This window comes from Schistocerca serialis, chromosome 2, assembly GCF_023864345.2.
Source record: "Schistocerca serialis cubense isolate TAMUIC-IGC-003099 chromosome 2, iqSchSeri2.2, whole genome shotgun sequence".
In the NCBI taxonomy this organism is placed as follows: domain Eukaryota; kingdom Metazoa; phylum Arthropoda; class Insecta; order Orthoptera; family Acrididae; genus Schistocerca; species Schistocerca serialis.
This window is the reverse complement of record NC_064639.1, coordinates 560863146-561151503: the sequence shown is the minus strand read 5'-3', so window position 1 is coordinate 561151503 and position 288358 is coordinate 560863146.

Here is a 288358-nt window from a genome sequence, read left to right as displayed (position 1 = left end):
TGTCTGAAGTAGTGTTAGAGGGAATTGACACCATGAGTCCTGAAGGGCTGTCCTCATATACGTAAGAGTACGAAGGGGTGGAGATCTCTTCTGAACAGCACGTTACAAGGCATCCCAGATGTGATCAATAATGTTCATGTCTGGGGAGTTTGGTGGCCAGCGGAAGTGTTTAGTCTCAGAAGAGTGTTCCTGGAGCCACTCAGTAGAAATTCTGGACGTGTGGGGTCCTGCTGGAACTGTCCAAGTCCGTCGGAATGCACAATGGACATGAATGGATGCAGGTGATGAGACAGGATGCTTACGTACGTGTCACCTGTCAAGACACGTACCTAGACGTATCAACGGTCCCGTATCACTCCAACTGAACACGCCCACACCATTACAGAGCCTCCACCAGCTTGAACAGTAACCTGCTCTCATACAGGGTCCATGGATTCATGAGGTTGTCGCCATACCCGTACACGTCCATCCGCTCGATCCAATTTGAAACGGAACTCGTCCGACCAGGCAACATGTTTCCAGTCATCAACAGTTCAGTGTCAGAGTTGACGGCCCCAGGCGAGGAGTAAGGTTTTGTGTCGTGCAGTCATCAAAGGTACATAAGTCGGCGTTCGGCTCCTAAAACCCATATCGATGATGTTTCGTTGAATGGTTCGCACACGGACACTTGTTGATGGCCCAACATTAAAATCTGCAGCAGTTTGCGGAACGGCTGAACTTCTAGCACGTTGAACGATTATCTTCAGTCGTCGTTGGTCCCGTTCTCGTAGGATCTTTTTCCGGCCGCAGCGATGTCGAAGATCGTTTTACCGGATTCCTGATATTCACGGTACACTCGTGAAATGGTCGCACGGGGAAATCCCCAATTCAATGCTGCCTCGGAGATGGTGTGTCCCATCTCTCGTGCGCCGACTGTAATACCACGTTCAAACTAACTTAAATCTTGACAACCTGCCATTGTAGCAGCAATAAGCGATCTAACAACCGCACCAGACACTTGTTGTATCATATAGGCGTAGCCGACCGCAGCGCAATATTCTGCCTGTTTACATGCCTCTGTATTTGAATACGCGTGCCTATACTAGCGTTTATTTGTTTGGCGCTTCAGTGTAGCTTATAAATACTTACATTCGAGACACCTTGAACCTTAACCCTCGGTATGAAAACTGCCCTCTCTCGTGCTGATACTCGCTAATCCTTGTGCGAAGCAAGCACAGCTACGCGATGCTGGCAGGTAGCTGCTACGTTCAGCCGCGTGTTCCATCGACGGCTCTTCTGGAGCATCAAAACGCGGCCCTCCCGTGTCCGGTGGCGGCCAAAGCGAGGGTGCCACGTAAGCCAGAGGTGGTCTGCGCCGGTCCACCGCGTGCAGACGAGGAGGGCGCGGCGCGGCGTCGTGTGGCCGGCTCGGGTTCTCAGGCGGCCCCTCACACACGGCTAGCGTTACACAGGCGCGGCCGCCGGCCGGGATCGATTCCAGGACACAGCGCCGCTGAGGCTCCGCTGGTCCAGCAAAGCAAAGCGCACTCCGAGGCACCTACTCTACAGGCTGCAGCCGCCTTTGTGTGGAGGAGACCGCCCACCATTTGATCCACGCGAGCGTCTGCTGCCACTCTTTAGTGGAGGGAAGGGACAGCTCCGCCTCGAATACCGGGAAAGAGCAGTCAGTTATTCCGCGTATATAGGATCATCCTCCTAAGTCGCAATGTTCGTCACAGTTGTTTTCCTGATGTACACCGTGTTTCAAAGTCATTGCATCGAACGTTTATGAATAATAGATAACATAAGAGGAACAATTGCTGTCAGAGGCAAAATGCTCTCTGACAGTTCGCGTCATTTTGTGTTGGTTATGCCCCTGAGAGGATCAGCACGGCTTAGGAACTCTGCATATGTATACTTTGTGTGTTGCCTACAATCCAGTCATCTGCTCTGTATGAAATCTAACTTCCTGATTCGCTTCTAAAACGTCTTCTCCGCTTAGAAACACTCATTCCTAATGTTTTCTCGTTTAAAATCACTCCAGCAACCACCGGCTTATGTTGTACGCAGCATAACTGGTTAATCAAACCTGCTGGTTCGAAGATATCTCGTCATACCTTTTTTTTAAAAAAAAAGTGGTTGTAGAGAGTAAGGTAAGTAAATGTGAGAAAGGACGATTATAATTTTGACAGGAGAAAACAAAGTCGGCGAAGCCTGTGTTGGCAGGCCATCTTTAACACGATGATGAGTGGCCGTGAAGAGTTAAAAAAAAAGCACTCGTCTTTCGCCCACGAGTGGCCTACCGGGACCATCCGACTGCCGTGTCATCCTCGATGGAGGATGCAGATAGGAGGGGCGTGGGGTCAGCAAACCGATCTCCCGGTCGTAAGACGGCATTCTTGACCGAAGCCGCTACTATTCGGTCGACTAGCTCCTCAATTGGCATCACGAGCCTGAGTGCACCCCGAAAAATGGCAACAGCGCATGGCGGCCTGGATGGTCACCCATCCAAGTGCCGACCACGCCCGACAGCGCTTAACTTCGGAGATCTCACGGGAACCGGTGTATCCAGTGCGGCTAGGCCGTTGCCTGCCCGTGAAGAGTTAACTTAAAAATTTTGTTTCGATATTGAGTTTGTAGTAAAACAATTCTCTAAAGCAGAGTTGACTACGTAATGGAACATGTGAGTGAAGATGTGTCGCAGCAATAATCATGCTATATGCACTTACACCCGCGACAATGGCAGGTAATCAACTGCACAATAATATTAACCAACCAACATAGAGCAATTGCTCCGAATAGTTTGCTGAACAGTATTAAAAAATCAGTTTAGGACATCGAATGAACCAAAGGACAAACGATTAAATTAAACATTCATAACACTGTAATTTAAGTCAAATATTACGTCGTAAATCGACACAATCTTTTATGATCAACCCGATCAGCAGGAATGCTACCAAGCAGGAGTGTAGAAGACGATACTGAGGCACTAGCATTTGTCTTTAAAACAAGAAACTAATGGTATACAGTCAGAGGACATACTCTCATAACATTCATGCTATCTTTGAGATCGGGAAGCTGTGTGGATGATAACAAAATGTCGGATTAAGCAAGGCCACCGAAAACCAAACGGCACCTAGCATCGCCTGGAAGAGTCAGCGAACATTTTTGTCCTAGCAAAAGGTGTTCCACATGACGTCATCTATCACCCCTACGAGTCAGATGCAAAGTACTTGAAACATCTTTCAAAGTGCCTTTAAATTATTGCTAACCCCAAACATTACGTAATGTTTAGCGTCACTGAAGCCGAGATGTCAAAACAAAGGGTTTTACACTCAGTGATGTCGTATCTAATAAATGACTTTCGCTTCACTCGCTTCATGTACACGTAATGGTATGTACACTACGTGATCAAAGTATCCGGACGCCCTCAAAAACATATGTTCTTCAAATTAGGTGCATTGTGCTGCAACCTACTGCCAGGTACTCCATATCAGCGACCTCAGTAGTCATTAGACATCGTGACAGAGCAGAATGGGTCAGGTGATTGGGTATCACTTGTGTCATACGTCTTTACGCGAGTTTTCCACACTCGCAAACATCCCTATGTCCACTACTTCCAATGTGATAGTGAAGTGGAAACGTGAAGGGAAACATACAGCACAAAAGCGTACAGGTCGACCTCGTCTGTTGACTGAAAGAGAGCGCCGACATTTGAAGAGGGTCATAATGTGTAATAGGCAGACATCCATCCAGACCATCACATAGGAATTTTCCAAACTGCATCAGGATCCACTGTAAGTACTATGACAGTTAGGCGGGAGGTGAGAAAACTTGGATTTCATGGTCGAGCGGCTGCTCATAAGCCATACATCACGCCGGTAAATGCCAAACGCATCGCTTGGTGTAAGGAGCGTAAACATTGGACAATTGAACAGTGGAAGAACGTTGTTAGGAGTGATGAATCACGATACACAATGTGGCGATCCGATGGCAATGTGTGGGTATGACAAATGCCCGGTGAACGTCATCTGCCACCGTGTGTAGTACCAACAGTAGAATTCGGAGGCGGTGGTGTTATGGTGTGGTCATGTTTTTCATGGAGAGGGCTTGCACCCCTTGTCATTTTGCATGGCACTATCACAGCACATGCCTACATTGATATTTTAAGCACCTTCTTGCTTCCCAGTGTTGAAGAGCTATTCGGGGATGGCGATTGCATCTTTCAACGCGATCGAGCGCCTGTTCATAATGCACGGGCTGTGGCGGAGTGGTTACACGACAATAACATTTCTGTAATGGACTGGCCCGCACCGAGTCCTGACCTGAATCCTATGGAACACCTTTGGGATGTTTTGGACCGCAGACTTCGTGCCAGGCCTCACCTACTTACATCGATACCTCTCCTCAGTGCAGCACTCCGTGAAGAATGGGCTGCCATTCCCCAAGAAACCTTACAGCACCTGACTGAACGTATGCCTGCGAGAGTGGAAGCTGTCACCAAGGCTAAGGGTGGACCAACACCACACTGAATTCCAGCATTAACGACGGAGGGCGCGCCAACTTGTAAGTCATTTTCAGCCATGTGGCTGGATACTTTCGATCACATAGTGTATGTCATTGAACAGCGGCACCTGTAGCTGCAGAAAGCGGAACTGTGGAAACATTAGGAAGTGGAGCATTAGAGCAGACCAGTGAACATGCTTTACAAAGTTTAAAAACTATTAAACTTAGACTCCTGCAGATGGTCTTCTCAATTCCAGAAATACCGCCCTATCCAGCAGCTGGAACCCGCAAACCAGGAGTGTTGGTAATTCGTACGTAATAGATGGCGAGAAGTGCGGTCTTATAGATTTCAAAGAAGTGTTTCCAATAGATAGTTAGCTATTCAGTGTCTCATGATTAAATATTATTATTGTGATAATTATTATTAATCATAGCATATGTGCTCAATTATAATGAGAGTGTACACACCAGAAGTAATTACTGAAACGGTCAAGACTCCTATCTTACACTAGAAAAAGAACAAAAAGAGGAAGAAGAAAAGTTAGTAAACCCATCTAGCATTTACCTACACTAGTGTAGGGAGGCTACGAACAACCGACTTCTGGGTGGACACAAATAGCGTATGTTTTGTATTCGACAGTGATTCGGATTCCCCGCCTGACACGGGCGTGGACAAGTCAGAGGTACTGAGGCTGCGAGCAGCGGCTGCAGGCCGCCTTCGTAAAGGGAGACACCGCCGAGATACGCATGTCACGTGGCGTCACGCGGAGGCGGCTGTTTGCAACGAAGCCTGTGACCAGGGCTCGCGGCGCTGCTGATAGCTCGCTGTAGTTGTGGCTATACTTATCGCGCCGTTGCACAGCCACGCTGACTTAGCTTGTTTACCGGGCTCGAGTGGTTATTGATTTTGGGACTGTTGTATTTCTACGCCGACTTTGCTACGTTCTGGACTTGTTAGTGCTTCGTCTGCTTCGTGAACTCGGGCTGTTGCTGGTTTCCCTGTGGTTTGGTTAACGCAACGGAGAAAATGCCGATAAACAGTTTACCTACACCACTCAGCACAGCAAAATTTCGGCCCCTCCTTCCGAATGTAAGTCCAGAGCCTTAACTACCTCACTCGGTTTCTGATTCAAGTTAGATGACGTATGTAATTGCGTATCAGCAACAAGCAAATAAGATAAAATTAAAATAAATACGTTACCTATCTTCATGGAGCCCAATGCATGATCGAAACGCTTGTTGGAGTTAAACTAAAATTTGTAGGCTCATAACCTACGCGAAATTATCACAATCTGGAATCACTTGCAAGGGACGGGACGCACCAATAACAGATCTGTTATCAAACTTGGTGAAACTTCAGAATTTCGGTAATGAGATTTGTACTAGTGTTCACTGAATATAAAACAAAACTGAAAACTGTTTCATCAGTTGTGGTGCAAAAGAGTTTAGCAAATGTGGAAAGTTTAATAAACACCCGTTTTAACCCACATTAACGAATACCCTCAGTCGTAACGAGAGCGAGAGAGAGAGAGAGAGAGAGAGAGAGAGAGAGAGGGAGAGAGACAGAGAGATAGAAATATAAAGAGAGACAGACAGGAACGAGGACCCCGTTCATAATGACATAGCAGGTGTGTTTTACGTCGAATACGTGCGGAAAAAAAATTGTATTAACAAATAACGAAAAATTACAGCAGAGAAATATCGGTCAATGAAACTTGTCGATTTATGCCGTTTTCCTCTCAACTGATAGGGTGGTAAGTTGCCACGAAATAAGATAAAAAAGGCTGGGATGGTAATAATTATTTTATGGTACTTGACTGACAGCTCTCTACACGTGAAACGTTACCAATCCATAACAAGTACTCAATTACACTGGCCTGAGCCCTCTCTGGCCACGCTGCCCAGTTTTTTCATGCAGCACATTGAAACAAAAAGCTAAGTCATCACTGGCCCCGTGACGCAAAAGCGCAGAGCGACAGCTCCTTGCTATTTTCAGGCAGCCATCGTCTAGCGACACACGGCCACGCGGCGCCGGCTGACACAAAACCCGGCCGCCCGCTCGGCGGGTTGTCTGACGAGTGCGGCTGCCGCACTTGCTGTGGCCGCGCAGCACGCATCGCTGCCCACGGCCATGCCCGCAAGAAGGAGCAAGAAAAAAAGTCACACTTCCAGGCCGCGGGATGCGGCGCGGCTGCGAGTAACCTCCTGCTATTGTGCGATAACAAAAGAAACTGCTGCGAAGTCAATGTGTCGTCACAGTCGGCGATCACAGTCCGAACAGAAGGAAACCGACGAAGACGGGACTGGCATCGCGAAGGGAGACATGAGCAAAGAGCTGCAGATCAGTCTTATACTTTTCATTTGGCACTGAAGCTCAGTGCGTCAGGCGCTCTTCATATGGAGAAAACCAAAATCTTGCAAGTTTATAAATAAATAGCATTATCTGTCGCTAAATTACCAGGGCCGTTCGATAGTCAAAACCACACATCTTTTCTCGGCTACATTCGGTTGAAAAAATGTGAAATTCGTTGCAAGGCATAGCGAAATATTCCAGCTCTTACAGTTCCAATAAAGTTATAGGTGGTGACGCAACACGTAGGCTTCAAATTGGTGTCTGTAACGGAGGTGCATTCCAGGTTTAGAGTTGTCACTGAGTTTCTTTTGGAGGAAAACCAGAGCATCGCAGATATTCCTAGGCACTTGCAGTGTGTCTACGGCGACCTAGCAGCTAAGAAAAGCACGGTGAGTCGTTGGGCGAGCCGTCTGTCACCACCACAAGGTCACGCAAACCTGCCCGTACGCTCGCGTGCCGGGAGGCCGCACACAGTTGTGACTCTTGCAGTGTTGGAACATGCCGAGACTTTCATTCGAAGTCATAGACGAATAACAACCGAACACCTCGCTGCACAACTGGACGCCTCCGTTGATAATGCTAACACAGTCGTCCACCAGTTGGGGTACTTGTGCGCGGTGGATTCGTCGCCTAACAGAAGATCATAAAGAGCAACGAAGGACCATCTATGCGGAACTGCTTGCAGGTTACGAGGTTGATCACGACAATTTTTTTGTTGAACATCGTCACAGGCGATGGAATGTAGGTTCATCACTTAGAAACAGAAAAAAAAGTGGCGCCGCATCACCTCTCCTCCGAAGAAAAAATTCAAAGTCGCACCTTGGTTTCCGAGTAAACTGAAAAAGACATATATAAGCTACATTCGAAAAGAAACGAACCACTGGATGTAAAATGAAAAACCGCTAGAGGAACATGGGCGCACTCCCACGTAACGACAGAGGGAGCACGTGCACACGTCGACAGCCCAAAGCACTCAGTTGCATTGGAAACAGAGAAATGGAAGCTTCAAAAGGAAATCAAAGGGGTGTAGTGCGGTTCTTACAGCGGATGGAGTGTGGGGAACAACTCATCACTGAATTGCGCAAGTGTAGAAGTGCACTACACGTCTATTGCAAGGGTCTAGGCGTACCACGAGCAATTCAAGGAAGGATGGATGTCGTTGACGCACGATCTGGAACGCCACAGCGCATTAGCCATAGCATTGTAGAGCAGGTGGGTGCCTTCATTACCGAATGTTACCGTAGTATGGCGGCAGGCTATTGCGTCGGAATTGCAGTGGACGTACAGTGCTCTCCGTACAGTAGGACCATTCTGCGATGAATTTCCGTCGCCTGCACTATTTCCGCTGTCAGGAAACGCACTAGACCCCCTGCTCTTCCACTGGAGCCGCAGTTTCATCGTTTTCAGCATTACTGAGTGCAGTGGATAATTGACTGTTGCACGTGCCCGCTCTGTCGTTAAGTGCGAGTGCGCCGAAAGTCCCTCTAGCGGAGTGTTTGGGGCCACAACATTCTTGTAGGGACCACGCCTTCTTCCCTGGGCGGTGGCGCTACTATCCCCTCAGCGGTTTTTTATTTTACAGCCTGCGGCTCGTCTCTCTTAGTATCTGCCTCAAAAGTACTTGTTATTTTACAATATCCGATTGATTTTATTGTTATTTTTCACGTGCACAAATGTGATAACATTACTTTGGACCTGTCTTCCTACGTCTAATAGCTTGGGATCCTACTCCGAATACTTCTTGTGTGGAAATGTGCCTTTCGATACGTATTCTTAATTTACTTAGCTGCATGCTAAAACCTTTTCCGGATTCATCGACAAAACTTGTTCATTTTCCCCAATGTAATTTATTTACTTTTGATTATGATTTTTGCATGCGTTCAGTAGGAGTGTCTAAATACTATTTTTGTGTGCATTCAGTGGAACTGTCCAAATACTATCATCGCTTTTAGAATGTTCTTCCCCTTGGATTTTATTAATTCACAATGGACGTAGTACCTCCCACATAATTCTGTTTTCCCTAGACATAGTCACTCCTACCATGAAACTTCCTGGCAGATTAAAACTGTGTGTCGGAACGAGCCTCAAACTCGGGACCTTTGCCTTTCGTGGGCAAGTGCTCTACCGTCTGAGCTACCCAAGCCATCGAACATCTAAGCCAAGCCCCTACTTTCCTGTGAGGACGGGGCGTGAGTCGTGCTTGGGTAGCTCAGGTGGTAGAGCACTTGCCTGCAAAAGGCAGAGGTCCCGAGTTCGAGTCTCGGTTACGCACACAGTTTTAATCTGCCAGGAAGTTTCATATCAGCGCACATTCGCTGTAGAGTGAAAATCTCATTCTGGAAACATTCCCCAGGCTGTGGCTCAGCCATGTCTCCACAATATCCTTTCTTCCAGAAGTGCTAGTTCTGCAAGGTCGCAGGAGAGCTTCTGTGAAGTTTGGAAAGTAGTAGACGAGGTACTGGCGGTGAGGACGGGGCGTGAGTCGTACTTCGGTAGCTCAGTTGGACAGTCGGCTCGCAGCCGTGCTAGCGTGCGGATCTGCTCCGCGCGCCGTGTGACGCTCCGCTCTTGGCGGTGTTTACTTCCGCGTCGCGGTGTTTGTGTCTATCGAGTCCAGTACTAACGTACACCATGGCGCACTCGTACCGCCGCGCAACGATCAAAGTAACGTTTCAGGCCGAACATCCACGACCCAGAGCTTTCGAAGTCGAACAGTTCATACGTGAGGATCTACGTTTGAACCCCCAGGACGTAATCGGCATACATTTTTCCATCACTGGAAGTGTTGTCTACATCAAGATGTCGACGGAGGAAATTTGCAATGACATAATTCACCGTCATGCCACCGGACTGAAATTTAAACACTGTGATGGACATATGGGTGCTGTGACAATCGCCCATGCTGGATTCGGTCTCCGGACATTGCGGGTGTTTGAACTCCCGTTCGAGGTGCCTCAGGATGTGGTCATTGCCGCTTTCCAACCATATGGCACCGTATTGGGTCACGTCGCGGAGAAGTGGCAAACATTTACGACCAAACCCGTATTAAATGACGTCAGGCAAATAAAAATTGAGCTGACGAAACATGTCCCATCGTACCTGCTGATTGGCGGTGTGAGGGCCATCGTCATGTATGATGGACAGCCACGAACGTGTGCAGGATGTGGCCAGGAGGGACATGTACGTTCCGAATGCTTACACCGCCGTTTAATTCAGACGCCGTTACGTGAAGAGACCCAGGCATCGACGGTCACGTCCTTACCCATCACCTACGCCAAGGTTGCACAGGACCCCGTCGTACCAATCTCGATTGCGCCAGCAGCATCGTCAACGCCACCCGCCGCAGCACAACGCGCCGAGGACACAAGCACGGCGTCACCTCCAGTGCTCGCTTCAGGACCGTCCGGTTTGCAGACCGAAACCGATGTTCCTGTTGGAACCATGGACGTCGACCTCGGTATCGTGCCGACGTCTGCCTTTGTCCAGACGGGTTCGGCGTCAGACGACGGACGACCACATTCTGATTCAGAAGGCCACATCAGAAAACAGCGGTCGCCTCGCAAACACAGGAAACGACGACGAACGCCTTCCGATGACGCCCTTTCTCAGACGGCCCCACGAGATGTCGACCTGATGTCTGACGGTGATCTCCCACATTGCGTCCAGTCACGCGATGTGGCAGCAACAGGAGCCCCTCCTGTGACGCCTACTCTCCCAGCCAGGGACGTGTCCTCGCCGTTGTCAACGAATGATGACGGCGGTCCCCCTGCCACTCATGTTGCGGAATCCACAACACCCGTTCCGGAAGTACGTGACCGTCACATGTCCACGTCGTCAGCTTCCTGGGCCGATGACGTTGAAGAAGAAGCGGAACAGACTGCCAGCGTGTCTGCACAGGAGTCCACCTCGGCGACACTGGGGCTGGCGCCCCCTCAGTAATCAGCACCACTGCGGGACCACCGGCGGGTCTCCACCTGCCGGCTTCTTCTACCGCACGTTCTGCAAATACTGAGGATGGCCGCACACAGCACTATCGTATCGCCACGATGAATCTTGCCACCATTCGTGCCCCCCATAAACTGGCCATGTTCAGAGACATTATTTACTCTGCGTATGTGGATATAGCACTCTTACAAGAGGTGTTTGTGGCCGACTTCCTAGTTCCCACCGGATACAACGCCCATGTTTCCCCCGCATCCGATACCGGTAGCGGCGTCGCCATCCTGCTACGCGACGGACTCCCTGCGGAGGACGTCATCTACCTCCCCACTGCGCGAGGTATGGCCCTCACACTGTTCGGCGTGCGTATTATTAATATCTACGCTCCGTCCGGCACTGGCCGCCGTCATGACCGACAAACTTTTTTTGCCGAAAGCATCACACCCCTCTTCACCGGTCCGCAGGACGATTTGGTACTCGGTGGGGATTTTAACTCGACACAAGAGCCCGCGGACCAACTCCCACGACATTCCCCTTGTGCCTCTCTCTCAGTGGTCATCGACCGTCTCCGACTTGTTGACACATGGAAGAAGCTCCACGGAATTCAACCGGGCTATACATTCTACACCTCTCACTCGTCCAGCCGCATAGATCGCATCTACGTTACCCGCTCCCTTGCTGATGGCACACGTCATGCGGAAGTCTGGCCCTTGGCCTTTTCAGACCATGATGCATACCTCTGTGACGTCACTCTCGCCCGACAGCAAGTGTGGCATAGTCGTGGTCTGTGGAAACAATGTCGCTCACCTGACCTCCTCAGACTGTCGCCGTATGGTCGAAGAAGCGTGGGCACGCTGCCACCATCGTCGAGAAGCCTATGACTGCACCTTATCATGGTGGCTCTCCTGTGCAAAGCCGACCCTCAGGAAGACTCTGATGAGTTTTGGGAAGGAATTAAAGGCGTGGCAAACTAATACCCTGCACTTCTACTACACCATTCTACGTGACTGTGCGACGATGCCTTTCTCGCCAGCCCGGCAGTCGATCGTCCATCGCACGAAGGCACAGATCTCCTTGATCATGCGGCGTAACTTGGAAGGCACTGTAGTCCGTTCTCGAGCTTCTAATCGAATCCCTCAAGAACGTCCGTCGATGTACCACCTCCTTCAGGAAAGACAACGACGACGACGAGCTCTGATACAAGTCCTCACTGATGTGGAAGGGCGCCGGCACGACACCCAACAAAGCATCGGTCGTGCTCTCCATGCTCATTTTGCGGGGCTATACGCAGCCGTACCGCATTCTGCAGCACTGATCACAGAAGTCGCTCAGCTCACTACGAACACTCTTCCGGAGGATGCAGTGCATGACCTCCAAGACGACGTAACCACAGATGAAGTGGTAGATGCTATCAAGGCGGGTTCCGATAACAGGTCTCCTGGACCTGACGGTATACCCATCGAATTGTATAAAAGTTTTCAGTATTTGTTGGCTTCCACGTGGACGGCAATCGCACAAGAGCTGATGTCACCGGGGACAGTGGTCCCGAGCGCCTTTCTAGAAGGAATTATTATCCCCGTACATAAACCGCGCGGGTTATCGAGGGTCCAGGACTATCGACCAATTACTTTGTTCAACAGCGACATGAAAATATTTACACGGCTACTGGCATCGCGACTCAAGAAGGTCGCACGTTACGTCACATCCTGTGACCAGACTTCCCTAGGAGGCGACAACAACATCCGTACGGCCCTTTGCCGTTACAGAGACATGATAACATTAGCGCATCATCAGCGTCTCCCTGGCGCCTTGGCTTCACTGGACTTTAGCCAGGCTTTCGACCGTGTTGACCACTTCTATTTACGGACAGTTCTTCAGCATATGGGTTTTCCTGGCGGTTTTGTAACAGTGGTTATGCGCCTGTTAAGTAGTGCAACCTCTAAAATCATGTACAATGGTCGTCTTACACCGTCCCTGGTCATCGCACGATCTGTACGGCAAGGATGCCCTCTTTCCACGATTTTGTATGCTTTCGCCTTGGAACCCCTGCTCCAGGGCATGCGCCAACGTTTGGAAGGCATGGCTGTGCAAGGCCACCGTTTTTGTTGTACAGCCTACGCAGACGACATAGTACTATATCTGCGCAGTGAAGATGAAGTACGAGCAGCACTGACATGGGTGGTGACTTACGGCGAAGCGTCGGGGAGCTGCCTCAACGTGTCAAAATCAATGGTCCTGCTCATTGGTGAGGGCTTGCCGGAGAGATGCGCTGCCCCCCTTAGTGTCGCCGCCACCATACGGTGTCTTGGACTTGATTTCACAGCAGACCTGCGCCGCTCAGCGGCTATCAATGGTAGACGCTTGCTACAGACAATCAGGGCAAATCTCGCCGATTACCGGCTACGAGCTCTCGACGTTATCCAACGCGCGCAATACGTGAACATGTATCATGCTTCCCGTATACCACACGTGGCTCAAGTACTACCAGTCCCAAATCTCCTGGCGCGACGACTGTTGATGGCTTTCGGCTCCTTCGTCAGCTCGGGGATGTTATTCAAGGTGCAGTATGAATCCCTTGCACTGCCACGAGATCGTGGCGGGATGGGACTCATCCACGTGCCGACTCGTGTCAAGGCACTATACGTCAGCTCCCAACTCAAACTTTGGCATCGTTGCCCGCAGAGCCTTACTAGCCTCCTGCTTCACAACTTTGCACCGGCCTCCTTGTCCGCCCCAGTACTGATATCGACCATTCCAACCCCTTTTATTACATCCAACGATTTTTCCTGGAGTTCAGTTATATCTACCGGTCCTTACCACTTACACGTTTGTACCTCACGAAAACAGTCTCCGAATTGTTACAACAGTGCCGCCCGTCCAACCCTATCGAACGTAAGTATCCACAGTACGTGTGGCGACACATATGGAAGGCGATCCATGCGCGTTTTCTCGAATCAGACGTTCAATCAGCGTGGTACATCACCGTGAACGGCAAACAAGTTAACCGAGATCGTCTGCACCGCATCCATCTCGCCGATTCATCCCTCTGCACCCACTGTGGCGTGGATGACACGGTTGTCCACCGGTTCCACTGTGGCACAGCGCTAGACGTCTGGACACTTGCGCGGCGAATTTTGGCGTTTCTTACTCGCCAGACACCGGCTCAGATCGACGTCCACATGCTTTTGTACCCCGATAAGACTTTCTACCCCTCCGCCAAAACTAACTCTGTGAATTGGATCTGTGGCCACACGATCCGCTATCTTTTTACTTCAGGCGACAAGTCTACGCTAGGATATTGGACTTATCTCAACGAACGACACTGCGTCCTGATACGCAACCCACGCTATAAACAATATTTTTCTAATTTCTTACGGAGCACTTTCGATGACCCACCTAGTAGCTGGAACGTCCAAGCCCTGAGAAGCTGAAAACTGTATAAAACGAACCGAACTGAATAGATCTGCTACCCAGAACTCACGCCTACGCCATGAGAAGACACGTTTGGACGAGCTGGCATGCTGTAGGCGGATACACTTCAGGAGCTCCTGTAAGAACTGGACTTTAACTACAAGTCGCATGACGACTTAAAAAGCTTTTCCTTATTTCTTCCTCATAGTTTGTTCTTAAAGGAAAAAGAAATTTGATTTTGACTTTGAGAAACTTTTTTTGTTCCAAAGGATTGCTTCCTCGCCAACAAGACGAAGGAGACTCATTTTTGTTTACTGGAAGGAGAAACCAGTATAATCGGAGTCTTTGTTTACATTCGAAAAAAAAAAGAAACCTTTTCCTTATTTATTCCTCATAATTTGTTCTTAAAGGAAAAAGAAATCTAGAGTTTGGCTTTGAAAAAAAAAACCAGGTTCGTAATCCGAAGGTCGCCGGATCGAATCTCGCGCCATGTAATTTTTTTATTTTTATTTTTTTTGTAATTCAAATATATATATATAAAAGCGGTAGGAAAAAAAAAAAGTTGGTAGAGCACTTGCCCGCGAAAAGCAAAGGTCCCGACTTCGAGTCTCGGTCCGGCACACATTTTTAATCTGCCAGGAAGTTTCATATCAACGCACACAACACTCCGCTGCAGAGTGAAAATCTCATTCTGTCTCTCCTACCATGCTGACAGGTATGACATTCTACCCGTCCTGTTACCATCTATCAAATCACCTAAAAGAAGGAAAAAAAAAGTCACGGTCCACGGGGTTAAGCTGATGTTGTATAAGAGATGATCTGATGTTCGTTGCCAGTTATCGCGTTACTTCATGCTTTTTACGGTTCCGCACCTCAATCTGTATAAACGGAACCTCCTATAGGATCACATTACCGTGGATATGTCTGTCTGTCTTTATGTCCGACTGTTCAAATCCCTTTTACTCAGGAACGGGTAGAGATATCAAGTTGAAATTTATGTCACATATTAAGGTCTACCGTCCCTTGGCGATGTAAAAATGTGAAACATCTAAGACAATGCAGTCAAAAGATAAGGCCATTTATGGCATATATTTTGATACCAACAAACTCACTCAAAAAATCCAGGCGCGGAATTTGGCAACATGAGATGTTCCACAGCGCAAGTAAAGGGAAAAATTAGAAAATTATATCCGCCGAAAAAATTTTTCGTTCGTAATTTGCTATGCGACTTCAAACTTAAAACATTCTGGGAATAACTTGAGACAGGTGGGACCGATATTTTGCCAGTATCAATGTCGATATCAGGTAAAAACCGTCGAGATCCTCGTTTCCCGGAATGGGTTAACTGTGTATATACGTAACTAAGTTTGTATCTATCCTCGTACGCGTGTCCTACACGCACCTGGTCAGTTTTTCAAAACCTATGCAGCTACTTAGGCAAAATAAAAATCACAGTCAAAATAAATACTCCAGTTTTTTGCTATCATGACTGCACTCCAAGATTGTCCCTAGCGCGTAGAACACGATCAGCTTGCACTTGATCCGTTCCAAACGCGCGAGCTTGCACCACCGAAATTATATAAGCAATTACCCACCCAGTACAATAAGTGTAGAATTTTCCTACATTATGATTTTCTAAGATGAATCATAAACGGTACATTTAGTATTCCTTCATGAATGCAATCATTCTAAATTACTCATAAGGGAAAATTCTCCATCAAGTGCGACGAACGAATACTACCAAGTTTGCAATGCTAATAGCTCTGATCTTGCAATGCAGACAATGGACTTGCGCAACTAATCTGTTTGAGATCCATAGAGTTTCTAGAGGAGCCAACTGCTAGAAACCAAAGATGCTATTGTAACGTTGTATAAATTCTGTGCAAGTGGCAACATACTATCATTCACTTTTCTATTACTGTTTTCGTTACCTTTTCTTTATCACATAATAAGTGGACCTAATGTCTATCTCATAATTTTTTTCTACTCTTTTTTTTTTCTTTTGACTGAGCGTCAGACACGCCCACTGTGGTGTCACCGCCAGACACCACACTTGCTAGGTGGTAGTTTTACATCGGCCGCGGTCCATTAGTACATGTCGGACCCGCGTGTCGCCAGTGTCAGTGATCGCAGACCGAGCGCCACCACAAGGCAGGTCTCGAGATACGGACTAGCACTCGCCCCAGTTGTACGGACGACTTGCTAGCGACTACACTGACGAAGCCTCGCTCCTTTGCCGAGCAGATAGTTAGAATAGCCTTCAGCTAAGTCCATAGCTACGACCTAGCAAGGCGCCATTAGCCTTACATAGCAATTGATACTTATCGTATAAAGCATGTCTCATCAAGAACGATGTATACAACAAGGATGGATTAAAGTTAAGTATTCCAAAAGCTACGTACTTTTCTTTATAGCATTCATTACGTATCCTGTTTCAGACCTCACGCCATCCTTCGTGTGTTTATAGCGTGCATTGCGGTCCCCTCAAATCACACTGTGTCGGCACTTCTGTCGACACATCACCCACGATATTTATATGAACCTGTCTTGTCGTCCCTCGTACCTTCGGATCCTTCTCCCTAACTGGGTTCGTAAAAGAGAAATTGGCAGGGGAGGCCATAGTCATTTCCAAAACATTACCTAGGAATCACTTACAGAGGCTACGTATTTAAAACACGACAGAAAATTGTCTGAATCGGATCTGAACGCAAGTTTCCTTGATAGCTAGCGTATCATTCCGCTGTTGTACTATTTCCCTCGGCTCGACTGTGCGCTGTAACAGCCTCAATAGAAACTGATTGTTCGCCAGCCGAAGAGGACCGAAGTAAACGGACGTGTTTGCGAATAATTTATACGGAGAGCGCCTCCCCGGATCAACGGCCCAGGCGCAGCAGCGACGTAGTAGGAACGACCGCTGCCGCGACGGGGAATACAGGGGAGGCTCCAGCGAGACGATCGGTCCATTTTGCGCTCGAGAACGGTCGAGGAGTCTGATTAGACCCCCGGGAACGAGGAAGGTGCTTATCGGGTGAGAAAGCGCTGTCCACGGCGAGTGGGCGCCGGAAAATGAGAAGACTCGCGAGAGCTCCCTGACTAATGGAAGCCCGCGCGCCCTGCACTACCCCCCTCCGTCCCTCTCCAGCCCCTCCCCCCTTTCCACTGCCCGGGAAAATAATTGCGAACGCGCTACGGCTACGGCGCCGCCGCCGTTGCTGCTAAATTCCGAGGCATGGCATCATTAGTCCAGTCCCCCGCAGGCAATGGCGACGGGGCCGCTTCGTCCACCTACAGAACGCAGCCGCGATTGCCGGAAGCTGAGAGCACTTGCGAATTGTCAGCAAGAGCCATGTCGACGCACGCGATGCGACCCAACAGCTGATTTGTATCCCTTGGCCTATACGTGAGTACCATGTAGTCGTGTCTAAGCCAACCTATAGCGTGTCTATATCTAACCACACGTCCAAACTCTTCGTGAGACTCCCACATCGAGCATGGTGCCAACTTCTTAGGAAGACTGACACTTGTTGTTCATTGTTGTATCGACTAGTTTTTTGCGCTGAGAGGACGTGAGTTTTCAGCGGCTACGCAATTGGAGTCGACAGCGGATTACGGAAGCGTGGAGCGATGATTGGTAGGGATAATCGTGGGTGAAACTAGGTTATACTGAATGTTGTGATTATTAGAAATGAGATAAAATAACGACGAAGATAAAACTGCAAATGCGATAGAAAGAAGCATATAAAAAATCAGTGGAAGGTAACGTAACAGGAAGTTATGGAGGAAGTTGCGTCTCATTCAGGCAGCTCAAGTTGTGGAATTGCTCGTATTTAATGGCCTGAAAGATTGGGTTTGATTAACAACTATCCCGAGGTCCCGTTCCAGAGCGTTAAAGTTCACATAGTTTTTACTCTTCTATGTCGGGAGAACGGTCCATCAAACAGAGGCCTAACACAACAAATACTCCCTGACTACGCTCAGCGGATAAATAGGTACTTAAAAGTGTTCTTAGGTCTCTAAATGTGTATCTGACTGCGCAACGTAACGTGATATCTTAAAAAAAAAAAAAAAAGAGAGAGAGAGAGAGAGAGTATCGCAGCTCGATGGAAGTATCATTTTCAAAGAATAAAGAGCAATATTAAGGAATAATTAATTACCACATCCCATAACATATCTCTCGCTTCAATCACAGTCTGTTACATAGAATCGCGACGCTCTCTGATGCGAAGTGTACTACGTTTAACACCTGGAGTGATACAAGCGCTCCGAGTGGTGAGAAAGCAGAGTATCACATGCATCGTTGAGATAATGTTTGTTTTTCATTATTTTTTAATTTAACTAACAAAATAACTGTTATATTTATGTGTTCCATGCATTAAGAAATTACCTGGAGACATGAATTAGTGAAATACATGTAAACACAGCAGAATATCACTGAATCATTTATCTAAACTACATCCAGAAGAAATGTTTTCGAATGCGTGCACCCTACTCTGCTGACAGCAAGAGAATACAAACTCATATTGCATGCACAAGAAGCGTATATTTCTATTGTTGTCGGTTCTTATTGTGATGAGACTCTCCTTGACACGTAATATGAATACGAATTATTGAAAGATTTTATATAGTTTTACCAACACAAAATGCAATCCAAATTTCATTGCATGTGACATCAAATGCGAATTGGAGAACGTGCGAACGCGGGCGATCAAAAGCAACTATATACCTGAAGGTGCGAGTCAATAGGTATTTAGACGGATATTTCGACATTGTGATACCTCTAGTGACCTAAGTTCGAGAGAAATGTGAATCTGGCACCTCTCTTTGAGAAGGAGGCTACGACCAAAGTAACGTCGTCATTAATTAAATTGATAAGAGACGACAGAGGAAAAACGCATTGCGGTTCTCACATGCTGAACTTGGAAATTACTGCAAGTTCCTTAATAGGGAAAATCACAATAACCAAGGAAGCAACGATAGATTGGTGGGTAGTGGGTGGAATGAAACATACTGCTTGTACCAATCACCTGGCTAGCTAATCTGCAAAGAGGACATGTTTCAGATTTACGACTAAAGTATAAACTTCTCTGAATTATTTACTTTGGTAGTCAAAACTAATGGGTTTACGCATTTGATCCATGGTTTCATTGACACAATAATACTTGTAACAGCTAAAATGTTTACATACTTCAACCAATCACTGTGAGAATATTTTCTGCTCCAAAATTATTTAATGAACATCGATAAAGTAAATGTTACCTTGTTTTTAGACGACATACTTAGTCTACGAAGTATGTCTGCGGCGACGTAACAAAGGAACTAAGACGAATATTTTGAGTGTTTCAATAGCACTTACTTCACACAATCTTATGCGATTGCCCGATTTATCCTGCTGCATCGTAGGACGTGATACAAACTAAAGTTTCCCTCTCTGAGATAGACGGTAAGGTGTATTTATAGTCATGACTGATGAAATGTAGACTTCTTAAATCTTACGAGTTGATACAGAGCACGTTTTAGGTCGCTAGAGCGCTGTAGTATTTGAGTGGCGGCTGTCGTGGCGTTTTATATCCAGGGTTCCTGGTGGACTAACTTACAAATGAGAGATAAATATAGAGAAATGGAGAAATAAGGTAAATTTCCGTAACTTTGGTAGAAAGACATGCTGCGGAGATGGTGGTCGCGAACCGGAGGTTCTACTTGTGGCGTTTTAATAAACGTCTGACCGGGCAGCTGCCGTGGGGTTGTCTGGGATAAGGGACGGAGCGCCGAGAAAGGCTGCCCGCTGGTGCAGCTACTGCTGTGGCTGTCGTTAAAAGTTGCCAAGTCCTACGAACAACTAATTACCAAGGGCGGGCCGGCAGCCGCCAAGGACAAAGTGCGGCGCCGTCGGAAGACCCTTTGTTCTGTCTGCATCAAGACACGTAATAAAAACTTTAAAAGTAGAACAAATCTGTGTTACGGGGGGGCTTAAAAATTTAATTTGGGAGAAGGTAGGTCAGTGCACACCAAAGAATGCACTGGGGTTGGCGGGAAGAACCACTAAATGAGAGCAAACGTTTCTACTGACTGTCAGTATTTAAATGAATGTTAATTCTCTTCTTTTCGTGGCCTTTTTACCCGGGTGTATTCCTCTACTGTATCTCCTTCCTGATGCTGAGAAACGAACGCTAAAATATTTGTATCTTTTTAACATTTAGCAGTGATAACGGTCGTCAAAGAATTTCTTCGTGAGACGTATAAAAAATATCTGGAGACCGTAATAATTTGGTGCCCCAGAAATATCATGCACGTTAAGAGAGGATTAACAAATAAAAGCATGGTGACATTAAAACATGTTTCTATCGTAAAGCAAAAGTTAAAATGGTTAGGTTTCACAAATCGGAATCACCAGCGCAAAAAGTTTCATCCAGCAAGCTCCAAAGACGAGAAGAGGCTAATTACCCCACAATGACTGAAACTGTGTCACTTTCATCGGCGTTCGAATGTATTTGAACGGCTACTGATACGGTGCGTATTGGTTTCCAGTGAAGCATTTTCCGCAAAGTCTTTTAATGTATCTGGTACCACAAACGGTGAAGTACAGTAGTTTACGAAATGCCTAGGCAATACGTAAAGTTCCAGAAATCATTAGACGAGGTACGAAATGAATCTCATTTCATACCATCCCTAGCCATTTAACAGAATACCGTTTACGTTTAAGGCAAAGTATGAAAGAAAGATAATTTAGATATTTTGGCTCTTGCGAGACCTACAGACATTGTTTCAGTCCAGTTCGGCTGGAGTTCAGTTGTGTCAGAGTGTCACTTTCGATCAAATGGGGGCTGCACGTGGTAATTGGGAAAATGTTGTGGGTTATGGTAGTGCAAATGCAATGAAACAAAGTTCTTGCAGAGAGTTAGAGATAATGAGTTTATTACACCTACGGTTTCAACATTGACTCAAACATCTGTAATACAGAAGTTCATGGGTTGCGCATATTCACAACCTGCAAATGGGCCACATCAGCGTCTATGCTGTGAACACTAGATTGGTTCAAAAATGGTTCAAATACCTCTGAGCACTATGGGACTTAACATCTATGGTCATCAGTCCCCTAGAACTTAGAACTACTTAAACCTAACTAACCTAAGGACATCACACACATCCATGACCGAGGCAGGATTCGAACCTGCGACCGTAGCGGTCACGCGGTTCCAGACTGAAGCGCCTAGTACCGCACGGCCTCACCTGCCGGAAACACTAGATTCCTGTCATCACTGGGAATTCAACTCACGTGGGGGAAGAAGGATTTAGTACGTATATTACATGCCCCATTCACGTGAATAACACAAACGCCGTTGTTGGTAACGAAGGTGCTATCGCACAAAATGATCCCGTTAGTTGAAACAGCATCTACACTTAAGAGTGCGTGTTCCTGAAATTTATGAGGGCCGTGGGGACGCTCGCAACATTTTGGATGTTGTGGTTAAATGATAGTTTTTATAAAGTGGGTACCAAAGAAGGTATTCTAAAGCAGTTGTACACTAGCTCACAGTTCACAGCATGCAAGAAATCTCTCCCAAAGTCCGAAGATACTCCGATGAACAAATAAGTATCTCTGAGGTCACCTGCAAATCAGCAATTCATGGGAACTGGAAAAGGTTTTGTGTAGTTGTTATGCAAAAATAAATGGCAGAACCTCAGGAGTTTTTGTGAAAAAAGAAAAGTTATTTGCAATTCGACATGTCATTTCAGTTCTGCTCGCTGTAATAAATAAAGCATACGAGAACAGCTCCGATGAATATAAAAATCGGAAGTTCGGATTCTGTTATTTTTTATTATACATTTATAATGATTTTTCTTTACTTGTAGCGTGAAACCTTGCTTCTCGTCAAACTTTATGATTACTTGTCAACAAAAAGCATCCTAAGGGTTCTGATGAGTGAGTGTTCGAGTCTCAAAATATGTGACATTAATGGCCGTGTCTTTCGACTTCATTGACTTAGAAGCTTGAACTTCTTATATCGCGAAGGGACCATAGACCTTAGTATGTGACATGAAATTGATACACCAAAGCGTTCCAGAGAAAAATATCGTAGCAGACGGACAAACATTCATATGTAGACAAATAAATAAATAAATAAATAAATAAAATAAAAAAAATTTGTGTTATATAATAACAAATTAAGAATTTTCAGATATTTTCCTTATACTGTGAAACCTTGTTACTTGCCAGATTTCACGATTCTAGATCAACGGGATGTATGTAACCTATTAGTTTTGATAAGTAAGTTTTAAACTATCAGAATTAATCACTAAAGCGATCCTATAAATGTTCCACTTCTACAGACTGACGCACGGTACCCTACAAAAATAGTGCATTACTTTTGGAGTGACCCTCTTAGAAGCGTTGACAGCGTCACTGAAGCTCGACAGGACGCGTCGAACAGCAGAAGGACCCTGGGACAAACAGGAGAAATTCACGAGAGTATATAAGGCGAGGAACGGCCGTTGATGAAGGCCGACGTGGTGCGGACGCCTAAGTTTGGTGAAGCAGCTGTAAGGAGAGCGCGGCGTTTCTGCAGCGAGATGAGGCGGCTTCCTCGGGCGCGGGCGCGGCCACGCCGAGATGAGCCGGTGTCCGGCGGGGCGCTGTAAAACGCGACGTAAAGCCGGCTGCTCATCTCCGGCGCAGGAGTGGGCCCTGCGCCGCGCCGCCCGTCACTCAATTACCGCGGCCGCCGGCCGCCTTATCGCCGCGCTGCGCGGGAAATTCCCTCACTGAATATACGGCTGCCCCGCCAGCGTCTAATTCATACGTTCTCTGCGCCCCCGCTCCGGACTAAACCGAGATGGACGAGAGCAGCGCCGACGGGCAGGATGATGGATATGTCTGGCAGGGAAAGGAAGGGGGAGGAAGAATAGTAAGGAAACCCGATGTCTTCTAAGGCTGCCTTACCGAAATCCTTTTTTCATTTCCTTAGGCCAGACAACCAAACGCTTTGGAGCGAGTTGCTCGATCCTTCGTTACGTTTATTTCCTGTGGTAACCTCTAACTGGAAAGAGTTTCCGCTACAGAGATTTGTGCACGAATCAGCCGCGCTTCGTGAAGGATATCCTTTACTGCTGTGACCGACTCTGCCACTGTGGTGTACATCATCCACCCTGGAAGCAACGGAATCATGCAATACACTAGCTGATTATGCATGATGTCTGCTTTCAGAGGACCGGGAATCCACTGGTCTGGTCCTCTCCTCTACTTCCAATAAAATACTTAAGAGTTGTTGTCAGATACGATGGCCGTTCCACAAGTATTTCAACACGTTTTTTTCTGAAAGCAGGTTGGTTTTATTTAGGATTCCAACACAGCAAATTATTCCCCACTCTTTTGGCCACAAGCACTATTTTTCAACATTATCTCCGTCCGACGCGACGGCCTTACGCCTTCTTACTGGCAGGGCCCGTATGCCCGCGTGGTACCGCTCTACTAGTCGACGTGGGAGCCAACGTCTTTCTGCATCAATAACCTACTTTCCGCGAAGTGCATCCTTCACTGGGCCACATAGACGAAAGGTGCAGGATCGAGGCTGTAGGGTGGACGAGAAAGAACAGTCCAGCGAAATTTTGTGAGCTCCTGTCGCGTGTGTAGACTCGTGTGAGGCCTAGCATTTTGCAGAAGGAGGAGGGCTCTGAGCACTATGGGACTTAACATCTATGGTCATCAGTCCCCTAGAACTTAGAACTACTTAAACCTAACTAACCTAAGGACAGCACACAACACCCAGCCATCACGAGGCAGAGAAAATCCCTGACCCCGCCGGGAATCGAACCCGGGAACCCGGGTGTGGGAAGCGAGAACGCTACCGCACGACCACGAGATGCGGGCTTGCAGAAGGAGGAGATCATCCGCATTTTTGTGGTGATGATTACGCTTAAGTCGCCCTCTTAAATTCCTGAGAGTAGCACAATACACTTAAGAGATGATCTTTGCATCATAAGGGAGGACATAAAACAGAATAATCCTTTCAGAATCCAGAAGATCACTGCTAATTCTTTCGTAATTAACATCAATCATCACTACAGTGCCACTTCCGACGCCTAGCGTTCGGTCGAATACCAATACTCGGGTGGGAACTGTCTGGCGCGCAAAGAGTCACCTCGTGCCAGCACAGAAGCTGGGACAGCCATTCGCAGAAGGAACGGCGGAACTATAAAAAAACTTTTAGGGTAAACATTAAGGGTTTCATTCTGCGGGTTTTATCGCTCGGCAGAAGTTGCTCCGGCACGGCGTTACGGCGATGATTAAATAAAGTAACTGCTGGCCCCAAGATACTGCGGGGTTAGTTAGTTTTTAAGCTGCGACGGCGCCTGGGAGGGGCCCTTCGCGTCGGGACGGCTCTGTAATGCCCGCTGTAAACTTCTCCCCCCGCAGAATGGCAGCCGCCGCGACGTTAATTCGTCGCAGGCTCGCATACACGAACAGACCCTTTTATATCGTGGAGATGGCTGAGAATGAAAGATTCTGCCGGAAGAGCAACAGAATACCTCAGCAAGCTCCGTCGGAAGTTTCGGCAGTTCACGGCAGTCTCCGCCATTAAAAAGAGATAAAGGGAACTCGCCTCATGGGAAGTTAGTAAACAGTTGTTCTAAAATACAATGAAAGCAGAACCGTTCTTTACTACAAAGCGACACCGCACAGCATACGGAACGACCGCAGGCGGCGAGATACACGATCTGACTTCGAAAAATAAGTTAACGTTATTATCGCGGGCTAAGCAACTTCTATTCAATGTGAGTGACATTGTAGGCTTTTGCGGCGCAATAAGTGTCGAAAGTCTCCTCAGGTTTGCTGCCGGATCCTAAAATCAACATGATCCAATATTTCGGCGATCCAACTGTCCGCCATCTTCAGGAGAACGCTGCTGTTGCTGAACTCAGGGACTCTTTCGCATGGACACGTGTACATTTGACTAGGGGAAAACTGGATAAAGAATTGGTGGACCTTCGTAGTCGTGGGTACATATGGTAATGGTTATAGAGGCAGCATGGCTCAATATTTTTGCAGGGAATTTCCAAGGACTTCTTGAGTCCATGCCCAGTAGAGCTGTTGCACTACCTGCAGCAAAAGGAGATCCGACACGATATTGGGAGGTATCCCATGACATTTTATCACCTCGTTACCACACCTTATCACTCACAGCAAAACATCTTCCCTCCAGAGTAACACATCTTACCTCCAGAGCAACCGGAACCGAACAGACTGCAGCAGAACTTCTTGTTTTCCTTCAAAGCATGTGTGGCGACCACGCCCTCGTTGGGCATTGGACGAAGCCATGCACGCCTCAGAGATACACTGTGAAGCCGAAGCAGCGGTTAATAGGCGGAAATCCATCAATGTGCTACAGCTATAGTAGCTAATACTGCTCGCGAGACGAAGCTGCATAAATACGGAATATGAGGAAGATGTCCGGTTATAATAAACACCTTTCAAACTGCGATGCGGTAATCATCTTTGTGCACGTGGAAGAGATTCATTGTGGAGACTTTTCATATTGTAGGAGTGTGAAATTATGTGGCCGGTAGGGCGTAGAAAACATGTTGCCATACGGTTGGCTCACTCAGTTATGGCAGAATCCACGCGGCAAGAGGACGCGCGTGCTGGTAAGCCATTATCGGAGACGAGAGATTCCCAGGGACAGCGTGTGGCGGTCGTTCGGCTGCAATTTCGGCTTTGTGATCCAGTTGATGGAAGTGATTAGTACTGAACTATGACCAACGCGCGAGCTTACAACGCTCTTCAGAATCAAAACAGTCCCGCTCAACACGACCAGCGCCAATTACACACACCATACGCTAGCTGCACGTCAAACGTTGCAATGCACGTAACACTAGTAAACCAAACGAAGCTAACTTTTTCTCCATAAGTACGCTTAGCATGCGAGACACACACCTGACTTTACAAACTTATCGAGTTGTCGATTTATGTACTGCTGTGCGCTCATTTAGGTCACTCAACATTAGGAAAAAAAATGTAGGTGAGCATACAAAAAACTTGCAAAGATCGAAATTTGTGACAAAGTATTTGCTCAGTTAGAGAAGGGTAGGCGGAGCAAGCAACCTTCCCTTGTTTAAGCTTATCACCCGAATTCAGAAAACTCACAACATACATAAATTAGACTGATGGTCAGGAATTTCAGCGACTCGAACAGCAGACCACTCTGTCGCTTCGATGAGTCTTACCGCATGTTATTTTGGGAGTTTGCTGCTTATATGGGAACACTGCTCTGCTCTGACGCAGATTTTGCTTTAGCAGTATGGCAATCAGATTTTCAGGGGCCACTCTAAGTAGGAGACTGACGACATTAACTGTTTGGTCTTCTTAAACACTTAACCAACATCAGCAGGTTTGGGCGCTGCTCTGATGGATGTTCTGCACCCCTCATGCTATTATCATGCCAGCTTTTGTAGTTTTTCAAGTTATTGAAAGAACTTTTTCTTTCACACTGATGTTAACAACTGACGTAATATATAAATGAAACCACAGTCCACACCCGGCAGCTGAGTGGTCAGTGCGACAGAATGTCAATCCAAAGGGCCCAGGTTCGATTCCCGGCTGGGTCGGAGATTTTCTCCGCTTAGGGACTGGTTGTTGTGTTGCCCTAATCATCATCATTTCATCCCCATCGACGCGCAAGTCGCCGAATTGGCATCACATCGAAAGACTTGCACCCGGAGAACGGTCTACCTGAGGGGAGGCCCTACTCACACGACATTTACATTTATTTAATGAAACCACAAATATGCACAATACGTAAAGTCTGAAGTACTTCGGAGAAGAAAAATCTGTACGGAATAGGGTGACTGACATGTATGACACACTTCTTCGTAGGTCTCGTAGACACATTCATAGAACATCTTATTAACAGCGGCCGTCAATGCATCACCATATTAAGAGTCTTTCCTTCATTCTCACAAGTGTTTAGTACGACAACGCATTTCGTGGACACGTTATTCGCCAAAATCCGCCTACAAGATATGGATTGTGAAGATGGGCAAATTATGGACGAAACCAATCACGAATGAAAACAAGTTCTATGATTGTGTCTAAAAGAAATAAAAAGAAGTCTAACGCTAAAAGTGTCCCAGAACTTGGTACAACTCTGTGTGTTATTTTTTCTACAACTGTACGTTGCACCGGATTTTGCTTCAGTTGTGACTGTTACACTCAGATTCAACTGCGGATCCCAACACATATCATCGATCCTCCGCAATTGTTCCTGCATTTCGATACAGCCTTCTGACGTTTCAAGCGCGCTGCACACAACAGCATCTTCTGCGAACAGGTTCAAGGAGCTTCCGTCCTCCGCAAGATCGTGTATATGTAGGGCGAACAGTAAACGGCATTTAGTAATCCTTTGAGGTACTTCCGAAAATACTTAAAACATCTGTCTATTCCATCCCGTCAGAAAAGGTCTATCTGCTATGTATTCCTGCATCCAGTCACAAACCTGGTCCGATTCTCGATAACCACGAACTCTGTTCACCAAAAGACAGTGTGAAACTAAATCGAGTACCTTCTGGAAGTCACGGAATTTGACATCAGTCTGCGTGCTCTTGCCTACGGTTCTCTGGATTTCGTGGGCGAACGCAACGTGCTGTCTCTGGAGATCGCGGTTACGAAATCCTTTATGATTCTTGAAGAGATTTCTGTTCTCCAAAATTCTCAGATGTCTATGTGTCACTAAATTCAAACTGCACATGGTACAGCGAGGTGCGGCTACGTCAGTAACTTGTATGTATCTGGAGTCGCACTAACCCTATACCAACAATGAAAATCAACCATACGAGTGCAACAAATCACATAACATATCGTAAACAATACGAGAATACAAGATGATTTCTTAATCAGAAATTTAATTTCAATTCACCTGTCGGCAACTATCTCACTTCCTCTTATGCATTTCGTTGCCTACAGATTATTTCCGTATAGAAACCACAATGTGAGACAGCTCCAGACGGCAGTGAAGGTGGAGGGAAACGCACTCTTGACTTCGACTTATGTACTTAAATAAAGGCAGAATAGGCGGCGGCGCGGCATCGAACACGCGCGCGTCGACAGCCCGTGGTGGCCGACCCGCCGCTGTAATGAAACAGCACTCGAGGGGCACAAACGGCTGACGCGTCTCGGACGCCCCTGGCTGGATGCACGCGTAAATTCCAAATGGCCAAAGTTTGCACGTAACCCAATTAAACAGGCGTAATTCTGGGCCTCGCACAATGGCGAGTCCCATCCGCCATGTAGGAATTACATTTTTTTGTCGCAGCGGCTTCACTAATTAATGTAATACGAAAACTTTGCACGGTGAAAATGGTCTGATTACTCGCTAGCAGAGCACTTCGTTTACTCCGCAGGAGTGCGGTGACAATTTAAAATGCATGGAACCGCAAACCGCGGGAAATTCGGTTCTGTCGTGCGCTGTAAATATGCAAGGCGCAAATAAAATATCTGAATACATACATCTGACAGCGACAGTCTTCTAATGGAAGATTTAATGTTCTGTCAACAAGGCAGATCAGGAAATATTGGCCTCTGCTGCTGAGGTATATTCGAGTAGTGATTTCATAATGCTCGGAACGATCAAAATATATTTCTGGACGAAAATTGCAAAAGAATGGTTCAAATGCCTCTGAGCACTATGGGACTTAATATCTGAGGTCATCAGTCCCCAACAACTTAGAACTTACTTAAACATAACCAACCTAAGGACATCACACGCATCCATGCCTGAGGCAGGATTCGGACCTGCGACCGTGGCCGTCGAGCGGTTCCAGACTGAAGCGCCTAGAACCACTCGGCCAGAAATTGCAACTACTGTCAGTCCTGTTACGCGCTGACTGTTTCATTACTTTAGTGCGGGGATACGAAATAAAGGTGGAATATGATTCCATGAAGAGGCAGAAGTCTCCTTCTTTTGTTTTCTTACGACAAAATCACAAAAGCGTTTCACAATGTGTGATTTGTTGCGATCAGCCAGTGGTCATCACGAGATTGTCAGAAGAAAAACAAAAAGGAAGTATCATAATATAATCTATAAAACTTATGAAGAAACAGTTTACGTAATAGTAAAAAAAATATTTAAAAACACATACTGCATATAGCACATGGAGCAGCTTGAGCTTTCAGGTATAATGCTTTGTTTTATCATACGTAGATATTATATCTTCTATAATATTATATTGTCTCCTTTTTATGTAACTACTGTCTGATGATAACAACTGATTGGCCGAAACCGCTTGGACACTGTGAAACGTTTTTGTGAATCTATCATCCAGAACCTAAAGAAGATAACCCGTCAATGACACATCTGCAGCGACAATATGTCTTTTTTTTTACCAAAGGAATCAGAAGCATTGTGGTTCTGCGCATAAAGGTGCTTCTGTTCTTTAAATAAAACATCCTAGCTTCTGGTATGGAATACAACCAATAAAGGATAACAACAGATAACACGAAACACCAGTGAGTGTCTCAGTTCACCCTCATGCTTTTTTTCTCCCCATATCGGCCTCAAGATGGTGGCACTTACAATGATTCTGGTTTATCTCATTATAAAACCTACAGCTGTTTCCCTAAATCGCTTCAGGCAAATACCTGGATTGTTCGTTAGAAGGGGCACGGCCGCCTTTCTTCCCCATCCTTCCCTAATCCGATGGGACAGATGACCTCGCTATTTGCTCCCCTCCCCCCAAACCAACCAACCAACCTCTCAACCGTTGTTACGTCTGGTATTGTACAAGTTTCCTCTTTAAATATGGACTTCACGTAAGGAAGCCCTTCTGTTCCGAAAGCAGAACAGTCATTTCTCCATGAACCTCTGTTATCACTTCGTTTCACCCCTAATACATGAACACGGTTACTGCTCTACGTGCATGTACTTCCAATTCGTTTCACTCTTTATACACCACCTCAGCTTATCTAAGGCACATGCTCTTCAGCTTACTTGGAAACCAACTGAGGGTTAATTCGTTTCACTTCCTAAACATCGACTGCGCGTACCTAACAGACAAGACCTATAACTTACTTAGAAACGAACTGAGGGTTAAATGTTTACGCTGTCCATTCAATAACAAACCCCAACACGCTGTGAAGAACACGTAGGACAGTGGCATTACATCTCTGGTTACTTATTACTGCTATTTTTGATAAAAATAGTAAGCCGCCATATTGCTGATGTACTGCCAGCAATAAGACATTCAGGACATCTGTGGATGCTCCCGTTTAGTGGAAGAGAAATGTTCACATAGCGATCGACCATAGATATTCTCCTGAACAGAATCTGGCGCTGACGACCACGCCGATAGTCGATACATGGCGCTCTACTCGTGAAAGTGCATTTCTCGAAGAGGTCCTACCAGCAGAAGTTGCTGTGGCGATGAAGACACTGAAAAATTTTAGAATTCCATAATTGTAAAAAAATGAAATTGTTTATATTTGACAACTACTTTCTAATGTTTTGCGACTTAACTGTCGTGTAGTTTGTCCGGTTTGCTCTAATAGTACGTTAATGACCGTTAATTTTTTGAAAAATGAATGTGACAAGTGAAAATTTCTGGGCTATGACATTTTACAATTTTAAATGGTCGTTAACGTCTAAAACGTGTGAACATCGGCTTAGAAATGCACGTGACGAAGAAGTCCCCTGTAAGGCAACAGTTTATATACGGTACAGAGCATTCAAAAGAAAATGGATTTTACTTGGTGATGAATTTGGCGAAGGACGCCCAAGAACTGCTGTTACTGATGAAAATATTTCCGCTGATCGATCAATGATTGAAGAAGATCGACGTACACACAAATTTATTCGGTCAACTTTGGGGATTGGCACAAGTCAGTTCCAAAGCATTAACTGAAGATCAATCAAAAACAAAAAAAAAACTGCATTTAATGATACAGAAAACCTCTGGGAAAATTCCAAGAGTGTCATTTCAAATTTGGCTTGCAATATCGTTACCTGAGACAAATATTAGATTTAAAGAAAGTCAATGAGCTCAATTGGTGTTTCGGACAGAAGGAAGGCTACCAAGCTCCGACGAATTAGCAGAGCTGGTAAGAAGATCGTTTCTTTCCCCTAAAACGGACCATATTGCTACTGCTTGGATGCAAACGCAAAGTTACTGTAGTTGTCTGTTCACCGTAAATTTTTGAGGAAGTTCGTAAAAAACTTCCGAAAAGAATAGTTTTACATCACAACAATGCATCGTCGCATACAGTAACACTAGCAACTGAGTAACTGGATGTCATAAAAGTCAACACTATGGAGCCACCACCATAGAGCCCTGACGTAGCATCCTGTAATTTCCAGAATGAGATTTTCACTCTGCAGTGGAGTGTGCGCTGATACGAAACTTCCTGGCAGATTAAAACTGTGTGCCGGACCGAGACTCGAACTCGGGACCTTTGCCTTTCACGGACAAGTGCTCTACCAACTGACCTACCCATGCACGACTCACAACCCGTCCTTACAGCTTCAATTCCGCCAGACGTCGTCTTCTACCTTCCAAACTTCACAGCAGCTCTTCTGCGAACCTGCAGAACTCGCACTCCAGGAAGAAAGGATATTGCGGAGGCATGGCTTAGCCACAGCCTGGGGGATGTTTTTTCCAAAAATTACAAATAAAATGCGTGGTATCACTGGGTCGTCATCAGATGAAGCAATGGAACATAATAAAAACTTGGTTTGTGAAGTAACTCCGGAAGACTGGATTCACTGCTTCAAGTACCGGTTTGATCGAATGGAAAAATGTGTTGATGTTAATCCTACATTACAGAAACTCGTAAAATTTACGATTACAGTAATGTACAAAACAGGACATTCCGTACTTAATTGGGTAGATAACGTACCACTGGAGATCTAATAATTGTAATTAACTAATGCATAACCTATAAACATGCCTTCCTTTGAATAAAACGTGGAGTAATAAACTTTACGATGGTTTAGTACCAATGTAAGATTTTCCCCATTATAGTGTTGTATGGTCAACGGGGAATATTCTGAAACATATTTAAATCATTTAATTAATTATTGTTAATTTTTTTAAAAATTTAATTGTCGCCGTCGTTGAGTATCTGCAAAAAGGGCACTAAATCCTCAGACGGTTCTAGTACACGACTTCGAGTTCGAGAGTCACAATGGCAGAAATCACTAGGTCAACCGTTTACTGGAACTGTCTCTCTGCATCCTGCGCTGAACAATACAAGAGCTAACCTTCGCCTCGCTGCCTACAACGAAAGGAAATACATATAGCCCGGCGTAAGTGGCGGAGGCCCTGCGGATTCAGGGTCAGTGTGCTGGAATCCGCCGGCGGGAAAGGCGAACCGCCGCAGGCAATCAAATTTCACAGAGACGCGGGGGGGAGCACGGCCAGGCCACGCACGGGCACGCCTGCTGTTTATAATGCAGGGAGCGGGCCGGCGCGCTATATCAACCCCCTTTTTCCTTTCTTTGACAGTTACGCGCGCAGCCGGCAGACACTATGGATTTTGCCCTCCCGAATACGAATGCGGCAGGCGGCGAGGCGGCGGAGAGGGAAGAAAGGGCGGCCCGGACGCAGGGCCCGGCCTCTCGAGGGTCTGAAGTGCGCCCGTGCCCGCGCGCGAGCGCCCGCCCTCATCGTGTATTCGCCGCAGGGCGCCCGGATCGAAGAGGTGGCATTCATAATTTACCGGCAGCACAAGGGAAGATTAGCTAAGTACCGCGCCCCCGAGGAGCGCGCCGCTCGCAAGATGCTCCCCGCTGTGTGCCGCGGAAGTGATGGCAGCCGAGCCCCGGGAGCGGCCCAGCAGCACCGCCGCCGCCGGCGCTCCACCCCTGCAGACTTGGACGGCGCCACACTGGCTCCTCCCGCTGCACCGCGCAAGACCCGCCATAAACGCGCCGACACCCGCCGGCCACCCACCGCAGTACAGCACTGACGTGTTCCACGCTGCCTGACTCATTTCTCGGCTCTGGCACCTTCTCTCGCACACAGACAAATCACGTCCTTGTCACGTGAGCCCCTTCACTCTTGCAATCACAATCGCTAACACGCATTCAAGTATGAGGGGCGTTCAGTAAGTAATGCAACACAACTTTTTAACCGAAAGCAGGTTGGTTTTATTCAGGGTTCCAATAAACAACATTATTCCCCAGTCTTTTGGCTACGAAACCATATTTTTCAACACAATCTCAGTTCGGTGCGACAGCCTTACGCCATCTCGCGCCTGTAGGCCCCCATGGTACCTCTCTACTGTTCGACGTCGGAGTCAACGTCTTGCTGCGTCAGTAACCTCTCCCTCATCCACGCACTGCTTCCCGCGCAGTACCTTCTTCACTGGGCCACAAAGATGGAAGTCGCAAGATGCGAGATCCCGGCTGTAAGTTGAATACGGAAGAGCAGCCCAATGAAGTTTTACGAGCTGCTCTCGCAGACTTGTATGAGGGATTGCGATGTCATGGACAATGAGAAGTTCGTATGCGTTTTTGTGGCGAGGAACACACGGTAGTCGAGTGTTCAGTTTCCTGAGGGTAGCACAATACACGCTCCATCATGAGGGAGCACATTAAATAGAACAACCCCTTCAGAGTCGCGGAACACCGTCGCCACGACTTTAACGGCTGAGGGTGCGGCCTTAAACTTTTCCTTCAGAGGAGAGGTAGTGTGGTGCCACTACATGGATTGCCGTTTTGGTTCTAGTTATAAGTGATGAATCCACGTTTTGTCGCCTGTGACTATGTTCGACAGATAATTGTCACGATCAGCCTCGTAATGGGCAAGTAATTCCGTACAGATGGTCCTTCGTTGCTCTTTATGGTCTTCTGTTAGGTGGTGAGGTACCCAGATGAAACACACCTTGAGTACTCCAACCGGTGGACGGCAGTGTCAGCACTATCAACAGAGACGTCCAGTTGAGAAGAGAGGTATTTGATCGTGATCCGTCGATCACCTCGAATGAGAGTGTACGCACGTTCGCACTTTGCAGGAGACACAGGTGTATGCGGCTGGCCGGCACGAGGGAGATCTATCAAGTTTACGCGACCTTCATGCAATGATGACAGACGCCTCGTCCAACGACTCAGCGCTTTTGTTCATTACCAAATCACCGTAGACATTTTGCAAGTGCCTATGAATATCTGCGATGTTTTGGTTTTCCGACAAAAGAAACTCAGTGACAGCTCTCTACTTGGATCGCACCTCCGTTACAGACGCAATTTTGAAGGCTACATATAACGCCGCCACCTATTGGAACTTCGTAAAAGTGTAGGGGCTGAAGTGGGAGTATTCACAATATCCCACAAAAAACTTATCATTTCCTCAACCGAAACTGTTTGGGAAAGGGAAAAAAAAATCGTCCATTACTTATCGAACGCCTATCGTTGAGATGCGTATTCTGGCTCGAAGGCTGCAGATGCGAGGACATCTTACAAGACGATGTCGGTTTAGTGCAGTGTGTGTGTGTGTGTCCAAAACTTCCTACTAACTTTTACAGAATATAGTATCGCAAAAACCAAATCTTGAAAATGGCAAGAAATTCTAAAAGCTGCGTTTAACACTGCGTTGATTGTAGAAAACATTAGAGCTGAGAAAAGGCGCTTATCCACAGGCTGACCACCCTTGCTGCTAACAACACACAGATCGAACTGATCAACCTCAAGCTGGTATCTCCTCCAGAGTCACGTACATCAAAGAAGGAGTTGTTTGCGCTCGCGAGTCGGGGCGATCCAACACTCCACCATAAGCGGCCAGATTGTCGTAGCTTTCCTAGTTGGAGCCATAGAGTTACTAATGAAAATACACTGCTCACTGTCGCTAGTGTAGCGTTCTCATATCAAAACCACCATTTGCAAGCCGACGCTGTGTTTGCACTTAGTTTATGATGTCAGGTACTGATATCTTCTAGGTCTTAATCATCAGTTCCCAAGTAGCCTCCAAACCATGATAGCATCCGGCGATACAGCATCCTATAAACTACTGTACGACTTTGTCAACAGTGCCGAGGTCAAGAAATGGCTCCCTGGGCTGCTAATCTAGTCTTCGTAACCAGAATGCCAGGGAAAGACCAAAGCTCAGTTAACTGCCTCTAAATCCAACGTGCTACTCAGACGAATATAAAACGCTCAGCCTCTAAATGTACGTCACTACGTACCTCTAGAATGTATGTGCCTAAATACTGGTGTAAACTATACCCATGGCTGTATTACCTAAATATATTTATTGTAACCTGTTCTTCTGTTCTGTCTACTTGGTACTTATAGACCTACACAAATATTCAATTCTCCGTCTGCAGCTCTTGAAACAATTTTCGCAGGCCATACACAAGATCATTTTTATTGTTAATTTAGATATATAGTCATTAACGTAGATTTGATTGGGAGTACGTCAAATGTGTACCAGCGGTGGTTTATCATTTCTTGTTGTGTTACCAACCGGATTTTTTATAGCATACTACTGTGTGTATCCTGCATTACATTTTCGTCTTGTTTACATGTCTCAGTATACTGAGGTTATAAGACTTCTTTTATATCGGAATCACTCCTTTGTTACACCTACGTAATTTCGTACCAGTGTACGACTTAAACTAATGCCTAGTTTGACTAGTAAAAAAAAAAAAACGTAATATAACATTTCCAGTGTTGAGATGGTTGTATGGACACTTTCCGAAAGCCAATAAATTAAAAAAAAATCTGGTGAAACATTTCAAACATAATGATGTCTCGTATACAAATAATGTTCAGAAGGACTCTGTACACCTATTGGCAAAAAGTATGAAAATGAAATGGCTAATTGAGGTTATAGAGGGATTACAATTATTGAAGTTCAGGCTAATTTAAGGAAAAATACGATGAAATTGTGGGAAAGACGGTAGATAAAAATGTGCCATACAAAAATAAATTATTAAAAACTGAAAAAACGTGGTATGCAGTCGCAAAGGATGTACCAGAAAACATTAAACAAGAAACTAATGTGAAAAACTTAATGAACGGTAAAATACTCTCACTAGCTGCTACGTCGAAAGTTTTATAAAACAAATTTGAATCGATAACAAATCGCGTTTTCGCTCATCCTTGTAAGAAACTAACACTACATTCTTGAATAAACAACTATAATTTCCTGTCTTTTAATGTCGACCTAATACAGAAAACTACGTTGATTTAAGACAGACTTGACTACTCAGAAAGGGACGTGAAGAAAATATCCACTAATTTTCTTCTTCAGTTTCCTTTCGTTACCTCTCACACGCTTCAAATCATAACGCCGGTATTCTTATTCGTCCCTGTAAACGGCGGCTTCAGTTCGAAAAAAGTTGCCCCACTCCTCCGCTACACCGACGTAGGGGCTTGGTTCGACCACTCCAAGTCCAAAGCCAATCGCCAGCTAGCGCTAGCCCGGATCTTGTTTACACGGCTTACGCTCGCTTTCCAAAAGTTCGCGCTGTAGTTGTTTCTCGCTGGCCGTGCCTTCGGAGTCCCTGCTCCCCGGTTAGGTTGACACCCTGTGTTTTTTAAGGCGCCACGCGTCGTGGTAGTTCCGCTCTTCGCGAGTCACTTTCGTGGACTCTACCATCTCGCTACGCCAGCTATAACATCATACGATGGTGAGCGAAGGATAGACAGAAGGAGAAAGACGCTCCTCTGACAAGAAAATAAGAGAAAGACTGACCTTCCCGAAATTAGGTGGAAAGATAATCCTTATTCAACCACCATTACACAAATTTCTCAGAATAAATGCTTCCCTGTCGTAATTAATCGAGGGTGGATTTGCTAGGACAGTCAGGACAGACCACGAAGTGCTCCATGTCTCTATATTAGCCTCAATCACATCTGTCACCATATTCATTAAGGAAGCGTCGCTTGACCAGGTTTATCTTCCCTGGTGCTACGTCCGCAACGATGCGGTTGAGGCGTTCGAAATCTTCCATCTTAATAGTTGCCACTCGGTGTCTCCTGTAGTGATTGGAGGCTGGATAAGTTCTTCGATAAACAATCTTTCCCGGGAAATATGCGCGGCGTTCAATCGATGTCCAAATGTATCGTCCCTAAGTGCTACTGTTGTGGTCTTCAGCCTGAAGTCTGGTTTGGCCTCTTCATCTCCAGATAACTACTGCAACATATATACATTTGAAGCTGCGTGCTGCATTCACCCCTTGGTCTCCTCTACAATTTTTACCCCCCCACACCTCCCATACTAAACTGCGATTCCTTAATGCCTCAGGATGTGTCCCATCAACCGAGACCATCATTTACCCATGTTGTGCCACGATTTTTTTTTTCCCGCAGTTCCATTCATTAGCTCCCCATTACATACAAGATCTACCCATCCAATCTTGAACACGACGTTTCAAGAGTTTGTGTTCTTGACTCAGCTGGTAGTCGTCCACTTTTCGCTTCTGTACAAGGCTGCACTTCATACAAGTATCTCTAGAAAAAGGTTCCTAACACTTTATATGGATGTTAGCAAATTCCTCTTTTCCGGGATGCTTCCATCCTGTAGCAAGTCTGCATTTAATAAATTCTACTTTTCTTAATTTATTTGTTTTTGGAAAGTGTCCAAGCAGTCATCTAAACTCAGAAAATATTGTATTGGAATTGGTTTTGACAATTTGTGGTTGATAAATTTGTAGCCAAGTACGATGTAACATGGGATTAATGAAGGACTGACTCAATATAAACCAAGATTTACAATCAGAGTGGACTAAAACAAGTAAACAAAACGATAATGGAACACAGGCCACAGAGTGGTAGTATACTACAAAAATCATACTGTAACATAATAAGAAATGACAAATCGCATCGCCATTAGTACACATTTGAGATATTCCAAGTTCAGACCAAATCAACAATGAAATGTTCTTCCGTGTCCTGTGAGAACTGTTTTTTAAGTACCATCCACACAGAATAGGAGGACAAGTTACAAGAACCAGAGATGTGTATTATAGCCACAGATTTAGATGCACCAGTATTCAGACACGTAAACATAGGTGGTATATAGTGACATACATTTAGAGGCTGAGCGTTCGATATTCTGTAGAGAATATAGCCTGTTAATTGAGATTTGCTCTCCGCTCGGCATTCTAACTACCAATAACATTATATTAGTAGCGCAACGAGCTATACTTTGATGTTAGTACAGTTGACGAACTCGTACAGTAGCTCATACGTTGCTAAATCGCTGGATGCTAGTTAACAAGGTTTGGAAGCTGCTTAGAAATTGTTGATCAAGAGCCCGAAGATTACTTGCAATGACGATTATGTTATATGTGTTCCTAGGACATTGTAGAAATATACGATGTGGATATTCTTCCTCTCCGCAAACATATACACTCCTGGAAATTGAAATAAGAACACCGTGAATTCATTGTCCCAGGAAGGGGAAACTTTATTGACACATTCCTGGGGTCAGATACATCACATGATCACACTGACAGAACCACAGGCACATAGACACAGGCAACAGAGCATGCACAATGTCGGCACTAGTACAGTGTATATCCACCTTTCGCAGCAATGCAGGCTGCTATTCTCCCATGGAGACGATCGTAGAGATGCTGGATGTAATCCTGTGGAACGGCTTGCCATGCCATTTCCACCTGGTGCCTCAGTTGGACCAGCGTTCGTGCTGGACGTGCAGACCGCGTGAGACGACGCTTCATCCAGTCCCAAACATGCTCAATGGGGGACAGATCCGGAGATCTTGCTGGCCAAGGTAGTTGACTTACACCTTCTAGAGCACGTTGGGTGGCACGGGATACATGCGGACGTGCATTGTCCTGTTGGAACAGCAAGTTCCCTTGCCGGTCTAGGAATGGTAGAACGATGGGTTCGATGACGGTTTGGATGTACCGTGCACTATTCAGTGTCCCCTCGACGATCACCAGTGGTGTACGGCCAGTGTAGGAGATCGCTCCCCACAACATGATGCCGAGTGTTGGCCCTGTGTGCCTCGGTCGTATGCAGTCCTGATTGTGGCGCTCACCTGCACGGCGCCAAACACGCATACGACCATCATTGGCACCAAGGCAGAAGCGACTCTCATCGCTGAAGACGACACGTCTCCATTCGTCCCTCCATTCACGCCTGTCGCGACACCACTGGAGGCGGGCTGCACGATGTTGGGGCGTGAGCGGAAGACGGCCTAACGGTGTGCGGGACCGTAGCCCAGCTTCATGGAGACGGTTGCGAATGGTCCTCGCCGATACCCCAGGAGCAACAGTGTCCCTAATTTGCTGGGAAGTGGCGGTGCGGTCCCCTACGGCACTGCGTAGGATCCTACGGTCTTGGCGTGCATCCGTGCGTCGCTGCGGTCCGGTCCCAGGTCGACGGGCACGTGCACCTTCCGCCGACCACTGGCGACAACATCGATGTACTGTGGAGACCTCACGCCCCACGTGTTGAGCAATTCGGCGGTACGTCCACCCGGCCTCCCGCATGCCCACTATACGCCCTCGCTCAAAGTCCGTCAACTGCACATACGGTTCACGTCCACGCTGTCGCGGCATGCTACCAGTGTTAAAGACTGCGATGGAGCTCCGTATGCCACGGCAAACTGGCTGACACTGACGGCGGCGGTGCACAAATGCTGCGCAGCTAGCGCCATTCGACGGCCAACACCGCGGTTCCTGGTGTGTCCGCTGTGCCGTGCGTGTGATCATTGCTTGTACAGCCCTCTCGCAGTGTCCGGAGCAAGTATGGTGGGTCTGACACACCGGTGTCAATGTGTTCTTTTTTCCATTTCCAGGAGTGTAGATGGGTGGTGCTTAGGTTGAGACGATAGAGATGATTGTTGACCTTCAAATGACTAAGCTTCAGCCGTGCTTCAGGCTCCTTCATGTTTGTGCCTTATTCCACAGTAGTGCTCTTGGAATCGTGGAATGGACTAGTGCGTAGTGAACGCCTTTCGTTTTAAATGTCCGCGAGCATTCCTCTTGCCACTCCAATTACATTATCCTCTCTGCTTCGGCCATCACCAGTTATTTTGTTTCCCAAATAAATGAAATTGCCGTTATTAATTTCTTTCGGTCTTTTACCCATGGCTGTATTAATATGATCCTCTTGTATCCCATTGCAATACACATTGAATTATAAGTTCAAAGGAAAGAAGGTGGAAAGAATGTAGTTCAGAGTTTATGTTTCGTCGACGTCATGGTCGTTGAATCGTAACTTGTTGGACTAGAGCGGAAATAGAAGTAGCTATTTGTAGAGACCACATTCTCATCAAAGTTGGGTAATTTAAGGAAATGATGACAGGACGGGGATAACAAGCTGCTACCTCGCCGAGTCGCAAATTCGAGTATATTCTACTTTTCTACTTGGTTCACAGAGAACACGCCTTTGCAGAAACTAGCACCACAATTCTGCATCAACGATAATGCCATAAACTGGATTCTATAAAACATGAGCCGTCATTGAGATAGCTACACAGAAAGTGAAGTGGGGATGGTGGTTGTCGCTGAACAACCAGTTTTGGGTTATACCGCTTTTTTCCAACTCCTGACTTTTTTCAACTCCTGACTTTTAAAACCGATCAAAACAACCGCTTTCTGAGATAACCAATATCCGCTTTTTTGTTGCTATTATTTCCTGCAACAAACGTAGATATCGAACAATGTCTGAAAAATTCTAAGACACCGTACGACTTTTGCATATAGGTTTCAAGATATGTTGGACCGAAATAACGGATAAAAGAGGCAAATAAAAGAAAATTTAGTCCATCCACTGTTCGCTGCTTTCCTCGAAAACTGATAAAGGGCTGGATACTACAAAAAAAAAAAAAAAAAAAAAAATCACCATATTCTCCTATTGATTCTAATTCTTTGAAACTCATCTCAAAAACCGTATTGCTTGTGCATTACGAATAGTCGGTAGTAATAGGGTGAAGACTGCGGTTGAAGAAATCTGTTTTTCGTGTCAATTTATCCGTTTCCAAGAGCAAGAAACAGATAAAAAATGGTTCAAATGGCTCTGAGCACTATGCGACATAACTTCTGAGGTCATCAGTCGTCTAGAACTTAGAACTAATTAAACCTAACTAACCTACGGATATCACACACATCCATGCCCGAGGCAGGATTCGAACCTGCGACCGTAGCGGTCGCTCGGCTCCAGACTGTAGCGTCTAGAACCGCACGGCCACTCCGGCCGGCAAACAGATAAAGATATATTATGTATACGCAGACAGTATTTCGTGATATTTACAATTTAAGCTATTGTTACGATTCAAGTTTTCTTCTAGTATGTGCCTCCTAGCGTTTTTAATCTTTTAATGCAAACTGAGCATTACTGGTACAGTAGCATATGAAACACATCTAGACTGGGGACGGTGCCACACTGTATTAAAAACAGCCGTACTGATTAGATGCACACGCATGACATCTAACAGGACACGCCAAATGGCAACAGGTACATTACTGTTTCAGCAGTGATGTACCAATTCTTGCCATCTGTTTGTTGCTCGTCTCGTGATGTCGGCGCTGTTACGAAAATAGCACTGATCGCTTTTCCCACTTTCTGTAGCAACCAAATATTTCAAAGCAATGGAAATTTTACAAATAAACATTATTCACTTTTTAAAGAAGTGTTATTTAAAAGCGATTTTTGAATCACTGCTATGGCAAACTGTCACGCCAGCTTTTTTCTTCTCCGGTTATTAGTAAAAAATAAAAAGCACTTGTTAGAAACGAGACTAAACATACATCGCAAAATACCGGTTATTAAAAACTGAGACACCAGTATCGTTTTTAACCAGCCGGTCTTTCCCGACCCTAAAGTGAAGCTGTAGGCTGAGTGAAGCAGCGGCGGCGGCAGGAGGCGTCACGATGCCGCAGTGCAGAACGCCGGTGCTGCGCAGGCAGCGGCGGCGGCGGCGGCAGGCGGCGCTGTATCCGCGGCACAGCGCGGCTCGGCGCGACCTCTTGACCTCGGGCGGCCGGGCGCAGGGCGCGGGCGACGGACGCGGCCCTCCACAGCGCGGGCCGACGCCCAGTAACGAGCACACGCCGGCGCGGCCATTGTCACCTCTCCACGGCTCTCTCTCGGCGGCGAATGGACAAGCGGCGGGTCCGCATTAAGTCGCGTGGCTCTTGCACAGCGAAGGCAAGGGCTGCACACATTTTCAGTTTGGCGACCAAGAGCGCATAACGCACGCACGCACACGCTCTCGCTCTCTCTCTCTCTCTCTCTCTCACACACACACACACACACACACACACACACGCACAAATAATAAAAATGAAACAAAACAATGATACAATCATCAAATATATACAAGGTGTTAGGGGTACAAGTGTAGATACTATGATCATTGGTACCTTACAACGTATTCTCTTCAGTGTGTTAGTTGCTTTTTCTCTGTGTCTTACAGTCTTCCCACAAACACGTCACATAATTTACCACCTGATGTTTTGTATACTGTCGTAGCTGCACCACTAGGTGGACTACGCTTGTCAGTATAGACAAATCGTTTTTCATCCACAATTCAACATCTGACTTGATGCCCAGGGAAAAATAAGTATTAATGACTTGCCCCTGCCACACGTTATTGCAGACACGAAGAAACCTAGAAACATACTAATCCTAACAGCTATAATTATTACCCTGCAAACGAAGTAAATACTAATGTTAAGTTGATCAGTACGCTGTCCTGAGTCACCAATAAAAATATCTGAACGTGCAGGACACACATCTTACATGTACGTATATCTAAAACGAGATTTTTTTCAATAAGAATATCCATTATCGATACAGTGGAACGGAAAGACTGTATTTTACACGAAATTTCCCCGTGCAAGTGCCACAAGTAGGAGAATATCACGCAGGATTTAGGAACGGAATATCTTGTGCACAGTAGACACTAAATCTACGAACATAAAAGAAATGAGGAAAATCAGAAATTTGAAATATACGATAAGTTTCGTACATTTTAGAAATGCACATGACACAATTGATTCATAAATTGATTCAATAAATTCATTAATCATCATTGTAAAGGAATCCGGAATTGAAACTACAACAATAGAAATAATTTAAAAAGACTTTTAAAAACACAACATCGAAAGTAAAAGTTATGGGGCACCGTGAAAAACTTTGAATAGAATCAGGAGAAAGGCAGGGAGATGGTTCATTACCTTTCAAATTTCAACTGCGCGTTAGGGAAAGTAGTGAGAGAATGAAGAACCATCAATACTAATTGTTGTGTCTAGACAAGACAGCCTAGACACAATGAGAGGAAGCCGAAAGGCACGCGCTTAAACTCACGCAGGCTGGCGTGAGGTCTGAAACAGGATACGTAATGAATGCTATAAAGAAAAGTACGTAGCTGCTGGAATACTTAACTTTAATCCACAATTGGTAAACATTGTTCTTGTTGATACAGTATGTGCATCATTAGATACATAGCAAAGGATAATTGGCGCCTTGCTAGGTCGTAGCAAGTGACTTAGCTGAAGGCTATGCTAACTATCGTCTCGGCAAATGAGAGCGTGATTGTCAGTGAACCATGGCTATCAACGTCGGCTGTACAACTGGGGAGAGTGCTAGTAAGTCTCTCTAGACCTGCCGTGTGACGGCGCTCGGTTTGCAATCACTGACAGTGGCGACACGCGGGTCCGACGTATACTAATGGACCGCGGCCGATTTAAAGGCTACCACCTAGCAAGTGTGGTGTCTAGCGGTGACACCACACTAATGGTGCTCAACTACCAAAAACCCAAATAAAATCACCATCGACTGTCTAGCTTTTGCAGATGATGTGGCATTAATTCCTCAGTCACTGGGTAGTGTAAAACAATAAATCATAGAACTACAGAAGCAAGAATATAAAATAGAACCATAAATATCATTTGTAAAAAGTCGCTTCATGACAAATATCAATGATGCACTCTTCCCCAAGCCTTAAAATTCATAACAATACAATATGTAAAACAAAACGCTTTAAATACCTAAGAGAATGGATAACGAGCAATAAAAAGAAAAGACAGTCATAGGAATTAGAGTTCATAAAATGGAAAGGGCATTACATATGGCAAAAACACTTGTATAAAGAAACATCTTTGTTTTGGAACACAAAACTAAGACACTATCAATCATTGGTAAGGCCAGAAGCACTGTATGCAACAGAAACACTTAAACTAACAAGATCTGAGGATCTTGAAAAACTGGAAAAAGAAGAATTCTAAGGAAAATACTGAGACCCAGAAGCAATAGTAATGGCGATTACAATTATGATCAAATAGAGAGCTCCATTTGAAAATGGGAAAGGTAACTCACGTAACGACAAAAAGGAGATGACAGTTTTATGGGCACACATGTCGAATGGGTAGTAGCAAACTAACCAAGCACATCTTCAACTTACTAAGCAGCTGCAAATCCAAACCTATGTGGTAAGAACTTCTTAAACCTAACCAACCTAATGACATCACACACATCCATGCTCGAGGCAGGATTCGAACCTGCGACCGTAGCAGCAGCGCGGTTCCGGACCGAAGCGCCCAGAACCGCTAGGTCACAGCGGCCGGCTGAACCCTGTCGAACAGAGCTGACGCCATATTCTTTGAATGATTTCTTTGCAAACCTAGAATGATGCATGGTGTGGTGTTCATGTCACGTTGTGTCTCATAATACAGTTTCAATACAGGCTTACAATTACTATTATGAAAAAATTTGCGGAAATGCGCATAGCTTTACGCGATTATAATTAACATATAACTTATGAAAAATCCAAGCTTATGATATTGGAATCCTTCCTTATGTTGACGTTTCACATTTGCAATACTATTTATTAAAAAGAAATTTCTAAAGATAAACCAATGCGTCGAATGAAAGCGGCGGTGAACGCGAGTGGAGAGGATGGAAGTGCAGCCTGCGTGCGTACGTAAAAAACTGTTAGGTGTGGTCATTCAGGAGTCTAGTTCAGTGTTCCGTGATGTTAAATTGTAACTCATTATTGACAGAATAATTTGCAGTTCCGTAGTGAAAGTGAAGTGACTCCAAATACGTCTGGAACAACTAAATAACTTTGAAGAAAATACAGTGACATTAGGAATAATCATTGCGATCAGATATCGCGATTGTAGCATTGACTTATGGAGTCAATGTGACAATCGCGAGGCATTTATTCAACCGCATCGCCAGATGTATAGTTCCTTATTTCACACTATTACACAAGTATATAAGGTAGCACACGTTCTTCTTAAAGCAAAGACTCTATTGTAGTGACAATAGTACCGTTCTCAATGGCCATATTACTTTCACTGACGAAAATAGCTATGTTAAAGAGCGCCGCCAACGGAAAGGAACTGCAATGGGAACAACGACACATCTTCAGAAGATGTGAGGTAAGCAGGCCTGTCTTGAAACAGGCAAGGAATCAATGAATCTACACTATAAGAATTTACACTCACAGTTTACCTAATGTAACACTCCACATACAGCTTTACTTTGGCTGTTGACATTCGCAGCCAGAATATTCAAATGTAATAATGCGTTGCGGAAGGAAGATCTCATTCTGTTTGTAAGTCCAAAAATCGCTACAAGCGGACCCCTCACACGGGAATTTTGAGATACAGGAGACTTCCATCTTCGGTGGTTATTCTTCAACCATAAAGTCTAGGAAAAGGGGCGGTATATTATCGGTAATTAACTAACGGGACTATATTCATAACTTCTTGTTTGATAGTGCGCGTGCGTGTGTGTGTGTGTGTGTGTGTGTGTGTGTGTGTGTGTGTGTGTGTTAGATCGTAGTAGGCTTCCGAAAGGGTAAGTAGCATCCGCTGAATATCTAGAGTTGTAAAGCTACTGTACACTACCACAAGTAAGTGCAGAATGTGGTAGTTTTCTTAGTAACTTTGGTCACTTAAGGTCGTACACGCATTACCTGTACATTTGGTGTGTTGCATACTTATCGGGCGTACCTTTTAATGATCGTTTTCTTTATACAGGGTGTTTCAAAAATGACCCGTATATTTGAAACGGCAATAAAAACTAAACGAGCAGCGATAGAAATACACCGTTTGTTGCAATATGCTTGGGACAACAGTACATTTTCAGGCGGACAAACTTTCGAAATTACAGTAGTTACAATTTTCAACAACAGATGGCACTGCAAGTGATGTGAAAGATATAGAAGACAACGCAGTCTGTGGGTGCGCCATTCTGTACGTCGTCTTTCTGATGTAAGCGTGTGCTGTTCACAACGTGCAAGTGTGCTGCAGACAACATGGTTTATTCCTTAGAACAGAGGATTTTTCTGGTGTTGGAATTCCACCGCCTAGAACACAGTGTTGTTGCAACAAGACGAAGTTTTCAACGGAGGTTTAATGTAACCAAAGGACCGAAAAGCGATACAATAAAGGATCTGTTTGAAAAATTTCAACGGACTGGGAACGTGACGGATGAACGTGCTGGAAAGGTAGGGCGACCGCGTACGGCAACCACAGAGGGCAACGCACAGCTAGTGCAGCAGGTGATCCAACAGCGGCCTCGGATTTCCGTTCGCCGTGTTGCAGCTGCGGTACAAATGACGCCAACGTCCACGTATCGTCTCATGCGCCAGAGTTTACACCTCTATCCATACAAAATTCAAACGCGGCAACCCCTCAGCGCCGCTACCATTACTGCACGAGAGAAATTCGCTAACGATATAGTGCACAGGATTGATGACGGCGATATGCATGTGGGCAGCATTTGGTTTACTGACGAAGCTTATTTTTACCTGGACGGCTTCGTCAATAAACAGAACTGGCGCATATGGGGAACCGAAAAGCCCCATGTTGCAGTCCCATCGTCCCTGCATCCTCAAAAAGTACTGGTCTGGGCCGCCATTTCTTCCAAAGGAATCATTGGCCCATTTTTCAGATCCGAAACGATTACTGCATCACGCTATCTGGACATTCTTCGTGAATTTGTGGCGGTACAAACTGCCTTAGACGACACTACGAACACCTCGTGGTTTATGCAAGATGGTGCCCGGCCACATCGCACGGCCGACGTTTTTAATTTCCTGAATGAATATTTCGATGATCGTGTGATTGCTTTGGGCTATCCGAAACATACAGGAGGCGGCGTGGATTGGCCTCCCTATTCGCCAGACATGAACCCCTGTGACTTCTTTCTGTGGGGACACTTGAAAGACCAGGTGTACCGCCAGAATCCAGAAACAATTGAACAGCTGAAGCAGTACATCTCATCTGCATGTGAAGCCATTCCGCCAGACACGTTGTCAAAGGTTTCGGGTAATTTCATTCAGAGACTACGCCATATTATTGCTACGCATGGTGGATATGTGGAAAATATCGTACTATAGAGTTTCCCAGACCGCAGCGCCATCTGTTGTTGAAAATTGTAACTACTGTAATTTCGAAAGTTTGTCTGCCTGAAAATGTACTGTTGTCCCAAGCATATTGCCACAAACGGTGTATTTCTATCGCTGCTCTTTTAGTTTTTATTGCCGTTTCGAATATACCGGTCGTTTTTGAAACACCCTGTATAAGCGATCAGTGCCGAACTAGATTCCTGTAAAAACCATAAAACGTGAGCCGTCTAGAAATTGAAAGTGAATGTATAAAGAGCTGGGTAACCTATGGAATAATTTTGTTCTACATAGTTATCCTGTTGTCTGTTACTTAAGAATAAACAGTATCAGCAACACTGAAACTGTCAATGTTTAATTCAGGTTTTAATCGAGAAACGTCAATTTGTAACGTGAAACAGAGGGATATTGTAATAAAAAAAGGACAAAACTACAGAATTATCATATAGAAATAAAAAACGCGATTTCTTCAACAAAAAGGTAAACTAAAAGAATCTCAAACATCGTTTCAGTACTTCGTCGAAATTTATAAAACATATCTGTTATTGCTGAACAACTTACGCATTTATCAATAATAACTTGAAACTCTTGCTTTTGATCAAGATGAAAAACGTTCTGTCGAGTGCAAAGTAACAACAATAATTACATATCTCTTTACGTTTGCGCATGTAAACTTACTTGAATCAAAAGTAACTACTGTGGTTACATAAAAGCACAAAGTTATGTGATAAGGTAATATTGATTACCTATAAAATGCAGTTTATATTGTGTAAGGATGTAAAATGCGCAATGGGCTTACATCGGAATGATGTGCCATTCTAACTATACGAAAAAAGGAGAAAACTCATAGGCTCCCGTTTCCTCTAACACATTCATTTATGTTTCTTTCCGAACACATTTCACCAATGCTCTCGTTAGTCCTATCATTTTCTATGTCATTTATGTTGTGTACCAAAACTGTCGAACCGTAGTTTTGGTAGATTGCAACTCTACCAATATCTGATAAATTCAGTTCTCTGAAGTCTGCTAGTAAAATTATCTTTGGTGTTTTTAGAAACAGTTCTATGGCGATCATTAACAGCAACCCGTATGCGATATATTCTTCCACCAAGTGTACCATACGAAAAATTAAGAGTTTCCGCCACCTTCCAGTCCACTCCCTGCGAGATCCAAGCTCCGACGTACAAAGAGCAGTACAACACAATATTGCTGGAGAGGAAACCAGTAATTCGGCACCCTTGGTTTCGTCGGTATTCCCGACGGGCCACCGCATTTCAATGGGATCGGAAGACGCAATTGGCGTGCCGCTGGCGAGGCCGTAGGAATTGGCAGCGCGGGCCGGCCTCGAGCTGGCGTGGCGGTATCGACCAGGGGAGGCGCTGCTACGGGCGACTAATGAGACGACCACCCGTTGTGGTCGGCCACGGCCCGGCCCGGCCAGCCTCGGCCCAGAATCTGCGGCCGCCGCCATCACTCAGGCACGTCCCGGCTTCAACCGCCCCGTCCGCGTCTGCATCTGATGCCGGCAGCACTGCCACAGGCTCCAGGAGGACCTCTCGGATGCTGCTGTCTGGCAGATAGTATCTCCCTGGAGGAATGCTACGACCCACACAACAAGGCCGCTCAGTTACAGTTACATGAACGTTCGCACTTCAGTAGAAACTGAAGTCGCCGTAATAAGCCGTGCTCTCCGAGATCGACAGACGTAAACCAAGAGTCATGAGTTCGATTTCCAACGATATCAAAGATGTGGACAACAATATGTGTGTCGATCGTGGCTGTGACCTTTCAGGCTGTCTCCTAGAGTCGGAAATTCGTAATGGTGGCCACATAACCGAAGTGGCCACGAGAGATATGAGCGCAGGTATGATTTAAGGAAATAGATTCCATAACACAATTCAATAAGCACTTTTTCAAAACGCCGTAATTATCTTCCACTACAACGTAGAAGTTTGAAACTTGGCTGAAAGAATTTGAAATCTGGTTCAAAGTCGCCTTCAACCCTCCTCTGTAATGGTGTTAAAGTGTGGCGCCCTGCGATCTCAGCCTCTGGCTCGGTGATGCATCACACAGCAAGGAGCTTACAGACAGGCAGCCCCCTCGACACCCCTCCGATTCTGCATGCCTACTGGCAGGCCCCAGAGCAGCAGCATAGTCTGACTATAGGCACTTCAGACCCTCGCCACTGTTTGTCTCTGTACAGACATATTTTTAAAGCACTCACCGAGGGTGTTGCCGAGATGGGATCATTTAACGTTTTATACAAGCTGTGTGTCTGTCAGTGTCGCACTCCTTCATGATCACGCCACAAGTGAGTACGAGAGAGAAGGGCTGAAAACGCATACGCACCTTTTGCTGCTTCGGATCACGTTCAAAGTTCGTCGAATGATTTGGAACAGTTCCCAGTGGTTCCACCCCGTACACCAGAGATAAACTGCAGGCGCACTGGATTCCAACGGCGTGCGATCACGTTCAGTGGGGTTACTGGCCCACGACGTCCTTAGATAAGATTTGAGTCATCCTGGCAAGGGGGTTATCAACAGTCTCAGAGGTTGTCATCAATGTTGTCCTCTTGCCCGTCACACTTCTAACTGTCGTTTTCGACCACGAAATATGTGGGAATCAAAAGGAAAGGGGTGGTTTCGTTGACGCAATTCAGGCCACCCCCTAAGGCAATTCCATGTCTGCTACGAGCAGCGATGTGTCTGAAACGTTTTCCTAGGCCACCCTTAAGAAAACCGCATGACTTCAGAGCTGAGCGTGCATGGCCGAGGCGTCAAAGGAAGGGATGTGAGACGTTCACGAAGGCGTTGCGCAAAATGGTAGTGGAATTTGGTGCCAATGTGACATCATTAATCTACATCACACCTCACACAAACTTCTGGCCTTTCTTTCCGAATGTGTCGATACCTTGCTGTTTGAAGCGTCACCTAGTGCGATGTCGCAGGGCGCCATACTTTTGCACCATTACAGACGAATGGTGTCAGCAACTTTGAGCCAAGTTTCAAACATTTACGCCGCAATGGGAGATAATTATGGCAAATCAAAGAAGTCATCCTTTAATTGGGTTGCGCAGTGTTTTCTCTACACATAGTTTGAAGTAAGAGGAATGGCCGTTACGTGACAAGAGCTGCGGAAAAACAAAGTTTGTCACTATGCAAGCATTCAAATGCGGCCCTAAAAAGCTACTTCTCTTAGAAACTTCGGCACAGATTATGAACTTAGACCTTTCTCATAGCCTTTCTGTATCCCACAAGATAGAGTGATGCGTTTAACTGTTCAAAGTTAATTTGAATTGCATTATGTAAGAAAAAAGTAGTGCAAGAGCCAAAACGTTATGTCCACTGCTCACCACGAGACTGAATGCTGATTAGTAGCGTTGCAGCCATATAAAACGATTAGGAAAGTGTAAGGAAAGCTGAGGATCATTCTAATGACAATAAGGGCCACAAATGGGGAAATCCACTGCATAAGCGGCTTTTGGCAACTGGCAGATCGTTACTCTCCAGCGCCTGAAAGGAAGCATCTTGGAAACGACCAAGATGATAGGCTGTTCGCCTGCTATTGTTGTGAGCATTTATAAAAAGTGGTTGAAGGCCAGTAAAACCACGAGTAGACGACAAGTTGCTGGACGTCACAAAACGTGGACGTCGGAGGCTCGCCTGCTCTGCAAAGCGGGATAGCCGGCTCTGACGACAGAGTACGATGCTGGTGCGGACACGTGCCTCGGAGCACACCATGCTCCTTGTTGCACATAAGGGCTCCACAGAAGATGTTCCCATAATGGCTCAACCACATCGTCAATTACGATTGCACTTGTCACGGGATCACTGAGACTGGACCGTGGGGCAGTGGAAACACGTCGCGTGGTCGGATGTACCACGACGATCGTGCCCGGATACACATACATTAAGGCAAACGGCTTTTCCAAACGTCTGCCGTGCCAAGGATGTAGACCGATGGGGCCAGTCTTACGTTATGCGTTCCTGGTCTTCCATAGGGTCTATGGCAGTAACTGAAGGTACCATGAAAGGTGGTCTACGTGAACGTTATTGAGAACCACCTGCATCCCTTCATGCAGGTTTTCCTCCCCGACGACAAAGGCGTCTTCCAGCAGCGTAACTGTCCCTGTCACAAGCCCGGAATCATGCTGCAGTTGGTTGAGGAGCATGATAGTGGACTCATCTTGGCCAGCAACTACACAAGTTGTGAACCCGATGGAACACACCTGGGATGCCACTTCCGCACTCACCAACCACCGAATTGTAATTTATTGGAACTGCGTGACCTGTGCGTTGACACCTCATTCCACAACTTCCGGAAACCTAGCAAGGACTTGACGAATCTACGCCAAGGTGGATCTCTACTGTACTGTGATCCAAAGATGTACTACTAACACATTATTGAACATGAGGTCACAATGTTTTGTCTGATCAGTGCGTTATCTAGCAGCTAAATGAGATTTGTCACATGCAGCTTTCCTCCCCCAAGGAACCACTACAAAACGAAATTCAACATTTAATCATTATCAATGTCATCTCCATATTTCTGATGAACTTCTTTTAAAGGGGCATCTTGGCTGACTACCAATGTGAGAACACTGACACCCATTGCATTTTAAAGAAGCAAAGAACTGCAGAGGAATGATTACATGATTAGATAACTGGCGAGAAACTGCAAAAAACGCTGAAAATCTAACCCGCCGGACATTCGAAGAAAGGTGACCTACGTTTCGTGACATCTTGCTCAGGAAATTTCATGAAATGTTTTTCAGGGAACACACAACAATATCTTTCAGGCACCTAGACACATGAGCGTTACTGACAGCGCAGATAAAATGAGATCGTATGATAACTTGCTCAGAGCAGTGAGTCATTCTTCCCGTTATAAAGCCGTTAATGGTTAAGGGAAAAACCTTGATATATCATATAATATAACATTTTCCGTACATTGATTTAGAAAATGCTCACTTCCAACACAACAGCAAATATCAACAAGAAACACAGAGTACAGATACAGATTTAAATGGAAGACCTGCAAAAGTACAACACTGTTTAATATCACAGACAGCATTCTACCTTTTAGGTAAATGTCTAGTTCGAATGATGTTGGAAAGCTTTTCTGGGCAATGACAGAAAGATACGACGGTTAACCTTCAAGAAATACGTTGCTAGATTTGAGTGATTTATTCTTAAATTGAAAGGTAGATCAACAGCCTCGCCCGGATCCCGTCAAGTTGGTGTTAAGTGCGCATTATGAATTACATGTGTCTTAATGTTTGCTGCGACTGTTCATACTAAACGCAGATGTCAGCCATCAACGTAAATTACACAAGTTACCACCAATCCGGTAGCAAACAGGCTACGTATACAGCTGAAGCCAGCAGTACCCGTTAGATACAGTGCTGGGTACTGTGGACGTTCAACAGTCGACACGGCTCACGTATCAGAAGTCTGTCGCAGCTTATAGTTCAACATTTCAAACAGTCCTCTGATTACCTTTATAACCAGCGCAGCTTCGTGATAAGAGGCGCACAGTAACCTCCTTGGAAGTAATAGTGGAATGTTAATCTTAAGCTCAATTACATACCAGAATTTTTACATATTAAATTACATAGGGAACAATTCCTAAAGTATTTTATTCGTAAGGGATGCAGTTGAACTCCACGACGGTTCCTTTATAGGGTGTAGAATGTAACTGCTACAAGTCTAATTTTCTGAAAAATCATGTCTACTTCATCACGAACCGCTTTCTTGCTGCTAGGAAGCCAAATCCGGTTCGTGATCAAATGAACATAATTTCCCAGAACATTAGAAAGCTTTTCCTATTTTAGAGTGTTATCATTTTCTCTCAAGGGCCAAAAGGTTTTTGTATAATTGAAGATGAGAAGTTATTTCCTGACGTTCCTCGTTCGACAAGAGATCTTTTACTAACTATACGTCGTTAAGCCACAGCTTGACGTTTCTCTAATTGCGTGACAACCACAATCTCGCCTCCCGTTACAATCGAAAAACATACACCACGATTAGCAGTCATTCTTAGTACATGGTATCTGTAGGTCACCTACCAAATGTACAATATTCACCCAGACTTGTCCAAAACTGGCTTTCAAAATCAATAATTTTCGTAGACCTTGCTACGTAGGTTTACCAGTTATACACATGGAAGCGCCGGAGAATCTGGTATTGGCATGCGTATTCAAATACAGAGATATGTAAACAGGTAGAATAAGGCGCTGCGCCCGGCAACGCCTATACAAGACAACAAGTATCTGGAACAGGTGTTAGATCGGTTACTGATGCTACAATGGCAGGTTATCAAGATTTAAGTGAGTCTGAACGTTGTGTTTTAGTCGGCGCACGAGCGATGTGACACAGCATCTCCAAGGTAGCGATGAAGTGGGGATATTCTCGTACGACCATTTCACGAGTACAGCGTGGATATTAGGAATCCGGTAAAACATCAAAACTCCGACATCGCTGCGGCCGGGAAAAGATGCTGCCAGAACGGGACCAACGACAACTGAGGACAATTGCTCAACGTAACAGAAGTTCAACCCTTCGGCAAATTCCTGCAGATTTCAATTCTGGGCCATCAACAATTACCAAAGTGCGAACCATTCAAGCGGCTGGTCTCGGCGGAGATCCGAGTGCTCCCTTGGGCATGGGAGTGTGTGTTTGTCCTTAGGATAATTTAGATTAAGTAGTGTGTAAGCTTAGGGACTGATGACCTTAGCAGTTAAGTCCCATAAGATTTCACACACATTTGAACTTTTTTTTTTTTTGAACCATTCAATGAAACATTATCGATATGGGCATTCGGAGACGAAGACCCACTCGTGTACCCTTGAAGACTACAGGACACAAAGCTTTACGTCTCGCCTGGGCCCGTCAACACCGACATCGGTGGTCGGACGAGTCTCGTTTCAAATTGTATCGAGCGAATGGACGTGTGCGGTTATAGAGACAACCTAATGAATCAATGGGCCCTGCATGTCAGCAGGGGACTGTTCAAGCTCGAGGAGGTTCTGTAATGGTGTGAGGCGTGTGCAGTTGGATTGATTTGGAACTCTTGATACATCTAGATACGACTCTGACAGCTGACAAGTACGTAAGGCTCATGTCTGATCACCTGCATCCATTCATGACCATTGTGCATGCCGACGGACTTAGGCAATTCCAGCAGGGCAATGCGACACCTCAAATGTCCGGAATTGCTACAGAGTGGCTTCAGGAACACTCCTTTAAGTTTAAACACCTCCGCTGGGGCACGTAACTCCCCAGACATGAGCATTATTGAGCATATCTGGGATGCCTTGCAAAGTGCTGTTCAGAAGATATCTCCACCCCTCGTAGTCTTACGGATTTATGGACAGCCCTGCAGGATTCATGATGTCAATTCCCTCCAGCACTACTTCAGACATTAGTCGAGTCCATGCCACGCCGTGCTGCGGCATGCACGTCGTGTTGCAGCGCTTCTGCGTGCTCGCGGGGGCCCTACACTATGTTAGACAGGTGTACCAGTTTCTTTGGGTCTTCACTGTAATAAGCCAAGTGCGAATCAGACTATGTTTACACCTGTTCCCATTACTTGATCCCTAGACGCACCCCGTGGGATCATAAGTGGGGTAGACGCTTTGTGCGTCCATGCATGGGTTTGATAATTGGTCTTTTTATTTTGAGTTCATTTGAATCATCAGTTTTCTGACTGGTTTGATGCAGCCCGCCACGAATTACCCCATGCGCCAACATTTTCATCTCAGAGTAACAACTGCATACTGTGTCCTCAATTATTTGCTAGATGTATCGCGATCTCTTTCTTCTACAGTTTGTATCCTCTTCCGCTCTCTTTAGTACCACTGAAGTTATTCCCTGATGTCTTAACAGATGCCCTATCATCCCGCCCCTTCAGTGTTTCGTTTATAGTCATTTCTTCGCCGATTCTGCGGATCATTCCACCTGATTTTCGACATTTCTCATCCTCGTACGATAACACAAGGAAAAGTCTTATATTTGCCTGAGATTGGTTCATTTATTCGTGGCCCTATTCACAGCTCTGCATGATACACATACTAGATCACCATGAGTGTCAAAGACGGACGGACATACGCATCTCTAGCGAACACAAGGCCAGACAGCACGCTTCTCTGAAACTGTGGAATCTCTCGCCAATCGCGGTAGCTCTGTGGCTAGCAGTGGAGCCACCACGCAGAATATAATTACAGTTTGTTTTCGCGCGGACATCTCTTGGCGGGCAGAGAGCTGGGGGTTGGTCACAGTATATAGCAGGACTGGCAACATTCCAACGCTTGGAATGAGTTCCCGAGATTGGAAAGATGCGCGCGGATGGGAGCGTGTTTTGTTGGCAACACCGCCGCTGCGTCATTTGTCATTGAGAGAGGCGGGCGTTCGCCCCATCCGCCGCATCTCCCATCTTCAGCCGAGCTACGCAGATCAATATATATGTTGCTCTGGGGAATAATTTTAAAAGGGAATTGCCGCCCCTTTTAAGCAACTTAATCTTCTTCCGTGCGCCATTTTTTAAAGCTCATTCTGCGCTCCTCTACTTTGTGCAGGCTGAATTCCTTTTCGCTTTGATTGATACGCAACCCAATAAAGCAGGTCGGCGCCGCGCAGGGAGATGCTGCACCGCTCTTTTCATATAAAAAAAGGGAAAAGATGCGTGAACGTCGGGGATGAGGCACGGCGTCTGATAAAATTCTCAATGAGGAAGACGAAGTAACATTATGATTCTGTGAGAACATTTTGATCACGGACGAAGAAGCACAAATAATGTAAACGAAACAGCAATTATTTTAAAGTTGAGGCGAAGATATAACCATATTTTGTGACCCTGGATTCTGCACAGCGGTGACACAACGTATTTACTACGTTATTTCCTCTCAATGCCTAGCTATACTACAGCTGTACTTAGCATGTAACAATCAATATTCGGCTAGCCACTATTCAGTGAAATGCTGAATGTACTTCCTATCAGTACTGTTCACAATCTGTCCTACCACATTTGCACATGGGAAGAGGACAAATGGCTCCGATCGTGGCTTCATCCCTTTTAGTTCAGTATCATCATTCCTCAAGTTGCACGATGGACGAAATAAACTAACTGCGCATTCTACCTAGCAAGAGGCCCTACTTGTACTAAACCTATAGAAATGTCTCGGTTTAACCAATGAGTCCGTAGAGGGTAGTATAACAGATGTACACTATGACTGGCCGGGCTTTTATATCCGAATTTTGCGGAGATTAAGGCAGTCCGTCCTTGGAATATCTTAGTGGGTCGTCGTGTAGGATAACATCTCGAAGTTCATGTCCCTTGCAGAAGCAGTATCAGTGCCGTCGTGACCTCTGTGAAGTGGAATTCTACTTCCTGTGAATCTAAGTGATGAAAGCGGAAGATACATTATTCGGCATGACATTAAAATAGGATGCTATGGTGAAATACACTCCTGGAAATGGAAAAAAGAACACATTGACACCGGTGTGTCAGACCCACCATACTTGCTCCGGACACTGCGAGAGGGCTGTACAAGCAATGATCACACGCACGGCACAGCGGACACACCAGGAACCGCGGTGTTGGCCGTCGAATGGCGCTAGCTGCGCAGCATTTGTGCACCGCCGCCGTCAGTGTCAGCCAGTTTGCCGTGGCATACGGAGCTCCATCGCAGTCTTTAACACTGGTAGCATGCCGCGACAGCGTGGACGTGAACCGTATGTGCAGTTGACGGACTTTGAGCGAGGGCGTAGAGTGGGCATGCGGAAGGCCGGGTGGACGTACCGCCGAATTGCTCAACACGTGGGGTGTGAGGTCTCCACAGTACATCGATGTTGTCGCCAGTGGTCGGCGGAAGGTGCACGTGCCCGTCGACCTGGGACCGAACCGCAGCGACGCACGGATGCACGCCAAGACCGTAGGATCCTTCGCAGTGCCGTAGGGGACCGCACCGCCACTTCCCAGCAAATTAGGGACACTGTTGTTCCTGGGGTATCGGCGAGGACCATTCGCAACCGTCTCCATGAAGCTGGGCTATGGTCCCGCACACCGTTAGGCCGTCTTCCGCTCACGCCCCAACATCGTGCAGCCCGCCTCCAGTGGTGTCGCGACAGGCGTGAATGGAGGGACGAATGGAGACGTGTCGTCTTCAGCGATGGGGCTTCTGCCTTGGTGCCAATGATGGTCGTATGCGTGTTTGGCGCCGTGCAGGTGAGCGCCACAATCAGGACTGCATACGACCGAGGCACACAGGGCCAACACCCGGCATCATGGTGTGGGGAGCGATCTCCTACACTGGCCGTACACCACTGGTGATCGTCGAGGGGACACTGAATAGTGCACGGTACATCCAAACCGTCATCGAACCCATCGTTCTACCATTCCTAGACCGGCAAGGGAACTTGCTGTTCCAACAGGACAATGCACGTCCGCATGTATCCCGTGCCACCCAACGTGCTCTAGAAGGTGTAAGTCAACTACCCTGGCCAGCAAGATCTCCGGATCTGTCCCCCATTGAGCATGTTTGGGACTGGATGAAGCGTCGTCTCACGCGGTCTGCACGTCCAGCACGAACGCTGGTCCGACTGAGGCGCCAGGTGGAAATGGCATGGCAAGCCGTTCCACAGGACTACATCCAGCATCTCTACGATCGTCTCCATGGGAGAATAGCAGCCTGCATTGCTGCGAAAGGTGGATATACACTGTACTAGTGCCGACATTGTGCATGCTCTGTTGCCTGTGTCTATGTGCCTGTGGTTCTGTCAGTGTGATCATGTGATGTATCTGACCCCAGGAATGTGTCAATAAAGTTTCCCCTTCCTGGGACAATGAATTCACGGTGTTCTTATTTCAATTTCCAGGAGTGTATTTATTTACTAAATGCCATAAACTGATAATATGGACACACTTAATAATGATTAACTGAAAACTAACAATTTTCTGAGAGCACAGTCTTAGGACTGAACTAGATCGGAGCACATTCTGTCGGCGACTCGCGACTACGACGCGCAGCCTGTACTTTGTACTCACACGTGGTATTTCGTGGCCTTTTGTACATTTTCTTTAGTTTAACCATTATTCATTTATTTAATAAGATGATCTATTTCTGGCGTTGTTACAGTGCTGTAAAGAGGTACTTATAATCTGTAGAATCCTCCTCATATCTGTATAGAAAAAGGCAACTTTTAGTAGGAAATTTTTATTAAGCAATATTACTTGCTTCGCACCAGAATTACTGTGGTTTTCTTAAGTACCTCGCTGCTGACGTAACGGACGGTCTCACGTCTAGCCACAGTGTCTCACACCACCGCCCACCGGCAACGCTATATGGTCCACCGGCTGTTCAAGTCAGCGTGGGAACTGAAATTCTACTCCCGAATGTGTGCGTTCTGCAGTGCAGCTTCACTCAGTGAATGCTACATGATATCATCAGATGCGATAGAAAATTGTAAAACTGGAAAATAAGAGAATAAAATGTGGCTTCAACAGAAGAGGCACCTTAAGACTTCAAATACCAGATCTCTAAATGTAACCAACGGAATTTCACGAAAACAGCAACGCCTTTCTTCTAGCGATTCCTATTAAACTTCTCTGAACATAGCTATTAATTTTCCAGATGCGTTATATTCCTAGCAGTGCAGCTCTGTATTTATTAGACACCCTCCTTGATAGGTATTCACTGGAATGGTACTCTAGAACAGGTTCTCGACGCAGTGCACATTTCTTGTAGTGTCCCAACAAATTTGCGTTATTCATTCGCTTTTTTTTTATGTTGATTTCATTCGTTCCATTTTATACTCTTTGGCACTATTTCGTCCGGGTATTTAAACGATGTGGTAGATTCCGGAAGTAATGCTGTTATCAGATACTGTTACGTTGTTGTATGGCGTGGACTTTGATGGTAGTGTTGTGTTCTTGTTTACGCATATTATCTTCCTTCCTCAAGATGCACGATGGACGAAATAAAATAACTGCGCCTTCTACCTAGCAAGAGCCCCCTACTTTTATTAAACCTCTAAAAATGTCTCAGTTTAACAAATGAGTCCGTAGAGGGTAGTATAACAGATGTACACTATGACTGGCAGTGCTTTTATATCCGAATTTTGTGGAGATTAAGGCAGTCCGTCCTTGGAATATCTTACGTTTAACGAGAGCTTCCATTCGATAAATTAAGTGAAAATACAGTCTAAGTTATTTTTGCTATGACAGCAATGAACACTATCCTGTCAGGCGGGCCGGCCGGGGTGGCCGAGCGGTTCTAGGCGTTACAGTCTGGCGCCGCGCGGCCGCTACGGTCGCAGGTTCGAATCCTGTCTCGGGCATGGATATGTGTGATGTCCTTAGGTTAGCTAGGTTTAAGTAGTTCTAAGTTCTAGGGGATTGATGACCTCAGAAGTTAAGTCCCATAGTGCTCAGAGCCATTTGAACCTGTCTGGCGTAGTAACAACATATCGGAGAATCAAGGAAATGTTGAGTAAGTTGAATACAGGTGTTGGTATACGCAGCATAGGTTCCCACAGTGTGGGCGTTCTTTCAGTTACTGAAAAGGGATCGCCGTAGCTTCCTGATGTCCAAGAATGGATGGATCAGGCTATCAAAGTGTCGACTAGTAGAAAATTGTGATAGAATAGCAGGATTATTGCTGAAAGTCACACCAAACTAGAGTTGAATTTCACTCGCTCATCCGCTGTCGGTTATACAACTTGCAGATAGCACGTTTACGGTATAATTCTTGTGTAATGAAATGCTTTATCGGCACGGCTGTTATATTCGACCTTCACGGAGTTTAGTATCGTAAGATAACTGAAGAAGCGGAAATAATAACTGAGGCAATGTAAGAGGAACACTCCTAGTATTGATGTATTGAATTAAATCAGTGGCAACTAAGACTCAATTTATCTGATAACTCATTCTATGATCTCTAGAATTTGTTTCTACCTTCAGGGCAACTGGAGATAAGAGCACAAACTTGCACACTGAGAGTTCAATTGTACACAATGATTCTCCTCAACAGTTCCGTTACGCCGCTGTACTGCTCATCTATAACTAAACACTGGCCAGTTTAGATTAGTAAAGATAAAGTTAGGCAGTGCGTCTCAGTTTTACAGCGAAAACGCTGCATAAAATATAGCACTTAAAACTAACGAGTTGATGCACTGCAGAAGTAATCTGAGTTGTAATACATCCATTTATTGCGCTGATAAACTCTGATGGATAGCAAGTAGTTGTTATCTCTATTACCAATACTGCAGGGGCGCATTTTCTGAATTCCTCATACGTGTAAAAGTTATCCCTCCTATAATAGAAAGTATTTTACGTGCGGAGGAAGTCCGCTGCAAAACCACCAAATCATTGGTTATTTTACTACTGCAGTCATTTGTGGCAAATCGCCCAGAAAGACTTTAATGAGACTGACATCTGCGACGGAAGCCTGCGTGTTTTTAACGTTTAAGAACGTTACACTGTACACAGGCGCTGCTCTTGTGACTCCCCCTGTGGACGATAAAGAAACGCTGTCTATATGGGTTGGAATTCATCTCGAAAATGGATACACAGCAAGTGCCTGCGTTTCCAGCTGAGCTTTCGGCAAGAGCAGAACAGTAATTGTACTTTGCTTTCCAAGGTCAGCGATGTGTGAAAGCACTTTCCACGTCTGTGGCTTCAAGAACGAAACGCATTCGTGTATAAATGAAACTCTTTGTTTTTTGTGGTCACCTCTCAGATATTTATTCCCGCTTTTTCCGTGCAGTTTTCGGAAACTTTTGCGGACTGCCACATTCATTTCATACCACAGGTTGGCCGCCTTCATTTTTCAGTTTTAAAATGGAATTTCGCACGGTGACATTTACAAGGGCCTCCGGCCTGAATAACCAAGCGGAAGTAATGGAAATAAGGTGCCGGCGCGGGTAAGCCCCGCCTTTCCTTTCTTTTTTTGTGGCCTGCGTACAGCAAAGTGTGCGCGCACGGGCTTGTGCGTGCACTACGGGGCGCGCATGCGCGAGGAGCGACCGCTGCGCCGCCAGCGCCGCATACGCGCAATTTATTCGCCGGCGGTCATGAAATTTTATGCGCGCGAGTGGCCGATATTTATGCTGCGATATATCAATTCAGCAGTCGCAGTCAGAATTTAGCGCTGCGGGTGCAATTTCTATGCATGAAAAGCAATTGGAGTACGTGAGAATGTATAAAGAAGTTAAGTGGACCATAATAACACTTGGCCCCCTTTTTTTGCGCTGTCACTCTCGTCCGCTGCTTGTGGAGTAAAGTAGATGGGGCACCTAAGGGAAAGAGGGACGCTGCTACATCAGCAGTCCGCGACGTGGCGGTGTGCGTGAATCGCTCCGCTCCTGTCGGAGAGGGCGAGTTACGTGGAAACTCCACAGAAAAGTCCGAGCGGAGGCGACGAGATCGTTTTCACCGACGTGGAGCAAACTATCGCTCCATTGTAACACAAATGGGTCTTGACGACTGATTTGAAACACATGTAAAGGCGGCTTGAAATAAATATTCCAGAATGAAAAGTCACACAACATCGATTTGCGGACGAGGACAGACGTTTCCCACAACATGCTTCCGAGTTGCAGACCGCATTATGTTGCAAAATGAATTGACAGCGCTTCATGTTGACTTTATCACAGTACACCACCTGATCAAAAGTATCGGACACCTATTGGTCGACATTAGTATGGGGTGAGTCCATCCTGTGGGTCTGGATGTCGGTGGAACAAGGGAGTCCACACTTACTGCAGAACCGAAATCAAAGAAAGTAGTGATTTTGGACTCGGGGGTCTGGAGAAAAGTCGACCTTCTCACTGATTCCATCTGGTTCAGGTTAGGACTTTGGGTAGCTCAGTCGATTTCAAGAATGTTATTGTTCACAGACCATTGCTTCATAAAAGGTGCTTTGACACAAAAAGTGCATGATCGTGCTGATAGTCATAGTCTTCGAACTGTTCCTGTACTTAAGCATTATACAATGCTGTGAAATGTGTTCAAATCCTTTTGCATATGGCGTTTTCTTTCGCGCAATAAGGGTGCCACTACTTCCTGCGTACTTCTCTGTTGGCACCGTACATGTTGGCAAGTATTGTTCTCGAGGCACTCGCCATCCCAAACAGTTCGAACGTCCTGTCAATGGATACATACACCTTGATTCATCACTCAGAGTCACTGGTTCCAGCCATCTTGTCCAGTGACGTCGCTCCTTACGCCACCACAAGCGTATAAATGTGTGGTTCTTCATGCGATGTTTTACAACCACCCTCCGAAACGCTCGACTGTACCCGTCCTTTTGTACATGATGTCTGCTAGGTTATGGTTTAACCGTGGCTGTTTTTTCACCTGTCACTTCACAATCACAGCCCAAGCAGTCGACTTGATCAGCTTTAAAAGGATTGAAATGTTCCTGCTAGATATGTTACTCAGGTGACACCCAATGTCTAGTAGAGGTTCGAAGTCACCGAGTTCTCCTGATCGATCCAGGCTGTTGGTACTGCTCTTCTATCGACAGCACTTCCGAATCTACCACTATTGACATCCTGTGGTCAGTTCAGCATTAAATCGGAGTGTCCGGAAGCTTTTGATCAGATAGTGTATGTAACACTGCTGAGACAACGCAAATTTCAACTCTAATATACTGTCTTCATCCCTGGCCCTATATTTCTATAAAAACTGCGTAAATAACTTTCTTCACATGTATGGATTTCAGTGCTACAGCGGCATATAAAATTACATCTGAAATTGCAGTCGGTAAGGAATATTAACTACCTTCCTCAAAGCTCCACCAAATTTATATGACGTCCTTTACTTACGTACGCACACAGAAGCTTAAGAAGTTGTATCGTTCGGCATTTCTGCACAAGAACCTGTGTGACAGACTTCATTTCGAACTGTAACATGGTTTCCAGTCGCAGCACTCTACCGCGTTAACAATCCACGCATGATCCATGGATGCTTCCACAAAGGAAGAACGCAAACGAAGAAGTTTGAATATTCAGCGTTAAGACACACTATGTGATCAAAAGTATTTGGGGACCTGGCCGAAAATGACTTACAAGTTTGTGGCGCCCTCCATCGGTAACGCCGGAATTCAATATGGTGTTGACCAACCCTTAGCCTTGATGACAGCTCCCACTCTCGCAGGCATACGTTCAATCAGGTGCTGGAAGGTTTCTTGGGGAATGGCAGCCCAATCTTCACGGAGTGCTGCACTGAGGAGAGGAATCGATGTTGATAGGTGAGGCCTAGCACGAAGTCGGCCTTCCGAAACGTCCCAAAGGTATTCTACAGGATTCAGGTCAGGACTCTGGGCAGGTCAGTCCATTATAGTGATGTTATTGTGGAGGAACCACTCCGCCACAGGCCGTGCGTTAAGAACAGGTGGTAGAATGTTCGGAAAGATGCAATCGCCATCCTCGAATTGCTCTTCATCAGTGAGAAGCAAGAAGGTGTTTAAAACATCACTGTAGGCCTGTGCTGTGACAGTGCCACGCAAAACGAAAAAGGGGTCAAGGCCCCTCCATGGAAAACACGACCTCACCATAACACCACCGCCTCCGAATTTTACTGTTGACACTATACGCGCTGGCAGATGACTTCGCCATACCCACACCCTGCCATCGGATCTCCACATTCTGTACCGTGATTCGTCACTCCACACAACGTTTTTCTACTGTTCAACCGCCCAATTTTTACGCCCCTTACACCAAGCGAGGCGTCGTTTGGCATTTACCGGCGTGATGTGTGGATTATGAGCAGCCGCTCGACTATGAAATCCAAGTTTCCCACCTCCCGCCTAACTGTCATAGCACTTGCAGTGGATTCTGATGCAGTTTGGAATTCCTGTGTGATGGTCTGGATAGATGTCTGCCTATTAAACATTATGACTCTCTTCAATTGTCGGCGGTCTCTGTCAGTCAACAGACGATATCAGTCTATACTCTTTTGTGCTGTACGTGTCCCTTCACGTTTCTTCTTCACTATCACATCGGAAACAGTGTACCCAGGGATCTTCAAATGGATCTAAGCACTATGGGACTTAACATCTGAGGTCATCAGTCCCCTTGACTTAGAACTACTTAAATCTAACTAACCTAAGGACATCAAACACATCCATGCAGGCAGGATTCGAACCTGCGACCGTTGCAGCAGCTAGGTTCCAGACTGAAGCGCCTAGAACCGCTCGGCCACAGCGCCCAGGGATGTTTAGGAGTGTGAAAATCTCACGTACAGACGTATGAACGAGTGACACCCAATCACCTGACCACGTTCGAAGTCACTGAGTTCCGCCTAGTGCCCCATTCTGCTCTGTCACGATGTCTAATGATTACTGCGGTCGCTGATATGGAGTACCTGGCAGATGGTGGCAGCATAATGCACCTAATATGAATAACGTATGTTTTCGGGGGGTGTCCAGGTACTTTTGAACACATAGTGTATGTAGAGACTGAGCATTTTGTAACACTACATAAGAAAGGGGGGAAAGGGTAGGGTGGGGGAAGGAATTGGCCTTGAATATCGAAAGTAACAATTCCAGTGTTGGCATGAAATAGTTAAGGGAAAACTGTAATAAGGTTAGCCGAGCGTATTACCCCTATATCAGAAGCCTTGACAGTCCGCAACGATTCGGTTGGGTGACGTACGCAAAGAGGAAGTGGTTCTCCAGAATGGTGAGTTCGTTGTAGGAAGTAAGACGGTTCGAAACTGACGGAAGAACATTTTTCATTGCAAATATATGGCCGGCAAGGGGAGGAGAGTTGGTGGTGTTAAGTTCCCGATCACCAGTCTTTGCGCCAATGTTCTGGGTTAAATTCGAAACCTCTCTGAAGTGGCAACTATGTTGAGCATTCATTGTTATTATCTGACCATATTTACACTGCCTTACATTTCCTTAGTAAGTCAACGGACCGCAAGGAAATCGACAAGATCACTAGAGACGAAGAGCATACTCTGACATTGTGTGCTTTTATAAGGAACCATCCCGGGTTTCACCTTCCTATGTTAAGAAAAATGTCGGAAAATGTAAATAAGGATAATTTACTGTGGATTTAACTTTCGCTTCTCCGCTCCGGAATGAGACCCCTTTGTCATAACTACGGTGGCACCTTACCCGGTTCCACGTTTTATGGTGTTCTACGATATTTCAAACACAACTAATGTTTGGTCATTGCATGTCGCTTTGCAAGCAAGTGAGCGCATGTGTGTGTTTTTGTGTGTGTGTGTGTGTGTGTGTGTGTGTGTGTGTGTGTGTGCGTGTGTGTGAGTAAAAGGAAATCAGGGAGAGACGGAGTGGAGCGTAAGTGAGAGATGTAGGAAACTTGCTGTAAGGAACAGTTGGTTTACAGTCCGAAAGCTCGGAAATAAATCACAGGAAACTGGACGAAAGCGTGACTCGAGGCAATTTATCGTTAGCTGTCTTCCAAGCAGGAGGCCTATTTCACCTGTTGCTGTCGACTAACACTCTCCGAACTCTGCCTTTATTCAGTAAAACCCAACACCTAAAGCAGAATATTCCTCACTTCAACGAGCATTCAACATCCTGGAAGAACGTAAAAGCGCTGTAACGCAAGAACGGGTCGTTTGGGGTGGAAGGTTATCGATTGTAACTTCGAGTGGCAATAGAAGCCGTGTTCTGCTTTAAAGGCATGCAACACGCAGAAAGAAAACAAACACTTTCCGCGGCTCAAAAGGCACGAGAACTGCATTTACAACTTAAAGAGTACACTTGTACGATTGGAAACACTTTTCGGAGAGGAGATTCAAAATCACGAATGTGAGCTTCTTACACATTGTCGGAGTTTAAAAGCACACGCTGTTTTGCGCACAAGATCTTTCGGGAACAATCTATAGTACAAACAGAATTTTCCGTTGACATATATTTGTAAATGAAATGGTTGCCTACGCATGTTCTAATACACTTTATTACTCTCTGAACAACTGGTTTGCCGTCGGCACGTAAAACGCTGTCATCATCTCTACTTCAATTGTTTTTTTTCTATTATTCAGCAAAATATCTACTTTAAATGGAAGAGGAGAGTGGCACAAGGCACACATTATAAGAGAACCTACTGAAATTCACACAATTGCGAATACACAATTTTTTACGCGAGGGGTGAATGTCAGAACTCAGAACTGAACGTCCCGTCGACGACGATTTAAAGTCCGGTGTGGATATCAACTGGATTCTCTTCTAGGGCATCATCCGCGATTTACCTGCAGTGATTTGGTCTAATCACGAAAAACCTGAATCAAGATGGCGGACGGGAATTTGAACCTCGCTAATCCCCAAATCGAATACAGTGCGGTAGCTACTGCACCAATTTGCTCGGTAATGTTTACCATAGCGAATATTGCACATGGAGTTGGTTTGTTATAAGAAGTGATTAACGTTCGAATGGTAAGGAACTAATCATTCTGGAAACAACCGCTTGCTGCGACAACGCCATTTTTCACACCATACAGTCTCTCATGCGTGTGAGTCCAGTAATTAAGGGGGCAAGATTGTAAAACTGCCATCATTGACAAATGTAACAGGGAATGTACAAACCAGATTATATATCACACGTTCAATAGTTTATTTAGACAGTATTGTCGAAATAGGTTAGAGTAATTCTTAAAAGGTAAGAATAATTCATTTGTATTTTATTAATAATGATTTAACGATCTGCAATTACATTTTCATATCATTACATTCTGCGTATCCAACTATTAGGAAATGAAGCAACAAAGTATTTAGAAAACATTTTTCATCCACTTGCCAACAGTATTAGGTTTACACAGAAATCTTGGAATCCGAAAATGAAAAAAAAGGAAATAAATAAATAAAATAAAAATCAAGTGGATTAAGCAAGTGCCATTGAACCTCAACAGAAACAAGCAGGAAATATAGCACTTAATAATACTCTCAGAACTACGCATCCGATTATGTTAATGGGTGTTCCATGCCTTTTAATTTTTAATGTTGGCCAGCATAACAAAATCTGAATCTGTGAAGAATACAATAAAACATGAAAAACTTATGTTTTTTAAATCTACAGTTATTTGGTTAAACTGGGAGTCAGGGGCAGCATTCGACGAGATGAATATAGGATATCTGATATGATGAATAAATGAATATAGGAAACGTTTCAAAACAATCATCAAATTGGTCGACTCAGCCAACGGAGTCCTCATCTTAATTCTATTTCGTGCTATGCTGTGCATCATATGGTTTGAGTATGTAACACCTCCTGGAGAGGGCACATCTTCGATCTCAAAATTTCATATTTTTTTCGTCTCTTGTAGGCCAGAAAAAGAGGTTTTTCTTTTCGAGTTGTGCATCTGGGTCCATCGACACAGTAAAAAGGAGCACTCCTACATTGCGGCGTTTTCTTTAGTCTACTAAAATCACTCTGTCGAGTAAAGCTCAATACATTCTCAGCACGCCTTGACAGATTTTTTATTTGTCCTGGACAAACAGTAAACTACGATGTAATTACAGTGGGCAGTAGGGAAGGAGGAAGTGGTAAATGGGGAGGGCTGCCGGGCAGCTGAACTTCACTCAAGCTTACACTGCGCTGTATATTACAACTATCCTTTCTGTAGCTCGAGAAAAGCTGTGCGAGGAAGCAACATAGACACGGTGCGGGATCTACTTTGACAACGTACGTGTGTGGCTCAAATTTGCCATGCTTGCAGAACAGCGCCAATACAGCCACTGAGACAAGAAACCGACGTCATTTCCCGTGAATAGCTTGGCGCAGCTCTCAGTGTTGCCGCAGCTCTATAGACGACTATTGTTTTCAACGCCGTAGCTGCGGTATCGCCAACAGGCATTTGCACTTCGCAGCTGAATACCAGCAACACCGCTGTTTTGCTGTACGAAGTGTGGCATACTGTCAATACTACCGATATGATCGTAATTTTTCCTGTGTTAAGTTAGAGATACGGAAATAAAGAACAGGCATGAAACGTCTCGAAGTAGGTAGGTAGCTTTCCCCTTTTGTCTCATAGCGAGTGTAGCTTTTGCGGCCAGCGTCAGTCGCAAGTAATGCTGGCCACTAACGGGGGTGCCTTTCTGTTTTCTTTTTTTCTCCGAAAAAAAAATTATATTCGTCACATTTTTCGCTGTGCAAACCTTTTTCATTTCAGACGCAAGAAGAAAAGAAAGCTTTAGTGCACAGAAAACGTCGCAAAGTGTTGAAGTAAGTGTTTCCCTCGGCTCAGGTAGCAACTCACATAATCTGTGCGCTTCGGCAGACACTTTAGTGCCGAGCAGGTGGATATAATTATGCCGTAGCAGAGCGCGCTACGGCCACTAATTCCGGCAGAATGCCTCGCAACGTCGTTACGAGGAAACGACCTGAGGACAAACGTCGTTTAGCCTGCCGGAGGGAAACTGGGGCAAACTTGCGCACCTCGTGTGTGGCGTGGCCGTCAAGGAGGCGACGTAAACCGCGCCGCGGCTGACGGAGGGTGCCTCTAAAGGGGGTAGCGGCGCCACAGGTGCCGGGCGGCAGCCAGATTACCAAGAAGCGGCGCTGCCTTATCGCCGGCCACACTGTTGCACGCCGGCGGAATCGACGCCGTTATCTGGGGCCGGCACTTTACAGGTTGTTAAGCGGCCGAGTGCTGTTATAAACATTGCAGCCGATTATGGGGGCGCGCAGATGGGTCTGGCTGCTGCGTACCCGCACGTCACCGCGGCTCGCTATGCGCTTATCTCCTGGGCAACATTCTGCGTGGACTTTCACTCCGCTGCCGCCACCAACCGCGGACACTGCTGTTCTGTCGTGCGCGAGCGTCATCCCGGCTCTCGCGTTTGGAGTCGATACCGGACATCAGTTCTGACCACAAACGCGATGATGGGGCGTGTTAGGTCATATGTGCACAAATAGAGGTGAAACTGAACGCCGATAATATTTATTTTGTTGTAAATCATAGCATCAGTTACACCAAAATTTATCCACCATCGGTTTCGGTCCTTAATCCTCTTCCGGCCGGAGTGGCCGAGCGGTTCTAGGCGCTACAGTCTGGAACCGCGAGACCGCTACGGTCGCAGGTTCGAATCCTGCCTCGGGCATGGATGTGTGTGATGTCCTTAGGTTAGTTAGGTTTAAGTAGTTGTAAGTTCTAGGGGACTGATGACCTAAGATGTTAAGTCCCATAGTGCTCAGAGCCATTTGAACCATTTTGAACCTTAATCCTCTGACTACCAACGGGACGTATCTGTCCCGCTATAGGTTTGTCCCACTATAGGTTGCCAGAAAACCACCGCAATTTGTTGTTAGTGATTCCTGTGTGTCAGTGTCCCAGTGGTAAAGGGAAGCCTACTAACGGTTAGCAGAATTCTTATAATTACACATTGCACCTGCACATTGTGCTGTCCTCAATTTTCATTGTCAATCGCATTAGTTCGCACATGCAGATAGGCAACCCATTTACCAGATTTACATAGCGGGCTGCCTTCGCCCCTTCCCTGCTATATCCGTTAACGACTTGCACGCTCGAATTGATGTTTCCCACATCACGATTGAACAGGGGTGCCGATAGGATGGCATCCAGCCATTCTCCACCGCAAACGTTCCCAGATTCAGATTAACATATACACTCTGTGAGGATACGAGTTACAGCCACAAGGAAGTAGAATCCGTTTCTGTGTTACTGTTTGGAAAATGGATTGTGGCGTCAAAGTTAACGGTTTCCTTACGAGTTCCTAAAGCCAACGAAAATGAATAAGAAATCCTAATTATGCTAATATACTAACCTTTCCGAGGATAAAGTCGACTACATCACTTAACAGATTTTCATTGTTAGTGAAAACCACACAACACTTTTGCGATATTGGACAATACACTGATGAGCCAAAACATTATGATCACCTGCTTAGCAGCTTTTTGTCCGTCGTGGAACGAAATACATCACTGTTTATGCTTATCAGGAATCAGACAATTTGTTGGTAGGTTTGTGGAGGTATGTGGCATTAGATGTCTACGCACAAGTTATATAACTGGCGTAAAGAACGGGCAGCTGACATGCGTACGCTGTCATAGCGTCCGATAGCGACCCAGTTGAGTTCCATAGGATTTACATCAGGCGAATTTGGTCGCCGAGACACCAACGTGAGTTCAGTATAACGCTCCTCGAACCACTGTAGCACGGTTATGGCTCCGAGACACGGATAGTTATACTGCTGAAAGATGACACCGCCGTCGGGGAAGACATCAAGCATGTAGGGATGCCAGTGCTTTGCAGCTGTTAGCGTGTCTTCGTTTACTACCAAAGGTCCCCTTCAGGCGCAGGAGAAAATCTCCCACAGCATAATACCGCTGCCACCAGCCTGCCCATGACGCGCTGCACGTTTTGAGCCGCTGTTCACCTCCATGACGGCATATGTGGAGATGACCAGCGACCTAGTGTAGCAAAAATATGATTCACCCGAAAGGCCGACACGTTTCCATTGATCGACGGCCGAATCTCGACGGTTCCGTGCGCACCGCAGTCATTATTGATGATATCGTTGGGTCAACATGTGAATATGTAGAGGTGGTCCGCTACGATGCTCCATGTTCAACAATGTATGATGAACGGTGTGCTCCGAAGCACTTGGCGTGCATCAGCATTGTGCTTTTTTGACAGAGATGACACAGATCACCTGTCCTACTTTACAGAGCAGACAAGCCTCCGAACCCCATGTTCTGTGAAGGATCTGTGGACGTCAGACTGTTTATCAACTGGTGGTAGTTTCACTGTTCTGCTACCTCTTTCCGTTGATGCTCACGACAGTAGCACATAAACATTCGACCAGCTTCGCCGTTTTCGAGATTCTCGTTCACCGGCTCTGCGTAATAATAATCTGCCCTTTGACCCGAAGTCGCTTATCTCAATGGTTTTTCCCATTTGCAGCCCATATATAACGGTAGGGTGACCCTCTTCCGTGCCTGCTCCGGTTAAGTACTTTAGTTACCGTGTCACGTTCCCGCAAGTCCACCAGGAGGCACCCACCGTCGTAGTGTGCAATGGTCATATTGTTTTAGCTGATCGGTGTATTTGTTGTTTGATAGTACACAAATTTCGTGCATGTTTGATTCAAAATGTATAAATGATTCTATCCAGAACCAACAGAACAGCCAATTACTGTAATCAGTTTTCAGTTATTACGATTTTCAGTTACTGCTGCCATCAGATCTGTAATTAATATAAATGTGACATAAGAATGAGAGGTTATCGGCTAAGAAAATAAAAAAATAAAAGAAAATTCACCCACCAAAACTTAAAACTCGTAATTTATAAGCTGTCATGACCGAATTATTTTGGCTTGTCGATTGGTAATCTACACGCAAAACCTTTCAATCTTACGTTATTTTAATAATAATTGCAGATCTGATTACGGCAGCAAGCTAAACCCCGTAATAAATGTCAATATATTAAGATATCTACAGCGCTTTATTTGCAAAAATGCTTAATGACAGGAAACTAATTACGAGAATTTATGGCCAGACAGATTTGTAGCGTAGCCCGCTGTGTTACTTAAATTCGAAGGTGACGTTTTGGTTGTGAGCAGGAGACCCCAACGAATGTGGTGTGGTGAGAATTGCTACAATTCGTTCTATGGCGTGCATTTTATGCACACTGTATTTTCATAATTTCTTTACGTCGATTTTGATAATGTCACAGGTAAAAGCAGATGAACGGTATCAGTAGACTCGACATTTCTCTCACTGGAGATTCTGGAATCCTCTTTTCTAGGAAATTCATTACCGCCCACGAGCAGAATTTAATACGCTGCACACATAGCACAATTTTCTACTGTTACAGGGATGGAGGCTTAGAATTATAAGGGGCCGTCGAATACAGTGCCATTACAGAAAACCCACGGGCTCATAATGAGGAGGATGACAGGGCAGGAAAATATCCGAAAGATATGATTTGTATTCAAAACGAACAGAGTTCAAATTATCGTCTGGCAATTTTGATGTCGCGCACAGATAGCAAGCACCACGAGTAGGGAAAGTACACTTGGTTGTATGTATACAGGATGAACATCAATAAAAGCGACAGGCTGCAGGGACGGTTTCCTGACTGGAAATAGAGAAAAAACGGTCCTATGAACATGTCTTCAGAAATGCGTCGTTGTCACAGTAGATGGCGCTGGCGAATGACCAAGTGCCGTTCGTTCCTCGTGCATTGCAGGCTGTGTGATTGATGCAGCGTACTGTAAGAAGCAGAATGGTCCGATATTCATGTCAGGTGCAAAGCAAGATGGCGTTTGTGTACGGCTAAGCAGATGGAAGCGGTAGAGAGGCAGCACGGCTACACCAAAACAAGTTCCCTCACAGACACCAACCAAATCACACAAAATTTCAAGCCGTTTTTGGGCGTTTGTGTGATCATGGGTCCTTTCAGACAGACGAAAACGCAGGGAGGCGGGGACTGTGCGTACACTATATTTGGAGGGTACGGGTCTGCCACTCGAATGTTTCCATCTGCTTGGCCGTACACAAACACCAACCCCGCTTGTACCAGACATGAGTAGCAGCAGATCATTCTACTGCTTACAGTACGCTGCGTCAATCATGCACCCCGCAACACACAAGGAACACACGGCATGCGATTAGAGGAACTTTTCATTCTTAAGCGCCATCTACCATGGCGACGTTGCATTTCCGAACACATTTTCATACGTCCTTTTCTCCTCCATTTCCCTGCAGTTTGCCAGTTTTATTTATGTTTACCCTGTATAATTCCCTGATTTCCGATTTTACGTTTAGTTGACAACGCGTGAGCACTTATTCATTAAATGCTGCACATTAATACCGTAGATATGAATCATATGCATGTTAATAGCACTTTACTAAGCTCATAAGTAGATATAGTGAAAATAATTGCCCTTATTTCAGGTCTTATTTTAAACTTCTCTATTCTCTATTAACTGGCTATGATAGTTTCACAAAAAATGATGGTGTCACAAATAACAAAATAATACCCTACTGTAAGTCAGTCCTTGTCTTCGCGGAATGTCGTTTTTTCCAAAACTCGATAAGGTTACGCCAAAGGGTCTGCGACCAGTTGCCCTGTCCAGTTTCTTTCCAATGATCTTGATGGAGTCTTTAATATTTAACTTCCTTTCTACGTAATCAGATTTGGACTAATCGAAGGTGACATTTTACTTAACTGATATAAGAACTTCCAAAAAAATGGTTCAAATGGCTCTGAGCACTATGGGACTTAACATCTGAGGTCATCAGTCCCCTAGAACTTAGAACTACTTAAACCTAACTAACCTAAGGACATCACACACATCCATGCCCGAGGCAGGATTCGAACCTGCGACCGTAGCGGTCGCGCGGTTCCAGACCGAAGCGCCTTTAACCGCGTGGCCACACTTAAGAACTTCCAGAATACTTAAATAAAGATGGCTAGTCGCCCTTTGAGCGCCTCCTCTCCTGTAATAAAGGTTGGCCACAGCATACTGGACTATTCGTAGGTACCGCCGGAGTTTGGGAGATGACCGCGTGAAAACTGTAAGACCTACAGAAAATACATATCAACGGACAGAGAATCTCTCCAAGTTTTTATTTCACATTGCGAATGCTCAGTATGGGATCTGTATGCGATGCGGCAAATCAATACGTGTGCGTAGTTCATTGACGGCCACGACACGAAATACATTGAATGGCGCGAAAATAGCGATCATTGGAAATCTGTTCATTGTGTTGACTATCTGCACGAGCAAACTAATTCGAAGCACCAACATGGGGTGGCTGATTTATCTATATGCGCTGATATCCCTGTCCAGTAGAGCGTCATGGGGCGTACTGCGGATCGGAACTTTTTATGTAACATGTAGTTTTTCCGCAGTCGTGTTTCGAAACCTCGGAAGCATTTATGAATATAACTGTGTTCCAGCGTTAAAGCAATTCGCATCACTCCTGTCCTAAACATTTGAGCGTATCTGTGGTCTTTTGAGAGCTAACGGTGAATGTGAGTAGTAGAGTATGAGGTAGAAGCAGTGCGTGCGGTGTATGTGGCTTTTCGTGGCGTGTCGCTAACTCTTCGCCTCTCCACAGCGCAGACAAAAATTTTGATAATAAATCAGAGTTGTTTTAAAGCTGAAGTCAAACACATGTTGATATTCAGTCTGTACGAAATAGTTTTTGTATTGTGGAGGTACTCCACGCAACATTGCGCTTCAAGTCGTACAGACAATCCCAAAACCGAGTGCACATTTCTATAAGTCAGTTGTTAACTAATACTGTAGGAAATGAGAAATTCTTACTCACGAAACCACATTAGTATCATATAATGGTTACAATATATGTTAATGTAAAGATAACAAAAGCGTACATACATACGGGTTTATTAGACGAATTACAAGACATTCTGTTACGTACGGTGATGTTGAAAGTCTAGAACATCCATAAACATTTATTTTATTTTTTTCGTGTTCAGTCATTTCTGCTTCTGACTGAATGAATGAAATAACATAATTTAAAAGTCATTATGTTTTCCATGGAGTCTCTCTCAGCGCAACACCGACTTCCATAAATGAAAGTGCATATTATTAGCAAGGCAATCACAGGGGAAAAAATCAGCCATGTCCTTTGCGATGGAAGCGACACGGAATTTGCGTCTAGCAATTTAGGGGAGCCAATGGAAACCTGTATCAAAGTGGCCGGATGGGGATTTGAATCGCCTCCATCCTGAAGGCGAATGTAACGTCTAACTAACAATAATTCGTATTCTTCTGTGCTTAAAAGTGACTCCGTAACTAATAAAACTTCAAAAGCATTTTAGCCTATATGTGGCTAAGCGTCGTCTTCAACATATGTTATTTCTCGTACATCTATCTCTCTGAACTGGTGGCACGTATATGTCACCTTTTTTATGAAAAGCTTTCCAATATTTGTTGACAACACTTTACGTTTGACGCAGTTGCTCCTGATGTTAAACCTAAGCGTCTTATTTGTAAATGTCATCCTTCACCTTCCTATCTTCCCATTCGATTATAGTTAATAACGGAAGAGTCTCTTTTTTTTCTTTCTTTGTCGGCCGATGTCACGATTGCGACTGACTGCAGGGAATATTTAGTTGACGGGTGTCTATCTGGTAAATCCTCTGCACTCCCGTTCTGCTGCCGCCGCTGCTCGAGGAACAAAAGTGCTGCTGTGGGCAGCGATTGGCGCTCGGATTATAGCCGACACGCTCCGCGGGCAACGAATGGAAATGGTATTATCGTCTCCAGTCACCCGTGCTGCCGCCAACCGAACACGAGACGAATTCGTTAGCCAATCACCACTGCCTATCCCCACTTACGAACTGCTGGCTCCCAGTGAATCCAGAATCTTCTCTAGTCAACGGTTGTTCCTACAGAAGCAGCTGTTACCACGCATCTAGACTTTTTTTTTGCGAATTTGTGTACTGTTGAAAAAGAAATCAGATACCCTTTGTATTACGTGTGATATAACACTTACTGTTTTTCTGACACTGCCGTTTGGGCGTATTGAAATTTGTACGTGTAGTAGCGTATTATTATGCCGGGAAATAAGTTCTTGCGGAAACAGACGTAGTTGAAAACGAGTGGCGAAAGAAAGAACGGAAGAGAGTAATTACTTGAGCGTCACCTGTTGGCCGACTGCTTCAATCTGTGTGGCAGTTCTAGTGCTTTGTCGGTCGGCAGCCTCGACGTCCAGCTCAGGCGCCGTTAACAGGATTGCAAGCACAAGGCAGGCGTCCCAGGCTGCAGAGAGCGAATCAGTCTGTACAGTCTTCCCAGCAGTACAGTGTCAATTGCAAAGTATACCAGATCAAATCACTGCAGAACTTGTGATTCGGCTTATGAATTTGTCACAAGCACGAAAATTAGCGGTCTTGACGACAACAGGCACCCAAGTGTTACGAATGTTCTGTATCGATTTTATGGATTGCCAAACGCCTTTACAAATAGCAGGAGAGTTCAAAGTGTGATCAAAATTTGATGTTAGTAATTGGGGCACCGCTTCATAAGACCTAGGAATTTCATAAATAGTTGTTTCCGGCAAGGTGACAACTAAAAGACCTACAAGGCTTAATCTTATTATGGGACCTTACGAAACAGGAAAGTCATCCAAATCTTTTGTGAATCTGCCCGCCGCATTAACGAATGTTAACCTGTTACAACAGCAGACTAGAGTCTGATTTTTGGATGGGTTCCCACACCCCTGTAAGCAAATATGGTGATAATACATGTCTTCTGATTGGTTTGATGCGACCCGCCACGAATTCCTTTTCTGTACCAGCCTCTTCATCTCAGAGTAGCTCTTGCAACCTACGTCCTCAAATATTTGTTGGATGTATTCCAATGTCTGTCTTCCTCTACAATTTTTGCCCACTACAGCTACTTATAGTACCATGGAAGTCATTACCTGATGTCGCAACAGATTTCCTATAATCAAGCTCATTCTCCTTGTCACTGCTTTCCACATATTCCGTTCCTAGCCGGCCGGAGTGGCCGAGCCGTCCTAGGCGCTACAGTCTGGAACCGCGCTGCTGCTACGGTCGCAGGTTCGAATCCTGCCTTGGGCTTGGATGTGTGTGATGTCTTTAGGTTAGTTAGGTTTAAGTAGTTCTAAGTTCTAGGGGACTGATGACCTCAGAAGTCAAGTCCCATAGTGCTCAGAGCCATTTGAACTATTCCTTTCCTCTCCTGTCCTACGCGGAAACTCCTCATTCTTCGCCTTATCAGCCCACCTAATTTTCACCGTCCGTCGGTAGCACCGCATCTTAATTGCTTCAATTCTCTTCTGTTCCGGTTTTCCCACAGTCCATGTTTCATTGCCATACAATGCTGTGCTCAGAACGTACATTTTCATAAATTTCCTCTACAAATTGAGGTCTATATTGGAAACTAATAGCTTTCTCTTGCCCAGGAATGGTCTTTTTGCCAGTGCTAGTCTGCTTTTGATGTCCTCATTGCTCCGTCCGGCATTCGTTATTTTGCTGCCTGATGTTAAGTTTCTCCCTGTTCTGATTTCTGCGACTACTCATTACTTTCGTCTTTCTTCGATTGACTCTCAATTCATATTCTGTACTCATTAGACTGCTCATTCCATTCAGGAGATCATGTAATTCTTCTTCACTTTCACTCAGGATAGCAACGTCAGCAGCGAATCATATCACTGATATATTTTCACCTTGAATTTTAATTCCATTCTTCAATCTTCATTTTATTTCCGTCATTGATTCTTCGATTGTCCGAGTGAACAGTAGGGGCTAAAGACTACATCCCTGTCTTACACCCTTTTTAATCGGAGCATTTCGTTGTTGGTCGTCCACTCTTATTATTCCCTCCTGGTTCTTGTACATGTTGCATATTACCCGTCTCTCCCTATAGCTTACCTCTATTTTTCTCAGAATTTCGAACATCTTCCGCCATTTTACATTGTCGAATGCTTTTCTCTGGTAGATAAATCCGATGAACGTGTCTTGATTTTTCTTTAGCCTTGCTTCTATTATCAACCGCAACGTCAGAATTGCCTCTCTTACCTTTCCTGAAGCCAAAATTATCGTCATCTAATACATCCACAATTTTCTTCTCCGTTCTTCTGTATATTGTTCTTGTCAGCAACTTGGCCGCATGAGCTGTTAAGCTGATTGTGCGATAATTCTCGTACTTATCAGCTCTTGCAATCTACAGAATTCTGTGGATGATATTTTTACGAAAGTCAGATGATGTGTCACCAGACTCATATATTCTACACACCAACGTGAATAGTCGTTTTGTTGCCACTTCCCGCAATGATTTTAGAAATTATGATGGAATGTTATCTATCCCTTCTGCCTTATTGGATCTTAAGTCCTCCAATGTTCTCTTACATTCTGATTGTAATCTCTTCTAAATCGACTCCTGTTTCTTCTTCTATCACATCAGACAAATCGTTCATCTCACAGAGGCGTTCAATATACTCTTTCTATCCGCTCTCTTCTTTGCATCTAACTGTGTAATTCCCGTTGCACTCTTAATGTTTCCACCCTTGCTTTTAATTTCACCGAAGGTTGTTTTGACGTTCCTATACGCTTGGTCAATCGTACCGACAATCATTTCTTTTTCGATTTATTCACATTTTTCATGCAGCCATTTCATCATAGCTTTCCTGCACTTCCTATTTGTTTCATTCCTCAGCGATGTGTATTTCTTTATTCCTAACTTTCTCTGAACATTTTTGTATACCCTTCTTTCATCGATCAACTGAAGTATTTCTCATGTTACTCGCGGTTTCTTCGCAGCTACCTTCTATGTATGTATGATTTTCTTTCCAACTTGTGTGATTGCCCTTTTTAGAGAAGCCCATTCCTCTTCAACTGTACCGCCTACTGAGCTATTCCTTATCACTGTATCTATAGCCTTAGAGAACTTCAAGCGTATCTCGTCATTCCTTAGTACTTCCGTATCCCTCTTCTTTGCGTACTAATTCTTCCTGACTAATCTTTGAAACTTCAGCCTCCTCTTCATTACTGCTACATTGTGATCTAAGTCTATATCTGCTCCTGGTTACGCCTTACACTCCAGTATCTGATTTCGGACACTGACCATGATGTAATCTAGCTGAAATCTTCCCGTAGCACTTTCCCTTTTCCAAGTATACCTCCTCTTCTTGTCATTCTTGAACAGAGTATTCGCTATTATTAGCTGAAATTTATTACGGAACTCAAATAGTCTTTCTCCTTTTCATTCCTTGTCCGAAGCCCATATTCTCCTGTAACCTTTTCTTCTACTCCTTACCATACACCTGTATTCCAGTAACCCATGACTATTAATTTTCATCTCCCTTTATGCACCCTCCACTACATAAATTCCAATTAATAATCAGAATTGGCGGCCTAAGATATCTAGCGTAAGAAGTCACACTCACTCTGCCAACGCCTTGTCAAAGAGGGTAGAGGAGAAGATAGAGATTAAGTGCATCCGTGAAGCTGCCCTAAACGCGGTAGAATCAGCAATTATTAATCAAAGATGCTACCTTTTCTTTTGTTTCATGGGATTTAGGAACATAAGGGATGGTTTCGGAGGCAAAGTGGGCAGAGGTCATTGTACGAGGCCTGGCTACGGTGTCTCCGTCGCCAAACATGTACATATGGAGTGGGTAAGTGGCCACAGGAGAATATTCATCTATTTATTGACAAAAAATAAATTCGCTTTTCCACGACTTTTCTGTGAAATAAAACAGACAAATAAACACAAAGCTACACTTCTATAATACGCACATGCGGCGTCGATACTCCACGTATGCCATCGCCGCCCCGTTTTCATGGCATGTCTTCTCGTAATGTCGTGCAGATACCGTTATCTGTTCATCTCCTTGCGTGAATATATCACAATTATCTCCTGCGATGAATAATCCAGCTACGGGGTGGGTCGTGGAAGATGCTCCCCAAGAAGTTCGAAAAGTATTGACTGTACTTAGGGTTCTTCACAGTAGCACAATAACGATCGTTTAAATAGTTAAAAAAATCCATGAATCCTATGACACCACTTCCAAATAAATAATGAATCGCCTGACCTCTGATCCACGTGACAGCGTTGTGTTTCGTCCTCGGGTAATAAACAGCGTCCGGGTAGACGAGAGTGCAGGAATAAACATAAGCGGGCCATAATTTGACGCACAAAATACCATGCTACTGTTCCAATGCATGGCAGGAGACGTAACCCCAGAGCATGGGTGAGATTAACACAGGACCAGTTAAACTAATACCTGAAATAAACAGTTAGATTAAAAAACATAGACAGAAAAAGTTGAGAAGAAATGTAGACAGGATGCATGCACATCGTTACTTCCATCTTAGATGACAATGTAAAGACGGAAGAGGAATTCCGTCACAAAACGTATTCCTATATCCACTGTCAACTAACTTAGACAGATGGAGTAAAAAAAGAAAATAAAAAAAAACGCGAGAAAAGATGAACTTTAATGTTCGTGAAACACTGTCCTATATTCTACTCTAAATTCACAATCTGCAAGCCATCATCGAGGTGTATGGTGCTAAGCTTTATTTTCTTCCTATTCGAAAAACTACAATTCACTTATCTGATGTGCTTAAAGCTGAGAAGTTATATAAATACCGAGCACAATTTGACTTGATACTTTGATGGGAATGATCTGTGGAGATAGTTTCAAATGTGTTGTAAGGTGGACGTATAAATCTTTTTTGCTATCAAGGAAGTCTGTTACTGGCGCGTGTCGGCAACAGGTGACGTCTTCTGCATCGCAGATCGCCAATTGCATCGCCTTTGCCCACAAACTCAGAAAAACCCTACGGTCATGTACTACACTTTTCAATAACCACTCTGCTACTTGCATATTGGGAATGTAAATGTAACTTTCAGCTTAACAGGATATCACAAGTGATTGTTTATTTACTTTAACACTGGCAGTTCATATAGTGTGCAGAAAAGTGTTAGCAAATTACAGTTGGAAACTTTCAGGTTCGTTGCCAGTTCAGTCTCAGTATTATATTTTTGGTTCCATCTGGTAAATATTTGAAACATTAATGTCTAGTAGAGCCGAAATTAGAATGTCTTTTGTTCACTGGATGAACAGGTTCACAGACTGGGGGAACGAAACTTTTATGGTAGGCAAACTAAATTTTTGGTTCATGAAGCTATATCTCTATTTTTATCAAACTTCAGGAAAAAGGTAGTCGCTCGCAGTGCGGGCGAAACTTAACCTTATCTATATTTTGCACTCCAGAGAACAACCATTTGTTTGAAAGGAACAACTGAATCCGTTCAGTTAACCGTGTTTGTCTAGAGAATATCCCTACGCACTGACCCTGAGCATATGCTTGAACAGGCATCTGCAAGAAATGAGAAGGTGATCTGTATCAGGCTGCACATCTCCAAACCCTAACCGAAGATTTGTCCCTCCTCTTTCTGCCGTCTGCTGCAGCTAGTAAGGACATGTTAACTGTGACTATACTAAAATGTATGGCGTTTAAAATACATTGTTTCTACTAGGGATACTCGAAAAGTTAAGTCCGATCGGTCTCGAAATGGAAGCCACAGTGAAAATCAAACATAACAATTTGCTACAACTTCCAGCTACTTCTCAACGCAGTCGCCGCTCCAACTTAAACATTTGTTGTAGCGTTGTACCAGCTTTTCAATAAGCTCGTCGTAGGAGCTAGCTTTCTGTGCCTTCCGCCACTTCTCCACGATGGTCTGCAGTTCTCTGCCTGTGCCAAAATGTTGTCTTCATAACCAGCGGATCATCTGAACAGAGATGGACGTCGGAGGGAGCCAAGTCCGGGACTGCATGGTGGGTGATCAAACACTTCCCATCAAAAACACTCCAGGTGCGTCCTCATTGTCCCTGCAGAGTGGGGGCGAGAAATGTCATGAAGAAGGAAATACATGACAGGTACATTATGTGGAGCTGCATGAAATCAGGTGCAATGTCACAGCGGGCACCCATACTTGGCGGGACACGATATTGCTCTAAGCGTATTTACGTACTCACTGTGTGCTCAGAACTGAAAAGAGCGACGTGATGCGATCGACAGGAATACTAGAGATACCGCCCAACACATATGTGCAAGGCTAGACTGAATTTTCACTCTCGTTCCTGTTTCACGATCCATCGCACCTTACTGTACAAATATCCTTCGTATAACGAGAATTCATACCCTTTTCTGTTCCAGACATCCTTGTTTTAATTAACCATGGTGTTCGCACATCATTTCAGGAAGATTGCTGGATAATTCTTAGCAGTTCCATTTCTAAATCCCTCCTCATTCTCGTAATTTGAAATTAAAGTCTTACCCACTGACAGTATTATTATTATTTCTATTATTATTGTTATTGTTGTTATTGATTGTACTGAATCACTTAGCTATTCTCCCATACTCCCTTTCCACACACCATTTCTCATTTCCATTTGAAATAAATATAACCCTTTTTAAATCAGACACACACAAAATGAGAGAATGAGCTAAACAGAGAGAAAGATAAAAGGTAAATCTCGTCTGAAAAGAGAGAGAGAGAGGGAGACAGACAGACACAGAGAGAGAGAGAGAGAGAGAGAGAGAAAGAGAGAGAACGTGAACCTCGTCCGAAGTCCTAACAGGCACTTTTCACTTAGGTGTGGCTGTGTTAAGTCATATACCAACTTGCAACATGTATTTCTCCAACAAAGAAAAGATGCGTCAGTTTATGCAACTGACTGTAAGTTCAGAACCTCCCAATAAGGGTATTTCTCGAGGGCTTGGATGACACTTGGAAAAGACAAACTACACAAAAAATCCAGTTCTGCACTCAGCCTAATTTGTTATTCACGACCTCGAGACTGATCAAATATAATGTTTATCGCATCACTGGAATATGTGACCTCGATGAGAACGTTTCTACCATTATACCTGAACAATAAAAAGTGTTTCACTGATTATACAAAATGAAATTTCTGCAAAGGTCGCAGTACAAATGATGTTGCTAGGATTCCATATATTACAGAATGAAAAGGGCAAAACATGTTGCATAAGGTCTTTACGTGCAGAACCTAATTTCACATAACAAAATCTGTTCTGTTTCCGGGCCTGCGTAATTGAATAACAAGCGAAAATAAACTGTTGGCTTCGACCGGGGAGCGCCCCTTCCCCTATACCCCTCCCCCCCCCCCTCCTGACCAGCCACGATTTAATAACTGAGCGCTCTTAATTAGTGAGTCGACACTAATGCGACAAATGCCAGAATTAAAACGGACCCAAATGTTATTCCGACTGCATGTAAAGAGACTAATAAAAAATGCTCGGGCAGGCTGCTGCGACGAGCCGGTTCGTTTAGACCTTTAATTGGCCAATTCTTTCATGTACGTGCAGCCGAAGGTACATCTGAAAGAATTTTTCTCGTACCTTCTCGACTTTATATCTGGCTCTCGATCATCCCCTTCACCGATACGTCGTTATAGCGACATTCGTTAGCGGTTTTTGCTCGTCGAATGCCGCTGCAAAAGAACTGTCCTAATTTCTAGACACCAATTTGTCATTCAGATGTCCTCTTCAAATGGTCCGCGAGGATAGCACTCCTATCTTACAGGCACTGAACACTAATTGCAATTTTATACGTTGCTGTGTTGGTACACCACAGATCAAAGGAAAAATAAGTTTTTGGAACACAAAACTTTTGCCTCCGATTTCTACCACGATTTTATTTAGGAGATTCACGGTTGTTATATCTGCCTTTAACAATTTTCAATGGAACAGTTTTGCCGTTTGGGTTGGAGCCGGTTTCCTCCCGACTAAGAGTCTAGAGTCTGTGGTGGTCCAATTTTTAGCACTTAATAATTACAATATATTACAACTGTATTTATCGCCATCCCCAAGAACGTAAGGGAATTAGTCACAAACATTTATATTTTTGAAAACAAAAGTGCTTATGGACCACAATCATAAAATACTATTTACAAATTACCACATCCGCACAAATCCCGTCGTTATTTGGGAACATGAAGTCACTGTATGGCTACAAATGGTCTTCAAGTAGCAGGACATAACCATTTCGAGTCATTGGTCGGGCCAGTTTGAGCTGGGAACCAAGCACATTTCATCCAAACACATCCCACACCATTGTGGAGCCACCACCAGTTTGCACAGTGCCTTGTTGACAGCTTGAGTCCATGGCCACATGGGGTCTGCGCCATACTCGAACCCTATCATCATCTCTTCCCAAATGTAATCGGGACTCATCTGACCAGGCTACGGTTTTCCAGTCGTCTACAGCCCAATCGATATGGTCACGAGCCCAGATGGGGCTTTGCTGGCGCTGTCGTGCTGTTAGCAAAGGCACTCGGGTCGATCCTCTGCTACCATAGTCCACTAACGCCAAATTTCGCCGCATGGTCTTAACGGATACGTTCGTCGTACGTTTACATTGATTTCTGTGGTTATTTCAAGCTGTACTGCTTGGCTATTAGCACTGACAACTCTACGCAAACGCCGCTGCTCTGGGTCGTTAAGTGCAGGCCGTAGGCCACTGCGTTGTCCGTGGTGAGAGGTAAAGCCTACAATTTTGTGTTCTCGGCACACTCGTGACAACGTGGATCTTGCAATATCGACTTTCCTAACGTTTTCCGAAATGGAATGTCACATGCGTCTAGCACGAACTACCCCTCCGCGTTCAAAGTCGAATTCCTGTCGTACGACCACAATGACGTCGGAAACGTTTCATACGAATTACGTGAATACAAATGACAGCTCCGACATTGCACTGCCCTTTTATACCCTGTATATGCAGTACAACCGCCATCCCTGTACGTGCATATCGCTATCCCGTCACTTCTGTCGTCTCAATTGTCTTAAATTGTACATGAGTAAGTAATTTATATATTAAATATAGGATTCCGAGCGCCAGCTCCGAGAACGTAAGGAGATTAGTCACATACATTTACATTTTTCATAAAGAAAATTGCTTATGGACAATAGCTACACAAATTCAATTTACGAACTGCTATTACTCGTGAAAAATAGTAATTTGCCCATTATCAGTAAAAAAATTCTCATGTCATTACCAGGCTTGTAAATCGTGGTTGCTAAGAAACAAACGAATCTGGCGAGCGCACTTTGGCAACAGAGCCGTAGTGCAGTTACGCAGTGATGGATAGGCTGTTAACGGCGCGGAGGAAGACACCCGGCACACGGCTGGCAACATGTGCGTACCAGCGTCAAGGTAACGGGCGGGCGTGCAGCGGTCGGCTTGCCACATCTCCCGTGGAATGGTGGGCGGTGTGCGTATTTTTGGCAACTGCCAGTGTTGAATGTCCGGCGGTGCCCGGACAGCTGACACTCAGACGCTAACCATAAAGTGTCTTCTTTGGCGTCTCGGCGACAAGTGTCTTTTTTTCCCGTCTTACAAGTTTCCTACAGGGCAATCTCATCTCGTTCTCCATAGCTGTCTCCTTCGGTGTGGCCATACAGCCGACTGGTTACTCTGGCCAATCATATTACTGTTCAATATCCTTGTGAAATATTCTGCACCGCCCAAAATTCTCACCCTATGAAAGGAAGATCACACGCAGACTTTATTGCAGCTGCGATTCCTTCAATGGACGAACTGCAAGTCAGCAGTTAAGAATGGACGTGTCATGTCCTGTGGACTCATTTGTCCCTCCTGCCCTACACCTGCTACAATCTACTTTCATTCCATCTCTGTAATGTGTGTCTGCGTCGGCGATCGTTTCCATACATTCAGCCACAGAGACCACACACAGCTGTTAAAAAAGGCATTTACAGAAAACGTTGCTTCCTTTGGGAAACTGTGTACGTTCGATAACCTGTTCGACTCTTCTTCTCAACGACAGAGAGACGGCTTGCAGTGCACCATGAACTTTTACTTACCTGGCGTACAACTACGGCTGGCTGAAACTCTGAGAGGTCTCTCCCGGCGTTCCGCGCGACCAGACCCTAATCTCGCGCAGCTACTGTGCCTTGTGACGTCTGCAGGCGATATATTATATAATATAATCGCTGATCCAACGCCATCGCTGAGCCACAGTTGGAACAGACCCTGCAGTCTTCCCTGCTGCATGGGAAAATTGTGTTGGGATTTCATAAAGTATGTTATCCCCGATGGCTGGTTTGAACAACACAGTCTTTTACAAGGCATTGTCACATTGTAGATGATTTGCACTCGCCTTCCTCCGGCCTTTATACCGACTTGCTCATGCAGTTGTACGTCTCCGAATCTGTGACTTACGTCGCGCTATATTTTATTCTTAATTGAAAGGATTTTCTTTGCGGCAATCGCACGCGGATAACAGATAGTTTATAGGGACAGCAACCCTCGTATGTTACCTCACCCACGCAGCAATCTTCATCCGAAGACTGCTGCCGTTAGGTCTGCCACTTGTCAGCATCCTGGGAGGCTCCATTCCATGGACGAAACCCCAAAATACCTCGGGGTATCCCTACGCCAGAGGCTCATACGGGCACAACATGAACGTGACGTCAGAAGCAAAGCAGTTGGGGCACCTCCGCGCCTTGTTATCATTTGCTTAATCCTCGATCACCGCTGCCTGCCTGCCACGGTATTACGCTCTACCTAACCCTTGTCAGAACAGTGCTAGAGGACGCAGCCGTGGTGTCGGAAAAGCCGCCGACACTCCCACAATGGCACTGCAGAGCGTGCAAAATCGAGCTTTTAAGCTCGCTATGCTCCTCCCCAGAATGTAATCAACTCGTTTGCTGCACAATGAGACAGGCACCCCACTGCTGCTGGGCAGATTCCGGCAGACTGCTCGCACGTTCTACGAGAAGTCGGGTCAATACCGCAATCGGCTCATACTGGAACTGGGCCACCAATACCGCAGGCCGACAAGTTAGCTGGATATGCTGGAATAATTATTTTCTCCGCAGCAGGCAGAGGACAAAAGCATCTCCACATCACCTGAGGCCAATCCAGCAAGTCAGGTAACCATAAGACCACGTCAAGAGGCTAAGCAGGAATAACAATTTAATGCGGCTGGTACCGGCGGAGGTTCGAGTCCTCCCTCGGGCATGGGTGTGTGTGTGTTTGTCCTTAGGACAATTTAGATTAAGTAGTGTGTAAGCTTAGGGACTGATGACCTTAGCAGTTAAATCACATAAGATTTCACACACATTTGAGCATTTTTGAACAATTTAATGTTTAACTTGTGCACATGCGAGCAAGGAATGCTCGCTGGATAAGCGACTATCGTTATCGGACCCCTCTGGCGAAAATGTGTCTCTTCTCTTTACGAACAGTTACACTGTAAAGTTTTAAGTAAAAATGTCTGCACTGATAGGATAACATTCCACAGTACTTCTTTTATCGAGTTTGTAAGTAGCACACTTCATAACACTGGCTAGATCCAACCATCTCTTATTAGCAAGTGGAATTTAGTTCCAGTTTCACACTGAAGTTTGCGCACTGCTGTGTTTTCCCAAATTAAACTATCACTCTATAACAGTTCACAGCAGCCATAGTAATAGTTCAAATCGTAATATAGCCCGCCAACGGATGCTAGTTACTAAGAGTGACGATACTCATTTACCCACTGCTTTCGCGTGTAATTAAGCGAGCTCCCCGCGAATAAACCGATTACACACTCACGGCTGCCCTACCATTCGACGAAAACCGCCCCAATCAAAGTATTGTCAGTATCCACAGACTCTTCATACGGAGACGACTGAAAAGCGATTTCTTGAATTTATGATGCTGTTATGAATAACGGTTGAGGTGTACGTACCGTCATGTATACGACTTGGTCGAATTTCAAGCTTCGCTGACGCGGATTGCAGCTCTCTGCCGCTAGCAGGCTCCGAACTGCAGCATGTAACACGGCAGTGTGAAAAGTAATTATGTCGATGCGTGAGAAGCAGAGTGCTGTGATTGAGTTTCTGAAAGCACGAATGCGAAGAGTTCGTCCGCACGTGGAGTACCTTCTCCTTCAGCATGACAATTTCAGACCACAAACAATGGCTGCGACACCTGCAACAATCCCACTCCTTGGGTTCACTGTCATCGATCATCCTTCATACAGTCCTGACTTTGTCCCATCCGATTTTCATGTGTTTCCAAAACCTAAACAACACCTTCGAAGACTTCGCTTCGATATTGACAAAGTCTTGCAAGGAGACGTGAGACTGTGGCTACGTCAACAAAATTAAACATTCTACTGTGACAGTTTCAACAAACCGGTCCCTCGTTGGGAGAAATACGTTCGTCGCCAGGGTTACTTTGTTGAGCAACAAATGTAGATATGATGAATAAAGACGTAGAATGTTAATAAACTTCGTTTTAAAAGTTTTCACATAAGAAAATCGGAGGCATTATTTTTCAGCACACTATCATATTATTCTGGTGTGACTTAGTGCAAACGACCGTTCAACGTGAAACCTGAACAGCGACTGCCTTCGTCTCGACAACGGCCCGTGTCCGGCAGCGCTTGGACACGTTGTTGAACGAAACAGCAAGAAACGCCTTCTACCGGGAAAGGCGCTCTCTGCTCCTAATGTTTCCGAGAACCAGCGATGCGTAACGGGTACGAATGACTTCGTCATACCAACATCGATAGTAGTGTCCCCTCCGCCCGCCCCCGGCCATGTCAGAGATTTTCTGCGCTCGGGGACTGGGTGTTGTGTCTTCGTTACGTTCGTATCGCCATAATTGACATTACGCTATTCAGATGGCTGCATGGGCACGTCCCGAAAAAAAAAACCTTAAATACCTAAGTGTAGCTGTATTTCTCGCATTAACAAACACTGCCAGAGAAATGGCAAGAATGATCGCTAATACAACACTAATTGAGCACTTTTGCTATATTGTTAAGATAATTTCTCGGACTTAGCTAAGGGCCCATGTGTTTGCCACCCACACGTTCCCAAGAACAGAGCTTTGCCACGCATACATTCCCAAGAACAGAGCCGCATACGGCGACTGCACTTTATCTAGAATCTCACCAACTGGCTAGACTGTCATGGTTGACACTACCAGGAGCATTGCCCCAACCAGCCTAGCTCAGTGAGTCACTGACACACAAAAATCTCCCTATCACGTTATTGTGGTAGTCCATGGGTATTCACGCACATGAAATGAAAGAATGCACGACAGAATGCAGACTAAGGAATCAAGATATTAGAGAAGAATTAAAAATTTTAATTCTAAATGATAAAATTTTAGGTTATAGAAGCAAATAGAACGAACGCCTAAACAGAATGGAGAGCGAGAGACTCCCCTTCTGTTTCAGTAATTTTTAAACAAATGCTCCCCATGGTTTCTTATCACCCACACCTAAATCGCTATAGCATTATATCCGTGCGATGGTTACATTTGGCCGGCCGAAGTGGCCGTGCGGTTAAAGGCGCTGCAGTCTGGAACTGCAAGACCGCTACGGTCGCAGGTTCGAATCCTGCCTCGGGCATGGATGTTTGTGATGTCCTTAGGTTAGTTAGGTTTAACTAGTTCTAAGTTCTAGGGGACTAATGACCTCAGCAGTTGAGTCCCATAGTGCTCAGAGCCATTTGAACCATTTGGTTACATTTGTATCAGTGACGACAGTCGGTTGATATCTGACGTTGATCTTGCCAGCACATGTCTGCATTGTACGCGAAGAGCGTTGATGTTGTTAAATCCCAATATATCATGAACTTTGGACGGGGATGCTGACGACATACCTGGCGATCCAATGTTTGATTACAAGTGACGATTCATCCCCCCCCCCCCTACGTCCCCACTCCACCTCAATATGCAGTGAAAACAGCGAATTACTCAGGACGAGATAGTTTATAGAAATCTAACATCCCCACAAACGACCGTCCCCGGTAGCTGAGTGGTCAGCGCGACAGAATGTCAATCCTAAGGGCCGGATTCCTGGCTGGAGAGGAGATTTTCTCCGCTCAGGGACTGGGTGTTGTGTTGTCCTAATCACCACCATTTCATCCCCATCGACGCGCAAGTCACCGAAGTGGCGTCAAATCGAAAGACTTGCACCCGGCGAACGGTCTACTCGACGGGAGGCCCTAGTCACAAGACATTTATTTTCCTCACAAACCAAACCTATGTATGCGGTCGCAAGTCGCAGTCGAGTATTTGAATTTAGCTGCAACGCTTTCAGGAGGTAAGCTATACAAGCACGATCAAAGCAGTGAGCAGATTATGCTCTAGAGCGGAATAAATGGCACAGTGGCGTAGCCGTAGATAGTGAGCTACGATTATGGAGCAGCGATAACCGAAAAATCTTCCGATCAAGTAGTTGTAATTTTGTCATGCTTTTCCTATATCAGTGCGGTCGTACCGCAGTGGCGACACCGGTTCCCGTCAGATCACGGAAGTTAAGCGCTGTAGGGCTGTTGGTCTGCCCAGTGCTGTTGGCAAGCGGGGTGCACAGCCCTTGTGAGACAAACTGAGGAGCTGCTTGACTGAGAAGTAGCGAGTCCGGTCTCGTAAACTGACATACGCCCGGGAGACTGGTGTGTAACCACATGCGCCTCCATATCCGCAACCAGTGACGCCTGTGGGTTGAGGGTGACACGGTGGCCGGTCGCTACCGTTGGGCCTTCATGGGTGGCCTTTTCGGGCGGAGTTTAGAGTTTCCTATGTTACTATAGGCAGCTGTTGTGAGAAGTACTTTGAAACCCGAGTTAGAACACTGATATCGGTGAGACATTACACGCTACACTTCTTTTCTTCTTTCACCTAATTCTGGAAAGAATAGCAAGTTGATCTACACCGTTACCTTTCACCTAGGGCTGCCAGTCAAGTAACGTACAGAAGAGAGCTCGGAGGAATTTTAGAAATTAGGCAAAAGGTCTGTTACCTTGAAGCTTTGTGGTGTGACGCAGGATGTGTCGGGATAGCTCACTTTCCACAAAAGGCACAATACAGAGACGAGTCCCCACCCGACATACAATGCTAACTCCTCAAGAAGTTTTAAAGTTGTATATCTGCTTCAGAGTCAAAAGGTTCAGTCAAAATTTCACAGCAGACAGTGAAAGCTCATGTCATGGTATGATTTTCTTCATTTACCTAACCAAGCACTACCTTGTAATGCAAGCCTTAAACTTTTACTTCGGTATAAATCTGAGAGGTCGCTTATCATAGCTGTGCAGAATTCTGGTACGAATTTTCTTGTGTTTTTCAGCGAGCTGTGGCCGAAAATGTTGCCGCGTGCCGACTAGATGAGACGAAATGAAGCCGCGTGCGGGCGCAAGCAACTGTGCGGGACTAAATCGGCGCCGGATCGAAGCGCGCTGGCGGGGGCGGGCCCGCAGCGCGGCGCAGACGCCGGCCGCGAGTTAGGGCCCGCGCAGGCACTCGGTTAGCGAGCAGCCGTAACAAAGCCCGGCCGGCGGCCTCGTAAAGCAGTGGGCCGGCCAGGTCGCTCCTAATGCGCCGCCACGGCCCTAAAGTCGCCAGGGCGCGCAATCACGCTGCCTGGCGCTCCCGGGGGATCGGTTCAAGCGCCTTCGCTAGTCCGTACTTACTGTATCCTGCCTGTCTACTTCACAGCGACAGCTTTCCTCAATAATCTAACATCGCTAGTGGCAGTAGTTTAAAATATTATCTTTCGTGGCAGTAGATTGAAATTCCTTCTGGATGTGATTCAGGAGTGTACTGTTCGCGCAAAGTGGCAACAAACATCTGGAAGCTAAGAAGACCCAACTTTAAGAGATAGTAAGCTGCGCTCGTCATTCTCCAGACAATTCGAATACATTGAACGAATGGTACAGTATGTACTATGGTTAGTCAAAAAGCTTTAATTATCACCTCGAAAATACCCATTAGCTTCGAAGGATATTTTTTGTACATTTTATCCCCTGTGTGTTCTGACAGACAGCTTCTTATTTAAATAGCGACAAAAACTGCAGTCAGCAGTTTCAGTGAAACATTTCATCTTTCTCTCTTAAAGGTTATGTTAATAGCATACAATGCGTATATCCACATTCCACATTATTTTTAAAGTTTATTTTTACGAAAAAGAGGTCATTAAACAGAAAACTGACGGAAAGAATATAATATTACATGACAATGTTAATGCTATGAAAACTCAGAAGCTTGCATTCTAAATTTTACTTTTTGCTGTATTCCATCGTTTATTATAGACGTGCGGTAATAAAATATAAAAACTCCCAATTCAAAAATGAAAAGCACGCTAGCACTGTTTAGGTTTTTAGTTTCTTTCTCATTTTTCTACTCGCTGGACATTTTTCTGGAGAATTTGAGCTGGACCTGGCCTCTGGCAACAATGACAAGTATAATGCACCTTTTTCTTCTTTTTGGGGTCACATGTGGAGCATGTTTTGCATTTTTCCAATCATTCTACAACGACTTCTATTCTTGGTTCTGCTACAACCAAAACACAGTGAATGCATGCACCAAATCCGCGGGGTATGAGATAATTGTTGAGTCGTTTTTTATCTGTCGTGTCGTCAACGAGTTTGCTAGGTTCTTCAAAAACTTAAAGCGGCTCACACGATTATCGTCTTTTTAGGAATTGTGAAGGAGTACCCGTTTATCCCTCTCACGGCCAACATGCGAAAAAATAATGCCATTGACCATCGCTGAGTAACGTTTCGACGACCAACGACATTTGTTTCGACCTAATACATTTCTGGCAGAATCCTTAGCTAAAGATTCAGTCTCCATACTTCGGTCTTTATCACGATGGTAACTTGTTTCATACAAGGAATCCACAGACGGCAAAAGAAATTCATCCTGACTTCCGCACTGTTCCTATTTTGAATTATGTTTATTTTAAATTTCGTTGTCACTATCTGATTTAACATCACTTCCTAAACTGCCCTCAAACCATTTTAAAACAGTATACTTGAAGTCAGTGTTCGTAACACGAAGACTACACGAAACAGTGGCTACTGAATCCATAAGGCAGTTCCAGGTGCGTCTCAGAGACCGCTAGCACAAAAGAACCAGTAATAGTACACATCCACGTCGCATTAAAGCGGCTACTGACAAAAGGAACCACGACCCTTCGGGAAAAGACGACTAGACAGTCTTGTAATCTCCTACCCCAACCCTATGCATTAGCAACAGAGTAACTATAGGCGCTAGCGCTCTGTGAGACTGCACCTGGGACGTTAAGGGATAACTGACGGAGAAAAAATCGCAACGGCATCATGGAGTTTTGCGACATAAATGAAAGTTAGTAGGTGTATTCCTACATCTGAAAGACGTCGTCGCCCTAGTCGCATAAGAGTAACGCTAGTAGTGACACTATGAGGATACAAATCAAGTTTGCTTTAAATTCGAGCTGTAACGGTCGTGAGCGTTAGTTAACTTTGAGACTGAACGTGGTGCGTTGATGCAAGTCAAGAATGCCATTATCGACACATTACTGAGTTTTTTAACGGGGTCGTGTAATAGGGCTACGAGAAGCAACATGTTCCTTCTGCGATGCTGCAGAAAGACTTGGTAGGAATGTTGTCACTGTACGTGATTGTCGGTATCGATGGTCAGTGAGAATGATCGGCCGCAAGAAGACCGGGCTCCGGACGGCCAGGTGGCGCTGCCCAGAGGGAAGACCATTGTGTTCGGCGTATGGCTCTGGCGTATTGTAATGCATCTGCGGCAGCAATCTGAGTCGCAGTTGGCACCACAATGACACGATGAACTGCTTCAGATCGGTTATTTCAAGGACAGCTGCAAGCCAAACGACCTGTAGCGTGCATTTCGCTGATCCCAGACCACCGCCATTTGTTACTTCAGTGGTGTCAAGCGAGAGCTCGTTAGAGGGCACGATCTGTTGCGTTCTTTGTTGCAAGCTGGTTCAGCCTAGGAGCCAGTGATGGCCTTGTGCTGGTTAGAAGGAGACCCGCTGAGGGCCTGCAACCAACATGCCTGCGCACTAGACACACTGGATCTGCATCTGCAGTTATGACCTGTGGAGCGATTTCGTATGACAGCAGGAGCATTCTCGTGGTTATCCCACGCACCCTGGCTGCAAAATTTATATGTCTGTCTGAGGATTCGACCTGTTGTGCTGCCATTCATGAACAGCATTGCATGGAATGTTTTCCAACAGGATAACGGTCGCCCCCATATCGCTGTTGTAGCCCAACATGCTCTACAGTGTGTCGACGTGTTGCCTTGGCCTGCTCGATCACCAAATCTGTCTCCAATGTAGCACATACGGGACATCATCGGACAACTCCTGCGTCATCCACAAACAGCATTAACCATCTCTGTACTGACCGACCTAATGCTTCAGCCATGGAACTCCATCCCACAAACTGACATCCGGCACCTGCACAACACAATGTATGCAGATTTGTATGGTTGCATTCAACATTATGGTGGTTACACAGGTCATTACTGTACCAGCATTCTACATTTCTCGCGCGTACACTAACCTGTGGTCCTGCAACATTATTCATTTAAATATGTTACCTAGACAAATGTATTCCCAAAATTTCATTACTCTACATCAATTTTATTTTTCGGTGTTGCGATTTTTCTTCCGTCAGTGTATTTTCGAGGTGGTAATTGAAACTTTTGAACTAACCATGTAACATACTGTTTCCTGCTCCTTCGGAAACTGCATAAACCCATTGCCGTCATCGTGATTCACAAATGCTAAGATTGTCCTAACCCAAACACACTCAACATTGACTTGGTTCTTGCAACAACACGAGGGCATAAATATTTACTAGGGAGGGATGTGGAGAGCATGGTTATTGGATACACATACCCAGCAAGGGAATTGGCCAGGATTCCATTTTTCTGGCCAACATTTCAATGATCTGTTTGTTAGATTGCCTAATTACTATCCTTGAGGGGACTCTGATGAAGCGAAATTCACTTAACTGCTCTTGTCACTAAGCACGATCTATGGACACGTATTAGTGCAGTTTTATTGTCTGTTTAGCTTATGTTACACGTGAGGAATTCGTAAGCCCAAAACCTCTATATTGGCCATATCTCACGTAATCCGACTAATTCTGCTCAGGCGTGGTTTAACGAACAAGCATACGAGTTTTTACTCATCTCTTGGGCGCCAAATGACCACAGTTGCTCATTATGGACGATCAGTCATTGATCCGTTGTAGAGCAAAGTATAGCGAATTATATAAAATTGCTTTATGGAGAACTCGTGAGTTGTACTGAAGTATACAAAACGACTGCTCTTGGGTGGAGCTGAAATATCTCAGTATTTTCGATGTTCCATCAGGCTTTTGCATAATTTCGATCACTGTTTCCACACTGGCAATTATAAACATATTCTACAAACGAAAATTTCATACTCGGTGTATCAGAAATGAATTGCTGTAATCAGAGATGCAAAATATATGTAGCAGCACCGGCGTAAAATAAAATTCAAACGAGAATTATTATGAATGATATGAAAATTATACCAGCAGAAGCGAAGCAAAACATTGAAAAAAATTGCAAAATGATAAAAATATATATCCACTTATGCATCATAATTTTATAATTCTGTGCTAGAATTCAAGATCATCCACTGACTAGTACGAGCGAGAATGCCACGAAGAAATGAGTTCCTTTTTTTCCAATGAAATGACGTGTACGGCCATCAAACAACGTGAAAGCTGCTGTGCTCTTGACTAGCTGCTGTGGCGCCAGCATGACCTCCCAAGGCACAACTGCATCCCGATCGATTTGCCGATGTTCATGAAAGAATTTATTAGACATGGTCATGGCACTTGCTGCACATAATGTCATTTCCATCAAAGCTTTCAGCGGGAATCGTGTAACGTAGCGAGCTGTATTTGATTTTAAAATCCCATCAGCAGGGCTTCATTAGCAGCGACTGCCCACGCATAACTCCGGCTGCAGATAATGGAAGCCGGCAGGCTGGCTGGCTACGGCGGGGTTCCAGCCTGCGCAACGGCCGACGAGTCTATGGCGCCGCGTCAGCCACCCACTGCACTTCCCCGCAACTCTTAGATTACAGTTTCAATTCCTATGTAAGTTCCGCACCAAACCAATCTCGTGGACGGGCTGAAAGGAACATACGGTGCCGACGCACCTTCGATTGGAGAGCAGAAGTGAGATTTACGGTGAAACGGCACCAATGATAAAATTCGCTGATGACATTGCTGTTTTCTGTGAAATTGAGGAAGAAAAAAAAAGATCATATAATTTGATCATATGATCAAAATATGCACATAGAAAAAACGAAATAATTCTTTAAATGAAAATAATTCTTTAATATATCACATTTTTAAATCGGACTGCAAAGTATAAAATCATTTCTCCTAGACCCATACAGATGCCTACTTCCATACAGATATTCTGAAATTTGTGATTATGAATTTTTAATTTATTTTTATTTAAATAATCATTTTGTGCTTTTTACTCTCTTGTGTGTGCAATATCTCAGTGAATTATAAACATTTTGATGAGACTTTAAGAGAGACGTGTGTTACATTCCTGGTATATTTCGAAGTCTTTTCACCTGATCACATGTGAAACAGAACAGTGTTACCTACTGATAATACATCGATCTGTTTAATGTTCTTTCTCTAAAAAGTAAAACAAGCAAAATTAATTTCATGTGACTTTTCTAAAGATTTTTATTTCAGAGTGGGCTTTATTCCAGCGGATTCGCGATTGCCCATATATATGACTTACATTTCACACATCTCCTCTTCCCTCCTCTCTGTATCATCTGCCTTCCCACAGACCATCTCCTCCTCCTCCCCACTCTTTGTCCATCTCCTCTCCACTCTCCTTGCCCATCCTTTCCTCTCTGTGTCTATCGACTTCTCGCCCCTCTCTCTGCCAATCGCCCCATCCCCACACTCACTATTCATTTCCTCCTCCCCCTCTCTCTGCTACACTGTACCCGTCCATATGTACAGCCCCTGAAACACACTCCGATAGTATATCCTCAACACACCAGTCGTGCAGGGCAGCCTAGACATCAGATGTTACCTAAGTTTTGCACCCTCAACCCTAAGGAAGACTGACGAGAATGCAAGTTAATATGGCGTTGGCATCCAGTTTAAGCTTTGTTTAAAATCTCAAGTCTCTAGGTCATTGGGAAATTAGCTTAAAACCAACTGAGAATATTGTACTGAGCAGACAAATAAAATGGCTCTAAGCTCTATGGGAGTTAACATCTTAGGTCATCAGTCCCCTAGACTTAGAACTACCTAAACCCAACTAACCTGCCGGCCGGAGTGGCCGAGCCGTTCTAGGCGCTACAGTCTGGAACCGCGCTGCTGCTACGGTCGCAGGTTCGAATCCTGTCTTGGGCTTGGATGTGTGTGATGTCCTTAGGTCAGTTAGGTTTAAGTACTTCTAGGGGACTGATGACCTTAGAAGTTAAGTCCCATAGTGCTCAGAGCCATTTGAACCATTTTTTGAGTAAACTCGCACAGGTACTTTACAGACAAACTGCGTCCTCATGGGTTACCTCTTATGCGACAGTGTCGTGGACACATTTTTCAGCAATGTTCTTCCACATATGCTGCGTGTCTCTATGAACTGTCTGCGTGATGCTAAGATATTCTCGTTGCCAGTAAGATCCCCAGATCTGTCCAGGACAGGAAACGAGTGGGGCCAGCTCGGAAGCCAACTCCGTCTCAGCGCCAGTATCCACGATATTAAGGAACAATTACAACAGGTGTGGGCCAGCTTGCCTCAGGCGAGGGTGCAGCGACTTTATGATCCCTACCAACCGAATTGGTGCAAGCACTCAGGCCACAGGATGTGCAACTTCATTCTGGTGAATGGGCTCGTACAGCTAAGTCCTTGGTTAGTCTGACTCGCCATTGTAATAGCTACAATAACATCACATACCCCATCAAGCCGTAAAGTTTCATTTCATTACTCTCCCTTTTCGGGTGCCTTTTCGGGTGCTTGACTTTTCATTGTCAGGCAGTGCAGAATCTACAAAAATCTTCCAAGTAACTTTCTACGTAGTGGCGAAGAAGGATAAAACTGTACCTATTCGGCATTTTGCACAGTGTACATATTTTGCAACCTGATCGCATAACTCCTTGGTGACTTTAGGTCACAGTTACGATTATGTTAGAAATGTCTATTTTTAGATAAGAAAGCGCCATTTCGGTGAATTTTATACTTACATTTATTTGAAATGAAATGAAATGTCGTGTGGCTAAGGCCCCCCGTCGGGTAGACCGTTCGCCTGGTGCAGGTCTTTCGATTTGACGCCACTTCGGCGACCTGCACGTCGATGGGGATGAAATGATGATGATTAGGACAACACAACACCCAGTCCCTGAGCGGAGAAAATCTCCGACCCAGCCGGGAATCGAACCCGGGACCTTAGGATTGACATTCCGTCACGCTGACCACTCAGCTACCGGGGCCGGACATTTATTAGAGTAAAGTGACATGAAGTTTTAATCAGTTTCTAAAAACTTCAAAAATCTCAAATAATTTTTAATTTTCTGCAGTTGTAAAAAGAGTAAGGTGCGTCACGTCAAAGTGGGCAAGACACTATTTTACGTATCATCTTATTTCTTTTTTAATATTACGAAGTTTACTTGGCAAGTTTAATAGTTTTTCAGTTTTTTAATGATCTTTTGCCTGCTCTTTTTACCTACTGACTGTGTGAAGAGGGCCACTGGCTGGTTGAAAGCTATTCTTTGCCATACCAGACAACTGCAATGACTGCCCTTCGCCCTCACGAACCAAATGAATTACCCAGTTTCTACCCCGCGAGATGACTACATGACAGCATTGCCCACAAGCTTAACAAAAACTTTGCAGTAGATCATCACACATTTTTCTTCGCCGTTATGTACAAAACACGTGAAATCAAACGTTAATTTCTTCCGTATTCCATTCGTTGGACTGGCATTAACACATTTACTTTTACCATACCTGCGAGTCCATGACTAGAAATCATTCGTCCCTCATTTTCGAAGAGTTCTTCTGTGACATGAATTTTCTTTGTTGTAGAGATTAACGGCGTAACTGAAGAAAGCTCATACTCTGCAATCACCGGGTCAAAGACTCTGATGCCATCGTAATACATTACTCTGGCGATTATAGTGCTGAATATCTCCAGATTTTCACAGGAATTTTATGGCCTCGCAGTGATGTAGTAGCGTGCATGTTGACCAACCGTGGTGACTCACCTGCAACAACAAGAAACGAGTATTAGTTATAAGCTGTTGGTAAACGTCCCATACTTGTAATTACAATACTTAATCCTCCCAACTCTTTATCATTAATGGGCTACAGTAGACTGTGTTTTACTGACTGACAGAGAGTTATCGCAAAACGAGGATTTTCCTTTCCCAGTTTCTCATTTTACGTGACGCACAGTCTTTCCACGGTGAAATGTTTTTTATTCATCCTATTCTACCACAAATTAACATCTTTAGAAAGAAAATATCTTTCTGTTCTCTTTTCCGCATTTGTTACGATGACCTGTATTCCTGATCTGCTTCAGACTTCATTTGAATTTTTATTTTATGAACAGCAGGCATATGCACATTTTCCTTCTTAGTAAATTTCACTATTGTACAGTGCATTGGGACCGAATCTCGCGAGTTGGCAGGAGAGGGAGGATAGTAGTATAACCATTGCATGTGCTTAAGTAACAGACGAATATTAAGTTTTGGGACACAAAATTAATTGCTGTACAAGGTATTTGGTGCTCTTGGTCGTGACAGTCTTTGAACAAAGAGTAATTGTCGTGACATGTAATATAAGCCATAACCTGACAGCAGCTCAGCCTGGAAAAGTTTTACGAAAAACTAGTTTTTCTTTGATCCTAGGTAGGTGACTGCTGATAAAAGATAAGAAATGACATAATGTTAAGTACATTGCAAGTTGGATCTGTGTTCTATTGAATACAAATAAAACCTATAATGACAGGTTGACTAGCTATGTATCCTAATATTTTGCTGAGAATGAAATGCATGAAAAATAAGTTACAGATACCGCCAAACAGATGGTTTCCGGTACGGCACTTCAATCTGCTCCTCCAAAAATGGGCATGTAACTGGACAAAGCAAATGGTAATTTCCCTAATAATTTTCGTTTGTAGCAAATAATTAATAAATGTCAAAATATTAAAAACATTTGTGCTCCCATTATGCAGTCAACATGTGCTGTGATCTGATATTATTTAGGTAAAAAATTCCAACAATGTTAACAGTAAATACTCTAAGGATGTAATGATGATACATAAAAATGTCATATTTTAAAAATTTGGCGAAGCACAAAACATTCTTCGTACTGCACTGAAAAATGGCTGAATGGCCGAAATTGCTAATAGTTTTGACACTCATAGGGGACGATAATGTCTTCTGGAAAAGTTTGTATGACTGTGAATGCTAGCGACAAAAAATTATTCCCAATTAGTACAAGCTACAGCTGAAAAAGGCGAATAAGATACGCAAACGTGCGAATTCGTTTATAAGAAGAGAAATAGCAATATATGCAATCAAGAATACTGCAGGCAGATAAGGTATAAAAATAACGAATAAATTGGTTTGGCCGGAACAACGACAACGACGCACTAGCGTCACACACTTTGAGACTGACAGAAAAGTTATGTGTACCGTTCAAAACTGGAAGGTTCGTTTGAACTCTGACTGCGTTAATACGCTTTATTCTGATGGAGGTGGTATTAGAAACCGAAGAATCATTCTTCAAGGAATCTTCATTCAGCGACTTTCCTTAAAATATTATATATATAATGGGACTAAAAAAGCAAAACCTTGTCCAGGTAATTATTCTGGACATGCGGAAAGCCTTGGGTAATGTAACAATGTATTCTTCTCGAGTAACTGCCAATGAAACAACTTCCCACGAGTAATTTTAAAAACCTGAGAGGAGCCATTAAGATTAGATATTCAGCACCCTAGTTGACTGCAGACCTGTCGAAGCTTTGCTCGTTGTGGCAGCTACAAATCCAGATGTTGCGACATTGGGTCTTTCACAAAGAAACAGCGAACTCGTAAGTGGGGAAGGGGTGCTGGTAATTACCATACGTACGCAAGCGTGCAGTAAGAGACAACCAGTCGTTCACGCTTGGCCTTGACCACTTGTAGTCGTGTGCAAATCGTTTCCACCACTCAGTAGATAATTCTGATTAAATATACAAGCATTACTGTCAGTCACGCAGTGTGCATCCATCGTTTCGTTCCTGTCTGTTGCAAGATACGAAATTTAAGATGACTTATCTTGCACCTACATTAAGTTTGGAAGTATGGAACTAAAAGACTTGTGTACAATCTAGTTCGTAAAGGAGGTAGTAGTAAAAAGGTGCTCTTACCAGATGTACAGGTAATGGTTACCTATAAAGATGAAATAGAAGCGAGAAGCGGAAAAAATCCTAGACATAAAGATAACATTGAAACGAAAGAATAAAATGTGAGCAACGCTATTTTTTGAAATGAGAAAAGGCCGATTTTGACTTCAACGTGAACGCCTATTTTCTTCGGAGCCAACAGTTTGAGGATAAAAATCAAATACACTAAATCTTGCGACAGCTTGCTGTAATTCACTTCCTTTGAAGACTTTACGTGACCTGCAGGTTCTTTAAATCCGTTCACGTCTCTAAAGACGTAAAGCCTTCACGCCTTAAACCGAACCGGCACACTGATTTCTGAGATACGAATTTCACCGGGACTTTTGTAAGTGTGTAAAAGTGTGAACTAGTTTCAAAGGTATGCTTCGCAAGAAACCGTATGATGAGTAGTGAAATGGAATTATTGTACTAGTGTTACGTTCCTCCATTCTTATTCTAATTACCGATGATGTGTGAGAAGGACGGCTCTCAGGACGTCTTCGTAAGTCTGAATCTCTCTGGTCTCAGCATCAATGACATTACGAGACTTGAATGAAGGAGAAATTAAGGTATGTTGTGACTCTAGTTCGAATGTACATCTTTGAATTTTCAGAACACATCTTTCCGTGAAGCACAACAACGCTCTATTAGTTATATTCTGCTGGACTTCCGTCAACATTCCTGTGGCGCATTCGCAACGATTAAACAAACTTTTGATAAACTGCTCAGCTCTTCTAGCAGTATTATCTAGATGTTCTGTTAACGAGACTTAATAACACTTCCAAACAGCAAGAATAGCATACCATGGTGAGGCAAGGCGAGGAAGTGTCTTGTAAGCAATATCCTTCTTTGAAACTTTATCAGCAAATTTCCATGGAAGACAGTTCACCTCTGGCTTTTCTGCAGCTAGATATACATGACTGCTCATTCGTTGGTTGCCCTGGAACGATATAACATGATATCTGAGCCTGCTCACTAACAGCACACCCACGCAGCATCCCATTTTTTCGCCTACTTATACACCATTTTATTGCATCTGGATATGCTGAAGGTCAGCTGCTGCATTAAAAGTCCTCTAAACATTTTCAGCAATGTGTTCGTAAGGAGTGTCAGACTAAACAAACACTTGTCGCAACCTACAGACGCCGGGCACAGAACGTACTATGCGTTTTTTAATACGCATATCATTGTGATTACAACGAGTATGTTACCAATGGCGACAGTCGTGCAGTCGACAAACAGTTTACACTGACTGGGGCCTAATTTCCTCATCGGACAGCTGCGCGACTTGGCATCAATACAAACAATACATCTGGCAGTTTTAATGCGGACGTAATTTCGTACAGACATAAAAATCGAGTTTATTCGCTTCCAAGTACGGTTAAATTTCTACAAATCTTAGTTTCGTCATTATCTCTTACGTGAGTCGGACTACCTTAATTTTGTAGTCTGCCAGTATTTAAACAACTCAAAGCCTGTAAAACAAAACGTAACTTATCATTATTGCTAGTAATTTTGTAACATGGTAAACAATGCTTGCTTCTTTATGCAGATTCTTCTTCTGCTCGCAACGAGACAGTATTTCGTCTGCAATGTGCTCGATGCGGACACAAGGAAATCTGTATCTCGAAGCAAACATGGAACTTAAGTGCATTTTTATACAACACAAAGAGCTGCAAACGAACAAACCTTTATTTGCTAATATCCTCAGTCTGTTTAATCGTCTTTTTCTCCTTAATTCTAACTTTGGCTAGGGAATCCATATGCTTTCTCCACATTCCTCCACAAGTCATTTCTGTTCCTCACTTGCGTGACCCATTCTCTATTTTCCAGGCCCAGTGCCTCCATATCCCTGCTGAAATCATCGTTCCAACTTGTCCGTGGCAGTTTTGTTCAACTGCTTTCCTCAATGTACATTTTTTAAAGAGTTACATTCTGCTATAACCTGATTTCATAAATTCTTGGAACGGCTCTACTCCACCGCACGTTTCATAAGCCAAAATTTTCTTATTTGCCGCTGCGATTCTTGCCTTAATCTCAATTTCCATGCTGCTCTGTTCATGCTTACCAGCTATTTTCTTTTGACAGTGAATTCATCAATTGTCAATCAGGTAACTGACCTCCGTTACAATTCAAGCTCTGTAGATCTATTAAAAATTTTTGGTATTATTATATTTTAAGATAATTCTCATTTATTGTTCCGTCCCAGTTATACATTTTTAATTAAATTACATGTTTCGATCACTCTGGATAATCATAAGATATGAAACAAAATACGCACCATCCAATATTTTACAATAAGTGCAAAAGAAAATAACTGTACATAAATGTATAACTTACCTAAGCAGTTGCGTTAGAAACTCTTCTTGTCTACTCAGACCCCACATATTAGAGTACTGTGTTTCGCAACAGCAGTCAATGCATTAAACAGGTTTATGGTAGTGGGGCGGGAGGGGAAGGGGAAACGGGGTGAGACTGATTAGAAGACGGGAACGGAAGCAGGGAGGGCGTGGTGAAGATGTCATGAGTCTTTTTTTTTAAAAGAGAGAGAGAGAAATAAAGAGAGAGAGAGAGCTCAAAATTATAGACAGTATAATCATGCAAAAATTCTCGTTGAAACACTAATAGTACACAACAATGGGTATCTAAATGCAAACGGCAGAAATTAGTGAAACTCTAAAAAGCAACGTGGTATTGAGGGCAGATAAAGAAGGGAAGGCTGAGGAGGAGAGGTGGGGGAGGGGGGGGGAGGTTGGAATAGTGGCAGGGATGCTATGGTTTTAACAAGAAGGTATCTTATGACTAAATCTACAAAAGCCAATAATGTAAGAAACCTTCTGTGAAAATGTCAGAATGGTTGCGTAGAACAGTAAAAGGGAGATAAATAGTAGATTATAAAAATCTAAATAAAGTAGCAAAAACAGAATTAGTATCTGTAGATATTCAAAGGATGAAACTTTGAATGTATAAACTCGTATTTTCTTACTCTGAAAATATAAAAATACAAACGTATACAATTTTTCTCGTACAGGCCAGAACAATGGATGTGTAAATAGTGAAAGACATAAAGATCGTCAAATTACATAAAGTGGAATCATTTAGAGAACCTAGAACTGCATGAAGTCACTGAAAACTATGAATTAAAAAAAAAAGATACTGAAGTGCAAAGCGTATTGCTTCAGCCAGAAAAAAACCTACGTGTAACGTACTACCAATAAATGGCATGAAAATTAATTTCTCTGTCTGTATGCATTACAGATCTGACGAAACCCTATCGGAGATTCATTTTACTTTCGAGTATTTCTCCCGCTTTCGGCTGAAACAATTACTAATTCCCAGTACTTTACCATTTTTACCATTTTCATCATACGAGATGTTATTTAAATCTTTAATAACCATTGCTCTTCCAGATCTATATTTGGTGAAGCATGATAAGGACGAAAATAAAATATTTCAGCCTCATCTGAATAAAATTACGTGCGATAAGGTCATTTACATATAATTTAGCTTCCAGGAATTTCGCGAAATGAAATAATACGAATTACACTTGTTCCATGAACTCTCCGGCGAACTGCAGCTTGAGTGTAAGTTAAATTTATCCATTTTGTATGGAATTTGTCGCTGTCAGCGACTGTGTAATAATATTTGAAATAATTACTTTTTTTATTTCAGTCACTTACTACAGTCTAGACGTTTGGGCAGCGTGCTGCAGTTATTAGGTACCTTAAATTAATTTGAAGTTTTATACTGTCAATCGTCTGGGTGTCAATGGGGTTATGAACCGAAATTTAATCCTGTACAGAAAAGTTTACTAACTTCAGTGTATACCTTATGTGAGCTGCTTGTTTAAATCTTCTGATTGGTGTTCATTTTTATATTTTTACTACGTATGTAGGTCTAGCTGGGAGAGACTTCCTAAAAAGACGCAACGAACACATTAATGCCTACCAGGCATATGATTATGCAAAATCAGCAATAGCCACACACATTAAAGACATTGGTCACCTCTGTGGGATATAGTGAATGATCTTCACATATTACATAAAATAGACAAGGGGCACCAAATGGACTTACATGAAGAACTAGAAGTTTTCGTTGATGCAGTACGTACCAACATGTTACTAAATGTTAAGCTAGAAAGTAAGAATGTAATTTTCTTCAAAGCTTTATCCGGTATGGAATGCTTGTTTAACATAAACAGATCTAGCTAATGGTAAAAAAATTGTCTTAACAATACTGAAAAACGAAGAAGTATTAAATAATCATACTATTTAATAAAATTACATAAAAATACTTATATAAGAACTATTGTGTTTTTATTATCTTAGCATTTGAAATAAGTTTATTGTAGCAGTTAAGAATCTTCAGAGTGTAAAGAAGTGGAATGTGACAATGTTAAGTGATGGTATTGGGCTATTGTGGCCAGAAGCAATGCAAGACAAATTCTTTTACGTTAAAACTGTCTGCGACGCCTACTTTGTTTTCCTCAGGGAAAGTTTCCACGTCTTTATAATGAGCCGGCAAACGTGATAAAATATTTCGAACAGAGTATGTGTGTGAAAGATCATTTTTCGATTATGAAATTAAATAAATCACGATTATGTGTGAACCTGGTTGTGAAAATCTGAGAAATTATCTCCGTTGGTCTATGTGCCGACAGTTTGTACCAGATAAAAATTATCTGTCTTCAGCGTGCCAAAAATAAATAAGTAATGCTGGAAGTTTCTTTCATTTCTGATTTGTTTCGATGAGAAATATGATATCAAGCCGTATGCAGTACGACCGCATTGCCATTTAAATACGGTGCATTCCGCTTCAGACAGCGTGGTGTGGCGGTGGCGGAAATGCGCAGTCTCACTGAACGCTATGGCACTTTGGCCAAGGCACAGCTTGCGAGCCGAATTCTTGGCCACCCCTGCGCTAAAGGGATAGAAACGAGGAAAATGTCACTCACAGGTTATGAACCCTCCGCCACACACAGTTCGGCGGTTTGCGGAGTACAGACGTAGACGTAACTGAGTGATTGAAGCGCAAGAATCTGAAATGCGTATCAATATATTATTAAAAATATTTGTGTACTTCACATACAGAGTATAATTTTTGATCAATATCTTCGACAAAATATGAATGTGCTAAGACGTGGTAAATAGGAAAATAGTGAGACAACTAGGAGAAAAGTCTGCTAAATACGCTGTTGCAAGTGAGGGAAAGGTTAGAAACAAATTAATCCAGGCACAGAGCTACTCCTTCAATGACATAAACACAGTGCTACAGATTTCAAAGCCTATCAGATATCTGATTCTAAGAAACTGAACTGGAACCGAACGCTGTTGAAGTTTCTGGGAACAGCTGCTGTCTGGAGTATCTGTTCATTTTTTTTCGAGCTGTGTTCATCTACCAGCAATACTACCAGACGGGCATGTGGGTCACCCTTTCAAGAGGTGGCGGGTGATTCCCCAGACGCAGTCCCAGCAGCGGAGATGGAGGTGGGGACTGTGACGCGTTCGCCAGACTGCACACACAAGTCGACAGCTGTGCCTCGCCATTACGCAAGGCGACGCTCACATACACGACGGCTGCTCTGCTCTGTTCCCCCTAACGTCACTTCGCACAGCACCCACAGTGGCCTACATTACTGCACGTTCCACCACCAACTGCTTCCAAACATTCGTCCTGTCAACAGTTTGGGCAACTGAGGTTGTCACGGCACTCTAGTGCGATAGAATTCGACGTGGATGCAACTGCGGCTAATGCTTGTGCTAACAGAAATTTGTGTCGTTAATATTGGACCAACATTATCGGGGAGACTTACTGATTTGTAGCTCATCGCTTGGGCAACTTTTTCGTAGCGTCTGCTGCAGTGAGGACACCACTGCTGTTGCTGATCCAAACAGGAAGGAGACAGAACTGTAACGTCTCGTCGACGATGTGCCTAAAAGGATGAGAAAGTGTAGCCCCCCCCCCCCCCCCCCCTCGAGGCTTATCCGAAAGAATCATTTTGTAATGGACGAACTATTCGGATTACGGAGGATCGTATGCCGAGCGTTCGGGTGCGTTGCAAACCTTTCTGAAGGACAAGTCTGTCTTTGATTTTGATTTTTTGGCACGATGACCGCCAAACGTACACCGTTAGTCGGAAACGTTCCACGACCAATTTTGTTCCCAGCGTATAAATGACGTCAGTGCAGTACCCACAGTGGCAGCTTGATTTAACAATTGTAAACAACATATGTGCATGCGAATATTCTAGTCAGTTGCGAGTAGGCAATGACTCGAGTAGAGCACTTGAGTTTGTAGCGTGTGAACGTTGTCACCAATGGCAACGGGGCAACATCTATAAACCCTGTGTTTAAGACATACTCCAACATATTTTGAAGAACACGAATGTGTGTGCAAAGTTCACCCCACACAAAATGGTTCAAATGGCTCTGAGCACTAAGGGACTTAACTTCTGAGGTCATCAGTCCCCTAGAACTTAGAACTACTTAAATCCAACCAACCTAAGGACATCACACACATTCATGCCCGAGGCACGATTTGAACCTGCGACCGTAGCGGTCGCGCGGTTCCAGACTGTAGCGTCTAGAGCCGCTCGGCCACCCCTTACCCCACACACCTTTACTTCAGAACAAACACAACGGCACGTGGACACCAGCTGTGACTTGATTGCAATATAAAACGAAAGTATTAAAGTAAAACAAGGCAGACCCATTGTTAATTCATTACAATTATTTTCTGGAAAAAATCATCACGGGTTACGGGACTTGGTATTATCAATACGAACATGCCACAAAATGACAAAGTGCAGATATTCACATGAAGGATCAACGCTTTGACGAAATAATCGACATTCAAATCAGTTGTACGAAATACAAAACATGGACTTTTCTGACGAATTCACACGGTTGTATGGACATTCCGTGTGTTTGAACATCTGAAGTATTAAAACCACTACATTTCCTCTATCGATTATTAATCCGTATTCGTATTTGTCAGACGGGACATATATAGTTTTTATCAGAATTTTGACTTAAAAATCTGCATAGGCTCCTTCCTCGCTACGGTGACAAGACGTATTCCATCAGCAAGGAATTTAATAGCAGTACCTTCATCTTGATCTTTGGTGTACGTCGGGTGGGGCTTGGAGTATTTCTTTATCTTCTAATTAGTCTTGAACAAAATGAGGAGAAAGAATACGCATCATGTGAAAGAGTACTACACACACACACACACACACACACACACACACACACACACACACACAAAGGGAGTCTAAATGTGAGCAGGGTAAAATAAAGGATAAATGTTTTGGAATACAGGGAACTGGAATTTTTGCTATCAGGCTGTCTGTGACGCGAAACATTTTCGAAAAATCTTCCACGGCAGTTTGTTCAGGATTTTTCCGTTACTCTCACGCTGCATAAACATCTGCATATACGTCACTACCCGCAAGCCACTTTATGGAGTGTAGCGGAGAGTACTTTGGGGCGATTCCCCTCCTTCCCGTTCCAGTCGTGAACGGTATCCGGGAGAAGCAGTTGTTGGTAGCATTCGTGGAGTGTGTTGAAACCGGTTGTCCAGTAAACAGCATTTAAGCGATCTTGGCTTTTGAATTATTTCTACAACAGAGTGATCGCCCCACTACGCACTGTGTGTACACTGAAATCAAGATTTTGTCGCTGAAGACTTCTTTCCTGCGTGACTGACACTATCACAGGGTTCTTCCACTATTATCCCACCATTTGCCTTCCCCACTGTCAAATTTATGTAGTCATTATACCTTGCATCACTCCCGACAAATTTATGGATACTTAAAGGTTGTAACTGATTCCAGTGATTGATCGCCTATGTCGTAGTCGAGCAAGGGATTTAGCGCTTACATAACATAAACGACGTTTCTGTTGCTGACGTCTGTCCATTCCATTCAATAGTTTTTCTAGTGGGGCTTCGTTTCTGCCAATCAGATCATCTATGTAATCCTTGAACCTTAATTATGTTTTACGCTCCCTCGGAACTTCATTTCTAATGCGACATTTTCATTCAGTCCTATTACGTTTCTTGGACCCAATGTAACGGCTATGGCGAGAGACTACAGCTCTGCCTCAAAAAATTTTTAACAGCTCTCTCCTGGCTGATTCCTCACTTTTTTTATTCCCGCTTGGTTTTCATAAAGTGCTCCCCTGTTTTTTCAATTTATCTTTCTTCTCCTCAGGATTTCCAACATAGTATTCCCGTGTGAGGATTTTGTTTAGGTCTTCAAATGCCAGGAAAGTAATTGTAACGTTACTGCAGTCATAGTGATCATCCATAACCTCTTAAACTTTTCATTTCTGCTCTCTTGTGTATGATTCTGTCCATCTGACTCTGGATATCCACGCACTTAATATGACTTTCACTTCAGAACATGTTCATCTGAAACGTCAAAAAGAAACATTTTACTTTGATTCGTATCCCGTATTTGTCAGCCCCCTTACTACTTTCTGGGCGAACTAGTCCATGTGTTCTGCAAAAAGGACAGCACACGGCGCTCTTAACGAAGTACTGTAGTCTTCTAACTAGCCTACGGGTCGACGTCATGCCAAATGCTCGTCAGTCTCTGTTTTACTTGTCACTTAAAATTTAAGGAAACATATTGAAATCAAACTTCAAATAATGAAATAGAACCCGAAAGAAGAGAAATTAGAGAATTTTACATTTTTGTTGGAATGTGGGTGGCGACTTTTCTTCGATGTCCGAACAAATTTTAGAGGTAGACCAAGGGAGCATTTGAAAAGTGTCCTTAGTTTTTGGTACATGTTCTGTAGCTCATAACACTGAAATGGAGTCAAAATGGAAAAGCAATGAACAGTGATTGCCGAATATGACTGTTTCTCTTTGCATGTAATTCAGGTTGTACACATAGGCGAATTAGCAGAATCTAAACGTAAATCTGATATTTTATTCATATACAATACCGGTAAGTGTACCATCCGCGGAAGGCAAGGTTCCAGGTCGGAGTTCCGTCCGACGCATTGTGAACATCTCCCAACAACTTTCAACGCAACGTATACATCGAAAGGTAATTATTATCTGTGCCACACCGCCACTAGCATCCCACGGAGCACTGCGTAAATATCGGAAACGGAAAAAAACTACTAGAATAAATCTATAGAGCAGTGACTTGCTGCCATCAAAAACGCGGCGCCTCCCACACCTTTACAGTCGAACAGAATCGATGCGCACACGACTGCGTGCGCCGAACAGTGAATCGTGTAGTAATTTTCGTGCACTGTCAATACTTCGATATTCCGATGCCAAATTCTGTCAGTAATGAAGCATCAATGGTCGTTCTTCTGTTCCATTTATTTTGTAGCATAAATTATGAAAACGACGCAAATATGATGCGCACTGTGGCGTAACAAATGGAATGAGAGTATTTTAACTAAATTTGTGGCAAATAATTGTTTTAATTAGAGGACACTATCGTGTGCATTCTCGCGCAAAGCCAGCTGATGAACGTATGGTCGCGTTGCGGAGACTGACGTAAAACAATAAATTATATTTTATTTAACAACCAGATTGCGGTCTGTCATTAATTATAACAAATCATTACCACAGCGTAACGCAGTTCATGACGCACCCTACTGGCTATGGCGGCGTAATTATTCCGCCAATAAACTGCAAAATACGTTGTTGGAGTCTGTTGTTCCTCTTACATAAAACTACGAGAGCATGCTGAAAAGTAATGCATCTGATTTTTTTTTTTTGGTGAAAGATCTTAAGGCTTTTGAAATAAAATAAACATTATTAATGTCCTACATGTTTCTTCTTTTTATCAACATTTCTATCTATCTATCTATCTTTACTATCAAAATATTCATCCCGTCTACGAACATATCTCTCCCAACGAGAGCCGAGTTTGACTTTTGTTGACGGAGCCACAACCTCACCTCTGCTTGCACAGCTTCATCCCTTTCAAAGTGAAGTCCTGGAAGGAACTTTTTAAATTCTGGAAATAAATTAAAAACATACGGGGCGAAGTCGGAACTGTATGAAGGATGATCGATGACGGAGAACACAAGGCACCGGATAGTAGCAGGAGTCGCAGGGCTCATGTGTGATTTGGCGTTGTCATGCTGAAGGGGAGACTGCTCCATGTGTGAGCGAACTCTTCGCATCCCAAACTCCATAACACCGCCATGTTGAACGGCACAACTTGGAACTCTATAGCGACAGAGGGCTGCAAATATAAAGACATGAAGTATGAAGATGCAGAATGTTAATAACGGTTACTTTATTCAAAAACCTTTAAGAGTTTTCAAGTAAAATATTCGGAGGCATTATTTTTCAGCGCCCTCATATTTCTCCACTCATGGTATCTTCACGGTATTCTTCAGAACTGCGCGGTTGGATTATGAAATTGTGTCGTTCCCCATGCATGTTCTTGTACTGCATTTGTCAGAGGGAAGACTGAAGATGGCAGGTTCCACTTTTTAAGGTCCCATTGATATCTCAATCACCAGAGTAAGTGGGGAAGGATGTCGGCTACGGGGATTCAAACATTCTCTTCAAGTGATTTAGAATCCCTGTAGAATTTTTCATTTGCTTCGGAGTCGAACAAAAAGGCTGCATTTGCGCTGGGGCGTAATGTTCCTTAATAACGCAAGCTTCTGTACAAAACTTCCGAGATTTGGTGCTATAGAAGCATATTGAAAAACTAAGTGGACTGATAAATAGTGACGGCTCATTTAGTGAGACTTTAGTCTGGAGATCTAGTTCAGCTTTATACTGGCCACGCATGACTTGCACGGAGAGGGAGTGGAAACCTGCTGCTGGGGCCACAAGGAGAACAGCCTGCTGGAAAACAGCGATGGAGTGGGTGGCTGGCCACACGCTCGGTGACGGGGGGGGCCTGTGATCGCTGGACACAGAGAATTCAACCGGTACTCAGAAATCAGAAATGTTTGTCAAGTCTCCTTGCGACCCCTGGAGTCGTTGTGGAATCATGGCGGTTGTGGGAATTCCGAGGCTATTTTGCAAATAAAAGAACGGAGGTATCTCATAGCTGCCACATGCCGACACAGCCAAGTTGAATCGTTCTCAGAAATATTTGTCACGACGCCTTCCGGGACACAGAAGCTGTTATGGAACCACAGCGGCTCTGGAAATTTCGTGGCTATTTTGGAAACATCATTTTCTGAGAATTGCATGTTTTTTAAATTGAAACAGAGACAATACACCTACACTGTGTTCGCAGTAACTTCGGCATCTGTTTTCTCGGTACATTCAGCCCATAGCAGGTAACGATGTCCTGTGGATTAATGAAAGAAGTTCGTGTACGAAAGGTTTGAAAACGGAAAAAACTAAGGTACCTGTGGGTACCTTTGGGACTGTGACAGAACTTCTACTGGGGAACTATATGGTTACCTCGGCTGTTGTGATTAATTCCCAAAGTTTTAATCGGTCAATATGCAAGATCAAGAACATTATATCTATGCCAGTTCTCCTAACTCCTAGCCCCGATTCGCTAAAGAATCGAACTCCCACGTATGAATGTATGCTATTCACGTACCTCAGTATTTAGGACATCACATCTCCTCAACTATGTGACGTACAGTGACAAGTTTTTCAGGTACATTCAGGGGTTAATGTGGACACTGCATGCAAAATGCGTCAAAAATAGTGTTAGTAGACAAGAAGTTTTATGTTAAAACGTCATATCTGATGCTGAAGTTTTACTGCATTAACAGCAAAAATATAGTAAGGGGATAAATCTTTTTCCTTTTACTATTTTGTGGGGTGTGCAGCGAGAAAAAGTTCAGAAAAGGATTGAAATTATGTGTAAAGTTCCTTGGAAGTCGCTGAATGCTCTCATTCTCAAATACCGGATGAATGTTTGCGTTCTGTGAGTTACGCTGCCACAAGACATTTACACAATTTCTAACTCTAATAGTTGACTCATTGTGTAAAATTTTTAACGAATGATTAAACTGTTTGATTAGCTGATTATGACAGCATTTTAAATTTTTTAATTCCGTCAATAATTATATGGGATACAGCCTGGAGGCCGTTCAATAGACAACCTGCAAACGGAAGTGTGTGACTGTTTTCCCAGTATAGTAATACATATTAGTGTGCCTGAATACAATATGAACTTAACAATATTGTGAGCTACGAATGTAGCTTGTATCTGTAAAGGTACTCCACGATATTAAATTCTATTTATTAAACTGTTAGAATAACTGTTTCCTTTCACACCACGTATTCACTGTATGCAAATTCTGGTTTTGGTTCATGAACCATGTAGAAGAGCCTAAAAGGAACCAACGCTTGGAAACAAACTGTACGGTGTCACACGCAATCACATGCTTTATTGCTGCTGTGTGGTAGATGAGGCGCTATTGTTTATACTGACCATGTCGCCTTTCAATCAAACCAACACTCTTTGTGTACCAAGTTCAACTGCGTCATGGAAACTGCGTAAATAATAATAAAAGTGGAAATTGAAATGTGTCAATGTAACAACAAAAATTCTCTGTTTAAATACTTTCCAATTGCAGTATGCACTTTTGAATCTATTTGTGCCGTTCGCTCTTCCATACCGGTATTTATCTTGCATGACAGTCTGTGAAACAATCAGCAGTGTCAGCTGTCATTAATGGCGCTTTTGTAAATGTCAGCTAAATGTCGAAAGACCATGAAGAGACCACAGAAAGGACCTAACAGCAAAAGATCATTGGAGTATAATGCCAGAAAATAAATACGATGGCAAACAGACCAGTGACAACGCATTTGTCGATTCACCAAATAAAACATATCTTAAGACAATGCGTCTCTCTTTCAAAAATTAAAAAAAAGTGTGCAAAAAATTGGTGGCTATTTCCGTTTCCAGTTTTCTTATTTCACTGAGATACTACACTTTTCCAGACTTTTAGTTAATTAGTATTGGATTTTTTAAATTTTGTCTTATGTAACTTTTTTAGTTATTTTCAAGCACTTGACCTGTTTTTCCTCTTGTTTCAAAATTTCAGTAAAATACACAAGATCACTAGTCAGAGTAAATTAATCCTTATTTCACTATTTTTATAAGCTATTCTCATCATTTATTATATGGGGCCCAGTCCCCTCTCCCATTGTGTAAAACTTTTTTCTGGAATGAAATGTGAAACCTTCAATAACAGATCATCTGCTTGTCGCAGATATTTTTTCCAGTAGATACAGTCCAACAAAATGTACTTAAAGATTTTTTAGCGGTTTGCGCTCATATAAATACACTACTTGTATCACTGTTTTATGAATTCTCTCTGGTATTTGAAATAGAAATGTTCCGCTAACAGTATGCCCTTGTCGAACTCACGAGTAAACACAGAACCTTCACAAATATTAAGATACGATTACCATATGTTAAAACTGTTTATTAATTACAATTAATCCTATTGCAATAGATCGCCTCGACAGTGTTTTCACTTTAGAACCTGAAGCTGCAGGCAACATAGCCGTCACCTAGTCACACAGCTGCAATTTTTCACGAGATTCTTCTGGCTTTCAAAAGACAAATAATACCCTCGTAATAATATAACTAACGAAGGTTAGCTAATTTTTTTAGAATGATTTCACTGTTCGAGATTAAAAGCATTAAACATTTATTATTTAAGGCATTTTGCTATTCAATCATGCGGCGTGGAAAGCTGCGTATGCACGTCCGCCTGAGCCCGTATGTATTATTTTCTTTTTCAGAAGGGAATCTACATAAAGGGTAACAGATTAACGTATGTAACCTAGTGTGTAAAATACTCCCGTAACTGATAATAGTCGCTTGACCTAATGAATTATAAGAGTTTCATTAGAAATTCAGTTTTCTGTTTTTGTTACCGCAGTGTTACGCACTTGTCATTTTACAAAACCAGATGTTACATTTTGATTAAGTCACAGTTTTATATGGTAAATTAACTTGTAATTAATAACTTACTTGGTACGAATTGCTTGGTTAGCAAATTAATACGTGAGGGTAACCTCAATATTTACTCGAATTCATTCTAATCTATGAACAAATACCTTCGATCTTCGAATACAGAGTCAGAATCGTGCGTTTCATGGAAACCACGATAAGGATATGAATTCGATATTAGGAAGAAGTTTTTGAAAAAAGTAATTCGAATGCAGAAACTACTTAGAGCATAATTCGGCGCAAATGAGAAATTTAAGACATTCCCGAAATGGAATGAGTGCGATTCCTTTGCCCTAATCAGTCCACCACCTTCCTCGTTCTAGTAATTTGGCGCTTAAAAGAGAGAGAGAGACAGACAGAGAGAGATAGATAGATAGAGAGAGAGTTAAATAGATGTAGACGGCGAGAGAATGCTGCGCTGGCCTTACACACACTTTCTCTTTCATTACTCACTAGTGCAGATCAGTTTCCCATCATTCAGCAACCGACATGGCTACATGTGATCTCGCAAAGTGTGCCGCACTGTGGATCGAACGCAGGTATCCGGCTTCAGATGCCAGAGCGCTTCCACTTGCGCCTGTCGTGAATGTTTAGCGAAGCCGTCGCCAGAAACAAAGATTTCAAGTGACGTTGGCCAATCATGCCCTCAGCAAATATAACTTGGAGGAATCCCAACTTCGTTTTATGAGGAGCGAGCTTTAACACAGAGATGAGAATCTTTGGCCCTTGGACACATGCCCAGTGATCGTTGAAGATAGTCTCCGAATTTTCAGCGCGTAAGTTAATATCTGATTGCTCCACTTGAGCATTTCTTCAAGAAGGAGCTTTCCAGAAGTTAGGTTTGAGGCAGGAAGAAGAATTCACGAGATGTAGAGTTTCTGGTCGACATAAGCAGAATACGTCCTACCAGAGAAGCGTTTTCGAGGTCACACCAACGCCGCGTTCCACTACTTTTCACTCCAAAATCTAGAAAGAAGGAAGAAAAAAAAGCTGGGGTACAACATCCTGTCGACGTCGCGTTCATTGGAGACGGAGTAGAAGGTGGTTTTGGGGAAGTCCCCCCGAAATGGAGTCATGTGTCTTACCACTGAGCCACTTCATTCGGTTCCATCCGTCGACTGTCTTCCATTAATAAGCAGTGTTCCACACAGACCGTAACGGAACGAAACGAGTTTCTATAACCACAACAACGGATCTCCATTACTCCACTATAATGATCTTTCATTCATACGCTAGCAATGGCTATGTGCTTTAACAGTTTAGCACAGGTAAATCTGTAGGAGTGTTTTTCAGCATAAATTGTTTTCTATTGTTAAAGTATTTAAATCAATGGCCAAGTGGCGCTACTGGCCAACAAAAAAACCTGCCTAACAGAAAAAACTTTTATGATTTTTAGGAATAATAAATTTATAATTATTATTTATTTCCGCAAACAAATACATACTACTACCTCCAAAGACGTAAAATAGGCACAAGAAGTTCTTTTAATAATGCAGAGTCGATGGCGCTATAGCATGTTGAATGGTTGACATAAACACTCGGTACGTCATAATTACTCATGAAATATCAACTTCTTGTTAAGCTAGTAATGAAACAGCCACAAATCCGCCAGAAGCATGCTTCTGCTTGCAGAAAAACAAACAAACAAACAAACGAGCCATGTCTCGGCCTCATGCCCGTCGGGTCACTGGCACGGAGTGCTGTGACCTCTCAGAATACAGCGAAGCCCGTGTGAGAGTGCAAACAGCGACCGCCGATCGACGTCAGTTGTGGGTCCGTCCGACACAGGTAGAGAATTACGAAACAGGAACTGTGAGCACATGTACCAGCAAACTGAGACAGCCAGGCGGCGCGCGAGCTGCACTTTGACGCAGAGCGACGAATTCTGGAAAGTCGGTGCCGGGACAGACACAGCGCGTCGCACCACTCTTGGCCGAATTGGATGAGGAGGATGAGGTGTGCCGGCGCGGTGCGGCGGAGTGTCGAGGGGACGAGAGACCGACTCCTGGAAGAGGCGCCGCGTCCCCGGGGAGAGGCGGCGGCCTGGGCCCGTGTGTTCTCGCCAGATAACGCGGGCGCGCGGGGGCCGCACCAGCCAGATACTGGCAGCGGCCGGCGCTCACTGAATGCCTCGCCCGTGTCTCCTTTCTGACGAAACAAGCGCCCTCTGCGCTCACGCTACACGCAGTTCCATTCCTCTGCAGCACGCCTCGTTCAAAGTTTGCAACTTCTGATGGCGCAGTCACTGACAGTAACACTTAAATGCGCTCAGGAAACTGCTGATACTCTTTTCTTTTTCCTCCCGCTTCGACCAAATAGCTCCCACATAATTTAAGTCTGCCATTTACCCTTCCCCTCCAATATCCTTTTGTCTTCCCACTGCCGGCCGGAGTGCACGTGAGGTTCTAGGTGCTACAGTCTGGAACCGAGCGACCACTGCGGTCGCAGGTTCGAATCCTGCCTCGGGCATGGATGTGTGTGATCTCTAAGTTAGATAGGTTTAATTAGTTCTAAGTTCTAGGCGAGTGATGACCTCAGAAGTTAAGTCGCATAGTGCTCAGAGCCATTTGAACCATTTTTTGTCTTTCCACTTCCAATTTTTTTTTTTAATTAAGCCAAGCGGGTTGGCTGCGCGGTCTGGGGCGCCTTGCCACGGTTCGCGCGTCTCCCTCCCTCGGATATCGGTGCGTCTGTTGCCCTTAGCCTAAGTTAGTTTAAGTTAAAATAGAAAGTAGTATGTAAGCCTAGGGACCGATGACCTTAGCAGTTTGGTCCCATAGGAACTTACCACAAATTTAATATTTTTTTTTTTTAATTTCCTTTTAATTTCCATGGACCACTTCACACCAGATCTCTTACAGCTTCTGCCTTGGAATTCTTATAAATTTAACACTTTCCTCCTGAAAGCATTTCATTCTGCCGCTTGTACAGCTTTGCTATTATATATTTGGTAATTTGTAGTAAGTTCCTTTGGGACCAAGCTGCTGAGGTCATCGGTCCCTAGACTTACACACTGGTTAATCTAACTTAAACTAACTTATGCTAACGACAACATACACACACACCGATGCCCGAGTGAGGGAGCCGCGCGAACCGTGGCAAGGCGCCAAGACCGCGCGGTTGCCAAAATGGCGCTGAGCACTATGCGACTCAACATCTGAGGTCATCAGTTCCCTAGAACTTAGAACTACTTAAACCCAACTAACTTAAGGACATCACACACATCCATGCCCGAGGCAGGATTCGAACCTGTGACCGTAGCGGTCGCGCAATTCTAGACTGAAGCGCCTAGAACCTCTAGGCCACATCAGCCGGCGGGCGGTTACCCCACGCTGCTAAATTTTATTTTGTTATCCATTATTGCACGCTGTTAATTTATTTTCACCGGCTCACTGGAGAATCCTCTTTTCGTTCCTACTGTAAGTCATTCTGCAAGAAGTCCAAAAACTTTGCTTCTTTTCTTTTTTTCTCAATATTTTATATTTTACTGCTTTATTTATCTTAATAACCAATCACCCAGTTTGTTCGCCTCCGCAGCTTTCTGGTCAGCGTGACTGACCGCCATGCGGAAGATCCAGATTCACTTCCTGAACCTACCAGGGTATTTTCCTCAGTAAGAGGACTTAAACTGGGTACACTCAGCCCACGCAATTGATGAGCTACAGGGTGTGCACAAAAATATGGAAACGTCGTGAGAAATGCTTGCTTCGAGATAAATGCAGATACTAGCCAAGCCTGTGAGTCAGGCTGTTGTATCTGACCATGAACGGCACATGTGTAATGTCCTCAATACCTCCCTATTGTCAGAACAGTGTTCTGTGTACATCGAAATAATCAGAAACCAGGGGCATAAAAGAAATTTACTTTATTAACTGGCTTCAGGCACTTACTGCTCTCAGGTTATAACTATCGAATTATTTGCGATTGTGAACAATAAGTTGCTTACAGCATATTGCTGCGGTGATGTGGTTCATAGTGTCACAGTAATATGGTGCATGCAACTTATTGTTGTCACTCGCAAATAATGCGATAATTGTAACCTTCTGAAGAAGTGCACTAAAGGAGTGAAACCGAGGTTGTATCTGTGTTGCCTGTGGTGCGTGCAGCGCCCAGTCGCGGCACTGCAAAAGCAAGTCCAATGGCCTACGTGGCACTGACCTGCACGGCTCCCAGCGCATACTTGGGAGAGCTTGCTCGACGGTGGTTCCTCTGTCTCCCTACGTGCCTCCGCTAGTCACCTGGGCACTGTCACCTCATCCCACTGTGCTTCCAAAGTCCTCTTACTTATACAGAGTATGCAGTTTTGAATAACAACGTAAATTACGTCAATTAACTGCCGAAATACTTTATACTGGTCAGCATTATATTTCTCAGTGATTATTAACTATTCTGGTCTAATTGTTTCTTAGAAATACGGAATAGTTTCGGAAAGAATGCCGCGCAATATTTTGCGGTAAGAATGGTGTAAAATTCCCTTGAAAACCATATAACACCAGTATTAATCTATTCCGAGACGACTCAAAACTGTTTTGTATGCCAACGGATTTCCTACAACGTATTACGCACTGTGATATGTTGAGTTTTTGATGTTTCTGTATCTTTTTCCACCCCCCCCCCCCCATACTATAACAAGAAGTAGCGGCACCAAGGTCTGCGAAGCCGACAAATGCTGGGACAGTGATGTGTTGACCTCACGCCCCTTCATACAGCATCCAGACGACGCAACTGGCTGAGGACGACATGGGAGTCGGTCGGTCCCGACTGGCCCTTCTGTGGCCACAATGGCTGAGCTTTTACTTTCGCCATGTTTACTATGACACAACTACCGAATGGTGAAAGCTGAATTACGGAAAGAATTTTTTGCTGTAGCGTATGCACATTTTGTTAGTGTATCAACTATCAGATTTCGTCTGTTTGATGAAGCGGAGTTGCCAGTACTTTCGAAATGCTTTTAATAAAGAGAGAGTTCTATTTCATTCCGCGTGTCAGTGAACTCGTAACGACCTGGACAAAGTGTAATGGAAGTGATGTTAAGAAATCTCATTCACGCCAATTAATGCCCCAAAACGTCTCTATTAACACACCTAAGCATGTTGTTGAAAGAAGTGCGGAGAGGTCACTGGAGGCAATCATTGCACGCTAATATGATGGAGACTTGGAAAGGCTGTAGAACTTCCGAAACAGTAAAGGTGCGTTTCTATTACTACGCACAGAATTAACGAATATTTTGCCACTAAGAGACGAGGGCGTGTTGAAAAGTAAAGTCTATGAATTTTTTGTGGGAAAACTATCAAAACATTTCTTTATTATTCTTCACGTCTATATATTTATTTCTCAACATAGTCACGCTGGCGACGAACACATTTCTCCCAACGACAGACCAGTTTGTTGATACAGTCACTGTAGAGTGTATTACCTTGATGATGGAGTGCCGCGCGGGATTAGCCGAGCGGTGTAAGGCGCTGCAGTCATGGAATGTGCGGCTGGTCCCGGCGGAGGTTCAAGTCGTCCCTCGGGCATGGGAGTGAGTGTTTGTCCTTAGTATAATTTAGTTTAAGTAGTGTGTAAGCTTAGGGACTGATGACCTTAGCAGTTAAGTCCCATAAGATTTCACACACATTTGAACATTTTTTTGATGATGGAGCCATAATCTCACCTCTGCTTGCACAGCTTCATCACTATCAAAGTGAAGTCTTGAAGGTGTTCTTGAAGTTCTGGAAATATGAAGATCGGAGGGGAACAAGTCGGGAGTCTACAGTAATGATCGGTGACGGTGAAGCCAAGGAGTCGAGTTCTTGCAAATGTCGCCCTGTTCGTGTACGGTCTTGCAACGTCGCGATGAAGGAAAAGGTGTTCCATGCGTGGACAAACTTTCCGGATTCGTGATTTTAGTTTCCTGAAGGATTATAGCACACTCTTTCTCACGCACCGACATAGTTACTTTACAGAACGCCATGTTACACGCTACAATTCTGAGCCTAAGATATATTCAGCTCTCCCTAGTAGAAAGTATATGATACACTGAAGCGTCACAGAAACTGGTGTAGCCATGCGTATTGAAACACAGAGATAGGTCCGCAAATGTTTAGCTACAGAGTTACGGCTAATAAACGATTCTGCCTGAAATTTAGCAACTTCGCATAATATGAAACCATCGCAAAACGGTACGAGGTTAAAGTAAAGCACCATTTCCATTTATTCTGTTGCTATTGATGTGGTGAAACTAATAAAACATGTCCCAGACGTGTATCTGCAATAGTCTTCAGACTCCTCAGACATGAAGGTCATTGAGCATATCTGGGATGCTTTGCAAAGTGCTGTTGGAAGATATCTTCACCCCCTCGTACTCTTACGGATTTATCCCTGCAGGGTACATGGTGTAAGTTCCCTCCAGCACTACTTCAGACATTAGTCGAGTCCATGTCAAGTCGTGTTAAGGCACTTCTGCGTGCTTACGGGGGCCCTACATGATATTAGGCAGGTGTAACAGCCTGCGGTACCATGGTTGTACCCAGCGTGCGCACCTTTGACCGAAGCAAATTGACGGCCACGAATATCTTTGTTCAGGGCTCCAAAAATATGGAAATCACACGGAGAGAAATCGGGACTGTATGGAGGAAATGTAAAGGCTTCCCAGCAAACGTCTGTAGCGCAGCCCTTACGCATCCTCCATACGATTTCCATTTCTTGGAGCCTTGATCAAAGACATTCGTGGCCGTCGATATGCTTCGCACAAAGAGGTGCATGCCTAGGTATAATCATGGTTCCGTAGGCAAGCAAACGTTTTTCCATAACGGGAGTGATCGTCTTGCCTCACAGAGGGATAACTGTATTAACAGTTATGGCGATTACTTTTAAAATAATAAACAGTTTACTTACTTTTTTTCATCTGCCTCGTTTTGATTTGATTTTCCCTTTTATATATCACTTTGCAAATTATCTTCTTCTGCTGTTCTCCAGCGATTCGATTTTTCTATTGCAGCAAACATATCAGCATTTATATACGTATCTCTTTCCATCTTACAAAGATAAAATCTGGTTCTCTTCAATTACATAAAGTAAACTAACAACTTCCTGCTCAGACGAATGCTCATATTTCATCATTCTACACAAAATCGCATCGACAACATGAAGCAACATTTTTAAAAGCAAACACTAACGTGACTATTAAAACACATTGACAATAGTTTGGGCATTTAGGTGGGAGTGAGTATCGGTCGACGAAGAGGGTGACTTAGGCTACGTGGCGCTACAATATTACCTTAGCCAGTAGAAACATATTACCAAAATTAATGTGTGGAAGTAACGGTTATTTCAGAAATTGGTGTTAAGTAACTTGCTCTAACTGCATTTGGCAAACCGTTCTTGTGGCGATTGGAGCACAAATACATGTCTTCATAACTTGAATTTTCTCAGCTTCTTGTATTACAGTCAGTATATGAGATCAACTCTGAGGAAAGATAGACGTACGCACATACCTAAAATTTGTAGAGGTTTCTTCTACAGTGTTTAAATAGTGTAGCAAAGCGTCCGGAACACTGACGTTGTGAGCAAGTTAGAACCCATTTTCGTGGCTTTGTACGAACCACAGTACTGTGGGAAGATAAGAACATAAAGAAGAACAAAACGATGCAGACGACAAGTAATATGAGGCAACAGCTGTTAGGACATTTCTAACTGCAATACGTCAGTTACTTTATCCTTCGTTTTTGAAGCATCTTTGGTTAGAATTTCTACAGGCTTACAATAATTTAGAATGGAAGTTCTTAAAAGATAAAGGTCATTCCACTCATCACTGATAATATCAGTAGGAGCCGTAATATAAATTTAAGCAAGGGAAGACGAAGTCCAGTCCGCATACTAAAGATTCTTATTAAACCTCTTGTGTCCACAGGAGTCATCTAATCATCTGCTCTCTTTCTGTTATGGTTTAATTCGGCGACTGCCTCAAGGACGGAAAAGTGGAAAGCTCCACACTAAATTAATTGGTTTCCTCCCGGCATAAACTCTGAATAACGTGACGCAGAGTTTGCGTGCTGTAGCTACGTAGGTCTCCCAGGTAGACAGATGGCCTTGGTCGGTAACAAAATAAAACCATTACAAGCTGGGCCAGTGAGTCAGGTTCTAGAAAACAGCGAGACATTTGGAATTTCCGTATGTGTGTGTGTGTATGTGTGTGTGTGTGTGAGAGAGAGAGAGAGAGAGAGAGAGAGAGAGATAATGGTTATTGTCCCTATCGCCAAAGTAGGGGTATCTGCTACTGGTAGAGAACAAGAATTACAAAGTGTTCCACAGAAACAGAAGGTGTACTTGTTAATCATCGTATGGCGGGTGGACTTTTAGAGAAAGAGGACCATATGTATTTTATTAATGGACTGACACTGTGTGTTCACCTTTGTATGTGTATTCAGCTGTGTATATTCAGCTGAATTTTGTGATCTTGGAATAGGAAATGAATTGATACAGTAACCATTGTCATTTACGGAGAAGTGCGTGCACAGTATCAATGAGGCAATTAACGTTACACCGTTGGCGGTCGGTAATGCATATGGACGCAGTAAAGCTTTGACAGGTATTTCACCTACTCACGTGACGAGTTGCCGTTGTACGTATGCTGTTGAACACATGAAATAACCGTATCCACACTGCAGAACAGTCACTGTATTAGCCAGAACGCCATTAGGATGTTGGCCACAAACCGATGAAAAGCAACGTGTGCCAGTGAACCGGCTCTCATCGACCCATTTCACACACACACACACACACAAAGAAAACAACATTGTGATGCAAACATTAACAAAAACGCTGTTGATAAAAATTACGGGGTCCGGTGCGAGATCAAATATTATGCACATAAAAGCTTTAAGAGGGACATATGTGAAAAATACACGTGTGCACTAATGTAACTTTACTGTTTGAGAGACAAATGAACCAAATTTTGCACGTGTTATATCATTATTTTATTGGCTATAATCTGAATTTCTTTCAATTTCCTTCTTGTCTCGTAATTTTATCAGGAAGTTGATGGATAGAAAAGCGCTGTTTGCATTTTTAAACTTAAACAAGCTCAGCAACATGTTTCCAGCATTAGGGGACAACACGTTAGACACAAAAAATGTTTTAGATCACGTCCTAATGTCCATAAAACAAAAGCCGCAAAGTATCTTCAGATAATCCTTTCTCCCAGATAATTTTCCAATTACTATTACATGTATGGCATCATCCAACAGAAATTATACGCATATTACATTAATTACTTTCTGACAAGCAGTTTTAGTCCTTTTTCCAGTTCCTACAACAACTGACATCGACAGATATACTCGAGTTAACACTAACGAACGAAAAGAAAACGCTTTAAGTCATGTACTTCTCGACATAACAAGGATGGAGGAAGAAAGGTTTCAGTTTAAAGATTCCTCAGAGATCAAGGTCACTAGAAACGAAGTTTAAGCTCGAACTGCACAACGATGGAGCAATGTGTAAGAACCAAATAATTTGAGAAAATCGAAAACAAATTACGATTGCACACAGGTGTTAGAAACCCTAGTCCATCAGAATGCTAGTCAAGTGTCTTAACATCAGCGTCGGTTTGATCACTCATCTGTCACGTTGATGCGTCTGGGTGAGTAAAACAAGCTTTTCCCTGTTAATGTAGTTGTAAAAATTTAAATAATGATTACGTTTGAGTAGGTACCAAGAGCGAAACTGCGCCGAAGAAATCTTCGGGAGAAGATGGAATAGGACCTCTGCGAAAAAGAACAAGAAGGTGGTGATTATCATGAGGAGAAATGAGATGAGAAGTGATATGATGGCGAGAAGGAGGAGGGGAATAAGGAGAAGAATGAGGGGAATATAATGTATCACAAGAAGGCAAGAATGCTAAGAAAAGTCGTGGTCATTTCAAGTGTTGGGTGAATGAAACGGGATCTGAGCTGTTACAGTAGTTAAAAAATGAAAAATAGATTACGATTGAGACGCTTTCAAGAACAAAGTGGGACCCCACAAATCCTAGGGAGACGACGTAGCAGGACCTTTAGAGAACGTCAAGATGATGATGATGATGTTGATGATGAAGAAGAAGATAATGATGACGATGAGGAGGATGAGAAAAATTCAACTTAAGAATGCCAAGAAAAGTCATAAATACTCTAATTGCGGGAGTGAAGGAACAATTTCTACGAACGAAGAGACTGGTGCCAGGCGCAGCTTAACCGCCCAACGACAGAGGCGTGCGCGGGTCACGACATCACTTCGTGCGGGGCGGCTGCCCAAATTCCGACTGCCGCCGCGTCCCGCGCCGGCGGCATAAGGTCACGTAATTTAACTTGCTAATGCCGCCGCGGTAGTTAGGCAGATTCGGGAGCGCGTAGACTACAACTTTTGTCCGTACGACAACAATCGTACCGCAAAATTAGCATCACAGACTTCACCCCAATTGCGACACGACAAACAAGCAGCACTGTTATCCTGCGATACCATTAACTTAACACAACACACAGTAAGCGCAACATCCACGCGTGTATACGACGCTAGAAATTACTGTGCTTTTCCGTCCTCTTTTCATTGGGTCTCATCAAACAAAAGCTTTTAATTGTCAATACTGCTTCGGCACAAACGTATTTGTCGCACAGCTGCAGGGATTACGAATTTCACAGTTGTTATACAACAAAAATTTTGCATGACGTTTTACTCTCCATTGACGGAAAGCCATTGTTTTTAGAAAACTGCACGACACTCGCGTTATAGAGATAAATAGTTCCATGCCATTACTGGCGCATCAAGTTCACAAAAGTTAAACTGTTAAATAAGTACGCTAAATCAACCTACAGTACTACCACGTACGTATACGGATTAGCTTTTGACTAAAAAATTTTTATTCTCCTTCCATTTTTAACTAACTTAGTGCAGATGGAACCGGTACTGCGTCAATTAGTTATCTAATTCAGTTTCATTAGACTAATTAACTGAATATTAAATATATTCTGTCAGATTGCCGGTGGGGACCCAAAGGGCAAGAAACTGTTGCCTGATGTATACAGGGTGTCCCAGCTATCTTGTCCACCCAAAATATCTCTGGTACAATAACAGCTATTGGAAAACGACTTTCACCGGTATCAATGTAGGGCTGGGGCCCATGAATGTACATATTTGGAAACATTCTAAAACGAAAGCATATGTGTTTTTAACACAAACTTATGTTTTTTTAAATGGACCTCCTATATTTTTTCTTCAGAAAATCATAGCATGACAAAGCACATACACAATGGCGTTGATTGCATCGCAATATTCCCATTACATCCCGAGATATTGAGACGCGAAATTGACGCTTAAAACACCCGGCATGCGCTGCTAGCGCACGTCCTGAGGCTCAGGCGTGAACCCCATGCTGCCCGTAATCGCGATGTGATTGACATGCGTAATCACACCTCCATACTTATCAAGAGGTCCGAAACGAATAATACGGTCTGCTGCCATCAACTCTCATAAGCGCATAATGGTTTCCCTCTTGCACGTAAAATTCATGTTAAAGTTTTTAGTGAAACGAGCAAGTGGACTGAAAGTTTTACCGTTGTTCAGGTAAAAATGTTTTGATTTGGGAAGTTCAGGTAGGACATAGAAGATGAATGTAAACATGTTTAATCAATTAGTTTTATTATCACATAATTATCAATGTTATGTTTATCTAATGCGTTAAATGACAAATTGTTGCAAACAAATGTTTCTTAACATCACTGGGTAAAATGGCCCTTTGTAGAAACTTCCACTGTGATACCAGCACTACATACTAAACATAGCGTTCACATCTCATGCTCAAAGTGAAGCCCATTGGCTTGCATACATAGGGTCACTCTACGGATGAAGGATGCCCTACGTCGTGCTACTGTTTCCTCTTTGATGGCTGTACAAGCATCAATAATGCATTGCTTCATGTCCTCTGGTGTTGTTGCTTCAAGTTGGTAAACAGCATCCTTCACTGCTCCCCAAAGAAAATAATCCAGCGGTGTAAGGTCCGGAGATCGGGCAGGCCACCTAACTGGGCCACCTCGTCCAATCCACCTATCAGGGAACTTACGGTTCAGAAGTCGTCGTGCTCGTAAGGTGTTATGTGCAGGGCATCCGTCATGCTGATACCACATGACCATTCTCCAGTTCAGAGGTACGGTGTCCAAGAGAACAGGAAGATTGTGTCGTATAAATCTGGAGTATTGTCTGCCATTTTGGATGCCATTTATAAAGAAAGGTCCGATAATGGTATCTCCAATAATCCCACACCAAACATTAACTTTCCACGGACGTTGATGCTCTACCTGACGGAGCCATTTTGGATTGTCTGGGGACTAATAATGCATATTCCTCGTATTGACAATTCCTTTGTTGGAGAATGATGCCTCGTCGGTAAAGAGAACATCTGCAAGAAAATTTGGATTAGTCAGAAGTTTTTCCTGAGCCCACCGACAAAATGTTACCCTATTGCGGAAGTCATTTCCAAGAGGATTCTGGTGTAAATGAACATCGTAAGGATGAAATTTATGACGTTTAAGAATGTGCTGTGCACTTGATTTCGACACACCAACTTCACGTTCAATTTGACGTGTGCTGATTTGAGGATTCACAGCTATGGTAGCGAGCACAGCAACTTCAGCACGTTCATCTGTGCGTGTTCTAGGACGATGTCGAGGTCTTGGATTTAAGCTTCCCATTACACGTAGACGAGATGTGAGACGACCAAACATCCGGCGCCAAGGCGATGGCTTGTCAGGGAATCGTCTTCTGTACAGTCGTTCTGCCTGAACAGCATTTCGTCCACCTACAACATGGAACAGTACAGGTATGCAGAGTAGGGTAGAAAACAGTCATATTAACTTAATAATCATAATGTTCGCTAACAGTAGTATCAACAAACAAGCAATTTCATAACGTATTTCCCGTCAACGTACATTCTCCATAGATCAGCAGCATTTCTACCATATCTTCATGTGTGTACATTATACTGTACAGTATAAGTTCCACAACACAACGTTTATTCACAATGTGTACTACCTCCGTGCCGTCACTAGATTATTCTGATACCCTGGTAAGCGGTGTACTGCACGCCAAAGCAACAACAAATGGGATGCTCGGAGGGTGGTGGAGTACAGGAGTCTGCATGGGTCGCAAATCATAAACAAGGCGAAGTGGTAACTGTGGCAGTAGTTGGAACTCCGTTGGACACTTGACTAGGTAGAGCCAGGCCCTGCGCGACAGGCACAATGGATCATATAACGCATTAGATAAACCTTATTTTGGGTGTGCAGGATAAATAAGACAACCTGACGGGTGTACACCGATCGGTACTGGTTCATACTGTGTACGTAGATACGTAAAACGTGCAACAGGGAAACCATTATGTGCTTATGAGAGTTGATGGCAGCAGACCGTATTATTCGTTTCGGACCTCTTGATAAGTATGGTGGTGTGATTACGCATGTCAATCACATCGCGATAACGGGCAGCATGGGGTTCACGCCTGAGCCTCAGGACGTGCGCTAGCAGCGCATGCCGGGTGTTTCAAGCATCAATTTCGCGTCTCAATATCTCGGGATGCAATGGGCATAATGCGATGCAATCAACGCCATTGTGGATGTGCTTTGTCATGCTATGATTTTCTGAAGAAAAAATATAGGAGGTCAATTTAAAAAAACATAAGTTTGTGTTAAAAAACACATATGCTTTCGTTTTAGAATGTTTCCAAATATGTACATTCATGGGCCCCAGCCCTACATTGATACCGGTGAAAGTCGTTTTCCAATACCTGTTATTGTTCCAGACATATTTTGGGTGGACAAGATAGCTGGGACATCCTGTATACATTAGCTGATGTCTGACATTCGTCCCAACCAGCATCCTTACGAATTCATGGGCAATAATGCCCTTCTGTTTGTCTTACAAAAGAACAGAAAATTTGTTTCGTCTCGCTGATGGCATTATTTTACATGTGGCTGGCAGAATAAATGGCTCCTCTGATTAGTTTTGGTTTTGAGTATTGTGGTTGGTCTGATGCATTCCTCCACGATTTCCTCTCTAGAGCCAGATCAAATTTTGCTTTCTCCGGCTCCCTCTAGTCTAACTGAATTTATTGCTTAATGTGTTAACATACGTTCTGTCATCTCGTCACTCCTCGCTGTTAGTGTTTTCTCTCAGATTCTGCGGACAGCCTCGGCATTTCCTAGCAGTCCACTTTCCTTCCGCATTCTTATATCACTTCTCATACGACTCGAGTCTTTTCTTTCCCGGCTTTTGCACAGCCCACAGTACACTTTCATAGACTCTATGCTCTCAATGGACAGTCTTAGAAATTTCTTCGTCATTTTCTCTTTCGGTGGCTGTACGTGGAAGATGTAGATATCGTTGCAGTATGCACGTCTGGCTGGCACGGGGTTAGAGCTTGCAGGAGGCGGCGTACATGTAAGGAGTGGAAATAGCACAAAAGGTTCGCAGGAGAGCTTCTGTAAAGTGCGACGAGATACTGGCAGAAGTAAAGCTGTGAGTACCGGGCGTGAGTCGTGCTTCGGTAGCTCAGATGGTAGAGCACTTGCCCGCGAAAGGCAAAGGTCCCGAGTTCGAGTCTCGGTCGGGCACACAGTTTTAATCTGCCAGGAAGTTTCATATCAGCGCACACTCCGCTGCAGAGTGAAAATCTCATTCTGGAAATAGCACAAAAGATCAAACAATGATATTATTACGATCAAAATCGTGTTCTCAGAAGAATGCGACGATCAATTGCATTAAATATTGTTACATTATTAGAAATTTAAGCAGAGTTGCCATTGCCGAAGACAATGGCCACCTCTCAGTGGAATATTGCCGGCCGCTGTGGCCGAGCGGTTCTAGGCGCTTCAGTCCGGAACCGCGCTGCTGCTACGGTCGCAGGTTCTAATCCTGCCTCAAGCATGGATGTGTGTGATGTCCTTAGGTTAGGATTAAGTAGTTCTAAGTCTAGGGGACTGATGACCTTAGATGTTAAGTCCCGTCTGCCTTCGGCAGGGCAACAGAGCGGACGCGTACGTGTTGACTTCGTGCGGCGCGCGAGCTCGCCTTGTTTACTTTCTGACGGCTGTTGCTTAAGTGCCGGCTTACCTTGTACGATCCATGGCGAACCGTTACCGTAAATCAACACTCCGATTTACTTTCTGCAACGATTATGCCCGACCCAAAGCACTTGAGGTGGAGCGTTTTCTGCGAGAGGAAGTGAAGATCCCGGCGACCGATATTATCGGCATACATTTGTCCATCGTGAGCAGCACGGTCTATGTGAAAATCATTAACGACGCGGCGTGCGAACGCATACTACGTGAGACCAAACAGGGGCTCCGCTTCTGCCACGCTGATGGCAGTGTGGGGGAGGTAACCGTCGACCACGCAGGCTTAGGTATGCGAACGATACGCATTTTCGAATTGCCATTCGAACTTCCTGCTGAGGAAGTCGTCGCGGCACTACGCCCATACGGCACAGTCCATGGCCACACTGCGGAGAAGTGGACACAGTTTCGGACGTATCCTGTCCTAAACGGGGTCCGACAGGTCACTATAGATCTCCGAAGCCACGTCCCGTCCTACTTACAGATCGGCGGATGCCGTGCAATAATTATATACGACGGCCAGCCTCGGACCTGTTCCGGGTGCGGCAAAGAAGGCCACCTTAGATCCGAATGCCTACAACGGGGTATTACGCAACTTCCAGCTGCCGAAGAACCACCCACGTCGCAACCTACGGTGCTACCGGTGACCTATGCCGCTGCTCTAGCTTCTCCTACCGCTTTGCAACGTCGCCCAGTCACCACAAACGACGCCACCAACGAGCCCGACCCGACACCGACGGAGAGCGCCTCGGACGAACCGCCGCCTCGGCCGGCCATCGACGCCGCTCCGAAGATGCCGGCGCAACCCGACGCTGACCCTGGCCTCGGAAACACGATGGAGATCGACTCGCTCATCGTTCCTACAGCGGCCTTTCTGCCAGAACGACGCGACTCCCTTGCGTCGTCGGACACGGAGGGTCGCACAAGGAAACAACGTTCCCCGAAACGTCGCAAGCGAAGACGTCGCACCGTTTCCGGCCAAGAGGAGACGTTACAAGTCGAGGAGGACGTAACCGTCGACCAGCACGAGGCCTCCGAACCCGCTACTGCTGACGAAGACGTAATGAGCGCGGAGACATCTATCGGTGTGCCTGCGCACCGTGCTGACGCTGAACTAAATCATGAACGTAGCACAGGCGACACTACACCACGCACAATTACAACATCTTCTGCAGACAAAATGGACGATACACCAGTTTCCGCTTCCACGGCGTGGCACGAGGAGGAGGTCAAGGAGCAGGACCCGTTACGGGACCCTGTGCCGTCACGGCCGCACCACTAATCATACTCTCCCCAGACTCCCCTGCAGGCCAGCGGGATAACGTTCCGCTGCGACGCCCACACCCTTGCGCGGACGGCGGAGTGGACCAGCCTCCAGCAATCCGACACCAGGCCTACCGGATAGCAACCATCAACACCAACAACATCCGTTCCAGGGTGAAAATCCGCCTTATGCAGGAGATGTTCTGGGCTTCGGATATTGATTTCGCCCTTCTGCAGGAAGTTCACTTGGCTAGTCTCCCGGATATCAATGGCTATACCGCCCACGCCTCCGCGAGTGATCCTATGGGCCGCGGGGTGGCCGTCTACGTCCGCCACGGGATTTCTGTGACCGATGTCGCCTTCCTTCCATCAGCTCGGGGCATGGCACTCACTGCCATGGGGACACATTAATGTCTACGCTCCCTCAGGCACCGACCGACGGCATGAAAGAGCCCAGTTTTATTCCGAGGAAATCGCTCCCCTGTTTTTAGGGCGTTATGACCATTGCCTACTAGGAGGTGATTTTAACTGCGTTCTGCATCCTAAAGATCAGATTCCCCACTATACTACATGCCAGGAGCTACGTATAGTGGTGCGAGACCTCCTGCTTCACGATACCTGGGAAGTTCAACACGGCGACCCTTCTGGCCATACCTTTCTTACAAGTCGTTCCGCAAGCCGCCTAGACAGGATATATGTCTCACAAACACTTAGATCTGCGATACGGGGCCTTTTCCGACCATTGCGCTTACATCTGTACGGTCCTCCTTCCGCCGCAATCAGTATGGCGCAGCCGTGCGCCATGAAAACTCAATACCTCACACTTGCATGACCTGGCGTGTCGCCAACAAGTCACTGAAACGTGGACAGCCTGCGAACGACGCCTTCCCCGCTACCACTCGACATTGACATGGTGGTTGGACTGCGCCAAGCCGGCGATCCGGAGGACACTGATGAGATACGGGAAGGACATGGCCGACTGGCATCGCTCCACTGTTGACTTCTATTACGCGATTCTCCGAGATCTGGATGCTCAACCGCCAACCCCGGACAACCAGTTGGAACGGCAAAGAACTAAGGCGAAGATAATTGCGCTGGCACGCCGGAAACTGCAAGGGTACGTGATACGGACGCGGCGCCACGATCACGCGGATTTAGAAATTCCATCCATGCATGATATAGTGTCCGACAAACGAAGGCGTCGCCGGCAGATCATCAGCACTCTGACCACGCCTCATGGAACGCAGGTGACCACTCAGACTGACATCGTCCACGCATTCGTCGAACGCTACCGTCGTACTTATAGTGATGAAGACGCTGAAACTGCAGCAGACAACTCCATTTGCATTACGTCACGCGCACCCTCCCCCACACGGAAGCGGATGCTTTGACAGTGCCGGTCACGCTAGACGAAGTCAACCACGCCATCGCCAAGGGTGCAGTCAACAGATCGCCCGGCTTTGACGGCTTACCGATTGAGTTTTACCGTACCTTTCGGGACCTCATGGCACCATGGTGGACAACTATGTATCAAGAACTGATGACACCTGACCAAGCAATTCCACCCAACTTTGCTGAGGGCATCATTATACCGGTCCACAAACCAGCCCGAGGTTCGATGGTAACGAGTTACAGACCGCTCACCCTACTCAGTTCCGATTACAAGATTTTCGCGCGCTTACTGGCAATGCGGCTCCGAACTACACTCCCTCATATCCTCTCGCCAGAGCAAACGACGCCTGGCGGATAGGTTAACATACAGACTGCCACAGGGGAATGCCGCGACTTAATTGCGATAGCGGCGGCCTGCAGACTCCGGGCAGCGGTCGTCGCTATAGACTTCGACAGCGCCTTCGATAAAGTGCGTCATCGTTTCCTGTTTTCGGTGGCAGCCCGAATGGGCATCCCCCCTCCGTTTCTCGACGTCATCCGGCGTCTTTACGACAGTGCCAGTTCACGTGTCCAAGTCAATGGACGTTTAGCAGGGCCGGTACCTATATGCCGTTCGATACGGCAGGGGTGCCCCCTCTCTACCCTCCTGTATGCCATTGCCCTTGAGCCCCTTATTGGTGGCTTGACGACCAAGCTCTCTGGCCTCACCCTACGCCAACACACTTTTCGCTGTCGGGCATATGCTGATGACCTCCTCCTGCTCATTCGCTCCGGCTCGGAGATTCGGGAAGTCCTCGAATTGATTACCCGTTATGGGGCTGTCGCTGGCAGTGCCATGAATGTCGCCAAATCTTCTGAAATGCACATTGGACGAGGCCTCCAGGACGGTGGAGTGGCACCCCTGCCGCTTGTGCGGACTTTCCGGTACCTGGGCATTACCTTTACCCCCACGGTCACACGCACAGCGGCAACGAATTTCCGTCGCCTGTTACACGTCATCCGCAACGACGTCCGCCAGAACCTCTTGCGCCGCCAGGACACACTTCAACGGGTTGAGTTTATTAATCTTCATGTGGCATCAAAATTGGTTCACTTCGCGCAAGTTCTCCCTCTGCCAACTGCAATTGGGCGCAACCTTCAGGCGGCTTTTGGCTATTATCTCACGGCTGGTTCAATGTTTAAAGTCCGTTATGAGACACTTACCCTGCCCTCACGGTATGGTGGCGTCGGGCTCGTCAATGTCCGTATGAGAGCTACAGCCTTGTACATGAGTACCATGAGAAAACAGTGGATGGGCCAGGGTACATCTCTAACACGCAGCTTGCTTGAAGTCCTCCTACCTGCTGCCACCTCACCACCGGTGTCTGTCGGCCATATCGTGTCTTATTTGTCCCATATTTCGACCTTTTTCGTCGACTACAGTTACATACATACCAGTCTCCCAGATACACGCCCACCTAGTACTAAGGATTTTTACAGCCTGTTGCTGCGCTGTGTTCCCCGGAATGTGATGGAGACCAAACATCCCTCCATCCAGTGGCCCATAGTGTGGACTACCGTCCACCAGCCCTTCCTCCCTACGAACGTCCGGGCACTGTGGTATCACATAGTCAACAGGAAATTTGCCACGAAGCAGCGCCTGCACAACATTGGCTTGTCAGAATCCCCTCTTTGTCTCCTTTGCCAGCAACTGGACACTGATGAACACCGTCTGACATGCGCCTCATCGCAAGATGTATGGCGCTTCGTGCAGCAAATCATTGCCTGCTATCTCCGGGTGCCACCAGACACAATCGAACCTCGAATGTTTCTATACCCGGAGGACCGACATTTTCCCGCCGCCAAATGTCATGCTATTACGTGGGTCAAAGGATGGGAGGTCGCTTGTCTCTTTCATGAGGGACCTAAATCCCGCCTCGACTTTTGGACCTATTTACGAACAGCCCATGCAGCTCTCGAAAACACGCCACGTTACCGAGCATTATTTGCCAACTATCTTCGAGCGGTCTTTGTTAGACCTCCACTGAGTTGGGGGGTGCATGGCTCAGAGGGCACCCTAGACCGCCACTGAGTTGGGGGGTGCCTGGCTCAGAGGGCACCCACCCGTCCTCACCCGGCGGTGTCTGAGTTTCAACCGCCAACGATCTATTCTACTTCTGACCTCCGCGGATGGGAGAGCGCGTCGCAGATTGCGCGGATTTTATTTCTTTTTGCTTTTCCTTTTTCCTTTCTTTTTCTTTAACCAGAATTTATATTTCTTTTCTTTTTCGCCGATGTGTTCCCATAATTTCATATTAGTGAATCTTACAAATAACACATGCAAATAAATAAATAACAACGCCTTCCACTACTGTTGATTCCTGTGTCTCCTATTTCCCTAAGCACAAAAAAAAAAAAAAAAAAAAAAAAAAAAAATCATAGCAGCGCACACTCCGCTGCAGAGTGAAAATCTCATTCTGGAAATAGCACAAAAGATCAAAAAATGATATTATTACGATCAAAATCGTGTTCTCAGAAGAATGCGACGATCAATTGCATTAAATATTGTTACATTATTAGAAATATAAGTAGAGTTGCCACGCCGAAGACAATGGCCACCTCTCAGTGGAATATTGCCGGCCTCTGTGGCCGAGCGGTTCTAGGCGCTTCAGTCCGGAACCGCGCTGCTGCTACGGTCGCAGGTTCTAATCCTGCCTCAAGCATGGATGTGGGTGATGTCCTTAGGTTAGGATTAAGTAGTTCTAAGTCTAGGGGACTGATGACCTCAGATGTTAAGTCCCATAGTGTTTAGGGCCATTTTTGAACCATGTGAACCATCAGTAGAAACTCAGTTTTCTTTCCTGGTACGTCTTTGCCTATAAAAAAGGGTGTAGATCTACATCACCTGTAGTCCTTTCTTCGCAACAGATTCAGCATGTTTGTGGAAAATCTGTTTTTCATCGAAGATTACTCCTAGGTACTTCGTTTCTGGTCTCCACAGAATTCTGGCAATAAAGAGAGAGGAGCGATCTTCCTATTTTTGTGATCTCGATGAGATCGTCTGCTTGAACGTATTCGTCGATCGGGTGCGGATACGTCCGTCCGGGGGCGCACCTGCCGTTGAGAGACGTAAGCCGGAAAATTACCGGCTCTCGCCTTACCGTGACGATCGAGGGCATTAGTGGCGGCGCAGCGCCGGGGAAGCCATAGAGGCAGGTGCGGCCGTCGGAAGTGGCGGACCGCAGGCTGCAGGCTTCTGGCGGTGTCGCGTGTCACGCCGCCAAACAGGGCCCCGCGTACGGCACAGTCTGGTACCGGAATTAACGCCACGAGCTTCCACCAGGAGCGCACCGCTTCCGTAAACTGTCCATCTTTTGTTCACTTACGAGAACCGTTATTAAGCGATGGGTGTTCCTTGAATACTATTCTACTGCAGCAATTTACAAGTTTCTCCGATAACTTTCCGGCAATCAAGTTGTCTTCAGTACAGGATATCTTTCAGTGGCGTGTCTGAGGACGCCCACGTGAATGGAATTGTGACCTTCACGACTGCAGAAAACATTTCAGACTGGCAGGCTGACCGTACCGGCCATCAATAAATCCGACACTGCTCCTGTGTTCATAGACAGAGCCGGACATTATAAGAAGTTGGGTAAATGGCTCTGAGCACTATGGGACTCAACTGCTGTGGTCATAAGTCCCCTAGAACTTAGAACTACTTAAACCCAACTAACCTAAGGACAGCACACAACACCCAGCCATCATGAGGCAGAGAAAATCCCTGACCCCGCAGGGAATCGAACCCGGGAACCCGGGCGTGGGAAGCGAGAACGCTACCGCACGACCACGAGATGCGGGCGAAGTTGGGTAATGGAAGACGGAATAAGAAGGAACCTGAACTAAGAAAAACACAACAGAAATACAGACTTTCTCGAATGTAGCCGAGAAAAACTAATTGATACAGTAGCCCCCCCCTACCCCTCGACACCTGTTTACACACCCATAACCTGCAGACGTGTATTTACAGTGTTAGTGCTACGGGAACACAGGTAACGCTAAGCACACTCGTCGATTTTATACAGCGCTACCTTGAGACAGAGCGACGTGATCCAGACGTGAATCAAATCCGCTTGCAGTTCAACAAACTGTGGCTTGTCGGCAGTCTCGCACGCATTTCTCGACTAATTCCTGGTTGGTTCCCTAATGTAGATTAGGAAACACGAAAGTCAAAGGATAACACACACGGAACGGAGTTTCTGGGGCTCTCCTATAAATGGTGTAGGCAATATTGCTTCTACATCTACATCTGTATCTATATCCATACTCCGCAACCCACCATACAGCGCCTGGAGGAGGGTATGTTGTGCCTTTCCTGTTCCATTTGCAAATGGAGCGAGGGAAAGAGGACTGTGTACAGGACGTTCCCAGAAAACACCGACAATCTTTAGGGACAGATTCCTTACACCAAAACAAGAGGACTCTAAAGAGTGTAGCTTAATACGTCAGCACACTTGTTCATCTTCGATACTGTGAAACACAACTCTTCTACTGCAAGCTCTTTGCTTACCAGATTTTGGGAGGAGGTAGTATGGATTACAACACGGAAAAAAGATCTCTAAAATGCATACCTTAAAGAGATATGAGCACTTGTTCAGACGAAGAGAAGTGTTTCACACCAGCGAAGATGAGCAATTGCTATTAACTCTTAATGTATGCCTTCTAGACCCAGTGTTTACTAGACTGTTTCTCTTGTTTTGGTCAATACTTCCTAGTCCCAAAATATGGAAGTGGAAGTGACGTGTCTCACAGTTACGCAGACCAACAAGGGCTCATACCTCTTAAGTGTACATTTTAGTGTCCATGTTTACTGCCATTTTTTACTTATTTCTGTATAACGAACCTACCCCTACAGCTTTTTGTCGGTGGGGGGGGGGGGGGCGGGGGGGGAGGGGGAGAGGGGCACTGTACATGCTTTCCTGCGAGCCCTGATTTCTCGTGCCTTCTCTTCCTGGTCCTTACGCCATATGTACGTTGGTACCATTAGAACTGTTCTCCAGCGTGAAACAAGCGCCGGTTCTACATACGTTCTCACTATTGTTTCGAGAAAAGAGCGTTTCCATAATAGTCACCTATTGATCAAATCTACCAGCAGCAAACCCAGCAGCTTGCCTCTAAATTGATTCGATGTCTTGCTTTAATCCGATCGTGTGCGGACCCAAACACACACCCGGCGCTCAACAACAGTCCCACAAGCGTCGCCTACGCGTTCTTCTTTATAGATCGGATACCATTTCCAAGCATTCTCCCAATAAACCAAAGTCGACCATTCGCCTTGCATACAACCGAGCCAACGTGGCCGGCCGGAGTGGCCAAGCGGTTCTAGGCGCTTCAGTCTGGAACCGAGCGACCGCTACAGTCGCAGGTTCGAATCCTGCCTCGGGCATGGATGTGTGTGATGTCCTTAGGTTAGTTAGGTTTAATTAGTTCTAAGTTCTAGGTGACTGATGACCTCAGAAGTTAAGTCGCATAGTGCTCAGAGCCATTTGAACCATTTGAGCCAACGTGCTCGTTCCATATCGTGTCGCTTTACAACGTCTCGTCTAAATATCTAATCGACGTGGCTGTGACAAGCAGCGCGGAACTAATACTCTATCCCAACGTTACAGAGCTGTTTTTCCTCCTGATCTTGCCATAGATGAAGACGAAGTTGTCATGAGGGGGGGGGGGGGGGGGGTCCATAAACAGATACAATTACCACATCGACGGAGTACATTGATCAGTTGCGAGAGTTACAAACCAGATTAACATTCTAGAAGCAGATTAAATGTAGCTCTCTGGACGAATTTACAGATAATGATGGTCATTCACCAGGCATATGTCACATGAAAAGACATCTGTACAACGGCCAGTTGTGTGCAGGGTCAGGAAGGGCGAGCACTCGCAGGAAGGCGGCACTTCCGTAGCCGTACAAAGGCGCAGGCAGTGCGGACAATAACGATTACGCGCGCGGCGGACGCGCAGGTTGTTCCCGTCCCGTCTCGCGGGGCTTCGCCGCCTCTTGTACAGTAAGTATACCGACCCACCTGCCGGAGCTTACCGGCCCCGCAGCGACTCAGCTGCCGGACGTCGGCCCGGCGGAAGCGGCCGCTGCCGGCACGCACCGGGTTTGCGATTACGGTCAACACGACACATCGCGTCCGCCTCCTTCCTCGTAGTTATTCACCTTACGGCTTCAACAATATCAGCATCAGCCCGGCAAGCCTCCTTCTGAAGAGTTCTGTACCAACAGTTGGTGTACGTCTACGTGACTATTCTCCAGTTCGCGACTCTGGAAGTGCCTGGCAGAGGGTTCATTGAATCACCTTCCGACTAATTCTCTATCGTTCCACTCTCGAACAGCAAGCAGAAAAAAACGAACATAACATCTTTCCGGCTGAGCTCCGATACCTATTATTTCATTACGATTATAATTTTCCCGCAGGCCGGTGTGGCCGTGCGGTTAAAGGCGCTTCAGTCTGGAACCGCGTGACCGCTGCGGTCGCAGGTTCGAATCCTGCCTCGGGCATGGATGTGTGTGATGTCCTTAGGTTAGTTAGGTTTAATTAGTTCTAAGTTCTAGGCGACTGATGACCTCAGAAGTTAAGTCGCATAGTGCTCAGAGCCATTTGAACCATTTTTATAATTTTCCCCATGCACGCTGGTGCCAACAAATTATTTTCACATTCGGAAGAGAAAGTTGGTGACTGACGATTGGTGACAAGATCTCGCTGCAACGAAAATTGCCTTCGCCTTAATGATTGTCACTTCAACTCTCATATCACATCCGTAACATTACCTGTCCTGTTTCACGATAACGCAAAACGAGCTGCCCTTCTTTTAACTTTTTTGGTGTCCTCAGTCAGTTCTGTCTGGTAAGGACCGCATGCCACGCAGCAGTACTCCAGGAGATGACGGACAAGCATAGTACACGCAGTCTCTTTAGTAGACGTATTGCATCTTCTATGTGTTCTGCCATAAATCGCAGTCACTGATTCGCCTGCCGCACAGTATTACTTCTGCGGTCGCTTCAATTTAAGTTGTTCGTAACTGTAATCCGCAAGTATTTAATTGAAGTGACAGCCTCCAGATTTGTGCCATTTGTCGTGTAACCGAAGTTTAGCGGATTCCTTTTAGTATTCATTTGCATGACCTCACACTTTTAATTATTTAAGAGTCAAGTGCCACTTTTCGCAGATACATTGTCTAAATCATTTTGCAATTGATTTGGTTCTTCTGATGACTTAGCTTGACGGTAATTGACAGCATCATCTGCAAACAATCTAAGCCTGATTCTCAGAATGTCTCCTAAATCGGTTATTGACATTAGGAACAGCAGTGAGCCTATAACACTGCCTTGGTGAGCGCCAGATATAACTTCTGTTTTACTCGATGACTTTCCGTCAATTACTATGAACCTTTCTGACTGGAAATCACGAATTCAATTGCAACAGCTAAGACTCCACAGGCACTCAAATTTGGACAGAAGTCACTTATGGTAAATGGTGTCTGGGAAACCAGAAATATGGAATCAGTTTGAGAGATATCTTGAATAATGCTACGCGAAATTCTATAGAGTAAAGCTACGTCAAATTGTACAAATTCTGTCTGAGTTCTGTTCATACGTCTACGACTGCTACAAATCTTCACCCATCTATACCTCTTCCTGCTCTAAGTACGTTAGTGCTCCATGTGAGGCCAATGATGCAATGTTTACACATAAACGAGCGGATTCATTGCTGCGCTGCTTGACTTTGCCCACATTTGCAGTGTAGTGCAGTGCATTTCCCGCCTGTTTTGGCCAAAATTATCGCTGTGGACATTGGCAAGTTCGCTATATTAGTCTTTTCACGTACGGCTGAATGGCTAAAGAAAATGTACACTGTTTCATTGAAATGTATTTCAGTACATATAAAAGTAACGAATGTTAATCACAAGCAATGAATATATTCATAATCGAAGTTACTACATATATAGGAGGCTTTTATCCAGCCGTGGATATCAAATACCGTCCTTGGTGATGATTTCCCATATGCGAGGTTATTTTCCCTCTTGCGCTTTTATGTCGAGCGTTTCGTGAAATATTACGTGAGTCCACGTTAATTCGATAACCTTCTATGTCATTTTATGTTGTTGCCAGAATGGAGAGATTCCCCAATAGTGCTAAAATTAAGGATCGTCACGCAATATACAGGGAGATCGTCTGTCTTGGCAATACTCAATCTTAATCTCGAACAGTACAACGAAAATGTACTGCTATTCGATATCCACCATTTTACGGCAGTGTATTCGGGACAGCAATACTACCCCTCTGACATTCCACTTCCCAAACTGAGTACAGTTCTCAGCATATCTATTTATACGCTAGCATGTTATACTGTGGAATAAAATGCGGTCGTGCCATAGATAAAACGGTCCTCAGAGCAACATTAAGTTGTAAATAAAACTTATACATCTATTATCAAGAAAAAAATTTCAAGCACTGCATCTGCGTGTCCTCTGTATCTGCCAATTAAGTGGTTCATCATTAAATGGACAGCAGGTGCCGATATGTCAGACAACGGAGATTCGCACAAAAGTTCCTTTGAGAGCTTAACGTGTAATAAGAGGTTGCTATCAAGCCGGTGGGCTTTAGGGTATCAACGTATACATAAGAACGCTAGACAATCGCCACTCTAAATGACTGATTCGTCGATTCTTCTTACAGGACGTCCAGCACGTAATATTGTAAAAGCATAAAATTGCTTATGGCGGCGGTGTTGCAGGGGATGGTTTTGTGAACCTGTGATCTACACAGCCGACTTACGCAAGCAGACGGAAGGGGAAATCTCCCTTTACGCCGACGGCACTGCATTAATTCAAACGCTGTCGCGGCCTAAGTTTCAATGTCAGGCACCTGGACAAAATCAACCTGCTGCTAGCAGCAGGAAAACGCAGTTTTATTTACAAAACAAATATTTATATGGTTTCTGCAGAGGATGGCCACACAAACAAACTTGTTAAAATCAACCATGTCTGGAAGGTGAAAGTGTTCCTAACAAAAGCCAAATATAACCACACAAACAACCAACTCACAGTTGGTGGCATGACCTTGACTTGATGTGACCCAATGAACTTGGACCTACTAAGAGGTTGATTTGGAGCTCGCAAAAACCAGTGTGGTATGGTTCAACAAAGGTTACGCCCTATTTTGTCAATTCTATCTACTCTTTAAGAGTGACGAAGTAACAGACGACGGAAAACTGATCATTTGGCGTGACATCATACGAGGGACGTTCCGAACGTGCGTTTCGTGGTTGTTTCTCACGCGAGAAATTTTTCGACATAGTTTCCACCGTCACTGAGACATCTGTTGTGGCGTTTGAAGAAACCACTCTGTTAAAACTCGGTGCCCCGCGATGCAAGGCACCATTATGCGCCTGTCCGCTAACACCACGCCCTCGAGTGAAAGGACGCCCAGTTCGGTCTTCATCCTCCACACTCTGCCTTCCTTTTCTGAACATACAACAACAGCGACTAACCATTTCACAAAAGATGATCTCGTTACCATACTCAGTCTGTAGGTGTTGGTGGATGACGGACACATTAGTCCCGCTTGCGCATTCATATCGGATAAGAGCACGCAATTCCATTGGCGACCACGTTGTCATTACGCGTCCGTCTGTTATCGTGATGCATACTCGAATAACCTCGGGCACGCCGATCTGCTGCTACTCTCTTCTTCGACTCGTTTCTCGTCCCTTCACGCCCTTTCCGTTGTTGAACCAGCAACGGGTGTGGATTCTTACGTTATTTCTAGGTGACACCTAGTGAATCATCTTTCCTTTAAAAAACAATGACGAAACTTACTTTCTGAAAGTCCCTCGTACTTCTGGCCAAACAATATGGCTCGGGATTCGGAAGACCCATTGACGCTTATTAGACAACAGAGTAATCGTCTTCTTTCTTTTACCTATCGTTTAACCGGTCTAGTGCGGGGTACGCTTGTTCAGGATTTTGCAAATTTTATTCTGTAATTTAATTTTTCGGCCAGATGCCTTTGGCTGACACCAAAGTCGTCAAGGTAACACAATGGAGGGGAGTCGTGTGCGCAGTGCCGTTGCCCCCAGCCCGCATAGGGTAGAGGCAGCACATTTTGTAAATTTTTTTTATTGAGACTTCGTAACTCTTTGCTTCAAGCTTGAACGCTGGGCAGATCGCAAAACGTCTCACGCCTTCAGCGTGAGATGCTGACCTGTTAACGTTCCCACAGTATGGAGTGGTCAACAAGGGACGGGATCAGTGAACTTCGCTCACCCTCCTTGGCTAAAGAGGTAACGTGAGAGAAGCCACGTGTTGCGTCGGGTGCTGTCGCGCAGGGGATTGTGCGAGGACGTGTCGTTCTCTTGCTCGCCGGTCGGTATTAGGGGACCGGCCACCAGCTCAGCATTCTTCTGAGAAAGTGTGGAAAACCACCTAAAAACCACATTCAGGCTCGGCAGGGTACCACCCCGCGGTCGTTAATCCGCCGCGGAGATCTGGTCTGGTCTGGGTCACCTCCGTATTCCCATTCCAGCGCGTTTTAACCTAATACGAGCAAGACGTAACAGAGCACCCACGATGTACCATAAGAGTTTATCGGGAGATCAATTAGTTTTCGCATAATCTCATAAATTCTTAAGGCCAATAAGTTCAAATATCTCTTCATAAAATACACTAGATGACCTCCACACGCTGGCTTGGGATCTGACACACCTTTACAGACTACACAAACAATTACACTACGCAAACATACTGCATTAGTTTTTAATCATCTACAGTCTGCCCAAGTCTGGCGTGCATAACGCCCAATGGAGAATCCACTGTCTTGGAGACGACTACCATTTCGTCAATGTCGGAAGTCAGTCATCGAAGTGTCTTGAAGATGGCTGTAAATTTCACAGGCGAAATATGCGGAAGGTACTGCTGCCATGGATGTAGGGGCGAAGACAGATTGAAAAATTATATTCGCAAGGGGGACTTCCAGGATAACAGGTACTCATCATTTGTCGACTAACTAGAAAATAACAAAGTAGTAAAGGCCTCGCCTCGGCGGCCGACGTGCTGAGAGCGGCCGAGCCTGCGACCCGTCACCCAACCAGGTGCACTCGCGGGACATTGCGTAAACACTGGCCGGGCCCGGGCAGACGTGATTTGGCGCTGCACCTGATGGAGACAAGGGAAATAAAAACGAGCCGCTCTCTTCCATTACGGGGAACAATCAGGGGCGAGAGTGCAGTCCTCTGCTGCGCGAGTTCATTCTGCGCGCCGCGTCGCGTACTCCAGTAATTGAGAGCGGGGAAGCCCCGCGCACAGCACCACAGCCGCCGCTCATTTCCGCCGCCAGCACCGCACTGTGAGCCCCGGCTACCAGCGGTGGCCGGCAGGTGTGTTCGTGTCCGCGTGTGTGTGTGTGTGTGTGCTCAGTAGGGCTGCAGTGGCCTCTGGTGTCATTATCATTTTCTGCAACGTTACAAACTGAGGAAGACCTGCAGAGGTTCGAAGCTCGGTGAGGGAGTCGGCGGTTGGCGGTCAACACAAATTAATGAAAATAGGCGGAAACACCCATAACACCCTTTTAAGAAATGGTGACGAGATAGCTGGCAATGGGACTGGGACGGCTGTAGTAAAAACCGGAGTGTTTATACCTTGCTCTTCAACATCGGGGAAGGTCAAGGAAAGAGATTTGTCGATCCCGTCAGAGGCATCGTCCGGTTCCTGACTGGACATGGCCCTCACCCAGTGCATTTGCAGGGCATGCATCTTAGTGAAAAGGAAGAACATACACATGAGGAAAGAGGTTCCCAGAGCACGTCGTAACACACGCCACACTTCTCACACAGGCCAGACGACTGTAGCACACACAAGAGGACTTGTACGAAGCGATTACAGACGGAACACCGTGGAAAGAAATCGATAGTACAGCAGACTCCTCACAGGCCTTTGCACCGTCAGTTCATAAAACAACGACAAAGTAGAACTGACATGATACTCAGGGACACAACAATCAACATGCCATACATTTCAGAGGAAGCTGGCGAAACTGATCCCAGCAACAATACAAACGATAGTGACAACTTCCTTGAACTAGTCACCTGGTTTGTATAAACCGCGACAGTTAATGTGCCTAGCGCCACGGCAAACCTGTGTAGTAGAAGTAGGCACACATCTCAGCGACAACACGAACCTACTGTGGTGGTGGAAATCTATAGCTCATCTCTAATATTTCCTACTACCCTCAAACTTCCTTCAGTTTATGGTGGCCACGGCAGATGCGACAGTTCATTCTATTGCTCACAATGCTAATCATGGATGACGCGAGCTATGTGTACAGGGAGCCCTGACGTCTTGGGACACAGCATCGTTACTAGGGAACAAACTTCGTACCATGATGGGATGAACCTGATCAGCCAAACTGTTCACATGATCCTCGGCACTAATGTGACATTTGCATGGAATACCACGATATGTCTGCCCGAATCATCACCGACCCTCCTCCCTCCTCCTGTTTCACTACTGGGGCAGAAACTTGGGCAGAAGTCGAAACTGTGTGGTACAAGACTCATACGACCAAATGACCGTCTTACACTGCTCCACAGTCCAAGTTTTACGGCTTCCGCACCACGTTTTCCTGTTACAGGTGTTAGAATCACTGGTGAGTGGTTTTGGGATTACTGTTCGCCTTGCATTTCACTGCTTATGGAGCTCCCTTCGAGTTGTTTTGGTGTGACAGCGTTCGCGAGTGCAACATTTAGTTCTGCTGTGACTTTTGTAGCTGTCATCTTCTTATTTTTCGTCACAATCTTCGTCAGTGACCGTCTGTCACGATCACTCAACGCACATGATCTTATCTGATTTCCCCGTATGCAATATAAATCTTCGATATGGTGCCATTTGAAACACCAAAAGCTTCAGGTACTTTGCTTATTGAAGCACCCAACATGCAAGTGTTATTAATCTGACCACTTTCGGTTTCACTTAGTTCTGAAACAATGCACTAGCAACTACACAGAACACTCTTCTGACCTCCTCTGCCTCTGAGATTTTCAACATATTGGAACAGGTGCCGTTCGTGATAAAACACAGACATGCCTAGCATTTGCATATATATTCAAGCATGCACTTCCATGATTTTATCCATCCCCTGGAAATTGGCAGTACCGTTATCCGTAAAACCTTTAGGTCCATCCCTTGGAAATCGTCAGTAGAGATTAAGGGGAACCACAGAAAACCTAAATCCGGATAGCTGGACGGATCTGAACTATCTTCCCGAATGCATGTCTAGTGTCTTATCACTCCTCAATGCTACCAGAATAGTAGTAGTAGTAATTATTATTATTAGTAGTATTATTGCGTGGTCTTCCGCCCGAAGGCTGGTTTCCACGCAGTCAACCTCCGTGCCTTTGTCATCTACTGCTTTCTTCATTTCCACGTGGTTTTCACTTACTAAATGTCATCCGCCATCTGGTATCCTCACTTTCATTCTGGTCCCACATCGTAATCCTTTCAATGCATTCACCATTAAACAGTCACGCCGCAACATCCGATCAAGCAAACCAAAGGGAAAATCAAAGACTGAGGTTCTTCATAACTGCCACTTAACATTTTGAATTAATATGTAGCTAACTAAGGATGTACACCAAAAATAAGTTTAACGAATTTTACTGTATTGTTCTTTGTCAAATAAGGACGTTATAGTAGCAAGATAGCTCTTTCGGGATAGGGCTACTGCTACAGTTACTCAACAAAAAAAAAAAAAAGTTCAAATGTGTGTGAAATCTTATGGGACTTAACTGCTAAGGTCATCAGTCCCTAAGCTTACACACTACTTAACCTAAATCATCCTAGGGACAAACACACACACCCATGCCCGAGGGAGGACTCGAACCTCCGCCGGGACCAGCCGCACAGTCCGTGACTGCAGCGCCGAAGACCGCTCGGCTAATCCCGTGCGGCCGCTACAGTTACTGTTTTGTGTCAGTAGTACAGTTAGTAGTAGACCGCCCGTCTCCCAGTCGCTCGGAGGGAGCCTCGCTTTCTGATAAATAATTGTAATGCTATATTATAAGCTTAGTAACTTCATACTGAATGGTTAGCAGCAGTAGTTATGGTTTACTTTAGTAGTATGGGTCTTTATATTCAATTAAGTGAGAGGTCTGTGTCTACAATTAGACGAAAGAAATCATCCAAAAATGAGGGCTTTGTAAAGATACAAGAAAGCATTTAAATAAAGGACACTGGGAACCATGATCAAAATAGTAGCGAGTGAAATACGAGCACGTATTTTCAGCTCCGATGGTTTGGCAGTGCTGTCAACAGGTATACAGCTGAGATGATCCGCAAGACACACCACCAGCAAATGTCCACCACACTAACGTGGCGTGTGCCAGGAGCTCCGCGGTGCCATCACGTCCGTCCCTTTAAAGCCTGTGTGACGTGAGTAATGAACAGCACCACTGATACGTCACCGTCACACGCGCGGTCGATGCACAGTGTAATCTATTTCCGATACGTAAAAAAGTGGGTCGGACAGGGAAAAGAGTGTGCCAGCATATCAAACGCATGTAAAATGGCATCGAATTGACTTTCGTTGGTGCGGGCGGATATACAGTAAAAGGGAGAAGATAAAAATATCGACAGGGGAAAAAGCCATTTCCGAAAATTTTGGACTCCCAAGCGTGATTAATTAGGGTCAGAGGTCTTGCGAATAAATGGAAACGCAAAGCCGAAATTTGGACTTCCCTATCTAAATGAGATGCAGCAGTGCGACCATTACCATGCAGAAAATTTTATTCACGCTGGAAGCATGTTCAGTATATGAGTTAGATTATGCGGGCGCTGAGTTGAATATGAGTCGAGTACGGAAATCATCAAGTTTGCTTATTTAAGAAGATGAGGACGATAAGCTTGGTCAGTCGACTACCATTCCTTTCGAGAGCTACCATGTTCAAACTATTGTTGAGATTCTGAGTGTGGACTGAATGAGGTTGATGCCATGAATGTGTGATGTGTTTTACTCATTTACACTTGAAAGGAAAACTTTTATAATGGATAGTCTTCAGGAACACGTCACATTGGAATAACGGGTCAGAACACTGCTGATTTATATTGCATGTACAGCAGTGAAGATTGGATCAACCAGTGACCGAAGATAAGCTGCACCCCGCAATGCTATTCATTCACGTGTTTGCACTTTTGTTTACCAATGACACAAGAAAATCTCTACGTTAGTGTGGGTCCATTGATTCCGTTATGTGCCACAAATGTCTGGACTAAGACAGACCCAAGTACATAGATACATCAAAAAAAGTTTTGCATCACCTCGGTTCCGAGAGTTCCTGAACCTGAACAGGAAACTGAAATAGAGATCGACATAAACATCATTTCCGCCCTTCTTATTGCTGATGAAAACCACACACAGCATGTTGTACCACCATACAGCGCGATCTTCAGAGGTGGTGGGTCCAGATTGCTGTACACACAGGTACCTCTAATACCCAGTAGCACGTCCTCTTGCATTGGTGCATGCCTGTATTCATCGTGGCTTACTATCATTGGTTCAAACTGTCCCGCTTCTCAACGGCGATTCAGTAAAAATCCCTCAGAGTGGATGGTGGGTCACGTCGCCCATAAACAGCCCTTTTCAATCTATCCCAGGCATGTTCGATAGGGTTCATGTCCGGAGAACATGCTGGCCACTCCAGTCGATCGATGTCGTTATCCTGAATGAAGTCATTCACAAGATGTGCACGATGGGGGGGGGGGGGGGGGGCGAATTGTCGTCCATGAAGACGAATGCCTCGTCAATATACTGCCGATATGGTTCCACTATCGCAGTCACGTATTGTACAGCCGTTACAGCGCCTTTCATGACCTCCAGCGGCGTACGTCAGCCCCACATAATGCTACCCCAAAACAGAAGGGAATCTCCACTTTGCTGCACTCGCTGGATAGTGTGTCTAAGGCATTCAGCCTGACCGGGTTGCCTCCAAACATTTCTTTGACGATTTTCTGGTTGAAGGCATATGCCACACTCATCGGTGAAGAGAACGTGATGCCAATACTGAGCGGTCCAATCGGCATGTTGTTGGGCCCATCTGTACCGCGCTGTATAGTGTCGAGGTTGCAAAGATGGACCTCGCCATGGACGTTGGGAGTGCAGTTGCGCATCATGCAGCCTACTGCGCACAGTTTGAGTCGTGACACGACGTCCTGCGGCTGCACGAAAAGCATTATTCAACATGGTGGCGTTGTTGTCAGAGTTCCTCCGAGCCATAATTCGTAGGTAGCGGCCATCCACTGCAGTAGTAGCCCTTGGGCGGCCTGAGCGAGGCATGTCATCGACAGTTCCTGTCTGTCTGTATCTCCTCCATGTCCGAACAATATCACTTTGGTTCACTCTGAGACGCCTGAACGCCTCCCTTGTTGAGAGCCCATCGTGGCACAAAGTAACAATGCGGACGCGATCGAACCGCAGTATTGACGGTATTGACCGTCTAGGCATGGATGAACTACAGACAACACGATTCGTCTACCTCCTTCCTGGTGGAATGACTGGAACTGATCGGCTGCCAGACCCCCTAATAGGCGCTGATCATGCATAGTTGTTTACATCTTTGGGCGGATTTAGTGACATCTCTGAATAGTCAAAGAGACTGTGTCTGTGATACAATATCCACAGTCAACGTCTGTCTTCAGGAGTTTTGGGAACCTGGGTGGTGCAAAACTTTTTCTGATGTGTGTATAAGACACTGAAACAGGGAGCGAATCTACCAACCACCCGTCGGTAGTTAGGTATGTTCTAAACCAAAAGTGTAACGAGAATCCAGCATAATCAGGACTGTTTCCTCATTCAACGTCCCGTATAAATCACTGACATTACGGACGCAGCACCACTTCGGTTCGACAAGGATATTACAGAAACCAAGGTAGCATTAACCAGAACTTGTTAAAAAACTATGATAACTAGAAGAAGATTCAAGTCCCCGGATAATGCAATCCATTGTGTTGCCCACTATGCCTCTTCCTCCCGGAAAAGAGTGAATTGTCGTTGAGTACTAGATTACAAAGTATAGTCGTATAGCTACTATTCTGTTTCCGGCAAACCGTTCTCATTTGGGTGAGGTTCAATAAATACTGCCTTCCAAAAACCGATTGAAACATCGAACTTTTTTGCATAGAAAATAATATTGGACTGAATTTCATCACCCTGTACGCTTGCACAACGCAAATCTTTGAAGTTTCATTTACCTGAATATGCAGGGTGAAGCAGAACTTCACCAACAAACTGCCACAGGTTGTTCACGGATATCTTCCGAGTATTTTGGTACAAGGGACTGCCAATCTTTGGCAGCTCGTTACAGAGTATTCTGAGAATAAAACTGTCTAGATAGCTTACTAAAATGTATTTATTTATTACGACGTTTCGGCTATTGCGATCATCAGAGATGAAAAATCTTAGAACTTACGAAGGAAGCTTCTGTGTCAATATTAAAAGCTATACCTAGTGCTGACACGGAACCTTATTTTGTAAGATCTAAACTTTACGATATCTGATGAAAGCAGCAGGCGAAACATGGTAATAAATAAATACATAGATCGTTTTATTCACAAAATATTCACAGTGCTAGCGGTGTGATACAGGAACTTCATTTCCTACATTAATAACTCGTTTCAGAGTAATAATGTAAAACGAACAGCCGGAGACCGTTGGTCCCTTATCCAAAATACTCCGAATGTATCCCTGAACAATCCCTGGAAGTTTGTCGGTCGTGTTCTGGTTCACCTTCTATAGAAATAGACAGTGTCAATATTAACATAGAAACGAGTACCGGTAAGCGATGTCCGATAAAGAGTGGGAAGAGAAACTGGATCGCTGCTCTGATTGTTGAGAATACTGACATACAAATTTGTTAAGGCTTTCGTGGCCACTTGTTGACAAACTGCCTATTGGCTTCTGTCTCGGGTTCTTCGGCCGACGTTCATCTAATGATTTTTCTGACGTTTCGCCAGCACGAGTGGCTGGCATTGTCAAAGCTTCACCCTCCATTGCCGGTGGTGAACTGGAGGCGAGCTCGCGGCCGCAGACTATATGTACTTGGCGCGCCAACGTCCGAGGGCTTCTCCGCGGTCATTTCCGGTGCGGTTCTCCTATTGCTACCTGCGACGGTCGTTCGCTGCAGTACGGGAAGCCAGGATCCGTTTACCTTAAGGCTTTCCTCTTTCTTGTTGAAACTGTTCGCATGTTTTTGGATTTCTACAGCTTCTCTGAACAAGCGCGTGTGATAGTGCTTCTCTACAACCAGAACTTCCGTGTCGGCGAATTTTATTACGTGGTCGGTCTCATTCAGTGCGTGCTCTGCCACGGCCAATTTCTCCACCTCCCCAACCTGCGATGTCGCTTATGCTCTTTCATCCTGGTGTTAATTGATCGTCCAGTCATTCCGACATAAACTTTTCCGCATGTGCATGGTATACGGTATATTCCCGACATTGCAAGTGGGTCTCTTTTCTCCTTCGCCGATCAAAGACACTCTTTGATCTTCCTTGTCGGTTTGAAAATCGTCTTTACGCCGTGTTTGCGCAATATACGGCCGATTCTGTCCGTCACTCTGGGAATGTATGGCAGAAAGGCCGTACCCGACATTTCTTTTTCTGGTTCCTTACTTCGCCGAGTGTTTGGCTCTGTTACACTTGGTTCAAATGGCTCTGAGCACTATGGGACTCAACTGCTGTGGTCATAAGTCCCCTAGAACTTAGAACTACTTAAACCTAACTAACCTAAGGACAGCACACAACACCCAGCCATCACGAGGCAGAGAAAATCCCTGACCCCGCCGGGAATCGAACCCGGGAACCCGGGCGTGGGAAGCGAGAACGCTACCGCACGACCACGAGATGCGGGCGCTCTGTTACACTTCTAATGTAATTTGTGGAGTACCCATTGCTCCTCAGAACAGTTTCCAGGTGTTGCATTTCTCGTTTGAGGTGTTGAGGCTCACATATTCGTCCTGCTCTCGTTACGAGCGTACTAATCATGCCTCTTTTCTGGCTCGGGTGGTGGTTTGACAGTTTGTGCAGGTATCGGTCCGTGTGTGTCGGTTTTCGATACATGCTGTGTCCCAGGGTTTCGCCGTCCCTTGTGACCAGCACATCTAGAAATGGCAGTTTCTTGTCCTTTTCTACTTCCATGGTAAATGTTATGTTGGCATGGAGGCTGTTCAAGTGTCTCAGGAATTCACCGAGCTGTTCTTCACCATGGCTCCACACCACGAAAGTATCATCGACGTACATGTACCACATCTTAGGTTTGCAAATCGCCGAGTCCAGTGCCTGTGCTTCGAATTGTTCCATGAAGAAGTTGGCCACCACTGGACTGAGAGGACTACCCATGGCGACGCCTTCCAGCTGTTGGTAGAAATCGCCATTCCACGTGAAATAACTCGCGGTGAGACATGCATGGAAGAGCTTTTTGATGTCTTGCGGGAACATGGGACCGATGTGCTCAAGAGCGGCACTGAGTGCCACTTTCGTTAATAACGAAACAACATCAAAACTGACCAGGATGTCGTTTGGCGCAAGTTTCAGTTTCTTCAGCTTCTCAATGAAATGCCCTGAGTCCTTAATGTATGTGTCGGTCTTCCCCACGTATGGCTGAAGCAGAGAGGCCAAGTGTTTCGCCAGTTTATACGTTGGTGAGCCAGGAGCGCTAACGATCGGTCTCAGTGGAACGTTGTTCTTATGGATCTTGGGTAATCCATACAGCCGAGGTGGTAGGGCTTCTGTGTTGCGCAGGTTTTTCTGTATGTCCGCCGGCAGAGAAGACGCCTTGATTAATCGATTCGTATTCCGAGTGATACGCTGCGTCAGATCTGCGCTTAGTTTTCGGTACGTCGTCGGATCTAATAGATCTCGGATCTTTTGCTCATAATCTTCGGTCAAGCTACCGCCAGGGACGTGCTAGGTGGTACGCCGATCACTGTTATGATTCTCTCACCCGTTACTCCATCAAATGGAGGGTCGACAGTCGGCCTGACCTCGAATTTCTCTGATTTACCTACGATGAACATTCCGTGTTATGTGCATGGGAGGAAGCTATTTAATTCCTGGCTCTCCCTAGAATTTCAACAGTATACCTCCTAACGCACAACGCTTCTCTTGTAGCGTCTGCCGATGGAGATTGACGAAAAATCTACACTATGCTCCTTCCGTAATTACGTTGCTTCTATTAACCTTGCCTGATAGCATTCACATACCAACTAGAAATGCTCAAGAATCGACCGAAAAAATGTTTTGTATGCTACTCCATTTGTGGATGAATTACATATTTCCATGTATTCAGATCGCTTCTGACGCATACACGTAGATATTTCACGACTGTTACTAATAGCTGACCGTGTAATAGAGCGATGGTAAACCTTCCCATTATTTTGGCACAATACGCTACATGTATTCTTGCTGTGGTTCAGTTGCCATCGATCGTTTTAGCCATAGTTCGCAACACTCTTGTGTCGTTGTGCTTTTTCTACAGAAAACTACATGACTCGCGAACAGTCTCGCAAGCTGGTTCGATGGGCCCCAGGTAATTAGAGCTGCTTTTAAATCTGCTGTTATTATTAACACCCTCTATTGCTGAGGAACAAAATGAAGGAGAGGTATGAGGTACATGAGTGTGAGACGCACAGAAATGAAAAAAGGAAAAAAGAAGAAGAGGTGTACGGCTTTATCGAGTGGGAGATCTCTCAGGATCGTTGAGCGGCATTGACGGAAAGGGTTTCTTCCTACATGCACAATAGCACTTTTTCACGCTATGTATGTGAGTCTACCCTGAAGTCTACTTTGCATGCACAGAGGCATTCAATCATGTGAATGCAACGGGAAGAAACCCTAATAACTGGTACAATGGGACGTAACCTCTGATGTTCACTTCACAGTAGTTTTCATAATATAGATGTAGACGTATCTGATCAAAAGTTTGCGAACACTCGTGTGTGAAGGGGGATTTTCCACTAAATGTCTCGAGAGGCGGATCTGCTAGCATAAAAGAGGGCGGGGAGTACTGTGTTGTTGGTAGAGAAGTAGCAACAGAAAAATGCTTCGATCAGGAGAGCTCGCTGACTTCGAATATGGACTAGTAATTTCCAGTTGCCTGACTAAAAAATCCATCAGCGACATTTCAGCCTGTCGAAAGCTTACCAACTCGAATGTTGGTGAGATGGAAACGCGAAGGAACAAGCGCAGCTAAACCAAGAACAGACTGACCGCATGCAGTGACGGATAGGGACGATCGAGCATTACAGAGGGTAGTTGTAAAAATAGTATGAACTTAGTGGATGGAAAGATTCACGACCTCCAAACTGTTACCAGCAGTCCAGCTATCACATTGACTGTGTTGAGAGTTTGAAAGGATGGAGCACAAAGGTCGAGCAGCTTCTCATGAGCTACATATTTCTGAAGACCATGCTAAGCGTCGCTGGAGCTGGTGTATAGAGCTACGGCTCTGGACAGTGGATGGCTGGAAACGAGTGATTTGATGCATTACGATACACCCTGTGGCAAACAGACGGAAGGCTTTTGGTTTGGTAAATGCCTGAAGAACGTTACATGCCATCTCGTGTAAAGCCAACAGTGAAGTATGGAGCAGGTAGTTAGGGTGTGATCCGCATGCTGTGTTCACGAAAATGGTAAATTCCGAAGGACATGAATACATCATAGAGTTTGTTTACTGCGTACAGTAGAGCAACATATCAAACACTTTGACTCATTTCATCAGGATAACGATGCACCCCGTTATACAGCAGACGCTGTGAAGCATTGGTTTGTGGACAGTGACACTCCTAAAATGACTGGCTTGACCACGGTTCTGATCTGAACCCTACGAAACACATTTCAGATGATCGAGTACGTTCATTTCATTACAGCCCCTAATGTTCAACATCACAACCTTCTGCGGTTTCAGCTCATGGGGAAGAATATGCTGCCATTTCTAGTTACACATTCAGATACGCCATTGAAAGTGCCCTCAGTAGAGTGGCGCTGTCATAAAGGTGGCGTGCACACAGCCTATGTTAATGTCTAATAGTAGATGCCCGGTTACTTTTAACTAGGCAGTCTATCCGTTCAGCACATAGAAATAAAAGAGATGGAGAAGATTTAAGGCGGTGCGGCTTTTGTGTCTAATAGTACCTGCGGATCCCCCGATGTTAACTTCCCCATCCGACGCACGGATCATCAGCGGAGTAGGATGCCCTCATTACATGAGAAACTGTGGAAATTATTAAAATCTTCAGGTGGTTAAAATCCCTTAAGCTTTTCTTCCGGAGTCCTCCGCGCGCGCTTCAACTTCGAGATGGCCAGGTCCAGGCTGCTCCGAGCTGCAAGCCGCCGTCCTTACTGACAGTGTTTTCTGTTGTGTCGGTATCTGGGCCGACACCGTGAAGTTGAGATGGCTGAAAAGGCAAGCTAGACTAACGCAGACGGGCGTGAAGTACTGGAACAGGATACGTAATTAATGTTAGGAAGAAAAGTACGGAGCAGGTTTAATACTTAACTTTACTCATTCCTTGTGGTACATCGATCTTGACGATACACAGAAGACTTTAAGTACAATCACTGTATGGCTAATGGCGCCTTGCTAGTTCGTAGCCATTAACTTAGCTGATGGCTATTCTGTCTCTCGGCTAATGAGAGAGAAAGGCTTCGTACATCTGGTCGGTAGCTAGGTTCTCGTACAACTGGGGCGAGTGCTCTCTCGTATCACGAGACCTGCCTTGGTGGTGGCGCTAGGTCTGCGATTACACAGTGGCGACACGCGGGTCCGACATGTACTAAATGGACCGCGGCCGATTTAAGCTACCACCTAGCAAGTGTGGTGTCTGGCGGTGACACCACATTTTCTGTGCGACGGACGCCGGACAAAAGCATTACCACATTTGACGAGGAAGAGAGCACCAGTGACGTAACAGCTAGCGGCGCGACTATATAACGGCGAGGCTATGGCGACGCGGCAGTCATTTACCACTTGAGAATGGCTGAGGAGAGCTCGGTCGAAAGCTCGTGGGACTTAATCGCCTAGGGCGGCCGCCGTGTCATCCTCAGCCCACAGGCGTCACTGGATGTGGATATGGAGGGGCACGTGGTCAGCACACCGCTCTCCCAGCCGTATGTCAGTTTCCGACACCGGAGCCGCTACTTCTCAATCAAGTAGCTCCTCAGATTGCCTCACAAGGGCTGAGTGCCCCTCGCTTGCCAACACCGCTCGGTAGACCGGATGGTCACCCATCCAAGTGCTAGCCCAGCCCGACAGCGCTTTACTTCGGTGTACCACTGCGGCAAGGCCGTTGGCCAGTAACCTAAGAAGATTTAATTAATTTTTAAATCCGGACTTCGAGGCAAACTCTGATGATCAGAAACTTTACGCCATCATCTCTGTTTGGCCAAACAGTGATTGTGAAAATTTATTCTAGGATTCGAACAGTCTGCCTTTAATTTGAGGTTCACTGCACGGGCGTGCGTTAGCGGCCGCGGGAACGGACTCTGGCAGAAATAGCAATAACAATAAAAACTAGTAAATACAAAAAATATGGGTAAAATGTGGGAAACTGATACAAGACTAGCGCAAGAATAGACCCTGTCCGTCCAAAGGCCCTCCCCCATCGGGATAGACCGACGACCGTGTCTTCTCCAGCCAATGGTGTCATTGGAAGGGGTATGGAAGGGCTTGGAGTCAGCACACCGCACCCCGGTCGTTGTCGGTTTTCTTGGGTTGGAGCCGCTACTACTCGCTCACGTAGATTGTGTTTTGGCCTCACGAGGGTGAATGCGGACCGTTTCTGTCCTCCCACCACGAAAAAAATTCCTGGCAGTACCGAGAATGGAACCCGGGTTCTCCACAAGCAGTCAGCTGCGAGGCCACACATCTGCGGAGGCGGTAAAAAACATCAAAAACTGTTCTGCGTTACTCTCTGACGTACGTGTCGCTTATGGCGTCACTCATAGCCGCTCGTGCTTGATCTGGTGACGATACAGCGATCTGTGCGCGCTTAATAGGATCCTCGCACACGTAATTTCGCGTTAACGGGATTACTTCCTGCCAACGCGCTGAGTGCAAGTACAGGTGCCGAAGGTAATCAAGTTGGTGCGGATCACTTTACACAGCTGCGCTCGGCGCTCTGTCGCTGGCGCTGCAGAGCAACGGACAGAGCACGGAGGGCGCAAGCGAGAAGAAAGGTTAGATAGAGGCGGTAGAGGGCGCTGCAGTATTCACGAACGGTTTGCACACAAAGGTTTCGCGCGTAATGTTGCGTGCAAATACGCGCCGAACGGCACGGACTGAAGTTGTCGGCTAGGGCGGGCGGGCACGGGTAGCGGCCGCTGGCGCAATTTGCGGGTGCGGCCGGCGGCGAGCCGGCCTCAAAAGGCTATTAGGGCGGCGCTTTGGCGCCCAGCCGTCCGCCAAAGTGCCATAATTTAGTCGCTGCAATACGATTGAGCGGCGCCGCGCCGCGCCAGCGCCGCGCTGCGTACGAAGGACGGACGAGTGATAGGGCGCGGGATAATTAAGTGCAATAGAAGCACCTGCTCGTTGATGACAATCGATTGCGCGCCTGGCGCTATCAGATGACCCGCGGCGCGGCAGCAGCACAGGTCGCGCGCCGGGCCCCTAATGGCCGCAGCGTCCGCGCCACGAGCGGTGCGCCCTCAGACGCGGCAAAGCGACGCTGTGGCTGCCAGCTTTCCTCGCGCAACACCTGCCGTTTATAGTTGATTTACAACTCTTGGCAGCTGCCAGACTACTGCATGCGGGCTTGCACCAGCTACGTCGGCGAATAATGCAGTATGCAGCGTCCACCGACTGGCTTCATTAACGTAGCTCTAAACTTGTAGTCAGCCAGCTTTCCAAGGAACCACCGACTCGCACACAAACGTACGGTATTCAGTGCTTAGCTGGTACACGACCTTCTTTCTGACGCTTAACGCTTGTTGTCTCCCTCCTGCCTGTACTCACCACATCGCATCATCTTCGTTGCGAGAATTTGCGGTACAGGGGGAAGTTCTGTTTGATAAAGAACAGTCCGACTTTCATCAGCGTTCTTTCGCAACACAAGCCTATCTTTTAACGTTTCGGTAGGTGCCAGTTTCTTTGCCATGATAATCATAAACAATAAATAAATAGGTGGTTTGGGGTATGGGATTGAGAAATCACCACACTGACTAATGAAAGTCGCGTGCCGTACGGGTATAGGTAAAGTTCAAAAACTGACGTCTCAGCGTAGTTAAACGTTCATTCTGACACATTTAGCTACGCTTCCCGTCTAAGGACAGCCAGCGGTGCCGAATTATCCTCCGTTCTCCAGTGAGTGAAAGAGAACTGGGGCCTACGCAGGGCAGTTACTGAGCCATTATGCTGGCATTGTTTAATAATTTAGTATGATGGGCTTTCAATAAGTAATGCAACCTCTTTTTCTCGGTCAATTTCTGTTGAAAGAAATGTGAAATTTTGTTGTGGGACATAATGGAACATTCCCGCTTTAGCACCTGTAGTTTCATGAAGTTCCGATACGTGGCGGTGCTGTACGTAGCTTTCCAAATGGTGTCTGTGACGGAGGTGCGTTCCAAGCAGAGAGCTGTCACTGAGTTTCTTTTAGCAGAAAACCAGAGCATCATAGATATTCATAGGAGTTTGTAAAGTGTGTACGTACACCTGGCAGTGAACAAAAGCATGGTCAGTTGTTGGGCGAGATGTCTTGTCACCGTTGCAACAAGGTCGCGCAAATCTGCCCTGTTTCCCAAATACCGACCGCCCGCCCGGAATTGTAAGCTATGGAATGTTGGAAGGTGCAGACACGCTCATTCGAGGTGATCGGCGGATCACAGCTGGACGTCTCCTTAGTAGTGCCGACCCACCCGTCCGTCAGTTGGGGTACTCAAAGGTCTGTTCCCGCTGGCATCCTCACAGTCTAGCTGAAGACCATAAAGAGCAACGAAGGAATATCTGTGCGAAAATGCTTACACGTTACGCGTCTGATCGTCAAAATTTTTTGTCGAATATCGTCATAGACGATGAAACATGGATTCATGACTTCGAGCCGAAAGTGACGCCACATCACATCTCCTCCGAGAAAAAATTCAAAGCCGCACCCTCAGCCGACCTTCTGGAACTGTGGAGCTGTTATTCGTCACAAAATTTCACTGGACTATTCTTCCTCATCCACTCCAGGGACCTCATCTCACGCCTTCCGATATTCATCTGTTTGGATGCACTCCACGGGAAGCACCACGTGAATGATAAGTACGTTACTGATACAGCAAGACGATGGTTCCGACGTCGACCAGCAGAGTGGTACCATGAGGGCATACAGGCCCTCCACCCAGTAAGGTGGCCTAAGACTGTCACATTGAACGGTGGTTATGTTAGAGAACAGAGTTTCGTAGCCAAAATAGTTGGGAATAATTCGCTATATTGGGATACTGAATAAAAACAACCTGCTTTCAGAAAAAATGTGCTGCATTACTTACTGAACGCCCCTCGTATTTCCTGATCCTACGCAGTAATACAACGAATGTGTGTTATTTGTTTGTAATGGAAATGACACAGCTTTCATCTCTGGCGATTATTATTAATGTGAAAACCAACAACTTGTACAGTGGTCCACGTTGGACTGTAGGTCCCTTTGTAACTGGCTGGGTGAGTCAATTCCAAGGTCGAAGGAAGCCAAAGGCATGCCACATCCTTGAATCACGCTTAGTAACGCATTATGGTATACGAAATAACCTTCATATTAATGGCAGATTCAGTTGACTGCACCACGCTCTTCGTTAGAAGGATACCCTTTCGACTATCTCTCTGCCCGATCTTTATTCCTCCTTGAAGAACTTTAAATAACTCAGCATTCACCCAAAAAGGCCACACAACGTTGACCTGCCGCTGTGCAACATCACTCGGACGTGCAATAGAGGGGTATGTAATCGCCGTTGTTTGCTTGCCAGATCATTGATCCGTTACCTGTGGTTTGAGTAGCTCCTTATTTGGAGACACCACGGCGGGTGAGCCCTGCTCCGGTTCCCCCACAGCAGAAAATCCGTAACAGTACCAGGAAATGAAGGCGAGCGCTCACGTAGGCAGTCAGAAACGCTGGATGCTCAGCTTCGGAGTTGGGGAAATTAAACTGAAACAATAGCAATGTATATAAACGTAGGCTTCCGCGGCCATTCTCACGTTCAATAAATTTTTTCTGGGTTTGTAACCGCATTGTCAATATATAAAACTACCGACGTTTCGGCCACTGTTGCAAGTAATCTTCTTCAGGGCGATTATGTTTGCACCCTGAAGAAGGTCATTTGCAACAGGGACCGAAACGTAGGTAATTTTATATACTGGCAATGCGGTCAGAAACCCAGATATATTTTAGTGAACAGCAATATACTCTGTGTGTCAGACTGTAACATCTTCCTCCTTGTAGTGGCCTTCAAAAGACAAACACCGTAGAATCAAATATTCACACAGATGTCCTAGCGAAGATTTTCGACGTAAGAAAAAAAAATTCGTTTTCATTTCGCCAGCCATGTTGCTGCACGCTAGGAAAGGTTTATTTCACTGTGGACTTCGAAGGTGTTTTGATGTTAACGTCAATTACTACGCAGACTACTGATAATGATGAGTGCCTGCGAATCGTGAACACTCTGGAATCCAGTCAGCTGCAATACCAAACAAAAAATTATTCGTGGTAAAGAATCATTTATGCTTCGTAAGCCGCGAAGTGGTATTGCCTACAATGTCGTCAGCTAATTTCCGAACACTCGCTAGATTGACACAACCGATCAGGCCAAGCCGGCCAATTTTCGTCATACGACAAACAGTGTTACGGTTTTACTCATTGGTACTTTGGACTGATTCCATCTATTATCTTTCTACTACCGTACTCTTATCTAAAAGCCACATTTCAGATACGCTACCCACGAGTGCGTTAGGGATATAACCAGAAAAGTAGCACGTATTCAGCAATAATTTTATAGGAGCGGCGACCGGTTTCAATATCCCGTTATGCTATCATCGGGCTCTGTGAACAATACAACACCTGAACAGTATCATGGGTACAGAATATGGACTGAGAGTAAATCGAACAAAGACGAAAATAATGAGATGCAGCAGAAATGACAACAGCAAGAAACTTAACATCAGGGTTGACGGTCACGAAGTAGATGAAGTTCTGGCATTCTGCTACCTAGGCAGTAAAATAACCAATGACGGACGGAGCAAGGAGGACACCAAAAACAGACTAGCGCTGACAAAAAGGGCATTCCTGGCGAATAGAAGTCTACTAGTATCAAATATAGGCCTGAGTTTGAGGAAGAAATTTCTAAGAACGTACGTCTGGAGTACAGCATTGTATGGTAGTGAAACACAGACTGTGGGAAAACCGGGATGGAAGAGAATCGAAACATTTGAGATGTAGTGGTACAGACAAATGTTGAAAATTAGGTGGACTTATAAGGTAAGGAATAAGGAGGTTCTGCGCAGAATCGGAGAGGAAAGGAATATGTGGAAAACACTGATAAGGAGAAGGGACAGGATGATAGGCATCACTTAAGACATAAGGAAATGACTTCCATGGTACCAGAGTGAACTGTAGAGGACAGAAACTGTAGAGGGAGACAGATATTGGAATACATCCACCAAATAATTGAGGGCGTGGGTTGCAAGTGCCACTATGAGATGAAGAGGTTGTCACAGGAGAGGAATTCGTGGCGGGCCGCATCAAACCAATCAGAAGACTGATGACAAAAAAAAAAAGAAAAAAAAAAACATTAAATGTGAAGTGAAACAGTTTTCTGTAGCTTCTCACCACAGAACGAAATACGTCCTCATGAAACAGTTTAGTGAGCATAGTTGCAAATTGCCTGCTTCAAAAGACAGCCTTTATCGAAAGCTACCCATTCAAAGTAAAAATTTGCGTTTACGTCACAAGTGAAAAGACACGCGTCCTTATCAAAATACTTGATGCAGATAAAGCGCTGATTGAGGATGTGAGGGGCCTTGAAAGCAAATATGAACCCACAATTGTGTTGATAAACTTGCTTCATTATTTCACCAGTTTCACAAATGGTGATAATACGGCATCTAGAATATCAGTTTCTCTGTCGCTGCGTTCTGCCGCGGGTTATTTCAGTTAAGTCTTAATTAGTTATTTATTTATTTGTATGTTCCACGGATTATAATTCCAACCTTTCGCTGTGATGCAGATCGACCCTGTTTTACAATTATACTGTAAAACGGAGTGACAATACGTGGGAAATACATGACTACCTCATGCTGTAGGTTTATTTCTTAAACCATCTGACAGGACCGGCCGTTACTGGGTATTCTTTTTACCAATTTTCTATTATAAATGAAAACAAGGAGCGAACTGTGTTTGTCGTGTAAAAACCCCGGACAGTTTCTGTACGCTGGGCGCAGCTGCCCCGCTTGTCTACAACACTATTTAATAAACGTCACTATGGCAACGCCTCTTCTTAGCTCTACAGACGGTTGATTGTTTACGACTGCTGTCGTTTGCGCTTAGCAGTTGAAAGCTGTCAAAAGCGCTGTCTGGTGTTCCCTTAAGTTGACCCGACGAGTGCCTGTAGTAAAGAATAAATATGATATAACTTCATGCACAATGCGGCAGTTCCTCATGCATCTCATTTTTTATGACGTCATGTCTCCTGATTCATGACAGCTAGGTTGTTCTTACCCCGACAGCAATTGTTGCCTGACAGTAAGGGACAGGTGTACTAAGTTTGGTTGAAATCGGTCCAGTGGTTTAGGAGGAGAGATGGAATACACATAAACACACACACACACACAAACATACATACACACAGTTTTATAATATGTATGGATGGATACTGATTAGGCGATTTACATTAGACTATATTAAATTCCTCCCTCCCCCCACGCACAGACCATGCAGAAATTCTTGTAAGGCGTAGGAGTTGACAAGCAGGTATGATTTTAGTTTGGTTTTGAAATTAATTTTATTGTTTATTAAATTAATTTGAAGCATTCGTCAGACAAACAATAGCGATAGGAAACGACGTTTCGCCGGCTGGAGTGGCCGAGCGGTTCTAGGCGCTACAGTCTGGAACCGCGTGACCGTTACGGTCGCAGGTTCGAATCATGCCTCGGGCATGGATGTGTGTGACGTCCTTAGGTTAGTTAGGTTTAAGTAGTTGAAAGTTCTACGGGACTGATGACCTCAGAAGTTAAGTCCCGTAGTGCTCAGAGCCAAACGACGTTTTTGAAAATGTAACTACTGTAGATGATGCCGTTTTCGTTGCCAATACGGAACAAGAACGTGAAACGCGTTTAGAAAATGCACCGCTTGTGTTGATTCTTTTTCCTGTTTCAAAGCGGTTTCGGAGCACCTGCTGGTAGTTGGGATGAAGAACATTGGAGCCTGGGCTTCGGCGGCAGCTGCGTGTTGACAAGTGCGCCACTGCAGCCCGCGGCGCCGGGACACGGCAGGGCGATCGCAGGGCGCACTGTGACGCACGTCATACATAAAACAGGCCTCATAAAGGGACAGCCGACCAAAGGGAGCGGCTGCGCGGCTCGTTACGGGACCTGCTCGGCCGATGGCCGGGAACATCTGTCGCCTGTGGCGGCCACTGCCACTGCAACTCAGTGGCAGCTTTCGCATATTTTTACTAACGTTTCCTGTCTTGTCGACACCCAAGTCATTAATAGCATATAATTACAGTATAGTAATACGATCCCTAACTACGTCCAAATGAGCAGGCAACAGTCCATACAACGAAACGGGTGTTCATATTTCTCCTAACAGTCTTCTCACTGATAGGGTGTCAACGAAGCACGTGGTGGTCTAGCATATCACATCGAGCGGTGGCCTGCAAAATAACGTATTGAACTAAATACACGTGTCAGCGTTTTTTTTTTTTTGAAGTCATTAGTCTTTCTATCAGTTTGTTTCGTCCCTGCGTAAAAATTAGCGTACACGAAATTTGCAATTTAAATAATGATGACGAAGGGACTATTAATAACTTTACCCGAGTTCCACATCTTGCCCTTCACTTTACGTCTACCCTACCTCTCTGACCAGGATCGACGTCTGTTCACGTGTCTGTGAGTGTTAGAGCAACAGGACTGACTAAATTCCGCAGAATACACCGACGTGATCCTTCCGAATGGCGAAGCGCACGATAATGGAAGAACTGCCAGAGCCTTTATCAAGATCGTTCTTCACAACGTCCGACTCCACCGCATACCCTTTTCGCTACAATTACGCAACGGTTTCGAGACAGGGTACCTTCACCGTCAGCAGGCGCTCCTGTGGTGCCCCAAGGAGACGCCACACACACGAATTGGAAAAAGCCGTATTGCATCACGTTGAAGAGAACCCGTCAACGAGTACAAAAGTAATTTCTTTGGTTATTAATGAACTGAATTGCAAAACAAGTAGCCGGCCGGAGTGGCCGAGCGGTTAAAGGCGCTACAGTCTGGAACCGCACGACCACTACGGTCGCAGGTTCGAATCCTGCCTCGGGCATGGATGTGTGTGATGTCCTTAGGTTAGTTAGGTTTAAGTAGTTCTAAGTTCTAGGGGACTTATGACCACAGCAGTTGAGTCCCATAGTGCTCAGAGCCATTTTTGCAAAACAAGTTATGTACTGGGTCGCGCTTAATCAATTACATTTTAAAGTAGTCGCGTTAGCCGGCCGGAGTGGCCGTGCCGTTCTAGGCGCTACAATCTGGAGCCGAGCGACCGCTACGGTCGCAGGTTCGAATCCTGCCTCGGGCATGGATGTGTGTGATGTCCTTAGGTTAGTTAGGTTTAATTCGTTCTAAGTTCTAGGCGACTTGTGACCTCAGAAGTTAAGTCGCATAGTGCTCAGAGCCATTTGCACCATTTTTTTTGGTCGTGTTACCGTTTCCCTCTACAATTTCTAGAATTGTATAACGGGAATCTCCGAACACCCTGTGAACTTGGGAAGGCACATTTTCTACGCATTAGAGAACGACAAATGCGTACGAGAGTTTTTCATTCTAGATTTAGCTCTGTTTCTCACCCAGACATTTGCATTTTTGTGAGTAACTTGATGTGAGTTCAGACGAACTCTTACATTCATCTAAATGACCGACCTGGTGGTCTACCGGTAAAGTGCGTAAATGGCGCCCGGGAAGCGGCGGGATCGAATGTCGGCCGGATCGTAGATATTTTTCATCTGCCTTCAATCTAACGTAAGTCCTTCATTGATGCGATGAGTTGCCAGGATCAACATACGGTTCGGATTCCACTACTGGATAACTGGGGTACATTAGGAACACACAAGTCACCGAAGTGGCTTCCACATGAACGACTTGCGTTCCGGCCGTCGAGACCGACCCAATTATTATTATTATTATTATTATTATTATTGTCATTATCAGTATTATTATTAAGATACAATGTCAGCTCTGCTTCCGTACCTAACCTGGCACAAAAAGGGGAAAAATTATTATTGAATTAAAAACTTTTTAATACAACGCGTTTCTAAAAGGGACTAGAAAGTATAAAAGAATTTCTCCGAGACCCGTACAGGTTCCTAATTGTATGCTGATTGTCCTGAAAATATGAGCTAGTGAACTTTTAATAACTATGACAATACTTGTAAAACTTGAAACGAAATACGTAGGGCACATGCAATACATAACTGAGGCATGAATAGTTCATCTAAGGAACAAACAATTCTGTTGCACTGCAAATGATATGAATAATAATTATTTTCTGCTTTTTAGTCTTGTATGAATGATATTATTGATTCGACTTCAAATATTTCGACGAAATTACATAGACGTGGCGAATTTCAGGTTTATTTCAGTTTCTGTACACCTCAGCCCATCAAAATGTTGTTTATGTGTCACGAGAAGACCGTGAAGGTAAAAATTAGAGGCCGCACGGGATTAGCCGAGCGGTCTCAGGCGCTGCAGCCATAGACTGTGCGGCTGGTCGCGGCCGATGTTCGAGTCCTTCCTCGGGCATGGGTGTGTGTGTGTGTGTGTGTGTGTGTGTGTGTGTGTGTGTTTGTCCTTAGGATAATTTAGGTTAAGTAGTGTGTAAGCTTAGGGACTGATGACCTTAGCAGTCAAGTCTCGTAAGATTTCACACACATTTGTAAAAATTAGAGAAAATCGAGCTGACACGGAGGCTTTCCAGGAATCGTTCTTACTGCGAAACATTCGCGACTGTAACAGAAAAAGTGGAATTAGCAATGGTACACAAAGTACCCTCCGCCACACACCAGACACGAAAGTGAGTTAATATTGCACTGTCACCCACTACTGTTCTATGCTGAAAGTTTCGAGTCTCTAGCTCATCGGGAAATTAGAAGAAAGTTCATTACAAAGTTTGTTCCGAACAAGCGAACAGACAACGAAGCGACATAATAAAAACGTGTTAAAAAAGATTCATACAGAACAAACCTGTGCGCTGGTGGAATGGACAAAATTTAACGAGTTCCACAAGAAAATCGTCTTCGCTGAACATCACGATTGTAATAATCGTATTCAGTTTTTGGCAAAAGATTGGATAATTTCCATGCCTTTGATATCTCCAGAAAGCTTAATAAAGCAGATGTAGTAAATCCTAATGAATCACGCCAGCCTCGAACATATGAAGAAGCTGAGTTCAAAAGTTTAGTGCACAGGACGGCAAACGTGGCAGTGGGTACAGAGGAATGACAAACGAGTTAAAAATTATTAATCGTTTAGTTGTGAACAACGGTTTTTGTGTAAGTATAGCGAATTGGCTTATGAAAAAAGACGAACACATTAATAGCGGAACAAGACAAAGATAAAAGACAGATTGTCACTGCGTCATGTTATGGTAATACCTCGAATAAATTGGCTAATATATTCAAGTCTTGCAATGAAAAGCTGGTATTCCAAGAGAATACAGATTACAGTACGAGGTACATATTACAATACGACTTCGTGAAGTGGGAGAATGAATTAGAACTAGCGGGTGTGTATAACAGAACAATGTTCCTCAAACGAAGCAGGTTTCTTTGGACTGGCTGGAAAAACATTTTCGACAAGATACGAAGAACATGGAGATGCTTTTAGCCTATACAGTTATGGTAAATCAATTGCAGCCTAGCATGTGCTTAGCAAGTATATGAGGTAGTCACCCTCCGGCCGGTGTGGCCGAGCGGTTCTAGGCGCTTCAGTCTCGAACCGCGCGACCGCTACGGTCGCAGGTTCGAATCCTGCCTCGAGCATGGATGTGTGACGTCCTTAGGTTCGTTAGGTTTAAGTAGTTCTAAGTTCTGGGGGACTGATGACCTCAGATGTTAAGTCCCATATTGCTCAGAGCCATTTGAACCATTTGGTAGTCATCCAGTAACAAGAACAGAGGAGAACTTAAGAAATACTACGCGTAGAGAAAAAGGGAACAATACTTTACTTATCTGAAGGGCTCGAAATAGCCATCCACCACGACTAATTACAAGCGGGAGACAGCAACAACGGGTTGTGTACTGTTCCATAGACTATTCTCTTACATCTGTGTATAAATAACTGGGAGACATTTTCCAAAGATAATTTAAGCGTGTGCTGTTATCTTTGAACTAGGACGGACTGTCAGGTATTGCACGTATTCACGTGCACTGTCATGACAACAAGCGAATGCTCAAAATGGTTCACATGGCTCTAAGCACTATGGGACTTAACTTCTGAGGTCATCAGTCCCCTAGAACTTAGAACTACTTAAACCTAACTAACCTAAGGACATCACACACATCCATGCCCGAGGCAGGATTCGAACCTGCGACCGTAGCGGTCGCGCGGTTCCAGACTGAAGCGCCTAGAACCGCTTGGCCACAGCAACCGGCCGCCAAGAGCAGTCCCTGACTTACCGATATCTCCCCATTAGTTTATGTAATCCTCACTGCACCCTAATCCTTTTATTGAGCTCAAGCTGACTTCACAATGAACTGGAACCGCTCGGCTACCCCGGCCGGACCCAAGCAGATGCGGCCGGAAGCATTGCTGATAGCAGCTGTGTACTGTGGGAGTCGAACAGCAATGCGAAGTAGCTGAAATGACGCAAGCGGATGAACGTAAATGTTAAAACGGAGGCATTTCGCAATAATCTCTTTACGTCGTGACTCCTATGTGAGACAGCAGCCTTTTGTCAAAGTGATTTTGTTAAGAGATTACTGTTTCTCCTGTTAAGGTGCAATGGTACACCTGTTTAATTATTTAGAAATGGACATTCATTATGACGACGTGGCTCTCTAAACGAGTTGATGTCTGTTTTAATGTTTTAACCCATTATTTGACAATGCTGCCCTCAAGTCAACATCAAAATCGTACACTGTTTTCTGCAAAATGTTTGAAGTTTCGTCTTTGGATGGGCAATGGTGTTTGCAAGTAGAGTTTAAGCTATCACATACAGCGATGTTCTGTTGTTTCTGGTGAAAATTTCCTGAACAGTGTGCAGCTTTAGCAGACACCGTGCAGCGTTACGTTTGCATCACTTACAGGTGCAGTAATTTGTTCATATTTTGTGGCGCTGTTTCTTCTCGTGCAACGAACATTCTACATCTACATCTGCATCTACACTCCGCAAGCCAACCAACAGTGTGTGGCGGAGGGCACTTTACGTGCCACTGTCATTACCTCCCTTTCCTGTTCCAGTCGCGTATGGTTCGCGGGAAGAACGACTGTCTGAAAGCCTCCGTGCGCGCTCGAATCTCTCTAATTTTACATTCGTGATCTCCTCGGGAGGTATAAGTAGGGGGAAGCAATATATTCGATACCTCATCCAGAAACGCACCCTCTCGAAACCTGGCGAGCAAGCTACACCGCGATGCAGAGCGCCTCTCTTGCAGAGTCTGCCACTTGAGTTTATTAAACATCTCCGTAACGCTATCACGGTTACCAAATAACCCTGTGACGAAACGCGCCGCTCTTCTTTGGATCTTCTCTATCTCCTCCGTCAACCCGATCTGGTACAGATCCCACACTGATGAGCAATACTCAAGTATAGGTCGAACGAGTGTTTTGTAAGCCACCTCCTTTGTTGATGGACTACATTTTCTAAGGACTCTCCCAATGAATCTCAACCTGGTACCCGCCTTACCAACAATAAATTATATATGATCATTCCACTTCAAATCGTTCCGCACGCATACTCCCAGATATTTTACAGAAGTAACTGCTGCCTGTGTTTGTTCCGCTATCATATAATCATACAATAAAGGATCCTTCTTTCTATGTATTCGCAATACATTACATTTGTCTATGTTAAGGGTCAGTTGCCACTCCCTGCACCAAGTGCCTATCCGCTGCAGATCTTCCTGCATTTCGCTACCATTTTCTAATGCTGCAACTTCTCTGTATACTACAGCATCATCCGCGAAAAGCCGCATGGAACTTCCGACACTATCTACTAGGTCATTTATATATATTGTGAAAAGCAATGGTCCCATAACACTCACCTGTGGCACGCCAGAGATTACTTCAACGTCTGTAGACGTCTCTCCATTGATAACAACATGCTGTGTTCTGTTTGCTAAAAACTCTTCAATCCAGCCACACAGCTGGTCTGATATTCTGTAGGCTCTTACTTTGTTTATCAGGCGACAGTACTTCCGTAAGTCGAGAAAAATAGCATCTACCTGGGAGCCTGTATCTAATATTTTCTGGGTCTCATGAACAAATAAAGCGAGTTGGGTCTCATACGATCGCTGTTTCCGGAATCCATGTTGATTCCTACATAGTAGATTCTGGGTTTCCAAAAACGACATGATACTCGAGCAAAAAACATGTTCGAAAATTCTACAACAGATCGACGTCAGAGATATAGGTCTATAGTTTTGCGCATCTGCTCGACGACCCTTCTTGAAGACTGGGACTACCTGTGCTCTTTTCCAATCATTTGGAACCTTCCGTTCCTCTAGAGACTTGCGGTACACGGCTGTTCGAAGGGGGGCACGTTCTTTCGCGTACTCTGTGTAGAATCGAATTGGTATCCCGTCAGGTCCAGTGGACTTTCCTCTGTTGAGTGATTCAGTTGCTTTTCTATTCCTTGGACACTTATTTCGATGTCAGCCATTTTTTCGTTTGTGTGAGGATTTAGAGAAGAACTGCAGTGTGGTCTTCCTCTGTGAAACAGCTTTGGAAAAAGGTGTTTAGTATTTCAGCTTTACGCGTGTCATCCTCTGTTTCAATGCCATCATCATCCCGGAATGTCTGGATATGCTGTTTCGAGCCACTTACTGATTTAACGTAAGACCAGAACTTCCTAGGATTTTCTGTCAAGTCGGTACATAGAATTTTACTTTCGAATTCACTGAACGCTTCACGCATAACCCTCCTTACGCTAACTTTGACATCGTTTAGCTTCTGTTTGTCTGAGAGGTTTTGGCTGCGTTTAAACTTGGAGTGAAGCTCTCTTTGCTTTCGCAGTAGTTTCCTAACTTTGTTGTTGTACCACGGTGTGTTTTTCCCGTCCCTCACAGTTTTACTAGGCACGTACCTGTCTAAAACGCATTTTAGATTGCCTTGAACTTTTTCAATAAAAACTCAACATTGTCAGTGTCGGAACAGAAATTTTCGTTTCGATCTGTTAGGTAGTCTGAAATCTGCCTTCTATTACTCTTGCTAAACAGATAACCCTTCCTCCCTTTTCTTATATTCCTATTCAGGGATGCTGCAACGGCCTTATGATCACTGATTCCCTGTTCTGCATATACAGAGTCGAAAAGTTCGGGTTATAAGTAGGTCCAAGATGTTATCTCCACGAGTCGGTTCTCTGTTTAATTGTTCGAGATAATTTTCGGATACTCTCAGTATACAGTATACACTCAGTATAACGTCACTCGATGCTCTGTCCCTACCACCCGTCCTAAACATCTGAGTGTCCCAGTCTATATCTGGTAAATTGAAATCTCCACCTAAGACCATAACATGCTGAGAAAATTTATGTGAAATGTATTCCAAATTTTCTCTCAGTTGTTCTGCCACTAATGCTGCTGAGTCGGGAGGTCGGTAAAAGGAGCCAATTATTAACCTAGTTTGGTTGTTGAGTGTAACCTCCACCCATAATAATTCACAGGAACTATCCACTTCTACTTCACTACAGGATAAACTACTACTAACAACGACGAACACTCCACCACCGGTTGCATGCAATCTATCCTTTCTCAACACCGTCTGTACCTTTGTAAAAATTTCGGCAGAATTTATCTCTGGCTTAAGCCAGCTTTCTGTACCTATAACGATTTCAGCTTCGGTGCTTTCTATCAGTGCTTGAAGTTCTGGTACTTTACCAACGCAGCTTCGACAGCTGACAATTACAATACCGATTGCTGCTTGGTCCTCGCATGTCCTGACTTTGCCCCGCACCCGTTGAGGCTGTTGCCCTTTCTGTACTTGCCCAAGGCCATCTAACCTAAAAAACCGCCCAGCCCACGCCACACAACCCCTGCTACCCGTGTAGCCGCTTGTTGCGTGTAGTGGACTCCTGACCTATCCAGCGGAACCCGAAACCCCACCACCCTATGGCGCAAGTCGAGGAATCTGCAGCCCACACGGTCGCAGAACCGTCTCAGCCTCTGATTCAGACCCTCCACTCGGCTCTGTACCAAAGGTCCGCAGTCACTCCTGTCGACGATGCTGCAGGTGGTGAGCTCTGCTTTCATCCCGCTAGCGAGACTGGCAGTCTTCACCAACTCAGATAGCCGCCGGAAGCCAGAGAGGATTTCCTCCGAACCATAGCGACACACATCATTGGTGCCGACATGAGCGACCACCTGCAGAAGGGTGCACCCTGTACCCTTCATGGCATCCGGAAGGACCCTTTCCACATCTGGAATGACTCCCCCCGGTATGCACACGGAGTGCACATTGGTTTTCTTCCCCTCTCTTGCTTCCATATCCCTAAGGGGCCCCATTACGCGCCTGACGTTGGAGCTCCCAACTACCAGTAAGCCCACCCTCTGCGACCGCCCGGATCTTGCAGACTGAGGGGCAACCTCTGCAACAGGACAAGCAGCCATATCAGGCCGAAGATCAGTATCAGCCTGAAACAGAGCCTGAAACCGGTTCGTCAGACAAACTGGAGAGGCCTTCCGTTCAGCCCTCCGGAATGTCTTTCGCCCCTTGCCACACCTTGAGACGACCTCCCACCCTACCACAGGTGAGGGATCAGCCTCAATGCGGGCAGTATCCCGGGTAACCACAGTCGTAGTCCGATCGGGGGAGGCGTGGGACGAGCTGGCAGTCGCCGACAAACCCCCATCCGGACCCCCACAGTGATGCCCATTGGCAACAGCCTCAATCTGTGTCACCGAAGCCAACACTGCGTGAAGCTGGTAAACGGGAAGAGGAAGAGAAAGTCTTGAAGGTGCGTTATTATACAAGTTTGTCAGCGTATTCTCATCTGGAACACTGCAAATGGATTGATCTTACCTGGGAAGAGGAAGCCTGGCTTTGACTATTGGCTGGACAATAAGTCCAGAGCCGGCCAGTGTGGCCGAGCGGTTCTAGGCGCTTCAGTCTGGAACCGCGCGACCGCTCCAGTCGCAGGTTCGAATCCTGCCTCGGGCATGGATGTATGTGATGTCCTTAGGTTAGTTAGGTTTAAGTAGTTCTAAGTTCTAGGGGACTGATGACCTCAGATGTTAAGTCCCATAGTGCTCAGAGCCATTTGAACCATTTTTGAATAAGTCCAAAACGAGAAGAAAACAGGAGCCCCTTAGCCAATGACGACACGTCAGTTTTGGCCACTGGCGAGAGCATGGGCTGAAAGGGAACGTGTTGTCTTTACCCTCGGGGATATTCGACTGTGAAACATGGAAAATGTAGACCCGTTCTGCACCAAAAAGGAATTGTTTTAAGACATTTCACATGAAATGCTGCAAAATGCAAGCTCTTTTTCAGCTACAGGAACAACATTGTAGTATTTATGCTGTGACACCCAAGCACCTTTTTTTGCTGATGATACGTAAGGCAAGACAATGTATTTTCAATAGTTCATGTGCTATTGTTCACATGACCATATACATCTCGTTTAAATAACTTAATTTTCTTTTCAAAAATTTCTGTGTGAGCCAAATAACGGGATACCTTGGCTGACAGTATCATTACATAACGCTTACAAGCGGTAATTGCTGACAGTATCATTACATAACGCTTACAAGGGGTAATTACAGGTACTATGAGAAGATGAATGTCACTCGCGGTTCTCCTAATGTGAAATGAATAATTTCGATTCAAGCTATATGACAAAAGAATCACTGGAGTTGTGTATACACATGACTATGCACTCATCACAGTAAGCCGTGATCTGAAGGCAGTCTTCAATGACAGACGAGCGCCGTGCATATGTGAGGAAATGGCAGCGGGCCTCTGGTTCGGGGCGCAAGTGCTCTGGTCAATGATCTGTGCCCTCACGCTTCACGGTCCGAATCACGGCTTCAATCTCCCATGTTAATCGCTTTCCGGCTGATTTGTCGCCCTCCTGGACGCCCTGCGCTGCTGGCACCACTTAGAGAAACAACGCACGTCGGAAACGAATTAAGTCACACACAATCCGTACGTGATACGTCTAATGCATCGAACTTTTAGCGACAAATCTATCAAATGGAAAGATGTCGGAAGACACTTTTTTCCGGGTACACCTTTGGAGGTGATTTAAAAACTTAATTGTTCCACCGGTTCCCGGTGCTAGCCACCACCATGCGGAAAAAACCATGTTGTTTATCCGACACGGATTCACGCACGTCATGAACTGGTGAATAGTAAGTATGGCAGAAATACACAGAATATAATCGTAAGTATTTCATAGTAGGAATAGCATATTACAAGTCAACTACAGCCCAACATATTGGCATCCGTAAATGTATTGTCCGGTAGCCACATGAAAAAATGTTGGGCACAGCTTTGCATTCAAGTTCAGCGTACTACTTCCAGTGAAATAGCAGAATGTAAAAGGAGAAAAGCAAGACACCGCGATGTTAGAGCTGTTTTACAATCAGAATCTTCGATATACTGAATTTTCCATTGAAAACATAACTGAGGTCTAGCCTTGGTTTGTTTACAGTCAGGATAATGGCTGCAGGTCGTGTTCTTACTATAGTGGCGTTCTTCTGTCCGAAAGCTCGCTTGAAACACCTCTCCACACTAATCTAGCTTATGAAAACTCCTCATATCTGCATAACTACTGAAACTTACATCCATTTACATCTGGCTACTCTACTGAAGTCTTGGTCTTCCTCTCTAATTTTTACCCCGCTCCCTCACTTCCCTTTATTTCGAAAATCGCTATTCCTTGATGTCTCAGGTTGTGTCCTATCAATCCATCACTTCTTTTAGCCAAGTTGAGTTCTTAGTTCTTTTCCTCTCTGATTCGATTTATTACCTCTTCATTAGGCACGCAATCTATTCATCCAATCTTCAGAATTCTAAACACCATAGTGAATGTCTTAATTTTTCTAAGGGGACGTTTAAATAGTTCGAAAGCACCTGTTCTCTTCTTGTCTGAACTGCTTATCGTTCACGTTTCGCTTCAGTAAAAGGCCACAATCGAAACAAATACCTTCAGAAATGACTTTCTGAGTCCTAAATTTATATTCGATGGTAACAACTTTATTATTCTTTGAAAACATTTTCTTGCTACTGGCTGTCTACATTTTGTAAACTCTCTAGTTCGCTCATCGTCAGTTATTTTACTATCCAAATACCAAAACTCGTTGACTACTTTCACTGTTCCATTCCTAATATAATTCCATCATCATCACATGATTCAATTCGACTATAGTCCATTATTCTTGTGTTAATTTACTTTTGTCTTTTAACCTCCTTTCAAGATATATCTATTCCGTTCAATAATTTGTCTGGTCCTTTGTCCCTCATACAGAATTACAATCTAATCTCTCATCCTCAAAGTTTCTATTTCTTTTCCCTGAACTATAATTCTAGTTCCACATTTCTCCTTGATTTGTTTAACTCCTCGCTCAGCCAACATACTGAATGACATCAAGGATGGTCTCATTCCCCTTTGAAGTACGCTTCCCTTTCATGTCCTTCGATGGAAGTTTGGTTTCCGAACAATCTGTTGATAATCTTTTGCTCGTTGTAATTTATCCTCTTGCCTTCCGAAGTTGTAAGAGTGTATTCCGATCAACACTGTCACAAGCTTTCTCTAAATTCACAAATGTATTGTCGTAAATATCTCTAGGACAAATTCGGGGACAGAACGTTGAATTTTTGGCTCTATAACCCGAAAATAACGCAATGAGACACTAAAAAATCACATAAAGTAATGATTTTAGGAATGGTTGATTGCAATTCTCATGAGCATTACTCTTCCTACATATGTGGGTGTTATTGAGAGGTTTTTCGTCGAAGAAGAGCCCTTGGAAATGGCACCAGTGTTGGTTATTACATTACTGACTATACAAACATCAAATAGACTGTAACTGTGACGAGTATGCGAAATTATCAGACGTCCAATAAACAACAAACAGGCAGATTTAACTGTTCACTAATGTCAAGGATCAAAGGCATAACTGGGCTTTCCTGTGGTGGCAACCATCAGGACTAACGGGTTCGCAACATTGCACTCAAGACTGATACAGCCTGTCCAGCGTTAGAAACAAAACCAAACCCTGCCCTCAGGACCAGCGACCCTGACGCACAGTGGATCCGGCAGCACCTCCGCCTGTTTAAGAAGCACAGGTCCGTGGCAGACCGCAGTATTTGTTTTCGGACGGTCTCGGATGACACAGAAAGGAATCACTGGAGTGCGAAATATAAACGGCGGCGGAGTGTAGGAAGGGCCGTTTCTGATTTACGTCTCAGAACTCGCAACGCAGCTCCGCGAAAGAAAACATCTCCGGCGGAGTTACGCACGCCATCTGTATCCGGTGATAAAATGCACGACTTTAGAGCGCGCCAAGGCGAAAGGAAGGGCAAGTCGGCAGACTGCCGCTTATTTAGGGCCGTTTGTATGTTTAAGGAAATCAAAGCACACCACCTCCAAAGTTATGGTCGCGATAAACATTTGGCTGCTGCACCCGTGGCAGTTTTGCGCTGCCATACCAAATAGTCGCTCAGTCTTCCTTCCGTACGGCACGTGATAGATTCCAGACTAGCTCATAGCAGGGACTGTTTGTGTCACCGAAAGAGCTACGGACTTATTGCTTATATGGAAAGGTAGTATTCTGATATTCAGTATACACGTAACGGAGAAAAATATTTTTAGAGTTCAGTTATCGTTCATTTCGCAAATGTTGTTACATGGGAAAAGGGGGAGTGCGTATATTAACAATTGAATGTAGAGCAAAGTACCTAGCACACCGGATAAGGCAGCACTGATGGATAGTGACGAAAACATTGCAGATATTGAGACTAGCTTTGGACAACAACTGCAGAAATGTGCTACTGGTGTTTAGATGTGCCTCTCTTCTCGTACTATCATTGAAAATCGCATTTTCTCTCAACTACGATGTTCCTTCCATAGCATGCGATTAGTGGGAGCGCCTTCGGTCAGTATGCTTTGTTTAAGTGGTGTCACACAACTCGTAAATATGTTTTAAAACGTCGTTCTTCAAAACCTCTAAGACCAGCTCGTGAACTACACCGTAATTAACTACCGGAACAGACAAATAGTGCGCCAACGAAAGCCTCACTGTTCTTCAAAGATAAACTAAAAAAAAAACTCTAGTTGTGTGAAATGACTTGAAATACTTTTTTACAAAATAACATCTGCAGAAAACATGTTAAATAAACAATCAAAGTGCAACAGCAACACTTAATTTAGCAACTTCACAGTATTACTTCTTCCACAAAACAGAGGGAGCCGAAATATTACAGTCATAGACACGTACAGCCTGTAAATTCCGAATACTACCGGGCACTAGCACTTAAATACCGGAAAAAGTTCGCTACGGTACGCTTCGTGGCTTGTTTGTATTTAGTAACGTGCTGAGTGACTGAAAGTGTTAACTTATACGGAATGTGTATATTAATGCGCAAAATCATTGCTTTGCGATGAAAATTATCAGTATCTCAATTCTGCGCGTCAAATTCTAGAACGAATAAGTAACTTCTGTAAAATCATTTTAGTGACAATCATCGCGTCCTGTGACTAAAAAATGCGCATGTAAGAGGAGAAAGGAAAATTCCAACATTTATGTACACAATTAGTTGCACTGCTGATAATTTTCTGGACTATTTGGAGATATCTGCTAACACCTACAAAACCACAGACCACAGGTAACAGAGTGAGTTGCACGTCCCTGTATCCAAGCAAGGTTACGAAGAATTAATTGTTTTCGCTTCCCAGTGAGACTTGTAGTTTTTGTGCTGAAGTCAGGAGAGTGGCTTGCGTGTTCCTGCGTCCAAGGGCGGGTACGAAGAGTTGACTGCGCTCACCAGTTCGACTTCTAGTTTTTCTATCGAATCCACAGCTTTATTTGCACCTTTACACGCAAATCCACCCAGAAAAAAATGATCTTAACGGCTTAAGAACCTTTCTCAAAGGTCCCAGCATTTCTGAAGAATACTAAGCTACTGCCAATGGACGTTATGAAAGCCACTAAGAAAAATGTAAACCACGGGAAGAAAGTAAGATTTATGTGCTAATGATAAATGTAACTAAATAGTCGATGACTTAGCGAACACCACTGCTCAAAAAATGTAGAATTAACGCCGCCATTCGTGAAGACTTCATTATTTAGATGAGCAAGACGCCAACGCAGAATTCGAATATCAACTATCAAAAAGCAATAAACAGGCATATTATTGACAAATTCAACCAAAAAATCCCTGTAAGTCCTGATTCCACACACTTAAGAGGAATAAAAATTTTATAAGTTCCATAATCAGAAGGCGATTTAATCACGGACCGTTGCCCAGACACGTTCACCGAATATATGTACTATGAATGTGATATAGTAACAACAGAAAATATAAATCATATTTTCTTCACATGTTTACATCCTAACCAGCAAATATATTTTTTTACAACAGATAATCAATCATTATTAAACATTACCCCTACGTCAAAATAATATTTAATTTTAAGAAATATTTATGGAATTTTTGAAGCAATTTTGAGTCGAAGGGCATGAAACGGAAACAGTAGTTTAGAAAGCGAGTGAGACTCAATGCGTACACTGATCAAGCTGTAACGAAACCCAGGAGAAACTTGGAAGGGGAAATAAAGTTGAGGGAGAAAAAATTAAACCTTATGGTTTTCCGACGACACTATAGTTGTCAGAGACGGCAAAGAACTAAGGAGAAACAGTTGGAAGGAATGGACAATGTTTTGAAAAGATGTTCTAAGATTAACCCCAACAAAAGTAAAACAAGAGTAACGGAATGTAGTCGGTGTAAATCACGCGGCGCTAATGGAATTAGATTAGTAAATGAGACATGAAAAGTAGCAGGTGACGTTTTCTATTTGGACAGCAAAATGACTGAGGATGGCCGAAGTAGACATGATACAAAATTCAGACTGGCAATGTCAAGAAAAGCGTTTCCTAAAACGCCTAATTTGTTACTATCGAATATAAATATAAGTTTAAAGTCCTTCTGAAGTTATTTAACTCAACAGTAGCCTTACACGGAAGAGAAAAGCGGACGATCAGCTATTCAGACAAATAGATATTTAACGCAGTTCTCATTTATTGTTCCGTCTCAGTTACACACTTTTTTCAAGTTTTGATCACTCTGGATCATCTCCATATCTAAGTAATTGCATCAGCAACCCATCTTGTCTACTCAGAATAATATGTTGTTTTGAGCAGACAAGGCTGATTGCTGATACAATCACTTAGATCTCGAGATAATCTAGAGTGATCAAAACATGTAATCGAATTAAAAATGCGTGCAAATGAGGCGGAACGATAAATGAGAATTATCTTAAATATCCACTCGTATACTGTTGCTGACTTCTCTCAAGACGATCATGTCGACTAAGACAAAGATGGAAGCTTTTGGAATGTGGTGCTACCGAAGAATGCTGAAGATTAGATGGATAAGTCGAGTAACTAACGTTTAGGTTCTGAATAAAATTGTGGAAATGCAAAACTTATGGAACAGCTTGACTAGGAGAAGGGATCAGTTGGTAGGAAATATCCTGTAGCATGAGGTAATCACCAGTTTGGTAAGAACCCAACTGTTGAATACAGTAAATAGGTTCAAATGGATGTAGCTTGCAACAGTAATACAGAGAGAGAATAATATCGACTACCGGGGGTAGATTTTTCCAGCCCGCTTTCTGACTGGAGACGCCAACAGTAAGAACAATACCCTATATTTTATTAGAAAGGCGCGAAAACGCTGAGCGATGGCTGTCTGTCTTACAGGACACAAGGTGAATAGCAGTAAAATAGAGAGAGAGAGAGAGAGAGGGAGAGAGAGAGAGAGAGAAAGAGATAAATATCTGAAGATGAGTCTGCAGAACTTGAACTGGATAGCGCGTCTAAAATTAATTCATGATTTGTGATGAAAGACGGTCATTTTTCTCAATTTTAGGCATTTCAAGACTTATTACCAAATGATTGTTAGCCGCCTAATATAAGATGTGCCGGCTCGACATCGAGACATCTGTGCAGTCGTTGACTTCCAGCTAATGTGTGTTTCTGAGGCTTGCATACAATGAAAAAGGTAAGTTCCACAAGCACCAAGGCTGAAATTGTCAATTAGAACGAAGCGGAGGTGCCCGAGTCGGTAACTGGTTATCGACCGGAAGCGGGCGCGGTGCGCGGTGGGAACGGCGGTACCTGTTGTGCCCCGGGAGACGGGCCGGCGCCGGCCACAAATCGCTAACAGATGGCAGGCGGCGTATTGTTCCGCTGTGGGCGGCGATCCCAGGAAACCGCGGCAGAGACAATGGCGGCACGCACAAAGACGGCCGTCTAATATTAACGCACGCGCGGCCGCTTGCAATATGTCGCGCTGCGTAAACCCGCAGCCTCTTCAAACCGCAGCACAGCGCGGAGCGGGGCGCACTGTTTGCCCGCCGCTAAGCCCCGGGCGGTTCTCGCACGCCCCCAGTCGCACGCTTTGCCGGGGTCAGCCTGTGTCGCACCAGTCACACACACTCACACACAGTGTGTACGCACTCGAAGCCGAACTCAGCAGAGGGCGGTCCATTCACCGCCCCCCAGTTTATTGCTTTGAGGCGGAATTCAACGAATTTTGGACTATTTACAGAAATCATTGCGCATATAAAAGAGAACTTTGTTAACTGGTGTGTGTTAAACTGGGGACCTAGAAACGATGGAGAGGTTTCATACCGACGTAGCCTTCAGTGGTTCACAACCCCACAACAGGCCGCAGCAGTCCACCCAACGCACCACCGCCCCACCCCGAACCCAGGGTTACTGTGTGGTTCGGCCCCCAGTGGAACCCCGCCCCCCCCCTTTCCCAGGAACGCCTCACACCAGACGAGTGTAACCCTCCACCCTCTCCCGGGAACGTCTCATGATAGACGAGTGTAACCCCGAATGTTAGCGCGGTAGAGTAATGATGGTGTACGCGTAGGTGAAGACGTGTTTGCACGGCAATCGCCGACGTAGTATAACTGAGGCGGAATAAGGGGAACCAGCCCGCATTCGCCGAGGTAGATGGAAAACCCGCTTAAAATCCATCCACAGACTGGCCGGCACGCCGGACATCGACACAAATCCGCCTTCTCGCTCGGGAAGCTACGCGTTACAGGTCTCAAACAGAACAAGGAATTTTAACCAGAAAGTTGAGGAATCCAAAGTCAAGTCGTCGTACGCAGATAAGGCTCCCAAAGTAGAAGAATCGAAGTCCAATGGCCAGGGTAGGTTTCACATGCTGCTAGACGGTACGAAGTCAAGTGTCACGAGCGACGCTGCTCCCTACTGACTGTCGATGCGCCGTAATTAAGGACACCACCGTAAATGTTGCGAGCGTCTCCTAGAGCGGCGTACAGAGTCTTGAGAGTGCCTGATTATAATGGCAGCATTGTCATCATCTAAGATTTAGAAAATATCGCTCGTACTGAACTTCCCTTCTTCTCGCATATCCTGCTAACCACGGACGAAGAGCAACAGGCAGATTCAATAATCCTTGATTTCAAGCGTTTGCCACCGCGTCCCACTGCAGAATGTTAAGGAAAATACGAGCGTACGGTACAGTTTCCCGGATATCTGAGTAGCTGGAAGAACAGCTGATACCTGAGACGGGAAGGGCGGAGACAAGCGATCTATGAAAATTTTAAACGATAAAGATATTTATACAAAATCCTTTATTAGTGGATATGGCAATATTTTAACAGTCATTGATTACTAGTATGTCTAAGCAATTAGCCATCTTCAGGTCTGAAACAGTACTATTTCTCCTCCATGTGTAATTTTTTGTACTATTTCAGATCTTCAGATGGCTAATTGCTTAGCCTAATTTGGTAATCAATGACTGTTAAAATACGGCGATCTTGGCTATTAAAGGCTGTTATATCAAAGAATCTTTAAAGTTTAAGTACCCAGAACTTCGTCCCCCACGGCGAGTGTTCATCGCAGACAAGCGTATCGTCAGGAATGTTCAGCGACTGTGATAGGTCCGCTCTTATTCTCTATACACCTGACGGACACAGTGATCAGCAATCTGCGACTCTTAGCTGATGAAGCTGTCATATACAGGAAAGTCGTAGAGTGACTGTAGAGGGGTATAGGATGACAGAGAAAATTTCTATTGGCGTTTATCTGGTAATAAATATGCAAGCAGTCGCTTGGAGCCACTGCAGTCTCATCTTCAGATAGAGGTGCTCTAAGAACACTGTGTTGTGGACCAAGTGCAGCTGGATGCAGAGGTGGTGAGTGCACTGCCTTGTGATATTCACAACACTGTGTTGTGGACCAAGTGCAGCTGGATGCAGTGCTGGTGAGTGCACTGCCTTTTGGTATTCACAACAGATTGCTTCTCATAACGTCCATTATTAAGCTGTGTACAAAAATAAACACGGTATGTAGCTACACTTGGTTTTACATTGGCTCATCCTGTGAGATATGGCCTTTAGATTTCATTAGTGATAATATTCCACCTTACACACCCACACAAGGACTATGTCACGGCAGTGCAGTTTCTGCTGGACAGCTCTTTATCTTAGCTAATTGATAGCGTCACGTTACTTTTAACTTGTAAAGTTCTCCTACCTTTGATGGTCCAGGTGAAACAGCTGTACTCAGCTAATTAATTACTGATTGCGGTCTTTCGCGTCGCAGACATTATCTGGGGCAGACCAGTTTAAATGTACACACTCCCGCGCGATCGCCTCTGACTGGCTGTCGTTTTACTCCCGCAGCTCCTCAATACGGCATGTTTCACCGTCCCCTACTGCCCCCCTCATTATCATCAAGTTTTCTTTCTCCACCTTGTAAGAGTAAATAACAACAGCAGAGACAATCCCCGGATATACTATTCTCCGAAATGTAGAAAATTTTGTGCTAAATAAAAAAACTCAGCACAAAAAGTGTATCTAGCGGAATAAGACAACGCAGTGAGACGAGATACAAAAACTTAAACTTGCTGTAGTGTGGTTTGTTTCTGACACCATTACGTGTGAATAAGGCGGAGGTGACGTAAAGATCTAAGCCGAGCAAAAATGTAACGATTATTTCACCTTTGCAGTCGTGGCACTGACAAAGATCTAATTCACTTTAGAGGAATTTATATGATTTTCAACGCGACGAATCGTTACAAGAAAAGTAAAAATGTTTGCATGAAAAAGACTTTCTCATTTTTGAGTAAAACATAGACGATATTTATGTAGAGCTGCAGAATATGGTGAGAGTATTACGTTCCTGCGAGCATCGTTTGAATCGAGCCATTGAGAACCATAAGAGCCCAAAGCAGAGAAACAAAGTTTTGAGAAAAATAAATGTTTGTGAAAATCAAAATTTATTAACAAACCAATTGTCTGAAGGTCCGAACAGTTTTTCAACCAAGTCTGAACATCCTATACTAATGATGTATCCACTTTATATTATGAAATATTAATTAAGATTTGTGATTAGACTTATTATAAACGTTAATTCACGAATTTACATATGTAGGCCGGTGACAATAGTCTCTTCACAGTTGTAAAGTTTGTAATTTACTGGAATCAGAATACACACAATTATGACCTATTCGAACAGTTCATAGCACCCGTAATCATCATTCTCAGTAATCAAATTCTGTGGCTTGAGGTACAGATAAAACTACTGATACAGCTTCGATTATCAAATATTACTACTACGTACATGACGTGGACACTGAATTATGTTGCCAATGATCCAGAATGAGATTTTCACTCTGCAGCGGAGTGTGCGCTGATATGAAACTTCCTGGCAGATTAAAATTGTGTGCCGGACCGAGACTCGGACTCGGGACCTTTGCCTTTTGTGGGCAAGTGCTCTACCAACTTTTTTTGTTTTTATGGGCAAGTGCTCTACCAACTTTTTATTTAATAGGATTGACAGCCTGTCGCACCGACCTTTTTTTTTTCATTGCCGGACCGAGACTCGAACTCAGTACCTTTGCCTTTTGCGGGCAAGTGCTAAGTGCTCAATCAACTTTTTTTATATTTTTTTCACTTTTTTTTGCAGAATGGTGTAACAATAACAAACATAAACTGCTTCTCGCATTTTTTTTAAATACATAAGACGATGACTTATAAAATAAAATTTTTCCGGGAAACGTAAATAAGTGGACTTTTTTTTTACATAATAGTGAAAAAAAATATCCTGCTTCTGTCAGTACAAAACAAAAACGGTCTAAGCTCCTCTTTTAGGCGCGTACCTCGCTAATCCCGTCATACCTCGCGTTGGTGTCGGGTACGTCTTCACGTGTGTTTGTGGATCCTCTCCACTGTCCTGGTCCTTTCTAGTTCTGATACTTATAGACAATAATTACATTCTCCTACCCGGGACACCCCAACTGGGTGGGGGATCAAGCAAGGCACTCCCTAAAAAATTTGCGTAATATGTTCGATATCTCGGATGTTTCATAAGCTGTGAGTGATGTTCCTGTAGTAAGGCCCAAAAGTCAAGCACATTCTTACTGCCGTCTCGGAAAAGATAACGCACAGTCAAACCTCGAATCCAAGTCACTGCGTTGGTCTTCGTTCGGGGATAATATGTCCTATCTGGGAGAAGTAGTGTGCGTGGTTCTATTGTTTGCGGCCCCACTCGAAGGAGGAAGGCGATCATTTTTTTGACCAAACACCATACGTCCGCCGAAGGACCGCATATCAGGCGATGCTCCCCAGTGTCTATAACATTGCACCGCGGACACAGTGGCTCGTCCGCTATATGAATTGTATGCAACCTGGAACGAGTCACGTATTTCCCATTTACCACCTGATACCACAGTGCGCGCTTTCCCGTATCAAGGTGTGGGTGGTGCACTGTACGCCATACCACTGACCACGTAACTGTTGGTTGGCGGCGCTCTACGGCATTATTCGGCCGGTATGACAGGACAGTGTTACTACTAGCCCACGGTCGGCCACCTGTCTTATCATTGTTAAGCTAGACCTGTAGGTAAATGCTTGTATACACTGATGGTAAAGAATTAGAACACCAAATAGGAGTTGTGCAACATAATAGAAAGCTGGCAGACGCGGTTCTTAGATGCCTATAAAAATTTCATCCTAGTCGCGTAACAGTAACGTTGTAATCTGCTATACCAACCCCATGCATTACGAACAAAGTAACTATAAACGCTAGAGCGTGTGGGACTGCACCTGGGACGTTAAGGGATAACTAAGGGAAGAAAAATCGCAACGGCAACAAGGAGTTGAATGACATAAATGAAAGTTGGTAGCGGAATTCCTGCATCTGAAAGACGACTTGTATTCATATTTCGCGCCAGTCGCATAAGAGTAGCGCTCCTATGAGGATTAAAATCAGGTTTGCTTTAAATACACGCAATAACGGTCGTGAGCGTTTGTTATCTTTGGGATTGTACAAACTGGACAAGGTGAACAGTTGTTAGTGAAGAATGCTCTCAAGGCGACAAGGACACCATTATCAACGCCTCACTAAGTTTGAAGGAGATCGCGTAATAGGGCTACGAGAAGCTGGTTGTTTCTTCTGCGATATTGCACAAAGACTGTACGTGATTGCTGGCAGAGGTGGTGACGAGAACGTCCTGTGGCAACAAGACCGGGCTGTGGACGGCCACGTGGCACTACCGAGAAGAAAAAGCATTCTTTTCGGCATATGGCTCTGGAGCGTCTTAGTGTATCTATAGCAGCAATTTGAGCAACAATTGGAACTATAGCGACACAGCGATCTGTTACAAATCGGTTACTTCAAGAACAGTTCCGAGCCGGACGCAGCCGGCCACGGTGGCCGAGCGGTTCTAGGCGCTTCAGTCCGGAACCGCGCGACTGCTACGGTCACAGGTTCGAATCCTGCCCCGGGCATGGATGTGTGTGATGTCCTTAGGTTAGTTAGGTTTAAGTAGTTCTAAGTTCTAGGGGACTGATGACCTCAGATGTTAAGTCCCATAGTGCTCAGAGCCATTCGAGCCGGACGCGCTATACCTAGCATTTCAGTGACCCCAAACTACCGCCATTTGCGACTTCAATGGTGTCAAGCGAGGGCTTATTGGAGGGCAGGGTGGAGTCTGTTGTATTTTCTAATGAAAGCTGGTTCTGACTCTGTGCCAGTGATTTCCTTGTGTTGGCTATAAGGAGGCCAGTATAGGGCCTGCAACCAACCTGCCGTGCTAGACACGGCGGATCTACACCTGGTGTTATGATCTGGGGAGTGATTTCGTATGACAGCAGGAGCATTCTCGTGGTTGTCCCACGCACCAGAATGCTGATTTGTACATCAGTCTGGCGCCTGTTCGATCACTTGATCTGTCTCCAGTCCAGAGTATATGGGACATCATCGGACGACAACTCCAGCGTCAAATAAAAACAACAGTAACTGTCCCTGTATTGACCGATTAAGTGTAGCAGTCATGGAACTCCATCTAACAAACTGACATCCGGCACCTGCGCAACAAAATGCATGCACATTTGCATGCTTGCATTCAACATTCCAGCGGCTACAGTAATGTACTAATGTACCAGCATTTCACATTTGCAATGGCTTATGTCGCGCTTGTGCTATCCTGTTATCTTGCAAGGGATTAATCACTGAAATAGGTTACCTAGACATATGTAATCCCGAAATTTCATTACTCTAAATAAATTAGTTTTTGCTGTTGCGATATTTTTTTTCCGTCAATGTACGTGAATCATGGTATTGTTGTGTGCTGTGCTCTGAAACCAAACCTACATAATACACCGACGGGTGAATAAAACTACTATCGCTACTACTACTATTACTAGTACTACTAGTACTTAAGGAACCGTGAACAACGATGTCAATAGCGAAGGAGCAATACTGGAGATTTCATCATGGAAAACTTAGCAAAACTCATCGTTAGTGGAATTTACCAAGTTCTAGACATTTGCAGTGCTTATACTTTGTCTTGTATTAATTTGTGTACACCTTTGTCGAATGTTGTTTGATGCTGAGACGTAAATAAAATTTCGGGAGACGGGATTGTTTGAGAATGACGCGTTTACCGCACCACCTGCATACGAATGCATTGTGTTAGCCACAGTACCACCTGGCTGTGTCCGACTTTGCTCGGAGGCGGATACAGTGAAAAAGGGATTCACCGAGAACAGCCGCTGAAATTTGACGTCTGCATCGCTTGTGTAACTGAGTTGTATAATATTACTAGACTTGATATTGTCAAGATTGTGGATTACGCGAACTCAATTTTCAATATAAAATTTATATGAACTGATCGCAAATGTATACAAGGATGAGCGGTGTGATTGACCGGGTTCAAATTCAAATTGTTCAAATGGCTCTGAGCACTATGGGACTTAGCATCTGACGTCATCAGTCCCCTAGAACTTAGAACTACTTAAACCTAAGTAACCTAAGGACATCACACGCATCCATGCCCGAGGCAGAATTCGAACGTGTGACCGTAGTGGTCACGCGGTTCCTGACTGAAGCTCCTAAAACCGCTCGGCCACTGCGGCCGGCGATTGACCGGGCAATCACCTTCAGATATGAAGAATGTATCACAATCAATTACTGTTTTCATCTGTTCACATTGCCTAAGAAAGACAAGCGAAAGGCATCTACACGCAGTACGGTAATTTCAACCTACAGTAGCCTTGGTCCCTTGTCTGGCAATGTTCTGTTTATAGTTGGTTGGCACAGTCATGCAACATTCCCTCTGCGGGTGGATGGCTCGCCCGACGTATAAGGGTGACAAATGGTGTTGGGTCCTATTAAAGCCGCCGTTTGTCGTCGTTTTCCCTGGGGCTCGTTCGCTACATTTATCTTCATGTTTCGCTGTATCTGCAACGCGCTCCTGCTTACGTCCGATTTACGTCAGCGGTGTCCGATCCTCTGTCGCGAAATTCAGTTTGTGGTTCGTACAGACTGAAGTGACAACTCTGGCAGGCGACGGTGGCGCGCTGTAATTTCTCTTCACGTTTGCCTATACCAATAATCGCTGCTAGGACGCTATCGGTTCGTTGTAAAGGCCCGTAAAGGGTAACTATCGATTTTGTTCTAATTATCGTGATGTTTATGAATCATCAAAATAACAAGTTGGATTTCATTGCACAGCTGGGGTAGAAAATAAAGAAGCAAAAATGATTTGTAGAAACAACAACAGCAGTCGCAATACCGGCGTGTCATCATTATAAAGTTTACGAATGAGTGTTCTCGGTGATCTGAAAGAAATTCTTACGTTCTAGTGCAGCTTTTCAGATTCCAAACTAGCCTTTAAAATAACTTCGGAGTGACTGAAAAAAAAATAGAATGTTTCAATAAATGTAACTGAGGCAGCTGATGTAAATATAAACACCTGGAACATTCTTACTTCGCACTGCATACAGAGGAATCGTCGTGCCCTAGAAAGATCCATTTACTCGTAGTACTTCGGATTTGAGACTCATTACTACTTCTTTTAATGACCGAGATACTGTACGCTGCACTTGTAGCAAGGACTGTGGTACGACTCTGAACCTGCCACGTAGCATTTTCGTTAGGGAAGATTTAAAGTAATCCCGTGAAACCAAGTTAGAAAATAACAGCTGTTAAGGAATTGAGGCGCTGGAAACCACAAGGGCATAAAGCAAACCGACATCGAATTTGAGATTGTAGCATGTATGCATGCTTCAGACATTTGTCGATCTTACGGTGATGAACATTCAAAAAAAGGTTTCTCACTGATTAGTCGGATATTCATTTCCTATGGACGTAAAGCACAGAGCATAATTCTGTTGCTCTGTGGTGCTTAATTATTATCTAAGTAAGATTGGCAACATAAAAAATTGGAAGGTAGGAGACGAGGTACTGGCAGAAGTAAAGCTGCGAGGAGGGGGCGTGAGTCGTGCTTGGGTAGCTCAGTTGGTAGAGCACTTACCCACAAAAGGCAAAGGTCCCGAGTACGAGTCTCGGTCCGGCACACAATTTTAATCTGCCAGGAAGTTTGATATCAGCAGTCTGCCTTTGGCGGTGCTACGGCACGGACGTCTGTTTACGTCCCTGCCGGAAAAGTTCGCTCTCGCGCGGTTGTTTACCTCTTCGGCGTACTCGTGCGTTTAGACGACTCGATATAGAATGGCACATGCATACCGAAAGTCGACTCTCAAGATTAGTTTTTCGAATGAATATGCGAGACCGAAAGCCTACGAAATAGAAAGGTTCCTACGAGACGAAGTTAAACTTGACTACAACGAACTTATCGGAATCCACCTCTCCATAGTGAGCAGTGTTGTTTACGTCAAGCTGATTAACGATGCAGTATGTGACAGAATCATCCGAGATACTAAACATGGACTCAAATTTCGTCACTCTGATGGACATGTTGGAGAAGTAACTATTCATCATGCAGGACTGGGCTTATGAAACATACGTATTTTCGAACTTCCCTTCGAGGTTCCGTCTGACTTGGTCGTTGACGCCTTACGCCCATATGGAAGAGTGCTTAGCCACGTTGAGGAAAAATGGTCCAACTTCACGACTTACCCCGTTCTCAATGGGGTGCGTCAAATCAGAATAGAACTGACACAACATGTACCCTCGTACTTGTTCATCGGCGGATGCAGAGCTATAGCCATCTACGATGGACAACCCAAAACATGCTCAGGCTGCGGGAAAGAGGGCCATGTCCGTTCCGAATGTATGCAGCGGAGGATAGTGCAAGTTCCAAACGGCGAACCCGTACCTCCGTCCACGTTGACGCCGCTGCCACTAACGTATGCGGACGCATTTCGGACAGATCCCATCCCGAAGAATGACCAGCTACAGAATCCTGACAGTTTACGGCAACCGACTGCAGCAGAGACCGCCTCCAGTGACGAAACGATGCACACTTCTACCGCTCCGGCGCCGACGACGCACTTAACCGAGAAGAAAGGATCGGTAGGAGGTATGGAAATCGATCCTGCTGTTGTGCCGACAGCTGCTTTCGTCCCTGAGCACCGGGAGTCACTTCCGCACTCGGATACGGAGGCGCACACGCGCAACGATCGCCGAAGCGCCACAAGAAACGACGGCTAGCGCCGTCGGATACCTGCTTACTGCAGTCCACGTCAGATGGACTTGGGTGTGACGTCGATACAGTGCATCCGGATGCGCAACGGGAGGTTCTACCTCCCACACAGCAGTATGACGCGAATCATGTTAGACAGGGGTTGAATACAGACAGACCGGACGGAAACCCGGCGGAAACCGCAGCAACGCTACCGCCTTCGGTCAGCCCGGCCGGAGAGACACGACGGGAGCTGGACCTCCAGCACAGGAACTGGGCCGACGAATCCGAACCCACGGACCGACGACGCAACCGCAATGGCGAGTGCTGCGTCCACCGGATGTTAACCATGCAGAAGATGCAGACTGCCGCACAGACAGCATGTCGCCGAGCAGCAGCACACAAATTAACATAAGCGTTCATGTGCGCTTTACGCACTGAGGAACAGCGGCGGGCTTATCGAACAGCCTCTATTAATATTAATACGATCAGAACGCCTGTCAAATTGCAATTATTACGAGACATGTTGCATGCGTCAGACGTCGACATCGCTCTGCTGCAGGAGGTATGTGCTGAGAGCTTCCCCGACCTCTATGAGTACGATACGTACATTACACCAACTACCCACGGCGGCAGCGGAACAGCGATACTTCTCCGTAGCGGCATAGTAGCCGAGGACGTGGTGTACCTGCCGTCAGCGCGAGGACTGGAGCTCACAGTGCTGGGAGTACGGGTCGTTAACATTTACGCACCGTCGGGGTCTGACAGACGGTGCGACCGATCCCGATTCTACGCAGAGGAGATCGCAACACTATTCTTAGGTCGGGATGAACATGTCTTATTTGGAGGCGACTTCAACTGCGTGCTCGCACCAAAAGATCAACACCCACGATATACTTCATGCCCGGAGCTGCGGCAACTCATAGAGGACATGAATCTCATTGATACATGGGAGAAGATACATGGCGACAGACGAGGATACACCTACGTCACGACTCACTCTGCAAGTCGTCTCGATCGCATTTACGTAACACGTCGTCTCGAACCTGCAATCATCGATGCGGAATTGTGGCCTGTCGCCTTTTCAGATCACATAGCATATATATGCACGGTCTCCCTGAGTCGTCAACAAGTGTGGAGGAGTCGCAGTGTTTGGAAACTGAATACAGCACACCTCAGGGAACCTGAGTGCAGACGCTTAGTCGAAGACACTTGGCACGTGTGTGAACGACGCCTCCCGACATATCCGACGACGTTGCAGTGGTGGCTGGAATGCGTTAAGCCTGCATTGCGCCGAGCGTTAATTGCATACGGAAGAGAGCAGATGATGTGGAGACGATACACGACGGAATTTTATTTCAAGATGCTCCGCGAACTTTCTGTACAAGCACCTTCACAGGAGCGTCGTGCCCAGGCCCAAATAATTTCCATAACGCGCCGCCGTCTGGAGGGTGTCGCAATCCGTGCAAGGGCCTTTGAAGGAGTCCTTGGAGAATCACCGTCGATGTATCACGTTATCAGAGAAAAGCAACGTAGCCGCAGAACCTTAATACAGACGGTCGTACTGCCAGATGGTCGCCGCATGACAACGCAAAAAGATATTGCCAACGCTTTTGTGGAACACTACGGTCATCTCTATGAAGAAGCGGAACACGATCAGGCAGCCTTTCATGAGGTCCGACGAACGCTCTCCGCGTGTCTCGACGAGTCGGCCAACCTGGAGTTAACAGGTGAATTCACAGTTGGCGACGTAATGGAAGCGATTGATAAGGGAGCGTCGCACAAATCGCCGGGGCCCGACGGGTTTCCGTTAGAGTTCTATCGTACATTTAAAGATCTCATTATTCCACGATGGACTGCCATGTACTGCGAATTGATGTCTCCCAACGTGCCTCTTCCACCCTCCTTCGTGGAAGGAATGATCATCCCCATCCACAAACCATCTGGCGGCACAGGGATACAGGCCTACCGGCCACTGACCCTTCTTAATTGCGACTACAAGATCTACGCCAGGATACTTGCAGTACGCTTTAAACGCGTAATACGCCAAGTGATTTCACTCGACCAAACCCAGCTAGGAGGAGATAGCAATATACAAACGGCACTCAGCGACTACCGCGATGTTATCGCACTGGCATCAACATGTCCTGTCATCTGACTAAAGTAAGTTAGAGTAATCACGAAAAAGGCGCTATTTTTTTTCTTCCTTTACAATATAAACACTGGTGTCGATAGACTTTGATCGCGCATTTGACAGGCTGATTCATGCTTATCTCACGGACGTGATGACGAAAATGAAGTTTCCGGAAAGTTTTGTCACCGTCGTCATGAGACTACTCCACGGAGCCGCATCCAAAGTGCTCATCAATGGACGCTTGGTGGGGCCCATCACCATCTCACGATCGGTCAGACAAGGGTGCCCGCTGTCAACGATATTGTATGCCATCGCTGTCGAGCCGCTGCTTTGCGGGCTCTGGAATCGACTCCAAGGAATAACGATAAGGCACAACAAGTTTATATGCCGAACATACGCAGATGACCTAGTGTTTTTAGCACGGTCAGGCGACGAGGCAAGAGCGGCCTTGCATTGGATTAATTTGTATTGTATGGCTACGGGAAGTCGCCTGAACATGGCAAAGTCGGGAGCGATGAACATCGGGAGAGGACTCCCGACAGTAAGTGTAGCACCATTACAGCCGATCAACAAGATGAAATGCCTGGGAATTATCTTCACTACAGACGTTCGACGCACGGCGGCACTGAGTTACAGACATCTTCTGCAAACAATTCGTGCGAGTGTTCGAAGTCACAGGTTAAGGGCCCTGGATATGATAAAATGGAAATGTCGTGTGGCTAGGGCCTCCCGTCGGGTAGACCGTTCGCCTGGTGCAGGTCGTTCGATTTGACGCCACTTCGGCGACCTGCATGTCGATGGGGATGAAATGATGATGATTAGGAGAACACAACACCCAGTCCCTGAGCGGAGAAAATTTCCGACCCAGCCGGGAATCGAACCCGGGCCCTTAGGATTGACAGTCTGTCACGCTGACCACTCAGCTACCGGGGCGGACACTGGATATGATACAACGGGTCACCTTTGCCAACACTTATCTAGCCTCTCGCATCCCCCACCTGGCACAAGTTCTTCCTATGCCGGTGGTGTTGGCCCGCCGAATCCTGGCGGCACTAGGATATTTTGTGAGCACAGGTCTGCTTTTTAAGGTAGGATACGAAACCCTCACCCTTCCTCGTAGTCGTGGAAGTCTTGGACTAGTCCACGTACGCCACCGAGCAGTGGCTATTTATGTAATCACAATGATAAAGATGTGGACACGACACCAGACAAGTCTGACGGGCACCTTGATAGACGAACTCGCTCCACCTTCTCGTTCGGCTCCGGTAGCGGTGGCTCACATCTCACCATCGCTTGCCCATATGCGAACTTTCTTTGTGGAACACAGTTATGTACATATGGAACTACCGACTACCAGGACGGCAACGGCACGTGATATATATCACATCTTGACTGGTATAGTGCACGCTAATCTTAAGGCACAAGTTCTCGCTGCAGTAGCTCACACAATAAGTATTTCTTATTTTTTTGTTATACAGTTTCGTTAACAACAATTTTGCTTGATTACAGGTTCCAGCTTGCATTGTATCACCGTTCCACCAGTGTTTCAAGGCCTTGGTCACTGTTAGTATCCAAGCCCTCGGTGCAGTGACGGATATTCTCAACTTAGTACGCCTAGTGATGGTTACAATCATAAGAAACGGGTAATTCTGCAAAACTGTTGTGCTCGATAATTTTCCTAATTTTGTGTAATGTTGTTGTTGTTCTTGTGGTCTTCAGTTCGAAGGTTGGTTTGATGCAGCTCTCAATAACCTACTATCTTGCGCAAGCGTCTTAATTTCTGGACAACTACTGCATCCTACATCCATTTAGACCTGCCTGCTGTATTCAAGTGTCTGTCCCCATCTATAGTTTTTACCCTCTTCACTTTCTTCCGTTATCAAATGGACAATATCTTGAATCCCCAGGAGGTATTCTGTCAATCAACACCTTCTTTTAGTCAAATTGTGCCATAAATTTCTTTTTCCCAATTCGATTCAGTACCTCCTCATTTGTCACTCGATCTACCGATATTATCTTCAGCATTCTTCTTTAGCACCACAGTTCAAAAGCTTCTATTCTCTTCTTGTCTGAACTGCGTATCGTACACGTTTCACTTCGATACAACGATACATTCCAGACAAATAACCTGAGGAAAAAACTTTCTAACAGTCATGTAAAATGGTCTAAATGATAAACCTTTCGCTATCTCACTGTTCTTTTATTTCTTTATGTGTAGTATTGCATTTTCCGCTCTAGAGCAAGTGTCAGCTTATACATTATTCTCCTATGGTGACAAGTTACATTGCACTAACGCAATGATGTTCGCTCTATGGTCAGCTGTTTCATTTGATGTTACTGACATGTTCTTTGGCTTGAAATATGAGTAGTAACCACTCTAGAACAACGAATAACTTTAAAATGGCTCAAGTGTCCTATAGGAAATAAAGGAAGAGCAAGTTGCGAAAGTGTTGTAATTAAGCTAATACTTTTATCGAGTCTGTGCATGAATAAAAATGGGACGTCACTTGCAGGATCAGACGATATGTCTTCATTTGTGACATCAGGTCAGCAGTAAGCGACATGTAGCAAGAAAGCCTCGACAGCAATGTTGGATTATCAGACAGTGCGCAACGCTCAGTCACAATTATAGGACTGACACTGCCTTTAGGTACCGTAGTCTAAGTGTCAAGTTTCACGTTTAGTACTTTGTTCCAAAGAGTCCGACGCTCGGCTCACTGCTGGGAACCGGTCCTAGTTCTTTACAACTTAAGACGTGAAAAGGAACGTCCCGTAAATACAGTCACATGCCGCGCAATTCATTCTGAGTTCCCTGTACCCTCTACGGGGTTGAATTCTGCAGCAATCTAGCAGTTCCACATTTACATAAATACACCGCAAGCAGCCGTACAGTGTGTGGCGAAGGCCGCCTTGTATCACTATTAGTTATTTCCTTTCCCGTTCTACTCGCAAACAGTGCGGAGGAAAAACGGCTATCTATATGTTTCCGTACGAGTCTAATTTCTCTTATCGTATCTTCGTGGTCCTTGTGCGAAATGTACGATGGTGGCAGTAGAATCGCTCCGCAGAAACCTCAAACGCCGGTTCTCTAAATTTTCTCACTAGTGTTTCGGAAACAGAATGTTGTCTGCCATTCACGGATTTCCAATTGAGCTCACGTAGCATCCGTGTAACAAATCCAACAGTCCAACACCGAATTGCTTCTGTGTCTTCCTTCAATCCGATCTGGTGGAGATGGCAAGCACTCGACCAATATTCAAGAATGGGTCGCATTAGTGTTCTAAATGCCGCCTCCTTTAGAGGTGAACCAAACTTTCCTATTATTTCCCCGATAAATCTAAGTTGACTACTCGCTTTCCCTACTACGGTCCTTAAGCGTTAGTTCCACCTCATATCACCCCTAGATACTAAACTCGATGTGACTGTCATGCAGCATACTATTGATCCTACACTACTGGCCATTAAAATTGCTACACCACGAAGATGACGTGCTACAGTTGCGAAATTTTACCCACAGGAAGAGGATGCTGTGATATGCAAATGATTAACTTTTCAGAGCATTAACACAACGTTGGCGCTGGTGGCGACACCTACAACGTGCTGACGTGAGGAAAGTTTCCAACCGATTTCTCATACACAAACAGAAGTTGACCGGTGTTGCCTGGTGAAACGTTGTGATGCCTCGTGTAAGGAGGAGAAACGCGTACCATCACGTTTCCGACTTTGATAAAGGTCGGATTGAAGCCTATCGGGATTGCGTTTTATCGTATCGCGACATTGCTGCTCGCGTTGGTCGAGATCCAATGACTGTTAGCAGAATATGGAGTCGATGGGTTCAGGAGGGTAATATGGAACGCCGTGCTCGATCCCAACGGCCTCGTATCGCTAGCAGTCGAGATGACAGGCATCTTATCCGCATGGCAGTAACGGATCGTGCAGCTACGTTTCGATCCCTGAGTCAACAGATGGGGACGTTTGCAAGACAACAACTATCTGTACGAACAGTTCGACGACGTTTGCCGCAGCACGGACTATCAGCTCGGAGACCATGGCTGCGGTTACCCTTGACGCTGCATCAGAGACAGGCGCACCTGCGATGGAGTACTCAATGACGAACCTTGGGGCACGAATGGCAAAACGTCATTTTTTCAGATGAATCCAGGTTCTGTTTACAGCATCATGATGGTCGCATCCGTGTTTGGCGACATCGCGGTGAACGCACATTGGAAGCGTGTACTTGTCATCGAAATACTAGCGTATCAACCGGCGTGATGGTATTGGGTGCCATTGGTTACACGTCTCGGTCACCTCTTGTTCGCATTGACGGCACTTTGAACTGATTTCAGATGTGTTACGACCCGTGGCTCTGCCCTTCATTCATTCCCTGCGAAACGCTACATTTCAGCTGCATAATGCACGACCGCGTGTTGCAGGTCTTGCACGGGCCTTTCTGGATACAGAAAATGTTCGACTGCTGCCCTGGCCAGCACATTCTCCAGAACTCTCACCAATTGAAAACGTCTGGTCAATGGTGGCCGACCAACTGGCTCGTCACAATACGCCAGTCACTACTCTTGATGAACTGTGGTATCGTGTTGAAGCTGCATGGGCAGCTGTACCTGTACACGCCATCCAAGCTCTGTTTGACTCAATGCCCAGGTGTGTCAAGGCCGTTATTACGGCCAGAGGTGATAGTTCTGGGTGCTGATTTCTCAGGATCTATGCACCCAAATTGCGTGGAAATGTAATCACATGTCAGTTTTAGTATAATATATTTGTCCAATGAATACCCGTTTATCATCTGCATTAGTTCTTCGTGCAGCAATTTTAATGGCCAGTAGTGTAATTCGAAGATTATCGGGTTGATTTTCCCACTCACCCGCATTAACTTACTATTTCTACATTTAGAGCAAGCCGCTATTCACCACAAAAACTAGGAACCTTGTGTACGTCGTTTTCTATTCTCCTACCGTCGCTCAATAATGACACCTTTCCGTATACCACAGCGCCATTAACTAACATTTCTGTTCATCCCGTGCGTCAGTTCATTTGTGTACATAGAGTATAAGAGCGGTCCTCTCACACTTCCCTGGGGCGTTCCTGACGATACTCTTGCCTGTGATGTTTTCTTCACGCGGCTGGAAACAGGAAGCTGCACGTGCGAAACGAGCAGCGGCGTTTCTGTGTACAGTGAGAACTGGTGCTTCATTAATGGAGACAGAGTATGGTGATAATGGTGCCAGCCACGGCGGCTGCCACTGAGTGCGGGCGGGCGGGCTGGCACGCTCTCGTTTGGAGTTGCAGCGCACACGGACCGGCATTTCATGCGCGCCATGTGCCGGCGTTCTGTGATCTCCGCCCCGCACACAGGGCAGGCACTCTCGCAGATTAGCAGCGGCGGCGCGGCCGCTGGGATTTGGCTCTGCCGCTGCCGTGTGACGACAGGTGGTGCGCCAGCAATCCGGAGGCGTAACGAGAGCGCCACTGCCGATAGCTTGAGAGCACACCGGTGCCCTGTAATAGCATTTAAAAAGTGCTGTTCATCTCGAGCGCATAAACTCAGCGGACGAAGTATTAGCGAGCGACGGTCGCTTTGGATTACTGCACACGGAACAGAAATGGTACAAAGCAGTCCCGTTATCACTCCACCGCTAAAGCCTGCCGTGGCAGTGAAGTGGTACGCGTGTGGCAGTTGGTTTATGGAATCGGCACAATAAGACGGGCGACATGGGACCGTCACTGGATCAAAGAAACATATTGTTTCGACCCGCCCATGACCACGTGCAGTTTGGTGATGTACTAACGCTTTTTGCCCAATCTGTCTGCGACGGATGGTGGACCACTCGCAGCCATGGTATAACACGACGTAAGAACAATGGTCGTTAAACGATCCGAGGCGAAAGGGACCGGAGACGAATGCCTCGTCAACGAAAATTATGGCTCTCGTAAACAAAACCAGTTCTAAACCGAACGCTAAATAGGGATCTCCTGCATGCAATGTATACTTGCACGACACTTCTTTTTTTCCTTAAGGTCCATCAGTCGCGAAATTAAAACCATAGTGAAAATCCAATGAAGCTTTGTGCAGAAGTGTTGCGCGGTGTCTCTAGTATGGCTGTCCATTGCGTCACGTAGCACTTTTCAGTTCTGGGGCCGGCCGCGGTGGTCTCGCGGCTCTAGGCGCTCAGTCCGGAACCGCGCGCCTGCTACGGTCGCAGGTTCGAATCCTGCCTCGGGCGTGGATGTGTGTGGTGTCCTTAGGTTAATTAGGTTTAAGTAGTTCTAAGTTCTAGGGGACTGATGACCGTAGATGTTGGGTCCCATAGTGCTCAGAGCCATTTGAACCATTTTTTTTCAGTTCTGGGCGCACAATGAACACGTAAACTAGCCTAGAAAGACAGTCACCCCGCCAAGTGTAAAGTGTCATTGGATTTATTCATACATAGGGGTTCCGCCTGATTTCTCTGCTGCCCCACATAACGTAACTACCATGACTGATAGCAAAATGTGGCAATAGTCCAGATATTTTAATGCAAGTCCACGGTAGCTGAGCAGTCAGCGCGGTGGACTGCTAAGCGAGGAGGCCCGCATTTGATTCCCGACCGGGTGGTAAATTTTCTCCGCTCCGAGAGTTGTTGCGATGGCCTTACCTTTTAGTCATCGTAAGTGGCATTGCCATTGAGATGGCTGAATGGGCAATAAATTGGAAAAAAAACTTTCAATTACGACGTACAGATGTGCATGGCGCAGGCAATCAGGTTCAAAAATGGTTCAGATGGCTCTGAGCACTATGGGACTTAACTTCTGAGGTCATCAGTTCCCTAGAACTTAGAACTACTTAAATCTAACTAACCTCAGGACATCACACACATCCATGCCTGAGGCAGGATTCGAACCTGCGACCATAGCGGTCGCGAGGTTCCAGACAGTAGCGCCTAGAACCGATCGGCCACCGCGGCCGGCAGGCAATCAGGGAAGGAAGCAAGTGTCAGCCGGTGACTCCGTTCAGCGAATGGGTAAGGCAATTCGTAAAAACCGTGTATGAAGAGCAATTCAGAACAAGTGAAGAGGAATGTTGTAATGAGGCCTTGTCTCTTTCTCCATGACAATGCTCGGCCGCTCACTGCAGCTTCAACAAAGACGCTCCAGCAGCCTTTACGATGGGAAGTGTTTGATTACCCGTGATACCGCTCTGATTTTCATCTCTTTGCTCACATGAAATGCTGGCTATGATGACAAACGTGTAAGTCGGAGAGATGAACCGGGAGTGGGGAGAAATAGGAGGAGGGGACAAAGACAAAAATTCACTAAACAGATTATAGAAGATGAGAAGTTACGTTGAAATGGGAATTTAGCGCAAAATAGGACGGCATCAAACCACTAGAACGAGTGATGACTTAAGGAAAATAAAAAGTAGACAAAATATTAGCCCAGTGCATGCCACAGCACTCGGCTTGGGTGGAAGATTAACACGCAGTCTTCTGAATGAGAAATGAAATTGCGTTTATACGTAGCAGATATCGTCTACCAGTGCAACGATATATACCTGTTCCACCGAATAAGCGCCGATGTTAGGGTAACGGCGCCCAGAGCAGTCCCTGACTTTTGCCCCTGCTTTCTACTCCCCTCTACCGATATCTCCCCATTAGCTTATGTAATCCTCACTACATCCTAATCCATTTATTGAGCTCAAGCTGACTTCAAAATGAACTAATACAAATTTCAATAATTTTTTTGTATGATTCAGTTAAAAACAAACACACAGTTCAAACTCATGTAGTTTGTAACAATAACGTTATTCCTTTTTCATAACTTCATTTCCGATCAGTACAAAATCGTAACAGGCAAAACAACAAGAGCAAAATGTATTATCTACACTTCTGTAGCGTTGGGTCAGCTAGTATAAAGAGTTTGGCTCCATGGAGTAGCTGAAAACAAGAACCAAGCGTCTGTCTTCCAGGGAGAGGTAGGTTACTGTCGACCAATACAGTTTAATCCGAATATCTTCATGATACCCCTTGATAAATCCCCCCCCCCCTTTAGTGAAACACTGCTCATATTTCCTGCTCTTGTTCTTCTCCTTCCCAACTGTGCCCCCAAGGAAGCGATGTCCAGGCCACGCACCCCGACTGCCATAGCCGTCACTGCATGAATGGTATCTTACATTAGCCTCACGCTCGGTGCGGATTATGCAGATGCCATGACAGTAACTTCGTAACACAGATGATATGCTGTAAGTAGGAGCAGCAAGAGGCAGGTCAAGTGAGACCCGTGGGACGCTCGATAGCCTGGTGCTTCGGCACTTGGCGGCTAGTGAGACAGGTGCCCTGCGGGTGGCCTATGCCGCACGTCCCAGGGGTGCGCTCTGCACCGCTAGACACGGATGGTGTGGGGCGTAGCGCACGCAACCCAGAGAGCGAGAACAGGCAGTGGCTAGGAGGCGAACTGGACCCTACGTACTGACTACAAACCGTCATCGTTGACAAATCATTAGCGCGAAAGGGGCAAGGACAGAAAGGAAATAAAAAAAAGATAGCAAAAACAAAACAAAAAAACTGGTTTATGTGGCGTTCAGTATGTCATTCTGAAATTTTTGTGCTGTGCGCCCCAGTATCGAGGAGGTAGACTATCGATAAATTAATTTCAAGTAACCGTGGCAATACCAAAAACTTTGTAGAAGCCTCCACGGAATCTAATAGCCACACTGACGCGCTATTTACTTTCAGATTGTTGGCCAGCACTTCTTGTTTTTCGATATAGTTTTAAGATACCAGTGAACACTGAATCATTCGTATGTGAACATTAGCTCAGTTCTGAAAGAAGTGGAACAAAAGTCGGTCTTAGGACTGCAAAGACCCTAATAAGACATCAATCTAGGACTAGAAAATGATATCTTGTTGGAGGTACCAAGTGTATCTCGCAAAATGATCATCAGAACGTCACACTGACACTCGCATATTTTTACCACTGACGTCTGTTTACGTAAGACTTTAGTTTTCTATATGGGATGAAAGAATTTCATGTCTACGAATTTCGAAGTCTTGCTTCTCCTTTAAAATTATACACGTGAAATTGACGTACTCGGGCTCGTTTTAACTTTTTCAAGCCGGGATGGCTGTTTACACATTACACAGTCACTACCAGCAGCAGTTCCTGACCTGATGAACTAATGCGTAGTATCAGGGGAATTCGAGACTGATATACAACTCTAGTATATCCACTCTCTACTTTAATCACCGATCAAATATATGCAATCCAGTTCAAAAATGCCAAAAATGAGATCTTTCGACGATTAGCCCTCAGATCGAACTGTCTGCAGAAGACAATGCACCTCACGCAAGCTCCAGTTACACATTATATGCTGTCACAATGTTTAAGTATCTCCACCCGCGTTATTGGGCAGAGGATGTGCTGTAGCCTCTTCATGTGCAGATTTGCAATATTTAAAGTAAGAAAATGTGTGAAGACCAATGCCGCGTGAAAGAAAACGACGTGTTTCTGTTAACATATCTTTTTAAACTGACCTACAGCCCACCTATAAATTATGTCGATCAGAGTGAATGATGCAGCTTAATAAAATTGCCACTGAGAATTGAAATTCAATGAAGGACTAATGGAAATTTGTTAGGCTGACTCCAAATGGCAGCTGAACATAACAATGTATTTTTTCTTTCATTTTAAACAGCGCTCCCAGCCGGATAAAAGAGTTATTTGCTTTAAACAGTATCACTAATGGTAAGCGGAAAATTTATAAATGTTTTAAAGTCGTTTAGTATGGTGTATGACAACCTATAAAGTCCGCCTCGTTAGCTGAGTGGTCAGCGCGACTGCATGCTGGGCAAAGGGGCCCGGGTTCAATTCCCGGCTGTGTCGGAGATTTTCTCCGGTCGGAAACTGGGTGTTGTGTTGTCTTCATCATCATATCATGCCCATCGACATCCAAGTCGCCACGTGGCGTCAGCTCAAAAACTTGCACTAGGCGACCGGTCTACCAGACAGGAGACCCTAGCCACAAGACATTTCATTTTTCACAACCTGTAAAAACTGACAGAATGTGTCAGACTAGCATATCGATTCATGAGATGCAAACAAACCGCATGGAAGCCATGGTAAAATCAAATAATCAGTTCTGCTGTTGAACGCTTCACAACCTGGACGCCTCCGTAATCACGCTGAGAAACTACCAAATAGTCCGCTTATATACCAAAATAGCGGGCTTATCCTGCTCATTAATTAGTCTGTTTAAATCAGGCATCATTATATGTGATAAGACGAAGCGCTGTATTTTCTAAGCAGAACAATGCACATTTTTCCTGTATGCTTCGGAACAGTCTTGAAATGGCTCTAAGCACTATGGGACTTAACATCTGAGGTCATCAGTCACCTAGACTTAGAACTACTTAAACCTAACTAAACTAAGGACGTGACACACATCCATGTCCGAGGAAGGATTCGAACCTGCGACCGCAACAGCAGCGCGGTTCCAGACTGAAGCGCCTAGAACCGCTCGGCCACAGCGGCCGGCAGAACAGTCTTCGGTGCATGTAGTAGTGCAAAGCTTGTCGCATCTTGATCAGATTTAACTCTAGTAAGGGGAAATGAAATAGGACTGGTAGCCAGACAATCATAAAATCCCTCATCCGAGTTAAATCTCCAGGAATTTATATAAGAGACTTCATTTTCAAGATTATGCACGTGATTAAATTGGAAGTTGTTATCGAATACGTGAAATAAATATAAAAAGCATTATTTATTGAAACAGAAATTATCTGCCAAAACCATCGAATTTAAGTGTCTTCCTAAAAATACAACAGCATATACAGCTTTAACAATACAACTAATGCGAGCAATCTACTCATTGAAATGAAGACAGAAAGGGAACTCGCAACAGTATTTCGTTAAGTGTCCTGTACGAGGGCAGATCGTTAAACAATGTTTATACATAGTAAATGTAATCGGGTTTATGATCGCCTAAGCGACAAGGTTAATGGAGACAAAGTACAAGTTCGCACTGCGGAGGACACAAGAGGTAATCAGTATTGTCCTCTCCAGAGAAACCATCCTGGAATTTGCTTTGCAAAATTTAGAGAAACTACGGAAAATGTCAATTTCCAAGGGTGAAAAGAGACTTAAGACCGACATTACCGAAGTACAGTCCCTTAAACGCTGCACGACATCTCTAGTTAGACGATTAGGCAACGGCAGAACAGCAAGATCATTTGGTATGCGGTGATCACGGCAGCCTTCAGCCCACAACGCATTGAAATTCCGCAAGCAGTCATCGGCACCGTGGAAGTCCCCTGATCCTTGCCGTGGGGTCTGCACCGTGCTGCGACTGCCGACGCACGTAAATCCTCCTGAGCCCGCTCAGCGCACAGCCGGTAAAACGCGGGTTTCCCCGGCGCGATATACCGGCGCAGTTTTAAAGCGCGCGCTCCCGTCGACGACCCACGGCAATAAAGCGTGACGTCAGCGCTGACCCAATTTCAGCGCCCTGCGCGGTCTACGAAAGGTCGAAGCATCTCAACCACTTTAGTGCCTTGGAGACTACCGGCTTTCAATACTTGGAATTATGCGTTATCGAAAGGATTTAACGCAATCTTCAGCGAGAGGTTCGCCGTGGGGTGACCCAGTACCTGTCTCATGTCTCCCACACAGTATCACGCCAACGGTCATCGTGAGAACAGAATTCGATCGGAGCTGCTGACGTTACAGCAAGCTCATTTACAAAAGACGACGCTCGAAAGTTTCTGGAAGAATGTGGCGTCCCATAGACCCCATTCTTACTGCTTTGAATCATTTTTCCGCTGGCAGACTAGTTCTCCGAGTGTACTTATAACATGCGCTCAACTGTCTCAACTGAAATCCTACAGATAGTAGTAAACCAAGCACTGAACTGATTTGAATAACGCTTTCTAACTCTGAGTGACATTCATTTCGTCCGAAGCTCGTGGTCGTGTGGTAGCTTTCTCGCTTCCTGCGTCCTGGTTCCCGGGTTCGATTCCCGGCGGGGTCAGGGAATTTCTCTGCCTCGTGATGACTGGGTGTTGTGTGATGTCCTTAGGTTAGTTAGGTTTAAGTAGTTCTAAGTTATAAGGGACTGATGACCATAGATGTTAAGTCCCATAGTGCTCAGCCATTTGAACCATTTTTGACATTCATTTCCTACACAAATTTCCGAAGGTTGAAGGGAGTGAATCTTGCTGTCTGCAGAGGAGTTTAAAATGCAATAAAATGTTATTACAGATTGAAATTGCACCGAGCTCTGGGTCGAAGCAGGAAACTTGGGTTTCTTTTGGTGAAGAACTGTTGCCATCTGAGTTATCCAGGAATGCAACAGTGCCTCCTGAATACTGATAAAACCCTCTCGTTATCCCCAAAGTACCTTGCTGGGTTGTCGCCCATGGAGAACGTGTGATGCTCCATGGGCGTACCCTGCTGCTAATACGATCTTAGCTCTCGACAGCGACACGCATGCTTATTCACAGCATAGGGAAGTTAGTGATAATGTATTGTTTTGTAATTACTACTCCCCTTTACCTGGCTTGCGGTATACAAAAGAAATAGAGATTCTTACGGGCAAATAAATAAAGGTAAATACCTTAGCCCGATAACGAAGCAATGCATAGGCTTGGATTATGACATTAAATCCCTTTAGCTTACAAACAACCAAGAAGCAATAATGTTATTTCTCAGTAGCTCATAAATTGTAGCATTACATAAATGCTACGAACTTTATCGACATGAATTTACCATCGGTGTGTATTAATATCATTCGCTTACCAATAAATAAGCGAATGAAAACTGAAACTGTTCTACTGCACCCGATCGTACATCCAGACAGAAAAATCCTATTCCTGTTCATCGCCTTTGTTTTGTCATTTAAATTTTAACAAGAAACCAGCGGTGTCATCTCTTACAGAGATAATTCCATCTATATCATTCGCCATAATGATGTATGAAATTCACGAAAAATCTAAATCTGAATGAATGTATTTGAACTCTGTTCCTCCCGAATTCGTAACCTGTACCTCAAAAAACCCTCCACCTGGCTCGGTTACGGCTTCGACACACAGTCCGGCATCAGTTTTAATATTCGAAATAATTCCAGCCAGATGTATTTCCTAAGCATAATAATACCGGGGCCAGCCGGTGTGGCCGAGCGGTTCTAGGCGCTTCAGTCTGGAACCGCGTGACCGCTTCGGTCGTCGGTTCGAATCCTGCCTAGGGCATGGATGTGTGTGATGTCCTTAGGTTAGTTAGGTTCAAGTAGTTCTAAGTTCTACAGGACAGATGACCTCAGATGTTAAGTCCCATAGTGCTGAGAGCCATTTCAACCATTTGTTTTCGAATGTGTAACTATTTCGCTCTTCAAGTTACACAAACTGTTTTACACCGCTGGATTCTACAACTTCGCAGCCCACCATACAGGCCCTAGAAAGCAAAAGAGCTGAAATATTGCTGTCAAGAAGACATGTACTTTTCACACAAGGAGAAATCTGTTCCCAAAGGTAGATATTCCGATGTCAAATATTCCTCATTTGAATTTCCAGGCCAAAAGTGCTCGAAGGTTGTTACCTGGCAGATAGCGAATACTGACGCTATTCTAGCACCATGTGCTAGTATTTTTAGAAATAGCGAAGATTTTAATTGGTCGCCCTTACTTTCCTGTGAATGAGCAGTGGTCGTTTCGGGCTACCAAATGTTTCCCAACTTGAAGAAACACCTCATGGGTCTTAATGCTGACGACGTTGAAATGAAGATGGTGCTGAGAACTGTTTTTATCCTATATCAAAGGATTTGTTTTCTTAATATATTAGAAAATGAAAATTTGTTTTGTATGTGATCTATGTTTTTGTTGAAAAATATGAAATTCGGAATCAACTCGTATACAGTGCGACTGCATTGCCATTTAAATGCGACGCTTTCGCTGTTATCCCCTCTTCCACATCCTCAGACAGCTTGGCGTGGCGGGGCATTGGGGGAAATGTGTAGTTAGGCGAGAAAGCCGTTGCAAACAAGCAGGAACATTGCTTGCGTGCTTAATTCTTGTCTGTCCCTGATCTAAAGTGGTGGAGACTGCTCAGGAGCTAGAGTCTCAATGTCTTTCTGAGGCAGCATCGGTGGCGGCCTCCTTTAAATCTAAATTATTTTCTATCTTCTTAAAACGCAAACCGTTACTTTTAAGTATTTTCATTTCCTAACTGGTTTTAAGTTTAAAAGTATTTAGAAAAAAATTGTTCAAATGACTCTAAGCACAATGGGACCTAACACCTGAGGTTATCATTCCCCTAGACTTAGAACTATTTAAACGTAAGTAACCTAAGGACATCACACACATCCATGCCCGAGGCAGGATTCGAACCTGCGACCGTAGCAGCAGTGCGGTTCCAGACTGAAGCGCCTAAAACCACTCGGCTACAGCGGCCGACTAAGTATTTAGAGCTCCAAGATTTTTAAACTTTGTTAAAATAAAAAGAAATCAAATGAGCTTCATATCCTGAATATGTACAATTTAATATTGTGAAAATACCGACTGTATCAGAAATTATGAGACATATGATTTATGAGACATATGATTCTGCGACTTGAAGATTCTTGATAAGTACTCATTACATCAGCTTCTGGTGGTTCTGTGTCGCCATTTATGACTACCACCCATAAAGATAACACGTATGTTCTTTTTCAGCTATTTCGACCGCGTGTTGTCAATTCACTACAACAACAGAAACGGATAATGGGCAATAAGAAGAGAAGCGAAAGTAATGAATTAAAATTTCTGGCAAGGCAGGGACTTGAACCTGGGTCTCTACTAGGCAGATGTGCTAACCACTTCACCACCATGGCATTATGGCTCAGACAGCTGCACGAAACACCCCATTCCAATGCCCTTCCTAACACCAACCTCAATTCACGTCTACAGCCCACATTTCCCGTTCTTCAATCGTCATCCCCTGAAGGCGTGAATTGAGATTTACGTTAGGGAGGGCACTGTACTAGATCAGTCCTTGCAGATACGTAAGCCAGAATGTCATGATGATGTAGCGATAGCACATCTCACTAGTAAACAGGAAACACGGGTTCAAGTTCCGGCTGTGGCACAAATTTAATCTCATTACTTCAGCACCTATCCTTATCGAAGATAGAGACTCATATCTTTCAGACCGTAGGTCTCTAGAGGAGCGTAGCGTTCCAAAGGATTGGAAAAGGGCACAGGTCATCCCCGTTTTCAAGAAGGGACGTCGAACAGATGTGCAGAACTATAGACCTATACCTCTAACGTCGATCAGTTGTAGAATTTTGAAACACTTATTATGTTGGAGTATAATGACTTTTCTGGAGACTAGAAATCTACTCTGTAGGTATCAGCATGGGTTTCGAAAAAGATCGTATGAAACCAAGCTCGCGCTATTCGTCCACGAGACTCAGAGGGCCATAGACACGGGTCCCCAGGTACATGCCGTGTTTCTTGACTTCCGCAAGGCGTTCGATACAGTTCCCCACAGTCGTTTAATGAACAAAGTAACAGCATATGGACTAACAGACCAATTTTGTGATTGGATTGAAGAGTTCCTAGATAACAGAACGCAGCATGTCATTCTCAATGGAGAGAAGTCTTCCGAAGTGAGAGTGATTTCGGGTGTGCCGCAGGGGAGTGTCATAGGACCGTTGCTATTCACAATATACATAAATGACCTTGTGGATGACATCGGAAGTTCACTGAGGCTTTTTGCGGATGATGCTGTGGTGTATCGAGAGGTTGTAACAATGGAACATTGTACTGAAATGCAGGAGGATCTGCAGCGAATTGACACGTGCAGGGAATGGCAATTGAATCTCAATGTAGACAAATGTAATGTGCTGCGAATACATAGAAAGAAAGATCCCTTATCATTTAGCTACAAGATAGCAGGTCAGCAACTGGAAGCAGTTAATTCCATAAATTATCTGGGAGTAAGCATTAGGAGTGATTTAAAATGGAATGATCATATAAAGTTGATCGTCGGTAAAGCAGATGCCAGACTGAGATTCATTGGAAGAATCCTAAGGAAATGCAATCCGAAAACAAAGGAAGTAGGTTACTGTACCCTTGTTCGCCCACTGCTTGAATACTGCTCAGCAGTGTGGGATCCGTACCAGATAGGGTTGATAGAAGATATAGAGAAGATCCAACGGAGAGCAGCGCGCTTCGTTACAGGATCATTTAGTAATCGCAAAAGCGTTACGGAGATGATAGATAAACTCCAGTGGAAAACTCTGCAGGAGAGACGCTCAGTGGCTCGGTACGGGCTTTTGTTGAAGTTTCGAGAACATACCTTCACCGAGGAGTCAAGCAGTATATTGCTCCCTCCTACGTATATCTCGCGAAGAGACCATGAGGATAAAATCAGAGAGATTAGAGCCCACAGAGAAGCATACCGACAATCCTTCTTTCCACGAATAATACGAGACTGGAATAGAAGGGAGAACCGATAGAGGTACTCAAGGTACCCTCCGCCACACACCGTCAGGTGGCTTGCGGAGTATGGATGTAGATGTATATGTAGATAGAATAATGGACGCTTCTCATACTACTGGAGTGTAGCGCCCGAGGCTGGAAATAGACCCCCACGCGCTCAGTGGCCGCCCCGGAGGCGCAGAGATAAGCAACCGCAACGCGTACTTGCGACTGCGCGGCAACGGAGGTTTCAGCGGGAGCGCTGTTAGCGGCGACCGCTAACACCCCATAAATACGAGATTCCCGCGGAAGGCGGCACACAGGGCGAGGCGAGGCGCCGTGGACAACAAGCTAATTCCCGGCGACCCGCCGGCCGGCCAGAGGGCCAATCGATGGCGGCGGCCAGCGGCGTCCCATAAATTAGCCGCAGCGCGCGCGACAGTTGGTAAATTGCAGGTGGAGGAAGGCGAGCGCGCGTATGCGGGCGGCGAGCGCTTCCTGCGAGGAAATTACCGGGTAGGGGAAGGCGGGGGAGGCGGCCGCGGCGCCTTTCGCCGCGCCCAAGATTTATCGTCGTCAAACACGCATTCAACAAGTGCCCGGACCGACCGGAGCACGCCCCCCGTATTGACCCAGCGAGGCCGCCGGGCTGGCCGTGTTGCAGTTGCACGAGTGCCGCGGTCCGTCACCCACTGGCTCCCTTCCCTCTGTTCCGAAGAGGTCTGGTCCGTGGCCGACAGCTCTGTCACCGTTTAATGTAAATCGCTTTCATATTCCAAGTACAGACAACAGTGTTAGATGTAACAGTAATACAATGTTCGACACCTTACAGTGATTTTAATTTGCTCCGCACACTATATGCTTTCGAAAATATCTTCCATCTTCTGGTGTCCTTAGGTGGAATATTCAGATTTTTCTTCACGAATGCACAGCCGAGATATGTCACCACTGCTACTGATTTGCAGTCAGTGGTGACATATCTCGGTAATGCATGCATCAGAATAATTTAATACGAAGCCTTGCTGAAAAGTAATGTCGTCGATTCTTTTACGTGAAAACTCTTGAAGCTTTTTAAATAAAACCAACGTTATTAACAGTCTACATGTTTGTTCTTCATGTCTACATATCTGCAGCCCTCTGCCGCTAAACGGCTCCGAATTGTAGCGTTGAACATGGCGATGTATATGTCCTTTATATGAATGCGAGGTATCTGTACTTTTGGACATGTCCGAAAGAAGAGACGTCACACTTTCATATAATCGATTCGCCTCGATAGCCAATTAATCCACCACCTTAGCTGCGGATGCGCGTTTACTTTCAACCTCCAGCGCGAATCTAAAATTAGCGATCATGGAGGACATTCAGTGGGGCCTGCAGACAGGTGGCGCAAGGTGAAAATGTGGGTCGGCGAAGACAGTCCGCTCATTTCGGTAAACACTGTGTCCGGCTGACGCGGTGTTTAATTGAATTGCCTAGTAAGCACGAGATCCCAGATTCGAATACCTGTCCGCCACACTTTTACTCGTCGCCACTGATTCCGCATGAAGTCCCAATGCAGTTGATATCATTGGTCCTGTTCCTTTTCTTTCTCGTCTCTTCATCTACAGTTGCCTAATATATAACTGTGTCAGCACAAAAGAAGCAGCGTGCTAGTAATCGAGTTTCGAATTCGAAGAATTAGTCCGCACATGAAACACCTGCTCCTTCAGCAAGACAATTCCAGACCGCACACGAGTGCTGCGGCATCTGTAACAATCCGATGCCTTGGGTTCATTCTCCATATAGTGAAAGCCTTTGCTTACCTACTCTTTTTGGTAATTTTTCATTTCGTATATCTTCTGTAGACTTGATTTTCGGTATTACCACATTTCAAATCCTTCACTTCTTCTCCAGACTTCCGATGGTTCGCGTTTCAGTTTGACACAACACTGTGCTCCAGACATAAACTGTAAGGGATTCCTTCCTCATTTCCATATTAGTATCTCATACCAGTAAGGGTTATTTTATTCATGACACCTCTCCTCTTCTGCGTCGATCTACTTTTGGTAACCTCTTTTATCTGGCAGTCTTGTCCAATCTCATTTCCTAGATAGGAGAATACTTTCAAAAAATATCAATTCCCTATTTTGATGTTCAGCAAATTGTTTTCCCTCTTTCCTGCTACCCTTCATCACGGTCGTCTTTTTTTAAATTTATCCGTAAACTATATTCTTTGCTTTCCATTCCCTTCATTCAGATCTTGTAATATTTCTTTACATTCGGTTAAAACCGCGGTGTCGTCTACGATCCTTACATACTTGGCCATTGGTATCCGTTTACCTTGTACTTTTATTCCTCTTATTAAATTTTCTCCCCACTGATTCAGACAGAATAAAAGTGGCGACAAATTCTTGCCTTGCTTAAAGAGTTAATAGAACATTCCCTTTGTAACTTTCTATAGCACCTAAGATTATTCATTTGTCCCTGTACTTTATAAAGAATATTTTGATTGTGAACGTCTTTTTACACTTTAAACTGTCGAAGGCTTTTTCTAGGTGCATAAATGGTTTGAAATTATTCTGGTTATCCTTTAGTCTATATTCCACTACTACACCGCTTGACGTGTTAACTGCTGCGAATTCTATGGACGAACACTGTCTGCATTCAACAATTCAGGGAGTATGGTGTTTGACGAAAGTTGTTGTGGAAGCGATTAGTGCGACATGTCTTGTAGAACGCCTACATGTCTGCAAGACATCATTTTAGTGCTCACCATCGTGGACGAGCAGCTGCGCGGCTAGAGGCCATTCAATGTGTCACTACAGTGGCCACAATAATAGTTGTTTCCAAATGTGCCACAGCACGATTAAAAAGGGCTTGTGGAAGTGGAAATGCTATGCGAAAGCATGCCGGTGATCGCACAGGGATCACTACACACTATTAATCATTTCGCGGCGATTAAATCAGGCTGATTTGTATGCTCTTAAGCCCGTTAAATGCATCCCAGTTGAATCACGCCGTCGTCGAGAAATAGTTGTTGGTTGGGATTAGTAACGGTGGCCCAGAGCGATGTTTTCCGACGTGTCCCGCTTCGCTTTGGGAAGGGGAACATGTCACCCTACAATACGTTTGTGGACGTCATCGGTATGGCCCAGGCGTTATGGTGTGGGCAAGCTTCAAGCGCGAAGGCCGAAAACTGCTGCATACTTTTACGAACATCACAGCGGTACTGCAGGGAGATTATTCTAAATAATGTTCGTCTGTTTACGGGTGCGGTAGGTGACGACTTGCTGTTTATGGACGACAATGACCGTCCACACAGGAACGCTGAGGTGTCAAGACACACTGGGAAGTGAACATATTGAACGTAAGTAATGTCCTGTGTACTCCCCTGACATATGTCCGGTAAAGCATGCCTGGGATGCTCGGGGCAGACGTATTTCTCAACGAATGTCCCCTCCCCGAATCGTGCAGAAACGTAAACCACCTTGGGAGGGTAGTGGGACAATATCCTCCAAGGACTCCTGAACAGATTAGTAGCCAGCAACAGGTGCAAAATATTCGTTAGTACCCGAGGATGGCATATTCCTTACTGAGAGTCCGATATCGATCTTAATATTAGATATCTGACCTTTATCAAACATGACCGGTACTTTTGTCATGTGCTGAAATGTGTTCCATATTTCGTTATAAATACACCACGCGACCTCTGTTAAGTATGTACTTGTTTCACGTCATCATTGCCTGTGATTATTCCTGTCCAAAAATGTCTCAGTTCTCTAGCAATCGTCAAGCTCTTTCTACATGCATAAAAGCTAGGAAGGTAGGCATATTCAGATCTTATTTTAATCTGTATTCCACTACTAAGAATCTCGAGGCATTGATAGCATCTTCCTTAGCTCTGAGGTACAGTCATCTGTTCTCCCGCGACTTTTTCAGAGCATTTTCAGTTAAAGAGACACAATCAGTGTCAGTAATAGAGCAGCATTTATCTCAGCGCTTTTTAACCCAAAACGTTAAAAACGAATCCAGTGTGGTACCCGTTGACTGTGAAGTGAGTGACAAGCAGAGGGGCATAAATAAATGTGAAATTCTGTGGGTGTTTACACAGAGAAGGTAGTCCCGACGCGGACAGGAGTTCTGCCGGAGATAATAAGACGCCGGCAGCTGTTGAGGATGCGACCCGCCGGAGGTACGGGAAGCGAGTGGGCCACTTGATGCTCTTTTGAGGAAAGAGACAGCGAGGGCCCCTCTGCGTTTCGCTTTGTGCTTCACGAAAGTTGTGTCGCGCTAAATGTTTTCAGAAAAGAGCGCCGCGGCTCGGCTTTCCAGACAACTCCGGCGAGACTCGCGACTGCCTCTCGCCAGCTCAGACCAGAGCAGTCTGTCTGGCTGTCTGTCTGTCTGTCTGCGTGTGCTTTTACGTCCACTACAGAAAATTAACGCGGGGCGCCGTGCCACCAGCAGCAGCAGCAGCAGCAGCAGCCGGCACTGAAGACTGTCCGCACACCAGCTACGTGGCCACAGCGTTCCTTCACTCTGAAGTGTTAGAAACGATCTGCCAAGTAGGTTTCAGGAATTTTATTTATTCAGGTGTAAATATGAATGCAATGCTTCCCACCAATACCTCATTAATTCTCGTATTAATATAATAGTAAATTGTATTGTATAAATAAAAATAAAATAATGCTTTATAAATAAATATAAACGAATAAATAATACAGGGTGGCGCACGAAATGTGTTACCATTTTGTTTTTGAATATAAACTTTATTGTCAATACAATCTGAAAGGAACATATACTACAATGAAGAGCCGTCCATGGGGATTTGTTCTAACTCAGCACATGCTCAATAAGTCGACCATTTCGTTTCCTAACTTCCATCAAACGAACACTGAAGTTAGTGATTACCCCACCTCACATGTCTTCCGTAATTTCGCTGCAAGCTTGAAGATTAAGTCTTCTGAGCTCCATTAAATCGTGTGGACGTTTCGGGAAATTTTTTTCCTTTAGGTACCCTCAAAGAAAAAAGTCACCTGGATTGAGGTCTGGTCTATTAGGGGGCCAATTTTGTCCGTCATTAAAGCGACCTGGAAACCTGAGTGAAATGATCCGCATGTCAAAATGCTCGTGTAAAAACTCCAACACAGTGTTTGCAATATGTGGCCTTGCTCCATCTTGCATGAACCACTGCGTGTTGAAGGGCAAGGCAGTAGCAAGAAGCTGTGGAATGAAGCTATTGCGAAGAATGCTCAAATAACGCTCGCTGTTCACAGTTTCTTCACAGAACAAGGGTCCAATAAGTCCGTGACTGGAAACTGCTGCCCACGCTGTAATCCTCAGGGCATAATGTTGTCGTTCATGAAGCACTTGTGGATTTTCAGTGGCCCAAAAGCGTACATTTTGTTTGTTAACTACACCGTCTAAACGAAAAGGCGCCTCGTCTGACAACCAAACATTGTTGAGAGTTTCTTCCCTATCCTCCGCCCACTGAGCAAACAGAAGTCTCTGCTGCTTGTGTTCTTCAGTGAGCTTCTGTGCACAGGTCATCTTGTATGGGTACATATGGAGGTCACTTTTAAGAACGCGTTGAACGGAGCGTCTGGATATTCCCAGTTGCACTGCTGCCTTTCTACACGATTTCCCGGGACTTCTCGGTACAGCAACTCGTACCGCTTCAATATTCTCCGGTGAACAAACAGGCTTAGGCCGAAGTCGCTTCGCTTCCAATACTCCTCCTTCCTGTACAAATTTATCGTACAACCTGTGGATGGTCTTCTTGAAAGGGACCCATCGTGTGTTAATCTGTTGTCGAAAACGCCTCTGAGTTACCACAAGGCTTTTCGTTTCATGAAAAACTGACACAATTGCCGATCGTTGCTGTGTCGTCAGTCTTCCATTGTCAGCCATTGCATTTTCAGTGAATACTCGTACTTCATATGGAGTAATGTTCCATTTAACTCATTTAAAAAAATGAAAGTCTTCATTGCTCAAAAACGTGTTCTAAGAATACTATATTACTCCACGTTAAAGTTTTCTTTAGCCCAAATAAGGACGCGCAGTGCTGCCACAGAATGATATAAATGTCTCACAGGCAGCAAAGTTAAATTTGAAAACAAACTGAAAAATTTATTCCTTGACAACTTCTGTCCCGCAGAAGAACTGTTTTGTAATGTGTAAAAGGTGGTGAGTAGGAATTAGTAATTCACATTTGTATTTAAAATATGATCAGCATCCAGTCATATTTACGCATGCAGAAAAAATTAACTTTCTTACCTAACGCGTTTCTGGAAAGTTTTCCACTGCTGTGGGTATACATTTTAGAAATATTTTCAAAAAGTGTAGTATATAGGGCGAGAATGAAGTGATGTATATAATTTTCATCGTTATGCACTGAAATAGTTAACATCCCCTCTGTTTATCTCACATTACGTCTTTTGGTTTGTAGCATCGCTATCTTCAAAATGAGCGCGTATTACGATTCATTCTGAAATTTACTGACCGTTACTGAGTTGCTTTAAAATACACAAGTATGGGCTTTTAAAGCCATCGTCAAAGTTAAATAAGACATGTTACACCTACAGACCTCATGCTGAAACTGCTGTTCTCGCCCTTTCTAACGACCCTAAACATAGCTACAGACTGCTATTCTCAGCTTAAATTCATACGCAGTGACGCTAGCCACGAAAACAGCAACTACAGCAAAAGTTGAACATGAGAAAAGAACATCAAACAATACGAGCGTCGTAGTACTTTAGAAAGGTTTGTAAAGTTATTAGCTTCGCCTCCGTAGCTGAGCACTCGTCGTTTCCGCTGCACGAAGGTCCCCGAGGCTATACCCTCAGTGTGCGGAAGAACTGGAATAGGGTGGAGTCAGCCTCGCGAGCGTAGTTAAGCGCCTACTTGCTGGAGAAGTATGGCTGCTGGTTTCAGAAACTGACATTAATGGTAGAGGGAGCGGTGTGGATTTCCAGTACTGTCACACAGTAATTCTGTAGGCAGTGGATGAAGCAGTGACACACACACACACACACACACAAGTATATTTTTAAATCAGATCGTGCAGATACAAGAAACTGCATGGATGTTGCAACGCTGCAAGTAACCTAAGATTTTAGTTACGGTGCTTAGGTGGTCGTAGCTCTTGAAGACGTTCTGATCAACGTCCAAAACTGAATAGGGACACGCGTTTTTTTCTTCGTTGGAAGTTACTTCTGTGACTCCTTGGGCAACATCTGTCCAGCACTGATGGAACTGCTTAGTTCCGGGATCGTCCCCCGCACCGACTTCGGGCTGATTACCACTTAATCGACGCGATGGGCTCTCTAGGGAAGCGAATCGCAGCCACAGACGCCATTACTCACACGGCTTTCTGATGAACAGTGTAGAGCGCCAGGCTGTCTTGTAATAAGGGGGGACCTGCCGCCTTCTGCCTAACTGATGGCCCGTCAATTGCTGCTAATTAAAATCCGTAGCGGCCCGCTCTCCTCCATCCGCATGAACGTCATTACGTATCCGATACGCACCGCATCCGATACTTTCATCATTTTTAAGGCACTTCATTTAGCAGAAAGGGTATTCCATCGTAATTACTAAGTACTACATGTATGCGACGTGCAATCTTTTGCAACAGTGATCTGCACAGTTTACTGAATTTTTATACATTCAATATTATATCACGATTGCAATAAGCTTACAATAATCACTATGCGCAGATATTTTTCCTCTATAGTTAGTGGCATTAGGGGGTCCGTAAACGAACAAGAAAATCGTAAAATGAAAGGAAGTTCACGCTTGAGAGATTAAAAGAAAAATGCCAACCCCAGTGCAACATCCTGAGTACACGCGACATGGCTTTTCATCTTGTGGAGCGGGAAATAAGTGTTCCCATTTTTTGTTCCTGCCTCAAAGGCTGCCATAATTACTTTTCAGAAACTAAAGCATAAGAAGTGGCGCCAAGAGCGTCGTTTGTTCCCAGTACGTTTAGCTTCACTAGCGGTAGGGAAGCTGCTTAGCATTTAATGAGGGTATTAGTATTCACTGTGGTTGGTGTAGCTTACTATAATCGGGAGGAAATTAACAACGGTATAGCGAAGTCGTCAATGTGCTTTGGGTAACGCCATCCTAAGTGGCTCCAACACGAAAGGAAAAATGTAACAGATTCATATCACAAGGCAAAAATACGGGAAATTAGTGTGGTTTGTGGAACCCGTCTTCATACGACTCTCAAATGTAGATGGATAGTGCCTGCGACCCTACTGACGACTGCGCATCGACGAAACAGACACGAGGTCTTGCTCGACTATTAAGCCTTCTGCTTCATGGGACGGCGAATCTGGCCATTAAAGTCTCAGAGCAAGTAGTTCACAACGATTTACACAAGTACGCAAGACAGATGGTGAAATACTAGGGGCTGGAAAACGTTTTTACTGGCAAACTCTGTAGCCATTAATCCTAGCAGAAGGCAATTTTTACAATTAAGTTAAGAATTTGTTCTCTGAATTCACCTTTACCTGCATCTACTGATTACTTTCTGTGGTGCACGGAATCTTCTAGCTTCCTGGTTCGATGAGAAATGGGTGGAAAAGTTCAACCAACAGGTGTTAGTTCTTCTCTGGTCCTCCAAGTTTCTGGTCTATGCAACGAAGTGTTCACCGATGTGATTACCCCCAATCTAGAATTCTCCCTTTGAACGTGGATCCACATACCTGCCGAAACCTGTAAGCAGCGAACTGTCACCTGGAGCACGTCAAACTCGTATGCATGCCACAAAGGGCGGTTAATCTGCATACCACTGGAGGGTCACAATAGTATGATGTGTAATGCTGCACTACGTTCGTGTTATTAGATCTGCTGTGTAACGACCCACTAATATATTGCTATAAGAGACTTTGATGGTACAGTAAGAAAAGGAATGTTGTCAGCAAACTGGGTGCACTAAACTGCACGACAATTCTCGGACTTGCGTCCTCTTATCTTCGAAATTGCATGGATGATATTTTTCTGAAAGTCTGATGGTCTGTCTCCAATCTCATAGATTCTACACACCCAGTTAAATAGCCGTTTGTTTACCATGCTACCCCGACTCACGCCCATGTTTTTTGAAATTTAAACGGAATGTAAGATATGGTTTCCACCTCATGTGGTCGCAATTCTTTGGAAGATCTGTCGAACTCTGTAATACTGGATCCCCTACATCTTCCAAATCGACTTCCATTTCTTCTTCTATCAGACCTCAGGCAGTTCTTCCCTTTCGTAGAAGTCTTTAATGTACTATTTCTACCTATCCGCTCTCTCTCCCCTGTGTTTAAAAAAATGGAATTCCTCTTGCGCTATTAATATTGACAACTTTACTTTTAATTTCGCCGAAGGTTGTTTTGACGTCCTGTGTGATGAATCAGTCCACTCCTTCTGACGGCTATGCTTTCTTCGATTGCTTCACGTTTTTCCTATAGCCATTTCGGCATAGATTCCCTGCAGTTTCTATTCATTTAATTCCCAAGTCACTTATGTTATAGCTGTATTCCTGTCTTTTCTTTTCAAGGGCTTCAAACGAAATTTTTGGCCGGATTGAAGATTGCTTGGAAGGGTAAATCCAACATTTGACTTCGGGTGGGCAGTCATCGACGGTTGTAGAAGAAACTTAAGGCGTGCCTCAGGGAAATGTAATGGGACCCTTGCTGCTGCTGCTGATGATGATATTTGGTTTGTGGGACGCTCAACTGCGCGGTCATTAGCACCAGAACGAAGTCCCAATTTTTACACAATCCAGTTATTTTACTCAATCCAACTAGCCACTGTCACGAATGATGATGATTATGATGATGACATGATGAGGACAACACGAACACAGAGTCTCCGGGTAGAGAAAATCCCTAACCTGGCTGGGAATCGAACCCGAGACCCCGTGATCCAGAGGAGGGGACCCTTACTGTTCATGCCGTTTATTAATGAGCTGGCAGCCAGTATCAGTAATAACATATCATTTTTCGCGCAATATGGATTTATCTGTAGTAACTGAAAAAAAAAAATGCACAGGCATCCAGCGAGATCTTCATAAGTTTTTAGTGTTGCAAGGATAGGCAACTTGCTTTGAATATTCAGAAATCGGAAGTATGTGGTATTCTTTGATTGTAGCATTAATGCATCGTTATTGGACTCAGTCAAGCTATGCAAATTCCTGAGTGTAATGGTTCAAATGGCTCTGAGCACTATGGGACTTAACTACTGTGGTCATCAGTCCCCTAGAACTTAGAACTACTTAAACCTAACTAACCTAAGGACATCACACACATCCATGCCCGAGGCAGGATTCGAACCTGTGACCGTAGCAGTCGCGCGGTTCCGGACTGCGCGCCTAGAACCGCTAGACCACCGCGGCCGGCACCTGAGTGTAACAATTTGTGGGGATATGAAATGTAATGACAACTTAGGTTCACTCATAAATAAAGCAGGTAGTAGACATGCGGTGATTGGTAGAATGCTGAGAAAATTCAATTTGTTTATAAATGAATTTGCTTATGGAAAATTGGTGTGATCCTTCCTAGAATACATCTATCTACATCTATACTCCGCGAGCCACCTTACGGTGTGTGGCGGAGGGTACTTATTGTACCACTATCTGATCGCCCCTTCCCTGTTCCATTCATGAATTGTGCGTGGGAAGAACGACTGCTTGTAAGTCTCCGTATTTGCTCTAATTTCTCGGATCTTTTCATTGTGATCATTACGCGAGATATATGTGGGCGGTAGTAATATGTTGCCCATCTCTTCCCGGAATGTGCTCTCTCGTAATTTCGATAATAAACCTCTCCGTATTGCGTAACGCCTTTCTTGAAGTGTCCGCCACTGGAGCTTGTTCAGCATCTCCGTAACGCTCTCGCGCTGACTAAATGTCCCCATGACGAATCGCGCTGCTTTTCGCTGGATCATGTCTATCTCTTCTATTAATCCAACCTGGTAAGGGTCCCATACTGATGAGCAATACTCAAGAATCGGACGAACAAGCGTTTTGTAAGCTACTTCTTTCGTCGATGAGTCACATTTTCTTAGAATTCTTCCTATGAATCTCAACCTGGCGCCTGCTTTTCCCACTATTTGTTTTATGTGATCATTCCACTTCAGATCGCTCCGGATAGTAACTCCTAAGTATTTTACGGTCGTTACCGCTTCCAATGATTTACCACCTATGGCATAATCGTACTGGAATGGATTTCTGCCCCTATGTATGCGCATTATATTACATTTATCTACGTTTAGGGAAAGCTGCCAGCTGTCGCACCATGCATTAATCCTCTGCAGGTCCTCCTGGAGTACGTACGAGTCTTCTGATGTTGCTACTTTCTTGTAGACAACCGTGTCATCTGCAAATAGCCTCACGGAGCTACCGATGTTGTCAACTAAGTCATTTATGTATATTGTAAACAATAAAGGTCCTATCACGCTTCCCTGCGGTACTCCCGAAATTACCTCTACATCTGCAGATTTTGAAGCGTTAAGAGTGACATGTTGTGTTCTTTCTTCTAGGAAATCCTGAATCCAATCACAAACCTGGTCCGATATTCCGTAAGCTCGTATTTTTTTCACTAAACGTAAGTGCGGAACCGTATCAAATGCCTTCCTGAAGTCCAGGAATACGGCATCAATCTGCTCGCCAGTGTCTACGGCACTGTGAATTTCTTGGGCAAATAGGGCGAGCTGAGTTTCACATGATCTCTGTTTGCGGAATCCATGTTGGTTATGATGAAGGAGATTTGTATTATCTAAGAACGTCATAATACGAGAACACAAAACATGTTCCATTATTCTACAACAGATTGACGTAAGCGAAATAGGCCTATAATTATTCGCATCTGATTTATGACCCTTCTTGAAAATGGGAACGACCTGCGCTTTCTTCCAGTCGCTGGGTACTTTACGTTCTTCCAGCGATCTACGATAAATTGCTGATAGAAAGGGGGCAAGTTCTTTAGCATAATCACTGTAGAATCTTAAGGGTATCTCGTCTGGTCCGGATGCTTTTCCGCTAGTAAGTGATAGCAGTTGTTTTTCAATTCCTATATCGTTTATTTCAATATTTTCCATTTTGGCGTCCGTGCGACGGCTGAAGTCAGGGACCGTGTTACGATTTTCCGCAGTGAAACAGTTTCGGAACACTGAATTCAGTATTTCTGCCTTTCTTCGGTCGTCCTCTGTTTCGGTGCCATCGTGGTCAACGAGTGACTGAATACTGCTCATATGTGTGGCCAGATGCCGAATTAACAGGAGATTTTAAAAGTATGCAGTGGAGGGCAGCAGGAATGGTGACAGATTTTAAAATTTTGAAACTGTTTACATGGCTGTAGCACCAACCATAGCGTGAAATCTTCTTTTAGAAATAGTAAACAGCCAATCAGTGGCAAAATAACGATTTATTAAACCCTTTTACCATAGTTTCAACGTTTATAAAAAGGTCTTCTACAGAAGTAAAAACTGAAAACTGGTTCACATGTTGTGGCAGAGGTACGTTAAAATATATCCGAAAGGCGTCAGTCACATATAAAATTTAACTAGCTGTACATTGGAGAGGAAATGCCAAATGACAACAACCATGTTGTACATGTTTTAATTATTACAGAGGTACAATATTTATGTAACTGATGTCTTCCGGCTATGATTTAACGTACCTCCGCCTTAACATGTATCCTAGCTGTCAATATTTCCTTCTGAAGACGATGTTTATGTAAGGTTGAAATCTTGATAAAGGGGTTTTAGCAAACGTTCCACTCTGCGACAGATTGGCTGATTACTATTTATACAGGTTTGTTTGACCTATGGGAGAGCGCACTGAAAATGCTTAAAAACCTGAACTACCAGACGCTTAAAGACAGACGTCAACCATGAGCGAAAACCGTTACAAAATTTCAAGGACTCTAGAAACATATCACAGTCCCCACGTATCGCACCTAGAGTGATCGGGGAGCACAAGATAAAACGCACTATAGCGAGCTCATAGCTATTTAAGCAGTCATTCTTTCCGTGCCACTATGCGAACAGCAACGCGTGACACAATGGATAAGTGCCCTCTGCCACGCACTTCAGAAAGGTTTTTCATGTAGAATATGGACGAGGCGAGAGATTAATACGGTGTTTCGGAACAAGGCATGATTCTACGCTTTGTGAGTCCTGGAAACTACGGTGCTGGACGGAGAGTATTAATAATAGTGACTGCAAGCGGTCCCGTGGACTGCGGTGCGCAGTGGGTGAGGTGGTGTCGCGTGCTGGGACAGTGACCCAGCGGCACTCGCCCAATGAGTCAGGGACTCCCCCCATCCTCCAACCCCCCCCTCCCCCCTGGTGCCATGAGCGCCCGTGGGCCGTCGTGACTAGCAGCCGGTCCGGCACCGCGGTGGTGCAATGTGGTGGTGGTGGTGGGGGAACATGTTCTGCTCTGCTGTTGAGGTCCCCAGCTGCCAGGCGAGTTCACAGTCACGGCCAGCAAATGAGTCGCGGCCGTATGGGGGCACTGACTCGTGGACTGTCTCGTATTAACTAGATACAGCACACACTCATACTGATGCGCGGGATTAGTCAAACGGTCTAAGGCGCTCCAGTCATGGACTGTGCAACTGGTCCCGGCGGAGGTTCGAGTCCTCCTTCGGGCATGGGTGTCTGTGTTTGTCCTTAGGATAATTTAGGTTAAGTAGTGTGTAAGGGACTGATGGCCTTAGCAGGTAAGTCCCATAAGATTACACACACATTTGAACAATTGAACACACTCATATTGCCTCACCCGCAAATGTAACTCTCCCGTACTTGTAGAGGATTGTGTTTCTTTTTTATTTTATTCGTGTCACATGCTTACTCTCTCATCCTGTGCCACCAATCCCTAAGCTTCGGTTACACTATTCCTCACAATTGTTTTTTTCCAAGAAGCTCTAGTGCAGTGAAGCCCTTTTACACGATCGTTTTCAGGGTCAAACTCGAGCACACGAAATGCGTGAATCGTTTCGTAATTGCGTGTAGATCAGCAGTGAGTGGGTCTGTCACATCTATGACCTCTAGGTTGTGTCGAGGATGGAGTTCTAAATTTTCGAGTATGCTGCAGACTTTAGCGGCGTCTGCTATCGTCAAAAGTTAACCTATTCCGACCTAGGTCACTCCTGCTATAGAAGTGGATTTTATGCTTTCGTGTCTTTTTGTGCCTTCGTGTCTTTTTAAGCTTTATTGTGTTGTTTGCTTTGTTTCGGTGACACACTGAAAATGTTGCAAGAGGACATGGTATTTTTCCTACTAGTGTTCTCTTACAAGAGAGACGAAATGTCTCAAAGCAAACTGCTTTCTACGTTTAACAAAGAAGAAGCCTACACTATACAAATATAAGAACCTACATACGTACAAGGCTTTTATTGAGAACGGCAAAAAAGTCAGAATTATTTAATGAAAAAGTATCGACTTTATTTGACAGTTAGCAAGTAAACAAGATAAAAAGGATAAAAAAGATAAAGCAAAAAAGGTGCCATTTATTGTGTTCGTAACAAGAATTTTCTGAGAACGTACGTTTGGAGCACAGCACTGTATGGTAGTGAATCACGGGCAGTAGGATAACTGCAAGAAAATACGATCCAGGAGTTTGCGGTGTGCTGCTACAGAAGATTGTTGAAAATTAGGTGGACTGATAAGGAATAAGGAGGTTCTCTACAGAACTGGTGAAGATCTTCACGAGTAAATAACTGTATATGTTTTGAAACAGCTCGACACTTTTCACATTCTTTCAGTTTTCTGGAGGGTAGAGGACTTCTCACGTACCCTATGAATTTAGGTTTGCTCATTAATAAAACCCATTATCATTGCTTGGTCCCGCATTGATTTTTTCGTAAAAAGAATACCCCCTCATATCTTAACATTTGCCGTTCAAATGCCATAGCAGATAGCTCTCCCAGTTCAATCAGTTTTTGGAGCTGACGTGTAAACAAAAATTATCATCCGAGACAGACGATAGTCGGCACAGGAACTGACGCCAGGGACTTTGCAGACGACGCACTTGCCCTGAGTAGTCAACTGATGCAAGAAAGTCGTTCGTGTAAAAGGGGAAGCTCTGAGAAACTCTCATTGTTCGCGAGGTACGAGCAGATTGAGGCTTTTGTAAGGAGCCAAGAAGTTGGTTCAGACTGCTCAGTTGCCTTGAGGTTGTGTAAGATGACACAGTTGGTAAGTTTGCGTGAACGTTCCGCGAGGAACTGAAAGGTCTGGGACGGCATATTGTTTGAATCTGTCAGTATGTTTCATTACAGGATACCTTGCACTGTAGATTTACCTAGGCTGTAGCTCTGACTTTTCCTTCCCATAAAAAAAGATGTATCACCAAATTTCGCGAGTTGGTCACAAACTGATATTCATACAGGTATCGACGGAAAATGCAAAACAGTAAACTTTGACGGTCGATGGATGAAAGTGTGCCGCTGCAGCGCAATTTCAGCGCGCAGCTGGTGAGGATAATAAACAGGAAAGACGTCGGTACACGGTCATAAAGTCTTTGCGAATTTCATTCCGTTGGACAGAAACTCAGACTCGTAAACAGGCGCGTGAACAGTATACGTCGACGTCAACATTTGAGAGAGGACGTGTGGTTGAACTAAAAGAAGCCCGTTGGAATAATCTGCGAATCGCTCGACATTTGAATAGGAGCGATGCCATTAACCGGCGTCGTTGACAAGAATGGGGAATCCGCGACCGAACACATCGTCAAAAAGGAAGGAGTCGATCTAGAGAGAGGACAGAACGCGGGGACCGAGCAGTCGTCAGAGAGGCGCTCAGAGTCCCGGATTCATCGTTATCATAGTTTCGACATGCAAACAGTGCTTTGTAACCACAAGGGCCATTAATAGGCAGCTCAAAGAAAGGAGGCTGAACTCACGGCACCCCTTGCGCGGACTACTCTTGACCTCTGTACATCAACTAGTCCGTTTACAGCGGTGTCGGGCTCATGCTGTCTGGACTGTCACTGAATGGGGTAGAATCATCTTCAGTGATAAGTACACATTCGAGCTGAGCGATGATGACCAAGCGAAGACGTGTCTGGAGACGCCCCAAAGAGCGTGGGATACTAACCTGACTGTGACCCGCCATACGGCCGCACCACCAGGAGTGATGGTCTGGGACGCCAGTCGGTAGCAGGGTCCATTTGTTTGTCATCCGCGGCACACTTTCAACACAACGGAACATCGACGATATTTTACTCCCAGTTTTGATGCCATTCGTGGCAAGCTATCATGGGCTTACATTTTAGCAAGACAATTCCCGCCTGCACACGCCGAGAGTTTCTACTGCTTACCTTTTGATATAAGTGTCGCCGATCTTGTCCCCAATCGAGAACGTTTCGAGTATTATGGGCAGAGCCCTTCAACCAGTTTAAGATTTTGACTATCTAACGAACCAATTGGACAGAATTTGGCACGATATTCCTCAGGAGAACACCCACACCGCTGTTAATCAATGCCAAGCCGAATAAATGCTTGCGTAGGGGCTGGAGGTGGACCAACGCGTTATCGACTTGATCAATTTGTGAGGCCCTTTTTCTTGAATAAATCCTCCAATTTTTCTGAAATTGTAGTCATTTTCTGTCTGTACATGTACATCACAGCTACCGATTTCCGGTCCATTCGGACGATTGGTTCGAGGTGCGTTTTTTTGTTTTCTTTTTTGTCCTAAAGTGTATTTCCTCTTGCAAGTGCTACTCCAGAACTGTTTTTATAGATAATGCACGTATACTATACCCGGAAATTAAAGTGTAACTAGGGGTGTGATGCGCGCACAGATGTCTCAAGCAGTATAAATTTTACACGCGAAAGTCCTGGGTCAGTATTCCACTCACAGATCGGCTCACCGTTTTAACGTGTGGGGAAGCTTCAAGAGATAATAGTGCTGCGTTAGCCTATAATGGGCAAAACACTTATCATCTGAATGATTGAGCACCGGCGGGATGTGCAAATGGTGTCAGAAGCGGCAATTGATGGTAGCTGTAAGTGGACCCTTTATCGGCGCACTCTGTACTGAGTGGTCGTCTGAGATCGCGCACCGAAGGCCAGCAGAGGTGAGGCCGCATCAGGGCTTGTTAGTCGGCGGGCAGCCATTAGGGCCGTCGTGACCGGTAGCATTAGCGGGGGCGGAGCGGGGCGGGGGCCGCGTGACTGGCGCACAGCCGCCAGGGGGCGGCGGAGGCGGCACTGCCACAAGGTCGGTGAACCCACTGGTGTGGTTTACTGGCGCCTTGTTTCTTCGTAAACCATCGCCTAGTGGTAGCCGCAATTGTCTGCAGACATTCCATTACCAACCACGTCCGATACTTTACCGTCTCAAGCTGGTTGAAGGACTCTGCCCATAATACTCGAAATGTTCTCGATTTGGGGGAAGTTCGGCGATATCAAGACACTCTACAATGAAGGTCGCAATCAGGCCAACATCTCAAGTCGTAACATCACGTCAGTCATGCACGCAACGTATAGTATCCCGTCTTGGCCTGGTGACAACGCGTCCCTTTTTCGACAAGACGTCAAAAGTGTTTGTTCGCCAGTCTGGCATATGACAGCTAAGGTTGTGCCGAATACTTACTGCGACTGGGTGGTGTTCCACCCGTAAACCACCACTCAACTTGTTTGATGCCGTTCCAGATAAATAGGACTGACACCTGTTGAGTGTGTGTGTGTGTGTGTGTGTGTGTGTGTGAGAGAGAGAGAGAGAGAGAGAGAGAGAGAGAGAGAGAGAGAGAGACAGACCGACAGACAGAGAGAGAGAGGGGGGAGACAACCACGATCGAATCAGTGGAGTATTCTTTAAACAATTCTGATCCAATTCGGGGACAATGACAGGACGCCTACGAGGCGCTGTCAGTGGACAAACAGATGCATGTAAACATGGATTAAGTTCAAATGGCTCTGAGCACTATGGGACTTAACTTCTGAGGTCATCAGTCCCCTAGAACTTATAACTACTTAAACCTAAATAATCTAAGGATAAACCTAAATAATCTAAGGACATCACACACATCCATGCCCGAGGCAGGATTCGAACCTGCGACCATAGCGGTCGCGCGGTTCCAGACTGTAGCGCCTAGAACCGCTCAGCACCCCCGTCCGGCGTGACACTACATGTCTTAGGAGTTACAGCGCCCGCCTCCACAAGGAAGTGAGTTACTATTTGAGATCACTATAGTACGTCGTAGCTGCGCTTTCAAATAGACTCACACTCTCGACAACATATTTACTGGGTGTCTTTTCATGGACGAACTGATTTCCCGCCTGGCCCTGGAAGCACCCGAGTGTTCGCGATGTATATCGGACAAGGCGACTATAGTGACGTCACAAGTTCATTGCGGGATCCGTATTTCCCTCGGGGCCCCGCCACAGGCCTGAGGGCTGTCGGCCGACTCACCTATTTCGCGAGCTCCAAACAGCTGCACGGAATTATTTTACGCTGAGCCCATTCAGCCTAACCGACTAAGTAGCCCCATGCAGGTAACTTCACTGGGCATTTCCCGATGGCACTAAAAACAGTCCACTACGAAATCCTGCTTCCTGGCGGGGCTTTTCGGGAAACACTGGGCATACTGGGAAAAACTCTTGTTCTTGAGCCAACCAGACCTATAGGTCTCCTCCACAGCGCATTTAGGATTAGGGAAAGACGAGTCCACATTTCGAGGATGGAGAAATGCTCCTTTCACTAGATGCCGGCTCTACTGCACACGAGAGGTGTGGTGTCACCGCCAGACACCACACTTGCTAGGTGGTAGCTTAAATCGGCCGCGGTCCTTTTAGTACATGTCGGACCCGCGTGTCGCCACTGTGTGATCGCAGACCGAGCGCCACCACAAGGCAGGTCTCGAGATACGGAATAGCACTCGCCCCAGTTGTACGACGACTTTGCTAGCGACTACACTGACGAAGCCTTTCTCTCATTTGCCGAGAGACAGTTAGAATAGCCTTCAGTTAAGTCCATGGCTACGACCTAGCAAGGCGCCATTAGCCTTACATAGTTTGATAGTTATCGTATGAAATGTCTCATCAAGAATGCGGTATTCACAACAAGGATAAATAAAAGTTAAGTATTCGAGGAGCTGCATACTTTTCTTATTAGCATTCAATACTTATCCTGTTCCAGAATTCACGCCCGTCTGCGTTAGATAGCGTGCATTTCGGCCTCCTCTATCTACAAGGTGTTGGCACATTTGCCAACACATCAAGAGGCTCAAAAACTGTGGCGGCAGCAGCAGCAGCAGCACCCGCGCTCGCGTACACACACACACACACACACACACACACACACACACACACACACACAGAGAGAGAGAGAGAGAGAGAGAGAGAGAGAGAGAGAGAGAGAGAAAGAAGGGGGAGAGGGATCTGTAATTCAGGAAATAGTCCGACGGGAACCATCTCATCCGTGCGGTCAATCAACCCATTAGTGCACTCCTAAAAACTGTGAATCGGGGCCACACAGAAGTGCTTCCCTTTCTACCGCTACGAGTCGGTCAGCGATAAGGAGACGTAGACGCAGCAGAAAGCGCTTTTGCCGACCAATGTGTTTTCGCTAGGGAGTCAATGGATTGTCCTCGGCGCGGGGCGACTGCGGGCGGCGCCGTCGCTGTAAAACAGTCCGGGCGCCGCCCTAACGGCCCATCAGGCGGCGAATCGCCGCCGTTAATATTTAGAACAGGCCGCGGCGGCGCAGCAAGCCGGGCGCCGCCGAATCCTCCAGCGCGTAGTTGTGCTGGCTGTCTCCCCACATCACCAGGCCGCCTGACATCGAGTGCTCGCGGTTATACTGTGCTTCTGCACGGCCTCTTCTATCAGTTTGATTCGCTACTCACAAGAAGGAGCCACTGCTGCACCATAGTTGCGTATTTCCGGCAATCATGTCGCAACTGGTGGACATAACGTCTCGAAAGGATCAAGCTGCTACCATGAAACATGGTCGAGGCATTAGTACTTCTCTCGCGCCTCAGTGGGCCACATTTTTCCCAACGATGGATGATTTGGCGAAGACTTTGGTGCTTTAAGTCTGCATTTGGGCGGTTGAGGAAACGAACCATCTGGAAAGTCAACTCGTCGCCATTGTGGAATTGGGTGCAACGCAACGGTTTCTTCCTCCATGAAAAGAAGAAGAATCCACTGCGTACCACGTGAGAAGAATTCTGGGGAAGAGGCAAAATTTGATAGCCATACGAAGCATCATATGTGACATTGTCGTGTGCTAAATGAGCAACAACGATGTCGTGATGATTTGATGATTCACCTACGGGGGAAAAAGTAGTTTTTTTATTATCGTTCCAGGCATTTATCTGAAATTCTGGTACATACTGATATACACAGCCCAGTCAGATTAATGTGACGACCGTCTATGTTCGACGTCAACGTGCAATAAGCACTCACACACGTCAAGTGGGAGCGCTAGCAGTGGAGGGTATGTAATGCGTGTAGGCGAGGACGCTGGGAACAGTGCAGTCGTTGTCATAACGCAGAAACGGAGCGATTTATCCGACATATAAAAGGGCATCATAATTGGTTTTCGGGCCTAGGGTGGAAACATTCCCGAAACGGCTAAGTTTGTACAATTTTCGCGTACCGCCGTGGTTGAAGTATACCGTGTATACCAAAATGGCGCTATCCAAAACCGGTACCAAGGCAACTGTGCTGCACCACAGGCCAAAGATTGCTGCGGAACTGTGTACTGGCGAATAGACGTGCAGGTGTCGAGCAGCTGACTGCAAAACTTAACGAGAGGCCTACTAACAACGTCTCCTCAACGACCGTCCAGCGTACGTTGTTGTTTATGGGCCATGCTGGCTGCTGTTCATCGACGACGAAGGCTGGAAGTTGCAAGCCAAGACCGTAACTGGACGTCCACCGTCTGGCGACAGGTGGTCTTTTCAGATGAAACACGGTTTATGCTCCATCCGACAGATGGCCGTTGGCGTGGACGGCCCTGCAGCAATCGCCGCAAGGGATCGTTACGGTCTGGGGAACGTTTTCGTGACATTCTCTGGGTGATCTCGTTATTCTGGAAGGCACAATGGTCAACAAAAATATGCATCTACCATTGACGACCAAATTGAGGCTTTTGACAGGTGGTCATTTTAATGTGACTGGACCGTCCAGAATCCTGTAAGTCGTTCTGGACGGCGGGTGTTCATCAGAGACAAAGGTACCTTCATGAGTTTCCCAGGGAAGTGTGTTAGGGTGTTACAAAAAAGTACGGCCAAACTTTCAGAAAACATTCCTCACACACAAATAAAGAAAAGATGTTATGTGGACATGTGTCCGGAAACGCTTAATTTCCATGTTAGAGCTCATTTTAGTTTCGTCCACCTACGCTCAATGGAGCACGTTATCATGATTTCATACGGGATACTCTAACTGTACTGCTAGAACATGTGCCTTTACAAGTACGACCAACATGTGGTTCATGCACGATGGAGCCCCTGCACATTTCAGTCGAAGTGTTCGTACTCTTCTCAACAACAGATTTGGTGACCGATGGATTGGTAGAAGCGGACCAATTCCATGGCCTCCACGCTCTCCTGACCTCAACCCTCTTGACTTTCATTTATGGGGGCATTTGAAAGCTCTTGTCTACGCAACCCCCGTACCAAATGTACAGACTCTTCGTGCTCGTATTGTGGACGGCTGTGATACAATACGCCATTCTCCAGGGCTGCATCAGCGCATCAGGGATTCCATGCGACGGAGGGTGGATGCATGTATCCTCGCTAAAGGAGGACATTTTGAACATTTCGTGTAACAAAGTGATTGAAGTCACGCTGGTACGTTCTGTTGTTGTGTGTTTCCATTCCATGATTAATGTGATTTGAAGAGAAGTAATAAAATGAGCTCTAACATGGAAAGTACGCGTTTCCGCACACATGTCCACATAACATATTTTCTTTCTTTGTGTGTGAGGAATGTTTCCTGAAAGTTTGGCCGTACCTTTTTGTAATATCCTGTATACATGAACAATCTGGTGGTTAGGGTGAGCAGTAATCTACCACTGTTTATTGATGACGGCATAGTGAACAGGGAATTGTCATCATTCAGTGACTGTACGAGGATACAGGATAACTTGCACAGAATTTCTATTTGCTGTGACGAATGGTAGCTTGCTCTTATCGCTAAGTTAATGAAGGAGAGTAGTAAACCAGTCCTGTAATGTCTGGGTGAGGAAGGCTAGTAGTCGTCTTGAGTTTACTGGGAGAGTTAGGAAAGTGTAGCTTATCTGTAAAGGAGACTGCTTTCAAAACACGTCTCTTAAGGACCCCGAATACAAGATAAGAGAAATGAGGTCTCTTAAGGAAGTATATACGCATTTTTCCATCGTTCTATCTGCGAGTGGAGTGAGTAAAGTGAATGGCTTAGTGGTGTTACAAGGTTCCGTCTGCCATGTACAGTATGGTGGCTTGTGGCGTATGTATGTAGAGTATATTTAGTTGTAGGTGGTAGTTGCATGGCCGCTAACACCTGTATCACGAGTTTAGCCATCAGTAGTCTATTTCCTGCGGAGCAATGTGAAGCTGTCACCACAATGCACAGCAATATCTTACGACTTGCACACTTTTAAGCTGGAAATCGCGAGGGCTTTACGGGGTTCTCAGCTTAAAATGGATCACTATGGTACACGGTAACTTGTGTGTCGAGAGTAGAAGCTCTCCAGCAGCACGTGTCCGGTGGTCGTGCTGTTGGTTTTGTAAGTGTGTAGGTTGCTGCCGGGGTTGGGAGGGCGCTTAGAGAGGCCCGTGGGCCGCTAACGAGCTGGCGGTGGCTTGGCGCAGCCGTTAGCGGGTCGCCGGCCCGCGAACATTTGCAGACCGGCGTCGGTCCCCGTCACAGGGGCGGCGCTGATGTGGCGGCTGGCCGCGGCTGCGGCTCAGTAATTAACAACAAACTTGCATAATTATCGCCGCGCCTAACGAAGCAACCCGCTCTCGTCCTAGGCATGACCTAGACCGCCGCCTGGGTGTGTGAGGTGTGGAGGGGGGTGTCCGTGTGTGTGTGTTTAGCACCAGGAAGTAAGAGGCCATGACATTCCGACATTCCTATTCCTTAGTGTTTTCGTATACTATGGACAAACTCTGCACTGAGGTGACAAAAGCCATGGGATAGCATATGCAAATAGCATATGGCGGCAGTATGGCGTACTGGCGGAGCTGTCATCTGTACTCAGGTGATACATATGAAAAGGTTTCCCACGCTATTATGTCCGCACGACGGGGTTTAACGGACTTTGAACGAAGAATGGTAGTTGGACCTAGACGCATGGGACATTCCATTTCGGAAAGCGTTAGAGAATTCAATATTCCGAGATCCACAGTGTCAAGAGTGTTCCGAGAATCACAAATTTAAGGCTTTACCTCTCAACACGGTCAACGCAGTGGCCGACGGCCTTCACTTATGACCGAGAGCAGCGGCCTTTGCGTACAGCTGTCAGTAATAACAGAGAAGTAACACTGCGTGAAATATCCGTAGAAATAAATGTTGAAAGTAAGAAGAACGTATCCTTCAGGATAGTGCGGTGAAATTTGGCTTTAATGGGCTACGATGGCAAACGACCGACGCGAGTGCCTTTGCTAACAGCAAGACATCGCCCTTAGCGCTTCTCCTGGGCTCGTGACCATATCGGTTGGACACTACACGACTGGGAAACCGTGGCCTGGTCAGATAAGGCCCAACTCCAGTTGGTAAGAGCTGATGGTAGGGTTCGAGTGTGCCGCACACCCCACGAAGCCATGGATCCAGGTTGTCAGCAAGATACTGTGTAAGCTAGTGGTGGCTCATAATGGTGTTGGCTGTGTGTACATGCAATGTTCACGAATTGTTGGGTCCATCCAACGTTGAGCTGCTGCACAACGCCGGGCCAAAGAAGGTTCAAATGTTCAAATGTGTGTGAGATCTTATGGGACTTAACTGGGTCATCAGTCCCTACGCTTACACACTACTTAACCTAAATTATCCTAAGGACAAACACACACACCCATGCCCGAGGGAGGACTCGAACCTCCGCCGGGACCGGCCGCAAACTCCATGACTGCAGTGCCCTAGACCGCTCGGCTAATCCCGCGCGACCCATAGAAGGTCAGACACGATATTTGGAGGTATCCCACGATTTTTATCACCTCAGTGTAATGTCATTGCTTGTACACAGTTCAGAATTCCTGACTCCTTCAAGTTCCACTTCGTCGACAGTGATTATTCATACAACACAAACGATCGATATCGGAATAGACATTCCACTGTCAGCTTCATCTGGTAAACCATCACAGCTATATAGATTCAGTAAAAATACGTCCATGCACGAATAGTCGAAAACATCCGGTATCCTGTCACATCTGTTTACCACGTACGGAGATAAGTAACACGTGAAGTCATACGAAAACTGTTTTCTTGTTACAGAACACACGAAAATCAAACTGACTGTTAAGCATACCAACCAAAACAGTAACGCATGATTTTTTGCTGGAGGCGTAAATACAGGCTGCTGCCTCCTACACGTTCAATTAATGAGCTGAGAAAACTGTCATGTTTTTCGTTTCCTCAGTGGAGCTGAATCACAGTGAGTTCCTTCAATACGCATATCAAGCTGTCCTGAACACGAAAGCTTAGTCTGAGTAGCACAACTTCCAACAAAGTAATACCCTGCAGTAGCAGGGTATGTACTTGAGACAGATCCGAAGCATGATATCGAGTGACTGGGAGAAGAAATTGCCAGAAGAAATTGTGCGACTAATTGGGGGTAGAACTATGGAATTCAGAATGCCGTTTTCAGAAACTGACCCACGCAACAGTCAAGTCACAGCGAGCGACAGAAAATTTACTGCATTCTTGTGCTTTCTTCAGAATTGTTGAGACAGGCTCGTGGTGGAAGATAATAACACGGATTGCGAACCATGGGTAAGACCAGTAGCTGGAACGTCAACGTGATGTAGCCCCCGATGATTTACTTTTTGTGTTCCTTCCATAAATACCTTTTCTTTGCTATGTATCTGTCGCGGCTCCGGGCTGATAATATTGTCTAGTTACGCTAAACCACAAAGCGTAGACTTTAATAATGCATTACATCGCACACTTGGCGGTTGAAATGTTCCAACCATACACAGATTACAATTTCGGCCACCACGAAAATAACCGAATTTTTCGGAAAAGTGAAACGTTTAATTACGGGCCCCAATACTTAGAACTCATTTTCAATACATGGTAAAAACACAAAAATACAGTAGTAAACATAAGAACACTGTTCGATACACCAATGGAACAGGACATATAAAGTATCGTGTACTTTTTCACTGATGTTACTTTGCTTTTAAACCTCAGTTTTTCTAATTTTCCTGTTTCTTGTTTCTATCTCTCACACTTCTACCCCTTCCCCCCCCCCCCCTCACCCTGTGAGACGCGCGGTCTCAAGCGTCTTGCCACGGTTCGCGCGGCTCCCCCCGTCTGAGGTTCGAGTCCTTTCTCGGGCATGGCTGTGTGTGTGTCCTCAGCGTACGTTAGTTTTAAGTTAGATTAAGTAGTGTGTAAGCCTAGGGACCGATGACATCAGAAGTTTAGTCCCTTAGGAAATTACCACCACCACGTCTCCCCTCACAAACCACATTCTGTCCACATGCACACATGTACTCCCCTACCCAGCGAAGGTAAGGAGTGTGGAAAAGGTTATTCGGGGTACCGGCATCACATCCTTCCCGTCCTATTCCATTCGTGGATGGTAATCGGACGGAAGGATTTCCGGGACCCTTTTGCCGGCGTTCGATTTTCTCTAATTTTAAGTGCCATGTTTACTACAGGTTGATACATCGTGGAGAAAGTGGGTTCTAAACCCCACCACACACACACACACACTTACTGCGAGCGAGATTCCATTGCCCGCACAGCCGTCGTTCGCTCTCCAAGCTTCCACCGTACGAATCGCGCGCCCTCCTTCCCACTCAAATCTGTTCGCCGAGAAACGGCTGGTAACCCATTTCGCCGGGCGTTGCGATCCGCCGATCTCAATAAGTGAAGCTCCGCCCGCGACGGAATCCGCAAAGAAAACGTATGTGAGGCTTATAGCGCCGTCATCCGGCGCACGCTTCGTTTGATATCTCGATTTCATTTGACGGGCTTCCCCCTCGACGAGCCGAAATCAGCGGTTATAACACGGCGCCACAAGACCGGCGGAGGACGGAATTGCTAGAAAGCCAAATAGCGCGGAGAGCGGCGAAAATCCGGCTTCCGCCGCAACAAACGCCGTCCGACTATTTACCAGGAAGGCGGTACCGCGATATGATTGTGGGCCGGCTGAATACGAACCGAATTGGCACCTAACTCCAGCTTCCCAGGAGCCCTATCTACCGGGACTCCACTTCCCCCCCACGCAGTTTCCATTCAATAAAGGCGGCGCCCGGAGGCCGGGCGATCTTCGCTTTTCCTCCCGCTCCTCCTCGTCGCCGTGCCGGTCACTGCGTCCCATCCGCAGGGGTGGAAGAGTGAGGGGGAGGGCCGATTGGGGCGACGTGCCTCTAGGATAACAGGCTGTATTAGCTCGAGAAGACGGGGGAAGCAGCGCACTGCTCCGCGCCGCCGGACGGGGGAGCAAATACGAAAGCGGGGAGAGAGCTCGGCCGTGCCCGAGGACGGCGCCGGTATTGAAAGCGGCGCCGCGGTGCAGATGAGCCGGGTGGCTGGGTGGGGAGCGCGTGCAGAGCTCGTAATAAGATCCGCGCGCGGGCTATCGAGTTCGGACAGCGGCTGCGCACGGCGCGCCGGCCTGCGCCGGACAGCTCGCATAAAGCCGCACCACAATGCGTCCGCTGATGATGACGCAGCGGGGGCACATCGAAACGCAGCACGCCCGTCAGCACGAGGTACAGCGGAGTGCCACTGCTGATCGCTTCACTTTGCAGCCCACAAAAAGTTTCTGCTTGCGTATAATTCGCTTCGAAAGAATTAAATTGGTGGAATCATAAGCGGTAGGAGATCAGTCCCTCACGTCTTTTTCTTTCAGCCTCAGGAGTCGGGAGGTGAAAGTGGATGTTTTCACTGTGGGTGGTGCCAAATTCACATTGTATTTATGAAATGACATTTTTGCATGGCGATTATCTGTCGTACTAAAATTTATGCAGTTATTTTCTCTTACTTTACTGAATGAATAATACAAAAAAATTGTTAAAATGGCTCTGAGCACTATGGGACTTAACATCTTAGGTCATGAGTCCCCTAGAACTTAGAACTACTTAAACCTAACTAACCTAAAGACATCACACACATCGATACCCGAGGCAGGATTCGAACCTGCGACCGTAGCAGTCCCGCGGTTCCGGACTGAAACGCCTAGAACCGCACGGCCACCACGGCCGGCGTTGAATAATACACTTTTATCAGATTTACATACATGTTATCCCAGAATCGAGACTGACTAAAAAATCCTATACAGTCCCTGAGTCCATACTCAAACATGTAAATTTTGCAAGTAGATATAAAATACGTGTTTGGGCGACATTTTCTTACTTGCCCTCCGTTGAAACATCCAAGCCTCTCAACTGCCCTTCCACATTCATCTAAGTAAGTTTACCTCGTCGTGTAACCTCTGACACCTTAAAATCGGTCCCGTCAAAACTCAAGGAATAATTAAGGTGTATATTTCCCGTCACTTCCGTCTCACTGACTCCCATTTCACCATCCGTGACCACCCCATCCATCCTGCTAATACACTCTAAAATCATCTACTAACCATAGTTAGAAAGAAAGGAAAAAAAAAACCACGTATGGCATTGCTGGTCAGGATATCGTATTTGAGATGTTCGGTCGCCTGGTGCAAATTTTTATATTTGACGCTAATTTGGCGACTTGCACTTCGATGATAATGAAATGATAATAAGCACAACCCACACCCAGTCCCGATAGACGAAAATCTCCGATCCGGCCGAGAATTGAACCCGGGCCCTGTGATCGACAGTCTGCATGGCTAACCACTAGTCCACGAGCTGCTGGAACCATAAAGTCCTAAACTAACGTTGTTGCCACATCTACAAATCATCCAACAAAAAGTCCATGACACTAACATTACTGGAACTACTAACAAGTCCATATATAGGGATTACATCGTCATACTATCCTCTACATCTCCGAAAGGTTTATCCCTCGCATCGTCATCTCTACCAATGTAGCCTGAATCACTGCACCTTCCAAATTTTTCTCACCAATAGTTATGGGTTCTTGTAAGCCTTTCATTCAGCCTCTCCTTCAGTATCCGCCTTCCCTCTCCTGCATGTGTCCAGTCTACCAGTTGATGAAACTGCTTCTCTCCTCAAATTTCTCGATCATCTTCCCAATTCGAATGCAACCCTCAACTGGACGGGCATATAATGCAACTGTCTACCCAATCCACTCTATTGCAGGCCTACTGCAGCACCTACGCTAATGCAGCCGACCATTATTGCACCTACGATCGCCCCATATTCTATCCCAAGAAGAGGGATGACCCAAAAAGATGCCCAGAAAATTACTCATCGTACCAGCTACAGCTCTAGGCCTGATGTCCTTCCTCAGATGAAGGATCCAATACTTCTCCGTGGTCCTGACCCACCATCAGCCCTTCCTCCAACAGCCTCCATTTATACATGCCACTTCCCAGAGTAAAATCGTCCACAAATTCATAGACACATATCTGTACTGTCAGATTCGTCTCATCCCTTCAGCCTTCCTTTAACTGTAAAAAGCAGTATACATACAAACACTTTAACGTCATTTGTCTGAATACTAGCAATACAGTGGCTGCCTCAAAGGCTAAGCGCCACAGAGTTCGTCTTGCTGTTGGTTCTGCGCAGTTCTTTGAACGATTTAGTTGCATTCGTCGCGACTGCGGCTAAGTGTAGCTGTACTACATGTTCTTTTTCCCATCTTCCACACGATTGGTCAAGAAAATAATTAACTTAGAGGAAAGCATGACTGAAATACTCGTCGGTTCATCAATGTTCAGAAGTTGTGGGATTACCGTAAATTGCTCTGGCACAACTGCCGGGTAGTATCTTCACTGAGGCAGTGGCTGGCACCTTCCTCCGCCCCGTTGTTCAAACTCAACCACGTTCTTCCTCTAGTCGCTTTGTGGACAGGACTTCGACCATGAGAATAAAAGAAACTGAAGAAAAAGGCATGGTCAAATGTTTTGTGAAATGATTTGTCTCCAAGTAAAAATGCAATAGAGTAGACAAACGTTTGACATGCTTTTGAATGACGCTCGAAATCACGTACAACAAATGAAACGCTGTTTGGTAGTTTAAAGATTATTGTTTACGTTGCAATTTTAAAGAGCGCCGGAGTATATTTGACTGGTGGATTATGTAGACCGCACAGTCTACTGTTGTATAATCTTGAGAGGCTATTGCTACGCGAAATTCAGGCGCGTCAAGTCTGTCGCTAATGTATTTTATTTCTTACCTTTAGTCAAATTATTTAACAAAATATTATATATATATATATATATATATATATATATAAATATCAAAACAGGTACGTTTCAATTTATGCTGTGACTTAATATTTATTTTATTTTTTCAGCATGAAAGAATGAGCTGACCACAAATGAAGCGATTAATTCCCTCCAAACCCCGCTTCCAAGATAGATCACACACTGGTGAAGATTTAGTATGTAGCACATCCGAAACTGAGAGGCATGATAATTAATTTGTGAGATCCACTTCAGTTATACCAATTATTCATTCAAACCAGGGCCGGTTTCGGGATTTTAAAATCCCATCTTCAGGTCTATGAATCTGTAACATACAAGGGAGAGGAGGCAATAAATTAATGGAATCTGTGTACAGAAACAAAATAGCAGACAGCCGGCACAGGACGACGTACTTATTGGGACTGGTAACCCCCCAACACTCGGTCGGACCGGTCAGTGCATGAGCTCCTGTCGCTGCATTTTGGCGAAACTATAAAAAACATGCAATGATTGGAGCTCTTGCACTGACTGGCCCAACCGCATGTTACGTGTTACCAATTACAACGAGCAAGTCGCCTTGTTCCGGTAGTCTGCTCTTTTGGTTTTTGTACATATGTTCCATTACATTTCTTCCCTTCTCTCCTTTGTATGTCACAGTTCTATACATCTGATAATGGAATTCTAAAATCTCCGAAACGAGTCCTGGTTTGAATGAATAATTAGTATAATTGAAGCGAATCTCTCTTAGTTATGACACTGTTCAATTTGATGCCCCATTTGTCCATTTCCCACTCTTTGTTTGGCTATAAAAAACCGGACAAAAATGCACTGTGCAGTTTCTAGCCAGTCTTATTTATCAGACTTGGGGCAGTCGAGCGTAAACCTGTGTCGGTCTTGTCCGCGGTCAGGAGGATTCCCACGCTTGTAGACGGGTGTTTTAAGAGGAGCGCGGCTGGCCACCGGCGACTGGTCGCCTGGCGAGGCGCCGGATTCCAGAGGAGTGGACTGCTGCTGGCGGGAGGGAGAGCACCGTTAGCCCACCTCACTCGGCCGCTCAGCTGCGTGGCCACGGCGCGCCTCTCAGACAAGGCGGCGCGCCGTGGGCTGGGCGGTGGAGGTCGTGCTACTGTACCCTCACCTCGCAATGCTACACTGTCTCGCTTCCGTGGTACTGGAGTGACTCTTATCTGAGCTTAATTACCGATTAATTTTAGTGAAGCACGAGAGTGAACATACGGGCGCACCTAATGCACGTTCCCACGTGGAGAGCTTACCTACTTGTGTCTACAAACTACTTGGATGAGTAAATTGTTACCGAGACAAATCCGTCTCCGCTATAAACTTTCATCTAAGAGTTGTACCTGTCATAACAACTTGCACAAGAGATTTTCGGTATAAGAATGCGTTACAAATCTGGAGTACTGGTCACACTACTACATGATACCGAGTTGTTATTCTGTCACTCACTGCAGTGCTCTTTGGAATCCACTGTCAGTAGTTGTAATATTGAACCACTGCCTCACAAAGCGCTGATAACCTCGGCGTTGGGTGCCCGTAAGCTCCACGAAGATTGTCATCAGGGGCTTCGCTTTATTATCATTGTTATTTTCGTTAGTTGCGTTTTGTACCTTTCTAGCATTCATACACCTCTCCTCGTTGAGTCGTTAAAGCTATTATTTCAATAACGCAACTCCATGACTTTTACATTTATTTGACGTCTCAATTACACAACCGTTCCTTTCAGGGTAATATACGTCATTTAGTTTTATGTTGTTTACTGTATGACACTCAGATGTAATTTTAATCCAAGGCGGTGTCATTAACAAACTGTCTTTAGCTTGCTGACTAGGATTCATTATAGTAATGAGCCTCACTATATGGGGATAAGTGCAGGTATTTTTATATGTGGTTTCTTAAGGTGTAAACACACCAGTCTATTGGCTGCTTTTTCTCCGCGTCGAGCAGTCGTCTACATCTACATTTATACTACGCAAGCCACTCAACGGTGTGTGGCGGAGGGCACTTTCCATGCCACTGTCATTACCTCCCTTTCCTGTTCCAGTCGCGTATTGTTCGCGGGAAGAACGACTGCCGGAAAGCCTCCGTGAGCGCTCGAAACTCTCCAATTTTACATTTGTGATCTCCTCGGGAGGTATAAGTAGGGGGAAGCAATATATACGATATCTCATCCAGAAACGCACCCTCTCGAAACCTGGACAGCAAGCTACACCGTGATGCAGAGCGCCTCCCTTGCAGAGTCTGCCACTTGAGTTTGCTAAACATCTCCATAACGCTATCACGCTTACCAAATAACCCTGTGACGAAACGCGCCGCACTTCTTTGGATCTTCTCTATCTCCTCCGTCAACCCGACCTGGTACGGATCCCACAATGATGAGCGATAATCAAGTATAGGTCGAACGAGTGTTTTGTAAGCCACCTCCTTTGTTGATGGACTACATTTTCTAAGCAGTCTCCCAATGAATCTCAACGTGGCACCCGCTTTACCAACAATTAATTTTTTATGATCATTCCACTTCAAATCGTTCCGTACGCATACTCCCAGATATTTTACAGAAGTAACTGCTACCTGTGTTTGTTCCGCTATCATATAATCATACAATAAAGGATCCTTCTTTCTATGTATTCGTAATACATTACATTTGTCTACGTTAAGGGTCAGTTGCCACTCCCTGCACCAAGTGCCTATCCGCTGCAGATCTTCCTGCATTTTGCTGCAATTTTTTAATGCTACAACTTCTCTGTATACTACAACATCATCCGCGAAAAGCCGCATGGAACTTCCCAGAAACACGTGAGAAATTTTACGACCTGATGTTTTACGCAAGGTCGTAGCTGCACCTGTAAATGAACTACGCCTGCCTCTATGGCCTAAGCGTCTGGCATCTAAATTTCCACTCTTTAACACCTGCTTTTGCGCGAAATCCTTGGCAGTCCTATTCCTTCTGAAATCTTGTGACCAAACACTCCGGAAGAATGGTTACGTCACTAAAGAGCAACACAATATACTTCCCTGACCACTCTCTCCAGACATGTTCAAAGGGAATTTCGCCACTGATATTAACGAAGAAACAGTACACATCATAAGTCACGGAACTTGCTGGACGGTTTTCTTAAGGATGCTCGTCATTGGTGACTGTGTTAATTTTCTTACCGTTTCGCACCTGCTACGGAACTGCAGCTTTGTGGCGTACCTGGAAAGAATAAAACAGGTATCATTAAACGGCTCAGACGCAAACAAATGATGTTCACGACAAAACATAAACTTCACTAGCACAGCCGTTTTGCTGCTGTCGGAATGCAACATCTGAACATCAGGAAAGTTCTGAGAAACTGAGCGCTAACTCAGATATGATGAAAATGAGAGGCTAATGACATTCGGTCTTACGGTAGCGAGGAAACACAAACTGGGTTTTCCGTGGCGGATTCTGTAACAATGTCCGATCTCGAGTGCAACGGTAACACTTGTGACGGTCTGCTTCGAGCGCCGGCTACCACAGACTGTTTCTGCGAAGGGACGGTTTCTGGTACACACGTTGTTTTCGGCGGACCGAGCACTAAATGGCCTCCTGGCAGTGGTAACAGCGAGAAAAAGAAGTGGCGGAACAAGAAGAAGTCCCGTAAAGCTTTATACCGGCCGGGCGGGCGGGCGCCGGCGATGTGGGTCAGCGCGAGTTACTGCCCCCCCAGGGGGCGTCGCGATAAACTTAATATCATCACTGCCGTGCTCCTCACTAATAAAACTGCGCGCCGCGCTGCACGGACAGCGGCGAGCTGCTCGCGGCCGCTGCAGCGCACAATGTGAACGGTTGCCTGTTACATGTTCATCGGGGATTGTTGGTATGGAGTGACGATTTGTGTAGTGCGGTAAGTGTCTAGGCAACGAAAATATTTAACAAAACTAAACAGTATCTACAAGAGTCCTTGAGAGTATGTAACACACACAGCACAAGTGAATCAATGAACAAAGTAGGTAACATCTCATTATCAAATTAACATGTCATAACAGGTAGAACACTTCAAATTTAATTTTAGAATGAAGCACTTCCGACCCAAAGGGAACAGATTCTCAGATTGACCCCTTTTACATTGTAAAAGATTCTAAACGCACAATCTTAAGGCCAGCCAGAATCGCCCACAAATAACAGTTAGTGAAATTCTAACGTTTCCTTTTAACAACTGAACAACAAGACCTTAAATAATGAAACCTTTAAATTAAGCTCTAGATAATAAAAAACTCTTTAAAACAAGGAACCTTAAAAATTAAGCAAGAAGTGAAATTTAACACTTTTGATCATAACTGCACGAAGATTACAGCGAACTCAATAACCCTGTTCCTGCACCACAGCATACATATGATTCGCAGGAGAAGCTTACGTTCTTGTTGTAAGTAGGCTGCTTAGGTTTTTACATTGGTAACGCCACGTAGCACTCTGTACGAAAATCACTGGCTGTGCTGTGTGCAGCCAGTGGCTGGGTTTCATTGTTGGAACATTGTTATTGTAGTGTTGGGCAGTTGGCTGTTAACAGAGCGTAGCGTTCCGCAGTTGGAGGTGAGCCGTCAGCAGTGGTGGATGTGGGGAGTGAAATGGCGCAGTTAGCATAGTTAGCAAATGAAAGATTTTAATAGAGAACAAACAACGTATTTACATTAATACTGTTGAAAAATCATAATATACATAGCAGTTCATGACATCCAGTCTTACAAATTTCAAAACTCCGCCATTTCTCTCCCCACATCCACCACTGCTGGCGGCTCACCTCCAACTGCGCAACGCTACGCGCTGTTAACATCCACTTGCCCAACCCTACAATGGCCAACAGCAATGCAAACCAGCCACAGACTGCACACAGCACAGCCAGTGATTTTCAGAGCGCTACGTGGCGTTACCAATATAAGAACCTAAACAGCCTACTTACAAATTGTTACACTGGAACCAATATTACTTGAGAATAATACATGTCAGATGAAATATTCATTTAGCATTTTTTTTGTTCTTTTTAAATTTGCGTCCTCACATTCAACATTTTTTTTTTTTTTTTTTTTTTTTAGTTTATTGGCTGTCGATACGTGCCCGACAGGATGTTTCGACAATTACCTGCATTCTCTCCCTACCTGGAAATTTGGGCAACTGAAAACGGTATGATCTACAGAACCTCCCTTTCCACATTCCCACGTTGGTGTGTTGCTACATCCCACTCGATGTCTGCAGATGTTTGGGATTCGGACCACAATCAGCCCTGGTACTTGTTTCTGAAGTCTCTTGGGCGAGACTTGATGAAAAGATTAATTATGTGCTCGTTCAGATGCAGCGGTGATGTACAGTCAACAAATTGGCTGGAGCCGTCCACAAACCACATAAATGCTTCTAAAGGGAAGAAGACTACATCTTGCCAGAAATCCTTCCCTGTGGCTTGACGGAATCGCTATAAAAATCAGCACTGTTTGCACGTATCTTGGCATTCTTCTAGACTAGAACACGTAAAATCCGTTACACGAAGGCGACTGAAATTAAGTATAAAGTCCACGTGAATAAAACAATGACATGACTGCGTGCTTTGTTGCTAGGGCCTGGGCGTATCACCTTCGTCTGGAGAACTACACAATACGGTGTCGAATACAGTGTAGCATACTCCTGAGGCTCAATGTTGCCTTTCACACTTTCCTCGTAATTCTCATGATGTGTCCGATGGATATCGTGGTACGTAACAGAGAAATACTGTTATCGTTGGGGTGCGTTCCAGCGTTCGACACTACCGTAGGTCATATTTCCAATAAAAGGCACATACGAGCCTGTATGTTAGAGAAGTGGCAGTCTGACTGGGGCACTAAAAGCACTGCAAGATAGATGTACGGGATACTCCGCAGCAGTAGCAACAGGCTCATTATGTGCAACACTGTCCCTACTCGAGATATGGTGCACCTAATAACAGGTGATGGTCCACCTGGGATCCGCGCCAGCTGATACTGAAGCTGAATGAAGTCGTTGAGCGCGACGGAAGGGAGCGAAGGAAGACGTGCCGCAGGGAGTCCCCTTGCACCCACCTTGGCAGCCAGTACCGGTTGGCGGATACGACAACGTCTTTCCGATCGGTGATCGGAGATTGAGGCTGCCTCGGGGAAAGAAAGATCATTAAGCGGGCCCGTGCGAAAGAGCAGCTAGGGAGGAACTGATTTCGGGGCGGGCCCGGCGGAGTATTTACCCGGCGGGTCGTCGGGGGATAGAAATCACTGGCTGGCAGCGAGGCGATGGCGGCGCCTACCCCCCTGCCGCCGCGGCCCAGGGTGATCAATTTCTGCCGGGGAGCTGTCAGCCTGCCGACCGGCCGGGGGAGGGAACGGAAGGGCGGCGAGCCGAGCCGAGCTGAGGCAAGCAGGCGACTTAAAACGTCCGCCCCCAAACAAACTCACCCCGCCGGCAGCGTTTGTCAGCGGGCAGCATCTCCGCCGCGGATTTTATGTCCGGTAATTGAGTGGCAGGCTAACTCGTTCCCGAGCCGATCACCAGAGCAGCCGCACGTCCTTAAAAACAGGCGCTCCGAAAACTCAATCAGCTGTGCGCCGTCACGCTTATAAATCTGTTGTTCTTCTACACTGGCACGCCACCTGTCGGTCACGACAGAAATACAGAGAGGCGCCCTGGAAAGAGAACATTATCAAGTGGTCACCCTCCTAAGATGTAGATGTGCTCGCTGCTTCTACTGCGTCTAACCGGACCTACGTAGTATACCATTCCGTTCAGTATGGAAGAGTGACCAGTGTAGGTGCGTACTGAAGTAGTGGAGGCGTTCTGTCTTGAGTAGAGTGTCGTGGCTGTCCTACGTTCAATGCGCCGTTGAAGAGATCGCCACTTTCGTGTTCTACAAAGAAGGACAATATCCACGCGGATAAAACAATGACATGACTTAGGTTCTGCAATCAGTGTTAAGCATATTGGATCTTTAATCACACTCAGAACGTTGGAAAATATCCGAGGAGTTCGTGCGTCTCCCCAACGAAGCCCACGGAGGTATGTTCTTCGTAGAGTTTTAAAACTACTGTAGTTTATCATGCGTGGGCACAGACTACGGCCGTTTTCCTAGAGGCTTCGCTCAGTTCAAGTCGTACCCGCGTAACCTATACATTAGATGTGTTGCATACCTACCGGGCGATACCGCATAACGATCATTTTCTTTGCGTATGCGATCAGTGTCTGACTAGATTCCTCCAAAAACCAGAAATGGAGAACCATTAAGAAACTCAGTGAGGATCTATAAAGGGCTGGGTGACCTACAAAACGTTTTTGTTTCATATCATTAACCTCCTGACTGTTAATTAAAAATAGCCAGTATTTATAACAAAATTGAAACTATCGATGTTTAATTCAGGTTTTACTCGAAAATTGTGATCCGTAACGTGAACCAGAGGGATGCTGTGGTAAAAATAAAGGAAATAATACAAATTTATCACATAGTGCTAGAAAATGCAATTTTCTCAACAAATAGATAAAATTAAAAAAGTCCGCAAAACAAAAATATATTAAACATCGCTTCTTCATTGAACGTACCAACACAAGCGTAGTTTTGTGTGTGTGTGTGTGTGTGTGTGTGTGTGTGTGTGTGTGTGTGACTTTTTTTTTACTTTTTTATTTAATTTTTTTTTTTAACTCACTGGCGCTCAACGCCGAGGGCATCAGTGCCGCAGCTGTGGTGGAATACGACTCTAGCTCTCCGGCATTCGAGAGCTTTACAAATCCCTCGCACGTCTTTGCAGATATTTGTGAAACAGGACTTAGCAAGTTCAATTCTTACAAGCTGCAAGGGGCTCAACACTTAGGACCGGAGATAAACTGGATAGGCGCAATGTCTGCACAAGATGCTGATCAGAATTGACCAGAATGACGCTTTTCTGGCAAATTTTTTGATGGCTGATGAGACAAACTTCTATCTGAATCTCTGTGTCAATGTTAAGTATTTACGTAGTTAAAATGAGGTACGTCCCGATTCTGGCCAGTTAAGGCGTATTAATGGCGCTCGTGCTAATTTCCTTACTAAGTTACGGATGTCTGACCACAGTCTACGACAAACAGTCGCGAAACTCTGTAGGGCGAAAAAATACCTTTTGACAACTGAAGCAATGTTTCTTCCACGTTTCCGAATCACAGAAGTGAGAGATTTTTCAATATTCCACCTCCTGCTAACGTTAAAAATATAGTAATAAAATCTGATGCAATGTAACACTGAAAATTCTTTAATATGAAAAATGAATTGCTACCTGACGTTGTTAAGTCCAAAGGAACTGAACATGAGTATATTTGCGTGATTGGCACATAACTTTGGTGTTTCGTGATTGTAACACGTTCCACGAGGCTCTTTGAGATTTCAGGCTCATTTTCTTGCTTTAAAAACTAAGCACCATTTTTAAATTCTTGCAGATTAGCTGCTAAAACTGAATTCCGGCCGAATAGGCCATGAAGGCCCAACGATCTACTTTTTATAATCGCTATTTCGGTGTTGTCTTTGCCTCAGTGCTTTGCGTGTACCAATCATGTTTGCGTGTACCAATCATGTTTATCTATTTTGATTTCCAGATATCAAAACGTATAAGACATATCTTTCTCTTTTCTAGCTATGGTATTTCCTTCTAAAGCATGTCCACCTGCGACTCTTTCGTATTATTTATGTGCATATTTTAAGCTACAGCTAGCAGATGTTCCATTACATTTAGCACGCAATGCAATTTGTGTTCACTTACGGCTACCACTGCTGTATCATCAATTGTATTGTCCTGATTTTCTACCCTTGATGAACAATGCCATTGTTATGTGCAGCTGGAATATGAAATTTATTGACAGACTGAGGGATTTATAAAGCTACGGTCCAGTTTTCGGGTTCGATCCTAGCTTTGATCTCTGGGTCACACGATACGGCCTCAGTACAGATCACGCCTACATGTTTAAAATGATCAGTGACTAGAATGAGTTTCTTGAGCAGTAATGAGTGCTGCTCATCACCAGATATTCGTCTCTCACCGGGAGACAGATCTTGCTTGCTGCCGAAGACATACTGCCAGCTATCCGCGTCATATCTTCCTTAGATCTGGGTTAAACACCACTTGAACAAACCGCAAACAGCTGTTCAGTGATGATTTATTAGCGGCCGGTTTCGCTGCGTTAAAGCATCATCTTCAGGTTGGTAGTAGTATAACACAGATAAGGACACGAAGACGTCTCGAACGTTGATTTTCATACAGTACAACCCCATGAAGAGGGGAAGTCGTAAACAAATAATGTCTCAGAGGAATAGGGTTGGAGTTCGTGGCAACGAACGCTGGGGTCGTCTCCGTGTCCTTATCTACGTGACACTTCTAACATTCTAATGGAGCTGAATCAATGCAGCAACACCGGCCGTTAATAAATCATCGTTCAACAGCTGTTTCAGTTTATACAAGTTCAGTTGACCATGAATTTCAACGGCTGTGGATGCCAATATTATAAAGTTGTATTTAGTACTACGGTTACGAGTATCAACTAAAACTAAAAGTTACTGTAGCCAGTCGCAAATTATTTTATTTGCACTTGGTGTTTCAGGGGATTAATGCTTCGGTTTCATGTGGATTTATGTCAATTAATTAGACATTGAGGCTTAAACTAAAACAAAGTTTTTTCTTTGTCTTCCGCAACCAGAGAGTGTGCCACGAAGGGGGAGATCCGGACTGTACAGAGATTATGTAAGGGCTTCCCTGCGAAACTTAATTCATAGATGTCTTTAACCGTCTGGAACGCGAGGTGGAAATAGGATAAACTGCGAATGGTTACACGCACTTGAATAAGGGGCAGTCAAACGACAGATGGAAAAGAAGTAAATAAACTGTTTATTTCAAAAGTAATCGCCGTAACTGCTAATAAACTTATCCCACTGTGAGATAAGACGGTGAATGCCTTCACGGAAAAATTTTTGCCATCGCCCACGAAACCATGACTGTAGACATACGTACACCTCTTCGTCGGAAGCCAATCAAGGGTTACGAAAGATTTTCTTCAGGCCTCCAAAAATATGGAAATCGCTTGGGGAGAGATCGGCACTGTTTCGAGAACGTGTAAGGGAATCCCAGAGAAGCTCGTGCAGCATACTCGAAACACTTTGGCAACATGTGGGCCCACCGACAGACATTTCGCTGGGAATCCCTTACAGATCCCCCGTGCAGCTCCGATCTCTCCCTCTGTGATTTCCAGATTTTTGGAGCTCTGAAGAAATATATTTGTCCAGATGATTTGCTTCGAACGAAGAGGTGCCTCTATCATGGTTCGGTAAGAAACCGTAAACATTTTGACATGAAGGCATTCAGTTTCATGTCTTGCAGTAGGACAGATGTATTGACAGTTGTGGCAGTTGCTTCGACAGAATAAACAATTTAGTTACTTTTTCTCAGCTGCCTCGTTTTCATCTGAGTGATTCTGATAGCTTCAGTATGACATCATATTAGTTACGACTCAAGACACATGTTCTTTATTATCAACGAAATACCGAGAAACTACGCTGGAACGAGCTACGGAGGAAGAATGGGCAACAGTGTACTGAGTGTTGACCTGTGGCATTCAGTTGTCGCTGTAACGCCCTCGGCGACGAGCCACGACGACTCAGGCGGTGTAAGGGCGACTGCGGCAGAACTTACGACTCATTCGTGAAACTCTGGCGGGCACTCGAGTAAGACGGTACCAACTGCGGATCTTTCAGGCCGTCAGCGCCGGCGACGGCGGGAGGCTTTCAACTGGTAGGAGAGCTCTCTGCAGCGCGGAGGAGCGCTTCTTTGTGGCAGGTTGGCGACGCGACGGCGCAGGCGCAAGGGCGGGCGGCGAGTGTATTCCGGCGGCGAGGACCGGGCCGTCCTCTATCAGGAAGGCGGCCACCCAGCCCACCCCAGGGGAGACTATTTACTCGGCCGGACAGCCGAATCAGACTGTCCCCGGGCCGCATTCTTCCCGTCCGCCAGAGTGGAGGTGCCCCGGCCGATCAATTTCTCTCTCCCCCTCTACCCCGCCGCCCCAGAGACGAGCCCACACGGGAGGAGGCAGGCAGCCGGGCTTACAAACGAGCCGGGGCATTGAGGAGCGGCTTTAAATCCGGCGGCCGGGGGCGGCGGCGGGGAGAGGAGAGGCCAAGGAGGCGGCTTAAACTGTTTACCGGCGCGCGCCCGTGTATAACAGCAGATCAATTAGCGGTGCCGCTAAGCGGCCTTCACGCGCCCTGTTCCCAAAATCAAACACAAACATAGCGCCGCCTCCTTACGGCTGCTGCTAGATAAGGAAGGGGCCACCTCCTCTGCAGCTACACGCCGAGCCCTCTCCCTGACAACCTGGTAGGAGAGCTGTGAGCGTTGTTAGCTCAACAGCCAGCTATTTTCACCAGAGCTTACCCATCACTGAGCCGTCAGACCAGTAACCCTTCCCCCCCCCCCCCCCCCCCAACCCAAAACTTTTCTGTATAGAATCGAACTCCCATATATAAAACATCTTCAAAAGTCTGATTACTTTACAAATAACACTTCTGTCTGGAGAAAGTAAAACACAAAGACCGAAATGTGTGATCACACTGAAATTTATTCCAACGATTAGGGACATGAAACTACACAAATCATTCGATTTACATACCTATACATGCACTGTGACTATGAAAATCCAGTACGGAGTAGCGCCACCATGTGTTATAGTCAGAGCCACTAGACGTCGTGGCATGGAATCAAAGAGAGCCTGATATGTTGGTGGGGAATGCTCTGCCGCGCGGTTTGTATGTGCGTCCACAAGCATCAATTGAGGCTGCTCATTGACCATATCCCAGACATGTCGCATGGGAGACATGTCAGGTGAACGGGCAGGCCAGAGAAGCAGAGGCACTCGTCGTTATTCGAAGAACGCTTGCACAGTCCTCGCCATGTGCGGTCGGGCGATATACTGTGGAAATATGGCATGTGGAACGGCCCGCAGGAGAGGCAGTGCCTCGGACTGTAAAACCACCCTGATGTAGCGTTATCTGATCAGATTGCTCTCAATATGTAGGAGGTGAGACAGCGCGTTGTAGGCAATGGCACCTCAAACCATCACACTAGTCGTTTGTCCGCTATGCCGCTCAAAAATGCACTCCCCCCCCACTCAGTACGCCAGTGTCAACGTTCACGTCCCCATTGCAGTTTGCGGCATTGGTGTGCTCTGGTCAATGGAAGCGCACGTAATGGCACTTGTGCCATCAGCCCAGACTGCAGAAGACGGCATCGAACCGTCGACACAGACATCTCCACACCCGTTGCAGTGCTCCCACATCTTAGTCGAGCTTTTTCTGTCCTTTATGCCCTACTGGACAAGATGGTGGTCATCTGGCGCTGTGTTGACATTGTGTCGTCCCCTGTCGGAGCCTTGCACGGCCCTGCTCTCTCTGGTTTCAAAGACGCCTCACTATTGAAGCAGCGTGTCGTGTATGAGAAGCACTGTTACTGAACGACAGACCCGCTTTCCGGACACCTCTCATTGCTCGTGGACACCTCTCAGTCTGCCCGTTTGAACGTACTCACATGCTGATATTTCACTCCGTGGTGTAGGCGAGGCATAGTGCCACTTGGTTACACATTTCGACTTTCGCTGTTCTACACGTGCTCTTATCGTGGTGTGTTGCAGACCACTGCTTCTGAATGTTTCATTTATTACGAAAAGTACGTATGTTAAATATTTGACGTTCAGAATATCAGTGAGGAAAAGTTTTGAAAATGTTTGAAATAATCACAAGCTGTGATACGGCCGCAAAAAGAACAGTGGTTCAGAAAGGATAGAACAAATTTATTTTATTTCCGTCTATGATCAAAATTTGTTAGGTCCTCATACTACCAGTTTCAATCAGCAATGACATCTACACATCTGCGGCAAAACATGGGGAATACCAAATACAACTAGTGGACTGTCTACATCTTAAAACAATAAAATAAGCCATAATGGAAAGTGTTACTGGCACACATGTGGAAAACATGCGCTTAAAATATGACAGGCATACATATTTTAAAACATGTCCTAATACAGTATAATGAAGCCACAGTGGAACGTCAAAAGACACTTTAAAATCAGTACATCATCGACGCACATATTTAGAACATGGTATATACTAGGCCATAGTGCCACCGGAGTCATTTTGTTAATAGCGCTAATGTTGATAACAAACTGCAATACAATAGCCACAAAAGGTTTGTGTTGGAAGGTCTAGATATCGCTAATGTATGGTCCCCCCCCCCCCCCCCCTGAACCATGGACCTTGCTGTTGGTGGGGAGGCTTGCGTGCCTCAGCTATACAGATAGCCGTACCGTAGCTGCAACCATAACGGAGGGGTATCTGTTGTTAGACCAGACAAACGTGTGGGTTCTGAAGATGGGCAGCCGCCTTTTCAGTAGTTGCTGGGCAACAGTCTGGATGACTGACTGATCTGGCCTTGTAACATTAACCAAAACGGCCTTGCTGAGCTGGTACTGCGAACGGCTGAAAGCGAGGGGAAACTACAGGCGTAATTTTTCCCGAGGGCATGCAGCTTTACTGTATGGTTAAATGAGGATAGTGTTCTCTTGGGTAAAATGTTCCGGAGGAAAAGAAATAAAAACTTTGAGGTTTGCCGATGACATTGTAATTCTGTCAGAGACAGCAAAGCCGGCCGAAGTGGCCGTGCGGTTAAAGGCGCTGCAGTCTGGAACCGCAAGACCACTACGGTCGCAGGTTCGAATCCTGCCTCGGGCATGGATGTTTGTGATGTCCTTAGGTTAGTTAGGTTTAGCTAGTTCTAAGTTCTAGGGGACTAATGACCTCAGCAGTTGAGTCCCATAGTGCTCAGAGCCATTTTTTTAGAGACAGCAAAGGACCTGCAAGAGCAGTTGAACTGAATGGACAGTGTCTTGAAAGGAGGATATAAGATGAAAAACAATAAAATCAAAAGGAGGATACTGGAATGTAGTCGAATTAAATGAGGTGATGCTGAGAGAATTAGATTAGGAAATGAGACACTTAAAGTAGTATATGAGTTTTGCTCTTTGGGGAGCAAAATAACTGATGATGATGGAAGCAGAGAGCATATAAAATGTAGACTGGCAATGGCAAGGAAAGCGTTTCTGAAGAAGAGAACTTTGTTAACATCGAGTATAGATTTAAGTGTCAAGTATTTCATCAAAGATATCGGACGTAAATATGAAGTGGGTTCAAATGGCTCAAAACATTATGGGACTAACCTATGGACATCACACACATCCAGGCCCAAGGCAGGATTCGAACCTGCGACCGTAGCAGCAGCGCGGTTACGGACTGAAGCGCCCAGAACCGCTCGGCCACAGCGACCCGCTATGAAGTGTGACCGCCCTTCGACATTACGATATCGAACTCTGCCGGGGACATTTTCAATGACGTGTCTGAATGTCTGTGGAGAAATGCCAGCCCATTCTTCTTCAAGAGTCGAAACCAGACATAGTAGCCGTGTTGGACGCTGGGATCTGGAGCCGACGTGCTAACATCCCAGGAGTGTTCTATTGGGTCAGGTCAGGACTCTGGGTGGGCCAAACCATTTCAGTAATGTTACTATCTCACCAACATCTATTATTATCCAGAATCCACTGCCTCACAGATGCTGCTTTATGGCAGATACAAATAGTCATCGCCTCCGAACTGATCCACTACTGTGTGCAGTACACAATGCAGTTTGTGTGTTCATATCGTTCCGCTCAGTACACAATGGTAAAATGATTTCATCCCCTTCCGATATTACCGGCTTTTTTACGTGCAATAAGGAGACCACTCTTAATGAGACCACACACTAACCACGAAAAGCACTCAATTCCGTATTTCACTGTTGGCACTACACAATGTGAAAGGTAACGTTTTCCAGGCAGTTGCCAAACACAAATCCTTCCACCTGATCGTTACAGATTATAGCACGATTCATCGATCCAAAGTACGCTTCTCCAGCCATACACTATCCAGTGGCGTCGCTGTTTACACCACGTCGAGCGATCCTTAGTGCTGACACCAGAAATGTGTTGTTTATGAGCAGCTGTACCACATTCTGTTTAACTCCCTAAGCACAGTCTCTGTGCTAGCTGAACTGCTGGTAGCATTTAGGAACTAATGAATGATTTCATCCGCTGATTTCACGCGATTTTTACAGCCACCCTCCGCAGTGCTGGAGAGTTCCTACAGTTCAGTGCTATCCCACCGCCTACGCCTTCGGGTACTCAACCTGTATCGGTATGTAGAGGCCCAATGCGAACAATCAGACTGTGTACTATAATTTGCTACAGAAGAATTATTTTATTAAAGCTAAATTATGATCCTAAAGAATTCAAAAGAATGGCAGAATAATGACACTGTAATTTAATTTTGTGACCAGGTGAGAAACGTATGTAATGAAAGTCCCAGTTAATATAAGTTCTATTGTTCATTATAAATCCTCATACAAAACGAGAGCAGTAATTGCACTGCAGCATAACGTCTATATATATATATATATATATATATATATATATATATATATATATATATATATAAAACGGCATACTATTCACTGACAGATTATCACAAGAATACGAAACAGTTACAAGTAACTAAGGTTGGCGGAGATTCAAGACGAGGAACCGATAGGCACGTTACTGCATTATTAGCACATTGATCCGTTTCCGCGATCTGACAACAGTGTTGGCCAAACTTTTGAGTTCGTAAAATTATGCATGCCAGAAGTGCGTCTTCTTCCTACTCATTAACTTCATTCACACTGTAGTGTTTACTGAGTGCATTGCGACCTACACACGCCAAAAACAGCGTCGTTGTGTTGTGTTGTGTTGCAGCTGTCGTCGGTCGCTGTGTCGGACGATCCCAGTGAATCCCGGAAAGCTACCTAACGCAAACTTTACATCGTGCTACTGCTGAGGCTGCAATGTGAAATGATTTCTTCTCACACCGAATTCTGAGAGCAGAATTCGCAGTGATTCTCCCACTAGTAGCGAACGAAGTGTCACCTTAGTTCCTCCTGTTCCTCGTAACATTCTCCCCTTCTATGAGAGCCAATCCGAGCATCTCACGAGCAGTCATTCAACGATGAGTGTCCATTCTCCTGGAGCGTCCTCTCACTTCTCAATAATTTTCGAAAACTACTGCGTCAGACCAGGCTGACCAATTGAATTGCCGCATTTTTGCACCTATAGGCCTAACGCTAAGGAAAGGAATTTGTTTTGGCTCTGTCCTGTCGGCGCCTCAAAGGAGCGCATTATTGTATCACAGTATGTTGTTTCCTATGACCCTCCTAAGCTTCCTATCTGCTTTATGTATATTAGGGGCCAGCTACACTTTTTGGGACGAGAAAGTTGCAGTCTTACAGACTCCTCACACTTCGGCTGCCGTGTTCGTCTGAGAGCATAGAGCGACAAATATCTGTAGCTTTCACAGAGCCTGCAAAGTGTCCACCGGTATATTGCTCTCCTATCGGCAGACAGGCACTATCTTCTCTGCATTCTCCGCCCAAAGCTCATTGTTGCCCACCTTCCGGGACCTTTACTGTACTTTACAACGTCCTCATAGCAGAGAAACGCTTTATGAACGTGGGAGCTGCGTACATCTTGTTTAAGATTCCGAATCCTCTGACGCCGTTTAGACGGCCGCAGCATTACCCGCTGTCCGCATTATGTCGGCTCACTCCTGCCAGTACACACAACAGCCTTCGGCGAACGATGTCCTACCCGGCGTCGGTGTCATCTTTTAGAACCTGCGATAAGTTAACGGTGCCCTTCGGCCCGCTTCGATCTGCTGTCTGACTGTGTAATTGCCAGCTCAGCCTAAGATAATTCTCAATAAACAAAACGCCTACAAATACTTCATGTGTTGACAGTCACTGTCAGATAATCTTTAATAAAAATAAAGGAATACGCTATACATCGATAATGTGAGTCTACGAAACCGTCAGTTACGCCATATTTCAAGAGGTCTGCCTGATTTTGGTTTGCTATGGCTGCTTCTTTGCTTTTCCACTGCAACAATCACATCTCCAACACCCGGCTTGGCGAGATTCAGAAGGTTTTTTTTACTCAGTTCTCATCCAATGACTAATCCACGTTCGACCTTACTGAGCTCCCCTGATCAGCCTTTTCTGCTGTTACTGTTTCTGTGCTGACAACAGAATACTGTCTGCATCCTTTTATACTGTCGTATACACCTCCAGTAACATCGAATGAACAGTTCCGCGTTACATAGGGGTCTTCAGAAACTTTTGATCAGATGGTATATTCACAACAAATAATCCAGGATGTTGTTTATACAGGATGTTACAAAATGTACGGCCAAACTTTCAGGAAACATTCCTCACACACAAAGAAAGAAAATATGTTATGTGGACATATGTCCGGAAACGCTTACTTTCCATGTTAGAGCTCATTTTATTACTTCTCTTCAAATCACAGTAATCATGGAATGGAAACAAACAGAAACAGAATGTACCAGCGTGACTTCAAACACTTTGTTACAGGAAATGTTCAAAATGTCCTCCGTTAGCGAGGATACATGTATTCACCCTCCGTCGCATGGAGTCCCTGATGCGCTGATGCAGCCCTGGAGAGTGGAGTATTGTATCACAGCCGTCCACAATACGAGCACGAAGAGTCTGTACATTTGGTACCGGGGTTGCGTAGACAAGAGCTTTTAAATGCCCCCATAAATGAAAGTCAAGAGGGTTGAGGTTAGGACAGCGTGGAGGCCATGGAATTGGTCCGCCTCTACCAATCCATCGGTCACCGAATCTGTTGTTGAGAAGCGTACGAACACTTCGACTGAAACGTGCAGGAGCTCCATCGTGCATGAGCCACATGTTGTGTCGTACTTGTAAAGGCACATGTTCTAGCAGCACAGGTAGAGTATCCCGTATGAAATCATGATAACGTGCTCCATTGTGCGTAGGTGGAAGAACATGGGGCCCAATCAAGACATCACCAACAATGCCTGCCCAAACGTTCACAGAAAATCTGTGTTGGTGACGTGATTGCACAATTGCGTGCGGATTCTCGTCAGCCACGTATGTTGATTGTGAAAATTTACAATTTGATCACGTTGGAATGAAGCCTCATCCGTAAAGAGAACATTTGCACTGAAATGAGGATTGACACATTGTTGGATGAACCATTCGCAGAAGTGTACCCGTGGAGGCCAATCAGCTGTCTGCACACGCTGTACATGGTACGGAAACAACTGGTTCTCCCGTAGCACTTTCCATACAGTGACGTGGTCAACGTTACCTTGTACAGCAACTTCTCTGACGCTGACATTAGGGTTATCGTCAACTGCACGAAGAATTGACTCGTCCATTGCAGGTGTCCTCGTCGTTCTAGGTCTTCCCCAGTCGCTAATCATAGGCTGGAATGTTCCGTGCTCCCTAAGACGCCGATCAATTGCTTCGAACGTCCTCCTGTCGGGACACCTTCGTTCTGCAAATCTGTCTCGATACAAACGTACCGCGCCACGGCTATTGCCCCTTGCTAATCCATACATCAAATGGGCATCTGCCAACTCCGCATTTGTAAACATTGCACTGACTGCAAAACCACGTTCGTGATGAACACTAACCTGTTGATGCTACGTACTGGTGTGCTTGATGCTAGTACTGTAGAGCAATGATTCGCATGTCAACACAAGCACCGAAGTCGACATTGCCTTCCTTCAATTTGGCCAACTGGCGGTGAATCGAGGAAGTACAGTACATACTGACGAAACTAAAATGAGCTCTAACATGGAAATTAAGTGCTTCCGGACACATGTCCACATAACATCTTTTCTTTATTTGTGTGTAAGGAATGTTTCCTGAAAGTTTGGCCGTACCTTTTTGTAACACCCTGTATAAGTGCCGGGTGTAAGAATGTTGGTGCAGGTGACGAAGAGGGAATTGAAATAGTTGCTCTAAACCTGTCACAAGTCTGATGAAGCAAAGAAATATCTATACCAAATCAACGTCTCAGCTCAACACACACACCATAAGATTTCCATCGGCCATATCGTCCAGTACTTATAGGCAATCACCTTGACTAGGACCTTGCCAAGTATTACGATCCGAGTTGTCAACACACCAGGGTTGAGTCAGTCAATTGCGGAGGGAAAGATGAAAGTGGCTCTTTAGAGAGAAACGCGGAGTGAGCCACGTGTGGAGTGGTAGCCTGGAGGGCAGGCCTGCGACGGTAACGGGCACCGGAAGGCGGGTGCCGCGGGCCCGTGAGTGATGGCCGCGGGCCGTCTAATTCCAATAAGGAGAGGGAGGGGGGGGGGGGGGGAGGTGGCGCCCAGGGAGCGGCAGCGGCCGGTGATAAACGAGGGCCGGCGGAGGGCCAGACAGGCGCCCGGCGGCTTTTTGCAGTCACGAGGCCCGCTGCGCTCAAGTAGCAGGTCCGCACATGTAACGAGCTGTGCGAAACCAGCGAGAGCCGTTCGACCTCCCGCTACCGAGCTACGTTTTCTGGTCGCGAACGGGACACTCTTCTATGCAACAACTCCCACCGCTTGTAAGTGCGTTCCCTTCCAGTCGTACTTTATCTACCACGTGCTGAAAACATATGTGCAGCAATTTGGTATTTTGTATGTTCCTGCGCTACAGCAGTGGACAACCAAGAAGGCAGGTGCGTGACGCATTCTGCATTGCCAGATTATTCTCTGTCTCCCCAGCCCCGGGCCTCACGCTCCAGCCGACTTTGAGTTACGCTCCTCGTCTGGTCTTCAGACTCTCCCTACAACAATTTATATATTAGAAAAAATATCGATGTGACGAGCGGCCGGCGCCCCCTACAGGGCGCCGCGGAGCCCTCGGGCCCGTATACTGGCCAGCAGGCGTTGGACACTGTTGTGTTGGCAGAAGAGCCAACACCGTGTTACTAGAGGAGGCCGAAATGCACGCATTTTAGCTCACGCAGGCTGGCTTGAGGAAGGAAGAACTATACTGACGTGAGGTCTGGAACATGACAAGGAATTAGAATTCAGAAAGCGGACGTAATTAGTTTGATAACTTTAATCCATTTATGATGAACGTCGCTCTTGACGGTACATGATTCACAATATTATATGTTCCGAATACATTCTTTAAGAATATGGCGCCTTGCTAGGTCGTAGCAAATGACGTAGCTGAAGGCTATGCTAAACTGTCGTCTCTGCAAATGAGAGCGTAGGTAGTCAGTGATCTATCGCTAGCCAAAGTCGGCTGTACAACTGGGGCGAGTGCTAGGGAGTCTCTCTAGACTAGACCTGCCGTGTGGCGGCGCTCGGTCTGCAATCACTGATAGTGGCGACACGCGGGTCCGACGTATACTAACGGACCGCGGCCGATTTAAAGGCTACCACTTAGCAAGTGTGGTGTCTGGCGGTGACACCACAGACACCTTCCCTGTTCTCTTTCGACAGAGAGTGGCTCCACATCGGAAATTTCAGCCTGCCTATTTGAGTTATTCAAACTTGCACGTATTTCGAAGATGATTCGGTTTATATGTGTGACCGCTCTAGCAAGATTCGGTGTCAGTAACATGGGTGGACACTACACAAGTATATTTCATTCTTGAGTGCCATCTGGCAAGTGTGTGTTGCACCTGAAATGTGACTGTTCGACTCCTTCAAAGGTACTATCTCCATTTCAACCATAAATATGTTTTCCGTAAGCGATTAACGGAAACCACGGAAAACTTATGTCAGGTTGGCTGGACAAGAATTTGAATCGCACTCACTCCGAATGCGAGTCCAGTGTCTTACCACTCGGTCCAAAGGGGAGCAAAAAGGCGAAAGAAGACAGAAAGGAGAGAATGAATGTAAGGATTTGATTTGCTGTGGCTGTCATTAGAAACTGACATTAACACAACCTTTTTCCTTATTTTTGGCCTTTGCTGTCCTCACCATACGGGTTCAAATGGCTCTGAGCACTATGCGACTTAACTTCTGAGGTCATCAGTCGCCTAGAACTTAGAACTAATTAAACCTAACTAACCTAAGGACATCACACACATCCATGCCCGAGGCAAGATTCGAACCTGCGACCGTAGCGGTCGCTCGGCTCGACTGTAGCGCCCAGAACCGCACGGCCACTCCGGCCGGCGCACCATACGGGTAATCAAAGTCTATATACAGGGTGCTATGGGTACAGGTACAGATATTCTGGTAACTGGAACTTTAATATAGACCCACTAGCGTGTGCCCGTTGTTTTCTTACTGCACGTATCGCTGTTTCCACTAACACAACACTTAAGTTACTACCTCATGTTTTCTGGGCGGTCGTAAACGTGCCGTTAAGTGGACTACAACTGTCATTATAGATTAACCGTATGGCGTCCTCGCGTTCACACTTCAGTATGTGACCTACTTCCAAGGGGAAAATGAACATTAATGGCCTGGTTGTGCCACACACACTTGGAGGTACAATCCAATCTAAAAACATACTGCCGCGCGAGATTAGCCGAGCGGTCTAAGGCGCTGCAGTCATGGACTGTGCGACTGATCCCGGCGGAGGTTCGAGTGCTCCCTCGTGCATGGGTGTGTGTGTTTGTACTTAGGATAATTTAGGTTAAGTAGTGTGCAAGCTTAGGGACTGACGACCTTAGCAGTTAAGTCCCATAAGATTTCACACACATTTGATTTTTTAAAAACTCCCTGCTCGTAATAGCTCTAATTACTGTCCGCAAATGAAGTAAATACTGATGTAATGCTGCTCAGTACATTACCCCAGTCGTCAATAGGCACTTAAACAGCTAACACCTTGTAAATCAGCAGTTGCTATTTTTGAGTGATGTCATTCCACAACGGCAATGCAGGAAAACAAGGCAATAATTTTTTTGTACTAGCTTCGGCACAATTTGTGTGAAATATAAGGGAAACCGTGAGAACAGGAAAATTTTTTGGATATTTGAACCCCGCTACTCCCAGAAATGAATCAGACGTCTCAGCGAAAGCACCAAGCCCCTCATGAGAGAACGAGATTTGAAGAGGTTGGGAGAGGATGTTCGGAAAGTCTTTCAACCGCCAGCTGCAGTGGACTCTTCTGGTAGATGGTGGCAACGACCCCGGTCTCGCTGGTGGTAATCCCGTCAGTGAAGCGACCAGTAACAATCGTGGTCCGGCCAGCGAGGCGTGCAAACAGCGAGGGCAACGGACGGCGGCGGCGGCGGCGGCAGGCGCACAGCTGTTGCACGTGGGCACTGCGCAACAGGCAGGCAGGCGGGCGGCACAGCTGCGAAGGCGGCCGTGGGCGCTGCCGCCGAGCGGTCGTCTGCCGCCGCGTGGGAGCCGCCGCGCCGCGCCGAGCCGGGCCCACCTGGGACCAAATGCGACAGTCTGCGTCTGCCGTAACAAAGGCGCTGCCTGCTAGCTTGCATCGGTGCTGGGCTGCCAGTCACGGCTCGTCTAGACACTCAGGTAACCTCAGCGCCGTCCTAAGTGGACAGCGACGTTGCTTCCATAGTCTGACTTGGGCAGGTGCATTTTGAGCCGAACAGATATGTCTGGTCAATTATTCAAAAACAGTCTTAATCGCATTTACTATTATTATTATACCGCCATCCGGTTTCAACCCGACGTACGGATCATCTTCTGAGCGTTTACACCATTGGTCGACTGCCACCTAGTGAGTAAGATGGTCGTGTTTTCACAATATTAAACTGCACATGGGATGGACAAAAATATGGAAACACTACCAACATAACACATTACAGTGCATAGTACGGTTCAGGAAAACCCCAGATGGACGAGCGGTTCTAGGCGCTACAGTCTGGAACTGCGCGCCCACTACGGTCGCAGGTTCGAATCCTGCCTCGGGGATGGATGTGTGTGATGTCCTTAGGTTATTTAGGTTTAAGTAGTTCTAAGTTCTAGGGGACTGATGACTTCAGATGTTAAGTCCCATAGTGCTCAGAGCCATTTGAACCATTTGAAAACCCCTGGCATTATTCAAAACAGTTTCCAGTCGTCTAGGAATGGATAAATATACACCCTGTATGGCTTTCACGGGAATTTTAGACCATTCATCCCGCAAAATAGTGTTTGTTTTGTGTGTGTGTGTGTGTGTGTGTGTGTGTGTGTGTGTGTATGTGTGTGTGTGTGTGGAACTTACGTGCACTCAACGCGAGGTTATCAACGCCCTTACACACATTAAAAGAACGGAATGTGTGTAAACATACGAAAATTTTATCATGCACTGAGGATGAAACCGATACAACGACACTCATGTACCCACTCCCACCTTACTTCCGTTGCAAAAGTAGTGGCAAGTCCAGGCGACGTTGACGGAGGTGGTGAGTGATCACGCACTCTTCTCTCCAAATTAATTCACAAAGTCTCAATAATGTTGCGATCTGGTGGCAGTGGTGGCTAGAAAAGACGTGGCAATTCATCCTCGTTCTGGACGATGTGAGCTGTCTCAGCAGGGCCACTGTCGTCCTGGAACACACCATCACCACTGGGGAACGAACTTTGTGCCACGGGATGCAGCTGACCGGACAAAATGGTCATATAATCCTTGGCAATAATGCGACCTTGAAAACTAACCATGGGGCCCCTGGAACACCTCGATATGGCTGCCCTTATCACCACCGAACACCCGCCACAGTTCGCTCTTGTGACGTACAATAGCGGACAGACAGACAGACAGACAGACAGACAGACACACACACACACACACACACACACACACACACACACATACTCAGATGCCCATTATTTTGTTTGTTGTTTTTAAACAGTGACAGTGAAAGTTAAACAATCTAATTTTTCACAATGATGATCAAGAGGCAAACCAGTAAAAAAAAAACAAAAAAAAAAAACAACAGTCTTCTACAAAAAAATAGTTATTACTACGTCTAACCACTACATTCTCAATCGTATAATTTGCGAAGTACAGACCTTTTCTTCATTAAATTCTATATGCTTGCAGATCACGAACCTTGAAAGGAAAACAACCGAAATTCCATACGTAAAAGGATAGGAAAGCCACAGAAAGTTGTAACGAGGTATATACACAAAACTTTGTCTGTTTTCCAAGATTGTAAATACTTTCTTCAAAACTCGAATTATTCGAACAAGTAGTAAAGAGTGAGCATTTTCCCCTGTTGCATAATAGGAAAAAAATAAAAACCCGGTGATCGTGCTGAAACTTAAGCGAAGAAAAAATTGTGTTTTGTTTGGTCAAGGCGGGCTCCCTCCAGAAACAAATTTCTATGCGAGCACACACGGAGAGAAAAGCTTCAGCCTCAAGATGATTAAAAGTGTAAGTATTCGTTGAACGTACATGTGCTCATACTGAAACATACTGGAACATCTGTTGCAGAACGACGACTGACAGTGATATATTCTTTCCCCACTAGTGAGTGGGAACAACACAGAACTGGGATAAGTGAAAGAATTCTCCTATATAGGGAGCAAAACTACGCAGGATCCCGAAAGCAAGACAGTTATCGACAGCAGGATTAGCAATGAAAGAGTTCTATTGGTATTATATAGTGAGATGCAAATGAGGAACAAGGCGCAGAAAGTGTGCCGGACGGGGTGACCGAGCGGTTCTAGGCACTACAGTCTGGAACCGCGCGACCGCTACGGTCGCAGGTTCGAATCCTGCCTCGGGCATGGGTGTGTGTGATGTCCTTAGGTTAGTTAGGTTTAAGTAGTTATAAGTTCTAGGGGACTGATGACCTCAGAAGTTAAGTCCCATAGCGCTCAGAGCCATTTTTGAACCTGAAAGTGTAAGCCTGGTGCACAGCACTGTACGCAGGTAAAACGAACCACCAGATTCAGTAGAGTAATTACATGCCAGCAAATGTAGTGTTATCGACGGATGTAACAAATTAAATTCACAAATAAAATACTGAGTGAAGAAGTATTCAAAAGAAAACGTTTTGTTAAAAGTCTATGGAAAACCTTTACCGTAAAAGGGAAGTCGAATGTGTCTGTGGCATAGAGTAACTGTTATCTGGCGCTGGAAGGAGCAGTAGCGGGAAATATGGTAGGTGCTGGGCAAGACAAGAATATACATAGCAGTTTACAGACGGTATTGGGTGTAGTACTGTAGGTACGCACAGATGAAAAAATTTGCACAAGACAGGAAAAGACGGAGGGTAGTCTCAAATCAGCTTACAAACTTACACGTCTTAAAAAGAATTACTCTCCCTTATAATAACAAATGTTCCTCTTAACGTTACCTTTCAGTGACAATGAACATAAAGATTTCTGGCGCCCTTCAGAAGAACGTGCATCATAACTCACTCACCGATGTTACTGGGTTTTAAGCGATACTGGACTCAAACGTGATTTAATTCTCATGCTCATCTGCGATGTTCAGCAGGTCATTCATATACCACGATGGGAATCTTCAGTCGGCACTGCATCATCGTGAGACATTTAGCATTGCCACAAACATCATCTAGAAGAGTAACGAAGCTATTCCTAAGCTATTCCTCTTCACACTTTTTCAACTTTCCATTTCAGGCCAAGGCTCAATACGACTCATGAAACGGACGTCGCCTGCTAACTGATGTAGTTCAAACGGATTTCTAAAGAGACATATGTTTGTCATCCCCCTATATTTCGTTTTCGCCTTCATGAAATGAATGTTTCTCGCGTAAGCGCATATTTGTTCTGAAATACCCATCACATCAGCGCATAATATATTAACAGATAAAAAATACCATGTTTGTTACCCCACTTATGTGTCCGTCCAAAGCACGCAATTATTATCAACACAAATGCAGCTGAACCTAACGTTCATTTAGGTCTCCTATGCAAGAGTAATGGCCATTATTCAGGAATATATCAGGAACGATCATTCGAAGCAAGAAAGTCTGCCCAAACATGGCCTCTGAAGTGCATACTTTAAGAACTATGAGCACTTTGTTCAGTAGGAGAGATGTATTTCACAATAGCGAAGATGAACGAGTGCACATAGCTCTTGAGATATGCATTTTAGTGCCTATTTTTACTAAATCTTTTTTCTTCCTGTCATATCTGCAAATATTGGTCGTTCCTCCTGGAACACCCTGTATTATCACAAGACTTTGGAATGCATGTGAAGTTTACATTTTTTTTTTTTTTTTTTTTTTTTTTTGGAATTTCCATGTACCTCTGCAAAACTTTGCCCTTATTCTGTAACTTATACGACGCAATGTATTTAGATTGAGTTTTCCGACAGGAGCCTCCGTATTATGTAAGTATCTTTTATTTTATTAACAAAAAACTGCATCTTCTCGGTTTAACTTCTTATAATAAAGTTTATTCTATTTCATTTGGCTGTGTTTGTTTAAATCTTTGCAGTGGCATCATCTGGTTATCTCTCCTTTATGCCTAGTACAACGATGCGTCAAACTTCCGAGAAGAAAACTGCATAAATTACCTCTCAACAGATTCTGTATTTCGTTGCTGCGCTTGGTGTTTTCTCTTTGAAGCGGCTAAAGACTTCGTAGTACCCAAATTCTTTATCGGTCTTCCTTACCACAAAACAACCCAGTCCTCTAAATGGTATAATTTATAAATCTAATAACGCAATTATCGAGACGACATGCAGTACGTTTACATGAAATAAGTAAACTTCAACGGTAAGGTCTTTGTGTGCAGATGGGGTCCAACTGTTGGACTGTTGCCTTGATGAGAGGACGTACCGAGACAGAGCGACGTTAACAGGCACGCGTGTCCGGCTTGAGAGTTCAGCGACAGCACGGTGCGATGTAGGTGCAGAGTTATGAGCGGAGAAAGACGAGCCGTCGTAAACAGAGGTGGTGGGCCGGCAGGTGGGCCACGTGGGTGACACGTGGGCCGCGCGCCGGAGGAGCGGCCGCCGCACTGGGTGGGCGGCGCCAGAGGTCACCAGGGGCCGCGGAGGCACCGTGGCCCAGCCGGGCACGTTCCGCGGGGGCGGCCGACCAAGAAGGAAGACGCACCCTTTTTCGGTTCCAACCATGTCTCAAACCGGCAGTGGCATTTGTTCTGTCTTCGAACGTCATCATTAGGTTACACTATACGGCAGTCCAATTTGCGTAACTTTTGATATCAGTCTTGAGCGACTTTATCCAGCTAGTTCGCTGCAATGTCAAAATTGTCTCTGGACCGGTTTTTCATTCCTGATTCCTATTTCCTGCTGGCAGTTTTCTACAAATTACGGCATCCCAGACTGCCTTACGGCCTGTACGTAACTGTAGGCTCTCGTGACTGGAGTTCACTTCAACATGACGCGGTCACACACTCAGAAGAATTTTGTTGGAAAAAACCCAGCAGATTTTAAAGGAAAGTTGAAGTTCGGGTAGCGTGCTCGGAGCAAAAGACTGGGATCCAGGCCCGATTCCCCCTTCGACACACCGCTTTAAATGGTCACACATAATCGGGATTAATGACAGCATAAAATATAGTTTAGATGTTAAATAGAGAATTTGCCTTTGTATCTTATAGCTACCAGTTGGCACAGTCTATCAAGTGAAATTCTCACCTACGACGCTGACGCACAGAGCTTTTCATCCTGAATAATCCGTTTGCTTCCTACGGATACTGAGGTAATGATTTTAAACACGAGTTCATTGCACTCTATCGCAGCGAAAAGAACGAAGACCATGAACAGAAGATTGGCTTCCCATTGTATGTTGGAGGAACTTTAATCAAAAATTAAATTGAAGCCAAATTCTTAATAACTGAGAACTCGAGGAATCTTCCGGACTCCGGGAAAGAGAACTTCGGACATCCGGAACTTCTGCGCTTTAAACAACATTTAGTCTCTTTCTGCGCTAGTGTGGTTGTGGTCCACCTCTGTCTTCCTGCTCTACACTTTTATACGCTACACACCCTCTTATTAATAGAAGTCAATGTATTTCTGCGTTTCATGTTAGTACCTGCTTCAAATAACACCTGTCCATATTTGTTATTTCCGATACACTTCGCTCACATCAAATTATTTTTACAATTATCTACGTTAGTGATGAAACTGTTTACATAATAGTTTTTTACTTGATGAAAATGCTAAACAACTCATTTAGCGGATACACTCGCTTACTTTTTCTTTTCTGTCATCCCCAGACGGGAAATTATAATGAAATCGACTAGTTTCGAAAATATGCTGATGAAAAGCACTGCACTATCACGTTTTACGGGAATAATTCTTAAACCAATATTTGAGACGGACACGCACGCATTCGTCCTTAACGTAAGAGCAACGAATTTTATAAAAATCCTCATCGAGATGAGGCTTTTTACATTCTATAGCAATTCCTTTCCTTATTAGTACAAGAAATATAGTTGCAATCGGTATGACTGACTACCTGAGTACCAGAAGGCTGCTCGTACAGAATCTCTCTTGTCTTGAGCCTCTTTTTGTTTTCACGGTTCTTATGAGATGCCTCATCTGTTATGCCGTACTAGATTTCACGCTACGCTTCCGAAGCTCACATTCATACTTGATTCACTTAGTTTCATATGGTATACTCAGCATCTCGCCTTTCCGTAATAAAATGATCGCTGCGTGCTGTAGTTTCTCCTCTCTACTGTTGCCAATGCTCTCGTCGCACTGCGTGTTTTTCAGAGCTTCTGCGAAGAAAAAAGAAAAAAAAAGGACCTCGCGAGCCCTCGTAGTCTACCGTGAGTTCACCGAAGACTGCAGTCTTAGTGGGCCAGCCAACAGCAGGCCGGCCGGGCTACGTCAGCGCTCGAGGCACAGTGGCCGATCAGACGCGCTTCACGGCTGAGCAGCGGCCAGAAGTGTGGCAACGCCCGGCGGGCCATCGCCTCGGGCGGCCATCCAGAGCAGGTGGCAGCCACGGCGCTTCTTTGTAAAGCAGCGCGCGGTGCCTGGATACGTGAAACGTCCGCCTGCATGACGAAATACGCGCCAGGACAGCGTGTTAAACCGATTCCTGCGTCACATGAAGTGTGTTATCCTGGAGAGCGTTTGGGATTACGATGCGTGCTGGTGAGCAACGGAAATGGGGACTGCTGACCGTGTTTAAGAAATGGAATTCTTATGGGTTGGATTGGAGGCTTTGAAGATATGGACGTGATGGAGCATGGAAAGAAGTTGGAAGAGTAGGGTGAAAAATGAGGATGGACTGAGACGAGCGCAAGAGCAGAGGCAGTTAATGAATATAATAAAAAGAAGGGAAAGAACTTCAGTAAGACATGTATTACGAGAAAAGGAGGAATTTGTAAAGCTTAAATTAAAAGTTTACTCTAAAAAGTAAAATAATACACATATTGCCTCTTTAAGTTTAATATAATCAGTACTATTTCTATCCAAGCGTCGTCGCGTCGCAGTACCGCTAAGTAAATAAAATAAAAACAGAATGTGTCTGAAATGATAAACGTATGACATTTAAATACAAGTACGCTACCTAAGCAGCGTAGGTAAATATTGCAAAACAACAATATCTAACTTTGTGTCTAACTATAATTAAATTACTATGAAATTTTCGCAATGTGGGCGCAACCGCCAACGATGTCTGCCCCCACGCGTCTGCCCTTTCGCGTCGTAGCACTTGGTTTGGGACGCCAATAGAAGAGGGTAATGCCCAGCAATAATGAAAGTATGCTGTTCTAGAAACGACAGATGCTGCTAATTTCTTATTTTTTATTTACTTAGCAGTCCACTGACGCGACGACGCTTGTATAAAAATATTACTATTTATATTAACCCTACAGGGCAATACATAAATTTTTGTTTCACTTTTTTACTTTTTTGTGTCCGCATTTCTTTAAATTCTTAATTTAAGTTTTATGTACTAGTTTCTTACATTATTACTTAAAAATATTTTTACGTCTAGAATACTTTGCAATTCTCACGTGAAGCTGCTATTAGTAATGAAATGCATTAAACACTGTCATCAGATTTTTCCTTTGTCACTTATGAAATTTATGTGTTTATTTTTTTAATTCGCACATATATTCATTGACTGTGTTTTATTATATATTTAGCTAATTTAGGTTACATAAGCAATAACTAGTGGTGATAACTCTATATCAAGTCGGAAGAAAGAGGGCTGCCATTGCGCTCTCTTGTAACTGGCTGTACTATTACGGCAAAAGCATTTGATTTAATACTGAATTGTAGACCTCAACAAGGACTACAAAACAGTTTGCGAAAGCATATGTTCATGTTTTACAGTTGAGTCACAATCACTCCTTAACAGCTTCGTCGGTACTGAAACAGTCAACTTCAAAAGCAGAAGAAACACACTATTGTTGGTCAGCCGCAAAGGTAAACATATTTTCTCGCGGACTTTTATTTAGATCTTGTTGAGCTCTACAATCTGATACTGCGTAACTTGATGCAGCTCATGTATTACGTAGCGTAATATCAAGAGAACGTGCTAGCGGAAAAATTTTAGTTCATTTAGCTGATGAAATTTAAACGGCTGAACAGACTTTCCAGGAATAGAGTTAGAAACCATCCCGATTAAACCAGCTTTCAAATATATATATAAAAACCGCATTAAAATCGGTCCTTTCGTTTGGGAGCTAGGACACTACTGACAGATACACACGTTAAACTTATAACACCCCTCTACTTTCGTCAGCGGTTAGGCGGAACTATATGTGGAAGGAAAGAGGAGCCTAGGGAAGAAGATATTAAAAATCTTGGATGATGTGCTGAACGACAGTACATACAGCAGCATAAAGAAGAAAGCGGTGGACTGCCGGAGATGGGAGACGCACTGGATCTTCCAACTTAGCAGAAAACTGGCGATGATAACTCCCGTACCCTTTGTCGTTCAATGGTTTGGCTTTACGTGAAATTATGGATGTACTATGAAAACGACTATTTGCATAAAACAGCTGTTGTCTCCAATTCAATGTGAATAACGGTCGCCTTTGTCTGTAACGGCTAATAAGATTCTACGTCATACGACGCTAGGAAAAAGTGAACAAATTTTAGGAGACTGGACCTGTGTAAAAAAAATTGAATTTTCTGGCAAAGCGGTACTTGTTTACAGAATTCAGTCTTGACTGTCGTTTACTCTTTCATACGTCGTCTAACAAGAGCTTCACAGAGCAGTGCATTACTCGCAAAGTGTACGTTGGAACGGTAAGAACACGTGACCAACCACACCGTTCAGAATCATCTCTTCCATTCGTAGTGCAGAAGGCACTAAGCACCTCTGGTAATAGTACGTCACTAGGTAGACGTATCAGAATGGCGTAGAAATGCCGTCACTTGACGATTGAATCATGCAAAAAGGTTCCTTGAACTGACGAGCTACGGTACATTCAGGAACTGTCCTATATCAGTGAGGCGCATTATCCCTTTTGCGAGCATCAGTGGTGTGGTATGACGACGATATCCGTAGGAGAAGTAGACACCTCTGTCAGGTCGGTTCACGGCAATCGTAGCGTAGGGTAAAGGGCGTTACGAATTGCGTGCAACTTGTTTGTTTGCCTAGGGAGACATTTATATGCACGAATTTAAAGCGTACACATATATTTTCTACAACGGAACTATATTTATTGACACGTTACTAGATTCAAATCATTCTGGTTCATTATTTCAAGATTATGTTATAGAATGCTGAAGTACACAGTATGCATCATTTGGCAGCGTACGTAGAAATAGTTTACAAAGGGTATATACGTACAAGCACTTTAACATTTTTTATTTAGCAGAAGTGGCAAAAAAGGGTTCATGGTGAATTGTTCCACCTGTTTCACGATATTACACCAGGGGTGAATGGGTACTTCACCGACAGAAATTACGAAAATAACAATATTTACTTAAGAATATAATCAATCTTGAACAGGGCTGAAGGTTAGAGCAAGGTAATTCACCTGTTCACAACGCTTGTATGAAATTTGGTGTTGCTCTCCATTTGGATGGTTTTCATTCGATTGTTCACCCAGTTCTTTGTATGGAATTAACAGTCTTTCTCCACAGCTACGTTTCCCTATCCGCTTCTCACGATTGCATTAGAAAGATGGTATTAAGTCGGCGCTTCGTATGACAGACGCAATGTTTCCTATCGGCAGTTACCTTTATATTACACTATGAATCCGAAATGATTTCACAGCGCCGTTTTCCTAGTTTGTATCACTTTAAATAAGTTCATTGTCCGTATATAACGTGAAGCGCATATTACAGGATTTCTTTTTAAATTTTTCGTAAGCTACGGCTCTGAAGTGTGTGGCATTGCTGGCTTGTAGCCACGCGCATCTATGAATCAGGAAGGATCTGCTTACCGCGTCTCCCAAACATGTGGCCCGGCACACGCCCCCGCGATAATGGCCGGCAACGCCCACAGCCTCAGCAGTCTTCATCTGCGTGTGTTTCTACGAATTACAGTTCAAGAGTCCCACTTCTGCGTATTTAGGCGGTGTACAAATAATGCACACTGGACTCGCATTCCGGAGGACGACGGCTCAATCCCGTCTCCGGCCATCCTGATTTAGGTTTTCCGTGATTTCCCTAAATCGTTTCAGGCAAATGCCGGGATGGTTCCTTTGAAAGGGCACGGCCGATTTTCCTTCCCAATCCTTCCCTCACCTGAGCTTGCGCTCCGTCTCTAATGACCTCGTTGTCGACGGGACGTTAAACACTAACCACCACCACCTACATATAATGAAAATCATTTTCTTGGTTCTCGTGCTCAAGTTTCCTGTTCCATAGCTTGGCCACTGATCTGCATATCAAAAAAGATTTATGTTGCTAGTAATACCCTTACACAGATTCGGTGATCTAGGCTGGCTGTTAACAGCTTTCACCCTGTGTTCGAAATCATATATCCATCAGCAGGGAAGTGGTCACGTTATGGTTTCGGAAAGTGGACTTCTATCTGAAGACGAAGCGTAAGCTGCAAACCACGTTGTGATACAATTCACACAGTGAATCCTTTCTGTTCCTGCCCCCCCTTTAATTATCAGTCAAAATCGACAGGGACCCCTGCTTATCTGCAATATATCTATGCGGCCTTGTAGGAAGCAAGAATGCATACATCGCAGGACCTGCTTGGAAAAGTCGCTGCTTCGGAATGAATTTTCACTCTGCAGCGGTGTGTGCGGTAATCTGAAACTTCCTCTTGCATTGAAACTGTAAGATGGGTCGGGACTCGGACCTGCCTTTCACGGACAAGTGCTCTACGACTCACGACCTGAGAGTGGTAGTGGCAGAACTAGAAATGTGGGGCTGGTCGTGAGTCATGTGGGCATACTCAATCAGTAGAGCACATCTCCGTGAAACGTAATGGTTCCAGGTTCGAGTACCGGTCCGGTATACAGTTTCAATCTGTCAGAAAGTTACTAGTCGCTATTTGCTTACCTCTTTTGTACATGTGCTGACGGGCTGCTGAATTGGAGATAGCTTTTGTGGCGTAGCTGCAGCGCTGAATGTGTCGTAGCGTCTCAACAACAGGGTGTGTGACTGTGGATAGCCGTGTCAACCAGAACAGAGTCCTCGTTCTAGCCTCAAGACTTGTCCCTGCTAGCTGCAGATCACGACGGCCGTCGCTAAGGCACGTTGTGGTTTAAGCCTACACAGTGTTTCGTATTCCGTACTGCAGCTGATCAATAACGAAGACAATAAAATATATGCTAGTGACACACTGTGGCATTCAAAACCACCTTCATGTTCTGGGCAGATTTACTTTGTCATTTTCTTTAATCGTAACTACTGCTGCACGTTGGCAATTTACGCAGTGATGTATAAACTGTACCGCATAGCATTGCAATCGGCCGAGTTTAAGATTTATTGTAATGCAGGTTTCTACATATGTTAGATCAGTGTAGGGAGCAACTCGTCTCCATCCGTGGCTTACGACACTCGAGAACTGGGGAGGAGGCGTGCCAGATATGAAACCAGCTGTGTGACTCGCCCCTGCCAGATAAGATTCACAGTCGAGCTACCATGCATGTTGTGGTCACAGCGAATGACACCACATTTCCTAAACATATTACAAATTTATCTACAGAGAGTTCAAATCACTGTGTATAAGGCACGGATATGTGGACCCAGAAAAAGTGTTCGACAACAATGCGATGCGGGATGTTGGAAATTACCAGCTCAATAAGTACGTGCTGCGAGGGAAAGAAGACTAACACAGAATACGTACAAGGATCAAGAGGGAATAAGGATAGAGGACCAATTGAGACGTATCCGCGTTAAAAAGGTGGGGAATCAGTCCTTGTCCTGTACTGTTCAATTTGTAGACAGATTTCCCTACGAGAGAAATAGGGGAAAGGTTTGGAGTGGCGTTAAAATTCATAGCGAAATATCAATCACAAGTTTCACTGATCACATTACCATTTTCTGTGAAAGTGGGGAAGAATTACGGGACCTGTCTGAAGGAAATTAATAGTCCGCTGAGTAGAGAATATGAATTGAGACTAATCCAAAGGGATACTATAGAATTAATGAGAATAAAAGTAGTTGGTCGCAACTTAACATGAAAGTCGGTAGACGAGGTAAAGGATTTACGCTGCATCGGTAGCAAAATAACGCATAACGGACAAAGGAAACTGAGAAATAAAATTTTGAGAATTTACGCCTTGAAGGTAGCGTTGTATGGAAGTGAATCATAGAGTTTTGGTGGAACAGAAAAGAAGTAAAGAAGGTGCCAGGAAATTATGATAAAACTTAATAAATAAGTAGTTCCTTCCGCAAAAACGGCAAATACAGGAATGTTTGGAACACAATGAGTAGAGGGAAGGGTAGGAGAAACGTTAAGACATCTTGGGATAACTACAATGGTACTACACGCAGCCAAAGAGGCGAAATAGGAGGTCGGAGATTGTAATATATCGACAAACAACTGAGGACTTTGGGGGTAGGTGCTACTCTGATATGAAAAAGTTGGCACAGGAAGGGAAATCACGGATGGTCGCATTAACCCAGTCAGAATGCTGATGAAGAGAGCACTCCTCAGTGTCTAGCTATGTTCAAAATGTTTACCTATAATCCATTTTTTGCTGTTGTGCGGAGCAGAGTGTGTCTGTTATCCCGGCTTTAGGGTTTGTGTCTGACGTCTCTCAATGCTAATCAATCAGACTTCGAGCGTTCAGCCGTATGCAGTTAACTGATATCTCGGATCATACGCTATCTCGGCAGTGTACTTTTCGCCCACCTATTGAGTTGAAAGCTATTGCAGTAATGTTAACATTCCTCTCGTTCTGTCCCCACAGCTTTAGAGAGTCCTGCTCTCGGGAACAGCGTACACGGTCCCACACGCAGGCGGCTGAGACCAGAAGCCGGAGACCGACTCGCTTCCAGCAGCTACGACCAGGAGACCACGCTAATGGAGTGAAAAAGTTGCCTCCGTTCCGGACAGCGTTCTCCACTCTGCCCTGCAGGGTCGCTGCTCGGCGCCATTCGCCTAATTTCAAACACCGTGAATCCACGCACTCACGCACGCACTCAGCTGTCCTCCTGGAATCGCCAAAGCCGACTCGAGCTGCGCGGGGGCTGTTGCCGTAAGTGGCTTGTAGTTTGGTCCACTCAGGCCATTAGAGTACCCGGTAGCAACTTTCTACCGGAAGAGTTGCCAGAAATTGGCTCAGTCACTCTGTACCGTTTAAATTTACATTGTTGTGAAAATTCCGTAGGATCTTTGGGCCCCTCAACGTCCAGCAATTTACACGTCAGTTTTCTGGTGATTTCCTTTAATTCTATTTCTTTCAGGAGTGCTATTACCGCGAGATATGCAGAATTTCTGCTTTTGTAAAGGAGGAGAAGATTTATTGTCCGAAATACATCTGTGAGAGAGGCAGTGAGTCGTGCCTTGATATTTCAGTCGACAGAGCATTTATCCGCAATAGGCATTTGTCCCAGGTTTGTGTACGGGTACGGTACACATTTTTTTCTCTCTCGTGAACTTCCAGATCAGCGCACATTCCGCTGCAGATTAAAAATTCATTCAGCCTTTAATTTCTAAGCACTCTGTCCAATGCCTACACAAAAGAAATGATCGTCAAAACAACCTTCGATGAAATTAAAAGCAAGGGCGGTAACATTACGAGTGCAACACGAATTACGATCAAATAAGGCAGAAGAGGTTGGTAACATTCCATCAGAATTTTTAAAATCATGTGGCAACAAAACGACTATTCACGTTGGTTTGTAGGAGTATGAGACTGGAGATATAGCATCTAACTTCCGGAAAAATATCATCCACACAATTCCAAAGACTGCAAGAGCCGACAAGTGCGAGAATTATCGCATAATCAGCTCAACAGCCCACGCATCCAAGTTGCTTACATGAATAATACACAGAAGAATGGAAAAGACGATTGAGGTTGTTTTAGATGACGATCAGTTTGGCTTTAAGAAAGGTAAAGGCACCAGAGAGGCAGTTCAGACGTTGCGGTTGATAACGGAAGCAAGACTGAAGAAAAATCGACACACGTTCAGTGGATTTGTTGACCCGGAAAAAGGGTTCGGCAATGTAAAATGGTGCACCATCTTCGAAATTCTGAGAAAAGTAGGGGTAAGCACTAGGGAAAGACGGGTAATAATCAGTATGTACAAGAACAATAAGACTGGAATACCAAGAACGAAGTGCTCCGATTAAGAAGGGTGTAAGGTAGGGATGTATATGGCAACCTTACTGTTTATACAACGAAGAAGCAATGAGGGAAATAACAGAAAGGTCCAAGACTGGCATTAAAATGCATTAGGAAAGGATATCATTGATAAGATTCGCCGATGACATTGTTATCTTCAGTGAAAGTGAAGAAGAATTCTAGAATTTGTTGAACGGAATGAACATCAAATGACTACAGAATACAGAACGACGAATGTAATGAGAAGTAGCAGAAATGAGAACAGCGAAAAAGTTAACATCAGAATTAGGGATCCGAAGTAGATGAAGTTAAGGAATTCTGCTACCTAGACAGCAAAAATAGCCCATGATGGACGGAGCAAGAAGGACATAAAAACCAGCACTGGCGAAAAGTGCATATCTGGCCACGACAAGTTTACTGGTATCAAACGCAGATCTTGATTTGAAGAAAGAGTTTTGAGAATGCGTGTTTGCAACATAACATAGTATGCTAGTGAGACGTCGACTGCGGGAAAACCCGAACATAAGATAATGGAAGACTTTGAGATGTGGTGCTACAGAAGAATGTTGAAAATTAGGTGGACTGATACGGTTCTTCGCAGAATTGGCGAGGAAAGGAACATAAGGAAAACACTGATGAGAAGAAGGGACAGGATTACAGTACATCTGTTAAGACATCACTGAGTAACTCCCATGGTACAGGAGCGAGCTCCAGAGGGCGAAAACTGTAGAAGAAGACAGAGACTGGAACACGTCTAGCAAATACTTGACGACATAGTTTGCAGTTACTACTCTGAGATGAAAAGATTGGCAGAGGAGAGTAATTAGCGGCGACCCGCATCAAACACGTTGGAAGACTGAGGACAGATTCCAACTCCGCAACATAGGAGAAGCCAAGGAAGCGTCTACTAATTCTTCTAGTCGAAATCGGCAACTTGTCGCTACGGTAGGAGAGCGTGTTTTCCACTATACAGGTGTCCAGTAAGGTAAATCATACCTGGCGACACCGAGGAGCTTAGTAATGTTGAATCTAGCGCCGAGTGATAGTGTATATGGAACAGTAATGTGCGACGGTTGGAACTTTGGTAGTGGGACCTATTTATTTACAACTTATACAGAATAGTTACATACTTCGAAGTTTTACTGTTCTTCAGAACGGTCACCAGCAATCACCAGCAATGTGTGTAACACGTCGCCAGCGATGTCGAAGTCTTAGGATACCCTTAGCAGCGCCAGTTGTGTTGATAGTACGAATGAAGCGGTCTATTGCCCCACCACTCTCTGTAACAGTTCTGAAGAGAATGCCAAGAAATACTTCCTTCAATTTACACTAAAGTCCAGAAATAAAAACAGAACAACTTGAACGACCAGAGGTAGGACGTTCATATTAACAGGACGTGTACATTAGTATGTTCTGCAGAAATGATTAGCATTTGAACCATGTCGACCCGCGGGTTCAAACCGAAGATACTGGATCAATGTGACTTCATCAGACGTGCAGCATGCCTCACAACGTATGCGCGAAGCGTGCCGTCAAATCAGTGAGTTTGGAAGAGAGCCCATTATTGGCATCAGAGAATGTGAAGCGCAGACATCAGTGAAATTTCTGCTCGTGTGGGACGAAGTGTTACGGCAGTGCAACGGGTGTGTGCAGAATGGTTCACGAAGGCCGTAGAACACGACGGGATGGGTTACGTCGCACCACCCAAACCATCTCTCGAGAAGATTGTCACCTCATCCGATTGGTACTGCAGGACAGATCTGCGTTCTTCTCGGCTCTAGCGCAACTGTGGAGCAGTGTATTACATCGTACGCTATCAAGGGTGATAGTCCGTCGCTGTTTATTTCGGCATGGGTCGTTCACTTATCCACCTGCCTTTGACGAATGTGCAGAAACATGTTAAACGACAGTGGTGTATGGACCGGCACTAGGGACATGGATGACATCAGAAAGTGTTTTCGGACGAATCCAAGTTCTGTTTGTTTGAAAATGATGGCTGTATTTTCGTTCGCCGCAGAAAGGGAGACCGGAATCGGAGCGGAATCACTGTGACTGCATTCGCACAAGAAAAGCAGTGCCATCTCAAGGCCTCGTGATGTGGGATTCTGTTGGATACAACCACAAATCACAATTAGTGTGTGTCCAGGGCATTAGCCATACTCGTTCTGCACAACACCCCAGACGCCATTTTTCAGCAAGAAAATGCACGACCACATGTTGCTGCACGAACGTGCTTTCTTATAGGATGTCAGCCTTTTGCTCTGGCCCGCCGTATCACCAGATTTGCCGTCAATCGAATATGTGTGGGATACGTGAAACGACGGTGCAGCGCTGTGACTCAACGCCAACCGCCACAGATGAACTTTGCAACCAGGTGAACACAGCATGGATGGCTATACCACAGGACGCCATTCGTGCCTTATACGTGTCGTACGTGTCGATGCCATCATCCACGGAACAAGTTATCAGAGCCCATAGTGGACTCTACGCCTATTAAGCAACAGGACACGTGCTGAACCGGAGTGACTGATTTGCTAATCATTTTTGCAGAACACACAAATGTACATGTCCTGTTAAGATGAACGTCCCGTCTGTAGTCGTTCAAGGTGTTCTCTCTCTTTCCCTCTTTTTCTGAACATGAGTGTAGATTTGAAGTTCCAAGGGCAGTGTGGTGGGCGGTACCGCACTTTCGATCGAAAAAACTTGTGCCACATGCGCCAGAGCATTGTCGTGCAAAATGTTGAGTGGATCCTGCAGAAAGTGTCACCGCTTGTTTCTGTTAGACGGTCGCAGGCTGTGCCCCAAAAATTAACAGCAGCAGAACTGTCTGCAGAAAATCTAGAACAACATTCTCGTGTGCCAACACGACACTGTAGTTATGCATTGGTTAGTGGGGGGACAACACGTGTAAGTTACTTTCCGCAGACTCTAACCATAATGAAATTGGAAAGATATTCCTACTTTGTAAAAGCTTTACATTCAGGCATTATAGGAAAGTTACGTCAATTGGTTAGTAAGATTCATTATGGTCGAACAAAATGAACTGTAACACAAAAATTCTAGAGCAGGAAACGGTTATGTTCTATCTATGTACGTCGGATAACACAGTCATGACCCATCTTCTGTAAACGAGTTAGCGACGAAGCCGGTAAAAATGGAATAAAAAAAAAAAGCTTCTCTATAGCTTACTTGAAGCACGAGCCAGAACAAGTGTGTGTTGCAATCTAATGAGATCATGACTGAAAATCCATTACTCGTTCAATTCGCTACTTAGCCAGAGGAAATTATATTGATAAGGAAAATGCATCCTTCTCTCCTTTCTATTCGAGCAGACGAGTCATTTCCGCTTGGAGAACGTTAAATGCGTTCCAGAAATATCATTCTAGTTTTCACTCTTTGTTTGAGGCTACTCAATATCAATTTTACATTTTTGGAACTTGAGAGGAGCACTGATTCTCGCAGTCGGATAAAAAATGTCGGTACTGATTCGTACCAAAAACTGACAAGAATGCTGGAAGAAAATCTTACAACGGAATACTGTTTAAATGAACGGACTGCACTTATGAAGTGCGTATGGTACAAATCTTATATGCTACCTTTAGCTCAAAAATATCTCCTGAATAAAACTAGTTTCAATTGAAGTTCGGTATTATATAACTTATTTTCTTTAAACACTTTTTTCGTCATTCTTCTGTCATGGTATATAATAATGTACATTATTGAAAGTTTTGTGCTCATAGATAATAGCAGAGACTACTCTGCAGCTTAACATAGCTAGACTTCTACAAATGACTGACTGATGCATTACGGGAACAGTCAAGAGTAAGTCACAGGTCTGTTGTTGGTTGGGGAGTTTGCGTATTGGCGGTAAGGGCATTTTTGAGCAAGCTGAGAAGCTCGAGTGTAGAGAAGGTAAAAGTCCTCGAGTTCGTGTGATCCAGAATAGAAAGTAGTGCTCAGAGAACAACGGTAGTAAGAGTAACCCACGAAATTACAGGCCCACATCATTAACGTCATTATACTGCAGTATTGTGTGTTCGAACATTATGAATTACACTGGAGAGAACAGTCTATTGACGGAAAGTCAACACGGATTTAGAAAACATCGTTCTTGTGAAATACAACTAGTTCTTCATTCACACGAAGTGCTGAGTGCTATCGACAAAGGATTTCAAATTGATTCCGTATTTCTTGATTTCCGAAAGGTTTTTGACACTATACCTCACAAGTGTCTTGTAATAAAATGGTTTGCTCGTGGAACATCGTTTCAATTATGCGACTGAATTCGTCATTTCATGTCAGAGAGTTCGCAGTTCGTACTAACTGACGGTAAGTCATTGAGTAAAAGAGAAGGTATTTCTGGCGTTCCTTGATGTAGTTTTTTATAGGCTCTCTTTTGTTCCCTATCTATATAAACGATTCAGGAGACACTCCGAGGAGTCGTCTTAGGTTGTTTGCACATGATGCCGTCGTTTATCGTGTAGTAAAGTCATCAGAAGGTCAAAACAGATTGGCAAACTATTTAGAAAAGATATCTGTATGCTTCAGAAATTGGCAATTGACCCTAAATAACGAAAAGTATGAGCTCATCCACATGAGGGATAAAAGGAATCCGTTAAATTTCGGTTACACGATAAACCGGTCAAACCTAAAGGCCGTAAATTCAACTAAATAGGATTCCTAGGTATTAAGGTCACAAACAATTTAAACTGGAAAGAACACATAAAAAATGTTTTGGGCAAGGCAACAAAACACTGCGTTTATTGGCTGAACACTTTAAGATGCAACAGGTCTACTAAAAAGACTGCCTAAATTACGCTTGCCGTCCTGTTTTGAAGTATTACTGCCCGGTGTGGGATCGCTACCAGACAGGGTTAATGGGAGCATATCGAGAAAGTTCAAAGAAGAGCAGCATGTTTTGTATTAGGGTGAAATAGGGAAGCTTTCTTCCCCAAATGGGATCAACATAAAAAAATAAGGGAATCCAGTGTTCGCTTAGAAAAATGTGGGTCTTTGTTTTCTTCCGCGCGTTGTTCGAGAGTGGAATCATAGAGAATTATTGGGAAAGTGGTTCGGTGACCCTCTACTAGGCCACTTAAGTGTGATTTGCACGTAGATGTAGATGTAGTTGTTCTCATACGTTTCATCGAACATCGTTCTGTAAGCAGCGGCGATGCTGACAGTGAAAACACGCCCGAGAACATCACAGGCGCAAACATTACGTGAGCTGTAACAATAGGTAAGGTCCTACCACCCCTTAAACTCCCCCCCACATCCCCCCCCCCCAACTCTCTCTCTCTCTCTCTCTCTCTCTCTCTCTCTCTCTCTCTCTCTCTCTCTCTCACACACACACACACACACACACACGCACGCACACACACACACACGCACTACTACTACTACTACTACTGTGAAGGCACGGTCATCTCGTTAGCGCCAATCAGGACCCGGCAAACACTGCCGCCTGCACACGGCCTCTGAATCGCTGCTGACCAGCTGCCGCAGTGTCATGCGGGAAGCGGACCTGCGGCCCCTGATGGTGCGACACTAAACGGCGACCGCCTGAACGCAAATAGTGCTTCCAGCAGCACTTGAAGCCGATCGAGCAAGATGGTACAATATGATCTCGTAGTCTTTTCCAGCGTTTCGAACTAACGTAAAGTCTTTACTTTTCCAGCAGGGTTAGTCCCTCGAAATGAAGAGATGCTTCGATTGGTATTATTCCCACAGCCTTACCACCTTCTGGTGAAGAATCCAAATATTACACAGTGTTTAAATGTAGAAACATGTTTTTCCGGAGGAAGCTCCAATTAACTGTCCAACATACTTGATTTTGATGCGAATCTTTGGCTAAAAAGCTAAATCTTTTCCACAAAACCCTATCGAGCACATATAGATCTAGTACTTAGATATGACAGAGAATAAGATAAGAAAGGATAGGAATCGTATGGCAGTAGACGTTTCTTTTCCCTTACTCCCTACGTTGCTGGCAGAGGACAAAAAGTCGCTATATGTCGTACGGAAGATCTTCCACTGTGCACTGTAGAGTGGCTAAACGGGTTTTCCTCAGAAATCAACTAAAAAAATACCACCTTTATGTAAGCCTTCTGTTTTAATAACAGCCACAGTGTGTAATTAAGAGTGAAGCGTGTACATCTCACTAAATGGATGTACTACCACATCAGAATACTGCTCTGGTAATAAACACGGACAGCAAAATTTTAACCATGATAACGCTTTACAACTGTTTACTGCCAGTTTCGCTTAAGAACTCCCGAAAATGAAAACTTCAGTACATCTTTGTGTTATTAAAGAGCGTATTTTTGTCAAATACTGGAATTTTCAGCATATACACCACATTCTATTGTATCTTATACTAAAATATGTGATTCTATATTCGATAGCAATATTAGAAAAATTACTTTTAACCTGTGCCCCATAAATTTGCGTTTTGCTCTTATTTGGATACAGGCGCACATTCACAACTTCCTCCAATATTTTCGTTGAAAAAATTATTTAGTCCAATGTAGAAATGTTTTAAAGCTTTGTTCGCACCTTGAGATCGACCGAGGTAGAGCAGTGATTAAATCGCTGGACTCGTATTTGGGAGGACGACGATTCGAATCCGCGCCATGCCCTCCATGCGGGGATGGTTCGTTTGGCACGGCCCATTTCCTTCCCCACCCTGCCTCAATCCTAGGTTTTGCTCCGGAGCTAATGACCTCGTTGTCAACGGCAAATTGAATTCTAATCTTACGTCTTTGAAGATAGCGTACCTCGTGAAGAACGAGTGTTTGTTTTTCTGGGCGTACTTCTTTGTCACGTAACTGGCTGTCAAGCACGACATTACACAAGAGCTGTAACCTAAAGAAGCAAATCAGCTTTACGGTGCACAAAGGCCGAGGAAGAATGGAAAAGTAAGATACTTTGTTTTTGGAATGCAGCATTGCTGTTTGCGGTGTGTTTCATTACAACAACAACAATGAAATACTCAGTCAATCACAAAATCACCAAGACAATTTTTAATATTCAGTTTACATTTGCGTCGGAGCCGAGGTACACATTATATAATAACCCCTGGATATTATTCTCGACTTCAAGTTACAGTCTGATGTGGCGCAAATGTCTAGCACGACCCTATTAATATGGAAGTTAAGACCATGCCTCAGAAAGAATTAGTACAGGAAACGCACAACAGAAGAACAGTCACTGACGCATTTGTTTCTTTTTATTAGTAGGACGTCGTAAGGGAAGTCACCTCAAGCTGACGGTGGCGAAATTTTGACGATTTTCCGACACGCGTATTGTACGTCTGTTGCTGAAATAGGATTTTTCAATACCTGCAGCAGGCAGATTTGACCTCTGAGCATCTATGTGACGCCTCATACAACATACCATCTCAGCTCAGTCCAGTCGGAGTAAACTGTGAAAGCTCAAGGCAACGACTGTGTAAATGTTTATCTCTGTGCATAGGAACTCCAGTCTTACCAAGATATGAAGTAAGAGACGAGATGTTTACTGCAAAAGGCGGAGCAATTTTTGAGCCACGGCGGTATGTTTTATATGGCTGGCGTCATAAAGCATGTCTTATCGGCCGCTGCGTTCTTCGCGGAGCTATAAGCTTGCCAGCTACCAAACTAACAACAACGAAGCACTCTGCAGTTCTCGGGGCCAGAATATTGACATCTGAACTGCGCATAAGATAAAGACAATTCAGATGGTCATCTAAGGACCTGAAACCAGCTACATTTCCGGATAGTACATCTGCAAGGTCAGCTGAACGAGACAGTTACTTGGAGAAACTCAGTAACACTACACGAAAAATAGTCTTCATAAAGACATAGCTTCTTGAATATTTTATTGTATATACTGTCCTTCAGATTCAACAAATTGTATAAAATCCTGTTTTATATGTGTTTACCTCATATTCTACTTACTACCGATTCTATGTCGATGATATCCTCATTCTCTTGAATGTGAATGGAAATTGCAACGAAATGAGTAAGTTCTACCAACAAATTAATATAATGCACAACATTAAATTTCCCATATTTGTAATTAGTACAAATCTACAGCTTTATTCCGACTTCGTTGAAATTTTGCACACTTTACCTTCAACACAAGAGGAAGATCACTGTCTACACGTGATTTCGTAATCTCACTTGAAAAATATATGCATGTGGTATGTAAAGGGAAAACGTTGTAAGCGGAAATCTGTAAAAGTTCTTAGCCGATTTACTTCCAGTTTTTATACAATCCCCTAATGAACATTTGGGCGGATTTACTGCAAATTTTTACATTCAAATGAAAAAAAATGAAGAAAATTAATGTAAAATTATATGCCTAACAAACTAAGTATATGTGGTAAACTGACTGCAATTCCTACTGTGTTGGTAGAATAAACTGCAGCGACAATGCCCGTCTTGGAGATAGTACTATCGGACGTCTCTAGATCACGAGACGAGCGAGACCTCGACAATTTGACATAAAAGTGATTGCAAACTCGTATTTATTGATTAGTCGCCGTTGTTACATATGACATATAACCTAGAAGATATTCTAGTCTGTGTTTCACAGTTATTTTTATTATTAAAATCCACAATGATAGATAAATGATAAGGCAGTCATGGGTATAATACCAACTAAAGTCACAAGATCGCTGGCCGATTAAAAGACTGAACAGAACCGAAGATTTCCCGACCAGTTACGTAACATGTTCGAACACTTCGAGTCGTGCTTAACACAGCCCTACTGAAACAGTGAAAAATGAGATGGAACAATGCTCTTCAATTTAAAGCGATTCCAGTTTCCCAAGCGGCTTGCCTTCGCTATAATTATCAACAAGGCAGAGGGCCAGTTACTTCGCGTGGCAGATATTAAACATCCCGGCAACGCAGCGCACTCCGCCTAGTTGAATATCAAGCAAAAAAGAATCTGAAGGTCCTAGGCACAAAAACTGCTAATGATAATGGTGTCCATAATTTGGTACATTTCGCTAACCAAGTGCAAGTGATTGTATAAAACATAATTCATAACTTCTCTTATAAATAAATGAAGTATCATATTTTATTGACAGGTTCGATCGTGTCTTGATCCACCTGTCGATGCTGATCGAGTGAAATTCCAATTAAGACATCTTCGTGAATTTTATGTTCCTGTCAGTTACTTGGGAGCTGGTATTCTACAGAGGCAGCATATCACTGCCACATTTGTGTTAATGCACTGGAGAGCGATTGACTATACGCCGCCTGTTGAACGGCCATCACCACAAACGTCTTCGAACAGAGAGTGGTTTCATCTTAGCCTCCCTATTCTACCAGTGGCGGTGGCGTCATCGTAGTACCAAGTGGTAAACAACCTACTATCCACCAAAGAGAGCCTATTTCGTACTGGACTTAGTGTCACGGATCAATACAACTACTGTCTCGCCATAGACACGGTACAACATAGATTTAAATTCATTTTCACGAAGTCAACTGGCACTGGGTTAAAAAACAATGCTAATCCCAAACGTGTAATTTTCAATTCTTTGTGCATTAAGTAAAACATTTTCCGGAAATCGACTTCAGTACGGGATACAGCTCTACTTCTTTTACGAGTATACAAACAAAGTTTGGCAGCAGCGCAGCGGATGACCCAACTTCCAACTTTCTGCTTTCCTTGAGTCGAACTTACAAGGCGCTCAGATATCCCGTTACAAACTTCTAGAACTTGGAGAGAGGTGTGGCTACATAATATTTTGAACAGGAACTGAGATCCTGAAACGTACCGTTTCCGTTCTACGACGGTTTCAGTTCAAATGTTCAACTCACCCACTTCTGCTTGAGAAACTGAATTAAGCGTGGCGCAGTACAGTTATTAGGTAACAAATCTAAATGAAACATAACGAGACGTCCATTTATCACTTAAGCACATTTGTTTGTATTGACACTTACACATAACGTGTTTACATCATTTCAAAACAAAAAAGAAGCCAGCATGTGCGCACAGTATACGGCTGATCCATTAGAACAGCAGCTCGGTGTGGCGACCACTACCGTTGCTGGGACATTGTACCTAAGAAGCTTGTCCTGTACACCACATTCTTCATTACACTTCGTATCTCTTCAGTTTCTAGTGCAGTGCCCAGAATTCGTACCAGCAGATCTTCCTCTGTCTCTAGAAGAGTCTCGTAAATCAAACTTCGCATATTTTGCATTGTATAGATGTGAAACATGGACTGCTGGAAAAAAAAAAAAAAGAATCGAAGTATTTGAGATGTGGCGCTACAGACGAATGTTGGAGTGTTGAAAAATAGATGGACTGACAAGGTAAGGAATGAGGAGGTTCTGCGCAGAGGAAAAGAATACGTGGCATAAAACAAACAAACAAAAACAAAAAAAAAATCGCCGACCCCACAAGAAGAAGTACTCAACTTCTATTGTATCGCATAGTAGGGCAACCAATACTTGAGACTTTTCCCTCCCTCAGTTCAGGTGGACTCGTTATAAATCTAAATTGAAGCCGGAAATGGGTTCCTGTCCAAAATATTATGTGCTTAGTCCTCTCTGTAAGTTCTAGAAGTTTGTAATGGGAATTTGCGAACACCTTGTAGATGCGAACACGATTCTATGCGTGGTGGGGCGAAATATACTATTTTCAATGTCACTTTCAAATTATTCAGAAGACTGGTGAACAAATCTCCACCATCGAAAAGAAGATTTTGGACTTTTAAAGACATTGAAGACACGGTCTCGATAGTCTTGAATAGGTTCCAGAATTTTTTTGCGTTTGCAGTCGCAAGAAGTCAAAATACTTCTACAGATGACTGACAGACACATTTCGAAATATGACGACGATTTAACACTGCCTAGTTTTGCTACCCTCAGTTTATCCATCGCAGTTAGCACTCTTAATTCACCGCAAATTGTTCGAACAACGAGCAGTGAGATACTCAATTTCGAAGTTCATAATAAAATATGACCAACAACGAAAAGACAGCCTCCTCATCATCATGCTGTGACGTGCGACAATTTGAAATAATTATATTTTTTTAACGATAAGTTGTTTGAGAACAATTGCATAGCGAAAAAACGAGCGAATCCCAAATATGTGATGTTATGTTTCTTGTGCTGCAAGTAAAAAGTTTTACGGGAAACTACATCAGCAACTTCGCTTCGTTTCCATACAGTAGGTTCTTTCAACAGCGCAGCAGACGACTCAGGTTTCAACTTTCTGCTTTCCTTGATCAAACCTAGACGTGGACACGATTCTTTGCGTTACGCAGTGAAGAAATATGCCGTAAAGGGTCCGCGACAAAAAGAATTGCGCCAGTGAGTCTCAACAATCGATCAGAGTAGATACTAAGCTACCCAAGAGGAGTGCTGTAACACGACATCATACTTACATCACGATGTGCTCCCACTATTGCCACGAGATGTCACTCCAAACAGACAATTTAATATGGGACGCATAACATTCCTACCTCCAGACAATTTTGTTGGCGTGCGCTGCTTAGATGGAGTAAGTTATATGAAAGTTTGACTTTCATTTACTTAACGTTGTTCTCTGAATTTTATTCATGCAGTGGCCCGCAAACAAGTCGTCTTGCCGTAGATACTGAAGTTACCAGTGCGAAGCCGGAGCGGGTCGCTAGCAGGACACAGTTAAGATTGTAGCTGCCAATGCGGCTACTGTCCCAATATGATTGTTAAAATATATAAAAAGAAAATAAAAAGTCAAGCGTACAAATGAAAGTTGAAAAAGTAACTTTAGCGGAAGTAGAAGGGTAGGGGAAAGAAACGCTTATAGCCACATTAACAATCGTCCTCTTAACGAACTCAACTAGGAAACTAAAGCTACACTAACGACATTTATTCTGGCTTGCTTTCAATGTTTTAAAATTACACAGTTGTTTATTCTCTGTATGACCAAGTCTAGCGAAAATATAAACACAGACCGAGATCTCACCCCTCCACCCCCCCCCCACCCCGCAATTCTGCTTTCCTCTGGGTACCATAGGCTCGTGACTAACTGGTCTGTGAGTAAATCCAGGCTTGGTCCCCGAGCAACCTGAGGTGCGAGCGGGATACAAACGGTGCAGTACGAGGGTGGATATGAGACGGCGGAAAATTTCGCTCCCTTTGCGGCGCGCCCATCCCCAGGATTAGCATTTACTGCCGTTTCTCTCGCCCCGTCACGTAGCGCGCGAAGCGACAGAGCCGCGCTGGACGGTCGTTCGTCCTCCGACGACTAGCCGGATGAAAGACGAGGCCGCCGCGTGGTGAGTGAAGAGCAGGCGGTCTCGGGGAGAGCAAGGGCAGTGGCAGCAGCAGCGGGCCGCGGCGCCGGAAAACATGGGTCGCAGAGGGTGCGCCGAGAGCCGGTTCCGGCTGCCAGACGGCGCCAGAAATTAAAATCGGATAACGGCAGCGCCGCTTGATTTAATTAAATGGGCATTGAAGCCTGGGAGGCTAGCGCGGCTCGCCAATTCGATTACGTGAATTACCTCTCGGCCCGCCCCGACGCCTGCGCCGCTTGGCGGATCGTCGCAGCACTACAGTTCTGGCTCCATTCGGCTCCAGCAACCTCAGCTTTTGTGTGTGTGTGTGTGTGTGTGTGTGTGTGTGTGTGTGTGTGTTTGAGAGAACTCGCGCAACCACACTGCCTATCGTGTTTCGAGTTCAATGTTGTAACCAGACTGATACGTGTCACACAGTAAATATCATGGACAGGAGTTCGACACTCTGCGAGTTATGGAGGTCAACGCTACTTTCACGCTGCCTTTTTAGTTCGTGTCTATCTGTAGCTGGGAGGCTCTAAGGATCATTCGATAGTGGCAGGAGACGGGACGGGAATCTTGTTGAAACAGTGGCATTAAACGGGAGAGCGATGCGTTAAAGAACTGCTCCGCTAGGAAGACATTATTATACGAGAAACGGACTAATAAATGACCTAGTAGATCACAGTTTAGTATAAGACCTAGTATGTAAGTTGGTAGCTACAGAATCGAAGTCTGATACTTTCACGAAACAAGTTTACTCAAATCTGTTTACTCAAAGTGCAAACGTTTATGTCGCAACAGTGTTCATGGTGGGCCGGCCGCGGTGGCCGAGCGGTTCTAGGCGCTACAGCCTGGAACCGAGAGACCGCTACGGACGCAGGTTCAAATCTTGCCTCGGGCATCGATGTGTGTGATGTCTTTAGGTTAGTTAGGTTTAAGTAGTTCTACGTTGTAGGGGACTGAAGACCTCAGAAGTTAAGTCCCATAGTGCTCAGAGCCATTTGAACCATTTTTTTGTTCGTGATGCTCAAAATAAAAGCTTTATGACGATGCTTGGATGGGTAATTATTATCTGTACCACCTATGTGTGGAATGACACGAAATGTGTAGTACACTGCATCTACTCACATCTGAAGATTATCAACGTTGACCCAAAATTAATAACCTCACTGATAAACACTTATTGTCCTTGTTTGGATTGATAATAAAATAAATAACGTTTACTGTTATCAGTTTTTGTTTCTTTCGCATTCAGCTAATTATATCAAATGGAAACACAGGTTTTCTCGTCGTATTTCATGGGTGACAAGTCGAAGCGCCGCTATGAAGCGAAATCAGATACAGTGGTCGTAATTACACTTACACAATATCATTATGTGCATAAGAAGTTCTCGGTTTACTTGTCGCATGAAATTCGAATAAAATTCGAAGCTTTTTATGATTGGCTTATCATCATCAGCGGCAAAGACAGACTGTCTTGAATGGCGAGGCTCCAATTTTTACACCCGCAGGACGGAATCAGATTGGCTGGATTACGTCATGACAACACGGAAATGGTGCGTCCATAGATAACGCCCTCTTCGTCCATAGATTTCGCTTGCGCTCTCTATCGAGCGCTGTTTCCAGCGCCATCCCTCGCATCAGGAGATAAACTGCACTTCCGTAAATTGCCAAGCGCACAGCCGCTGTGAAGCAATCATCGAAAGCTTGGAATTTTATCCAAACTTGACGGAGGAAGTAAACCGAGAACTTTTATGCAACGATTCCGTTGCGAAAAGCTTCGTAGACTAACTTAATTATGTTTTTATCTGGACTACAAATATTAAACTAATTTCCTGACGCTTCTCAGCCACTTGTCATTTTTTTAAAAAAAGGCACGACATAGACCGCTACAAACAACTCGTCAGTGATGTCGGTAGAGTTAATAAGTGGCCCAAACGATTCAAGAAATTAGTAAAAGACGAGAGCTTGCTAGAAATTAGTGCCTCCGATTTTTTATGAGAAAACTCTTAAAGATTACTACATAAAACAAACGTTATTAACATTCTTC